Raw genomic sequence first — 281,907 nt, forward strand, 5'->3', positions numbered from 1 at the left:
ATTTCTCTCCCCATCTCCTTCCCTCTCCTCAGGCCTACCTATTTCCTAAGACACAGGAAGATTGAAATTAGACCAATAAATAATCCTACAGTGGCCTCTGAGGGTTCAGGTGAAAGGAAGAATCACAAGTCTCTTACTTTAAATCAAAAGCGAAAAATGATTCAGCTTAGTGAGGAAGGCATGTTGAAAGTCAAGGTAAGCTGAAAGCTAGGCCTCTTGCACCAAACAGCCAAATTGTGAATGCAAAGGAAAAGTTCTTGGAGGAAAGTAAAAGTGCTACTCCAGTGAACACACGAATGATAAGAAAGCGAAACAGGCTTATTACTGATATAAAGTTTTAGTAGTCTAGATAAAAGATCAAACCAGCCACAACATTTCCTTAAGCCAAAGCCTAACTGAGAGCAAGGCCATAATTCTCTTCAATTCTATGAAGGCTAAGACAGGTGTGGAAGCTTCAGAAGAAAAGTGTGAAGCTAGCAGAGGTTGGTCCATGAGGCTTAAGGAATCTCTGTAACATAAAAGTGCAAGGTAAAGCAGCAGGTAGAAGCTGCAGCAAGTTATCCAAAAGATCTAGTTGAGATAATTAATTAAGATGGTTATGCTAAGCAACAGATTTTCAATGTAGATGAAACAGCTTTCTATTAGAAGAAGATGCCATCTAGGACTTTTATAGCTGGAGAGAAGTCAATGCCTGGCATCAAAGCTTCAAAGGACAGGCTGCGTCTCTTGTTAGGGGCTAATGCAGGTGGTGACTTTAAGTTGAAGTCAGTGCTCACTTACCACCCCAAAAGTTCCAGGACCCTTAAAAATTATACTGAATCTATTGACTGTGCTCTATAAATGGAACAACAAATCCTGGATGATAACATGGATGTTTGTAATGTGCTTTACTGAATATTTTAAGCTGGTTGAGACCTACTGCTCAGAAAAAAAATTCCTTTCAAAATATTACTACTCAGGGCGCCTGGGTTGATCAGTTGGTTGGATTTCTGATTCTTGGTTTCAGCCTAGGTCATAGGGATCAAGCCCTATGTCAAGCTCTGTTCTGTTAGTGAGAGACTGCTTGGGATTCTCTCTCTCCTTCCCCCCCCCCCCCCATGCTCACTCTCTCTCAAAATAAACATTTTTTTCTAAATGTTACTGCTCATTGACAATGCTCATCCAAGAACTCTGCTAGAGATGTGTAAGGAGATAAATGTTTTCATGCCTGTTTCATCCATTCTGCAGCCCTTGGATTGAGTGGTCGTTTCAACTTTCAAGTCTTACTATTTAAGAAACACAATTTTCTGGAGCATCTGGGTGGCTCAGCCTGTTAAGCATGCAACTTTGGCACAGGTCATGATGTCATGGTTTGTGAGATGGAGCCCTGCATCTGGCTCTCTGCTGTCAAGACACAGCCTGCTTTAGATCCTCCCCCTCTCTCTGCCCCTCCCCCGCTCATGCTCTCTCCAAAATAAACATTAAAAAAAGACACGATTTTCTTTTTCTTTCATAGCCTTCACATTTTAAAAAATACAATCTAGTTATCTTATAGTATATCCTTAAATTTAATCTATCATCTCTTCATGATTAGATTCAGATTAAGTATTTTTGCCAGAAAGATCACAGAAGTGATGCTGTGTTCTCAATGTAACAGGATGTCAGTTTGTCTTATTACTGTTCAAGTTAACTTTACTTGGTTAAGGGGTACACCCCAGGTTCTTCCACTATAAAGTTACCATTTTCTCTTTGCAATGATTAAGTAATCCATGTGTCAATGATGTGTGCTTTGGGGACAGTTTCATAACCTTTTTAAAGTATCATTTCCTCATCTGTGAAGTGGAGACATTGCTGTCTTAAACTCATATTAGAGTTTAAAAGGTGAACGTGTTTGATAATCTAGAAGATACGGTGCAGAAAAATGGAAAAAAGATGCCTTCCGTGCCGCTTAACTGCTTCCGCGCTCCAAAAGGGCAAAGTCAGGATGGGGCCTGGTCCAGAGAGCGTGCGCGTGCGCGAGGACGTGACCACAGAGTCGGTCCTCCTGAGACAGAGAAGCCGGAAGTTGTCCCCACAGAACCGCGCGGCTGTTAGGGTGGCGAGTGGAGGCTGTGGTAACCGGGTGTTTAGGGTTCTTGGCCCGGTAGTTGCGGCGAGGGTCGGTGTAAGGGGCTCCGGGATTTGGGGCGGGGATAATGGCATCTCGGGCAGGCCCGCGAGCGGCCGGTACCGACGGCAGCGACTTTCAGCACCGGGAGCGCGTCGCCATGCACTACCAGATGAGGTATGAAAGTGAGGTTGGAAGCACGGAGCCCTTCTCTCCAGCCGGAACCCGTAGGGCTTGGGAAGAGACGCCGGCCGGCCTCGGGGTCTTACTTCCACCCCCCATCCCGCCAGTGCGCACCTGCCAAGTCCCCTCTTCGCATGTTGGCCTAGGGCCTGTCCCCAATTTCGGGAAGCCCCACTGCTGCCATAAACGCCACCCCGTGATCTTCCCTTTGCCTTGGGAGGGTCCAGTCCCTACCCTCTAGGCTCCTGAGTCTTCCGACCCTGGCTCCTGTGACCTCGGACACCCAATTTTTAATTGAACTTCAGTTTCCTTATCTGTGAAAGGAAAAGTAATCTATTTAAGTTTTGGTGAAGAATTTAGTGAGCTAGTAATTCGTGTAGAGAGTCTGTCCAATACATGGTAGCTGTTCTTTTTCGGGCCGTTTTGGGGAATGTGTACCATAGAGTCCACCGTTTACTTGCCTAGAATGAATTTTATGAACATTCCCCTGTAAGGGGTGTTTTTACATTCGTTTATTCAACAAATCTTTATTGAGTTTCTACCCATCAGGCATTGTGCTAGGCACTGAGGATACAGTAATAAGCAAAAACAGATATGGTCTTTGTATGCATGTTATACCTTCAATAAAAAAGTTTCTTTTAAAAAAGACAAAATTGGTCCCTGCCTTCATGGAGCACGAAGTCTACAGGTGACTGATTTTTTTACCCCTACCTTTCCACATTTTCTATCATTTTCTATAATGAATACTTTTAAAATAAAAACCTGGAAAAATTTATTTTCTTTCCTTAAATCCATCAAACTCTCCCAGAATGTTTTTCACATCCTTCCAGAGTTTTGACGAATGACAAGCTTTTTGGACTCTACTTTCATTATTAATCCTTGGACCCTGCCCAAGAGATATCACAACCCGAACCAGTGTTTTGATGACTGTTCAGAGCAGAAACTGCCCTCAGGGGTGTGAAGAGGACACATTTAGGACCTGAGATAATTAGAAGAATAAGAGAAATATGTGTGCTTCCTTTGGATATAAAATCTACTCTAGCTGGGGAAATAGTGAGCAGCCTGAGTTGATTTCCTCACTGCCAGTATCTCCTTCTTCTAGGCTATATTCCTGTGGTGCAGTTAAAATCATCTCTCTAAATACACAGCTCTGAGTTACTCTTTTGCCTTTTATGTGACTCATAGTCTTTGCAACTTCATATCCTGCTACTCCCCTTCCCACTGCAAAGTATTCCTGCTGCACCACCTGCTTTCCTGGAACACAGTGCTAATGTCTTTTTGCCTGCAAGTTATTACCTCTTAATGGTATGTACAGCTCCACCCACCCTTCAGAGCTCAAATATCACTCTCCTCCCGCGCCCCTTCTCAGACATCCCATCCTAAGCTGAACTGATTACTCCTTCCTGTGATCTCATATATCTTGCAATATATATTTACTAGACCTCTTCCACTTCATTTTCCTATTATTTTTTCTTTTGTTCCTGTTCCCCAAGCCTCCAGGCAGGGGCTGTATCTTATTCATGTTTGTATCCCAGTGTTCTGTTATAGTTGCCTGGCATATAGTTGGTGGTCAGAAAATTTTGAATGAAAGGTGCTTCTTCCTCTGCTCTACCCCACAGTGTGACCCTCAAGTATGAAATCAAGAAGCTGATCTACGTGCATCTGGTCATATGGCTGCTGCTGGTTGCCAAGATGAGTGTGGGACACCTGAGGCTATTGTCGCATGACCAGGTGGCCATGCCCTATCAGTGGGAATATCCGTATTTGCTGAGCATTGTGCCCTCTCTCTTGGGCCTCTTCTCCTTCCCTCGAAACAACATTAGCTACCTGGTGCTCTCCATGATCAGCATGGGGCTCTTTTCCATAGCTCCTCTCATTTATGGCAGCATGGAGATGTTCCCTGCTGCACAGCAGCTCTACCGCCATGGAAAGGCTTACCGCTTCCTCTTTGGTTTTTCTGCCGTCTCTGTCATGTACCTGGTGTTGGTGCTGGCAGTCCAAGTGCATGCCTGGCAGTTATACTACAGCAAGAAGCTCCTAGACTCTTGGTTCACCAGCACACAGGAGAAGAAGCGTAAATGAAGCCTGCCTGATGGACTGCTCTGTGGGGTTGAAGCCTGGGCCTCCCATTGAGTGGAGTGAGAAGTAGAGGAGCTGCTCTGAAATCTTTGGTGATTTTGTCAGCTGTGATGTTGGCAGCTAGTGCAAACGCAGTCCACGTTCTGGAAAGCCCCTCCTGTTGCCATCAGCTAAGGTGGCAAAACTATATTTAACTTATTCCTGGTTGGCTGGAACTGGGTGATCAACAACTGTAGAACAAACTTGTTGAAGTTGAAGCCCTTCTGGGGTTTTCTTTAAGACCGAGCCTCATCCTTGCCTCTTGGTCATTCTCTCCACTTTCATCAATTACCCCTTAGCCACCAAGACTGAAGGAGATAGGGAATAAATCAAATTCTACTTCAATCTATAGATTGTGGGGCAGGAAACATTTGCGAGGCTCCCCCTGCAGGCTGTGGCATTTTAATGAAAAGAACTTCAATAAATTTAGAACTGCCTTGTCCACCCTGTGCCTTGTGTTGGGATTTGACAGAGTGTGAAAGGTATGTTGCTTGAGTGGCCTTAGGCCCTAGGAGGTAGGTAGTTTCCTGAGAAACCTGGAAATAGCCATAGAGAAGTGAAGTGGGCATAGGGAACATAAGTCATAGTAGCAGCCCTGCAACTGATTACCAGAAACTACCATGGGCCGTACATTTAATCTCCACCTGTAAAATGGTCCAGTCTCATTTATCCTGCTTGGGTTATGGGTTCTTTTGGTTGGATATTCATGTTTATCATTCACTGTTAACAGATCGTCAGTTATGTGTCTAATAATATATTATGGCATCCAAAAGATTTTTAAAGTATCCCTGCATGTAAGGGAGCTTGCAATCTGGGTGAAGCATGATATACATGTGAAACAACTAATGAGCACGGGATCTGATGGCATGGAACAGATAAGTTAAAAATGGAAATGGGAAAGAGACCTGTGAACTAAAGGCTCTTTTCACACCTAAAAGTCTGACATACAGTAAATATTTATTGCAGGAAAGATGTGTGTCCCTTTGTTCTTGTCCACTTGACTTTATTATCGTTTCTGGATGATGTTCAGGTCTCTAATGGCAGATCTCTGCCCTCTCCAGAGTTCTAGTCATCTTTTTAACTCATTCTTTTATTCCATAAATATTAGGTATACACTCTCTCACTCTTAGATACTGGTAGTACTTCTGCAAAAGCTTTTTCTCTACATGTTCTGATTGTCGTCTCAAACTCAGTATGTACCAAACTTAGCTCCTTGTCTTCCACCTCATACCCACACCTCTTCCTGCATCCCTGTGGTGCAAGCGAGTACACCAAGAGCACAGCTCTAGATCATCATCAAGTCTACATTGTGCCATTATTTTTTGAACAATCAAAATACTTCCATCTCTTGACATTCCCAAGATGTGATTCCAGTGTACCAGTCTTGCATTATCTCCCAATACTCTCACGCAGTCTTTCTCGGTCAGTGCAACCTCATGAGTCCTCATATTGCTTTCATGTTTTCCCAGTTTGCTTAAATATGTCCCCTTTATACCTTCATATGCCTTTATTGCCTATCCTTCAAGATTCAGTTTATATGGTAATTCTGGAGCCTTCTGGTTGCTTCAATTTGAGGAGTAAAGAGTTCTTTCTTTGAATCCACATGGCATTTTTATTTTACCTCTTATTGACAGAATTACTTGTTTACATGTCTTTTCCTCACCCCTTGCTCAGTACCTGACACATAGTGTGTACTCTGTTGAATGAAGTAACTTGACCTACTGTAGAGTGAAGTCAGGATGTATTGCATAGAGGAAAAAATTAGACTGCGGCAGGAGTAGAATTTGGAGAGTGAAGGAAAGCAGATGGAAATGTGTGGGTAATGGAATTATGTGCATCAGGCACAAATTGCTTATTTTCAAAGAATTGGGATGCAAATAAAAACTTTTAAGTGAAAACTTTCAAAAATAAATAATGTTAAAATTTTCTCTGATTATTGGAATGATATTTTATAGTCTTAGAGTGCTTTTGAAGACCTATTATGGAAATGGCTGTGAATGGGGGAAAAAGCCATTTGGTTTATTTTTGTTTTCTGCTTGTTGGGTTATTGGGAATCTGCTTTTCCAGTCCTTTTTTTTTCCTGCCTCAAGGTTGTAGCATTCCCCAAAGCAAACAAGATCCCCTTTGAAAGAGATCTTGAGTTAATGGGAACAACACTATATTGGATGGTGGAAGATGGGTTCAAGTACCAGCACACCTAGTCCTATGGCTAGGATCAACACTGCATATTTCACAGGATTGTTTTGAAGACAAATGAAGTATTATGAAGATGTTTTGTGAACTATGTAACAGTATATAAATGTAAGGAATGGTAATTCCCTAATGTTTGCACATCTAGAATATAGGTGTTGGAGGGACCCTTAGAGAGCATCTGGTCCATGAGAAAGGCAGTGTGGTGTAGTGGAGTGAACAGTTTCTGATATTAGATTGACTTAGGTTGGAATTCTACCTTTTGCCTTGAGCAAGATACTTGAGTCTCTGATTTTGATCTGACACGTGGGAATCATAGTAGCTACCGGGATTGTGAGGATTAAATAAAATACATAGCAGGTGCTTAATAAATATCCAGATCCCTTTCCTTGAAGAGCATTGTTAACTTCCCTTTCTCACACTGGGGGTCCCTACCTCTCTGTTAGGCATAATTTCTTGCCTTGGAATTCTAGAGGTTGATCCCTTCTGGAACAGCAGAAATGAGGAAGGGACACTTGTCCACTCTTGGTTTACATTTGTCTAATGGGTTGGCCCCTCTTGTCCAAGGTGTCCTAACGGTAGTAGGCACAGTTGCCCCAACAGACTTTAAGAATCAGCCATTACAGAAAGAGCCTGGAGGTGCTGCTGCATGGTCTGACAAGAGTCCATATAAGAGTAAGGCTCAAGAAAAACAGCTGTCCACGGCCCCCACAGTGTACTCTGTCTCTGAGCATGTTCATGGGCCTGCCAAGACTTCCTCAGCTGCTGGCTTGGTCCCCAAGTAAAGGTTATTAGAGCATGAAGTCTGGGGTCTGCTCCTTCAGACACAAACCACAGATGAGGCAGGCTCAGCCATCTTGCAAGAGGACAGGGCCTCTGTGCTACAGTTGGCTTTTACTCTAGTTGGCTACCTCTTATTTCCAGCCAGTTACTCCTGTGTTGACACTTGCCAAACAATCTCTGCTCATCTGGAAGTCTGACCACTAATTCACTGTCATAAGACCTGTTGTTTCCAAATCCTTCCTTCACATTGTTAACCCTACTAACTACATCACATTGCTAAATCTAGTATTTCCATGGACCGTAGGGCCCAGAAACCCTCTGACTTCCCACAGATCTCCCCAAGCAGTGTGTTCTGGCAGAAAGAGCCAGAACGATAGGGTGGTGAGTCCCAGCTCTCCATTTTTGTATTTGGGCAAATTACGTAATCTTCCTAGTGTTTTCCAGTCGGTAAAATGGTTTAATAAGACTGACCTCAAGGCTTGTAGTACTCATAAAATGAGATATGGCCCAGAGCCTGATAGTAAGAGTTTAGCAAATCTTGAACTGATTCCCTACTCTTTCCCAGGATGTGTTGGAACTCACCTTCTGTGCTTTTTACTTTAAATCATTTTTGGAACAGACTCTTCAGTCAATAGGCAAACTAGCAGACAATAAATAAAACACACCTTCTTTTCTCTCTTCTATCTTTCTTACTCATCTTTATTCTTTTTCCTTTTCTAGGTGCTTGTGTTCTTCCCTTTCTATTCTTTTTTTCCTTTGTATGTGTGAATGTGGGTCCTTTTGTTTCTTTTCTGCTTCTCCTACCATACTTCAGCCAGGGTCAGGGAGAAATTAAGGAAATATTTTCACTGTGACAGAGCAGAAGATATGAGGTTAAGAAAGAAAAGTATTCTAGAATAGAACCAAGTCTCTTACTTTATGCCCTTAGCGTTGGAAATTGCATTAGTTATGTAGATCTAAACCACTTTGGTTTCGGTAAAAATTGAGGGGGAAAACTACTTAACCTATCCTTAGTATGGCCAGACCACATTTTTCTTCCTTCGTATCTTAACTAATCGGATTTTTAAATTTATTTTTGTTTAAATATTATTTTGTTGTTTATTTTTGAGAAGGCACAAGTGGGGGAGGGGCAGAGAGAGAGGGAGACAGAATCTGAAGCAAGCTCCAGGCTCCGAGATGTCAGCACAGAGCCCAACAAGGGACTCAAATTCTTGAACTGTGAGATCATGACCTGAGCCGAAGTTGGATGCTTAACCGACTGAGCCACCCAGGTGCCCCTTAACTAATCTGTTTTTGCAGTGATGGGCTCCAAGGCCAAAAAACAGATCCTTGCCATGCAAACTCTTTTAGGTTCCCAGGAGCAGAGGGAGATGAGGCAGTGGGAAGAAAGACTACAGGATGGTAGAAAATGAGATGAACTGTGGGAGGCTGGCAGAATTGGAGCTCCCTGGGCTAGAAACCTTGACCTTGACAAAATCACTCTTCTTTCTGTTTCCTTTTTATGAAGTGTTCCCTCTCTCTCTTTTTTTAATTCTTTTTAGTGTTTATTTATTTTTGAGAGAGAGAGAGACAGAGTGTGACCAGGGGAGGGACAGAGAGAGAGGGAGACACAGAATCGGAAACAGGCTCCAGACGCTGAGCTGTCAGCACAGAGCCCAACGCAGGGCTTGAACCCACAAACTGCGAGATCATGACCTGAGCCGAAGTCGGGCACTTAACCAACTGAGCCACCCAGGTGCCCCTGAAATGTTCTCTTTTTATGAAATGAAAAGAATAATTCTCACTTACCTCTCTCATGAAGTGATTAGGAGGATCAAATATGAAAGTGCTTGTGAAATGTGAAGCAGATAAATGCTACTTAAATGTATTTTTTATATTTATTCAACTACAAAACACCTATTTCTCTTTTTCTTTAAGTTTATTCATTTTTGAGAGAGAGAGAGAGAGAGAGAGAGAGAGAGAGAGAGAGAGAAAACAGGGGAGGGACAGAGAGAAAGGGAAAGAGAGAATCCCAAGCAGGCTCTGCACTCAAAGTGGGCTGGAACACAGGGCTGTGGACACAGGGCTGGAACTCACAAAGGCGAGACTATGACCTGAGCCAAAATCAAGAGTCAACTGACTGAGCTACCCAGGAACGCCCAAAGCACGTATTTCTTGACATCCACTGCTGTGCATTGGAGAACTTAACTAATAGGAAAGCGTCCTTATCTTCTGAGGAACTCAAAAGTTAGAGGGTATTTTTAGGATAATGAGTACAATGGGTCTTCAGACTGTGGACCTGAAGACTTAGAATTTGCCTGAAGAAGGTTATAGTCAGGCTACAATCTCAAGATGACTTAACCCTGTAGGTGTGCCCCAAACTTGCTTTCTATGTGTGTCACCAAAATGAGGACTAAAGCAGTTCAAATGCTCCATGAGCAGGAGGAAGCTGTGGGATGATAGGGAGGGTCCCCACAAAGCCTGGAGCCTCGTCAGCATCAGAAACCACAGAAAACCAGGTCAGTGCGTGGGGCCTGCTCCCTCAGCTCCAGGGCTCAGCTATGAGTTCTGGGGCTTCCTGAACAGACAGTACTGATTAGAGGATCCTTGAAGCTGGAGGTCCCTTTGGCTTGGAGCCCTTTGCCCAGAAGAGCTGGGTGGAGAGAGGAAGCTAGTCTATAGTCCTGAGGGTCACCCAGGTAGGGAGCCGGAGGAGTATGGGAGCATGTGCGATTTATATGCATCCTGTAATGACTTTTTGTTGTTCTGTTCAACTCTAAGTGGTGCCTTCGTCACCATTGTCTCCAGGCCCCATTGCAGAACAGTGCTTAATAGCTCTATTGATTCTCTAAGTGAGGGGATGTAGCATGTCTCTAAGGAAGCTCCCAAGTCCAAGAGCGGTAGTGGGCGGGTGTTGCAGCAGTAGGAGGGGTTAAGAAATAGGTACAGCCCTCCATCCTCCTAACCCTGTGCTGGCCTCTTTCCAGTTATTTCTCTGCCAGAGCAGGAGCCCCTTGCCCTCCAGGTGGGGGCAGTAGGATTTGGGGCAGGGGGCGGGGGGTGGGGGGGGTGGGGGGGTGGCGCGAGCAAGCGTCCCTCCGGCCCTCCGCTAGGGGAAGGAATGTGGCCTGGCTGGCTGGTTAGGATCTAGGATCGAGGAGGAGCTTTGGGGCAGGGCGGGGCAGTGGCAGGCTGAGGCAAGGGCTCCTGCTCCCTGAACTCTCTGCTACTGAACAGCAAGTCCCTGCCATCCTTCAGGCTGTGCAGCCATGTTCTGGGGGCTCTGACCCCACGGAAGTCCATGGGGAGCCCCAGACTGGCAGCCCTGCTCCCGCCTCTCCTGCTGCTCATTGGCCTCTCTGCCTCCTCTGGGATTGGCTGCCCCTATCTTCTGCACTGGAGCACCCACTGTCTGCTGGCCTCCCACATGGTAAGATACCCCCCCTGCCCAGTGGGGACAGCTGCCTGCCACAGGCTGGTAAAGGTCCCCACTCTTCGGCCTGTCCTCTTCTGCCTCCCAAGCCCCTCTGCCCTGGTGACAGCCCCAGTGTGTCGTTTATATGGTCTCAAAGGGGTAGCCAAGGTTCTGGTGTGCTGAGGGCGTGGGCAGGGTTGAGCTAGAAAGAAAAGAGCTAGAGTGGATGGGCTATTAGCTTATGGACCTTAGAATTAGGTGATTTGAACCAAAGACCTCAGGGAGAATGCCCCCCATGGGAATCTCTACTAATAATTCTTCTCTCTTTTCTTACCCTTACTGGGCCCTGTGCCTTCAGGAAGACGCACTCACTGGTGAGTCTCATTCCCTTCTTCTTTGTCCCTTTTGTTCCAGATCCCTAATGAGCTAGTCGTTTTTGTTCCCAAATTGGGAAGTAGCATAACAAGGAAAAATCACGGGGTTTAGAATCAAGACAAGCCTGGATTTGCATTGCAGTTCCACCACATACTCCACATGTGGCTGCAAGCAGTGCCCTTAGTCCCTCTGACTCTCCATTTCTGAGGGGTAGAGCAGTGCGGTAGAAATGATGGTACCATGAAAACTGTTGCCCCTGGGCTGAGGGGAGGATTAAATGAGAGACAGAGGATAATCTCTCTCCCTTAACTGATCCCTCATTCCTGTCGGAGATACAACACTCCTTCATATCTTATGGTACATTCTGGTTTACAAATCATTTTCCCACATATTATCTTACTTGATCTTGACAACAGTCCTACTTTATGAATGAGGAAGCTGAGGCTTAGAGAGATCCGTCACTTGCTCAAAGCCACACATCTCAGTCTCAAGTGCAACTTGTCTGAGGCAAGAGGGACCTTCTTGGACCCTATCATTTGATTTTCTTATCATCCTTCCCAGGAAGGTCTGCTCATATTCCTTGCCATACCCAGTTGGCCCTTCCTGTGTCTCTAAAGTCCTGGTGTGCTCAGCTCTGGCTCCCCGCCTGCTATTTGCACCTGCATCTGATGTCAAATCCTTCAGGTATGAGAAATAGCCCTTTGGGCCCTTCTCAGTGGAGATGGGAATTAGGAGCATTGGCGGGGGGCGGGGGGCAGGGTGTGGCAGGCTGAGGAAAGTGGGACTTATCATCCTAGAACAGATGTCTGTCCTATTGTCAACCTCAACAGAGACAGGTCATCCTAAAATAGCATAGCATGACTGATATTCATGGGTTCACTTTTATCATTTTGTGAAGGTGTTTCTCCTTTCCACTGGTACCAATTCTTGGCATTAAAATGTTTTAGTTCTGTGAGTTTCCTATTATTACCTTCTATTCACAAAGTAAGATCTTTCTTAATTCAAGTCTGTATTTTAATTGCCTAGCTTAGTGCCTGGCACATACTAAATGCCCAGACACTGTTTAACAATTGGCAGTTTCTAATTTTTCACTGCTGTAAATAATGCTACAGTGGACATCTTTGCATATATATAGCTTTTTCTCTACCTAACGAATTAATCCTTTTTTGACTATATCATAATTTTTAGGACTAAAGAAGCTTGATATCATTACCCTCCATGATCTCAAATGACTTCCTGCCTAACATCAGGCCACACTTCCAGGTAGGGGAGGGGCAGTGAAGGGCTGGATAGTCAATGTGTCCTTTCCTGCGCAGACCTCCAGGGGGGCTGGATCCACTTCCTGGTGCAGAAATACAAAAAGTCATACAAGTTCCGGTTCTGTAGGAGACACAAGATGCCAGCATCTGCTCAGGTACTCCCCCTGCCAGTTCCAGCCCTGCCTTATACTCCACAGCCCTTTCCTTTCTGGCCTTTCATTTTGTTCTCTAGCCACATGAAAGATAGAGAACATGGTGATGAAGTAGACTATTCTGTCTGTTACACAGTTAGGGAAACTGAGGTCTAAAGGTTGAGCAACTTGCCTGTGGTACCCCAGGTTCCAGAAGCAGTAATAGAAGCCCGATTCCTGGCCTAAGGCCAACCCTGTTCTCTGCCTACAGAGGAAGCTGCTGAATAGCTGTTGCCTGTCTGAGAAGGGTCATCACATTGCTGTCCCCTTCCCAGACATCTCTCACAAGGGATCACGCTCTAAAAGGACCCAACCTTCATATGCAAAGGCAATGGAAGGTCTCCCCAGACCCAGCTCACAAAGCCATGGAGGTAGGCATGGGGTATGACCAGAGATGGGTGCAGCCAAGTAATGGTGACTGCGCTAAGGCCAAGAGACAAGACTACCAGTTCTCCTTCTCCCCAGGGCCCGAGTTCTCCTTTGAATTGTTGCCTGAGGCACGGGCTATTCGAGTGACCATTCCCCCGGGACCTGAGGTCAGCGTGCGTCTTTGTCACCAGTGGGCACTAGAATGCGAGGAGCTGAGCAGTCCCTTCGAGGCCCAGGTTTGGAGTGTTGTCTCCCTTTGAAAAACCAGATCACACAGCACTGCAGCAAAAAGGACCTCTCTGTTGTATACATGGGGAGACTGAGGCCCAGAGAGGGACAGTAATTGTTTATGACCTTACTACATTTCTGAAGTGCCTAGCATTAAGCCTTCTTTGGATTAGACAGAAAATGCAGAAGGGAAAGGGCAGACAGAGACACCTGGAGCAGCCATGAACACCTAGCAGAGAAATGAATATGGCATTTATCCCCAGTGAGAAGACCGTTAATGAGATTCAGGTTGCACTAAGAAGGCTTTTCAGTCTCCCCCCCCCCCCGCCCCCCGCCAGGAAGTGGTCACATCTGTCTTGGTACCCTTCCATCTCCTTCCTTTTGTTGCTGCGCCTCAGAGAATGAGTTGTTCCCCATTCACTCAACCTGGGCCCTGATACCCCACTTGAACCCCCAGTTGTTGTGGATGCCCTTGTATGCACTTGGTATCATTTGCAGGGAATGAGGCTATACCTCTGATTCCCTCAGCTCTCTTCATTTATAAAAACAAAGATCATTTTAGATGCTGGCATTTAATTAATCGAGTTAATGCTTCTAGCACCTACCTGGCATAGAGTAGGGTCTCCAGAAATGTATAATCCTTTCCCTATTTCCTCCCTTTCCCCACTCCATATATTGAGATACCCAGAGCAAATAGACTACAGAGCAGGGACCTCCCTCCTCCCTGGGAGGAAGTTTCTTGGTGAAAGAAATAACTCTCCTATAAGAGGAAAAGTGGGGGGTGTTGGCCAAGGTCCCAGCTTCCTGCTGCCCTTGTCCAGGGTGCCTAAACTCTTTCAGCAGGCACCTCTTCACTCCTTTTGCTGCTTTGTCAACAGAAAATTGTGTCTGGGGGCCATGCTGTAGACCTGCCTTATGAATTCTTTCTGCCGTGTCTGTGCATAGAGGTGAGCAGAGGAAAATGTATGGGTTGTCCATGGCTCCAATCCTAGGACTCCTAGAGGCACAGTTGGTCAAGCATATCTCCAGTAAGTCAGGCCTTAAAAAGACTGGGTATTGATGAGATGCTTGGGAAGACTGCTACCAACCTGACTGTGAGCCACACACTGGGTCAGAGATGGAAGTGTCCTGCTGAACATGGGACATTTTGGGGGGTGATTCCAGCTTAGTCCTACCCAAACCCAGCTTTCCCTGGTTCAGACTGGCCTCATCCCACAGAGACAGAATACACAGTTGCCTTCGCTGTGTGTTCTGAAGAGTCACAGTGGAGGCACATGTGGCCACTGCAAGGTTTCATGTGGCTCCAAAAGTCTTGTCCCCATAAGCTCTCCATAGCAGCTCTCCAATCCTTATGAAGCTGAGGTGCCTGGCGTTAAGATTTATTTGAACTAAACAGAAAACTCAGGGGACCTTGTTAACCAGGAGGAGACAAAAGGGAAGGTTCAGGCAGGTACCTGAGGCAGAAAGCAACAGCCAGGGTATTTGGGCAGTCCAGGGGAAGGGGTCCACACAGTGCACCGGACACCTTGGGAATCACTGAGGGCAGAAGCCAGGGAAGCCAAAAGTGGAGGAACATGGACCTCTCCTCTTTCTGGGGAGGATAGGTTCTGCTCTCCAGGGAGAAGAGGACTCAATCCCAGCCCCATACTTCCTGGTCTTGCTCCTGTACTCTGGTCACACACCACTTACCCTTGCCCATACGCTGCCCTGCTTCCCCTCATCCATGCTCTGCCAGCTCAGGCAGCTTGCATCAGGGAAGGGTCAAGCCAGAATGAGTTTCAGATATGAGTGACACAGGAAAAGCCATTCCTATGACCTTCCCTGACTGCTCTCCCCTGTCCCCGCAGGCATCCTACCTGCAAGAGGACACTGTGAGGTGCAAAAAATGCCCCTTCCAGAACTGGCCTGAAGCCTGTAAGTGCTGTACATATGCACTCTTGTGTATTCATAGCCTCTCTCTCTCTCTTACACACACACACACACACACACACACACACACACACACACACATACACTTTGTACCTATGCTGTGGAGGAAGCCCCAGAAGCCATGCAGGCACTTTCCATGGAGTTGGTGGGGGAAAAGGGCTATCACATCTACCAATCAGCCTGCCAATATATCAGTATTGAACATTGTACTAGGCACTGTGAGAGGTTCAGAAATATGAGACCCAGCAGGTGGTGTCCTAAGAGGATGGACCAGAAATCTTGGGGTCACATACCACTTATTCTCTGAGTCTCAGTTTCTTCGTCAGTAAAGTAGTGATACCTTCCCTGCCTTACTTTCCAACTGTTGAGGAAATGAATCTTGAATTCAATATTTATGTGAAAGTGGTTGGTGATGTCTAAAATGCTGTATATATGTTATTATCCCCAAGTTAAAGAGACAGGACCCTGAAACATAATAAATGAGAAGCACAAAGCAGCCTACAGTCCAAGCCATTGTTATAATTAAGGATTAGGCTGTAGATCATGAACTCAGGAAAGGGAGAATCCCATGCAGGCTGTCTGAGCAGAGAAGGTCTCTTATAGAAGATGACACCTGAGGTGGGCTCAGAAAATGGGAAGGATTTTATTTTTTTTAATGTTTATTTATTTTTAATAGAGAAAGAGAGAACAAGTGGGGGAGGTGCAAAGAGAGGGAGACAGAGGATTCGAAGCAGTCTCCATGCTGACAGCAGAGAGCTGAATGTAGGGCTTGAACTCACAAACCATGAGACCACAACTGAGCCAAAGTTGGATGCTCAACCAACTGATGCTCACCCAAGCAGGATCCCCATGGGCAGGATGTCAAAAGGAAATCTGTGGGCAGGATTTCAAAAGGAGAATAGGGAGGGGAACATTCCTGGTTCTAAGAGGAACCTAAGCAAAAATATATGGATTTTGAGTTTGGGTAGCAGCAGGGAGCTGGCCAGAATGGAGGCACAGGAAGGAGAGGAGACAGTTTAAGTAGAAAAGGTCATAAAAGGTCTGGAGAAGGCGTGCTCATTTATTGGGTACCTAGACATTCCAGCAACTCTGCTGGCTGTCTTCAAAAAGTCATCCCCTGCTCCTCTGGAGATTGGGGTGCAAAGCGAGGCTGAAGCTGAAGCAGGGCCTAGGCCTCCCCAGGCCTCACTCTCTGCCCCTGCCTGCCACCTACCCAGATGGCTCGGACTTCTGGAAGTCAGTGCACTTTACTGACTACAGCCAGCACAGTCAGATGGTCATGGCTCTAACACTCCGCTGCCCACTGAAGCTGGAGGCCTCCCTCTGCCAGAGGCAGGGCTGGCATACCCTCTGTGAAGACCTCCCCAATGCCACGGCTCGAGAGTCACAGGGGGTGAGACAGGCCTGCCCAGGACTTGAGTGGGCAGGGCTGGGGCCCAGGGCTCTGCTCCCTGACTAACTCCCTTCTCCTACCACAGTGGTATGTTTTGGAGGGAGTAGACTTGCACCCCCAGCTCTGCTTCAAGGTACAAGCATGGGTGACAGGGGATGGGGAAGGGTATGGGTGGTGCCTAGAGCTTGCTGACTTGCCATTCTTGGATTTCTCAGTTCTCTTTTGGAAATAGCAGCCACGTTGAATGCCCCCACGGGACTGGTGAGCCAATAAATGACCCTTTTGGGACCCCCTTCCACCGCTTAACCCTTACCCAACTGTGACCAAGCCAGACTCTAGCCCTGCCCTGACTTCTCTATCAACCACAACCCAGCTCCTACCACTTCCTACAAACAGAATGTCTTGTATTATGCTCTTTCCCACCCTGGCAGCCCCATCCTGGAATGTGAGCATGGATACCCAGGCCCAGCAGCTGGTCCTTCACTTCTCCTCGAGGATGCACGCCACCTTCAGTGCTGCCTGGAGCCATCCAGGCTTGGGGCAGGACAGCTTGGTGCCCCCTGTGTATAGCATTAGCCAGGTATGGCCTAGTAGCCAGGGTTTGTCCCCCACCCCCACCCCCACCCAAGGTCGTGTTGCTAGGAGCACAGCAGGTGGAGGCAAGCAAATCTCTGACTTACATCATGTGATTATTTGTTTACTTGATCAGCCTTTGTTGGCTGGTTTCTCTGCCAGTCAGCAGGGTCTTTAATGGGGCAGTGTCTAATCCATTTAGTTTCTGAACTTCCAGGGAATAAGCAGAGGCAAGAGGCTGACCCTCTTACATCCAGCTGTCTTCTGACCTGGTCAATCTGCTGCCACATTTTATACCAATGCCCTCTCTGGAAACCCCTGTCCTCTTCCCCTGTGTTCCTGCTTGCCTCCACAAGGCACTTGGCAGAAGTTCCCTGACTGTCTTGGGAGACAGAGTCCCTGGAAGCTAAAGTCCTTTTTGCAGAATACTGTAAACCACTGACAGATTTAACTCTATTATGTGAACTGAGAACAGTTTGACTAGCAGACTTTCTTCTGAGGATCTAAAATAAAAACCATAATAAAATATATCCCCCAAACCATAGCACCAATCTGACTAAGCATGGTCAGCTTTTTCCAATTCTTTCTTAAATGCTCACTTGCAGCTTGGTTACTTGTTTTGTATTCTATGAGGGCTCCCAGGCAGACAGATGGTAGCAAATGTTTAAGATTTAACACCAAGCCATGCTTAAGATTTAAGACAAAGTCACATGGGATAACCTAAGATTGAGTGCTAAAGCCATGGACTCATCTCTCTCTGTGAGCTGGGGAAAGAGCACCTTCACTGAGTTCAGCTGTGGTTTGAGAGTCACTGTGTCAGCATCTGCTGACATCTGGCTGGTGAATGGGGTCTAGGACAGAGGTGGTACAGGGGTTGGAGGTGGAGAGAGTTTCCAAAAGATGGAGACTCTGGTCAACTCCCTAACCAGCACCCAGAATGTAGGGTGGAGCCATACCCTGCCTGTAAACAGATGGCAATCAATTCTGTCCAGTTTAACATGTATTTATTACATCCCTTCTCTGTATCTACCCTGTATTAGACTCTGGGAGCTACAAGAAAAGTATTTTACACAGTCTCTGCCCCTAAGGAGTTCAGTACTAAATGAATACACACTACACTGTGGAAGATAGAGGGTGTTCACATGCACACTCACATGTGATGCTCTCAATAACCTGGTAAAATAAAGATTACTAGTCCTCATATATAAATGAAGAAACTGAGGGTCAGGGAGAGAGGTAACCTATCTCCATGCAAAGATCACACAGCTAGGAACCACAAAGGCAAGAGTTAAGCCTCACTTTTTAATTTTTTTTTTTTTTTAACGTTTATTTATTTTTGGGACAGAGAGAGACAGCGCATGAACGGGGGAGGGGCAGAGAGAGAGGGAGACACAGAATCGGAAACAGGCTCCAGGCTCTGAGCCATCAGCCCAGAGCCTGACGCGGAGCTCGAACTCACGGACCGCGAGATCGTGACCTGGCTGAAGTCGGACGCTTAACCGACTGCGCCACCCAGGCGCCCCAAGCCTCACTTTTTAAAATTGTGGTCTTCTGACTTCACAACTTAGGTTCTTTCCCATGGACAAGCCATCCCCTCAGACATGTGGGACAGAGAAGGGAGGCAGGGTATAATTAGCCTCCTTGGTTTGTGAGCTGCTGGAGGACAGAGATGACATCTGTGTCTTCTTTCCTCAGGGCTTGACACAGAGTAGGCACCCATAGTATGTTTGTTGATGAATGCCTGATCGCCTGATTAATATGTATCTGTTCAGTGGTTCAGATCCAGGAATGATCACAGCAGGATCTGAGAATGAAGCAGGGGGAAGACTTTTTTGTCAGCAGTGGCACTTGGCCTTAAGCCTGGGTAGGATTTGGGTGGGGGTAGAGGGGAGTAGAAAGGAGGAAGAGCATGGGCTAAGACTCAGACTGGACAGAGCCAGATGTGACTCTATGGGGATAGTCATTCTGTTCTTTGTTCCCACAGACTCAGGGGTCAAGCCCAGTGACGCTAGACCTTATCATTCCCTTCCTGAAGCCAGGGAGCTGTGTCCTGGTAAGGAATCTTACCCTCACTCTGCACATTCCCCCTTAGCATCTACTCTTCAGGGGGCACATGAGGCAAATCCAGTCTGCAAAAATGTTTGGTTTGGCCAACATGGTGTTTGAAATTGGAATTAGTTGCCACCATTTAAATATTGGAGAGTTCATATTTTAAAAAGCTGATTTCTGGCTTCTCCTCGAAAATCAGAAAACCTGGTACTGTGTCCACATTCAGGCATGGTGACAATGGGCTTGAGCTCAGTGGCATCTGATTACTTCATTCAGGGCCTGTGCCCTCCAGGTCCTCATGGACACCCTGGCCAACTTTGAGTTTATTTTTTGAGTTTGCCACTCTTGACCTGTTGTGTGCCCAGCCAGGGCTGGACCAAACACACCCTGTGCTGGAGAAATTCCCTATCCAGGGGAACTCCCCTTCTGTCCCCATTCAACTTCCCCTGGGAGGAGGGGCCACCCTGGCTTACAGGGATGGGGGGGCTCTGTGCCTTCAGGTGTGGAGGTCAGATGTTCAGTTTTCCTGGAAGCATCTTTTGTGTCCGGATGGTAAGTTCTTGGGAGAGTGGGGTGGGGTAAGAAGGAGGATGGGCACTGAGGACCCTGGCTTGGCCTCACGCTGCTTGACTCAGTCTCTCATAGACACCTGGGGCTCTTGATCCTGGCACTGCTGGCACTCACCACCCTCTCGGGCATTGTTCTGGTCCTCACTCGCCGGCGCCCACTGTCAGGTAAGCACACTCAGGGGTAACCTGAGGATTCAGATCTGCACAACGTCTAGGCTGGTTGCCCCCCACCCTTCCCCTGCTTAGACTCCCTTCTCGGATAGTCAGGTCCGTGCTGCTGCACCAAGCTCTCTGCTACCCAGGGTGGGGAGCCTCAGGCCCCCTAGTGGTCAGGAATGGTTAAGGCAGAACAAAGGTCCCTCTGCAGGTGGTTACTGTTAAGAGTCTCTGCGCACGAGACTATTGGGGCGGAAATCCAGCTTGCTCTGCATCTGCCAAACCTGGCACCTAGACTTGGCCCCTTCTAGGGAGCTTTCATCTTATTAGCCCAAAGGCACAGTATAGGCTAAAGTTGCCTTGGGTACCCATCCACAGCGTAGATAAGGAACTAGGTTCCTACATCATACTAGTTCCTAGGCACCCTATGATGTAGCCCCAAGGCGGGGAGTGGGGGAGGGGAAGTGCTGGGGTGTCTCTTACCCCCCCCCCCACCTTGTTCATCTGCTCCCGCCCCCAGGCCCGAGCCACGCGCGGCCGGTGTTGCTGCTGCACGCGGCGGAGTCAGAGGCGCAGCTGCGCCTGGTGGGAGCACTGGCTGAACTGCTTCGGGCAGCGCTGGGCGGCGGGTGCGACGTGATCGTGGACCTGTGGGAGGCTACGCGCGTAGCGCGCGTGGGCCCGCTGCCGTGGCTGTGGGCGGCGCGGGCGCGCGTGGCGCAGGAGCAGGGCACCGTGCTGCTGCTGTGGAGCAGTGCCGACCCCAGTCTGGCCGGTGGTCCGGATTCCGGCGCAGCGCCCCTGCGCGCCCTGCTCCGCGCGGCCCCGCGCCCGCTGCTGCTGCTCGCTTACTTCAGTCGCCTCTGCGCCAAGGGCGACATTCCCCCGCCACTGCGCGCCCTGCCACGCTACCGCCTGCTGCGCGACCTGCCGCGGCTGCTGCAGGCGTTAGATGCGCTACCTTCCACCGAAGCCGCCAGCTGGGGCCGCCTCGGGGCTCGTCCGTGCCTGCAGGGTCGCCTGGAGCTGTGCCGACGGCTGGAACGGGAGGCCGCCAAATTTTGCCAACTGAGGCTGAGCAGAGACAGGCGTAGGGGTACTGGCTGGAACCCCTGAATGAGCCTTCTACCCTTGAATCTTTGGGGTGCCACCTCGGGACTACTGGCCAAAAATCCTTACGCTGTCTGCCAACCTGGGAGCAGAGCACCTCCCTCACTGTCCCAGCCCCTTCCCCACGTGTGCCTGGCTTCTTCCTTAGGATTACCCTTTCAGAACCAGCAGGGAGAGTTGGTCTTTACTGAGGGCTCCACCGACCCCAGTCCTGTGGGGGTGGGGGAATCTTCCCACTTCTCTTCAAAATTCCGGAAAGAATATTTTGCACATGAACCAGTCCAGGCTGGAGAGGTTGTGGGACAGGGGTAGAGGAGGCAGGAGCTATGGCAGTTCTGAGCGAGGGGTGACTTCAGGGGGTGGGAGAAAACCCCTTTCTGAGCCAGGATACTGCTTTCCCAGACTGGAGCCCAGCCCAGAGGAGGATGGAGGGAGAGAGAGAGCCTGATCAGGGAAAGAGGTTTCAGCCTTGAGTGGCCAGGACACAGGTGTGACTAAGATCAAGAAAAATAAATAAAGGTGAATATAATGGATAAGCTAAGAGACACAATGTGCTTCTCTACTGTGCTCAGGATGCTGAGTTGGAGGGAGGGTCAGCACAGCCCTGCCTGGGGGTTGTTATGCATCAGTTTGTGGGCCCAAACCCTGCGTGTCCACACCTACAACCACATATTTCACATTCTCACAAGCAATGCCTCTGAAAAGGCAAAGGAGGACCTGGAAATTCTCACTGTGAACAGGTTCAGGAAGGTCCATTTGTCATGTAGCCAGCCCATGACAACAGCACAAATGGGGCCCCCTGTCTGCCTGGCTCTGAGTTCCTTTCCTCCATACCACACTTGAGCAGAGGCCAGGAAGTGGTGAAAAGCCCACTTTCTGGTGCTCTTTGTCCCTGCCTTTAGAGCTCCTGTCCCACAAAGGGTCACTTAGTCCCAGGGAGTACGTGAGAAGGGACCTGGAGTGCCCAGTATGAGGAGATTCAATAGGCACCAAAATCCCAGATTCACGTGGCAAGTGGAAATGCCCTAAGATTGCCCAGGCCCTCTTCCTTAGGGACTCCCAGGGTGAGTAAGAGCTCCCTTACTCAGCTGTGACTCTTCAGGGGCCCCTCCCAGCTAGGTGTCAGAGGAGGAGGAGGAGGGAGAGGAGGAGGAGGAGGAGGAGGAGGAGGAGGAGGAGGAGAGGGAAAGAAGGAGGTGAGGCCACCACCCCAGTCCAAGGCTGCTGGCTCCCAGGCCTGGTGTTGGTGGGAGGGACAGGGCGGGGCGGGAACAGCCAGCTGCCTGCCGGGAGCCAAAACGAAAGCACTCTGGCTGGGTCTGGGACGGGATTCCGGACTCCCAGGAGAGGGAGTGCTCAAGCCCGCACTGGGACCCCAGGCTGAGGAGGGATTCCAGCCCCTCCTGGGGCTGAGTGGGAATAAAGGTACCGTGTCTGCCCCCCCCTTTGGGGGGGGCAGGACAGGGCCTCGGGCCTTGGTGCCTTCTGGCACCTGGAAGATGCCTGTGCCCTGGTTCCTGCTGTCTTTGGCACTGGGCCGAAGCCCCATGGTCCTCTCTTTGGAGAGGCTTGTGGGGCCTCAGGATACTGCTCGCTGCTCTCCGGTAAGTCTGGGGCACTGGGAGTGTTGGGGAAGGCTCAGGGTTCAGTCTGCGGCCCATTGGGGCCCTAGCCTGGCTCCTGTCACTGTCACTACTGCCAGAACTGCCCTGGCTGGTCTGTCTGGTGCTGATGGGTTAAGAGAAGAATGGGAGGGGGCAAGCGTTGAGTTTGTCTTCTCCTGGAAGGGACTTGAACAAGGAGCCCCGGAAAGGTGGGCAGGGATCTCAGGCAGGGAAAAATGGCTACATTCGGTGGCATAAACTCTAACTCGTCTTTACCTTCTCCTCAGGGCCTTTCCTGCCACCTCTGGGGTGAGTAGCCCTACTTTTAGAAATAAAAGAACTGCCCAGGTTGACGGAAGGGATGTTCCAGTCCCATGCCTTTCACCACCCACCTTAAGCCCAGGAAGAGCCCAAAGCCCCTTGGCCCTCTGGGGGTGTCAGGTAAAACTACCCTATGGATTCTGAACAGCTTTAGCTCTCAGTCTGCCCTTTATGCACAGATGGTGACGTGCTCTGCCTACCTGGGAGCATCGTGTCTGCCCCAGGCCCTGTGCTGGTGCCCACACGCCTGCAGACAGAGCTGGTGCTGAGGTGCTACCAGGAGACTGACTGTGACCTCTGTGTGCGTGTGGCCATCCACTTGGCTGTGCATGGTGAGCATGTCATCCCATAACTGTGTGTGTTCCCATGTGAGTGTGTCTGGGATGGGCACAAGGACTGGGGAGTCTGGCAGGCAGTCCTGTGCATCCTCAGTGTTCTCCTGGAGAGCACTGGCCAAAGGATCCCCATGTCAGCCTGGTCTCTCTGTCTATCCACCCCCCCGCCCCCCCTCCCTCCCCCCCCAGGCCTGGCCCCTGCTTCTCAGCACTGGGCTTTCTGGAATGAAGCCAAGCCCAAAGCCAGCCCAGAGCTGGGGCCTGAGCTGGGTCTTGCTCTTGGGCCCTTCTAGGGCACTGGGAAGAGCCTAAAGGTGAGGAAAAGTTTGGAGGAGCAGCTGATCCAGAGCTTGAGGAGTCTAGAAACGGTGAGGAGAAGATGGCTGGCCCAACTGCCCCTTGCCACGGCCTTGCCCATGACACCTGGGCCTGACCAAACCCCTGCCCTGTTGCTCACAGCCTTTCTCCAGGCCCAAGTCGTGCTCTCCTTCCAGGCCTACCCCACCGCCCGCTGCGTCCTACTGGAGGTGCAAGTGCCTGCTGCCCTTGTGCAGCCTGGTCAGTCTGTGGTATGCAAAATAATGATAATACCAATAGCCATCTTCTAAATATGACATCTATGAGGCGCTGTCGTGTGCGTTAGCTCTGTTTGCTGATGGCAAGGCTGTGGGCAAGCCCTTTCAGCCCTTTGTGCCTCAGTGTTCCAGTCTGTACAATGGGAATAAGAATAGTCCTACTTCATATGGCTGTTGTGAGAAATAGATGAGTTGGTATGTGTAAAACACCTGATGTAATGCCCAGCAGTAAAGGGTCTCAGGAAGTTTAATTTTCTCTTTCTTGTGTACTCCTTAAAAGTACCCATGGGGGTGCCTAGGTGGCTCAGTTGGTTAAACGTCTGACTCTTGATTTTGGCTCAGGTCATTATCTCATGGTTCAGTTTGTGGGATCGAGGCCCATGTTGGGCTCTGTGCTGACAGCGCGGAGCCTGCTCAGGATTCTCTCTCTTCTCTCTACCCTTCCCGTGCTCACCTGCTCTCTCTTTCTCTCTCTCAAAATAAATAAACTTATTAAAAAAAAATAAACACCCATGAGCGAGGCATTATTATTACCCTCATTTTCCAGAGAGAGAAACTGAGGCTTGGAGAGAGGAAGTCTGTGGGCTGGATCTAGTTCTTGGACTTCCTGCTGTACCATGTCTGCTCCGTGTACATACTGTGGTGCAGGGTGTTGGAGCTTCTTCCTACCTCAGGAGGCCACATGTGTTTGGAAGATATATCTCCACCCCGGGCCAAATCACTCAAGCCTTTTGACTTCCCCTCCAGCCCCCAGCTCCCAGCCAATATCCTCTTGCCTGGAAAGTTATAGAATCGGAGAACATCTGCTGGCCCACCTCAATGGGCAGTCATGAGGACCCCTGAGGCACTGGGTGTGCGAAGGGGTTTCTGATCATCTTAGCTTTGACCATGTGATGCAGGACAGCAGGGTTGGGCACAGGGACTCAAATAGCTAGGGCCCTTATGCCTGCCCTGCTGACACCCCTACTGAGGGGGTGTGCTTTAGAACTGGGAGCCTTTTTTTTTTTTTTTTAGTTTAGAATTGAGGGCCTTTAAAGGAAATGTTAATGGGAGAATTTCAGGCTATACAGTATAGCATCATTGGTTGGGGAAAGGGATGAGTGGAGTGGTCCATGGACAGGAGCTCAGAGCCCTTGGCCTGTATTCTGAGCCCTATACCACCAGCCTTCTGCCACCCCTCTCCTCACAGGGTTCTGTAGTATTTGACTGCTTCGAGGCTGCTCTGGGGGCTGAGGTGCGAATCTGGTCCTACACTCAGCCCAGGTACCAGAAGGAACTCAACCTCACCCAGCATTTGCCTGGTAAGTGGCTCCAGGTCCTGCCCCACTGCCCCCAGTCTCTTTCTTGTCTGGCCACTGCCATTCTGCTTTTATCCCCTTCCTTGTCCCATCTGTTCTCAGGCAGGTGTCTGAGCTCCTATCCTCCCCAGGGTCTATCCCTCTTGTCTCCTCTCCCCAGGTGATACTGCTTCCCAGTGTTTGAGGAAGATGCTTTGGGCCCTGGATAGATGGGGTGGTATTTAGGGGAAGGGAGCCCTTCCCAGTGCTCCCCATGGGTCAGACCACTCCTCTTCTTTCTTTGGCCCCCAACCCCACCGGTGGCTTTTCTGTGATCTCTCCCCAGACTGCAAGGGGCTGGAAGTCCGGGACAGCATCCAGAGCTGCTGGGGTATGATGGACTATTGCCAACGGGGCTGGAAGGAGGGAGGGACAGGGTCTGGTGTGTGAGGGACCCTTGGAGGTGGCTTCAGGTCTGGGCTTGCCACAGTCCAAATGCTCACAGAGCTCATTTAATTCATCACACATGAACTGCAGTAGCTCCTACTCTGTGCCAGGCATTGGGACTATGAAGATGAATCTCCCTTATGACAAATTTATTTATTAGTACCAGGGACATCTAGAGGCCCAAAATGTTGTCAAGATTATGGTACCCTCCCCCCACATACACACCATATATCAAGATAACAATAATGTTAAGCCATAAAATAAGGGCTAAGAAAGTCAAGGCTCTGATGGTTTTTCCCAGGTACTACTTGAATTTTGTTTTTGCTTTGTTCATTTTTTTTTTTTTTGAACTGGGGTATAACATACATACAGAAAAGTATGTAAAGAGCACTAATTTTAAAGTCCAGTTCACTTAATTTTTACATATGTATACACTTGCATAACTACCACCCACGTCAAGCTATAAGCAGTGATGTTCTTGAGCTCTTAAATTTTTTCAATTTTATTTCCCTTTTGGCTCCTTAACTTAAGTTTGGCCTGTCTCTTTGGTAATTCATTAGAAACTACTCAGCACCAGAGCTTTGAGGCCACAGATACACATCATGCATTTCATATCTTCATTCATTCAGCAATGATTCACTTATTCAGCAGATATTTATTGTGTGATTACTCTGCCCAAGGAATAGTCCTAGGCACTGGAGATTAATTGGTAAACTAAACTGACAAAGATCCCTGCCTTCACAGAGCTGACATTCTAGCTGGGAGTCAGGGTCAAGGTAGGGGTGATGGAGGACACAATAAACACAAGGAAATGTGAAATATGCAGTAAGTTAGCTTGATTAGTGTTTTGGAGAACATTTGGGGAGGGGAAAGGAGGATAAGGAGGTTGGGGGTTGCAGCAGTCAGGGTTAGCCTCACTCTAGTGAAAAAAGACCCAAAGAAGTTATGGAAGGAGCCATATGGGTGTCTGAGGGAAAAGGGTTCCATATGCAGAGGGAACAGCCAGTACAAAGAGCCTGGAAGCAGGAGTGTATCTGGTGTGTTTAAGTAGAGAGGGCAGGGTGTCTGCACTAGATTAATTAAGGACAAGAGTACTAGGAAATAAGTTAGAGTGGTCAGGGCAGCCAAATTGTGTAAGGTCTTGCAAGCCGTTATAAAGACTCTCGCTTTTACTCTGGAAGTAATTTGGGGGGTCATCAGAAGGTTCTGAGCAGAGAATGATTTATCCTACAGTGGTTACAGGATCATTCTGGCTGCAGAGGGAGAAGAGTGTGTCAAGATACTGGGCTGGCTGCTGGGGACAAAGTCTGGTCTGAGATGAGGACACAGGCTCTGCCCTCTAGGGGCCTTCCAGTCTCAGGAATTTGAAGGAACTCCAAAGGGTCAGTCAAAGGGGTGTGACCAGGCTTGGGTATGTAAAAGAGGTGATGGAGGTCTCTGTCTCTTTGCCTCCCGCACAGCCCTGCCCTGGCTCAATGTGTCTGCCGATGGTGATGATGTGCACTTGGTGCTGGACGTCTCTGAGGATCAGCGCTTTGGCCTCTCGCTGTACTGGAACCAGGTCCAGGGTCCTACAAAACCCTGGTGGCACAGAAACCTGGTGAGGCCTCCCTGTCCCTAAGTCCATTCCCACTCTAGGCTGATGCCCATGCTAAGGATGTGAGTGCATTATCAAAAGGGACCCTTGAATACAACACAGCGACCCCCACCCAAAGCAAGGAATATTGGTGGGGGAATAGCTACTTGCCTGGTTTCCTCGACTTTGGCCTCCAGCCTTCCTCCTCCTCATCTCTCCAACTTTCCCCCTTCTGCTTGTCCCACAGACTGGGCCACAAACCATTACCTTGAACCATACAGATCTATTTCCCTGCCTTTGTATTCAGGTAAGAGAAGAGTCCAGCTAGATGCCAGGGGAAGGGTACTGGAGAATTAATGAGGGGGGTGCCCCTTACCTTCCTTGTCTTACCACCCTCCACTCTCTTCTTTGAGGTGGGAACTATTGCTCCCTAGGGTGACTAGCCCTCTCCTGACCTTTGCTGTCCTGTCTTCTGCCTGTTGCAGACTCTGGATGCTTTTCCTGATCCTCTATCCACAGGACTCCTACTTATGCTTCATGGCCCCATTCAAATGTCACCTCCTCCTTGAAGCCTTCCCCTACTCTTCCAATTGTCTCTTTGTGCTCCCCTGGAGGTAGAGAATGTGCTGTGAACTCAGACTGATTTGAATCCTGACTCTTGCCATTTGCTAGCTGTGTGACCTCATGCAAGTCACTTCACCTCTCTGAGCCCATTTTTTGTCTGTAAAACGGGACTAAAAATACCAACTTCATAGGACTCTTATAAAAGGAAGTATCCAGGCTTCTGTATGTTGGCTCTTCCCTCTTCTTCTTCTTCTTTTTTTTAAGATTTTATTTTTAAGTAATCTCTACACCCAGCGTGGGCCTCGAACTTACAACCCTGAGATCAAGAGTCACATGCTCTACCCACTGAACCAGCTTGGTGCCCCTCTTTCCTCTGAAAGATATCTGATTCTATGTCTAAATGGTCATCAGGTCCCATCTGTTTTACCTCTGACATTAATGTCTGTCATTCCCTCTACCTGAAATGCCCCGCCCCCTTCTTTTCTGTATAATCAAATCCTTCCAACTCAAGTGCCACCTCTTTCCCAGAGCTTTACCTCAATTCCCTGGCCTCTCCTATCTTCCAGTCTTCTTGCACTTGTCTTTCCTTGTCCATTTGTCACTTCCTTTCTTATTTGGGCACCTGTTTCATTTCTTCTTGCATATAACAGATGCTCAATAAATGAGGGATCAATTTATTAATATATACATACATGTCTTATCCTTACTACAACTGACAATTTATAATTTCCTTGAAGGTAAGGAAATAGTACCTAATTCAAATTTAGGAACTCCCCCAGAGCCTTGCACAATGCCTGGCATGTATTGGGTGCTAATTAAGCCTGTTAAAGGAATGAATGAATGAAACTCTCTAACTAGCACTGTGATAGGACACATAACAGACGTTCATGAAACATTTGCTGTGATATAAACGTCCTTACTGCCAAGCACAATGCCTGCTACATATGGGTGGTCTTAATTAAAAGTGTGCTGAGTAAATTAATGTATTATCTCTATATCTTAGCACAGGGCTAAGCAAAGAATAGATATGCTTTAAAAGTCTATTGAGGGGTGCCTGGGTGGCTCAGTCGGTTGGGCGGCCGACTTCGGCTCAGGTCACGATCTCACACTCCGTGAGTTCGAGCCCCGCGTCGGGCTCTGTGCTGACCGCTCAGAGCCTGGAGCCTGTTTCAGATTCTGTGTCTCCCTCTCTCTCTGACCCTCCCCCGTTCATGCTCTGTCTCTCTCTGTCTCAAAAATAAATAAACGTTAAAAAAAAAATTAAAAAAAAATTAAAAAAAAAAGTCTATTGAAAGAAATGGGGTGCCTGGCGGGCTTAGTTGATACAGCATGTGACTCTTGATTTCAGGGTTGAGAGTTCAAGCCCCACACTTCAGGTAGAGTTTACTAAAAAAAAAAAAAAAATACACACACACACACACACACACACACACACACACACACACACATATATTTATGCGCTCCTGGAAGGAAGTAGAAGCCCGGGGGGCCATATTTCCTGACCATACGCCTTACTGTTTTTCTACAGAAGAGTATATATATATTTTATTCTGAAAGAATAAATGAATGTGTCCTTAACACCTACCATACCACCTGGCACATAGTAGGTTCACACAAAGTGATCATGGATTTAATTATCAATGTCCCTAGTGCCTACCACAGTGCTAAGACATATAGTAGATACTCACTAAAAGTCTGTTGAATGAAAATGTTGCCAGATAATTGGCATAGAGCTTGCTGGAAGAATAAATGTATGCAACTCTAGGACTTTGCAAAGGGCAAAAACACTGGACGAGTGTTTATGAAATATCAGTTGAATGAATGCATCCCCAGTGCGTAGCAGAGGCTAGGCTCCTGGAGGGTCAGCTCAGTTGAACTGACTTGTAGAACCCAGTTTCTTTTCCAGGTGTGGCCGCTAGAGCCCGACTCTGTCAGGACAAGCATCTGCCCCTTTAGGGAAGGTGAGCAAACTGGGGCTGGGGCCATGGTGGTAACAGTGCAGGTGGATGAGTTCTGGGTGCCCAGTGACCCTGCCCTCTCCTTGCAGACCCCCGGGCACATCGGAACCTCTGGCGTGCAGCCCGGCTGCAGCTGCTGCCCCCGAGGGGCTGGCGGCTAGATGCACCCTGCTCGCTGCCTGCTGAGGCCACTCTGTGTTGGCAGGCACCAGGCGGGGGCCCCTGCCAGTCGCTGGTCCCGCCGCTGCCACCAGCAAATGTCACTGTAAACGTAAGTGAAGCTGTGGGAGGCTCCTGGAAGGAAGTGGAAGCCCAGGGGTGCATATTTCCTGACCCCACCTATTACTCTTTTTCCACAGAAGGCACTTGAATTGCCGTTGCTGAATGTCCACCCCAACCTCTGTGTCCAGGTAAGAAGGGGGCATAAGAGCTCTGGGCTAGGGGCAGGACCCAGAGTGGACCCCCCCAGATAATTCACTGTCTTCTGGACCCACTTTATCCTTGAGTCACTGGAACAAAGTAGTTACTTCTGGGAGTTCCAGTATTGATTTTAGCAATGCCATGGGACTCTGGGCAAGTCACTTTACCTCTCTGAATGTCAGTCTGTTTAATGGGGATGATAATAGTAAATACTTCATAGTAGTGGCTAAAACCAATACATGTTCCCACCCTGTAGAGCTTATGTTCTAATGGATAAAGGCAGACAATAGACCTATACACTATGTTAAAATTGTATCTAAATACTATGGGAAGGGTGGGGAAGGATAAAGGAGGGTAGGGGTTGCAATTTCAAGTGGAGCAGTCAGATGAGGCCTCTTGGTGAAGGTGGTTAGATGAGAAGGGAATGTATAAAGACATGAAAAGAGCTAATTTAGGGTCATAAGGCCCTTTAGCACAGACACTCTCACAAGGCTAAGGCTGAGAAAAATGAAGTATTTGCTAATCATCCAGCCTTGAACCCTGATCTGCCTAAGATTAGGTCCAGAGTGCAGACCCCCCCCCTCCCACATGACAGGCCTCCCCTTACTGTCCTACCCTTTATGGCCTTGGCTCTTGCTTTTTCCTGTGCTCCTAACCTTGGCCCCTTCTAAGCAGGTGAGCAGCTGGGAGAAGCTGCAGCTGCAAGAGTGCTTGTGGGTTGGTGAGTGAAGCCTGGAGAAGGCTGGGGCAGGGCCACTGTAATAGGGATGAAGCCTGGAAGTGCCAACTCTTGGGGGGTGAAGGTCAGGCACAGGAATGGGCGGGGGGGGGGGGCAAGTGGCAGGCTCCAGCAAGTTTGGGTTTCACTCAAGACTGGGCTCTTACCCTTTCCAGACTCCCTTGGGCCCCTCAAGGATGATATGCTGTTGGTGGAGACACGAGACCCCCACAACAACAGATCACTCTGTGCCTTGGAACCCAGTGGCTGCACCCCACTACTTAGCAGGGCCTCCACGGTGAGGGCTAGGGGACCCTCCTCCATGCACCTTTCCAGTTCTATCTCAAGCCTGGCCTCAAATTTTCACAATATTCAATTTCCCCTCCTCGGTTCCGGCCCTGTGCTGGTGTCTGGGAATGTGGGGGTGATTCAGACCTAGTTCCTGTTCTCAGAGGCCTCTTAGTAATCTCCATGCCCCATTCCCCCACTATTCTGCTCAGCTGCAGCTTGGTGGTCTCCTAAATGTGGTACCCCTAGGTGATAGTCCCCTTTTGTCTTGGCAGAGGGCAGCTCGCCTTGGAGCGCAATTACTACAAGATCTGCAGTCAGGCCAGTGTCTGCAGGTGAGTAGGTGGCAGGAGGGCCCTGCTCCAATGCCCAAGGGCAATGGGCCTAAAACTCTGTATTTAACTTCTTCCATCTCTTCCTGTGCCTCACAGAGGGCACCAGGGAAACTCTCACTCTTCCTAGGTAAGGGCCTCCTCACTGTCCCCCTAGTACCCACTCACCATCTATTTGTGCTTATGTGTGTCCAGCCCTAGGGAAGCCAAGAGTTGAAGAAGCATAGTTCCTGTTCCCAAGTTGCTCACTGCTGGCTAGAAACCAGAAAACAGATAACCAAATTCATATGTGCTACGCATTGGGTTCCATGGAAAGCTTCAAGGAAGGGACATTGTGCCAGATCTGGCAAGGAGGAAGGCAATAGTCCAGGCAGTAGGCATAGCATGATCAAAGGCAGAGAAGAGAGGCTTGTGGGGAACTACAGTGTGTGTGTGTGTGTGTGTGTGTGTGTGTGTGTGTGTGTGAGAAATATGCATAGCTGAAGCTGGAAATTTGGAGATCAGGCTGGCCAGAACTTGTGTTGTGGGGCCATGGTCTTGGTTTTGTTTGTCTTACAGCTGTGGGATGATGACCTGAGGGCACTGTGGGCCTGCTCCATGGACAAGTGTGAGTATTACAAAAATTGCCCTTCCCCCTCCGTACCAGGAGCTGGAATCTAGACAATCTTAGGGGCAGCACATGCAATGGCCTGTCTTTCCCTGGCTCAGATCAATCAGAGGGACACTCCTTCCTTCATTCAAAAGCCAAGATGAGAGCTCACAGAGAGTCTAGCATCACCAAAAAGGCACAATCCCTGCCCCCACCGCAGCCATAGAAAGCTAGAAAGACATTAGCTAAACAATCACTTACATTTAGTAAATGTGAGTTATTGAAGCATTTGCTATAAAATATCTAAAACCATGAATGCAAATAATGAGGACCTGACTTAGATGGGGTGAGGCCGGGAAAAGGTTGACCTGTTCTGAAGGCTGAGCTGAGTGAAGTGGGGGAAAAATGCTTTTTTGAGGAACTTCAAGGTGGCCATTGTGGCTAGAGGGTCTTGAGGGGCAGACCTCTATCACAAGGATGCAAGGGTCATCTAGGGCTTTGGGAGCTGATGTAAGGAATTGGATTTTATGTTAAGAGCAGTGGGAGCTTCCTGAAAGGCTATAATCAAATTTGTATTTTAAAAAGGTCTCTGGGGCTGCCATGTAGTGAATGAACTGGAGGCAAAAAAAGAGGTCAGGGACACCGTTTGGAAGGTTGTTGGAGTCATCAAGAGAGTGAGGTCAAGGGTCCAGCAACACTAGGCTTAGGAGACAATCTTAGCTGACATTTGAACACCTACTATGCCCAGCATTGTAAGTGCTTTGTGAGTATTAATATATGTAGTCCTCACAACAACTTTATGAAATAAGTACTAGTGTTAACCCAGTTTTACAAAGGTGGAAACTGAGGCAGAAGATGAAATGACTTTTCCAAGGTCACCCAAATAGATGGATCTATGTTCATATATTGATTCTGACACTACATGCTGTGGACTTCGGGCAAATCTTTCCATTTCTCTGAGTCCGTCAGTCACATATCGCAGCCCCCGAGATCTTTTAAATCTTTGAGTTTTTCTCCTTTGTGAACTGGGGTGAAAGTGTATGGTATCTAACTAGCCTGTCCTCTCCCCTGGGTCTCCTAGACGTTCACCAGCGCTGGGCTCTGGTGTGGCTGGCCTGCCTACTCTTTGTCGCTGTGCTTTTCCTTCTCTTCCTTTTCAGAAAGGACCAAGTGAAAGGTGAGCGCTTCCGGGCTTCCGCACTCCCCAGAGACAGGGCTGGGAGTTCCCCTTGAGAAGGTGGCAGCCGAGTTCATGGGCTTCCCCGCCCCTCTCCCCTAACAGGGTGGCTGAGGCTCTTGAAGGAGGACATCCGCGCGGGGCGTAAGTGTGAGCAAGTGCCAGGCGGGGGGCCGCCCCTAGCGGGCCGGCCTCGGGCCGTCTCACGTCTTCCCTTCCCCTCGATTTTTCTGGCAGCTGCCACCAGGGGCCGTGCGGCTCTGCTCCTCTACTCGGCGGAGGACTCTGGCTTCGAGCGCTTAGTGAGCGCCCTGGCGTCGGCGCTGTGCCAGCTGCCGTTGCGCGTGGCCGTGGACCTGTGGAGCCGTCGTGAACTGAGCGCGCAGGGACCCCTGGCCTGGTTCCACGCGCAGAGGCGCCAGACCCTTCAGGAGGGCGGCGTGGTGGTGCTGCTCTTCTCACCTGGGGCCGTGGTGCTGTGCCGGGAGTGGCTGCAGGACGGGGCTTCGACTCCCGCCCCGCAGGGCCCGCACGACGCCTTTGCCGCCTCGCTCAGCTGCGTGCTGCCTGACTTTCTGCAGGGCCGGGCGCCTGGCCGCTACGTCGGGGCCTACTTCGAAGGACTGCTCCACTCAGATGCCGTGCCTGCCCTTTTCCGCAGCGTGCCAGTCTTCTCCCTGCCCTCCCAGCTGCCCGGCTTCCTGGGGACCCTGCAGGAACCCGGCGACCCCCGCCCGGGGCTGCTGAGGGAGAGGGCGAGGCTAGTGTTTCAGGCCCTGCAGCCTGCCCTAGACCAGCTGCTTAAGGCTCCCGGGGATCCCGGGGACCCTGAGGACGGGACGAGGGATGGCACGTGAGGCAGGGGAGACAACTTGAATAAAGGCAGACGCTATTTTTCTACCCGTGCCTCCGGCATGTGTCTGTGACCGCGCCACTAGCCGATCAGCACACCGGCGGCCCTTTAACACCCGGACAGGTGCAGCCCGGCGCCGCCTCCGGTTGGCTGACGTGGGATGACGCAATGGCACATGGGCCGCCACCATTGGCTGTGGGTAGGCCCCGCCCCCCAGACTGCGGAGCTGGCGGATGCTGCACGTCTTACGCAGCCAGCGGCTGCGGTGGCGTTGGGGAGACTCAGCCGTCGGCGCCCGCGGGCTGGGTGGGTCATCTCTTCCTCCCCCGCAGCCTATGCGGATCTGGATAGTCCCCTGTCGACTAGTGGGCCGCGTCTTTGCAGCCTGCGGGCCGCTAACCTGACCCCCTTTCTTCATATCCGGATCCGGGCTCCTCCCCACAAGACCCGGGTTCCGTTCCGGACTCCTCCCCCCAAGACCGCCCATCCGGCCTCTACTCTCCTATTACTTGGACTCTGACCCATTCTCCCTAATTCTGCTGATCCTGGCCTAAGATCCCATATTCAGGCCTGAAAACAATGAGTTGACTTCTCCTTTGCCAAGGACTCAGGCCACCTCTCCCACCGTGACAAGGATAACTTATTACCGTCTTGGAATTGCAGAATAGGCTCCTTCCTCACCACCTCCCCTCCCCCAGCCGAACCCCCGAGTCTAGCCTCTTTTTCTTATAATAACACACATCTGGGCTCCCAGACCCGCGGCACCTCAGAGCCAACCCTTTTCTTTCTCACCTGGCTCCTCCAGTGAGTCATCCCCATTCCCTCTATCTGCAGGTTCCCAGCCTGGGTCAGAGATGGCCTCACTGCCCCCCAGAGGCCTGGTCCCACCTCTGCTCTGGGGCCTAAGTCTCTTCCTTAGCCTCCCAGGCCCCGTCTGGCTCCAGCCCTCTCTGTCTCCCCAGTCCTCTCCCCCAACTGAGCTCCATCCATGTCATACCTGCCGTGGACTGGTCGACAGCTTCAACAAGGTGGGTGCATGAGCAGCCTCTTGGGGGGCGGCCTAACCATTATAGCACAGGGGTCGAGAGGAGTTCTGGGATGCAAGTCTGCATGAGTCAGGTACTAGCTTGGTTGCTTACTAGTTGTATATAGCCTTGGGCAGTTTGCCTCTCTGCCTCAGTTCCCTGGTGAGTGAAATACCAAAGTGCTAGAATGTGTCAGGCACTGTACTTAGCCATTACTAATGTTCTCCATTTCCAGGGCCTGGAGAGAACAATCCGGGACAACTTCGGAGGTGGAAATACTGCCTGGGAGGAAGAGAAGTTGTCCAAATACAAAGACAGGTAAGGGGCTGGAGAGGTGGGTTTGTACACCTCACCTCCCAATCTCTGCTCTACTGGTGGGGGCCTGGAGACTCTTGGGGAGTCCTTATTCAACAAATATCACTGAACATCTATAGTACAGCAGTAGATAAGGCATGCAAAAACCCATTGTTAAGGAGCTTACATTCTAGTAGAGGAGACAGTGAATAAGTAAATAGATAACGTCATATCAGGGAAAGAATAGACTACAGAATGGTGGGAGGTGTGATGTTCAAGGTGTGACATTTAAACAGAAACCTGAAGGGGGCGCTTGGGTGGCTCAGACGGTTAAGCATCCGACTTCGGCTCAGGTCATGATCTCGCGGTCCGTGAATTCGAGCCCCGCGTCAGGGTCTGTGCTGACAGCTCAGAGCCTGGAGCCTGTTTCAGATTCTGTGTCTCCCTCTCTCTCTGACCCTACCCCGTTCATGCTGCCTCTCCCTGTCTCAAAAAAATAAATAAACGTTAAGAAAAATTTAAATAGAAACCTGAAGTAAAGAAGCAAGCTATGTGACAGTCGGGGAAGGGATTTAGACAGAGTGGGACTGAGCTTGATGTATTTGAGAAGAGGCTGGGGGGGAGTGAGCAGAAGAGAGAATGGTACAACGTGAAGCCAGAGGGCCTTGAAGGTCACAGAACGGAGTTAGATTTTACTCTGAGTGTAATGGTAAGCCATTGGAAGGTTTGGAGCAGGGAAGTGATGTGGTCTTATTTATACCTTTAAAAGATCACTCACTGCGATGTAGCAAAAAGACTGTAGGGACCAGAGTGGAGAAAGCAGGGAGAACATTTGGGAGGCTGGTCTTAAGTGTGACAGCAGCATGAGCTAGTGTGGAATCTAGTGGTGGACATGGTGAGAACGGGTCAGATTCTGGGTATATTTTGCAGATGGACTGATAGGGTTTGATGATGGAATCATTATGGGGTATGAGAGAAAAAGTAGAATAAAAAGTCCTTAGGTTTTGGGACTGAGCAACTGGGTGAATAGTGTGGCTGTTCTACGGTATAGGTAAAACTGAGGCAGGACCAGATTTAGAGGAGGGGTGGTATCAGGTGTTCTCTTTGAACATATTGGGCTGGGAGGTCTGTTAAACAGCCAAGTAGAGTTAGATTTAGCTGTGGGGAAATCAGGGGAAATGTAGGAGTTAGAAATATGAATTTGGGAGTCATCAGCATATAGTCAGTATTATAAAACCATGGAATGAGTTGAGACTATAATGAATGAAAGGCCTGAGTCCTAGGCCTTCCCACTTTTCAAAGTCAAGTTGAGGGGCACCTGGGTGGCTTAGTCGGTTAAACATCCAACTCTTGGTTTCAGCTCAGGTCATGATCTCATGGTGAGATCAAGCCCCATGTCAGGCTCTGTGCAGAGCCTGCTTGGGATTCTCTCTCCTCTCTCTCTCTGCTCCTCCTCCACTCATGTGCACTTGTTCTCCCTCTCTCAAAATAAATACATAAACAAAAAAAAGTCAAGTTGAAGAGAAGAAATCAGCAAAGACTTGGAGTTAGACAGACTTGGATGTCAGTTGTGACCCTGTGTATCCTAGGGAAGGTCACTTAACCTCTGTGAGCCTCAGTTTCCTCATCTGTAAAATGGGGATGTTAATACTTGCTTTGACTATCTCATAGGATTGTGGTAAGGATTAAACGGTGATGCCCACTAGAAACAAAAGGTTTTGTTATCATGTAACATTGGTCATTTTCCTTTCCCTTCAGGGGCCTCAGTTTCCTCATTTAGGAATGAGATTGGGCAAGATAACCTGAAGAGCACTTTTGGCTGTATAGTGGCTCCTGTTTTTTGTTTGTTTGTGTTTTGTTTTTTAAGTCGTCTCCTCCTATATGCCAGGCACATGCCAGACCCTTTAAATACATAATATATATATACATAGTATGTGTGTGTGTGTATACATATTTAAAAAAATTTTTTTATTACAGTAAAGTATGTATAACATAAAATTTACCACTAGAGACATTTTGTACATTTATAGTGTTTTGCAGTCTTTACCACTCTCTAGTTCCAGGCCACTTTTATCACTCCAGAAAGGAACTCTGTACCTATTAAGCAATCACTCCCTGTTCTCCCCTTCCCCCAGCCCCTGGCAACCATTACTCTGCTGTCTGTGTCCATTGGATTGCTGATTCCATTGGAACCCATTTATGTCTGGCTTCTTTCACTTATCATGGTGTTTTAAAGTTATTTACTTATTTTTGAGAGAGAGAGAGAGAGAGCAAGCTGGGGAGGGGCAGAGAGAGAGAATCACAAGCAGACTCCACAATGTTAGTGCAGAACCCAGTGTGGGGCTCAAACTTATGAACCATGAGATCATGACCTGAGCTGAAATCAAGACTCAGACACTTAACCAATTGAGCCATCCAAGCACCCCTTTTTAAAGCTTAATAAAATTTCATTGTATGGATACTACATTTTGTTTATCCATTCTTCAGTTAATGAATATTTGGGTTGTTTCTACCTTTTTTTTTTTTTTTTTAAATGTTTATTTTTGAGAGAGAGACAGAGACAGAGCACGAGCTGGGGACGAGCAAGAGAGAGGGAGACACAGAATCCAAAGTAGGCTCCAGGCTCTGAGCTGTCAGCATAGAACCTGACACAGGGCTTGAACCCACGAACCGTAAGATCATGATCTGAGCTGAAGTCAGACGCTTAACTGACTGAGCCACCCAGGCGCCCCAAGTTGTTTCTACCTTTTGGCTGCTGTGTATAGTATTGCTACAAACATTTGTGTACAAGTGTTTGTTTGAACAAACATTCTTTTGGGTATATAACCAAGAGTGGAATTACTGATTCATATGGTAATTGCATGTTAAACTTATTGAGGGAGTGCCAAACTGTTTTCCACAGTGGCTACACCATCTTTCATTCCATTCACCTTCACCATTCACCTTCAATGTAGGAGGGTTCCAATTTCTCCACATCCTGCCAACACTTGTTACATGATGTATTTTTAATCACATATACGCAGCAAGGGTATTATCTTCCATTGTGAAAATGCAGGAACTGAGATATCTTACAACAAACGTGCAGGGCAGGTATTGTTTCCATTTTTCAGATGAGAAAAGAGAGGTTCAGGAGAGGTTAAGTGACTTGCCCAAGGTCACTCAACTAAATTCAAACCCAGGTCTGTCTGACTCGCTAATCAGTACCCCTTCCATTATGCCCTATGGCCTTTCATTTGACATTGTCATGGCATGAGGGTGGGGGGAGAGGAGACCTTAAGGAGGGTGGTGGATGGGGTAGAACATATTCATACGATCCCTGCCCTGTCCGGTCAGTGAGACCCGCCTGGTAGAGGTGCTCGAGAGTGTGTGCAGCAAATCGGACTTTGAGTGCCACCGCCTGCTAGAGCTGAGTGAGGAGCTGGTGGAGAGCTGGTGGTTTCACAAGTGAGTTACTGGGGGGCTTCCCAGGGAGGGAGCCATAGGCAGGACCTGGTGGTAAAAGAGGGGGGTGCATGCTGGGGCCTGTGTCCTGGTTTGACTCCTTTTTGCAAACCTAGGTCTGCTAAGGACTTGGGGGGGTACCCAAGTTCTCAGTCTGAGCTTCAATTTACCCCTCTGCCAAATGGGGAGAGGGTCTTGGTTGGGTAGTGTTATGGGTCTTATATCCAAGAAGGGTTGTATCACAGGTTCTTTGGGAGGGTGGGGGGTGGATAGCACCTCTGACACTGTCTCAGCCCCCCTCACTATCATCCCCACCCGCTAACCCCCTCAGGCAGCAGGAAGCCCCAGACCTCTTCCAGTGGCTCTGCTCAGATTCCCTGAAGCTCTGCTGCCCCTCTGGCACCTTCGGGCCCTCCTGCCTCCGTGAGTTTTTCAAGCTCCTCTTGGGGGATGAGGGGACTGCCAAGGTCAGGGATCCAGTCCTGACTCTACCGCATAGCTGGCTGTGTGAGCTCAGGTTGCCCTCATAACTTCTCTGGACCTTCGTTCTCATCTGCCTTTGAGAGCTGTTGAGATGAGCAAATCAGTGGGGAACGGCTCTGAAAAAAGATAAGTGGGCTAGACTGAGTCAGATGGGACTATGGCTTTTTTCATGTATGTGAGAAATGGCCCCACCCACCCCCCCATTTCCCATGCATGGATCAGACCAGGCCCCATCCCCTGGACTAAGGCGATCTTCCTAGGGACAGGCGGGTGCTGCTTTGAAGCCCCCATTGTCATCACACAGTCCTGAGGGAGGAGCTAAACCTACTACCAGCCCCTTTTAGAAAAGTCTGGAAGATTCAGATAAAAGACTAAGTGACACAAAGAATAAAAAATAAATAAAACAAAAAACAACAACAACAACAAAGGGAGAGTGACTAAGATGATAATTCAGTCTTTATAAGAGAAAAGATTTATAAATAACCTGTTCCACAGTGGGGTATTGGTTAAGTAAATTTCATATAGTTTATGATGAAATATTATGTTGCCATTAAAATTGAGTTTGCTCTCCAAAAATATCTAATGGTATGGGGAAATAATCTCTGTATTCACGATTGTGTTTATGATCTCACCCGGTTTGGTATCTGCCCACAGCCTGTCCTGGGGGTGCAGAAAAGCCCTGCGGTGGCCACGGGCGGTGTGAAGGGGAAGGGACTCGAGGGGGCAGCGGGCACTGTGACTGCCAGGCCGGCTATGGGGGCGAGGCTTGTGGCCAATGTGGCCTCGGCTACTTTGAGGCAGAGCGCAACGCCAGCCATCTGGTATGTTCGGGTAGGTAGCCAAGAGGCACAGGGCTGGGCAAGGGCAGATGGGTTACCTGCCGGCCTACCCTCACACTTCCCCCTTCTCACCCAGCTTGTTTTGGCCCCTGTGCCCGCTGCTCAGGACCTGAGGAGTCCAACTGTTTACAGTGCAAGAAGGGCTGGGCACTGCATCACCTCAAGTGTGTAGGTGAGTGAGGCCCTAGCCCTAGGTCTGGGGAGGAAAGCAGCAGCCTGGACTTGGTCCCCATCAGCACACACATCTCTGGGCTAGACCACCACAGTTCCCAACTTCATGGTGATCTCAACCTGTTCGGGAAGGCAGAAAAGTAACCTAGAGTACAGACCGATCTTTGTACAGTTGGAGATGCCCCTGATCCAGCTCTGTAGAGGTGGGGAATCAGGAAAGGCTTCTTGCAGGTGGTATCCCTTAGGCCAAGTCTTGAAAATTGAGGAAGAGTTAGCCAGGGAAATGAAGATACTTAACCTGGGGTCAGGAAGCCTGGGTTCAAGACTTGGTTTTGGTCTCTGTGTAGCTATTTATATAAACGAGGGTAAAGGCTAAGCTGCTACAACAGAAAGGTCACCAAAGACTATGACTTAAAGAATATAGAGGTTTATTTTTATCTTATACCACAGTCTTAAAACAAGTGGTCCAGGCTGGCAAGGAAGTTCCACCTGTTACAAGCATTCAAGGACCCAGATACTTTCTGTCTTACAGTGTGGTCATCCCCTTGTGATGTTTTTGTTGCTTGAGGTACCTCCATGTTCCATGACCAACACTCAGGAAGTGAGAAAGGGAAGAAAATGCATGGAAGAGTCCACTTCTGTTGTTTTGAGGCCAAGCTAAAAGTGGAGCATATCATTTCTGTTTACATCCTGTTGGCCAGAACTCAATCATTAGGCCACACTTAGCTGCAAGGCAGATTGGAAAATGTCATCTTTAGTTGGGCGGCCCGAAGTCCTACTGCACCTCTGCCTTCGTGTTGGCACACAGCTGGCAGTCTCTGCCAAGCTATTTGAGTCTGAGCAGGTCCCTTCCCCAACAACCTTGGCCTCAGCTTCCCTGTTAGTGCGATAGGGATTGAAATCCGTATCCTGCCTGTTTCCCTGCAGACATCGATGAGTGTGGCACGGAACGAGCCAGCTGTGGATCCAACCAGTTCTGTGTGAACACAGAGGGCTCCTATGAGTGCCGAGGTAAGTACTGATCCTGTAAGGAAGGAGTGTGGGAAGGGTAGAAGGGGCTGCTCCATGCCCTTTCCCCCAAGTTTCTGCCTTCTCAGGCACCAGAAACCGCCCCCCCCACCTCAGACCTCTTCTGGAGCAAGGCTTCCCCCCCTCCACAACCCGCCTCCGGCCTAAGGGCAGCTCTCACCCTCTTCTCTCCTATCCCTTCTCCAGACTGTGCCAAGGCCTGCCTGGGCTGCATGGGGGCAGGGCCAGGCCGCTGTAAGAAATGCAGCCCTGGCTACCAGCAGGTGGGCTCCAAGTGTCTCGGTGAGTCTCCTGCCAGTGGGGCACAGACACCGTGAAGTGCCTTGCCCACCACAAATTGAGAAGAGCTGGAATGTGGACAGGGCAGGGGAAGGAAGGGTGGAATGTTGTTTGGGCAAGGGCAAAGGGGTGTCCGGATATGAATGAGATGGAGTCAGGGCTGCCATATGTGGGACCCTGGCAGTGGGGGTCTGACCCCGCCTCACCCTCCCTCAAGATGTGGACGAATGTGAGACAGAGGTGTGTCCAGGAGAGAACGAGCAGTGCGAGAACACCGAGGGCAGTTATCGCTGTGTCTGTGCCGAGGGCTACAAACAGATGGAGGGCGTCTGTGTGAAGGAGCAGATCCCAGGTGAGCCCTGTAGTGGCCCCCAGAAACCTGAGGAAGGGAGGTCCTCATCCAGGGGGAGGGCAGGCAAGCCCCTTCTCCAGGCAGCCATAGGCCCTGCCCCATCCCCACTGCCACCCATCCCCCATAAGGCTGCACTGAGACCCAAACCCTACATCTGATCCCCAGGCTGACTTTTAGCGGCCTCACACCTCCCAAGGCAGAAAGAATATGGCACTTGGTGTCAAATCCCCCCTACCTCCCTTCTTATCTGTCCATTGGGGCCAGTCCTTACCCTGGGCTGCTGACAGCTGTTGCAGGCTGTTGTTCTGAGATGAAGGACAACCACAATGATGACGATGGTGACTACTTCACAGCTCTTACCATGTGTTGACACTGTTCCAAGCCTGTTGGCATGTATTAAGTTATTTCGCTTCTATAATAGGTCCAGTGCTGTTCGTATTATTCTCATCCTCACTTTACAGGGTGGAAACTAGGATGCCGACAGATGAAATAACTTGCCCAGGACCACATGACAAGCAGGTTGCAGAGCTGCGAGTCAAATCCATGCAGTCTGGCTCTGGAGCCGGGCTGGTACACAGACTGTCTCCAGACTTGTCCACCACATGATCTTGGGCAAACCTCTTCACCACTCTGAACCTCAGTTTCCCATTTATTGAGACAGGGACAATAACTGCCCGTTGGAGTTGTTCTCAGCAGTAAATGACATCATGTGCCGGCTTGCTGGGCAACCATGTGGCAGCAATGATGAGGTACGTGGGAAGCTCCAGGAACAGCGGGGGAGTGACAGGTGCTTCTCTTGTTCCTCACAGAGTCAGCAGGCTTCTTCTCGGAGATGACAGAGGATGAGCTGGTGGTGCTGCAGCAGATGTTCTTCGGTGTCATCATCTGTGCACTGGCCACACTAGCTGCCAAGGGTGACTTGGTGTTTACCGCCATCTTCATTGGGGCTGTGGCGGCCATGACTGGCTACTGGTTGTCAGAGCGCAGCGACCGTGTGCTGGAGGGCTTCATCAAGGGCAGATAATCCTTGCCACATTTGCAGGATCTCCTCCTATCCAGGCTGCCCCCAGAAGTCAGGCCTCTTTCCTGCCTGGACACTTGAGGCAGCTTGCTTTATTTTTGAGCGGGGTAAATACCACACCTCACACCTAGGCAGGTGAGACCCTTGGGGTGAAAAAGTAGCCCTAAATATGGATGCCATGAGATCTTGGCCTGGGGGAACTGGGTAGGCTTCACAATGTGTGTGAATTTTTAAAAAAGTATCTCCTTGTGGTGGCTGCTAGTGGGCTTTGGCCCCTGTCCAGGATGAGGGGGGAATTCCCTCCAGGGGTGGGCCCATCATAGCCTCCTCCTGCCAGCTGCATGCTGCCAGCTCCTGTTCTGTACCCCTGCCCCTCAGCTGCTGATTATTTATTCATCTCAGGAAATAAAGGTCTTGGAAAATGGAGAAACTTCAGTCTCACTACCTGCCTCCTACTCCCTATGGGTTGGCCTGAGCTACTGCGAGCCCCCCCCCACCCCACCCTTGGGGAAATTTTCTAAAACCCTGGGAAATTGAGGGCTACCATGATGGAGGAGCAGTATAAGGAGGACAGAGGGGCTTGGCCCTGAAGTAGTGTTAGGAGAAGGGGATGGAGGAACCAGGCTTTGGAGTGGAGGTTCCTGGGTTCATTGCCAGCTATCATTTGCCAAAGGACCCTGGACAAATTGCTTTTGTCTCTGATCTTCACTCTTCCCATCTATAAAATGGGCATGATAATGCTTTCCACTCAGTCTTAATAGAATTAAGGAAGATGATAAATACGAAGAGCTGAAAACCGTGTACAACAGATAGATGTTCTGTAGCCGTTATTCTTAAGGCTTCCCACAGTGGGGTACCTTTCCTTTCTGGGTCCTCCCCTCCCCAACATATAGGGGACTTGGGATTGCTGGGGGTCGGGGGTGGGGACTGCTACCTCTTCTCTGAACGGGATCCTGGCATGGCCAGAGGGAGGCATGAGCCAAGTCCTAAGGGTTTATTTCTTTGGCACAAAGAGGACAGTCAGTCTGGGCAAGCAAACCTCATCTCCACACTACGGAGTCTGGAGGGGTGTTTGGGGGTACCTGGACCCCATATCCCACACCCAAATCCATGCATGTCCACCCTGTATTCCGCATAAGTCACAGCCTCTGTGCAAAATACCCACTGAAAAAAATAGATATTTAAAAAACAAAAAATGGGGGCAGTTAGGTTCATGCCCCAATGTTGCCAGGGGCTGTAGTTAGATGGAAACCCGGGAATGCCAGTTTTTCAAATGTTCAGTTGTCCCAGTTGGCCAAGCCATATGGCCATCGAGGGTAGGGCCCCGGTCCTGCATCCCTGGACCCCTCAGAGCTCGATGGTGTCACTGGAGGCGCTGCGGGAGTCTCCGGGCTTGCAGCGAGGCTGGACCTCACTCTGAGGTTCCCCGGACCGGGAGGGGGTGGGGGCAGGAGCAGGGGCTGGGGCAGGCAGTAGCTGCACCGTGCTAGGCAGCTCATCCAGGGGCAGACTGTCCACCGACGACAGCCCGTGACGCCACGGGTTCCAGCTGATCTTGAGCGAGCCCCGGGAGAAGCTGTCCATGGAGCTGCCAGAAACCGCCCTGTCAGGTTCATCCGCGACATGTGGTGGGACCGGGCCGCGCACGCGCACGTCGCTGAGAGACCGGCAGCGGCCCCTCAGGAGTGAAGAGCCTGCGCCCTCGAGCTCGGCGTCGGGGTGGCTGCCCCGGCGCGGCCGCAGCGCGCCCCCGGGCGGCGGGGAGGACAGACCGCGCAGGCCACAGCGCCGGAAAACGCTATCTCGCACCAAGTGCTCTCGGAAGAGCGCGGCGTCGATGCTGCGGCTCAAGTTGATGGGTGATGGCGGCCGCAGGTCCAGCTCGCTCATCGACGGCGCCGGCCCCACGCTGCTGCGAGACAGTCCAGGGCCACCCTGGGGACCGCGGCCCAACGACGCAGCCGACCCCCAGGCGCCTGAACTGGGCGTGGCAGGCGGCCCACCCTCTGCTGGGTTGCGGATGAGGCTCTTGCTTATGTCCAAGCTGCCTGCACCCACACCACTAGGCCCCGCATAGCAGTTGTTTGGTCGCTCAGGCACCTCGCTCTTGCCCGAGGGCGTGGGGCACGCCAGGCGCAGCAACTTAGCCCAGCAAGCATGCTCTGTGGGCGGCCTGGGCCGCGCGGCGGCTACAGCGGCTAGCGCAAGGGTGAGGGCCCATGTCAGCTCCAGCAGGCGCAGCCAGAAGTGGACGCCCCACCAGGCCCACGAAAAGCGACCCACCCGACCTGGGCCCGGGTATAGCCAGAGCGCCGCTGCCAGTTGCAAGCCACTGGCCAGCAGCCCCAGCGCGCCGGCCACGGCCAGCAGCCGCGGGCCCGGGCTGGCATCCCAGCCCCGCGGCCCGTCGAGCAGGCGGCGACGGCACAGACAGAGTGTGCCCAGAGCCACGGCTGCGCCCCAGGCACAAGACAAGCCCTGAGCCAGGAGGTTGAACGCAGGCCTCACTGACAACAGGTCAGTAGTCAGCAACCCCACGCCGTGCGCCAACGCCAACGCTCCCAGCAGGAGCGGGTTTTGCAGCTGCTGTGGCAGCCCCGCGCCCAGCCCGAGTAGGGTCAGGGCCGCCAGCGCAGTGAGCAGCAAGGGGAAGGGCAGGTTGTAGAGGACCAGGCCGGTGCGTAAGCCCAGCCGTGCCTGAGAGCCGTATGGGTCCGTGAGCATGTAGGCAGATCGAAGCCCCGACGCTATGAGCACCAGCACCGCTGCCACCAGAGCCAGCCGGGGCCCCGCAGGGGCAGCTGCCAGTGAGGCCAGTGCCAACAACGCGGGCAACAGGAAGAGCACCCCCACCCCATAGACGTGCAGCTCCCAGGAAAAGCTCAGCACCCGCCGCAGGGGACCCCAGCGCAGGGGAGGGGCGGTGGCATTGGCCGGGGGGCTGGTGGCTGGGGCTGATGCCATGGAGCTGGCTGAGGGCTCCGGAGGGGGTGGCTGGCCCAGGGCGCGCTGCGTAGTGACCCGAATGAGGCCCCGGCGTGACGTCGAGGGGGCCTGGACTGGGGGTGCTGGGGGATGGCTTTGGGGGCGCCCCGGCCACTCCTCGGCTTCATCTGCAATAATAACAATATCAGAATAACCCTTTGAAAAGTGCTTTTGATTTCCCACATTCTCTAGTGTGGTGGGCATGGGCAAGTTATTTCACTTTTCTAAGCACATCTGTGAAATGGGGATGGTAATAGCACCTACCTCATTGGATTGTGGGGAAGATTAAATGTTTAGCATAGTGCCCAACACCCAGTAATGTTAAACGACATGACCTATCACTTTTATTAATAACATACCAGCAGTTCTCAACATTGGCTGCATATTAGAATCACCTGGAGACAACTGAATCAGAATTCCTTGGGATGGGGCCTGGGTATTGGAGTTTTTTAAAAGCTCCTCCAGTGATTTGTGGGAGTTGGAGACACTGCACTAAATATATCCAAGTTACATTTATGAATATTCTATCCCCAAAGGGCAAATGACTTGTCCCAGAGTACCCAGCATTAGTTTATTATCCTTAAGTTTTTGAAGGAAGTCCTGGCCAGTTCCTTTAAGGAAGTGTTTGTTCCCATTCACTCCCCCCATGTACCTTGGTTTTTAATTATTAGACAGAGTACCCACTCTCCCCCAAACCCCTAGTCATCCCCTCACCTGGCTGCAGGGCCCCCACAGGGCTCTCTGTTCGATTTGTAGTTGGGCCAGGGTCCAAGGGGCCAGGGATGAGGGACTTGGGGGTACCTGGGGTCTCCAGTGCTCCTCTCACCCGCTGGGGGGAGATGGGGTCTGCTCCATTCATTGCTGCTATCTCTGAAATAACAAAAGCAGTTATCACTGCCTGACTATGCAGTGGTCCCCAAAGTCTAGTCCCCCCAAAGGGAGGCACAATCACGCTCATTTGCCAGAATGAGGAAAATGGGACCCCGAGAGACCAGAGGTCACATAGAAACTGGGGCATCCAGCTATGCTGGAACACCGTCCCCTCCCAGCCCTACTGGGAAACCTCCACTTTGATACCCACCTGGCTTAGGTTGCACGTCAGGAGTCTCTGTGGCTGGGGGACCTGAGGGCTGGGGTCTTGGTGAGCTCCTCACATCAGAAAGATCAGCCTCTTTGGGTGAGGGACTTGGAAGACTGACTTCCCAGGTCTCCCCACCTCCAGCCTTCTTGGGGAGCTCAAGTGGTAGCTCCTCAGTAGGAGGAAGGCTTTTGGCCAATGCCAGGTCTGGCTGGGGCCCAGGCTCCTGAGAGGATGCCACCTCAGCTGGAGATACCAAACCAACATGAGGGGCTGCTGGATCTTGTTGGGTGAAGAGGGGGCTTTGAGCTGCCTCCTGGAAGTCCTCCTCGCCCCCACCCTGTTCTTCCAGCACTGGCGTCTTGGTAGTGCCCAAGTTGGGGGCAAGAGTCTGGGAAGGGCCCTGGTGGTCTAAGGGGGATATCTCTGAGACTCTGATCTTGGCTTCGGCCACCAGACCCTCATCTTTAGGTGGTTGTTGTCCCATTTGGCCTCCAGATTCCTCTGGCCCTGGGGAGGGAGAAACTGTAGCTATCCTGAGTTGGAGTCTGGGAGTTATGGGGATGAAAGTGAGATGGGGGAGACCCACTGGATGGGGGGCTGGTGCTTCTTGCTCCATAGGCTCCTGTGAGTCAGGAGGTCCTGTCCAGCCATGAGAACTTGGCCCTCGAGCCATCTGGAGATCATCAGTTACTGGGAGTCCTTCTCTCTGAGCCCTATGGGCTGCTTTAGGTCCGTGCAGGGCTGGGCCAAGGGGAGAATCTGCGGGCGCCTCAGGTGCTTCCTCGGCAGGGACCTGGGGGATATTGGAGTTCCAGGGGCTCTCATCTCTGGACTTCTGCCAGAGGAAGTCGAGGGCATGGGGCTCTGTGCCCATAGGGCCCTGGGGGTCATCTCCTAGGATCAGGTGTGGTTCCGAGTCCTCAAGTGGCTTGGGAAGGCGCCGGCCCAGAGCAGGGCCAGGCCCCAGGGAGAGCAGCAGCATCAGCAGTAGGGGGCCACATACACGGCCCCATGGGCTGGGGGCCATGGTCCACTCTGATGTGTGGGCCTAGAACACTCAACTTCCAGTCCTCACTGGATGAGCCTAAAAAAAGGAGAAGGGGGATGACATGTGAGCATTGGGAGCATCCATAGCTGTCCCAAGGCAAGAAAGAAAGAAAGAAAGAAAGAAAGAAAGAAAGAAAGAGAGCTCCCCTTTCCCCAACCCCTTCCTGTTCAACCCCTTCATGCTGCCCAGAGTGACCTTTTAAAAATGTATCTCTGGTCATGCCACTTGCCCTACTTCAAAACCTTTGGTGGCTCCCCATCACCCTCAGGAAATAATATAAGCTTCTCTCTTAGCCTTCCAAGGCTACACCAGGCTGCTCATCCCCTTCAACAACCACTGGGCTGTCCAATGCCCCAATCCTTTGCTCCTGCTGTCCCCTCAGCCTGGACTGCCCTCTCCCTTCTTCTTCACTAGCTGAAATCCTCTTTTTTTTTTTTTAAATGTTTACTTATTTATTAGAGAGAGGGAGACAGAGCATGAGTGGGGGAGGGGCAGAGAGAGAGAGAGAGAGAGAGAGAGAGAGAGAGAGAGAGAGAGACAGACAGAATCTGAAGACTCACAGAGCTGAGCTGTCATCACAGAGCCTGATGTGGGGCTTGAACTCATGAACCATGAGATCATGACCTGAACCAAAGTTGGATGCTCAATTGACTGAGCTACCCAGGTGCCCCTGAAACCCTATTCTTGAAGGCCTGGCTCAAATATCAGAGCAGTGAAGAGGGAGAGGAACATGTCCCTGCCTTTGAGGAGAGATCTGGGTTTGAATCCCAGCTTTGCTATTTCCTGGGTGAGTCACTTCACCTCTGCAAATCATGGTTTTCCCATCAGTAAAATGGGTATAAGAAAAGTACCTAATTCAAAGGACTTGCCTAACAAAACACATTATATAGGCCAGGCCCATAATAGGAGTTTAATAAGCATTAGAGACCTTTTACTTTTCCCTTTGTCCAGAAAGCTTTCTTTCCACCAGCCCCCTGACCTATTTCAACAAAATATGTGAGCACATACTATCTGCCAGGCCCTGGGGATAAAGCAGTGAAAAGACTGACAAGATTCCTGCCCTCACTGAGCTGGCATTCTAGGGTAAAAGGCAGACAATGAATAATTTTAAATAAGATGAGCGCTGAAGAAAATAAAACAGGTTAAGAGATTGATGGGGGCTACTTTACACAGGGGGTACAGCAGGAAGACCTCTGAGAGGTGACATCTAAGCTAGATGCTGATGAGAAGGAGCCAGCCATTTGAAGATAACGAGGGAAAAGTATTTGGCAAAGGGAACAGAAAGTGCAAAAGGCCTTGAAGCAGAATGAATGAGGTGAATTCAGGAAATGAAAAGGCTAGTGTGGCTGGAGCAGAGCAAAGGAAGGAGAAAGGAGCGAAGGGAGATAAGATCAAGAAGGTGGGGCTAGATCACAAGGGCCCTTGTAAGCCACAATAAGGCACCTGGATTTTATTCTAAGTATCACAGGAAGCCAATGCAGATGTTAAGCATGGAAGCAAAAAGGTCCAATTAAGTGTACTGAAAAGGGGGAGAGAGGCCAGTGCAGAAATCCAGGTAAGATAATAATAGTGGCTTGTTTCAGCTTAGACATTTCTTTCCCTGACACCACCTCCACCCCTTCCTATCATCCAGGTCAATCCAATGCAATCTCAGGTCTCCTCCACTGGCCTGGAGCTTTTCAAGGGCTGCTTTTGCATCTTTATTTCTTGCCTCAGGCCCCCTGCATATGTCTGGCCCTGGGTAGATACGCCCTCAAGTTTCCTCTTCTTGAGTCCCTAGTTAAGCCAGGGAGGCAGGAAGGTGGCCAGGAGACTGCAGGGCCAGGGCACAGCAACTGTGAGAGAGGAGAGGCTTGGGTGTGTTTAGGGGCAGAAGCCCTGCTCCTTTCTTCTCTGGGAAGACTCCCTGGCTCCTCATCTTTGGTGGCTCACAGACCCCTTGAGAAACCAATGAAAGTTCCAGGTGCTCTCTCCAGAAAAATGCCAAGGTTCATCCAAAGTTGTGGACAATTTCAGGGGGTTCAAAGATCCCCCAAACTAGACTCTGCCTTAAAGTCTTGTTAATTTCTCAAGCATTCACTCTGCTCTGCTCCTAGCTGGGTGCTGGGGACCCAAAGAGAAGCCTCAGTTGCAGTGTCAGGATTGGGGGGGGGGGTAGCTGAGGAGGAAGGACTGAACAGCCACTGACACATGTCCTGGTTAATAATAGTGCTCCTGTGTTGAGCACTTACCCAGTAAGGCTCCTGCGCTAAGATTAGCTGCCTGTCCTCCATCTCACCCAACCCTCTCAACACAAGCAGGTGTGGGTATACCCATTTCATAGAGGATGAAACCAAGGTTCAGAGAGGTTTCGCAAATCACCCAATGTCACACAGCCAGCGAATGGCCACACTAGGTGTTGTGAGACCTGCAATGGCTCATTTTGCACAGGGGGTCCAAAAGCTTTTCAGAGGAGGTAGTTGAGTTAGGCCTTCAGAGATAAGCATATGCCATCTGCTCAACCGCCCGCAATTCAAATGAGATGTAGGCATTTATGGGCACGGAGGAGGCTGCCCAGTCCTGGGTTCCCGCTACAGGACAGATTCTTGGGGGGATGGGGTAAAGGGTAGGGGGTATCTCTCTGCCCTAGGGACTGGAGAGAGGCCCGCCTGGGGGCAGGGCGAGGGCCGCCGCAGGGCAGCCTCCAGGACCTGGTCCATCTCGGGTTACCTCTCCTCCTCCGGCTCCTCTCCCCTGGCTCCGCGCCTTCCCGCAGTGTCCCGGGTGGGGGTGGGCGCTGGTGCAGGCCTTGCCGCTCGCGCCCAGAAAGGGGGCTGCAGTCCATGCTCCCTGCCTGGGCCCCGTCATCGCCCCCTCCCTTGGCCAGCTCCTCACCTGGGCGCCTAGCCGGCAGCCCCCGCGTTCACCTTGCGCGCGTCCCTGCAGCCGCTCCCCGCGCCGCATCCTCCGCGATGCTCAGACTTGGCTAACAGAGCCCGGCGCTGCCGATCGCCGAGCCCGCCCACAGGAAAGCCATCCCCACTTAACCCTTTCCCCTTAGGGGTGGATTCTGCTCCCCGTCCTGACCTCCCCTCTCTCGGAGATTCTCAGGGCTAAGAGGGGAACCGAGGTTCCCTTCCGCAGCATCCCTGAATAAGGGACAGCCAATCCTGGTTTGCACACCTCGTGGAGCTCACTGTCTTTATACCTGTATACCTATATCCTTATAGGGATATATATATATATATATATATATATATATATATATATACACACATATACATATATATACATATATATACACATATATACATATATATACATATACATATATACACACACATACATATATATATATATATACATACATACATATATACATACATACATACATACATACATACCTAGAGGTAAATCCTACTTACAGCTTGCTGTTTATCCTTCAGATCTTTTTCAATGCACAGTCACATATACGTTTTAAATAGAAATGAGATCATACTGTACATACTGTTCTGTAACTTGCCTTTCTTCTCTTCACGGTGGAATATGTGCTGGCACATTTTCCATGTAAATTTCTACAGATCCATTTCATTTCTTGTATCTGCTGTTGAGAATTGAAGCATGCACTCAGCCTATACTTTTAATTTATCCAGTCCTGAGGTTGGAGATGTAGATTGTTTCTAGCCTCTTGCTGGCAGGAATAATAAGGCAGGGGCCATTCTTGGGTAGACATCTTGGGGCACAAGCACTAGTGTGCCTGTCGGATAATCTCCTACGTGAGGTATGGTTAGATCTAGGAGTCTGCACATTTTCAGGTCTTGATAGACACTGTCAGAATGCCCCTGGTCCCTCTTTGGACAGCTCCTGATGTACTCAATGTCCACCATCGGGTTCAGTAACATTAAGAGAAATTTACACAAGGAATACATGTGGTCGTTAATATGATGTAAAATCTTTAATGCCATGGAGAAATTTCCAGGGTAGATTATTGTTTATTTATTTAAATTTCAGTCATTCTATGTAAAAATCATGTAGGCTGATTGTCCCAAGTCAACACAGAAATGTTCAAAGAACACATTCAATGTCTTATTTGTGGCCTCTTCAAGTCTGCCTCCCCAGGTGTACCCACTGTTAGCATCATGTTGTTTCCTTTACTTATAAAAACATGTATGTGCATGCTATTCTTCTCACAAAAATGGGATCATACTACGCATATTATCCTCTAACTTTCTTTTGGCCTTAAGCAATATATGTTGGAAACATTCTGAAGGCAATGCATACTTATTAGCTCCACCCTTTTTTCAACTAGCTGTGGAGTGCTGCATGGTGTGGATGCACTGTCATTTACGCACATTCCCAACATTCTCCTACTGAACAGTATTTAGCTGGTTTACAGCTACTTCTTTTCTACTAGAAACAATACTGCAATAAACATCCTTACATACCAATACATACATCTTTATGTGGCGATACTCTGTTCTCTCAGATAATTATTTGTATGATCCCATTTTTGTTAATATCTACCTGGATGTATCTATCTATCATCCATGTTATCTGTGTACCTATCCTACCTATCCTATCCCTAATTATTAGCAGGTAAATAGTAGTTGATGTGATTTTTATTTAATTTTGCTTTTCTGTTTACCAATATTCTACACAACCATGTATTTCTTTTGTGATCAGAGATAGGAATGCTAAATATCACTTAAAAAAGAAAGAAAGAGGGGCACCTGGGTGGCTCAGTCGATTGAACATCCAACTCTTGATTTTGGCTCAGGTCATGACCCCAGGGTCATGGGATTGATCCCCACATAGGGCTCAGTACTGAGCTTGGGGCCTGTTTAATATTCTGTCTCTCCCTCTGCCTCTCTGCCCTGCTTGCACTTTCTCTCTCTAAAATAAAAATAACAATAAATAAAAGAAAAAAGAAAAAAATTCTTCCTAGCATCGAGCTGAAATTTTCCTCCCGGTGTTTGCCTACCTTTGGCTCTCACAGAATAGCAACACTCAGCCCTCAGTTGTGTCTGACATGTTGCAGTTTGAAGAGTGTTCAGTCCCTAAGAGCTGGTAAATGGTGGAGTCCGAATCCAGCTTTTCTCCTTCTTCTTCCCCTTCTTCTCCTCCTCCTTGTCCTCCTCCTCCTCCTTCTTCTTCTCCTTCTTCTGGGCCTGAGTGAGGGAGGGGCAGAGAGCGAGGCAGACAGGCTCCCACAACCCTGGGATAACTTCCTGAGCCAAAATCAAGAGTCTGGTGCTCAACTGACTGAGCCACCCAGGTGCCCCCAGAATCCAGCTGCTCTAACTGACTCTAGGAGAAAAACTGGGCTTTTCCCAGTTCACCTGATCATCCAACCAGCTCTACTATTTTCTTTGTGGGAACCCCTTCAGAATTGTAAAGGCACCTCTCATTCCTCTAGAATGAGGTTCTTTCAGCCTTTCTTCAAAGGACAGGATTCTGGGCTCTCAGCATTCTGACATCTTCCTCTGTTGGCTTCTTACCAGGTCAACAATGTCCCCCTTAAAGTATAACTCTTAGAACTGAACCCAGTTGGTGACAAAGCTGGACTTTCACCTCCCTTTCCCAGATTCTCCTCTTCCATTAATATGACCTCACACTGAATTAATGTTTCTGGCAGCCACATCACTTTGTTGCCCAGTATCAGTCTACTAGGTCCTCCCCACCTCTTTGTGTGCAGTTGGTTTCTTGACCCTCAGGGTAAGACTTCACATTTGTTTCTTGTTTATTTTTTTCTTGTTAGATCTAGCCAGTTGTTCTGATCTTGTGAGAAGTTATCTGGATCCTGATTCTATACATAATAGATAATTGGCATTTTTTAACGCATTGTCCAAGATCCATCTCTCTTCCTGACAGCATCCTAACTTCCTTTGAGGAAACTGTGTTTTTTCCCCCATGGGCAGTCTTAAGGGGAAGGTAGTTCTAGGGGCCCACTACAGAAGCTGAGGGGTCCAAATCCCTCCTGTCATTGCTTCCTGTGAACTCTCTGGTGAGATTTCTTTGGAGATGTTGAGATTCCTTCAGCAGGTTCAGAGCTGGCCTTGTTCTCTTCCTCAGTTTCCCCCAAGTAGGACTACCCATTCATCCCTGCAGTCTTGCTGGCCTGATAGTGCCCAATCCTACAATCCACAAAAGACCAGCCAACTGCTCCCTGAGTGCTCTCTTTGGAGGCAGGAGCCCCAATCTCATTGTTTCCAAACCATCTATTGGTAGGGGATTTGAGATTCTACACAAAGGCAAGTGAGATTATGATCCCTTTGGCCAGAGGCAAGATGTAAACTGATTCTATGGAAAGGGGAGACTGGCTGGGGGTGGAGATAAGTATAAATGGGGAACATGGGGAGCACAGGTATGGGTGGGGAGTATCCTGGCTCCAAAAGGAGCTGTCAGCATCATCCTGGAGACTCTGGGATGGCAGGGATAGGTGGGGGATGATTCAAGTATCTGGGAGATGGTTAATAGCTCCATTTGTGAAGCACTTAATTGGCCATGAAGACCTTATTACACGTGTTATTCTTTTTAAGTCCTTACAAGAACCTATGTATTATTATGCTCTCCGTTTTACAGCTGGCAAGCTGAAACTCAAGAGAGCTTAAGTAATTTGTTCAAAGTCACACAGCACATAAGAGACCAAGCTATATGTCTGATTTTAGAACCAGTGCTATTTTTTAAAAAATGTTTTTAATGTTTATTTATTTTTGACAGAGAGAGAGAGACAGAGCATGAGCGGGGTAGGGGCAGAGAGAGAGGGAGACATAGAATTTGAGCAGGCTCCAGGCTCTAAGCTGTCAGCACAGAGCCTGATGCGGGGCTCAAACTCACAAACTGTGAGATCATGACCTGAGCCGAAGTCGGACGCTTAACCGACTGAGCCACCCAGGCACCCCCTTTTTTTTTTTCTATTTGACGTTTATTTATTTTGAGAGAGAGAGAGTGAGAGCATGTGTGTATGCATGAGTGGGGGAAGGGGCAGAGAGAGGAGGGAGAGAGACACGGGACTCGAACCATGAGATCATGACCTAAGCCAAAATCAAGAGCCGGATGCTTAATTGACTGAGCCATGCAGGCGCCCCTAGAACCGGTGCTCTTAATACTGATGGCACCATCCTATCCCTGAGGAAGTACCTCAGAGAGGTAGATGGGAGGGAGATGAACATCCCAGCCCTTCCAAGTGGCCCTGCTGTGTTGGGCTATGAAAATAGACTCCAGTACATCTCTTTTGAAGGATCTTCCAACAAAGTTGGGAGTTGTTGGGAGCAGCCACTGAAAAGTACCTTAGAGGCTCCTAAGGAAGGGGAGAGAGGAGGAAAAGGCAAAGGTGATGTGGCTGGCAATGATGAAGTCTCCTGCTTAGACAATGTCCAGGACAGTTGGCTGGCATTTTCATTCTGGCTGGTCACTCTGGCAGGCACCAGCAAAAAGACAGAACAGGTGGGAGAAGGTGCAGCCAGATGAACCTTCTCTGTGCTGTGAACTCAGAGGGTTGGGTGGAGAGTTACACTCCTTCACAGAATTTGCCAAATTAAGCCACAAGTGTTTCTGGAGTCTTAACTCATTCTTTTTCAGATTTTAGCCTCCAGTGATATCAGCTGAGTGAAACTTTTAAAAAGTTATTTTTGGTGTGAATAAATATGATAATCTGGTATACACTTTAAAACCAACTGTTTCCTAGCCCATTCCCTCTCACTTCCAATTCCTGTCAACTCTTTCTGATATTTCTGATTATTTCTTACTTAAAAAAAATTTTTTTTTTAATGTTTATTTATTTTTGAGAGAGAGACAGAGAGACAGAGCATAAGCAGGGAAGGGGCAGAGAGAGAGAGAGAGAGAGAGAAGAGAGACACAGAATCCAAAGCAGGCTTAAGACTCTGAGCTGTCAGCCACAGAGCTCCACATAGGGCTCGAACTCACGAACCATGAGATCATGACCTGAGCCAAAGTCGTGCACTTAACTGACTGAGCCACCCAGACGGCCCTCTTCTGGTTTTTATATCTATTATCTAAGTGCCAGACTTGTACTGCTCATGTTATTTTTTTTTTTCAGATTTAGACTTTCATCTATTGATTACCACTAAGGAATATGAAGATTTAGCTTTCCACATTTCTACGTTTTTCTGTACTGCTTTTGTTAATGTCATTATTCTTCTGCATTTACAATACTAGAACCATGAAACAATGAATCAAGCTGACTCAAGAAGTGTACTGTGATTACAATTCCTTTGTTAGATGTTGTTTTCCAGGGGTATTGCTTGTTTTTTTGTTTGTTTAAAAATATGCATCTATGCATCTATCACTAGTTTAGTCTCCTTAATCTTTTCTTGAAGTGAAAAACAATCTGAAGATTTGATTTCCCATCGAGATAGGAATACTTTACTTTTTTAAATGTTTATTTATTCTTGAGAGAGACAGAGCACGAGTAGGGGAGGGGCAGAGAGAGAGGGAGACACAGAATCCGAAGCAGGCTACAGGCTCTGAACTGTCAGCACAGAGCTGGACATGGGAACTGTGAGATCATGACCTGAGCCGAAGTCAGGCACTTAACTGACTGAGCCACCCAGGCGCCCCTAGATAGGAATACTTTAAAAAAGACTCACAGGGGTGCCTGGGTGGTTCAGTTGGTTGAGTGTCTGACTTTGGCTCAGGTTATGATCTCTCGATTTGTGAGTTCGATCCCGTGTTGGGCTCTGTGCTGACAGCTCAGAGCCCGGAGCCTGCTTCAGATTCTGTGTCTCCCTCTCTCTCTGCCCCTCTCCTGCTTGTGCTCTGTCTCTCTCTCAAAAACAATAAACATGAAAAAAAAATTTTTTTTAAAGACTCACAGAATTCTACAGAACAAATAAGTGGCTTGAAAAATGGATGAGGAGGGGCACCTATTTAAAAGAGAGTTAAGGGGCGCCTGGGTGGCGCAGTCGGTTAAGCGTCCGACTTCAGCCAGGTCACGATCTCGCGGTCCGTGAGTTCGAGCCCCGCGTCGGGCTCTGGGCTGATGGCTCGGAGCCTGGAGCCTGTTTCCGATTCTGTGTCTCCCTCTCTCTCTGCCCCTCCCCTGTTCATGCTCTGTCTCTCTCTGTCCCAAAAATAAATAAACGTTGAAAAAAAAAATTTAAAAGAGAGTTAAAAGAAAAAAAATAAGAGTTATGAGACACAGAAATCAAATGCTACATGGGGGCCTTTTGGGGATCCTCATTCAAACCAATTGTACAAAGACATTTTAAGATAACAGGAAATTTGAACACGATTGGGCTTTAGGACATACTAAAGAATGTCTAATTAGGTAAGATAATGGTACTGTGGGTTATATTTAAAAAATTCCTTATCTGTTAGACATCCTTACTAAAATATATATTTTCTAACATTTATATATTTATTTTGAGAGACAGAGAGAAAGAGCAAGTAGGGGAGAGGCAGAAAGAGAGAATCCCAAGCGGGCTCCACACTAAGTGCAGAGCCTGACGCAGGGCTTGATCCCACAACCATGAGATCATGACCTGAGCCAAAATCAAGAGTCAGATGCTTAACAGACTAAGCCACGCAGGCACTCCACTTACTAAAATATTTACGTGTGAAATATGGGATTTACTTTTAAAACATTCCAGAAAAGAAAAATGGGTTTGGGAGATACATGAAAGATTGGCAAAATATTGACACTTAGTAAAACACGGTGATAGGTACATCATTATGTGTTCTTCCCTCTTTTGGATATGTTTGAAATTTTCCGTAATAAAAAATTAAAAATGATAAAGAAATTCACAAAGAAATGGGAGAAAGGAAAGGTAGTACAGGGCTGGCATTTTGTGAGCTGACTGCAAAAATGAAACGTTTTGCTTACTGGGGACTAGCCCATCTTGGAGGAGCATGGATACATAACCCAGATTTCTGAACCCTGCTGGTCTTCCCAGGCCAGTTCCAGTGAGGCAGAGCCAAGAGACCTGGAAGGGAGGTGGGCAGGTAGATCAGGGTGAGAGCTAGGTCACCAGGAGGGGTGGCAGGGCTGGGGGTGAAAGCACCTAAGAAGCTCAGGAACACACCAGCTGTCCCAAGACCCTCTGCAGCCAGACTCCGTCTGCAGTCAGTATAGTCTACACGAGCCTCTCATAGCCACAGTCACTAGAGATCTTGATGTCTGTGGCCGAGGACTAATGACCCCTGCCTGCCTTAACAGCTTTAATGGGATATCACTCACATGTACAAAATTTACCTATTGAAGGTGTACTATTTGGTGGTTTTTGTATATTCACAAAGTTGTGCCACTGTCACCACTTTCCATTTTAGAACATTTTCATTCCCTGAAAAGAAACCTGTACCCATTAGCAGTCACTTCCCATTCCCCTCCCCCAGGCCCTGGCAACCACTAATCTATGTTCTGTCTCCATGGACAGGACATAAAACACAGGATCATAAATGTGGGTTTTTTTGTGATTGGCTTCTTTCTTTAGTGTGTTTCAAGGTTCACCCATGTTGTAGGCTGTATTAGCATTTCATTCTTTTTTTATCGCTGTAAAAATTCCACTGTATGGATGTACCATATTTTATTTATTTATCTATTTATTTGGACATTTGTATTGTTTCTCCTTTGTAGCTATTATAAATAATGCTGCTATGAACATTCATATGTGAGTTTTCATGTGGATGTGTGTTCTCACTTCTCTTGGGTACAGAGTGGAATTCCTAGGTCATATGGAAACCTTATGTTATGCATAACCTTTTGAGGAACTGCCAGACTATTATCCCAAGGGGCTACACCATATGATCTGCTTTTGACACATGGGGAGACTGAGGCCTAGAGAAGGCAAATGTCCTATGCAAAGCTACACAGAACTCTAAGTGCAAGAAAGCAGGAGCCAATCATGTAAATGGCCCCAGTCCCTGCCCATTCTCACCCTGCCACGCCCTCACCCACTGTTACCCTCTCCATTCCTTGCCAGCCAGCAGCAAATCCCTTCACACCAGTCCCTCCCAAAGGCTCCCTGCTATCACGTCAGGATCGAGTTCACCTCTGAGGGATGATTTATAAGCTGCCATCTGGCCCCATGCTGCCTCATCTCATCTTTTTTTTAAAGCTACTGTATTGAAACCTAACTCACACACCAGACTCTTCACTCATTTAAAGGGTCTAACCCAATGCTCTCACATCTTTTTATTCTCTACCCTTCAGGGCCACACAGGCCTTGTTCTGGTTTTGTGAAAATGCCATCACCTTTGCTTTCAGGATCTTGCACACCGTCTCCTCTGTCTGGGATAGTCTTTCCTTAAGTATTTCCCTGGTTCTGTATATATTTCCTGTGATCCTTCATATCTTGGGATGATACTTATGCTGGAAAGCCTTTCCTGACCACCCAGGCTGGATGGATGGCCTGCAGGACATTCCCACAGTGTCCCTTGGATCACCCTATCATGGCATTGACACATCAGTCTGAACTCTTAAGGTCTGGGAGTGTGGCTTGTTCACATGCAGCGTCTGGCAGATGGTCAGTGAACAAGTGAATAGAAAGATCTGAAAATATGTAACACGACACTGAGCATATTGTAGAACTCCCGTAAACGTTTGCAGACTTTACTGCTTACCAGGACAAGGGCAATACCTCCTTCTGGTAACATTCCAGACAGTTTGTGTGATTAACAGGTAAAAATTATTATTTTTTCTTGTCTGGTGCCCTTGCCACTTTCTTCTGGCAACAGTACCCCAGTTTTCCTCTAAGGAATCACCTCTTTCCCACCTTTGGTCTTTATAGTTTAGGTGGGGCTAAATAGTCCCTAGAATTTACACATGACCTACATCAGGTCAATTACCTGACTTACTGGAAATTTTCAGAAAGGAGTGTTTTCTTTTCACTAAGCTCGTGTCTCCTTAAGAAGACAGCTTCCCTCAGACCAGAAGCAGAGTTGAGAAAGCAATGCAGTCATAATGACATCATTTGAGAACCTGGATCCAGCTATACCTGAAGCCAACTGACCAGTGGACATTCTGCCATTTACATTCCTTTTTAAAAAATTGCTTAAGCAAGTTGAGTTTCTATAACTTGCAGCTGCAGCATTTCTCACACAGTAACCCTCCATGTCGTTCACTTATATACCCACCCATCATACCCCTTTTGACCAAATAGAAGAACCACCAGGTTTTTGCCCCCAAATGCAGGTTTACCTACTATTCTCAAATCTAAGTCATGATTATTTTTCTGAGCTGTGTTGTATCTCTGACTGTCCATATTAAGACTTCTATGTGTGGTACTTCCCACACCATGATCAGTAAATGGACACTTCAGATTGTCTTAAATGATTCTAGGTGTTAAGTCCAGGTTGATGGAAAGGTTAGGTGCTCATTTAGTAGCCTGGCCCAAACTGAACTCCAGGAAACACACACGATGAGCACTGTATGCTGAACTAGTGTGCTGATTCTGAGAAGAGCCTGATAAAACGAACAAAGGTTTTTCCTTTGACTAGCTGCTGCCAAGGACATGTGCATTTATCATCAACATGAGGGGTCAGAAAGAGCTCACATGTTTTATCCACCCAACTTTGCTACAGGGAAAAAAGACAAACTTTGTGTGGGTGGAGGCAAAATGAAATGTTCAGAGATGCCTCATGGGAATGAGGGTGACATCATTCAGTCATCAAGTACCGCTTGTATTCCAACACAACCTGCCTTTTTCGGTACATACTATACCACACCCCACTTATTCAGGGTCCAGCAAATTGTGGACGTTTTTTTAAAAACAGGTTTTCTTTTTAAGTTTATTTTGAGAGACAGTGCAAATGGGGTAGGACAGAGAGAGAGGCGCAGGGCTTGAACTCACAAACTAGGAGATTATGACTTGAGCCGAAATCAAGTCACACGCTCAACTGACTGTGCCACTCAGGCTCCCCAATTGTGGACATTTTAATCTGTGGGCCTTTGCTGGTTCTATCCCGTCTGCTTGGAATGAGCTTCTACATTGCAGAACTCTTTTGAGACCGAGGTCAAAGGTTAGCTCCCCCTGTGAACCCCTGCTCCTTTAACATTGTGTTTAAGCAGCTATTTTAAATATCTTTAAAGGTCAGGTTTTCTTAGTGTAGGTCTGTAGGTCACTATGACTAGGCTTTGGACTAGGTTCCTGGAGTTGTCTGGGAACTCTGTGCGTCTGTGCCTGTGTGCATTACTGTGGAGGGGGGAAGGTCAGAACCACCAATTTCTTATGTGTCTCTCCGATGAGTTCCTTGAGGGCAAGGGTCACATCTTTTTCATCTTTGACTCTTCAGCAATGATCCACAATGGACACTCATAACTGTGGCAGAAGGCTGTTAGTGACCCACAGAGGCAACATTTCACAGGCAGAGAAAAGAGGATGGTTTAATTGGTAGAGTCAAGAGTTGTTGGTTCTTGATTACAGTGTTCAACATGCAAATTACATTCGCCTCTTGGTACAGAAATGGCACCCTGCCACTTCCCTGGGACAGTTAATCCAGACAGAATGATTCCTAGGTCGCCCTTAACTACATGTCTGCCAGCAATTGCCCTTTCTCCCTTCTTACAGCGATATGCAAACTCTTACCCAGAATAACTGGGACATGAGGTCTTTTGTTCAACTGAGTAGCCATATTCGGTACAGCACTGTGGATCTGTCAACGGATTTGATATGTTCTGAACTCCAGCTCAAGACCTCACATTATGTAACCTATCTTTGATGATCCCAAAGGCACTTGAGAATCCGGCAGTGTCTCAGTGTCGCCGATTTTCACCGGACAGTGTTAAAGAGATAGAAGGCTGGCTAAGTCTGTCCTAGCCCTGGGTATTCAATCTGCAAAGAGCTTATTTGAATCAGGTTTTGACATGTTTGCTGTCTATGTCACTCTGTAGGCTCAAAATGGAACAACACAGGGAGCTTTCACTTTGCTCATCCATAGCTCCTAAATTTTCAGTAATGAAAATGTATTATTTGTGTAAAGAAAGTTGTACAAATACTAACAAAAAATTAAAGGTAAAACACAGGGTGTTTGGATCCCAAGAAAACAAGCGCTCACTGTGGTCAGAAGTCAGGCTGATTGCACTTAATAACTAGGTATAATTGACAATGCTTTTTCCAAAGACTGAAGTTTCGCTAAGTTTTATATATTATTACTAGCTTGAGTATTCCCCCTTTGACTTTCATTACTAGAGTCATCAGAAGGAAAATGTAAAACATTTTAAAAACAGCTGTTTCTGGGCAAGTCATCCAGCACAGACTCCTCAAATCTCTAGTTTCAGACATACAGGGGAACCCGGCTCAGACAAGAACAATTCTTGCTGCACACCTGCCAGCTCATGCATCTTCCTTTTTATTCCGAGAGGCTCCAGCTCAAACCAAAGTTACAAAGTCAAGCACTACTCTGAGTTCCTGATACAGCAAATCCCTGCTTGGTCTTCAAAAAATAGAGGTCTGTAATTCCTTTTTGAACATGCCTTCGAAGTGGAGGTCTTTGGCCATGAGCTCCTCTTCGACATCATCTAGTGCCCACTGGTGATCCGTCAGCTCCAAAGCTTCCCACTCTGTCTGTAAAGGAAGAGGACACCAGGGCAGGGAGAGGAGGGCTGTTACTAAGAGAAGTGCTGACCTGGGAGCATCTATTCCGCCTAGCAGCTGGACTAAGCTATTTGCACGTATAAACTCATTTAATCCTATGAGGTAGATACTGCTAATTGCCCGATCTGCCTCCATGCTCAATTTATAGGTGAAGAGAATAAGGCTAAAATAGGAAAAATAATTTGTCTAAGTGAGTAACCGATTACATTTTTTTTCCATTTTTAAAATTTAGTTTATTTATTTATTTTGAGAGAGAGCGAGAGCGCAACTACTGCTTTACTTTCTGTATCTTTGGATTCATGTATTCAGGATAGAATATGTGGCCTTTTCTTACTGGTTTCTTTCACTTGGGATGTTTTCAAGGTTCCTTCCTGTTGTAGCAAGTATCAGTACTTCATTCCTTTTTAAGACTAAATATTTCATTGAATACTTCCATTGTACATACACTGTACTATTATTCCCAAATGTTTCATTTTGTTTATGTGTTCATAAGATGACGGTACATGTGCATTGTTTCTACTCTTAGAATATTATTCTTAGTGCTCTGAACTTTTCTTTTTTTTTTTTTTTTTTAAGATTTTATTTTAGGGGCACCTGGGTGGCTCAGTCAGTTAAGCGTCTGACTTTGGCTCAGGTCATGATTTCACCATTTGTGGGTTCGAGCCCTACATCAGGCTCTGTGCTGGCAGCTCAGAGCCTGGAGTCTACTTCGGATTCTGTGTCTCCCTCTCTCTGCTTCTCCCCTGATTGCACGGACTCTTTCTCTCTCAAAAATAAACATTAAAAAAAAAAAGATTTTTTTGTTTTAATTTTATTCATTTTATTTTTTTCACTTTATTTATTTAGAGAGAGAGCAAGTAAGCACATGATACAAGCAGGAGAGGGATAGAGAGGGAGAGAAAGAAGCCCAAGCAGGCTCTCTGTGGCCAATGCAGAGCCTGATGTGGGGCTCAATCCCACAACCCTAGGACCATGACTTGAGCCAAAATCAAGAGCTGGCCGCTCAACTGACTGAGTCACCCAGGTGCCCCTAAGACTTTATTTTTAAGTAATCTCTATACCCAACATGGGGCTTGAACCCACAACCTTGAGATCAAGAGTTGCATGCTCCACTAACTCCAGGTGCCCTTAGGAGTTTGTGTGGACATAGGTTTTCAATTGCCTTGGTTATTTACCTAAGTGTGAAATTGCTGGGTCATATGGTAGCTACGTATAACTTTTTTAGGAAAGGTTAAAACTGCTTTCCAAAGTGGCTGCACCATTCCCAGCAAGTAGGACAGTTCCAATTTCTCCACATCCTTGTCAATACCTGTTAGTGTCCATCTGTTTTTATTATAACCATGGAGTGATGTGAAGTAATATCTCCTTGTGGTTTTGATTTGCATTTCTCCAGTGGCTAACAATGTTGAGCATGCTTTCATGAGATTATTGGGTATTTATATAATTTCTTTGGAGAAATGCTTATTCAAAACTTTTGCCCCCTTTTAAACTGGGTTGTCTTTTTATTGTTGAGTTCTAAGAGTTCTTTATTCTGAATACTAGACCCTTATTAGAGATATGATTCGTAAACATTTTCTCTGATACTCTTTTCTTTCTCTTAATGGTGTCCTTTGAAGTACAAAAGTTTTCATTTTGACCCAGTTCCATTTACCTGCTTTTCCTTTTGTTGCTTGTGCTTTTAATGTTACATCTAAGAAGTCACTGCCTAATCCAGCATCACAAACATTTTACACCTACATTTTCTTCTAAGGGTTTTATGGTTTTAGCTCTTACATTTAGGTCTTTGACCATTCAAAGTTTTTCCTTTTTTTATTGTGGCAAGAAAGATATGTAACATAAAATTTGCCACTTCTAACCTTTGTAAGTATAAAATTCAATGGCATTAATTACATCCACAATGTTGTGCAACCATCATCACTATGTATTTCCAAATTTTTCCATCCCCTGAAACAGAAACTCTGTACCCATTAAGCAGTTAAGACTGTTCTCTCCCCCACGGAACTGTCTTGGCACCTCTGTCAAAAGTCAATTGATATTAAATGTAGGAGTTTATTTCTGACCTTTCAATTCTATTCCATTGATCTGTATGTCTATCCTTATGCCTGTCCCACAAAGTCTTGATTATTGTAGCTCTGAAGTAGGTTTTATTTTTTTTTTTATTTTTTTTTTTTTTTTCAACGTTTATTTATTTTTGGGACAGAGAGAGACAGAGCATGAACGGGGGAGGGGCAGAGAGAGAGGGAGACACAGAATCGGAAACAGGCTCCAGGCTCTGAGCCATCATCAGCCCAGAGCCCGACGCGGGGCTCGAACTCCCGGACCGCGAGATCGTGACCTGGCTGAAGTCGGACGCTTAACCGACTGCGCCACCCAGGCGCCCCTGAAGTAGGTTTTAAAATGAAGAAGTATGAGTCTTCCAACTTTGTTCATATTAAATGCTAGTTGGGCTATTCTGGGTCTCCTGCATTTCCATGTGTATTTCAAGATCAGCCTGTCAATTTCTGCAAGAAAGGCAGGTGGAATTTGGATAGGGATTGTATTGAATTTGTAGATCAATTTTGGGAGTACTGCCATCTGGATAATATTAAGTCTTCTAATCCATGAACTTGGGTGTCTTTCCGTTCATTCAGGTCTTTAATTTCTTTCAGCAATGCTTTATAATGTCACTATACAAATCTGTCTTTCTTCTGTTAAGTTTGTTCCTAAGTATTTTATCCTTTTTGAAACTATTGTAAATGGAACTGTTTTCTTAATTTCATTTTCAGATTCTTTATTACCAGTGTGTATAAATACAACTTTTTTTTTTAACTTTTTAATTAGAAGTTAAAAAAATTTTTTTTAAGTTTATTTATTTTGAGAGAGACAGAGAGAGCACAAGTAGGGAAAGGTCAGAGAGAAACGGGGACAGAGGATCTAAAGCAGGCTCTGTGCTGACAGCAGACAGCCTGATGTGGGGCCTGAACTCACAAACCATGAGATCATGACCTGAGCTAAAGTCAGACGCTTAACTGACTGAGCCACCCAGGGGCCCCTTAATACAACTGAATTTTTGCATATTTATTTTGCATCTTCTAAAACCTTGTTGGACTTGTTTGTTACCTGTAATAGTTTACCTTGGGGGCTCCTTACAATAGTCTGTATAAAAGACAATGTTATCTGCAAATGGAGGTAGTTTTCTTCTTTCTTTAAAAAAAAAGTTTTTTTTAATGTTTATTCATTTTTGAGAGAGACAGACGTGAGCAGGGGAGGGTCAGAGAGACAGGAAGACACAGAATCTGAAGCAGGGTCCAGGCTCTGAGCTGTTAGCACAGAGCCCAATACGGGGCCTGAACTCATGAACCGTGAGGTCATGACCTGAGCCGAAATTGGATGCTCAACCGATTGAGCCACCCAGGCGCCCCTCTTCTTCCTTTGTAACGTGGATGTCTTTTATTTCTTTTTCTTGCCTAACTGCCCTGGCTAGATCATCCAGCACGATATTGAACAGAAGTGGCAGGAGTGGATGTACCTATCTTGTCCCTACTTGTTGCGGAAAAGCTGTTAGTGTTTCACCAGAGTTAGCTGTGGGTTTTTCATTAGATGCCTTTCATAGAGATGAGCAAGTTCTCTTCTATTTCTAGTTTGTTTGTTTTGTTTGTTTATTTTTTAAATTTATTTATGTTGAGAGAGAGAGCCCAAGCAGGGGAGGGGCAGAGAGAGAGGGAAAGAAAGAGAGAGGGAAAGAAAGACAGAATCCCAAGCAGGCTCCACACTGCCTGCTGTAGGGCTCAATTCCACAAACCGTTGAGATCATGACCTGAGCTGAAATCAAGAGTTGGACGCTTAACTAACTGAGCCCCCCATTTCTAGTATTTATCATGAAAAATTAGTGATATTTTTCTGTACAAAAATTATACTGGATATATATACTGGATATATTCCAGAGTCATTTCATGAAAAGGCTCTAAGTATCGATTTTTTTTAAATGAAATTTATATCTGATGTCCACAGGGTCCAAACAGTTCAAAATATTCTAAAAGTTTACCTGCTGCCTCTGAAAGGACTGTTTTTACAGCTTCATTTACAGTGTGGGTTAAATTTGTGTGAACATTTAAAAATTAGTAAAAGTACCAAGAATCTCCAATTCGCTTAACAGCTGACTGTCTCAGGAACAAGAAACATGTAAACTTTTAAAAATACATTTTTTTGCTAAATTTAAATTTAAATTTAAATGATGGAACCACACATACTACACTCACTTCAGGGAACTTATCTTTAAAGTAACTGTCTGGTAATGCCTTTCAGAGCTTCAGTGAAGCTAGAAGGAGGTGTAAGTGTACCTTGAAAGCTTTGTTGGTGTCTGCAGGCATGGCCATGGCTGCTCCAGTCATCTGCTCCTGCATCATCCGTGACTGGTCAGCGGCTGCAGGGTAAGATACACCTACATGAGTGCCAGGGGTCAGCAAGCACCCAGCACCCTCAGGGAAGAACAGCCCTTACACAATACTTGCAGCTGCTCAGTGGTGTGTTAGAGAACCACAACTGGCCCTGCCACACACTGGCTATGTGACCTAGGGAAAGTCACTTACCTCTCCTGAAAAATGGGCAGGGGAATAACAGAAGATAACCAAAGGAAGTGCTAAACTTTCTTTCAAATTTAAACAATAACAACATCTATCAGTTATTGAGCAACTACTTCATGTCAGGAGTGCTTTACATAGTCTACCTCATCTCCTAACAACCTACCCTGAAATTACTTATTAAGGTCTCTAAGGTACAAACAGGCAGAGGATTAGAGTGGTTAAGTAACTTGCCCGAGGTCCCAGCCATTAAACAGGAGAGCCAGGATTGGTGTTGGCAAGAATGCAGGTCAATGAACCAACTGGCCAAACCAGGCCTTCTTTCAGCTTCAGCTTACAGGCTTGCATCACTGGTCCTGGATTCCTCACATGAGGGTATCAGACTTCAGGGAACTAAATATTGTCCCTGTGACTGCCACAGAGAGTTCAGATCTTCAGGTGACCCTGGATTTTTATTCTTTTTTTTTTTTTTTTTAATTTTTTTTTTTCAACGTTTATTTATTTTTGGGACAGAGAGAGACAGAGCATGAACGGGGGAGGGGCAGAGAGAGAGGGAGACACAGAATCGGAAACAGGCTCCAGGCTCTGAGCCATCAGCCCAGAGCCCGACGCGGGGCTCGAACTCACGGACCGCGAGATCGTGACCTGGCTGAAGTCGGACGCTTAACCGACTGCGCCACCCAGGCGCCCCTATTCTTTTTTTTTTAAGATTTTATTTTTGAGTCATCTTTATACCCAATGTGGGTCTTGAACTTAACAACCCTGAGATCAAGAGTCACATGCTCCACCGCCTGAGCTCCCCAGGCACCCTGACCCTGGAATTTTTAAGACTCTTGTAGGATACCTTAGAACCTTAAGAATAAGTTTAAGGAGTGAAGTATTGTACTGAACTATGTCAACAAATAGCACAAACTATGTGAGTCTTCTGGCCCTGGCGTGAATGATTCGTCTATCAAAATATTTGCTTATTAAACCCAACAACGTATTTCTTACCATTATCTTGGCCCAGAATCAGAGAGTAAATGCTCCGAAGCCCAAAGACATTGAGGAAGTACCAAGATGCAGAACTCACCCTAGAGAGTAAAAGGGAAACAACGTAGGGAGTTATTTTAGCATTAACATAGTTCACACTTTTCTATCACCCAAAGAGTATACAAAGAAATCAGAGAATGTAAAGAAATCATTTGGGGTAGGTAACAGTTGGCATAATCCACCCCTGGCATTTTGAGTGGAGTTTCAATGAGAAAAACCAAAAACCTATTCCAGTGAAGTGTGCAAATTACAAATCTTGTTCTTTAGGCAACACCACTTTTAGATTTTGGTTTGTGTTTTTATAAAGGAAAGAAAGTTCTTACCAGGATGCATCTAATGTGAGTAGTTCAATTCCTTGCTGTAGCATAGGTTTAAAACGGAGGGTCAGTGGAAATGGGACTTTGGCTGCAGAAAAGAGAGAAAAAGTTCACAATCCCTCCTTGCTTTTTAAAGAATAGTTTAAGTGTGGATGCATGTAATCTTTCCCTGATGAGGTGGGAACTCTGTACCATACACAGTTTGGAAAATGATTTCTACCAGGAAATTTGTGTCACTTTCTGAAAAAATAACTGTCAGATGTCACTCTGTTATAGTTTCTTGAACACCAGCTTCTCCAATGCTTGCGAAGCAGGGACTCTGAGCTATGACCTACAATCAGAAAAGAAACTTGCACTAATCTGTTAAACTCAAATTGGAACATGTACACATAGAGAACTATGTTACTAAGAAACAAAATTGATTCAAAAAAATTATAAACAAAGACAAACAACTCACCCCAACGCCTAGAAAATAAAGTCAAAACATGCTTCCCTTCATCCTACTTAACTAGAATTAATTTTGGATACAAACGAGCAAGCCATTTGTTTAAATTCCTATTTGAAAAAGCATCCATATCATGAACTTACCATGAGTTTGGAATAAGAGACAAAAAAAATCACAGGATACTAAATTTTTTTATTCAAAGAATGTGATTAGTTTTCAATAGAGAATATGGGGCCCATTATATTAGTGTCTCAACAGCACTGGGATTTCTCTGAACAAGGACATGGGAAAGGATCATAGATGAAGTAAACCTGAAGTATTCTGGGTCTATAACTTACTTGTGACAAAGCCTGAGAATGTCATGTTGATCCATCCACCAATAAGAATCATAGGGAGAACATTTGTTACATTGCCTTTCATCATGTCTGTGAGCATAGTGGGATCTATAACAAAAACAAGAGACCACTACATTTTATGACTGTCGACAAAGACTTCTTCCTGATTTTGTGTAAATTTTATTTTTTTAAATGTTTATTTATTTAAGTAATCTCTACACCCACCGTGGGGCACAAACTCATGACTCTGAGATCAAGAGTCACAGGCTCCTCTGACTGAGCCAGCAGGTGCCCCTTAATTTATTTGATAATTAAAGTAATACACAAGTTCAATGTAAAAAAGTCAAATGACATGGAAACATAAGATTTAGACAGTTTCTCTGAGCCCACTCTCTAAACACTTTTAACTGTCTGTTGCATATCTTTCCATCTTTATACATACATATATAAAATATGCACATATATGTACATACACAATAGTTTCTCTCTATATATACACAGTTAAAGGATACTATGCTTAAATTCTACTCCTTAATTTTGAAAAGATAAATATATTGTGACTGGTATAATGTCCCTCTCTTACTGTTTTCAGTGTCTTCATAGGAGTCTACTGTGTGTGGTCACACTACTTTTGGGTGGATCTATAGGTTATTTCTAATTTTTTTCTTTTTTGCAATAAACACTGTTGCCAACAACTACCTAGTACATAAATCTGCATGTTTATGTAAGTGTTTCTGTAAGAGAAACTCTTAGAAGAATTTCTGGGTCAAGGGGTTTGAACATTTAAAATTGACAGATACTGTCAGACTGTCTTTCAACAATAGTGAGAGGGCCTGACTTCCCATGACCTTGACAGTAGCAGCTTTGTCAAGCTTTCGATCTTTGCCAGTTTAACAGTCTAAAAAGGACATCTTGTTCTAATTTTCATCCTGTGGATTTTAGCGAAATCAAGTATCTTTTCACACATGTAAAGATCTTGTTTCTTATGGGTTTTCTAAAAGATTTATTAAAATCAATTCCAGTACCTTCTGTCTGGGTTTCTTACCTAGAGAAATGGGTATTAAAATGCGAGAACAGCCAATACAGAATAATAAATTATTCTGTTTTACTTTAAAAGTGCTATATTTTTTCACATGACTGGGATGAGTGGAAGAAATCTGTGAGAGCAAAAACTGTAGGGTGGGCCAAGCAATCATGTCTGACAAAGAAATGGCTGGGCTGGGGGAGTGGTAAGAGCTCCTCCTCATTCAGGCAGAAGCTGGGTGGCCATCTGTCAGCAACAGGATCCAGGCACTGGGTGGGAGCTGGGACTGGGATGCTTTTCCGACTCTGCTCCGCAGAGCCCTGGGTCCTGGGGAACAGCAAAGGGAAGAAGACACAGGGACGGTGGCTCTAGCCTCCTCACCCCCAGACGAGAGCTCTTTTTAAAAAATCCACTTTATACACTGGGGTTCCCAGAAGATTTATTTGAAAAAGAGAACTCCACTTGCATAGGTTCCCCATACTAGATATCTCTAAGGTCCCTTAGATTACTATCTTACACAATTTAACATTTCAATAAATCAGCATCCTCCCTCCCCTCCCCCCAACTCATGTTAAGTATCTTCCTTAAAGATGACAGAAGGAATCAACATACCAGTCATAGGAGAAGGAGGCACTACCTTCCTTTTAGTTTTTTTGAAAAATCCATCCTCTGGGTTGTTGAAGTAATATTTTCGTGTCAAGAAAGACTAGTAGAAAAGAGAGCTTTTTAAGTTTTAAAACTGTGACATAGCAAACTGTCAAATTATTCCCCAGAGGTTGAGTCAGAAGGCCTTTGGAATAGGCTGTTGCACTCAGAGCTGGCAGCCAACCTGACACTTTAGCTGAGTCACATTTAAAAACAATTTCCTAAGAAGGGTGAGGTCACAATGACAGTAGACACCACCAGACCACAGCTTAATAACAGATTTGCCAGACTTCAGCTTTCCCCAAAGAGTCCCCTTATAAAACATTCAGATATCTACTGCCCTCAACAGTGAATTGGGGAGCTTTTAATAAAAGATAAATGAGTACCTGTTTGGGAATGTATTTTCCATTTTCCCTGAGGACTCTGCTTCGAATTAGGACTTGACTGAAAAATACAACCAAGACAATGAGATTTTTAAAACCGAAACACTAGAAGAAAACGAGAGAATAAAAGTAGACCTATTTAAACACAAGAGAGGGCCTATTTGGCAACAGTCCTGTGGGGACACTTGTCAAAATACGAGTGTCCTTAAAACCAATATAACATATTTAACCCAACAATTAGATTTTCTTTTTTTTTTTTTTTATTAAAAAAAAATTTTTTTTTCAACGTTTATTTATTTTTGGGACAGAGAGAGACAGAGCATGAACGGGGGAGGGGCAGAGAGAGAGGGAGACACAGAATCGGAAACAGGCTCCAAGCCATCAGCCCAGAGCCTGACGCGGGGCTCAAACTCACGGACCGCGAGATCGTGACCTGTCTGAAGTCGGACGCTTAACCGACTGCGCCACCCAGGCGCCCCAACAATTAGGTTTTCAAAGAAGCATTTTTCAGAAGTCACAGTGTTCATGACTAAAGATTTCTTAGGAAGACACATTTGGAACATCACACTCTGCTCTTTGTTCCTTTATAATAAGCTAAGAAGGAACTTTCTCTGAGTGAAAAAGAGTAACAGTTGGATGCTCCTCAGAAGATGTGAGGGCAGGAGGAGGGAGGAAGGGTGAAGATAAAAGAACAAACTTTTTAAACCCTACAGAGACATGACTACAGGATTTGACAGGGTTGCTATCTGACAGACAACAAATAGAAGAAATTCCATCACGATTCAGACTGCTAGTAAACTCTCAATAAATGTTTCCTGAATTAGTACATCATTTGGTGATTTCTGAATATAAAATCATTAAAGATAATAGAATAATAGACAGTGATACAAGTGGGTGGTGCTAAGATACACATACCATACAGAACAGAGATCAAAATACTAATGTTGGCTAGGTTTTCAAAAGTTGTTTTATTGGGGGGAAAAAACCTCAAGTTAATGGAAATCCTTCTTGAAAAGTGAAAAAAAAAAAGCAGACAGAAATGAACAAAATGAAAACTGTGTGCCTGGTTTTCTCTTTCCTCCTTAGGTGTTTTGTTTGTTTTGTTTTGTTTTGTGCAAAAAAGGTGATTTTGTTAAAGCACAGGATAGGACCAGTGGGCAGAAAAGACATGCTCTCTCTCCTCCTTAGTATAAACCACCTGCTCTCATCAGTCAGTCAGTCCCCTTAGGGTCCCCTTGTCACCATATACATATTCTAGCCTCTCCATCTGCTGGGAATGCTCTAGTGCCACTCTCCTTCAGGAGTTCTACCCCATCATATGTTAACACCTTCTTCAAGCCCCACCTTCTCCGTGAAACTGCCTGGTGCCCTCATGGAATGCTCTCTGGTCTTCCTCCTCTTGACTTCATTGGCTCTATACCCAGGCCTACAGAGGTGACATGTAATATGTTCTGTCTCTGGGAGCTAATCTAAAGCTACTCCAAGTGTGGCCTACGTACCAATGCTGGTCTGTGACGAGGTTAAGTGCAGACATTGAGAGTAAGTGTTTAGAAACTTTTATAGGGGCGCCTGGGTGGCTCAGTTGGTTGAGCATTTGACTCTTGATTTTGGCTTGGGTCATGATCCCAGGGTCGTGGGATTGAATCCCATGTTGGGCTCTGTGCTGAGTGTGGAACCTGCATGGGATTCTCTCTCTGTCTCCCTCTGTCCTTCTCCCCCGCTTGTGCACCTGTGTGCTCTCTAAAATAAAAAAAGAAAAAACCCAAAACCAAAAAAACATGTTAAAAAAAACCTTTACAGTAATTTGTTATTCCACAACATCCAAATATATACTAAAATATCTTACAAAAGCACCAGTCTATGATCGATTGGAAATCAAAAAATCAAAAAACTGGACCTTCACTGATGTTTAGGCAGCACTGAGTCTAGAGTAACAGTAAAAATTTAAGCTCTGGGGGCGCCTGGATGGCTCAATTGGTTGAGCATCTGACTTCAACTCAGGTCATGATCTCGCAGTGCGGTGTTTCGAGCTATGCGTCGGGTTCTGTGCTGACAGCTGGGAGCCTGGAGCCTGCTTTGGATTCTGTGTCTCCCTCTCTCTCTGCCCCTCCCCTGCTCATGTGTGCACCCGTGCGTGTGCGCTCTCTCTCAAAAATAAATAAACATTAAAAAAAATTTAAGCTCTGGAGTTGGACAGATGGGTTCACATCCTGGCTCTGCCACTTATTAGCTATGTGATCTTGGGTGAGTCATTTAAATTCCCCATGTCTCCTTTCATATTCTGTACAACAACATATTTATTCTTAGACAAATACTTTTTGAGCTTCTGAATGCCATGTACCATATTAAGTGCATGAACAACAGTGATCAAAAAGCAAATACCTCATAAAGGTTAAAGTCTAGTGGGAGAGAAAGACATTGATCAAATAACCATAAGAATAAATGTGAAATTCCCCTGTTATGTTCTAGGAAGGAGAGATGGATATGATGGGAGTGTATAATACAGGGATTTGATCAAGTCTAGGAAGTCAGGGTCTGAAAAAAAGCTTTGATGAGGATGTATGACTAAGTTGGAATCTTAAGGATGACTAGAGATTACCTTGGCAAAGTGCTGGAGGGAACGGCATGGACAAAAGCCCTGAGGCAGGCATAAGCACTATGTCTTTGAGGACCTGAGAAAAGGCCACATGGCTAGAAGAAAGAGAACTACAGAAAACATGGTGAAAATGAGACTTGAGAGATACACAAGAGCCACACTATACATAAGGCCACATGGGTCCCACTGTATTTTTTTAATTGTGGCAAAAAATACATAATATAAAATTTACCAATGTAATCATATTTAAACACAAAGTTCAATAGTACATATACACATATAAACACAATGGAATATTATCAGGCACAAGAAAGGAGATCCCGCCATCTGCAACAACATGGTTGAAACTTGAGGGCATTATGCTAAGTGAAATTAGCCAGACAGAGAAAGACAAACACTGTATGATCTCACTTTTATATGGAATAAAAAAAAAAAAGGTCAAAAAGAAAATAGAATGGTGGTTACTGGGGGCTGAGGGAGATGGACAGATGCTGGCCAAAAGGTACAGTTAGAAGATGAGTAAGCTCTGGGGATTTAACATACAGTACGGTGACTAGAGTTCATAAAACCGTGTAATGTACTTGAAATTTACTAAAAGAGTAGACCTTAAGCATTCTCAACATCAATTAAAAAAATGTTAATTAACTGGATTATGGTAATCAATTCAGAAAGTATATGTATGTCAAATTGTCATATTCTACATTTCACATAGCTGTAAAAAAACCCTGAAATTATGACATGCTACAATACAGATGAACCTTGAAAATGCTGTGCTAAGTAAAATAAGATGGGCACAGGGGGACAAATATTGTATGATTCCACTTACATAAGGTATCTAGAGTAGTCAAACTCATAAAGACAGAAAGAATGCTGGTTGCAGAAAGTGGGTGGAGATAGGATGGAAAGTTATTACTTAGTATGTTGAGTTTGTTTGGGATGATGAAAATACTGTGGAAGCAGATGACGGATGATGGCACAACAGTGAAAATGTACTTAATGCCACTAAATTGTATACTTAAAAATAGTTAAAATGGTAAACTTTATGTTATGTATATTTTACCACAATTAAAAATTTTTTTTTAACGTTTATTTATTTTTGAGACAGAGAGAGACAGAGCATGAACGGGGGAGGGTCAGAGAGAGGGAGACACAGAATCTGAAACAGGCTCCAGGCTCCGAGCTGTCAGCACAGAGCCCGACGCGGGGCTCGAACTCATGGACTGCGAGATCTTGACCTGAGCCGAAGTCGGCCGCCCAACCGACTGAGCCACCCAGGCGCCCCTATTTTACCACAATTTAAAAAAAAGAGTGGGTACATGTCTGGCTCAGTTTGTGGAGCACGTAATTCTTTTTTTTTTTTAATTTTTTTTTGCATGTTTGTTTATTTTTGAAGGAAAGAGAGACAGAGTGTGAGCAGGAGGAGGGGCAGAGAGAGGGAGAATCTGAAACGGGTTCCAGGGTCTGAGCTGTCAATGCAGAGCCTGATGACGTGGGGCTCAAATTCACAAACTGTGAGATCATGACCTGAGCCAAAGTAGGTCGCCTAACCGATTGAGCCACGCAGGTGCCCCATGTGGAGCATGTAATTCCTTATCTCAGGGTTGTGAGTTCGAGCCCCATGTTGCGTGTGGAGTACTTAAAAAAAAAAAAAAAAAAAGGAGAATACTGAGGATTTTAAACTGAGTTCTTCATATATGTTATTTTGTTTAAAGTGATTACCACTGTATTTGGCATATCCTAAGCACCAGGTTAATGGTATTTGTTATTTTTCTTTTGCATGTTTTATCACTTGGACTGAAACTCCCTGACAGTAGGGTCTTGACCTTGTCTTATACCCCACAGCATATGGTACAGCACAGGGCACATAACAGGTCATCAGTAAAAATTTGTTCAGCGTAGATAATTCAGAACTTCTGCAGATACTGTGATCAAAGAAACTCAGGTACATCTCCTATACTTACACTGCTGAGCAATTTCGTAGAATTTGGGTTAAAACCATGACCCTGAAGCATTTCAACCCTAAATCAAGGTAAACTTAAATTATCTTGTATATTCTAAACACTCACTTTCTCTGAGGTCTGCAAATGCTACAAGACATTTTTAATTTTACATTTTTGCTGGTTTTTTTTAAGTATTTACTTTTGAGACAGAGATGGACAGGGGGGAGGGGCAGAGAGAGAGGGAGACACAGAATCTAAAGCAGGCTCCAGGCTCTGTCAGCACAGAGCTGGACACGGGGCTTGAACTCACGAACGAACCTGTGAGAATACGACCTGAGCCAAGGTCCGACGCTTAACCTCTGAGCCATCCAGGCGCCCCCATTTTTACTACTATTGAAAAATAAGTTCTCATACTGGTTATAAAGACAAAGTGGCTCTCTTGCATTGCTGATTTGCAATTGAAACACTTTTCTTAAAAGGAAGCTTTAGTTTTTAAAGTTGGTATTTCTCAAACTGGGGTTTAATCATATATTAAAGACCTGAGTTTTTTTTTTTTTTTTCCTTTCCTAAGAGTCCTTTTCTTTGAGCTTGAGCACCATTTTTTACATACATTCTATTCCTAACTATGTTCTAATATATTTTATCTATGTATCTTTCCATTTTGGTTTAATATATTTTAGAAAAATTTTAGTAAGTTTTGAGGCACTAAAAGCTTAATAACTTATGAAACCAAATGTCCCATTTTGTGACCATTCAGTCTAACGGACACTTATACTGTATTTATCTAACTATTATATTTTAATGTTTATTTATTTTTGAGAGAGACAGACACAGCACAAGAGGGGGAGGGGCACAGAGAGAGGGAGACACAGAATCTGAAGCAGGCTCCAGGCTTTGGCCTGTCAGTCAGAGCCTAATGCAGGGGTTGAACTGAGAGATCATGACCTGAGCTGAAGTAGGATGCTTAAGTGACTGAGCCACAGAGGTGCCCCAACTTATACTGAGTTAGAGGAGTGTTTTACAACCAGAAAACACTTTGCCTTGGTTTTTGGCAGGTTTAGAACCAAGTGCTCAGCATTCTATCCAAGTTCAAAGGATAACTTGGTGGGGTACTGTCACACCATGTCAGAACTAGCATGGTCTAGATATCTCACATAAAGGAAGGAATAATTATGACCAGAGATGTTTGAGTTTTCTCCAAGACAGTGGTCCTCCATGGTACTGTCCTGTAGGTGGCCTTCTGGAAATCTGTCGAACTTTTTTTTTTTAATGTTTAAAAAAAATTTTTTTTAATGTTTATTTTTTTTTTAATTTTTTTTTCAACGTTTATTTATTTTTGGGACAGAGAGAGACAGAGCATGAACGGGGGAGGGGCAGAGAGAGAGGGAGACACAGAATCGGAAACAGGCTCCAGGCTCTGAGCCATCAACCCAGAGCCTGACGCGGGGCTCGAACTCACGGACTGCGAGATCGTGACCTGGCTGAAGTCGGACGCTTAACCGACTGCGCCACCCAGGCGCCCCTTAATGTTTATTTTTGACAGAGAGAGAGACAGAGAGAGACAGAGCATGAGCGGGGGGGGGGGGGCAGAGAGAGAGAGGGAGACACAGAATCCGAAGCAGGCTCCAGGCTCTGAGCTGTCAGCACAGAGGCCGATACGGGGCTCAAACTCACAGACCGCGAGATCATGACCTGAGCTGTGAAGTGGGACGCTCAACCAACTGAGCCACCCAGACACCCCTAATGTTTTTATTTATTTTTGAAGGAGAGAGAGACAGAGAATGAGCGGGGGAGGAGCAGAGAGAGAGGGAGACATAGAATTTGAAGCAGAATCCAGGCTCTAAGCTGTCAGCACAGAGCCCGATGTGGGGCTCAAACTCATGAACTGTGAGATCATGACCTGAGCCGAAGTTGGACGCTTAACCGACTGAGCCACCCAGGCGCCCCTGTTGAACTTCTTTGATTGTCAAAATGATGGGGCAGAGAAGAAAGAACATGTAACTGTCATTTATTTGTTAGAGGAAAGGGATGCTAAGTATTCCTCAATGCTGGAGACAGTTGTGCGATTCAAAGAACTGTCTCGTATCTCATAATATTTTGAATATCTCATCGAATTGCTTTTAATTATCTGAGCCTCAAACCTAATTCCATTTTTTTTCTTTTTTTTGGACAGGGGAAGGAGCAAGTGATTTTTATATATATTCAATTTCCAGGTATGCAACTACCAAGTATATATAGGGAAAATTGCACTTTGTTTTGTTCAGAACTTTATCAAGAGTAGTTCACCATTTAGTAAAATCACATCCAAAACACTGCCTTGTGTAGTATCTAAGTAGCTAACACACTGTATCAGCCTACAGTTGAACCTGTTCCACTTAAGGTGATTTTGCAGTGAGGCGCATGCTGTGACTTTTGCATTACGCTTTTTAGGATCATTGTGAACAAGCACTTATGAAATAAAAATTAAATTAGTTTTATTTTATTGCTCCTTACTGTTACAACTAGAGCATTATGTCATTTTTGTTAGTGAAGCATAGTCGACACACAGTGTCACATTAGTTTCAGGTGTACAAAACAGTGATTTGACAACTCTGTACATTATGCTACGCTCAAATGTGCAGCTACCATAGGCCACCATACACCGCTATTACAATACCACTGACTATGCTGTATCTTTCATCCTTGTAACTTATTCTTTCCATAACTGGAAGCCTGTACTTCCCATTCCCCTTCACTCATGTTACCCATCCCCCATTTCCCTTCCCTCTGGCAACCATCAGTTTGTTCTCTGTATTTATGGGTATTTCTGTTTTTGTTTATTCATTTGTTTTGTTTTTTAGATTCCACATATAAAGGAAATCATTTGGTAATTGTCTTTGTCTGACTTATTTCACTTAGCATATAATACCCTTTCGGTCCATCCATGTAGTCACAAACATTAGGTTGTTTTTTAAAAAAACATTTTTTTCTATAGATTGCATGAACTGTGAATTTCATCTTGGGCTAGAAAAAGGGGCTGTCAGTGTGCTATCATTCAAAACATCATTCTGAAATCACATAGTGAACCAAGAACAGAAAACCGGCAGAGAAGCTATGACAGCAGGAATTGTGGTTGAGAATCCAACTTAGAGAGTGAGACTGATTGGACTTCAAATACAGGCACAATATTCTGGTTATTTTGGAAAGGCTAATTAACTTCTCTGGCTTTCTTTTCTTCAACTGTAAAATTGGGTTCAGAATTATCTAAGTTGGGGTTATTGTGAGGAGAAAATGAGAACAATTAAGGGGCGCCTGGGTGTTTCTGTGGGTTAAGCATCCAACTTTAGCTCAGATTATGATCTCACGGCTTGTGGGTTCAAGCCCCACATCAGGCTTTGCGCTGACAGTGCAGAGCTTGCTTGGGATTCTCTCTCTCCCTGTCTCTCAAAATATATAAACTTAAAAAAAAAAAAAAGAACAATTTATTGGTGTCAATAATAAACGTCATATTGCATCTTTCTATAGCCATCCTTTCTTTGGTGAACTAACTTCAGGTTATCTCTAGGAGATCGGTTCTCATCAGTTCTGAAACTGATGCCACAGGAAAATAATTGAAGTGGCTGCTGTGGTGTAGTGGAAAGAACTCCAGATTTGGGAACCAGAAAATTTGGCCTCAAGTCATGAATGTCACCCTTTGTGACCATGAAACCTCTTAAGCCTCTGTCTCTGTAAAATGGGACAGCAGCATCTATCTCACAGAGTTGCTCTGAATTTTAAATAAGTTAATAAATGCAAGTGCTTAGCATGGGTAGAAATGTTGGTTTGTTATTATTCTCAGCATAATTGGGAAGTACAACTGAAAATGATAAAGCAGTGCTTCCCAAACTTCAGTCACTCTCGTTCCATGGTTATGATTTTTGTCTTATTTAGCACTTCTACTCTTAAAAAGTTAGTATTTTTTACGTGTCAACTTTTTCTACTTACATGTTTTAAAATAAATATCAAAATTGCCAACCAATGGAAAAACAGTATTAGTTGCCACAAATAGAACTTTTAACATAAATACAATGAAAACAAAATTTAATAAATTTTAGCAAGATACCACTGCCTGTGGAAAGTTCTGAGTCTGAGGCTTGCTCTTTCTTAAAATGGGAGATTAATAAGTGTTACGGAAGTGTTAAAGAAACAGCAACATTTACCTGGGACGGTCTCTGAAAATAATCACAACGATTGGCTGGAAAATGTTTTTTATTTTAATATGGAGGGGGCACACGTCTAGATTCCTAAAATCATCTCAAATTACCTCTCCCCACATATAAATACTGTAATGAAGCACATGAGTAACAAGTTGCCTCTATTCTTGGAAGGGAAATGATAATTACAATCCCTCACATCTCTATGGCAGTTTTACATTTGCACAGCACTTGGTTACTTAATCTTAGCTGACCACCACAGTAGTTTGGTAAAACGGGTAGTATAAACACACCCACCTTCTATATAGTTCATAGATAAGAGGGTTAGCGACTGGCCTAACAACATTAACAGCAACAATTTTTTTGAGCACTTAATACGCCCCAAGCCCCGTACTAAAGGCTTTGTAGCCTTCATATAAAAGTTAATCCCCACGCCTGCTCTATGAGGCATGTTCCGTTATCCTCATTTTACAGATGACGAAAGTGAAACACAGAAGCAACACAGCCAAGGTCACCCAGCCAGAGGGAGCGCGATGTGAACCCGGACAAACTGATAAAACCCCTGTACTTTCTTGCCCAAGGTCACGGGGGAGTGAGGCCGCCGGAGAGGGAAGGCGCTGACCTGTCGGAGACTTGTTCCTGGGTGAGCTTCTTGTCACTCTGCAGCAGGATGGACACGTAGTGGCGGATCATGCCCACAAAGAAGGTGATAATAACGATGGGCAGGACCACCCAAAGGCGGATGTTGGAGTCGAGCAGCAGCTCTGGCCCCGCCATCTCACAGAGAGCCTGCTCCCACCAGGTGTAGCCGGGTGTCTTTTCCCCGAGGTACGGAGGTCCCTCTTCGATTTCGCCTCCCGGCCTTCTCCCGCCTCTCAGCCTGGCTGGCCCCAAACCCTACTCCGGCCTCGGCCCTCGCGCACTGCCCCAGCCGGGCCGCCCGGCCGCGCACTTCCGGCGCGGATGTTTTGCGTCACGGTGAGGCGAGCCTTGGTGGCGTCAGCGTGGCGTAGCGCCGGGCGCGCAAGTCGAAAACGAGGGGCGGAGACGGCTTCTCCGCGGGTGAGAGGAGTCGCGGTCGTCGTCTCTCGAGGCTCCGCGCGTCTGTGGTCTGGTCGCTAGGTCCCGGCCGAGTCCGGCCTTTCCTTCTGGGGCTCCGCGCCCCGAACGTCGGCCTCCTCATCTGCCCTGTCGTGGAATTTAGCCCCCCAGGTACGTCCCTGCGTCGTTAAAATAACAAAATGAGAAAGGCTTTTACCCCCAACTCGTTTCCGAAAGACTTAGTCCAGACAGCTGGCCCAGCCCACCAGTCTGTCCAGGCTTCTCTGGAAAGGAGGCATGTTATGGGCTTGCGCCCTGATGTCAGACGGCCATGATTTACCTTAATTTTTCTGTCTATAAAATGGCTGATAATGGTTATAGATACTTCACGAGGCAGCGGATGAAGAAAACGCTTAGCAGGGTGCGTGGTAGTTAGTAAATGTTAACTATTTTTGGAAGACATCGTTCTAATTAAGAGTGAGTATCGGTGGTAGGTAGTGCGGATTCTGGAGTCAGACTGCCTTAGGATCCCATTTATGCCACTGAAGGAAAATAATAATGGTACCTCTCTCCAAAAGGTTAGTGAGTAATGAGGTATTCATTATAAAGCACTTAAAATCGTTCTTGTTAGTTATTAATATTTACTTGCCTGCCAGCCATTCTCATTTAGCGAATATTTCCCGAAATTTTATTCCAGGTACTGTGCTAGGCACTGGGGATGCTGAGATAAGTCATTCCGGGTTCCTGTTGTGAAGGAGCCCTGCAGTCTAATGTGATGTGGTAGGGGATCCTAGATACACTCTGTGGAACAGGGAAGCTGGAGTTGCAAACCCCCTTGGGGATAGGAGGAACATTTTTCAAGGAAGATGACATTTGGCCATGTCTTTCAGGATTAGTAGTTTCCAAGCAGAGAGGAGCGTTTCAGGTGAAAAAAAACCTTATGCAAAAGTGCTGAGACCAGGAGTGTTCTGGTTTATGAGAGACACTAGGAGGCCCTTAATGTGGTTCAGGCCCTCCCCTACCTCTGCAGTTTCATTTATTCTTTGGTTTTTTTTTTATGCTTATTTATTTTTAAAAAAAAATTTTTTTTTTCAACGTTTATTTATTTTTGGGACAGAGAGAGACAGAGCATGAACGGGGGAGGGGCAGAGAGAGAGGGAGACACAGAATCGGAAACAGGCTCCAGGCTCTGAGCCATCAGCCCAGAGCCCGACGCGGGGCTCGAACTCACGGACCGCGAGATCGTGACCTGGCTGAAGTCGGACGCTTAACCGACTGCGCCACCCAGGCGCCCCTATGCTTATTTATTTTTGAGAGCGAGAGTGGGAGAAGCGTGAGCGGGGGAGGAGCAGAGGGGGGACACAGAATCTAAGCAGGCTCCAGGCTCTGAGCTGGCAGCACAGAGCCCGATGTGGGCCTCGAACCCATCAACCATGAGATCATGACCTGAGCCGAAGTCAGATGCTTAACCCACTGAGCCACCCAGGCACCCCTCTGCGGTTTCATTTCTGACTACAAGCTCCTTACTTGTTCACTGTTGAGTTTTTTTCTGCCTGGACTACTCTTCTCATACATCTTCTATTGGTAATCTCCTGTTTCAGCCTTCAGGTCCCTGCTTTAATACCATTTTCTCAGATGATCCCTGAAAAATTGTCCCAGCTTTTCTTCATCTCCCCTACCCATATCTAGACTAAATGTCCATGTACGCCCTCATAGCACCCTGTACTTTTGTAGCACTTACACAATGTAGTTAAGTAACTACATCAAGACCATTCATTACTATAATTTAAATTCCCTGAGGGCAGGAATCATGTCTTGTTCACAGTTGTAAGCCCAGCACCTGGGACAGTCTCCAACATACAATCCTGTATTCATGAGTTAAAGGAGATGGTAGATTGGGGCTAGATGATGAAGGATCTTGAATGTCAGAAAGAGAACTGGGTTTTATCCTTCAGCAGGAAGAAAGTGGTCTGGCTATAGAGGCAACTAGGTAAAGTCTTGAAAGCAGGGGAGTATTGACCAGATACAGGAGTTGAAATTCTCTCAGCACCTGGATTTAAACAGTATTAATGTAAAGACTTTGGTATAGAAGTGTAGAAGTTCTTTGGCTTTTGATAGAGTAGTTTTCTTTGAGCTTTTTCAGGATTTATCTGGCTTCTAGAGGGTAACTTCTACCCTCTGACTTTGCTCTCAAAAGTAATTTAATTGCAGAAGACTTCCGTCAAAATGGTTCCCAAGAGAAGGCCGTCAAAATTGGAGGATAAAGAAAGCCTGACAGAAGAGGCTTCCAGTAAGTATCTAGTTATTTGTTGTTTTATTTCCTATAACAAATGTGTGAGGCACTTACAGAGAAAGTTCCTCCTTTCAAGCTGGGAATCATCACGACTTAATGGTTAGAACACACAGAATCTGGTATCAGGAGATTGGGGATTGAGTTTCTGCCTCTGATTCCATGTATGACTTTGGGCATGCCCACTGTCTCTGAGCTTCTGTCTCCACATCCCTAAGAGGAATGAGTATTATAGAGCTCATCTACTTACATCATCTAGATGGTGAGAAAAAGGTACAACATAGTCTGTATCCTTTAAACTTATGGTCCCCTTTCCTCCCTTAAAAGAAATTATGGGGGCATCTGCCTTGCTCAGTCAATAGAGTGTGTAACTCTTGGTCTCGGGGTTATGAGTTTGACCCCCTCTCCTCCATTGGGTGTAGTAGAGACTGCTTAAAAGTAAAATCTTAAAAAAAATTACAATACAGATAGACTGATGTATGAAGGAAAGGCATCATATCAAAGCAAACACATTAAGGGTGAAGAAACAGTGTAAATTCTGTCCATATGAGAATGTGGTGGACAGAGGCCCTAAGAGTTCTCATGAAAAGAGGTTGATTGTCTTTTCATTTATTATACTCATCTACTCTGTTAAAGTAGTTGTTACATCATTAAAGGAGAAGAATAAATAATCATACTTAATTTCAAGTATCTGTTTTGTTTATCATTATTTAAATTTATTTGTTTGTTTTGAGAGAGAGAAAGGGAGAGAACTCGAGCAGGAGAGGGGCAAAGAGAGAGAGGAAGAGAATCCCAAGCAAGCTCCGCAGTATCAGCACAGAGCCTGATGCGGGGTTGAACTCTTGAACCATGAGATGGCCTGAGCTAAAATCAAGAGTCAGACACTTAACTGACTGAGCCGCCCAGGTGCCCCATTTATTATGTTTTATTACTTCTCTTGGGTTGAAAACCTTGGGATAAAACCACTCTGGGCTTTGTACTCAAAGGCTTGATGCAGGAGAACCTGCCTGATTCTTTCTACCCCTGCATCAAGTTGCGTGCATCAAGATTATTACCTCCCGGAGAACTTTTTAAAATTCACACACCCAGGACCCGTACCTGAGATTTTAATTGAGTAACTATGGGATGTGACCTAAGAATGCACTTTTTTTTTTTAATGTTTATTTACTTTTGAGAGACAGAGCACAAGAAGGGGAGGGACAGACAGAGAGGGAGATATCGAATCTGAAATAGGCTCCAGGCTTTGAGCTGTCAGTGCAGAACCCAATGCAGGGCTGGAACTCACAAACTGCAAGATCATGACCTAAGCTGAAGTCAGACGCTCAACTGACTGAGCCATCCAGGCGCCCCTTTAAGTTTATTTGAGAGAGAGAGAGCATGCACATGCAGGGGAGGGCAGAGAGAGAGAGAGAGAGAAAGAGAAAGAATCCAAGCTAGGCTCTGCACTGACAGCACAGAACCCAATGGGGCTCAATCCTGCTAATCGTGAGACCATGACCTGAGCTGAAACCAAGAGTCAGATGCTTAACTGACTGAGCCATCCAGCTGCCCCAAGAATGTGATTTTAATATGCTTCTTAGTGATTCCAGTGCAGTGGTTTGCAAACAACAGTTTGAGGCACCCTGACTGCTTTAGAATTTGGGTGATTAAACAGTTCCATGGTTATTTTTATTAGAAGTGGCATGTTTCGAATTCTCCAAATCAAAATGCAATAGATAAAAATAATTCTATTTATTAATTGTTTTATTTGTACGCCACTATGTCTGACCATTGTTAGAGATAAAATTTTACTGTAGCATCAATTTCAATATAATTCTTCAAGAACCCATCAACTTTCCTCTTAGGGTTATTCTAAAGTTTACATTTTTTAATCTTTACTATTTGTCACATTCTTGAAAATTTTGTTTGTTTTCAGAAGCCAGCAAGCAACCACTTTCCAAGAAGACAAAGAAGTCTCATATTCACAATGAAGTGGAAGAAAACGACAATGTTTTTATAAAGCTTCTTAAAACATCAGGAGTTATTCTTAAAACAGGAGAGAGTCAGAATCAACTAAGTAATATTTTAATTTAAATCTTTTCTCTGGGTTTGGTGCAGGGCTCAGCACTGAATCATGGATTTTCGAAATAGAGGCAATGAAGATTAAAAATAGAAGTATTGTCTTTCTTGAGACAAAATTAACGTTGAAATTGCTTTTTAGAGAATATTGTTACAGTTTTTGGTTCTGATTAATGCATGTTAAGTAAAGTAATTCTAATTTTTTTTAGAAAAAATTATATACTTGTATTACTTTGTGTTTTATTGTGGAAAAATAAATTAATACTCAGGAGAGTAATTAGATCTGTGTCAGAATAATTTCAGACGAAAATTTATAAAGCCATGTAAAGCCCTGCTTTTAGGGCATAGATTACTTTATTCTGCTAAGATTATGGCATATCTTTTTTGGTACACTTAATAGCTATCCTCTATCAGAGCTAAATCTGTTTTACAATGGGTTTAGAAAATTTAGCTCTGAAATTAGGTTGAAAATATCTTTATTGGCTTCATCAGGCAGGAAACATAGGTCTTTAGGAAAATAAAAGTATATCGAGAGATATTAAAGATTCTGGTGACCATCTGTTTTTTTCCTCATAGCTGTGGATCAAATTGTTTTCCAAAAGAAGCTCTTTCAGACTCTGAGGAAACATCCTTCTTATCCCCAAGTATGTGTTTCTTCCTGGTACTTTTGCTTTTTCCAGCACTACTCTGGAATTGGGGATTTAAAGATGCAGGCATAGGGGTGCCTGGGTGGCTCAGTCAGTTAAGTGTCCGACTTGGGCTTGGGTCTTGATCTCAACGGTTAGTGAGTTTGAGCCCCACATCGGGCTCTGTGCTGGGAGCTCAGAGCCTGAAGCCTGCTTCAGATTCTGTCTCCCTCTGTCTCTGACCCTCCCCTGCTCACACACTCTCTCTCTCTGTGTCAAGAATAAACGTTAAAAAATTAAAAAAAAATAAAGATGCAGGCATAAAGTTGAATGGGCTAGAATGATTTTTAGTTAATCTACAGCAAATGTTAAACTAAAAATCTTAACTCTTAACCTTTTTTTTTTTTTCAATGTCATTAAGATAATAGAAGAATTTGTTAGTGGCCTGGAATCCTACATCGAGGACCAAGACAGTTTCAGGAACTGCCTTTTGTCTTGTGAACGTCTGCAGGATGAGGAAGCCAGGTATGGAGTGGAGGCATAAAATCTTGCTATAGTTTAAGCTGTTAACACTAACCAAATTGCGGGTTGGGGATGAGGGGAGAATGCATTTTTTTTGTAATTTCACTTTATTTTTATAACCCTTTTTTCTTGGGGCACCTGGGTGGCTCATTGGTTGAGTGTCCCACGTGGTTTTGGCTTAGGTCATAGTTCCAGGGTCATGGGATCAAGCCCTGCGTTGGGCTCCATGCTGAACATAAAGCCTGCTTGAGATGCTTTCTTTCAGTCTGCCCCTCTTCCTGTTTCTCTCAAAAAAAAAAAAAAAAAGAAGAAGAAGAAGAAGAAAAAGCAACTCTTTTTTTCCTTCAGTTTTAACCTAACCTTTAAATTATTAATTTATGTTTATGAGACTAAGAACCAGGGTGTTTTCTGGAGTGTGTCTCATCTGTGTTGATAGAATTTTAACTAAGAGCCTGGTTTAAGAGCCATCTTCTCATGTTCTGTATTTCTGGTATAAGAGGATAGTTTCTTTTTAAATATTGTATATTTAACCAATTTTATGAAGAAAAGATGGTAAAAATATTAAAACAGGGAAAACAGAACAGAAAACGAATGTCTTTTTTTTTTAACAGCATGGGCGCATCTTACTCTAAGAGCCTCATTAAATTGCTTCTGGGAATTGACATATTACAGGTGAGACTGTGCCACATTTTCTGTGAACAATAGATGGATGTGATTTGTGGTGTATGCCCAAGTATAAATGGCATAAAGGGTCAGGTAGGGTTAATCGGAGAGTTTGGGTTTGCAGTAGTTTACCATAGCCCTGTTGCAGAAATATATCTGGTAAGCCAATATCTGCAGCTTTGGACTGAGCTAATTTAATTAGCTCAGTACATTTCTTTAAAATATTCTATATTCCCTCAGCCTCTGATTCTTGATTTGTAAAGCTTCCTTTTGTGTGTCTGTGTACCTTATATATCTCTGCCATATTCACATCTGTATCGTCTCCTATATAGGTTTTTATTTGCTTATTAACTTGATTTACCCTTTTCCTCCTCCTCTCTTTTAGTATGTTGAGTGGATGATGCTTTGACATGTTTTAAATGTTTCACATTATAAAAACATATACAGTGGAAATTCTTGGTTTACCCTGTCCTCCATTTTTTTCTCTTTTTTTCTTTCCCACTGCTAATCTTCCCACACTCATATCCCATCCTTCTCTTTGGAAATCTTCAGTATAATTTAGTTAGATTAAATTTAAGAGCCCTCTTGTTCCTCTGGAGTGAAATCTTCTCTTTTTGCAAACTGTTGGATAATTTTTTAAGTCTGCATTTCATGAACTAACAGTTGTCATCATATTTAATAATATTATTATCTGATTATTTTAATACTGCATAAATCATTTTGCAATTTTTTTAAAGATACATTGACAAGTCTTTGTATTTCAACAACTTATATTCGAGATATAGCCAGCATTCAAGTGGCCATTCTTAAAATGAGATTTTAATTATACTAGAGTTGTTCCTCCCAGAGCTCTTGTTGGAGCACATTATGGCTAATTATATATTTCTATTGTATATTTCAAGACCATCTCCTAACTCCTTATGTCTTCTTTTTCAGCCTGCCATTATCAAAACCTTATTTGAAAAGTTGCCAGAATTTCTTTTTGAAAAGTAAGTGGAATTACTCTGGAATGCTTAAATTACTTTTGTGTATTTAAGTTTCTCTCTGAAAAGATTACTGTGAAACATTGGTTTCTCTAAAAGTCATATTGATCGTGACACCAGATTCTTAAGTGACTACTAAGATTTTACTGAGGTGTATTTTGAAAAAAAATTTAATCTGTTTATATGACTGCGTGTTCCTAGAAGGATATACCATAAACTGGTAGTAGTTGTCTCCAAGGAGGGGAGCCAATTGCTTGGTGTCAGATGTTCCATGAATATCATTCTTTACCTTTTCAATTTTATGGTGTATGTGTGTGACTTTTTTTTTTTTTTAATTAACAACCTAATAGAAAAGTAGAAAAAGGTCACAAATAGATAATTCACAAAGAAATACAAGAGTGTCAAACGTTTTTTTAAATACTCAGTTTCACATTTAAAAAAAATAAAAAGTGGGGGATGTGCCTGGGTGGCTCAGTCAGTTAAGTGTCCGACTTGAGCTCAGGTCATGATCTTGTGGTTTGCAAGTTTGAGCCCCGCATGGGGCTCTGTGCTGACAGCTCAAATCCTGGAGCCAGCTTCAGATTCTGTCTTCCTTGCTCTCTGCCCCTCCCTCACTCTCCCCCTTTCATGCTCTGTCTCTCTCTCTGTCAAAAATAAACACTGAAAACAAATTAATGCTCAGTTTCATTAATAATCAAAAATACAAATTTAAAACAAATACATTTTTTTCCACTCTCAAAGAATCTTTGTTATTCAGTGTAATGAACAGTCATGCTTGTACATTACTAATGAACATAATAAACTGGTTGAAGTCATTCTGAAGGGTATTAGGTTGTGTGTATCAAAACCTTCCTTAGGGGCGCCTGGGTGGCGCAGTCGGTTAAGCGTCCGACTTCAGCCAGGTCACGATCTCGCGGTCCGTGAGTTCGAGCCCCGCGTCAGGCTCTGGGCTGATGGCTCAGAGCCTGGAGCCTGCTTCCGATTCTGTGTCTCCCTCTCTCTCTGCCCCTCCCCCATTCATGCTCTGTCTCTCTCTGTCCCAAAAATAAATAAAAACGTTGAAAAAAAAAATTAAAAAAAAAAACCTTCCTTAGATTTTGCATACTCTTTTTTTCTTTAATTAAAAAAAATTTTTTTTAATGTTTATTTATTTTTGAGAGAGCATGAGCAGGGGAGGGGCCGAGAGAGAGGGAGACAAAGCAGGCTCCAGGCTCTGAGCTGTCATACAGAGCCCAATGCGGGGCTTGAACCCACGAACCATGAGATCATGACCTGAGCCAAAGTCGGATGCTTAACCGACTGAGTTACCCAGGCGCCCCTACTTTCTCGTTTTTAATGTGTGTTTTTTCTTTTTTTTTCTTGAAGTTTGTTTATTTTCAGAGAGAGAGTGAGACAGAGGGAGCAAGCAGGGTACAGGCAGAGAGAGAGGGAGACAGAATCCCAAGCTGATAGCGTGGAGCCTGACATGGGGCCTGAACCCACATACTGTGAGATCATGACCTGAACCAAATTCAAGAGTTGGACACTTAACCAACTGAGCTACCCAAGCACCCCTAATATGTGTTTTTTCTAGGCCTTGTATATAACAATGATAATAGTAATAATAATAATAATAATAATAATAATAATAATAATAGTAAACTTACAGATAGTTCTTTACAAATTTGTGCTTTGCCTGAATGGGTCACACTAGTTGCTTTATGTCTTTTTCAGCAGTTACATTTGACTGCACTAAACAAACATTGAGAACACTGTCAAGGAAAGGAATGGAAGGTTGTCCAAAACTGTAGACATAGGAGATTGAGGAAGGCAGAGACTGTCATTTTGGGGGAAATAATAATAAGTGAGCCAGAATTTCTTCATCTATAAATGATTTTCAGTACTTTTACATAATCTAATTTGACCTTCTGTGTTTCCAAAGCACAGTGCTTGCTTTTATTGGTACTTATCATAGTGATGTATTTAATATTCTACCTTTTAAAAATATTCTTGGGGCTGTGTGGCTCAATCGATTAGGTGTCCAACTGTTGATTTCAGCTAAGGTCATGATCTCACAGTTTGTGGAATTGGCACCCATCTGACTCTGCACTGACAGTGCTGACAGCAGAGAACCTGCTTGAGGTTCTCTGTCCTCCTCTCTCTCTGCCACAACCCCCCCCCCCGCCTCAAAATAAATAAATAGGGGCGTATGGCTGTCTCTGTCGGTTAAGCACCCGACTTCAGCTCAAGTCATTATCTCATGGTTTGTGAGTTCGAGCCTCAAATCTGGCTCTCTGCTCTGAGCTTGGAGTCCACTTTGGATCCTCTGTCTCTTTCTCTCTCTACCCCTCCCCTGTGTTTCTCTCTCAAAAATGAGGGAGCATTAAAAAATAAATATAAATAAGTAAATAAATAAAAATATTCTTCTTACTCAGTTTATTCAAATTATCGCCTTGATTTTTTTTGTTTATGTTATTATTAAGAAATACTCTACAGACCTTTTTTTTTTTAAGTTTTTTTAACTTTTTAAAAAATTTTTTTCTTTTTTTCTTTTTCTTTTTGAAAGAGAGAGACAGAGTGTGAGTGGGGGAGGGGCAGAGAGAGAGGGACACACAGAATCCGAAGCCGGCTCTAGGCTCTGAGCTGTCAGCAAGAGCTTGATGTGGGGCTTGAACTCACAGACTGTGAGATCATGACCTGAGCTGAAGTCGGTCGTCCAACCAACTGAGCCACCTAGGTGCCCCACTCTACAGACCTTTCTTAACCTTTCTTTAAATGCTCCCCAGATGCAGCTACTGTTAACAGTTTAGTGCATCTTCTTGGATCTTTCTCAACATATACGTCTCATGATTTTCTTGTATCATATGTATGTCTAACACAGCTTGTAATGTGTAAATGTTCAGTAAGTGTTCATTCAGTGTCTGAAATGTTTTGTGCAGTATTAAGGCTTGCTGTTGTGTAAGTCAGAAAGGCTCAGTTTCTGTCTTATTATCCTAACATTTCAGTGTGAACAGTGATGGACTTAACATGCCCAGACTCATCATCAGTCAGCTGAAATGGCTTGACAAAATTGTGGATGGCAAGGTAGGCTTTGGGACTTGTTCTGTCTCTTAGATTTAGAGAGTCTGTTTTCCAAAGTTAACCAAACTTTTGGAATTGCAGGGGTTTTTTTTCTTAACTGAAAACTCACATTTTTCTGTTTATTTGTTAGCTTTTTTCTCCTGTCATAATTTGAGAATCATGGATATTTCACCTTTTAAATTTCTCCAAAAGTTTTTTTTCTAATTATGATGAGTAGATATCATCTATTAAATAAATTGAAAGAATTGAAAAGAAGTTAAGTAGCTGTCCAAAGTTGAGAGATTACTATGTTTTATTTCTCACAAGGTATGAGATCCCACACCAGCCTACCACACTGCAAATATTTAATTTGATTGCATATGAGGAAAGTTTTAGAAAGTTTTTGCAATTAATGTGAATTGTTATTAAGCACCTTGGTAAAATTGGATCTTTTTTGAGCCTAGGGTTAAGGCCTATTTCTTTTCAGAATTCATTAATTCATTCTATTAATTTTTGTCAGACATTCTAAGGCTAAATCTTTATTTGGAAGAACATGAGTTTTAAAATCTCCTGTGGGCTGGAATTTTGGGTCTGTCACTTTTTGTGTATCTTTGAGCAGCACATATCCTCACATTTTAAAAATGGGAACTATCGGTATACCTGGCTAGCTCAGTCAGTAAAGGGTGCAACTCTTGATCTCTGGATCATGAGTTCAAACCCCACGTTGGGCATGGAGCCTACTTAAAAAAAAAAAAATGTGAAAAAAGGGGGCGGTGGAATTGTCACACAGACTCCAGAGTTGTGAAGATTAAATGAAGTAAAGTATATAACAGACCCATTAGATAATATAGTATCCACTGTACTTTTTTTTTAATGTACCATCCCATGTGTGAAAATTCCTGGGTCATTTACCTCTCCATTTAGGCTTTGAGTTTATGTATAGGTGTCATATGATACACAAGATAATTCCAGCTATACATTTAATGAGGAGGAAGTCTTTCTCTGTTCTTGGTAATGTGCAACAGTTCTAATGGCCTCTTCCACTGCAGGATCTCACCACCAAGGTCATGCAGCTGATCAGTATTGCTCCACTGTACCTGCAGCATGACTTTGTTACCAGCCTACCTGAGATCCTAGGGGATTCCCAGCATGGTGATGTGGGGAAAGAACTGAGGTGAGTAAGTTCCCACTCTGGCAGCCTTATTGCTGCAGTATGAAACAGTAGTGGTAACATATTGATGGCATCTACCTTCCATGAACAGGTATGGGATTTGACTTGTTTTTGTAATAATGAGTATATATTTGATGCATAAACTAGACCCATCTACTTTTTTTAAAGTGGTATACCTGTTGTGAATATGAAGTCTGGGTTATGATTAGGCGTATAAACATAATCCCTTTGTTTTGTTAGCATATCTTCCACCCAAGGAATCCTCACTTGTGACTGCATGTCCCAATCATTTGTGGAGCTTATCAAACATCCATATATTCTTTGGTCCCTAAATGATTCATTCTGATGTACATCACATCAGACCCAGTGTTGAGAGCATTGCTTACTATCATTTATGTGAAAAATAGTAATGGGTAGGGCAGTGATTAAGGAAGGGAGAACACTATCCCTATGTAATAGGGTTTCTGTTTTAATGCAATTTCTTGCTTATCCTTGAAATAGTTTTTAAAAATTCAATTTGTAATACTTCCTTTTCTTTAGATGTCTGCAAAGCTACCTCTAGAAATGTCCAGTGATTGCTTGCCTTTGTGTTTTTGGGCAGTATGCTCCCTCTGGGTATAGCACTATACCATCCACTTGGCCTGCCTAATTCCAGCTTGTCGTTCTGCATAGCCTTTTCTTAGAATCCATCACTGTTCTCTACTCTGCTCCTGTAGCACCCTGCATGTATATCTATCCTACTTGCCATACTTCATTGTAATTGGTGTAGGTTTTCTTTTTCTTCTTCTTCTTCCTCCTCCTCTTCTTCTTCTTCTTCTTCTTCTTCTTTTTGCTTTATTATTTTTTTAAGTAGGCTCCATGCCCATTGTGGAGTTTGAACTTACTGAGATTGAGAGTCATGTGCTCTAGCAACCTAGCCAGCCAGACACTCCTGTTGTAGGTTTTCTTTTTCCTTTTCTCAGGAAGGATATGTGCCAAACTCAGTAGTAGTTACCTCAGGGTACTAGAGATGGTGAGGAAGAGCTTCTTGTTTGTACTCTATTGTTTGAATTTTCTGTAATGAGCATGTATTTTTTAAAAATCAAAACAATTTTTAATGAAATAAACTGTAAACAAATTCAGTGGAAACAAAGTGTATCTTCTCTTCCCATACTCTGAGTGATTTTTCTAAGTAATTATCTGCCCAGCTCTGTTAAAAGCTGCATAGATTTTCTCTTTTTCCACCATTCACAGTGACCTTTTGATGGAGAATACTTCACTCACTGTTCCTATCTTGGATGTCCTTACCAGCCTCCGACTTGACCCAAAGCTCCTGTCTCAGGTAGGAAGGACTGTGCTGTACAGAAACAGAGCCCACTTTCTTGCCTCCCAGAACCAGTGTCAGTCATTGCCTTGAAGCAGTCATACATGAAAATTTGATTTTGAAACAATATTGAATGATATTTCATCTCTTTTTTCTCTTTTTGATGAATTTCATTTGCCATAGTATGATGGATTCGCTTTTCTGTTTTAAAGCAGTAAGTTTTAATGGATATCTTCTATTTTGCATAATATTTATGCACTGCTCTCCATAGGAATAACATTTTTACGTGTCTTTCTCCAGCTAGTGGAAAATTTAGGCTCTAAATTGTAAGATAACACTTACATTTATCACCTGTTTTTTTTTTAATAGTTATACTTTATTTTATTTATTCTTAATTTTTAAATATTTCTTTTTGAGAGAGAGACAGAGACAGAATGAGAGTGGGGAGGGGCTGAGAGAGCTGGAGACAAGGAATCCGAAGCAGCTGCAGGCTCCAAGCCGTCAGCATAGAACCTGACACAGGGCTTGAACCCACTAGCTGTGCGATCATGACCTGAGCCGAAGTTGGATGCTTAACCGACTGATCCACTCTTTCTTTCTTTCTTTCTTCTTTCTTTCTTTCTTTCTTTCTTTCTTTCTTTCTTTCTTTCCTTCCTTCTTCTTCCTTCCTTCCTTCCTTCCTTCCTTCCTTCCTTCCTTCCTTCCTTCCTTCCTTCCTTCCTTCCTTCCTTCCTTCCTTCCTTCCTTCCTTTTCTTCTTTTGTATATGAGCGGGGGTGGGGGAGAGAGAAAGAATCTTTTTTTTTTTTTTAATTTTATTTTTTTTAATGTTTATTTACTTTGAAAGAGAGAGAGCGAGCAGGGGAGGGGTGGGGGAGGGACAGGAGACAATCCCAAGGAGGCTTCATGCTGTCAACACAGAGACCGTGCAGAACTGGATCTCATGAACCATGAGATCATGACCTGAGCTGAAATTGAGTCGGCTGCTTAACCACTGACCTACCCAGGTGCCCCTTATCACCAGGTTTTGAGGAAGCTGTGGCATTAACAATGGAAAGCTTGCAATTTGCAAAAGATAAAAATAACATGAGGTGTTTTTCTTCCTAAATTACAAGTGAGAAAACTGAGAGAAGTAAGTTTTCTAATTTTACATAAAGGTCCGTTCTTTATTGAGGTATTAACAAAAAATATTTAAGGTTTTCCTGCTTTTTATGTGTAGGTCCGCCAGTTGGTGATTGGTAAGCTGTCATCTGTCTCATTGGATGATTTACCTGTGATAATCAAGTTCATTCTTCATTCTGTAACAGCCACAGATGCACTTGAGGTACGCTTTTATTTCTCAACAAACACCAACAGCGTGCTAGATCCTTTAGAGTACAGAGTATAGCAGTAATGCCCTTGTGAAACTCAGTAGTAGGAAAGAGACTTATCTAGATTAAGATGCATCAAGATACATTATTTAAACTAATAGTTTTTAATTGCTCTTCTCTATCCCCAAACTAATTGATAATGCTGATTAATCCAGATAATATTCAGGGGATAGAATGGAAATAGTCAGATTTATTGTTGCATATAAGTTGCTACAGGTTGTATTTGCTATTTCAGTATAATACCTAAAGGAATTCTGAATGGCATAGTTTTGAAGGGCATGACATACTATCCTTGCATTAGCTATTGTCATCAGCTCTCCTTTTCAAGATGTCTTGTCTAAGATTTAGTAATTTTTCTTAGTCTTTCAGGAGATTGTTAGGGTTCTATTGAAGGAATGGACCGTGCCTATCCACTATGAAAGGGCAGAACACATAGCTTAATAATTATTTTCTACAGGTAATTTCTGAGCTGCGGGAGAAGTTGGATCTGCAACATTTTATTTTGCCATCATTGTTTCATGCCTCACAAAGCAAGTTGAAAAATAAAGGACGACAAAGGTATGTCATCAACACCTCCCACCCTTTTCCTCACACAGTCAAGGAAAGTTTTCTGACATTTATCCTGAAGCCAGGACAGTAGATCTGAATACTTGGAACTACAAATACTGGTAGTAATATTGTTGACATGTACTCTACCATACAGTGGTTCAAATCCTGTGTACATGGTACATGTAATGTGTGTGTACATGTATACATGTGTGGGTTGGGTGTATTATTCTAGCTTTTCAAATCAATCCTAGGTAGACTGCAGTACAAATTTATTAGACTGCAGTACAAGTTATTAGCCACAACATGAAGTTGTGCCTTGAAACAGGCAAATGGCTAATAACAGGAATCTAGATCTTATATGTCTGTCTCTGGTAAGTGGAAGAATGATTTTTTTTCCCCCATTTGCTACTTGTAGTTCTTCAGGAAATCAAGAAAACAGCGGTCAGGACTGTGTTACTCTCTTCTTTGATGTAATAAAGTCGGCTGTTAGATATGAGAAAATCATATCGGAAGCCTGGATTAAGGTAAGTGAGATCTTGGTGACTTTGAACATTAAGGAGAAAGTAGGTGGCAATCAGTGACAGATATGTAAGTAAAGGTGGAAATAAAAGTGTTAAAAGTCAGTCAAGTAGACATGATAGAAGATGGTTGCCACATGGGCAGATTGGTTCTCCAATAAGAGAACAGGGCATGCTGAAGAAGGTGAAATGTGTTCTACTTATGTGTTATAATCTTTCTGTGACCCTTATTTTTCTAGGCAATTGAAAGCACTGCCTCAGAGTCTGAACACAAGGTAACATTCACATACTATGACTTTTAAGTACTGCAGGCTTGAAATTAATTATCCTAGCTAGTTTTCTTCTTTCCTCTCCCTCTCTCCAGTCATCCCTTCTGTGCCTTCTGTAGCCACTCTAATCAACATTAGCTGTCTGGGGAAGATAATCTGAGGGGATGATTTGCCACATGGTCTTTGCTACTCATTTGGGCAATAAAATAAACCTAAACTATCCATAAGGGAAAATGTTAACATTTCACACATACATGGCAAGTTACAGTCCTAAGAAGCCAAGTCCCCATAGATGAAGTGAAGACAGGACTCACCTGGGGCATGAGTCAGGTCCCTGTATCTATCAGATTACTCTTCCTTTTACCAAATGGCATTGTCAAGATAATGGCATTTGTGTTTTACTTTCCTTTGCTCATGTCACCCTGACCAGAGTGAATCCATCCATTCACTGTCAAGACAGGGGTACTGACTCTGTCTTAATTATGGATTTTTTTTCTTATGTCAAGAAGCGAGGTGATTAAGTTTCTTATGCACTAATTGGTTCCCATTAAGGATTTTTCTTTTAGTTGGAATCTGGTTTTGTGGGGTTTTGTTAGATTATCTAATTGTTGACTTTTAAAAACCTTTATGATACCAAATGAAACAATGAAACTCAATATTTTTTTTGTGGAGGTGGGATCAAAATACCCCAACACAACTGTTTTTATTTTATTTCTTTAAGATTATCTTCTTTTTAAGTTTATTTAGTTTGAGGTTGGGAGGGGCAGAGAGAGAGAGGATCCCTGGCAGTCTCCACACTGTCAGCGCAGAGCCCAACGTGGAGCTCAAACCCACAAACTATGGAGATCATGACCTGAGCTGAAGTCAGACACTTAACCAACTGAGCCACCAAGATGCCCCAACTGTTTTTATTTTTGTATAACCCTTGGCCACCTGCATACCTGTTTTTACAGATATATAATTATTATATAAATATAATTTTGTATTCTGATTTTCTCTTGACATTATGTCATAAACATTTTATATGCTTGTGCATTGTTTTTATGTCATTTTTAATAGCTGTATTCTAGTATAATGATTCTCAATTTTGGTGTCTAAGTGAATTGGGCTTTCAGTGAAGGGATGTTCCAAGTAATTTTTTTTTTAATTAAAACACTTAACCTTTATTAAAATGTCTTTTTTTGAGATATAATTGACATATTTCATTAGTATTAGGTATACAATATAATGATTCAGCATTTGTATTTATTGTAAAATGCTCTCCACAGTCTCGTTAACATCTGTCACCGCATGGTTACAAACTTTTTTCTTATGAGAATACTTAAGATCTGTTCTCTTAGCAATATCTATGCAATAGGGTATTATTAACTATAGTCATCATGCTATACATTATATCCCCATGACTTATTTATTTTATAACTGGAAATTTGTACCTTTTGATCCCCCTTACCCATTTTTGTTTAAAGATTTTATTTTTAGGGGCACCTGGGGGGCTCAGTCAGTTAAGCATTTGACTCTTGATTTTGGCTCAGGTCGTGATCCTGGAGTCGTGAGATGCAGCCCTGCATTGGGCTGTCTGCTGAGTGTGGAGCCTGTTTGGGATTCTTTCTCTTCCTCTCTGTCCCTTCCATGCTCACTAGAGCATGCACACACTTTGGCACATAAGCTCACATGCTCTCTCAAATTAAACGAATAAACTTAAAAAAAAAGATTTTATTTTTAAGTAATCTCTATACCTGATGTGGGGCTCAAACTTATAGCCCAGAGATCAAGAGTTGCACTCTACAGACTGAGCCATTCTGTTGCCCTTTCCCTTCACCCATTTTGCCTCACCTTCTGCTTCTGGCAACCACCAATCTGTTCTGTCAATGAACTTGGTTTTTTGTGTGTTTTGTTATTTATGAGATCATAAGGTATTTGTCTTGCTGTCTGACTTATTTCACTTGGCAGAATGCCCTCAAGATCTGTTCATATTGGGGCATCTGGGTGGCTCATTCATTTAAGCGTCCACCTCTTGATCTTGGCTCTGGTCATGATCTCACCGTTGGTGAGTCTGAGCCCTGTGTCAGGCTACACACTGTCAGTGCAGAGCCTGCTTGGGATTCTCTCTCTCCCTCTCTCACTGTCCCTCCCCCGCTCAAAATAAATAAATCAACTTAAAAAAAATTCTGTCCATGTTGTTGTAAATGGCAAGATTTCATTCATTTTATGGCTGAATAGTATTCCAGTGTGTGTTTATGTGTGTACATATGTGTACATACCACATTTTGTTTTTCCACTCATCCATCAGTGGACACTTAGGTTACTTCCATGTCTTGTGCAGGGATCATGGAGTGCAGATATCTTGTCGAATTAGTACTTTTGGTTTTTTGCTTTTTTTTTTTATGTTTATTTATTTTGGAGAGAGAGAGAGGCAGAGTGTGAGCAGGGGAGGGGCAGAGAGAGAGAGGGAGACACAGAATCCAAAGCAGGCTCCAGGCTCTGAGTCCGACATGAGATTGAACCATGAGATCATGAGCTCGACTCATGAACCATGAGATCATGACCCGAACCAAAGTCAGATGCTTAACTGACTGAGCCACCTAGGCGCCCCTAGTACTTTTGGTGTTTTGAATAAATACCCAGAAGTAGAATTTCTGGATTGTATACTTCTATTTTTAATTTTTTAAGGAACCTCCATAGTTTTTCCACAACGGCTGTACCACTCACATTCCACCAGCAGTACACAAAGGTTCTCTTTCTCTGCATCCTTGCCAACATTTGTTATCTCCTGTCTTTTTAGTGATAGCCATTCTGACAGGTGTGAGATGATACTTCATTGTGGTTTTGATTTGCATTTGCCTGATGAGTAGTGATGTTGAGCATCTTTTCTTGTGTCTGTTGGCCATTAGTGTGTCTTGAAAAAATGTCTGTCCACATCCTCAGTACATCTTTTGATTGATCTTTTGCTCTTGAGTTGTAGGAGATTTTTTTTGGCCTGCTTGACTTTTGTAACCATTTTTTTTTTTTTTTTAAGTAATCTCTACATCCAATGTGAGGCTTGAACTCACAACCCCAAGACCATGAGTTACTTACTTTTCTAAATTTTGGCTGAAATCAGGGCTGAGGTTATCAGGCAGTTTTCGTAGTAGAGAAAGAGCAGTTTGGCGTCTCATAAGCAGTTTTTAAAAACCCTGAGCATAACAGGACCAGAAGAATGCTAATAAAGACATAATTAGGCATCTTTTGAACCATCACTATTTGGCCATTCAGTGTTGTGACCCTTGGGTGATTATTCCTGTTGAAATAAAAACCTTTCGAATTGGAATTTTATAAGTTAGGAATGGTGTTTCTAGGTGAATTTTCAGGATATTAGAGGGGCCAGGTGCCTCTTTAACCCTTTTTTTTTTAATTTCAAACAAAGTTAATTCAGGCTAATTGGGGGAAAAAAACTGGGGAGAATCTAAAAATGTTAAAAATAAAGTTTCCATGGGACACCTGGCTGGCTCAGTTGGTTAAGTGTCTGACTCGATTTCAGGTATGGTCACGATCTCATGGTTTGTGAGTTCAAGCCCCTGGTCAGGCTATGTGCTGACAGCATGGATCCTACTTAGTGTTCACTCTCTCCCTACCCCCTACCCCTGCTTGTTTGCATGCTCATTCTCTTTCTGAAAAAAATAAGTAAATAAAGTTTCTCTTTACTGTCTGTTCATTCTTCTTGTATAATTACTCTTACAGATTATTTCCTATTTATATACAAGGTGTTTTTGTGTGTGAGTGCAGGTATGACTTTGAACCTCACATTGGGCTCTGTGCTGACAGCTCGGATCCTGGAGCCATCTTCAGATTCTGTGTCTCTGTCTCTCTCTGCCCCTCCCCAACTCACATTCTGTCTCTCTCAAAAATAAATATTTAAAAAGTTAAAAAAAAAAAAAAAAGAAAAATCCTTTTATGGTTATTGTCTTGCAGGTTGCTTTTTTAAAAACTTTACAGGGGCGCCTGGGTGGCGCAGTCGGTTGAGCGTCCGACTTCAGCCAGGTCACGATCTCGCGGTCCGTGAGTTCGAGCCCCGCATCAGGCTCTGGGCTGATGGCTCAGAGTCTGGAGCCTGTTTCCGATTCTGTGTCTCCCTCTCTCTCTGCCCCTCCCCAATTCATGCTCTGTCTCTCTCTGTCCCAAAAATAAATAAAAACGTTGAAAAAAAAAAATTAAAAAAAAAAAAAACAAAAAAAAAACTTTACAATGTCATGAATATCTGTCAAAAAATATACCTTGTTCTTAATGGCTGCATAATATTCTGACTTTAATTTTTTAAATTTAAGAATTGAAATAAATTTTTTTTAATGTTTACTTTTGAGAGAGAGAGAGAGACAGAGCATGAGTTGGGGAGGGGCAGAGAGAGAGGGAGACACAGAATTTGAAGCAAGCAAGCTCCAGGCTCTGCGCTGTCAGCACAGAGCCCGACGCAGGGCTCAAACCTACATACCATGAGATCATGACCTGTGCCGAAGTTGGATGCTTAACCAGCTGAACCACCCATGTGCCCCAAGAATTTAAATTTAAGAAAAGAATTTAATTTTTTTCATATTTACAGGCATTTATAGTCTCTCCAAATTTTGAGAAAGTATTTTTCTAATAATGAAACATATACCGAGGTTGGCTAGTGATTGTTCCTTAATGTGAAGATATTCAAGGTTATTTCTGTAATAATATCACTTCAACTTACATTCCAATGATTTCATAGAAGATACCAGTGGTTAGTAATTGTGGCAGTTATTTCTCTGAAAAATATTTGTGGGTTTTGTGAGGAAAAGAAATGTAGATACTCCTATGGAGTATGTTGAACAAATGAGTATCACCCATTTTCTGTTTTCATGGGGAAAAGTTGAGAGCTACTATTTTATGGTAATAGATGTACTGATACATTAAACTATTTCTCTTTTGTCATTGACAATAGATTTTCGACATGGCAATACTTTTCATCATCTATAGCACCAATACTCAGGTAAAGAAGTATGTTGAGAGGGTGCTAAGAAATAAGATTCGATCAGGCTGCTTTGAAGAACAGCTGCTACAGAGTACATTCTATATTCATTACATGGTAAGTATCAGAGAATCAGACATTAGTCTGAAAGTTACAGAGAAGTCATATTTAACCTTTCCTTTCCAGGGTGGGAATCCTGACAATACCACCTTTCCTGGATCTTCATCTTGGACAGCTCAATATATTGCAAAACATAGTAGGGTTATTACTTACCTTGATTGAGACAATATGATGTTAATAAATCCAACCTAAGACTGGTGTCCCATCTTTTTAGGAAAAATGTCACAAAACTGGTTCATGTTGAACTTCTTAAACTCAAGCTCCAAATTCTGTTTTATAGGAAATGTTTTAGTTCAAGTCTTCTTTTTTTTTTTTTTTTTTAATGCTTATTTATTTTTGAGAGAGAGAGAAACAGAGTATGAGTGGAGAAGGGTAGAGAGAGAGGAAGACATAGAATCCGAAGCAGGCGCCAGGCTCTGGGCTGTTAGCACAGAGCCTGACGTGGGGCTCAACTCTCAAACCATGTGATCATGACCTGAGCTGAAGTTGGAAGCTTAACTGACTGAGCCACCCAGGCTCTCCTTAGTTCAAGTCTTCTAATTACATACTTCTATAAGTTGATTTTTAACCTGCAGTGGAAGGCTTTACAGCTCCTATATAAAAATTTCATCTTGTTTCAGCCCATTGTTGAAGTGGATTGAGACTTTTGAATCTTAACTTGGCATTAAACATTTTAATTATCTAGCTCTTTGTGATCTGTAGCTTTGACAAACTTGCCTTCTGTATCCTGTTTTTAAATGTTTATATATTTTTGGGGAGAGAGCAGGGTGGAGAGAGAATCCCAAGCAGGCTCTACTCTGTCAGCGAAGAGCCTAGTCTGGGGCTTGAACTCACGAACTGTGAGATCATGACCTGAGCCGAAGTCAAGAGTCAGAGGCTTAACCAACTGAGCCACCCAGGCACCCCATAAGCAGTTTTTAAAAACCCTGAGTATAACAGGACCAAAGGAATGCTAATAGAGACATAATTCTGCATATCTTAAACCATCACTATTTGGCCATTCAGTAAAGTGACCCTTGGGTGATTATTCCTGTTGAAATAAAAACCTTTTGAATTGGAAATTCAAACTAGGAATGGTGTTTCTAGGTGAATTTTCAGTATATAAACAGTGTATACCTTTTTAGGAAACTGGGTACCCAGTGGTTTATGGCTTAGGAACTAATGAGAATATGCAGTTGAGTTTTAAAATTGTATATTTAGGGGGCACCTGGGTGGCTCAGTTGGTTAAGTGGCTGACTTCGGCTCAGGTCATGATCTCACTGTCCGTGAGTTCGAGCCCCGTGTCGGGCTCTGTGCTGACAGCTCAGAGCCTGGAGCCTGTTTTAGATTCTGTGTCTCCCTCTCTCTGACCCTCCCCCATTGATGCTCTGTCTCTGTCTCAAAAATAAATAAACATTAAAAAAATATATATTGTATATTTAAGACTGGATTTAGTGTTTGTGTTATCTTACAGTCCTTTCTGTGCTTATTTCTGGCAACGATACGTGTTTTGGGCTATGGTTTTCTAGAAGGCAGAAACCATAAGTAATTTTTTATTGCATTTTCTTCAGCAAAGTATTACACCCAGTTCAGTGCTTAATTTAAGATTTTTTTTTTTTTTTTTTTTTTTTTTTTTTTGGTATTGTGATGGTATCAGTAAAGAAGCTAGACCTAAACTGGTTATATTTACTTTGGGTCCATTAATGTTCATTTTCTGCCTTATTGGTGAGACATGATCAGTTCTCTTTTTGATCTTCTTTAAAAGAAATCGGTTTAATTAATTAGTATTGAACCTTATATTTTGATTTCAAATCATAACCGTAGCAGAACAGGCCTAGGGAGGCAGTATGATTGAGTGAGGAAATTGGGATTTAGAATATCTGGATTCTAGTCTCAAATTGGGCAGATAGGAACAATGCTGTTAGGCTTATAATTTAACTTCTTTGAGCTTCCAGGTTAATTCCTATCCATATGGCAAATCCCACCAATCCTGAGAGAAGACTCAATGATGAAGGATAATTTTGAGTAAAACAAAGGTTAAGTTTCCTTAAGTTAAAGTGAGAGTTGGTCAGGAGAACTCTGACATCCTATAAGAGTTGGCAGCTCTTGGTTCTGTGTTAACTAAATTCCTCCCACAGCTTCTTTTTTTCTCTCTTCTTTCCCCCTTAAGGTCCTTAAGGATATTTGTCCATCCATTCTGTCGCTGGCTCAGAGTTTCGTGCACTCCCTAGACCGGAGTATCATTTTGTTTGGCAGTCTCCTCTACAAATATGCATTTAATTTTTTTGACACTTACTGCCAGCAGGTATGTTGAAATATTTATCTTGGAAAGGAGGGAACGGAACAGGAAGAAATGCAGTTCCAAGTGACTTGCATGTGATATGTTTCTTTCTTTTTTTTTTAATGTTTATTTTTGAGAGAGAGAGAGAGAGAGAGCATGAGCAGGGGAGGGGCAGAGTGAGTGGGAGACACAGAATCCAAAGCAGGCTTCAGGCTCTGAGCTGTCAGCACAGAGCACGACATGGAGCTCGAACTCGGGAACTGCGAGATCATGATCTGAGCCGAAGTCGGACGCTCAACTGACTGAGCCACCCAGCCTCCCCTCGTGTTTATTTCTTGCTGGTTGGAAGGCACTGATGTAGAAAGAATTCTGAACTGGGAGTCGGGAAAACTAAGTTGTAGTCTACTTTCAATAAAGTGAAGAGACTGGACTAGAAGATCTAACTCTGCGTTTTGAGCTCTAAAATTCTCTGAGTTAAAATGAACATCCCATCTAGTCTATTTCTGAGTAAACCTTGGCTGAAAGGGCTAGGGTTATCAGGCAGTTTTTATAGTACAGAAAGTCCAGTTTTAAAACCTAGCTGCAAATAATCAGCTGCCAGTTGATCCTGAAGTTGTTCTCTAGAAAAAACTGTGATGAAAAACAAATGAAGGAGAAATAACTGAGGACATAATCCTATTCCTACGAACATGAGACACAAAATTTAATAGCACATGTGTAGAGAGGGAAGACTGTACTTGTGGAAAGTTGGAAAGTGATTATGAAAACAAAGAACAGAGTGCCTTAATGTGCATTTTTTGTACTTGCTATACTTAACTGTTAACAATGTTATAACATTTGAATTGAACTTGTAAAAACAAAGAATTTTGAGAATCTTAAAGCAGAGTAGTAGATTCAGCTGGCATGAGCTAGCTACTGCAGTTGAGAAAACTGTATGCCTCTGTGGAGCAGAGGCATAAAGGAAAGGGAGAATGGCATGTAAGGTATTTTGTTTGGAACCATCTTAATGTCTTAGAGATACTATCATGACCCGTGGGTGCTTGAAACATACAAGTCTAACCTATAGTAATCTTAAAATCTTTTAGCTCTTTGAATTCCATCTTTTTTTTAAGATTTTTTTTTTAGTTTTTAAAATTTTTTAAGGTTTATTCTTAAGAAAGAGAGGGCAAGACAGAGAGTGAGCAGGGGAGGGGCAGAGAGAGACGGAGACACAGAATCTGAAGCAGGCTCCAGGCTCTGAGTTGTTAGCACAGAGTCTGATATGGGGCTTGAACTCATGAGCTGTGAGATCATGACCTGAGCCGAAGTTGGACACTTAATGACTGAGCCCCCCAGGCGCCCATAATATTTTATTTTTAAGTAATCTCTATACTTGACATGGATTTTGAACCTACAACTACAAGATCAAAAGTCACATGCTCCTCCAACTGAGCCAGTCAGGTGCCCTAAGTTCCATCTTTTTAATACATTTTAATAGATACAACCATAGCTTAAAGTGTAGTATTTAACCCATATGAGAAAAGAAAGGGAAAGACTTCCAGGGAACAAAATCAGGAGGGCTTAGATGATGCTCACAGATAAATTTTGAGAAATAAGTCAAGAGTAGATGGTACTATAGTTAGATTGGCATAATCCTAAACCTCTGAATCCAACATGCATGAAAATTACATTATAGAATTAGACAACAGGATAGGGTAGGTTGGGATTTTCACCAAGTGGAGATTGGAATGATATCAGGCATCAACCTGAGTCATAATGGTTTCAGTCATATTTTTATCCACACTGTTTCTTGACTCTACTCTGTAGGAAGTGGTTGGTGCCCTAGTGACCCATATCTGCAGTGGGAATGAAGCTGAAGTGGATACTGCTTTGGATGTCCTCCTAGAGTTGGTAGTTCTAAATCTATCTGCTATGAGGCTGAATGCCATCTTTGTGAAGGTATCTAGTCCCTCTGGTGACATATATTGAGTCGTTTTTCTTTCTTGCATATATCTGAGAGTTATCTGGAATCCATTAGTAACAATTTAATTTGTATTCTAGCTATTAAGTGCTGTGATTGGTAGGAGGGGATGGGAAAGAGATGAGGTGATGGGCAAATAATAGAAAGAAATGACTCATTTATGTATGTATTAATGCATTCAGCAGATACTTCTTTATGCCTGTGTGCAGGCTTTATTCTGGGTGCTCTGTATATAAAACTTAGTTCTTGCCTTTGGTGATAGTAGAACTATGTCCATAAGCAAGTCACTGTAAATACAACATGAGAGATCTCTAGAAAGATGAAGTGCTACAGATATACTTGGCAAGAAAATTAACTTGGCCTGGGAAACTGGGTATTTCTTCAACGAATAGATTTCAGTGATTCTTGAAGGTTGGGAATGATTTGATAGGAGAAAGTAAAGGAAGTGCATGTAGGCAGAGGACAGTTCAAACAGAAGCAAACTGGCACCCAGGTCTTTGGTATACATGAAGGATGACAAGTAGACTAACATGGTTGGCAAATGGGATAAATGGTGAGGGGTGTTGGGAGGTGAGGCTGGGAAGACACAGGATAGGGCCAGATTATGAAGAGTCTCGAATACCACACTGAAGAGTTTCAGCTTTTTTTTTTTTTTTTTTTTTTTTTAAGTTTATTTTTGAGAGCAAAAGAGAGCATGAGTCGGGTAGGGGCAGAGAGAGAAGGAGAGAGAATTCCAAGCAAGCTCTCCGCTATCAATGCAGAGCCTGACATGGGGCTTGAGCTCAAGAACTGTGAGATCATGACCTGAGCTGAGATCAAGAGTTGGATGCCTGACTGACTGAGCCACCCAGGCGCCCCTAAAGAGTTTCAACCTTATTTTATAGACCATAGAGAGCTATTACAGGCTTTTAACAAGGAGTTGACATAATTGCGTCTGGGCTTTGAAAGGTAACTATGTAGGCCTTGTTATCCCCATATTAGGGATGATAAAACTGAAATTTTGCCCAAGGCCAAAAAGTAATTAGTTTCCTTGTGACTCCTTCCACATCTGTAGAGAATGAATAAGTAATTCATGGAGTGGAAGCTGATAAGGAATAGGGTCAGAGATATAACTTGTGGCAGAGTATTGTTTTCACTGAGAAGAAGGGAAGGGTGGAGAAAGTAGGGAGAACTAGGAGGTATGTTAGGATGACTAACCCTTTGGGCTCTGAGCAGCTTGATAGAACTTGAGCTTTTGTGGAATGGATGCCTGGCTATCTGTCTATGCTTCTTATAAGGATTTTAATTTTTTTATTTAAAGGAAGAAAATATTAGTTGCTGGCCTTATTGTTGGCATTTTTTTTTTCTCACAGGGCATTTTAGATTATCTGGATAATATGTCCCCTTGGCAGATACGAAAACTCTTCTATATTCTGAGCACACTGGCATTTAGCAAACAGCATGAAGCCAGCAGTCACATCCAGGTAACATGCAGTGTATTTTTTTTTTTTTAATTTTTTTTAACGTTTATTTATTTTTGAGACAGAGAGAGACAGAGCATGAACGGGGGAGGGGCAGAGAGAGAGAGGGAGACACAGAATTGGAAGCAGGCTCCAGGCTCTGAGCCATCAGCCCAGAGCCCGACGCGGGGCTCGAACTCACGGACCGTGAGATCGTGACCTGAGCTGAAGTCACACGCTTAACCGACTGAGCCACCCAGGCGCCCCAACATGCAGTGTATTGAGAAACCTTTAAGCCTTTAAACTTATTGAATTGAAATTCACTGACCAAAATCACTCCAGCCTGTGTACTAATAGAAATCAAGTACACAGCCATAGTTTGAGCACTTACTCATTCTTTTCTTACCACAAACATTATATGCCTACTGTGTACTAAGCATTGAAATGGTAAGTATATTAGAATTTCTACCCTCAAGTAGCTCAGTCTATTAGGGTCTGTAATCAGCTGACCGTGGAACTAACAAAAGCCATTCAGGTTCTGTACTGAGTGCTGTGGGGACACAGAATTAACCTTGTTTCCTAGGGAGCATCTGCTTCTAACGTGAACGTCACCTGGGCTTGCTTTCGTTTGTGGACCCCATTTACTGAGAAAGTCAGGCAAAGGGACTAAAACCAGAGATTAGGTTGCAGTCATAGCTCATAGCTCTTTTGTACCGTTAGTGCCACCCCGTGGCGATATCCATACTGGACTGTGACTTTGAATAACCAACACTTTTTGTTAATTAAAAAAAAAAAAAAAAAAAGGCTAGGTAATATACATACATAAATTCAAAAGGTATAGAAAGTGGTGAAAAATAAGTCTCCTTTCCTCTCAGTCCTGTAAGCATTTGGTTCTCTAAAGGCAATTGCTATTATTAGTTTATAGCTTTCTGAGATGTCCGAGCATTTACAAATGTGTATTTACCTATATTCCACTTTATACCCTTTTGTTCTGCATCTTACTGTTTTCATTTAGCTGTATATTTTGGAGATGGCTTCACATGAGTAATGTAGAGCTACATCATTATTTTATTTTTTAATGGTGGTTAAAACATGCATAGCAAATTTTACTATTTTAACCATTTTTAAGCGTACAATTCAGTGGCATTAAGTTCATTAAGAATGTTGTGCAAGTGTCACCACTGTCTCTATCCAGAACTTTTTGTCATCCCGAACAGAAACCCTACCCATTAAGCAGTAACTCCTCATTTTCTTTCCTCCAGCCCCTCATTACCTCTAATCTACTTCCTGTCTCTGAATTTGCCTGTTCTGGGTACCTAATTGAAATAGTCATATCATATTTCTCCTTTTATTTCACTTAGCATAATCTGTTCAAGGTTCATCCATGGTGTAAGATATATTAAACTTCATTCCTTTTCATGGCTAAATAGTATTCCATTGTATATATGTAGAACATTTAGTTTGTGCATTTATTTCTTGATGGACACTAGCCTTTTTTCACCTTTTGGCTATTGTGAATAATGCAGCAATGAATATTGGTATAAAAATATCTTTTTGAGTCCCTATTTTAAATTCTTTGGGGTATATACCTAGGAGTGGAGTTGATGAGTCATATATTCATTCTGTGTTCAGCATTTGGAGGAACTACCAAACCATTTTCTACAAAAGCTGTACCATTTTTCATTCCCGTGAACAGTTGGGGATTCCATGGTTGTATATCCTCACCAACACTTATTTTCCATTTTTAAAAAATTTTTATTTTTGAGAGAGACCACACATGCGAGGGGTTGGTGAGGGGCAGAGAGAGAAGGAGACAGAATCCAAAACAGGCTCCGCGCTATTAGCGCAAAGCCTGATGTGAGACTCAAACCCAGGAACTACAAGATCATGACCTGAGCCAAAGTCAGACACTCAGCCTACTGAGCCACCCAGGCACCCCACTTATTTTCCATTTTGTAATAATAACCATCCTTCTGGGTGTGAAATGGTATCTCAGATGGTTGATATGGTATGACAAATGGTTGTCTTGATTTGCATTTCCTTAATGACTGATAATTTTGAACATCTTTTTTTTTTAAATGTTCATTTTGAGAAAGAGTGCAAGTGGGGGAGGGGCAGAGAGCAAGAGAGAATCCCAAGCAGGCTCCACGCTTAACGTGGAGCCTGATGCAGGACTCAATCCCATAACTCTGGGATCATGACCTGAGCTGAAATCAAGAGTCAGACACTGAACCAACTGGACTGCCTAGGCACCCCTAAATGGTCTGTCTTTTGTTGTTGACGCATAGGAATTCTGTATATTTCCTGGGTATTGTCCCTTATCAGATACATGATTTGCAAATATTTTTTCCCATTCTGTGGATTATCTTTTTACTCTTGATAGTGTGCTTTGATGGAGTTTTGATGAAGTCCCAATTTATGTGTTTTTTCTTTTTGCCTGTGCTTTTGGTGTCATTCTTAGGAAAAACTGTTCCCAAATTCAAGGTCATAAAGATTTTCCCCTGTGTTTTCTTTTTCTTTTTCTTTTTTTTTTCCCCCTCTGTGTTTTTTGCTGAGAGTCTTATAGTTTTAGCTCTTAAATTTATATTGTTGATTCGCTTTTAGTTAATTTTTGTATGTGGTGTAAGGAAAGGTTCAGTTTTGTTTTTTGTGTTTGTGGGTATCCAGTTTTTTCAGCGCCTGTTCTGTGTGTGTGTGTGTGTGTGTGTGTGTGTGTGTGTGTTTTAACACCTTTTATTGAAAAGACTCTCCTTTCCCTTTGAATGGTCTTAGCACCTTTGCAGAAAATCAGTTGACCATATATGACCAAATAAGGTTTATTTCTGGACCCTGTTCTATCCATTAGTGTGTATGGGCTTCCTGTGCAAGTAGCACACTATTTTGATTACTGTAGCATTGTAGTAATTTTGAAATTGAAAGATTGTATGTGTAATTTCAAAATTGAAAATTTATTTTCTTTGTAGCAACGTGGATGGAACTGGAGAGTGTGATGCTAAGTGAAATAAGCCATACAGAGAAAGACAGATACCATATGGTTTCACTCTTATGTGGATCCTGAGAAACTTAACAGGAACCCATGGGGGAGGGGAAGGAAAAAAAAAAAAAAAAAAAAGGACGTTAGAGTGGGAGAGAGCCAAAGCATAAGAGACTGTTAAAAACTGAGAACAAACTGAGGGTTGATGGGGGGTGGGAGGGAGGGGCGGGTGGGTGATGGGTATTGAGGAGGGCACCTTTTGGGATGAGCACTGGGTGTTGTATGGAAACCAATTTGTCAATAAACTTCATATAAAAAAAAAAAAAAAAAAAAAAAAGAAAATTTATTTTCTTTGGGGTGCCTAGGTGGCTTAGGTCATGATCTCATAGTTCATGAGTTTGAACTTCACGTCAGGCTCTGCGCTGACAACTCAGAGCCTAGAGCCTGCTTTAGATTCTGTGTCTCCGTCTCTTTGCCCCTCCGTTGCTTGTGCTTGCTCTCTCTCTCTGTCTCCCTCTCTCACACTCAAAAATATTAAAAAAAGAAAAATTTTTTTTGTTTTCAAAATTGAAATTTGACAGAACAAATTTGTTCTTTTTCAAGATTGTTTTGGTTATTTGGGGTCCCTTAAAGTTCTATATGAATCTTAGCATGGGTTTTTCTATATCTGCAAAAAATTCTATTGGGATTTTAATAAGGATTACAATGAATGTGCATGTCACTGTGAGTACTGTCATTATCTTAACAATATTAAGTCTTCCAATTAATGCACATGGGATATCTTTCCATTTATTTAGGTCTTCTTTAATATCTTTCATTGTTGTTTTATAGTTTTTAATGTACAAGTCTTTTGCCTCCTTGGTTAAATTACTCCTAAGTATTTTTTTTTTCTATTTCATTATTTTAGCTGAGCGGACAACAACCTTACAATAACATACATATCCTTATCAAGCAACTATCACAACATTAATAATAGCTATAATGTTTGAACATCTGCCTTATTTTTGACATTGTTCTAGGACAGTTTTGTAATTTGTCTCTCATAAAATCTTCCCCATTTTATAGATGGAAAAAAATTGAGACTCAGATGCAGTGACTTGCCAAGAGCCACACAGTAAATGATAGAACCCTTGCCATTTTAGCTATTTTGGTTCCAATATCCACAGGCTCTTTTGCTGTACTATTCTAGCATTTTCATCTTTCTTTATCATATCTCCTTGCAGGATGATATGCACCTGGTGATACGAAAGCAGCTCTCTAGCACCATAGTCAGATACAAACTCATTGGCATTATTGGTGCTGTCACCATGGCTGGCATCATAGCGGCAGACAGGTATGCATGGAAATTCTGACTTCTGTGGCTCAAGGTCAGTTAATTAAGTTGCCACCTTACAAATAAAGTGTACGTTGTGTAGGCAAAAGTGTTTACAAAAGTAAATATTAAAACCGTAATAAGAGAAGTAAGCAAGTATTTATTGCAACTTTTCTATTTTCCCTTCTAATCTTGACTCTATATACTAATATAATTTTTTACAGAATGTGATTGTAGTTATTACAATCTGATGGTTAAAAACTAGGGATTACCAAGAAATAAAGTTCTAGAAATATTTCTACAAAAGGGGAAACCCTGAGCCTCCTGGGATGCATTTTTCTGCATTTACGCCTCCTAGGCACTAGACATTATAGGTTTCTCCATTGCTGTGTTTTTCTGTCTGGGACATCGTGTTTGATGCAAATAAGGTCTTTCTATAGATTTTTTTTTTCCTCTCTTGTACTTTGATGCCACAATTATAGCACCTAAAGGAGCATCTGTATTGGGTCTTGATAAGATGTTGCCATTGCAAAATGACTTTGGAATTCCGTTTATGCTTCTTAGAGATAATTTGTTAAGGAATTCCTGGGACCTCAGGAGACATCCTTAGAATCAACATTAGTAATTCATGGAGGCTACATAGTGTACTGATTAAGAGTTCATTCATTGGAGCCATACTGCTTGAGAGCACCAAATGCCTAGAATAATGCCCAGTGCTCACTCTTATGATTATTACTAATTTAATGTGCCATTAAAAAAAAATTAAGGTAGCCATTATCTGCTCTAATCCACATTTTGTATATAAATAGTTCTGTGCCTTCATGTACTTTTATCTCCACTCACATTCCAGGGATGGCAGGACTCATAAACTTATTGCCAGTACTTAAAAAAACAAAAAAAGCAAAAACAAAAAAACTTATTGCCAGTTCTTACAAAATATTACAGAAGTGAACCTAAAATTCCTTGTTTTTAGAACTAGATTTTCAAGTTTGACCCAAGGGAGAACAGACGTGAGCAATGAACAGTACACGCAGGTGAGTTCTTGTAATGTATTTGGGTATGTATATGGGTAACTGAGGAGTTGCTTCTGGTCACTGGCAGTTTACCAAAAAGACTTCTTTTTTTTTCCCTCCCCAAATCTGTTTTCTTGAATTCATAGCTTTTGTGATTTGTACCACTACTGTGGCACCTAGAATCTACTGGTGTGGATTACATTTATTTCTGTATCTAATCTCCTTAATTAAATTGTAAATTCCTAGAGAGCGAGAACAGTGAGCCATGTTTGCAGAATAGCAGATTGACTGGAGCATAGAGACAAGTAAGTGTAAAATTGGAGAGTTGGAGATAAAGCTAGTCCAGAGGTAGAAAACAGAGGGCCTGGAATGTGAATCAAGGCATTTTGATGTAATTTTTTACACAGAGGTATTCTTTAAAGGTTTCTTAGCACGGACATGGCATAATCAAAGCTTTGCTTTAGAAAAATTAATCTGGCTGTGGGTGTCTGATGGATTGGAAAAGAGATGAGTTTAGAAACAGATGGGCTGGTCAGGAAGGTCAGGAAAACCTCAGGCGAGAGGTAGTAAGAGCTTTGCCAGTGATACTGGAAGGAAAAACTACTGTTTGGGGTGAACAGTGTTTAGGAAGTGTTGACAGCCCAGTTGCTGAACCATTCTTTCTCTTTGGCTGCTCCAGGTGACCTCGTTGCTGCAGTTGGTTCATTCCTGCAGTAAGCAGTCTCCCCATGCGTCCGCACTGTATTATGATGAATTTGCTACTCTGATCCAAAGAGGAAATCTGGCTCCAAAAGCCTTGGTAAGGCCAAGTATCTTTTAAAGTAGTGAAGCATGGGGGCTGCTTTACTCCGTATTCTTTATTCAAGCCCTTCTGTCTGTTGCAGTGCAAAAATAGATCATCCTGGGGTGCCTGCGTGGCTCAGTCGGTTAAGCGTCTGACTTCGGGTCAGGTCATGATCTCGCAGTTTGTGGGTTCAAGCTCCACATCAGGCTCTCTGCTGTCAGCATGGAGCCTGCTTCAGATCCTCTGTCCCTCTCTCTCTCTGCCTCTTACCCTACTCACGCATACACGCGTGCTCTCTCAAAAATAAATAAACTTAAAAAAAAATAGGTCATCCTGAGAGCTTTCCCATATTCTAGTTGGGAAAGCCCTTCCCTAGGCCTCACCTCTAAGGCCTCCTTTACATAGTAACAATAATAATAGCAAAGATGAGGTTGGTGATAATATTGTTGATAATGTTGATAGCTGCCATGTTTTCTGTGCCAGGCACCGTGTTAAGCATTTTTCATGTGTTATATGTTTTCCACTTCATAATAATGGGGTACATATTATTGCTATTTCCTCCTTAGAAATGATGAAACTAAAGCTTAGAAAGAGTAATAGTTTTTCTAGGGATCTATAGCAGTACCCCCTGGGCTGTATGCCTTTTTTGTTTGTTTGCTTCCTGAAGGAATGGGTTGGGCAGACCATCTTTAATGATTTCCAAGATGCCTTTGTGGTGGACTTCTGTGCTTTTCCAGAAGGGTAAGTACTGTTTACCCACTAACTTGATTGTACTGGTGAAGAAATTATGTCGATGGATGGTACAGACTTGAGAATGCTCTTGACCTCAGCCAAGTCTGGCCCAATCCCATAGTTTCTTTCCTCCCAGCCCCAACACTCCAGCTCCAGAGTTGATCAAAGCTTCCCCACTTGTTCTTTTTGTTTCTCACTTCTCCTCAGAGAAGTTCTCTTCCTAAGAGAGAAGATTGGTTTGTTTTAGTAGTTTCCCCCATAGACTTGTATACCCTTGGGGCATCAAATTCTGGGTTCTCTTTACAGTGACTGTCCATTTCCTGTGAAAGCTCTCTATGGACTAGAAGAATACAGTAGTCGTGATGGGATCGCCATCAACCTCCTGCCACTGTTGTACTCTCAGGACTTTGCAAAAGATGGGGGTAGAATGACTTCACAGGAATCAGACCAAAAGTCAGTGTACTTTTTCTTTAACTTCTGTTACTGTTTTGAATGTTCACGGGATATTCCACACTTGTTGCAATCTTTTGGGAACTTGATGGAAAAGGGTTTCTCCTAAAACAGGTGATATTTGTAGGGGTTAGCAGGAGTGTGGCAGTTTCCTTGTTTTTTCTTAGTCCCTGTGGTTGGGGTCTGTATAGCCTAATGACAGCCAACAGGTACTCTGTGAGGCTATTTTCATTTGTTTCTTTCTCCCTCCCATGAACATACTTGTTTCCCTCCCTCCTTCCATTTTATCTCTGCTTCTCCTGACTCATGGACATTCACTCTATTCAGCCTCTGTCTTCCTCCAGTTTAGTTCATTGTTTATTTACTGAGCACCCATTAAGCTCTTGTCATATGTTCTAAAAAGTAGACATTTATTTTGGGCAAAACGCTTTAATTATAAGGTGGGGTTCTTTATAAACATGGATTAATATGCCTATAAAATATTGTTTAGAAATGGATTTTTCCTTCCCAGATTGGTGTCTCCGTTGTGCCTGGCTCCCTATTTCCGGTTACTGAGGCTTTGTGTGGAGAAACAACATAACGGAAGCTTGGAGGAGATTGATGGTTTATTAGGTATAGGATGAAGTTATCAGATCCTTTCTTCTTTGTAACCTTTCTCTGGTAATCTTAGGGAGGGAGCAAACCAGTACATGGTGTGTAGGGGAAGGAATTTTTGAACTTCACAGAGTAAAATAGCACTAATAATGAAACTGCAAAGATGATATATAAAGATTCCCATCATATTGACAGATCAATCATCATCATAGTTCCTTGTTGCTTTCTGGTCCTTGCATCTAATTTTGTAAAAACTTCTTCATGATATTAAAGATGGCTACATACTAAGGCAGTAATTTTGAGACTACCCAAAGCTTCACCTTCAAATATAAGTTAAAGGGGAAAGTAAGTATAGGAGATGTAACTCTAGGGGTAGCATCCAGGTTCTGTTGATGCGAAATAAAGGGAGTTAAAAATGTTTGTTCTCTTTCAGATTGTCCTATATTCCTCACTGACTTGGAGCCTGGAGAGAGGTTGACATCCATGTCTTTTAAAGAGCACTCATTCATGTGTTCACTCATATTTCTTACTCTCAACTGGTTCCGAGAGGTAAACATAGTTACTGGGAATTTCACCTATTGTCTATAATTCTTCTTGAAAGGAAACTGTTTCCTGGTTCTCATGGGACTCTCTACAGAAGCGCCTGGCTGGTTCAGCTGGTTCAGTGGGTAGAGGCTATAACTCTTGATCTCAGGGGGGTCATGAGTTCAAGCCCCACATTGGGCATGGAGCCTACTTAAAAAGAAAAAATTACTAGCACTAACCCCTGTGTGCTTCTCCAGCTGTTATGTCCCACTTTTCCCCAATTACATGTACCTTTTGATGTAGCCAAATCAAAATACTTAGAATTCACTTAATAAGTTGTTCATGCTTTACTACTACAAGCCTTTTTGTTGTATTCTTCCTTTTGCCTGGAATAACCTCACCTTCTTCACTGTGAAAATACTGTTCACCCTTGCATAAGTACGTACTTAATGTTTTAATTCAGTGAGATCAAGTGAGTGATGGTTTTCCCCTTCCTTTAGGATATGTTTTGGGGGTGCCTGGGTGGCTCAGTCAGTTGAACGTCCAACTTCGGCTCAGGTCATGATCTCTCAGTCTGTGAGTTCGAGCCCCACGTCGGTCTCTGTGCTGACAGCTCAGGGCCTGGAGCCTGCTTTTAATTCTGTCTGTCTGTCTGTCTGTCTCTCTCTCTCTCTCTCTGCCCCTCCCCCACTCATGCTCTGTCTCTCTCTGTCAAAAATAAACAGTAAAAAAAATAAAAAAAATATGTTGAGTGAAATTCATAATAATGAAATATGAAAATGACAGTAACATATATTTATATCTCACTTCCTTTCTTATGTATATTACTCTGAGAATGTGCACTTAAATTATCTCCTTTTATGATTACATTTCAATTATGATGTAAGCAGGATAGGTGTTGTTATCCTTGTTTCGTACCCATGGAATTGCAGATACAAGAGAGTTCAAAGTCAGTAAGTACTCAAGTACTTACATTATGCCAAATGCTGGGCTTATTTCTCTATTTACAGTATTAAATCCATATAATAACTGCATTCTCATTTTATAGTTGAATAAATAAAAACTCAGGCTAATGAGTTGGCCAGGTTCACACAGCTAGCAAGTAGCAAAATAGGACTTGTTTCACCAAAGTGTGTGCTGTCTACTCACTGCTGTTCCACCTTGCTACTTAACTAGAAATCAGTAAAACTAGGATTAGAAGTCAGATCTCCTGTATTGGCCCAGGGCTTTTTTTTTTTTTCCTTCTCCTCTATAGCACCTTACTGAGAACACTTTTACATTACAGATTAAACTCACAGATACTGCCACTGAATGGCATTTTTAAAAAAAAAAATTTAATGTTTATTTTCAGAGAGAGTGTATGCGAGCAGGGGAGGGGCGGAGAGAGGGAGAGAGAATCCCAAGCAGGCTCTGGGCTGCCAGCACAGAGCCAGTGGGGCTCAAATTTACAAATTCTGAAATAATGACCTGAGCTGAAGTCAAGGGTCGAATGCTTAATTGACCAAGCCATCCAGGCACCCTGGCATTTTTAAGCTCTGGATGAATAATGCAAACAGGGTTAAAACTGCAACCATTCAGGGACACCTGGGTGGCTTAGTCAGTTAAGCGTCCGACTTCGGCTCAGGTCATGATCTCGTGGTTTGTGAGTTCTAGCCCTGCATCGGGCTGTGTGCTGACAGCTCAAAGCCTGGAGCCTGCTTTGGATTTTGTCTCCCTCTCTCTCTGTGCTCCCCCTCCCCCTGCCCCACTTGTGTTCTCTCTGTCTCTCAAAAATAAATAGATAGAAAAAAAAAAAACTGGAACCATTCAAAGAATGAGAATATAATTTGTCCTTTGCCAGGTTGTAAATGCCTTCTGCCGGCAAACGTCACCTGAGATGAAGGGGAAAGTGCTCACCCGGTTAAAGCATATTGTGGAGCTCCAGAGAATCCTGGAAAAGTACTTAGCAGGTAAGGAAAGTGTCTTACTGTAACCTGGCTAGGATAGCAATGACAAGATAAAGAACTTTACTTTTTTTTTTTTTTTTTACTTTTTTTTTTTTTTTTAACGTTTATTTACTTTTGAGACAGAGAGAGGGAGACACAGAATCTGAAACAGGCTCCAGGCTCCGAGCTGTCAGCACAGAGCCCGATGAGGAGCTCGAACTCACGGACCGCGAAATCATGACCTGAGCCGAAGTCGGCCGCTTAACCGACTGAGCCACCCAGGCGCCCCTAAAGAACTTTACTTTTAAGCCAGGCTCAATGATAGCCATCCTCTATTCGTCTGGGACAAGAAATGTATACTCAAAATTAAAAACACACACACACACACACACACATATATCTATATATATGCGTATATGTATATATATCCATTTTCCTCCCTTTGTTACCTCCAGTTACCTCTGAGAAATCTGTTTGCTTGAGAAAATGAAAAATAGCATTTGTTGGGCTTTTGTAAAGTAACTTTTCTTCTTTAGAAGTTAAAATTTCAGAGGCATCTAGGTTCAAGCGTCCCAACTCTTGATTTCAGCTCAGGTCATGACCCCAAGGTCATGGGATTCAGCCCTGCGTTAAGCTGTACACTGTGTGGGGAGCCTGCTTGAGATTCTCTCCCTCTGACCCTCCACTGCTCACACGCACGCTCTCTCTTTCTAGAATAAAATTTAAAAAAATAAAAAAGAAGGCAAACTTTCAGTGCCCTTTACTTTCCTAAACATAGTTATAAACCAGGAGTAAAGCTAAAAGACTGGGGCACCTGGGTGGCTCAGTCAGATAAGCATCCGACTCTTGGTTTCAGCTCAGGTCATGATCTCACAGTTCATGGGCTCTATGCTGACAGTGTGCTACCTGTTTGGGATTCTCTGTCTCCCTCTCTCTCTGCCCCTGCCCTGCACTCTCTCTCTGTCTCTCAAAAATAAAATTTTAAAAAACTTAAAAAATGATACCTCTGACCAATATGTACACTTGTTTTAAAATGCTAGGTAGATGGGTGCCTGGCTGGCTCAGTCAGAAGAGCGTGAGTCATGATCTTGATCTTGATCTTGGGGTCGTGAGTTCAACCCCATGTTGGATATAGGAATTACTTAAATAAGTAAACTTAAAAAAATAAAATGCTAGGTAGATCCTCTGGGGAAATCATGGAGTCTCCCTCAGGTCCTCATCTAAATAATTACATGTAAAACAAACCTCTGTGTGACCTAATTTAAATATATTTAGATTTTAGATAAAGGTTAGTTTATTTTTAGTCCTTATCTGCTTGGATATTTTATATCATTTTATAGAATGGTTTTATGTTAATTGATTATAATCATTTAATATGATACTCCTATAAGACATCTCTGATCATTTTGCTATGCCAAAACAATTAATGTTGGGTAACTTGTATGTATCTTACAAGCATTCAGCCAGTCAGACGATGCATTCTAACAGGGTTATGTGATTGGTATGCATTGAGCATTGTCTCTTCTTTTTTCCAGTCACCCCATACTATGTTCCTCCTCTTGCACACTTTGACTTGGGAACTTTAGATGTAACACCTATTGCTGCTGCTATTTCAGCAAAAATCAGAAAACAAGGAAAGATAGGTATGTTCTCTCCTTCTTATTCTGTATCTCCATAGGAGCCGTAATGAATTAACCTAAGAGGTCATATGCACCAAGGCATCATTAACTGGAGAGATGATGTCATTGAATCTTTAATTGGCATGGTTATAAAATGAACTATAATACAGGGTTATGAGATTACCTCCTCTACCCCTAGATAGTCTTCAGCAAGTTGTTTCCTAAAGGCATGATATTTAGCAAACATGATTATTGATTACTTGAGTCACTTTTCTCTTCTTAAAACAAAAGGAGGAAGGAAACGGAAAGCAGATGGCAGCAAAACATCTTCTTCTGACACACTTTCAAAGGAGGATAGTTCAGAGTGTGTCCCTACACCATCTGATAGAAGCCAGCTGGAAAAGGTACTGGAATGATGGGTATCCATGAAGGTGTGTGACAACCCAGTAAGATTAACAAAAGACCAGCATTATTCTCTGCATTTTACAGAGAGAAATATTAGGGAAAGGAGAGGCAAACGAACTCTCCTAGGCTTTGGGGTGATCCAGTAGCAGAGTTAGGGTTAGACTCTAAGTCTTTATCACTACCACACAGTGTTTTCTAGTTATTTTCTTGAATGTGTCACTCCGTTTTTTATACCCCAGCAGTACTTTTAATTCCCTTTTGTGGCATTTATCAAATTCTGTTTTAGGATATGGTTTTAGATGTACTGCTTTTAGCCTCTTCCCCACTCTGATCTGAGATTATCAGCTTCTCAATGAATTGAGATAACATGAAATGCTTAGGACAGTTTCTGATAGTTAATAAATAGTAGTTCTTTTTTCCTATAACTTTACCAATCACAGAGTAGGTTATATGTTTATGAAATTGCCTAAACCACATCGATTCCAATTATTTCTGTTTTTTATTTTTTGTTTATTGAGTATTTAGTATGGATAGCTCCTATAATCTTCTAAAAACCCAAGATTAGTAGTAGTATCTACATTTAATAGGTAAGGAAACTAAGACCCAGAGAGAGTAAGTGACTTGTCCAAATTCACACAGTTAATAAGTGATTGAGCAAGGATTTGAAGGCAGACCTGTCTGGTGCCGAAGCTCATCATTTTCTGTACCATGACATGACACCTTGGTTTGTCTAGTAGTTCATACCCAAGTAGAAACCAACAAAGGGTCTTAATAGGTGACCCCTATCCCAGTCTTAAATTAGGTGCTTTTGTCTTAGGAATATTTAGGGACTTTGGTGAAAGGAGAATGGTGATATGCTGAAAAAGTAACTTTTGCACAAAATGAATGCATAATTGCATTTTGAAGTCCTCATGAAAAATCAGGTTAATATAGAAGCTTTATTTATTCTGTTGGTTTGCTGCTACTTTTTCCCCAGGAGTTCAAAGGGAAGGAAGAAAAGCCATCAGTGTCACTACAGAATTACCGTTTTTTTTTCCGAGAACTGGACATTGAGGTCTTCTCTATCCTGCATTGTGGGCTTGTGACCAAGTTCATCTTTGATACTGAAATGCACACTGAAGTAAGTGACAGAGCTGAAATCCTAGAATTTAATCTTCTTTGAGAAAATTTCTCATCTCTACTCTTATTTTAATAAGAGTAGTATGCACTGAGAGAAGTTAGACTCTGGCTTCCAGAGGTTTTATATGTAGTGAAAGTAATTTCGAATAATCATCCTCATAATTTTTTTAAGGTAAACAATTAATTTTATTTATTTTAATTTTTTTAAATGTTTATGTATTTTTGAAAGAGAGAGACAGAGCATGAGTTGGGAAGGAGCAGAGAGAGAGTGGGAGATACAGAATCTGAAGCAGACTCCAGGCCCTGAGCTGTCTGCACAAAGCCCGACGTGGGGCTCAAACTCATGAGCCGTGAGATCATGACCTGAGCTGGTCGGACGCTTAACTGACTGAGCCACCCAGGCGCCCTGAGAGAATGAGACTCTTAAGCAGACTCTGTACTCAGTCCAGAGCTCAACACGGGGTTCAGTTCCACCACCCTGGGATCATGACCTAAGCTGAAATCAAGAGTTGGATGCTCAACCGACTGAGCCACTCAGGCACCTGTTTATTTATTTATTTTTAAAGTAAACTCGGGGCGCCTAGGTGGCTCAGTTGGTTAAGTGTCCAACTTCGGCTCAGGTCATGATCTCACAGTTCATGAGTTCGAGCCCTGTGTCAGGCTCTGTGCTGACAGCTCAGGACCTGGAGCCTGCTTCTGATTCTGTGCCTCCCTCCCCTGCTCACACTCTGTCTCTCTCTCAAAATAAATAAAGATTAAAAAAAAAATTTTTTTTTTTAGTAAAAAATAAAAAAAATAAACTCTAGGCCCAATGTGGGGCTTGAACTCATGATCAGAGATCAAGAGTCACATGTTGTACCAACTGAGCCAGCCAGGCACCCCCCTCATCATCTAGATGTTTATAAATCTAAGTTTTTTACAGTGTGTTAGGTAATTATGAAAAATCATGCCAAAGAGATGATCCTTATCCTAGGTTACAAATAATAAGCTTTTTAGATTATTCTTGGAGAGCAGCACTGTTCTGGTTTATAGAGGTTAATGCTGTTTTCACTCTTTCATGACATTTGTTCAGCCTCCATCAGATGCTTATCAAGGTTTTTTTTGTGTTTGCCACTAATCGAGATGTTGGCAATTCAGTAGAGCATACAGCATAATGCTAGCCTTCAAATAGCTCACAATCTAATAAGGGAAGCACACACATAGTTAGCAGTGTCTGCTATATTGATGGTCTGAACCAAGTACCAGTGAAACTCTGAGGAGAGAATGCTATTTATAGTGAACTGGGAAGTAGAGGACATTTTCACGGAAAAGGTAACTTTTGATAAGGGATTTCACCAGAGTAGTTTCTCCAGGTTCAGAAAAAGAGGGGTTTAATTGGTTAAGTGTCTGATTCTTGGTTTTGGCTCAGGTCAGGAGTTAGGCTCTGCACTGACAGCCCAGAGTTTGCTTGGGATTCTCTTTCTTCCTCTCTCTCTGTCCCTCCCCTGCTCACACTTATGTGCTCTCTTGCTGTCTCTCAAAATAAATAATAAAAACTTAAAAAAATAAAACAAGTAAAAAGAGGAATATCATGAAATTTTTTACCATAGGTTTTTAGAAAAATGTATTCTCCTTTAAAGTAGAGATAGGATCACCCCTTCCCAACCCCAGTCTTTGTACATCAGCTTGAAGATTCTCCATAAATGTATATTGAACAAATAGTTTGAAGTGAGACTGTATTTGGCTCATTCTGCTTATGGTAGTGTAATACACTTATAGGGATCCTGTCCAGAGTTAGTAGTAGCAGAACATTAGCAGAAAGAAAATATGGAAGGAAGTAAACAGAGAAAAATGAAATTCCCTTGAATTAGTCATTTTTTGCCCCAGGTACTTAGGAAATGTACCTCGAGGCCACAACTGGAAGGATACACAGAGACATTTACTTCTAGAGAAAAAGTATGTCTTCTAAAACTGTGCTCGCTTGGATTCTTATTTTAATAACTTGAAATTTGTTTTACTTTGGGAATTCTTGACTTTATGATTTGTTGACAGAGCACAACAGCCATTTATATGAGGTAGGGAAATTTACCCCTTTTTTGGGAATGGTCAGATTCTTCACCCATTGGGAAGAGTAAACATGAAATGTGCTCCCCAGAAAAGATGGCTAGGACATGCTCGGAATTATCCTCTCTTTCCTCCTTATGACAGGCTACAGAAGTTGTGCAACTTCAGCCCCCTGAGCTACTTTTCTTGCTGGAAGATCTCTCCCAGAAGCTGGAGAATATGCTGATACCTTCTGTTGCCAGGAGAATCCCCTTCCTCAAGGTTCGTATAGGCAGAAGCACAGGCCCTGGCCTTAATGAATTTGGCAACAAGGAGATCTTAGTGAATAAGTTGTCACTTTCTCTGGCATTGTGTTTGGGTCATTGGGTACCATGACTGGCAGCCTCATTTCTAGACCATTCACCTTGATTTAGAAAGGAACTCTGAAACTAATCAAAAAAGTTACCTCAAACAAGATACATATTTCTAAATGTCTGGAGCATTTCTGAATCCTTTTCTTTACTTAGGTTTTGTTTTAAAAGCCTCCCAAACTAAGCCCGTGCCCAAGCCTTCAATGTAGTAGTTGGCTATCTAGAGAAAGCCAGAACCTCATGTGTATATAATGTACAGATGTGCACAAAGCATCTGATAAAGCAGTTGGGTGATGGAAACAACAAAACATGAAAGGTTTTGGTGTAAACATTTAAATTTAATATATCCAGTTATTTGATTCATTTTTTTACCATTTACTATTTAATGGTCTTTTCAGCCTAAGTGATTTCTATTTTTATGTGAGCTTTATCTCAGTAATTATGGGTCTATTCTTTGCAAACACTTTGTATTCTACAAAAGCCAATGTAATTTGAAGATGGGACAAGATCTCTTTGTCCAAAAAGAGTTTTGGGCACATAACCACTTTCTTCTGTCCACTTCTACCTCGTGACGTAAGTCTTAGTAAACTCCTTAACAAATTCTTAGTTTCAGAGACGCTATCCAGCAGTTTCTTCCCCAGTAACTCTGAATTTATTATAGAGTAAAGGACACCGAAATACTGGATTCTCACATCTCCATCAGAGATCTGCCCAACAAATTGTTCATAGTGTTGTTCAACTGCTGACTCCAATGTGTAACCATCTGGAGAACATTCACAACTATTTTCAGGTCAGCAGCCTATCTTATTATTATAGAAATTTAGAAATTACAGAGTGAACAAGAGATTTCATTTTTGGTTGAAAAATACTGAAGGAAAATGAGGGCAATTGCTGAAACAACTGTCCTAAAAACATTTTTCCCTTTTAGTGCTTATCTGCTGAGAATCAAAGTGTAGTTGATGGACCAGGAATGAAAGTTCAGGAGTACCACATAATGTCTTCATGCTATCAGAGGCTACTGCAGATTTTTCATGCTCTTTTTGCTTGGTGAGTAAGTGGCAGATACAGTAGGTGAAAATCATTAAGTATGTACTTGCTTTTACTTGACAGTCACCAAGGCACCAAGGTAGAGAAAATAAGGGAAAACGTCTGTAAGTCTTATATAAATATGGTACTTGTTCTCTTTGGAGTGTTTTTGTCTGTATCATTTCATTTGATCTTGTGCCCTCTGTATCTTATGCGACCAGTGTTATAACTCATTTGAAAATTAGGTGGGGGTGTCTGGGTGGCGCAGTTAGTTAAGCGACTGACTTCAGCTCAGGTCATGATCTCGCGGTCCGTGAGTTTGAGCCCCGTATCGGGCTCTGTGCTGACAGCTCAGAGCCTGGAGCCTACTTTGAATACTGTGTCTCCCTCTGTCTCTCTCTCTGCTTCTCCCCTGCTTGTGTTCTATCTCTTTCTGTCTCACAAAAATAAATAAAGGTTAAAAAATTAAAAAAAAAAATTAGGTGACTTGATATTGTAACAAATCTGGGCATCTGATTCTTAGCTAGGTTTGCTATGGCAGGTTTTCTGTAATAATGCTGGAGAGATTGTTAACTTAAGAAGTTGTTACTGGGGTGGGTGGGGGGGTGCACCTGGGTGGCTAAGTTGGTTAAGTGTCTAACTTTTGATTTCGGCTCAGGTCATGATCTCACAGTTTGTGAGATTGAGCCCTGTTTTGGCACAAAGCCCACTTGGGATTCTCTGTCTCTGTCTCTGTCTCTCTCTGACCCTCCCTCTTGTGTGCTCATTCTCTCTCTCCCAAAATGAATAATGACATTAAAAAAAAAAAGTTGTTACTGGGGCACCTAGCTGGGTCAGTTGGTGGAGCTTGCAACTCTTGATCTCAGGGCCGTGAGTTGATCTCAGAATCCCACGTTGGGTGTAGAGATTACTTAAAAATAAAATCTTTTTTTAAAAAATTTTTTTTTTCCAACGTTTATTTATTTTTGGGACAGAGAGAGACAGAGCATGAACGGGGGAGGGGCAGAGAGAGAGGGAGACACAGAATCGGAAACAGGCTCCAGGCTCTGAGCCATCAGCCCAGAGCCTGACACGGGGCTCGAACTCACGGACCGCGAGATCGTGACCTGGCTGAAGTCGGACGCTTAACCGACTGTGCCACCCAGGCGCCCCAAAAATAAAATCTTAAAAAGAAAAAAATTGTTGGGGCACCTGGGTGGTGTAGTCGGTTAAGCGTCTGACTCCTGAGCTCAGCTCAGGTCATGATCTCATTGTTTGGGAGTTCAAGCCCCATATAAGAATCTGCACTGATGGCTTGGAGGCTGCTTGGGATTCTCTTTCTCCTTTTCTCTGCCCCTCTTCTGTTTGTGCAGGCCCACACATTCTCTCTCTCTCTCTCTCTCTCTCTCTGTCAAAATAAATAATAAATAAAACTTAAAAAAAAAAGTTGTTACTAAACAACTTTTAGATAAATTCCAGGTTATATGTTAAAGAGCTGAATACATTTTGAGCTGGGGTATTTAGAGATACTTTGTGGAAGGAATGGGACTTCATGGGACCCTGAAGAATAGATGGCCTTTGGGAGGTAAAGGAATGGGCTGCAAGGCATGGCATGGATAAAAGTAGAAATGAAGAAGACACATCTCTTAATTGCTTTTGCTCCTCGGGGCTGGGCCCTGGCTCCTCTCTTCTCCTATAGAGGCTTTCTGGGCAGCCTCACCCAAGCTTAAATTTGTGCTGAAATTTATCTTCTGAGCTATAAGCATTTATATCCAACTGCCTACTCAATGCTTCCTTAGATGTGTTGATGACACCTCAGACACATCACATCCAAAATGAAATTTATCATCTTCACCACTGCTCCTTCGGCCTTGCCCAGCTATGTAGATGGCACCGCCAATTGTCTGAACCAGAAACCAGAAGTTACTCTTTGTTCCTGTCTCTTCCACATTGGGTCACCAAATCCTGTTAATTTTATCTTTTAAATAACATCTAAATAGCCATCTAGCTATCTGTTCCTCTCCTTCTGCACTGCTTTGAGACTCACATCATCTCTCACCTGGACTAGATTAGTTTCACAGTTGGTCTCTGCCTCCATTTGCCCTCGCTCAGTCCTTTTGTTCGCACATCAGAGTGGTCTTTCCAGTGCAAACCCAACCTTATTCTATCCCAACTTTGGTTCTGGTTGTCCTTAGATTTTTCTTGAGTGCAAACACTTTTACCTTATTTCTAAGGCATCTTATTATCTGACTCCTGCTCTTCCACTCATTGTTTTTACACTCTGCCCTCCAGCTATATGGAACTAATTTCAGCACCTTATATTACTTTCACCTGGAAGACTTCACGCATACTCATCCTTCTACCAGGATCCCTATCTTCCTTGATCACCAGTCTTTTCTAACTCATCTCTGAGATCTGGATTTAAACTTTATTTCCTCAGAGTCATCTTCTCAACCCCTAGGACAAGTAAGCCTCCTTCCTCCCTCTAACCCCTAATTTTTTCCTAATTCTCTGGTATTCTCAGGGCCCTGGCTGGCTCAGGCTGTGGAGCATGTGGCGCTTGGTCTCAGGGTCATGAGTTCAAGCCCCATATTGGGTGTAGAGGTTATAAATAAATAAACTTAAAAAAAAATGTGGTATCCTCTTATGGTAAAATTTAGCACATTTTATTGTAATTGCTTGTTAATCTGTCTTCCTTGCTAGACCATGAGCTCCTTGGGAGCTGAAACCAATCATTATTATATCCTCAGTACTTAAGAACAGTGCCTGACAAAAGATTTGAACAGATGCTTCATCAAGGATAGGTATGGGTGGCAAATAAGTAATGCAAAAATGTTCAGTAGTATTAGTTATTAAGGAATTCCAAGTTGGGGCTCCTGGGTGGCTCAGTCAGTTGAGCATCTGACTTCGGTTCAGGTCATGGTCTCGCAGTCTGTGAGTTCGAGCCCCTCATCAGGCTCCATGCTGACAGCTCAGAGCCTGGAGCCTGCTTCCAATTCTGTGTCTCCCTCTCTCTCTGCCCCTCCCCTGCTCATGTTCTGTCTCTCTCTGTCAAAAATAAATAAACATTAAAAAAAAAAGGAATTCCAAGTTAAAATTACAGCACAGCTGAATTAAAAAGACTTACAGTGTTAGTGAGGACATGGGGTAACTAGAACTCTGACATGTTGCTGGTGGAAAAGTAAAATGGTGCACCCAATTTTGAAACAGTTTTGTAGTTCCTTAAAAAGGTAGATGTATGGGAATGCAAGCTGGTGCAGCCACTCTGGAAAACAGTATGGAGGTTCCTCAAAAAACTAAAAATAGACCTACCCTACGACCCAGCAATTATGCTATTAGGCATTTATCCAAGGGATACAGGTGTGCTGTTTCGAAGGGGCACATGCACCCCCATGTTTATAGCAGCACTGTCAACAATAGCCAAAGTATGGAAAGAGCCCAAATGTCCATCGATGGATGAATGGATAAAGAAGATGTGTGTATATATATATACACACACACACAATGGAGTATTGCTTGGCAATCAAAAAGAATGAAATCTTGCCATTTGCAACTACGTGGATGAAACTGGAGGGTATTATGCTAAGTGAAATTAGTCAGAGAAAGACAATCATATGACTTCACTCATATGAGGACTTTAAGAGATAAAACAGATGAACATAAGGGAAGGGAAACAAAAATATAAAAGCAGGGAGGGGGACAAAACAAGAGACTCATAAATATGGAAAACAAACAGGGTTACAGGAGGGGTTATGATGGGGGGGGGATGGGCTAAGTGGGTAAGGGGCACTAAGGAATCTACTCCTGAAATCATTATTGCACTATATGCTAATTTGGATGTAAATTTAAAAAAATAAAAAATAAAACAAGTTATATATATATATAAAAAAAAAAAGATATACACCTACCACAAAACCCAGCCATTCTACTACTAGGTATTTACTCAAGAGAAATGAAAGCATATGTCTAATCTACACGAAATCTTGTGTACAAATGTTTATAGCAACTTTATTTGTGATAGCCCCAAACTAGACACAAATGTGCACCAACTGGTAAATGGATAAACAAATTTTCATATGATGGAATACTACACACAACAACATAGATGAAAAAAAGAATTCTACTGAATAGAAAGCAAGACATAAGAGTATATAACATTTGATTCCATTTATATAGAACTCTAAGGAAAAGCATATAATCTTGTAGTGACAGAAACAGATCAGTGGTTGCCTATTACTGGGTGGGAGGATGGAGTCAAGGATGGATTTCAAAGGAATATAAGTAAACTCCTGGGGGTAATGGATATGTTTCCCCCCCTCCTTTTTTTTAAGAGACGACGTGAGTTGGGGAAGGGGCAGAGAGAGAATCTCAGGCAGGTTCTACGCTCAGCATGGAGCCTAATACAGGCCTCGATCCCATAATCCTGGGATCACGACCTGAGCCAAATTCAAGAGTCGGACGCTCAACCGACTGAGCCACCCAGGTGCCCTGTTCATTATTTTCATTGTAGTGTTGGTTTCATGGGTTTATATGTCACCTGAGCAAACTGATCAACATTTTACATACATGCAGTTTATTGGATGTCAGGTCTATCTCAATAAGCTGTTACCCCCCCAAAACTTGACCTATGATAGGCCCTCAGAATACATTTGTTGCAAGACAGAAGGACTACCACTGGTGATGTGGAGATGTTCCTAGAGGAGTAGAAGATCTAGGGGTTCAGATCGTGCTGGGTCTTAAAGGTCAGAAGAATTTGGATGTTGTACAGAGAAGCAATTTTGGTTTTACGATCAGAGCAAGGATATAATGAAATCACTGTTTTAGAAAAATCCTTTTGGCAGCAGTGTGCAAGACAGATTGGAAAGGGATGCAGAAAGATCAATCAAAAGGTGTCTGATCTACATATGTGATGATGATAAGGGCCTGCTTTAGAGGATGGCCTAGGCTTGGGAAGGAAGGGACAGTAGGAGATAATCTGAAGATAGAATTGTCAAGACTTCTAGAAGAAGGAGTAATTGTTTTTGTTTTTGTTTTTTGATAAAGAGGGCACAGGTGAGTGAGGGGCAGGGAGAGAGAGAATCCCAGGAGAGGCGGGGGGGAGGGAGGGAGGGAGGGAGGGAGGGAGAGAGAGAGAGAGAGAGAGAGAGAGAAAGAAAGAGAAAGAGAGAAAGAAAGAAAGAAAGAAAGGAAAGAAAAGAAAAGCGGGGCTCACCCAAAGTGGCATTCGTGATTTAATCTGAAGTGTGTGGCTCATGAGAGAGAGAGAGAGAGAGAAAGAAAGAGAGAGAAAGAGAGAAAGAAAGAAAGGAAAGAAAAGAAAAGCGGGGCTCACCCAAAGTGGCATTCGTGATTTAATCTGAAGTGTGTGGCTCATGTTCACCCAAAGTAGGGCTCACTCAAACTGTGATATTATGACCTGAGCCAAAGTCAGATACTTAATGACTGAGCCATCCAGGCGCCCCAAGGAGTAAGTTTTTTATTGAGCACTTCTGTGGATTTGATACTGATTTAACAGTTGACCAAGTTATTCCTGGTTTTTCTGGGGAGGAAGGGTGAGACTTTCTCTAAAGTGTAAAGTATGAAGGAGAGCTTTTTTTTTTTTCTTGAAAATGAAGGGGGCACCTGGGTGGCTCAGTCTCCAACTTCTGTTCAGGTCATGATGTTGCATTTCGTGGGTTTGAGCCCAGCGTCGAGCTCTGTGCTGACAGTTGAGAGCCGGGAGCCTACCTCAGATTCTGTGTCTCCCTTTCTCTCTTCCCCTCCCTGCTCATGCTGTGTCTCTCTTTCAAAAATAATTACTAAAAGAAGTTTTTAAAAAGAAAAAAACCTAGGAGGACTGTTGGGTCCTTAAGGCAAGACTGTTTGAGGTGCACTTTAATTTGTAATATGAGGTTCAGAGCTGTGACTGAATTGGTCACCTGGGTACTTTCAGTGCTCTAGTTCTCCATTTTCTCCATTAACTTGTTGATGGTATAGCCTGGAAGCCAGGATTCTCAAATGCTGTCCAAGCAATCTTCCTAAAACTAAGCTCAACCGTCTTACCTTGACTTTCCCTTAGGAATGGATTTTTCCAGCCTCATTGTGTTCATTTACTGTACTCAGCCCTTGAGGTCCTTACTAACCGACTGAAGCAAGGAGAACCTGACCAGGCCTTGGAGGAATTGCTCAGGTGGGTCAGACTACATATTACAGAGTGTTGTCCCAAGAAACTCCTAGAACAAGATTAGCAAGATTTTTTGGAAACCACTTGGGTGTCTCCCAGTAGTCGTGAGAGAAATTGATGTTTTCAGCTGCTTTTCCTCAGTTATATGAGCTTCGTCACGTATGTATTCAGATAAACCCTGAAACATTAGAAACTGTTGAACAGTCCTACTAAATCTTTGTGCATCCTTCATCCCCAAAGTTTGCCTTTTCAGGTAATGATCTTGAAAACACTAGTAATCTGTAGTGAACTCTTGATTATCCAGGAACCTACTCTGTCTTTTAGTACGGTAGGGTAGTTAGGTAGCAGTAGTTACCACTGATCTTCTCTCCATCTTGGAAGAAGAGAAGCCTAGGTTGAGGGCAGGCAGTGGAGGAAGGAGGTGAGGAGATCTAAGAAGCATGGCTCCCAGCATCCTATCCCAGCTTCTCCCCAAGTAATTTGGTGTTTCTCTAACCTACTCTATGCTGTCTTTGGGTCTGCAGTCATTATTTATCATCCCTATCAGGCAAGACCTTACTTTGTTTTAAATATAGTGCTTTTAAATTTGTTTGACTTCCTTTCCATAGTCAATCAGAGAGTTGACTGTAGTTTTATTTCAACTACAATTTTGAATTAATTTGAATTAATTGTGACTCCCTATCTCCCATTATTTCAGTACAATGAAAACTGACCATATATGGCACGCTTATTTAAAAGCTCTGCTTTCGGGGCGCCTGGGTGGCTCAGTCGGTTGAGCTTCCGACTTTGGCTCAGGTCATGATCTCACGGTTTGTGGGTTCGAGCCCCGCATCAGGCTCTGTGCTGACAGCTCAGAGCCTGGAGCTTGTTTCAGATTCTGTGTCTCCCACTCTCTCTGACCCTCCCCCACTCATGCTCTGTCTCTGTCTCAAAAATAAACAAACATTAAAAAAAAAAAAAAAAATTAAAAAAAAAAAAAAAGCTCTGCTTTCTCTGCCTTATAATTTCCTTTCTCTTGTCCCTATAAATGTAGAATTTAAGCCTTATTCTCATTGTGTTGCCCTTGGCCTTAAAGAGCAAATAATTTGTCCAGGGTTGCTCATACAAGCATGGCATAGACTCCTCTATTTGGGTCTCTGGTGTATGTGACTCTTCAAGGCCAGCACTCCATCCACTGGGCTCTATTCTGCCCTGGCTTTCTTCATACAAGGTTACAGTTCCCTATCAGGGTCCTGAAAGGTGATGGCCACAAAAGCACCTGAAAATGATTAGACCATTAAATACATAAGTGGACTTGAACAACTCATGAATTTAGACATATCTGTAATATTTGTGGTATCTTTTTTGTTTTGTTGTCTCCTTTACAGCCAGAGCTTCAATTACTTGCAGAATTTCTCTCACAGCATTCCCAGTTTCCAGTGTGCTCTTTATCTCATCAGACTTTTGATGGTCATTTTGGAGAAATCTACAGCTACTAAGAACAAAGAAAAAATTGGTGATGGACTCAGATCGTCATTTTTTTTTTTCCACGAATAGGATTAATAATTCAAGTTTGTAAACTTAGTGCTTCTTAGGAACTTGTACATTTTACATGTAAATCCCCCCCATAACTGTGGGTGTGCCCTCTTGCTATATCAAGGAACTATGATTGATCTCTGCTGACATTGCTTAGTCTGATTGGGTTAATTCAGTTGGCTAGGTAATTTTCTGTTTGCCTTCTGTTTATTCATGTCTTTTTTTTTGGTAAATCATCTGAGATATTTGACAAAAAGAGATACAAACTACAAGGTAAATAAAATGGGTGGGAGAAGGAGAACAAATCAAGATTAAGTTTAAAGAAAAGCTGAGCCCCATTCCTAATCTTTATCTTTGGTCATAGCTCTTAGAATGCAACTCATTGATTTATACATCCTAATTGGCAGTACAGACAGAACACCAGAAGAAAATGCAAAACAAACCTTTTATTACTTCCTGTTAATTTCAAGGGGAGCGTTTGGTGTGAATCTGAGGTTGCCATGGCTTATTGGTCTGCCCAGGAGGAACAAGATTGGTTTTCCTACTGCTCAGCAGTGTGTGTCTATTCAGTTTATGTTTTTGTGTGTCAGGACAGGGTAAGAGGGCGGAACGTGTTGAGTCTTAGGTTTATTTCTGGTAGAAGGACCACTGGAGCAGGAACCCATGGCAGCTTTTTTCAAATTGTCTGTTAGACTAGGAACTTCATAGTAAATATAAAAAAATAATAATAATCCTTTTGGGGTGCCTGTGTGTCTCAGTTGGTTAAGTGTATGACTTTGGCTCAGGTCATGATCTCACAGTTCATGCAGTCGAGCCCCGCATGGGTCTCTCTGCTGTCAGCATAGAGTCCCGTTCTGATCCTCTATCCCCCTCCCTCTCTGCTGCTCCCCCTGCTCACGATCTTTGTCTCTCTCTCTCTCAAAAGTAAAGTAAATAATAATAATCCTTTTGATCATTAATCACCCCCCAAAAGACTGGAAAACAAGAGTTTGGTCAATTTTCCATGCGTGAAATGCGTTTGTCTTGTTTCTCCAACAGCTTCATTAGCCAAACAGTTTCTCTGTCGGGTATGGCCAAGTGGGGAGAAAGAGAAGAGCAGCATCTCTACTGAGCAGCTCCATACTTTGCTCAGGTGAGAGCCTCGGTTTCTTTACATGAGCTGAATAGTCCATTTTGTCACTGTTGGGATCTCTTGCCTGGTCAAAGACTGAGGAATTACTGTGGTTAGGGGGAACTTGGAAACCATGAAATAGGTTTGAAATTAACAAAAAGTTGGATAATTGTATCATACAGCTGAAACTAATGTGGCATGATATGTTGATTATACTTGAAAAATAAAATAATTAACAATTTGGAATATGTGGATTGTAAGATCCTCTAGTTCTGTTTTATATTGTCAGCTAGTTCCTTATTATTATAGAGGAGAAAATGGAGGCGTCTGTAGTTGTATTGTGCCTTGTTAACCAGAGTTTTGTAATTTTTTTTAAGTTTATTTATTTATTTTGAGAGAGAGAAAGAGTGCATGAGTAGGGGAGAGGCAGAGAGAGAGAATCCCAAGCAGACTCTACACTGTCAACAGGGAGCTGGATGCAGAGCTCAATCTCACAAACTGCGAAATCATGACCTGAGACACAGTCAAGAGTTGGACACTTAACCAATCGAGCCACCCTGGCGTCCCCAGAGTTACATCGTTATGTATTGCCTACTATATCCAAGACTCATCCATCACTTCCAAAGTGTCTAACTGTATTTCCAATTAAAACATCATTTCCTTTACCTCCTGACAATTGTCTGGAATTTTCATCTTATTAAGAATAAATGCTAGGGGTGCCTGGGTGGCTCGGTTAAGTGTCCCACTTTGGCTTAGGTCATGATCTCAACAGTTCGTGGGTTCAAGCCTCATGTCAGGCACTGTGCTGAGAGCTCTGAGCCTGGAGCCTGCTTCAGATTCTCTGTCTTCTCTCTCTCTGCCCCTCCCCCAATCATATTCTGTCTCTCTCAAAAATAAATATTAAAAAAAATTTTTTTTAAAGAATAAATGCTAGTAGTTATTGTAAAGCTAAATAGCTGGTAATATCTCAAGAAGGAAATCTTGATTTAGGAATTCTGTAACATGTGTTCATACTCCTATTGCTCTCAATGCAGCATCTACCTGGAGCATACAGACAGTGTTCTGAAGGCCATAGAGGAGATTGCTGGGGTTGGTGTCCCAGAACTGATCAGTTCTCCTAAAGATGGATCTTCCTCCACATTCCCCACCCTAACCAGGTAAAGGAGTTCTCTCTTCCAGTTCTTTCCCTAAGTTAGAATCACATTGTCCAATGTATGTGGTTTCCAAATAACTACCTTACCCTTCATCTAATTCTATTACAGATGGTAGGTACAGTAATTCATTCAACACATAGAACGTATACTGTGCATTCTTTCCAAGGGGTTCTCAATCAACCCATGTGAAAGGACCTTAGTGACGAATGAATTTTCAGTAGAGTCTTCAAAGACAATAAATATTTAGTCACCAAATGTGTCTTGTTAGTACTTTCATCCTTTAAAAGTGAGACTAATATTTTAACCACCTTTAGGATAAAGTGATTATAGTATCCAATCATGTGTACATCTCAGTGGGTTTTTTGTCTCATACAAAGTTTATAAATCACTTTCACATTCTTTATGTCATTTAATCCTTGCATCGATTCTGTGAGTAGGTATCATTATCCCTGTTGTACTGATGAGGAAAATGAGCGTTAGAGAGGGAACTTACTCAGACTTAAACATGCAGTAATTATGGAACTAGGAACTTGAATTCAGATCTTTTTACCACCACTTCATGGCTCTTTCCATGCCACTACACCGTTTCCCTTCATAAAGTTAATTCCATTGTTTCACAGGCCATCTTCTTGGACTCCTTTTTTAATCCTTTCAACCCCCACCCCCATTCTTTTACAGTGGACCCTAGTGAAAGGAAATTCAAAGAGGTGGAGAAGGAAATGATTTTTGGTTCCTTGGCTTCTTCCTAGGAAGTTCTATCTAACTAGTCATCCTTATGTGGGTGTGCATATTTTCCCCTTTTAGGCACACCTTTGTCATTTTCTTCCGAGTGATGATGGCTGAACTAGAGAAGACAGTGAAAGGTCTTCAGGCTGGCACAGCAGCAGACTCGCAACAGGTGGGTCAGATACTCCCAGCACAAGAAGTAGACCTGAGTAACTAGGAAGCTTCTGTGTCTTCTATTTCTTGGGTCCAGGTTTTCTTCTAAGCTACTTCCTTTGAGTTACAGAGATCCAGGATTCTTTTTCAAAGAACTCTTGGTTTAATTTCTTTCCTGTCAGTTTGAGAGAGGATTGGGTTCTGTATTCCCTGGCTACTACCCAAGGGAATGCTCAGGCTTCTCCATAAGCCATAGCCCTGGAAAAAATGTCTTTGGTCCCATGCCTGGCAGCTTGCTGCTTGTGAGCTGGTATGAGGTGAGCAGGCCTGTTTAAGATGCTGTCACGCTGGGCCTTGGCAGTCCGCTAACCAGAGCTGAGCTAGACTGCTGACAACATAGGTATCAGAGAAGCCACAGGGATCTGAACACCAGCAGGTGTGTTACAGAGGCTTTTTCCTATTTAGACGTTACTGAAGAGGAGTTTTCTTTTTAGAAACTCTCTCTGAGGTACCTTAGTGTTATATGTATGCGGGCCTCAGAGCCATCTTGTGGGTGCACTGGTAAGATCTCTGAGAGAATAATTGGCTTAAATTAATCTCTGAATAGCTTTGTAATCCAAGACCCATATATTAGTGGGAATGCAATAATAGAAGTACTTGGCTGATTCAGAAGTGCCTATGTATTTGATTACCCCCAGATTCATGAAGAGAAGCTCCTCTACTGGAACATGGCTGTTCGAGACTTCAGTATCCTCATCAACCTAATAAAGGTGAATGTGGAGGCTCCTTGACCCACCTCACCAGCTAACTATAGAAACCAACAAGGGTCCTGGCTTCCAAAATGGACCTTCCTGCTCCTTTCCCCACCCTTCCTTGGGGTTTGTTCTTCCCTGTCTTCCCTTATCCCTCTACCCATCCTGGATAACCCCTTCTTCTCTGAAAAGGCAATGTCTTTTTCCTTCTCTTCCTTCCTCTTTCTCTGTCTGTGCCACAGTACTATTAAACAGATCTCACCTTGTCTTGGGTCCTCTGTGATCTGAGTACATTCCCACTAGCTCCCTTTTCCAATCCTGAATGCCTTCTTTATCCCTCAAACACAATGTGTACTTCACCAACTCCATGATTTTGCTAGGGTATTCTCCCAGCTCAGAATGTCATTCTCTCGCCTTTCTGCCTCTCAGTCCATCTGTCTTAAGGCTTCACTTCAAGGTTAGGACCTCTACAATGCCATCTTAATATCCCTGAGTTAATATCCCTGAGTTAGAGTAAATTTCTTACTCTTCTTTGCTTCCCTCTTCCTTTTTTTTGAATTTCAGTGATGGTGATTACTTTAATTTCTGTTTTGTAATTAACTATTGACATGCCTTTTTCATTTTAGAATTCTCTACACTGCCCAGAGCTGTGATTTGCACAATGGGGAAGAGGCTGGGGGTGCTCAAAGGAGCAGACCTCAGCTTTGGTTTCTTGTCTTTTGTGTCTCCAGGTGTTTGATAGTCGTCCTGTTCTGCATGTATGTTTGAAGGTGAGAAAATGACGTGGCCTTCGTTAGTATTTATTGTTCCTGTGGATCTCTAGAGATGGCCTCAGCAGAAAGGAGTTGCTTAATACTTTGTCCACAAGCCAGAATTTTCAGAATCTGTGCTAACAGGTTAGGTAGTTTAGAAAAGACAATGGATATGTTTTCCCATACTAGTTGGATGACTAGAGAAGCTAATTTTGCTATGAGTTTGAAAATTTTTGGTTTGAGTCTTAGAACTAGCAGGAGTGGATTCAGGGCGGCTGACTTTAAGAACAAAAGTCACTCCTGCCATTCCTTCCCAGGCAACAGGGAGGAAGGAGGAGTGGGTGATTGCTCTTTTTAAAGCCCATGGCTGGCCTCATGAATGTGGAAGCTGGTATCCTGATAACCACTGAACTCCTCTCCCAAGGGGAGAGCCCATATTAGCCTTAGATTTGATGATGGGTCAGGAGCTAGGGAATGTTATTGGGAGAACGTGTCTTTCCGACTCCTGATGGTTCCTTCCAAGTGAATAGCACCTTATTCTTGTTATCTTCTAGTCCCTCTCTTCCTCTTTACTCTCTCTGCCCTGGCCCAGTGTGGGAGATGGGTGAGTAGGGAGAGTGGTTTATCTGATCATTAAATTTGGCAGTTGATTATGTGCTTCCTCATCTCTATACCTTTTTCCTTTTGGGTGTAAGTGGTCCTTAGGGAGATGTGGTCCTCTTCTGTTTTCTGTGCTCTCATTCTTACATGGATCAAGGCTTCTGCTCATTGTCTGTGTCTAGGGTAGGTAAGTTTGCCTAACTCTGAGGCTTAGTTAGCAGGCCCATTTAGTTTTTGAATTAAACTTACATTCTCCAAATTAACCTTTTGGATTCCTCCCTGCTTATTTTTTATATACAAAAATAAGATAAAGCCCCTGGGCTGGGTGATGCTATGCTACCTCAGGCAGGGGCTGTTCTGGTGAAAGACCTCAACAGAGGTCATCACTAGTGTGTCTCTTCTCTTCTTCAGTATGGACGTCTCTTTGTGGAAGCATTTCTGAAGCAGTGTATGCCACTCCTAGACTTCAGTTTTAGAAAACACCGGGTAAGAACTGAGAACACAGAAGAAAGGTGTGCTCTGTACAGTTACCCAGAAGATACATCCATGGTGACTCCTGAGCTCGGAATGGGGGTGGTCCCATTCCTAGGATCTGGGCCACCATTCTACTGGGGCTCCTTTGGTCCACTTCAGCTATCACCAAAGATGCCCATATTGGACCAAATATTTCAAAGTAGGCTAAACTCCTCAGACCCACTCTGATTTAAACCCACCTTTCTACTTTTACTCCAGATCTGGGGGTAGTTGTTCCTTTTAGCTTGATTTTATTGTGTTGCTGCATTCCCAGCACCTCATGGATCAGTGTGTCATTTGCTTATTCCTTTGCATTTCTCTAGGTCTACCCTCAGAAATAACAATAATAATAATAGTAATAGTAGTAAACAGCTCATTGTGTCATAAACTTTTTGCTGTTGTAATGGATAGTCTGGAGAGTTTTTTTGGCCAAGTGAGATTCAGGGTTAGAGTAGTGAAATAAGGATAAAAACAAAGGATGATTCCTTACACATATTTAGCAAGTTTGCAAGACACTCTCACAGTATTTGGTTGGTTCCTCCTTATAACCAGAAAGAGAAAGGGGAGGATAGCTAGTTAGTCCTCACTTTGAGGGCCAAATTGAGATGATTACCAATACAAGGCTGGGACCTGCAAAGTTTATCCTCTTTGGAGCCCTTGGTTGCATCTAGAATGAAATGAGAGCATTTAATATGGTATTTATGAATTTTGTTGGTTGTAGGAAGATGTTCTGAGCTTACTGGAAACCTTCCAATTGGATACGAGGCTGCTTCATCATCTGTGTGGGCATTCCAAGGTAAGAGGGGAGAGCAAGTCATTGCATCATCCTGCCTGTTGGCTTAATCTCAGTGTGATCAAGAGATCCATGGGCTCCACTTCCTTCATCCTTTTTTACCCTTCTTGAGTCTTTATTTTTGAGACTGTGTATGTCCAGAGACAGTTTAATTCAGAGTGGTCAGATCCTTAGTTGCTAGTTGAAATTGGGCAATCACATAGAGGGGAGTTTCTGGCTCTGAAGTTTGACTCAAACTCCATAGCACTGTTTCCTGTAGAAGCTTCTCTTTGGTGAGAGATAGAGAATGTTGGTGGATGTGTTGCTGCTATAAAGTACTCTGGGTGGGAGGAATGTTATATAAGTGATGATTTTCTGCTAGAGACAAGAGGTGGTTCTAAAAGCAACCATCTGTAGAGCTTTTCAGGCTCTACTAACTTGTCAAAGAACACATCTGTCTCTTGTGAGAACATTTTACCATTAGAGGATTTTTCCACTTGAAGCCTACAGTTGAACCATTGTCACTTTTTGTCTGAAGGCATACAGAACCACAGAGCTCTGTAGTCACAGGCAAACCAAATAATTCCTCAATTCAGTTCCTATGGCTCACTTCTTCACTTCGTTCTAACTTTAGAAGGTGCTGAACAGTGGAGTTATAAGGGATACTCTGTTGTTTAATATCAGTATAATACATATTCAAGAATATTTTAGGTGAATTCCTTGATAATTAGTCAATAAGAGGTTATGAAGAAGAACCTAAGGTGTCGGTGTTAGGTCTTCTAGGCTCTTTTAGCTTGAAGGAGAGCTGCCATTCTCTTTAGAGATGGCTGTTTAACAGAAATGTGTCTCTGGCCTGTACTGGGAGGACCTGTGCTATTTTTTAGTGTTCACGATGTCAGGAATTCACAAGTTTCTGTGTAGGAATGTGAAAGAATGATAGTCCAAGTGAGTTGGGTGCATTGGTTTCTATTCAGATTCACCAGGACATGAAACTCACCAAACACGTGCCTTTGCTCAAAAAGACGCTGGAGCTGTTAGTTTGCAGAGTGAAAGCCATGCTCATCTTCAACAATTGCAGGGAGGCTTTCTGGCTGGGCAACCTCAAAAACCGGGACTTGCAGGTAAGCCTAGAGGCATGCCAGTGATAATCTACTCCTGTTCTTTGTGAGAGCATCAGAAGGTATGTCAAGGAGGTCAGCTGAGCCCTGTTCTCTCAAGACTGTTTTCTCTTAAGGCTATGGCCATTTTGCTCTTAAAGTTAGGGCAGATTGCTTATGGTCTTAGTCATGGGCTCCACTCCTCATCATAGCCAGCAAAGGCACCAAAACATGCCACTGATAATAACAATGGCTCAGAGATAGAAGAGCCAGATCAGTAAAACCTCTCTCCTCAACCAGAGTGGGCTCCTGTTGAGAATCTACTGAGGGTAGATTCACAACATTTTTTTATATGGACAGACTTTTTAAAAAGTTATTTTTAAAAAGTTTTTTTTTTCCCTAAGCAGTCTGTCTTATTTCTGAAATTATTCTCTGCCTATTTTTAACAAGTAAATATTTCTAAGGTCTTTCACCTGTCTGACAGAGTGTGTGAGTGGGGAAGAGGCAGAGACAGAGGGAGATACAGAATCTGAAGCAGGCTCCAGGCTCTGTGCTGACAGCTCAGGTCTCAAACTCATGAATGGCAAGATCATGACCTGAGCCAAAGTTGGAAACTTAACGGACTGAGCCACCCCAGCGCCCCAGAAATTGTCATATAGGGTACAAGTCCTTCTCATTCACATATATAATAGCTCAGGGTTTTATAATCTCATATATGAAAAGAATAGCACCCCAGAGAATTAGTTTCCTTTTTTCACATGTGCTTTATGAGGTACTGTTATTTCCGCTGTACTGGTTTTTTTTTTTTTTTTAAGTTTATTTATTTTGAGAGAGAGATAAAGAACGAGCAGGGGAGGGGCAGAGCGAGAGGGAAACAGAACCCCTAACAAGCTCCACCCTTGTAGTGCAGAGCCCAGTACGGGGCTCAAACTCAGAAACCGTGAGGTCATGACTGGAGCCATAACCTAGAGTCAGATACTTAACCAACTGAGCCACCCAGGTGCCTCTTGCACAATACTACTAAACAAAATACTATAATAAAACAATACTGTAGTTTCCCTGAGAAGAGTAAAGCTCAGAGAGGTTAAGTAGCTTACCTAAAGTCATTTAGCCGTAAGTGAGAGATGCCAGGATTTGAGTCCAAACAGAAATGATGAAAAGCTGATGTCTTTAAACCACTTTGTATGCGGTGTTTCAGCTTCTACATGGCCATTTGTAGTTGGTGTGTTGGTGGTCATATACCTTAAGGTATTTGGGAAATTTTAGAATGATACTCAACATTAAATGAGTCACCAGTATGTCCTGGCCTTGTAAAATCTAGTGTGATACTAGAATGCAACAATAGACTTCTTATAAAACTACATAGTATATGGGAGCCACACTTACCTCAGAAAGTGTGATTATCACTTCTTTAGGTACTAGATCACAGTTTGGTGTCTGTGTTTGACCATGTTTGAATGGCTAGAATATCTTGTGTTATCTACAAACCAAGCCTTTCTCACCTTGATCCCCAAATATGTTTATTGTAACCCACCATTTTTCTTGGCCCATCTGCATTTAGGGTGAAGAGATACTATCCCAGAATTCCCAGGAGAGCACAGCCGAGGAGAGTGAGGATAATACAACATCCCAGGTCTCCAAGAGCAAAGCAACAGAGGTATCTCTGCGTAAGGCCCCAGACTGTGCAGTTGACAGTTGTATTTTTTTAAGTCAGTAGAAAGTATAGAACTTGCTTTTTTTTTTTTTTATCTTAAATCCTTGTGAGTCGGCACTACTTTTTTTTTTTGTCTGTCATTTTATTTTTTTTAAGTTTATTTATTTATTTTGAGAGAGAACATGAGCAAGGGAGAGAGAGAGGGAGAGAGAGGGAAAGAAAGAGAATCCCAAGCAGACTCTCTGCTGTCAGCGCAGAGCCTGGTGTGAGTCTCAAACTCACGAACCGTGCAATCATGACCTGAGCCAAAGAAGAGTTGGATGGTTAACTGAGTGAGCCACCCAGGTGCCCCTATATATATTTTTAACGTTTATTTTTGAAAGCGAGTGTGCATGTGGGAGCAGGGGAGGGGCAGAGAGAGGGGGAGACAGAGGATCTGAAGCAGCGTAGAGCCCAATGCGGGGCTTGAACTCAGGAACTGCAAGATCATGACATCAGCCAAAGTCAGATGCTTAACTGACTGAACCACCCAGTCACCCCAATGTTTATACATTTTTGAAAGAGAGAGAGAGAAAGAGTGCAAGCAGGCTCCACACTTAGTGTAGAGCTCAGTGTGGGGCTTGATCTCACAATTGTGAGAATGACCTGAGCTGAAATCAAGAGTCAGATGCTTAACTGACTGAGCCACCCAAGCTCCCTTATGTTTTGTGTTTTTTTTTAAGTTTATTTATTTTAGTAATCTCTACACCCAACATGGGGCTTGAACTCATGACCCCAAGATCAAAAGTTGCAACTCACTGACTAAGCCAGCCGGGTACCCCACCCTGCTTACGTTTGTAATCAAAGACTTCTATGCTCTTCACCATTGCCTCCAGAAAAGCTTCTGTTTTTATATGAAATTCTGTGGGGGCCAAAAGACTCTCTCAAGTTGTGGCATATGTTGTCGAGTTGAAAAAACCATTTTATAGAGGAAAAAAGAAGCAGTCTGGTGTTCTCTGAGTGTTGAGAAGAATGAGTTAAACCATTTAAATATGTTTTGTGAATATATAAGATAGAAACATGAATGCATTTGGTGGAAACTAAAGCACAGAATCAAAAGCTGCAGTCACTAAGGACTACAGTAAGAGAAGGGGTCCTTATTCTTTTCTGGGCTGTTACAGATATTTTCAGGACTTTACAGAAAGCTGAAGAAAAATGGATATTTTTATTAAATTTTGTTACAATTCGGGTGGGTTATAGACACCAAGAAGCTCAAATTTAAGAACCCCTCCTGTAAAGCCTCTCTATAATGCAATTTGAGGCTGATGCAGAAAGATCATTTAATATGAAAAATACTTTTATTACATGGTCCTCTGTTGTATTTGTATAGTATACCTCTACCTTGTTCTCATAAAAAAATTTTTGAAACAGTATCTTATTAGTTTGGTACTTTCTCCTAAGCAAGCCTCCCAGATTAAAACTGGAAACCAAAGATTTTAATTTTTTTAAAGTTTATTTATTTTTGAGAGAGGAGAGAGAGAGAGAGAGAGAGAGCGAGCAGGGGACGAGCAAAGAAAGAGGGAGACACAGAATCTGAAGCAGGCTTCAGGCTCTGAGCTGTCAGCACAGAGCCTAACTTGGGGGCTTGAACTCACTAACCGTGAGATCATGACCTGAGCAGTAGTCGGATGCTTAACTGACTGAGCCATTCAGGTGCCCCTACTGACCAAAGAATTTTATGCTGAATTCCTCTGGTGAGATACACCAGAATTATTTTAATTAAAAAATTTTTTTTTTCTTAATCTTTGTTTTTGAGAGAGAGAGAGGAAGACAAGATTTGAAGCAGGCTCTGTGTTGAGAGCAGAGAGCTGGATGTAGGGCTCAAACTCACAAACTACGAGATCATGACCTGAGTTGAAGTCGGGGGCTTAACTGACTGAGCCAACCAGGTCCCCCCCATCCCCAATTTTTCTTTAATGTTTGTTTATTTTTGAGAGAGACAGAGACAGAGCATGAGTGAGGGAGGGGCAAAGAGAGGGAGACACAGAATCCAAAGCAGGCTTCAGGCTCTGAGCTGTCAGCACAGAGCCCGATGCAGGGCTCGAACTCGCAGACCACGGGATCATGACTTGAGCTGAAGTTGGACGCTTAACCGACTGAGCCACCCAAGTATCCCAAGATACACCAGAATTTTTATTTTATTTTGTTTTATTTTTTATGTTTATTCATTTTTTTTGGAAAGACAGAGACAGTGCGAGCAGGGGAAGGGCAGAGAGAGAGGGAGACACAGAAACCGAAGCAGGTTCCAGGCTCTGAGCTGTCAGCACAGAGCCCGATGTGGGGCCCGAATCCATGAACAGTGAGATGATGACCTGAGCCAAAGTCGGACGCTCAACCGACTGAGCCATCCAAGAGCCCCTACACCAGAATTTTTAAGTTAGCAAACATTTCATTCTATATTGAGTACCTACTTTGTTCTATATCACACACATGCAGTAGAGGTGGAGGACCATGGCTTATGTAAAAATCCTGTGAATTTGGTTCAGTTGCAAAATGTCATAGGTTGCTATCCCAGTGGCCTTCCTCCATAGTCTTGGCTTAAGAGGTCACAATAGAAAAATAACAGGGGAGCTTCAATTCCTTTTTCAGATGAATGTTTTAACACCCGTCATTGGTTTTAATGATGATACAGTACAGTAAATCCTATGGGAGCAGTCTTGTAATTCATGGGGTTATTCAGATGACCTAAAATATCTAATTATCCTTTACCCCTTAGGATGGTGAAGATGAAGTAAGTGATGGAGAAAAGGAGCAAGATAGTGATGAGAGTGATGATGACTCCGACTAGACCACAGAGAGACTGCTGCCCCTTCCCCATGTCTGCTTGCCTCTTCCTGTTTTGTGTTTAGGGTTTGAAATCTGTCTGCCTTCCTTACTGGAAGCATCCTGTTTTGTCACTGGGGTGGTGGGCTTTGCTGAATCCGCCAAATTTGAATTTCATAGGTTGTCTGTCATCATCAAAGACCTTGGCTCATGATTCCACTGTAGCATTACTTATCGGTCTTGGGCAAACGTGGCAGTGCTATGCTGTGGAATAGATACTGGGCTTTGGGAGCTAGTTTTGAAACTTTTAGAATTTAGGATTGTACCAGTTTTACAAATAAATTGTTTTAAGTTCTGCCTGAACTACCTCATTCCTCTTTCTGAATTTCCTTCATAAGTCAAGTATTACATGGAATTCAGTTGGGGTTTATGCAGAGAAATAATGGAAATTGGTGTGAACACATCACTTCTACCAATTAAAATCACATATTTCCTATTCTAAGGACCATCTTTACTTGAGATGAGAAAATCTTTGTGATATTTTCGGAGGAGTGACAGATTTCTGGACAATTCCCAAAGAAAGTCAAAAGGAAAATTCTGGCTGCTTTTTAAAATTTTTCTGGTCATCCTATAGATATAAGACAAAGAGGGAAAGGCACCATCAAACTCATGTTGACTTTGTATATATGTTTATTTTATTTCCACATTATTCTGAGTTATACCTATAATCTAGTTACAAGAATGCTACGAAATTACTTGTTGTTTATTAGAAGTAGAATAGTAGTACACCAGCTAAAATGGGGAGCTCTCTTGTGTTCCGCCAGAAAGCCCAGTTTCATTGCTGCCTCCCAAGTTCTTTCTTGCCAGGCTATAAATATTTATTTAATATTTGTTAATATTTCTACCCAATTTAGTACTCTCCAGTGGCATTAGGATGTGGTTGTTAGGGTTTTTTGTTGTTGATTTGGGGGGGGGGGATTATTTTTTATTATTTTTTTTAATCCTTGAGCCATCTATAAATTTTTGATCCCTTCGTCCTCATGTACGTGGAAATCCGTAATCTCCTTCCTTGACACCCCTTTGTTTCCCCAACTCATGTTTGGGGAACATGATGTGGTCTTAGGTGTTGAAGTGAGTTCACACTAGGCTCATTGGTTTATATGGTTTAATGGTTCTTTATCACATGTACATGTTAACGCTAGTTTGACTCTCTTTTAAATGTTGTTCAGCTTTACAGTGGAAATGTTCTCCCTTGCTCCGGTCACTGGCCTTATTTGGAGGGGAAAGGAAATAAAGGGGTTCCTGAATTGTCACTGCGTGACAGAAAAGCAAGATTGCTGGGGTGATATCAGTTTCCTTTATACAGACAGGTTTCTGTAAACTTCAGACACATAGTAAAAGGGCATGGTATAAGGAACAGGAATCAGATGGGAACCCTTTACTTGGAGTGTTGTAAGGCAAAAGTGCACTTCTTGTATGTTGCATACAGTAAGAGGATAGAGCGCAGCATCTGTTTGCACATGGTCACTGTCATCTGAATCTGAGGTTCCTTAAGTCCAGTGGGCCACTGGTGCTCCCGGCTGATGATTTTGCAAAAGGCTGATTTGTCTGAAACTCTGAAGGTTCCGGTCCATTTTGGTGGCTGAGCTGTGATGACCCTGCCAAACACGGAATCCACTCCACTGAGGCGGACAGGCTGGGGCTTCCTGACCAGCCCTTTCTTGTTGTCCATGGTTTGGAGCTCTGATGTGTGGCAGGGTAACTTGGGACTCACCCCAGGCTCCAGGAATGGGCTGTCTAGAACTAGAGTGACCTCTTGAAAGCACAGCTGCACTTCAAGGTCAGAAGGGGTACGTGGGAAGCAGGGGGAAGCCCTAAAAGGGTGCTTTGAAGAAGATGTAGGTGTTGTGTGCCGCAGCCATTGGAAGCTCTCGTCCAGTGGGGTCCATGGTGACCAGAGCTGGTATCCTGCCATTGACAGTCCTAAAGAAGAGGAATCAGAACATGGAATTTCCCTAGCATGGTTTTGGGGAGGGCATGGCCATTTAAATTCACATTTATTTGTTTCATTATTGACTTTAACTTATTCTGTAGTTCTCATTAACAGACTCCAATAGATGCTAAGGATACTAGTAATTCTATAAAGTGCAGTAGTGAATGGTCACAAGTATTGAATCTGGCAACTACTATGTATACTAAAACTTTATTAAGTCTTATCACAGGCCTCTGAAGGTAGGTTTTAACCTATTTTACAGGTGAGGAAATGGGTTTGTCCAAAATGGAATACCCCAGTTCACCATTATAACTGCTAAAGACAGAATCTACACCTCTGAGGTGGCAGAGGATGCTGGCACTTCATGATGAGATGTTATTTGTGGTCAGAAGCTCAGAAAGGCCATATCTTACCAGATATTTGTGACTCTAAATCCCATGTACTTTATTTATACCAGGGATTCTCAAAGTATGATCCTGGCACTAGCAGCTTCAGCACCAACTAGGAATGTAGAAATGTACATTCTTGGGCCCTACCTTAGACCCATAGCATTAGAAACTGGGAGTAGGGCCTTGCAATCTACATTTAAACACTTCAGGGTATTCGGATGCACTTACTATTTGAGAACTTCTGATGCTGTCCCTTTTAAGGAACTTAGGTTTTCATTATTCTTCATTATGGAGACTGTCTCCTCTTGACCCTAAAAACCTGTTTTTTAACATAAGGGAACAGCTCTCTCAGAGCTCTGAGGTACTTATGTACCACCTCAGAGGAATTACACCAGGCTAGAAGGAAAAAAGGTTTCCAAAGGACAGTCTTTAAATAAATGTTTAAACATTTTTGTGATTCTTCTAGGTGTGTTTTATTTTTGACTTTGGTTTGTTATGAGAGACCCAGTGGTTAAGATTGTGATTCCCCCCCTTAAAGGAAAAAGAAAGGGCTGGGAGGATGTTGCTAACTCAAAATTTATTCAAGTAGAAAATGGATTTTCTATCATTCTGCTTTAAAATTGCCAATATGTAAAAGGTTTTACTGAATTAAGAAGCTAACATTTTTGAGCACCTATGTATTGTGTTAAGGGGCATAGCAGTTCCCTTTTCTTTCCAGTCAAGTATTTTTCTCTGCCCCTTCTCTCTTCTCCCACAAAAGGTAACAGCAGCAGATCTGATCCCATCCTATCTAGTAATTGCCCAAGAAATGTGAAAAGTTGACTCCACCATAGTTTGTAAGACAGTAAAGTTAATTTTAAAAAAGAGTTGTCGGTTGCATCAAAAACCACAAAATACCTAGGAATAAACCTAACCAATGAGGTAAAAAGGTCTGTATGCTGAAAACTATAGAAGGCTTAAGAAAGAAATTGAAGACACGAAGAAATGGAAATAATGGATTGGAAGAACAAATGTTAAAATGTGAATACTACCCAAAGCAATCTATATATTCAATGCAATCCCAATCAAAACAGCACCAGCATTCTCACAGAGCTAGAACAAACAATCCTAAAATTTGTATGGAATCACAAAAGATCCCAAATAGCCAAAGTAATGTTGAAAAAGAAAACCAAAGCTGGAGGCATCACAACCCCAGACTTTAACCTGCATTACAAAACTGTAATCATCGGGGCGCCTGGGTGGCTCAGTCGGTTAAGCGTCTGACTTCGGCTCAGGTCATGATCTCGCGGTCTGTGGGTTCGAGCCCTGCGTCAGGCTCTGTGCTGACAGCTCAGAGCCTGGAGCCTGTTTCAGATTCTATGTCTCCCTCTTCCTCTGACCCTCCCCTGTTCATGCTCTCTCTCTCTCTCTCTCTGTCTCAAAAATAAATAAATGTTAAAAAAAATTTTTAAAAAAAGCTGTAATCATCAAGACAGTATGGTATTGGCACAAAAACAGACATAGATCAATGGAATAGAAGAGAGAACCCAGAAATAGACCCACAAATATATGGCCAACTAATCTTCAACAAAGCAGGAAAAAGTATCCAATGGAAAAAAATCTAGCAAATGGCGCTGGGAAAACTGGATAGCAACATGCAGAACAATGAAACTGAACCACTTTCTTATACCATACACAAAAATAAAATCAAAATGGATGAAAGACCTAAATGTGACAGGAAGCCATCGGAATTCTATAGGAGAAAACAGGCAATAACCTCTTTGACCTCGGCTGCAGGTCTCTGAAAGCAAGGGAAATAAAAGCAAAAATGAACTATTGGGACCTCATCAAGATAAAAAGCTGCTGCACAGCAAAGGAAACAACAAAACTAAAAGGGAACTGACGAATAGAAGATACTTGCAAATGACATAAAGGGTTAGTATCAAAAATCTACAAAGAACTTGCCAAACTCAATACCTGAAGAACAATCCAGTGAAAAAATTGGCACAAGACATGAATAGACACATTTCCAAAGAAGAAACCCAGATGGCCAACAGACACAGGAAAAGGTGCTCAACATCACTCATCATCAAGGAAATACAAATCAAAACCACAATGACAAATCACCTCACACTGGTCAGAGTGGTTAAAATTAGGAAACAACAGGTGTTGGTGAGGATGTGGAGAAAGGGGAACCCTCTTGCACTGTTGGTGGGGATGCAAACTGGTGCAGCCACTCTGGAAAACGTTGTGGAGGTACCTCACTATTTTTTTTAAATTAAAAATAGAATTATCCTATGACCCAGCAATTGCACTACTAGGAATTTATCCAAAGGAAACCAAAATGCTGATTCAACGGGGCACATGCACCCCAATGTTTATAACAGCACTATTGACAATAGCCAAAGTATGGAAAGAGCCCAAACGTCCATCAACTGACAAATTGATACATGCATATATATGTGCATATATATATACACGCATACATGTGTCTGTATGATTTGCATATGCATACACACATACAATGGAATACTATTTGGCAATGAAAAAGAATGAAATCTTGCCATTTGTAACAATGTGGATGGAACTGGAGGGAGGGTATTATGCTAAGCAAAAGAAGAGAAAGATATCACATGATTTCACTCATGTGGAATTTGAGAAACAACAGAACATCATAAGGAAAGGGGAGGAAAAATAAGATAAAAACAGAGAGGGAGGCAAACCATAAGAGACTCTTAAATATAGAGAACAAACAGGGTTGTTGGGGGTGGGGAAAATGAGTGATGGGCGCTTGTTAGGATGAGCACTGGGTGTTATATGTAAATGATGAATCACTAGATTCTACTCCTGAAACCAAGACTACACTGTGTGTTAACGAGAAGAAATAAAAATACATACATACATGCATATATTAGGACCTCTTTTTGGAGAAAAGAATAAAATAAAAGCAAAAGAGTTATTGGTGACATTTCAAATCAGAAGACCTCTCCCTGACAGTGCTTAGCATAAAGGAGGTTTGTTGATTTCTTTCAACTGTTGTTTTTCCTGTCTTTGTACATTCCTTCACGTACTGTGTTCAAATATCTGGACTGCCTTAGGATGAGCAATTGACACTGAAGGGATAGTTGTCTATTACAAACATCCTGTGAAAGTCTTCTGATGCTTGATGTCATCACCCACTACATAGAAGATCAGGGCTGCACTGGTACAACACCATGGCAAGGTGGAATGTGCAGGGTGTTAACAACTCCTCAGCATATGACCAAAAAAGATTACTTAATCCCAGGATCCTTTTCCTGAATCCTTCACTCCTAAGAGCAGATAGGGCTGGAGGTAAAAGGCTTTATCAAATGCCCAGCTTAAGTGCTGGGCAGAACCAACCTGGGTTGAGAGGGGGCTTCTGAACCCAGATCACACCACTTCCACACAAGGTTTAAATCAAGACGATTCACTCCTCCACTCCCACCACCTGAAAGCACCGTCATCCACTCCAGTAGGGGTTCAACCTTGGAAGTCTGTTTAAGCTGCTTTAATAGCTCCCAGATACGGAACACCTTGTACTCCTGGCCAAAAGTCTTCCCCTTTACACGCTCTTCCCGTTCCAAGGAAATAGGTCCCTCGATTTCCCCACCTGGGAAAGGGGAAGTGAACGTCCAGGTGCAGCTGAGATCTTCGTGAACTGTGAACTGCGATCCTGATCCGGAGAGGCTGAAGCTGCCGAGAGTGGGGGAGGCTCCCCTTCCCAGCAGGCAGAAGGGGCTTGTCCCCTGTGGGTCCCTAAACGGGGGTGGGGGCCAGACGGCTTTGGCCGAGGCGGAGGTGGCGGTGGGAGCCCGGGCCCGGTCCCACCATCCGGGCCGGGGGCTCACCTGCTGAACTCCGCGGGGCCGCACGCTCCAGAGTGGCGGCCGCTGTTCCCGGGCCACTTCTCTTCTCCACCGGGCGCCTGGCAACCGCCTTTGTGACCCAGGACGGGGCGGGGCGGGGAGAGGGGGGAGGAGTCCGAGCCGCCGCGGGGATGAGGGCTCCAGGCGCCCAGCTTGGGAGGTGTCAGGACTAGATTCTCTACCCCCACCGCCTTGGAACCCTTTGTCCAGGACTCGGTTCGAATCCTGTCCTCTCCATTCCCCCTCCTCCTCTCTTCCCCGCTACACCTTTGTGCTTTTGAGATAGTCACGGAGGGCGACACGCCCACTTCAAAAGGTGTGGTCAGGAACCTGCATAGAAGTCCCGGGACTTGTAGTTAGTGTTGAGTTAGTCTTTAGTCTTTTTTTTTTTTTTTTTTTACGTTTATTTATTTTGAATGGGGCAGAGGAGAGAGAGAGAGAACGCGCACATGCATGCGAGTGGGCAAGGGGCAAAGGGAGGGGTGGAGAGAGAGAATGAGAGAGTGTCCCAAGCAGGTTCTGGCTTGTAAGCGCAGACAGAGCCCAACTCGGGGCTCCATCTCAGGAACCATGAGATCATGACCTGAGCCCAGATCAAGAGTGGGATGCTCAACTGACTGAGTCTCCCAAGAGCCCCAGTCTTCACGCTTTAAACCACGCTCAAGACGTATTCAGGCTGAAAGCTTTTATTGCTGCATTGGTGTGGTCCCAGCACAAGGAGACAGTATTTATAAATGCTCACCTCTCACGAACAAGAGGAAAGGTACGTGTCTTCCCTTGACTTCCTGACCCAAAATCGTTTTTCTGCCTTCTATTAAACCCCCGAAAAGGCAATGCTGTCGTCTTCTAACAAAGTTGAAGAACTGACCGTTTCACCACAGTGAGTGATGTAACAACTTTGTAAGCGTCACTGCAAACAATGTCCTTGGAAGGCTGAGGGAAGACAGGTCTACACAACTAACTCCTATATCCCCTGTGCCTGGCTATCCCAGTGCGTGGCAGTGTTGAAATATTAGTGGCGAGAATTAAACTAATGGTCCTTCCTGCCCTTACCTTACCCAGAAATTGCCCTTGCACTTTTCCAACTATAGAGCACAGCATAAATAAGAACTGTCACCTTTTATCTGGCTCTTTGGGTGAAGCTGAACAGGAGAGATGGGGGGCATGGGTGTGGAGTCAGGCTAAGATCCTGGTTTGGAAGACCAGATGGTCTTGGTCTTGAGGGTCAAGAGGTCTTAAGGGGCAGAGATCAAGAACTGTCATATGTGCTGTGTGTGTGTGTGTGTGTGTGTGTGTGTGTGTGTGTGGCACCCTGTGGAAGGAAAGGAAAATGGAGAAGAGAGTTTGTCAGAAAATGGAGAGAGGGACAGAGAGTGATGAGTCTAGACTTGGAAGAGACTGAAATGATTTGAATTGCAAATCATTTTCCAGTAAGTTTTTTATTTTCTTGTTGATAAAAAGAGACACTGCTATTTAAAAAGCAAACAGAACAGTTTTTATTGCACAGTTGTGTTTTTTAAATATTAAAACCCCCAAAGTAAAATTATATAATTAAAAGTTGTTGGCTAGAGAGGGCTTCGTACTGTTAAGACATTCTGTACCACAGCCCTCTATACAGTCTGCCCAGCTCTAAGGGATACATTTTCGGAGGTACAATTTGCTATCACCTCTGGCTCTGATACTCCAGCTCCACGTCTATCACACATATATGGAAAACCATAATCTCCCATGTTATAAGTTACTGATGACCTACAACATCACCTTTGTTGTAGCACTGTATGATCCAGTGCTCAACATTCTGTGTGCACTGTTTTCACGGATTGTCATGACAATAGCCACATTTGCTCTGCCAAAAGAGGATGCAGTTCTTTTAAAGAGGCTAACAACATTGCCATGGTGCACATGCTATATCCATAGCTGCACAAATGATGGTCTAAGTGCATATGATTGCAAAAAAGACTCACATGACCACGTGTGATGCAATTGACACATTTCTTCAAGAATTTGATTCCACTCTGATTATTATCCATGAAGTCATTGACAAGATTCCCTGAGTTCTGTGAAACATATGACAGATCTAAAGACCGGAACTTTGTTCTCTTATGCTGAGGCAATGTGCCACCTGGAAGCACTACTTGTTGCACCAGCAGCACTCCCAAAGGGCTTGCCTCGGTAGCCCTGCATCACTCATCGGTAACAACTTCTGCTGTGAACAACTCCCACGCTGGCAAACCCATACTGAAGGACTGCCTGACAGCAAGCTCGATGAGCATACAGGAAAAAGCTGCAGAAGTCCAGAGGAATATTCTTCACTGTAGCATAGCACCACATCCTTGTGTTGTTTGGAATTACGGGGGAGACCCTAGAATAGGTGTATAGGAAGTCCTGGAAAAAGGGAAGAGCTGAGCCTGACTTGTCCATGGAAGGCCATTAATCTGGGGAAAGAAAGTTGGATAGATATGTATACTTAATTTTCTGCTTTCTACATAAAAAGGAAATGTAAACTCATGAGTGTCTGTTTTGTGAAGAGTCAAGCACTGTGCTTTGTGTTTTATTTATCCTTTCTCACAGAATTCTCCCAACAATCCTAATCCATCCATGTTGTTATTCCTGTATTACACATGAAGAAACAAAAGCTCAAAGGGGTGAAGTGACTCCTCTTTGGTAGATTTGTGATTTGAAACTGAGATGTCCCACCTTTGAAGGAAAAGTACATCTCAGGCACCTGGGTGGCTCAGTCAGTTGAGTGACTGACTCCTGGCTCAGATCATGATCCTAGGATTATGGGATCGAGCCCTATGTCAATCTTCTTGCTGAGCATGGAGCCTGCTTGAAATTCTCTGTCTCCCTCTACCCCTCTCCCCTGCTTGCTCTCTCTCTCTAAAATAAAAATTAAAAAAAAAAAAAAAGGAAAAGCAGATCTATCTGATATATTTGTGACATGTGAGCAAGATACTAACTTCAACAGCATCACTTAGGAAGCAGGGTCTTGAATGGCAATAGCCCTCTGGATGCCTGGGGTTCGATATTTACAGTTGATATTTATTATTTCAGCATCATTTCTATGAATATGTAGGAGAGCTCAAGATAGACCCTAACCTGTTTTCAGAGTGGTTCAGTGAAAAGATATTGGAGTCAGGAATCAACTGGTGAAGGTTCACCACTTATTTGACTGTGTGACCTTTAACTTTGTCATCAAGAGAAACCTCTTCCTGATTTCCTTCCACAGGGTTTGTGAGGGTCCAGTGAGGTAAAAGCTACAAAAGTAGCTTTATAGCTTGTAAAATCTCGTTTCTAAGTAAAGGACTGTTAGTAAAGGTTTCTTCCCAGTGCATGTATTGCACAAAGCAGACTGTAAATACTCTCTTAAACAAATGTAAAATTGTTCATAATTCCACTACTTTAGTAAACAAGACAGTGACATTTTTTGTATATACTTTTTGTCCTCAAGCAGATGTAATTTTCATATAATTGCAATCAAAGAAAATGTTGTATTTTGTTTTCCCCTTCATTTATCACGTATGTGATGTGTCATAGAGTTCATAATTGCCATTTTATTTAAATAGCAATGGTATTAATTATATTAAGTAGCTGCATGATATCGTCGTAGGTGGCTATACCATCGCTTAGTTATTCCCCAACTGTGGAGATATAGTTGTTTTGTTTTTTTAAATAGACAATGTCACAAAGAGCACCTTTGTGCTTAAACTGTCTCCCCCCACCCCTTTTTTAAACGATTTTCTTAATGTTTAGGTCAAAAAAGTTTGAATTTTTTGACAGTTCTTGCTATCAATTTATAAATTTCCTTAAGGAGTTGTGCCAGTTTACAGTGTGACCAGCTATTTAGGAGTCTATCAATTTCCCCTCCGCCTCTCCACCACTAGATATTATTGTTTAGAAAAAAATATTTTGTTCATTTGATGGTTGCAAGGTGGGCATCATATTGCGTTGTTGAAAGCCATTTTTAAAATGAGTTGTATTTAATGTGGCTTAATTGACTGTACCCAACTTATTGCTGACACAAACCTTAGTTTGGAGCAGCTAGGGCAGTGGGTGTCACGTGGTCACGTGCCCCGCAACGACCAAACCGCCCAGGGTGGGGTACGTGATGGGTAGGGAGTGTCTCGGCGCTTGCGCATTCCAGTCTCCCCGCTGGTTTTTGATGCGACTTTTTTCAGGGGCGTGGGAGCAGAACTAAAACGCAGGCGAGGACTTGACATCGCGCAGGCGCATCACAATGTTCGTGGATTTGTGGGTGTCAAGGCATGGGTGTGGACTGGCAGCGCAGACGCACTGCCGGCCTGGAGGGTCGGGGCGCCTGCGCAGTCGCTCCTCCTTAGGCGGCAGCCATGGCGGGTCAAGAGGATCCGGTGCAGCGGGAGATTCACCAGGACTGGGCGAACCGGGAGTACATTGAGGTCATCACCAGCAGCATCAAGAAAATCGCGGACTTTCTCAACTCGTTCGGTCAGCGGGCGAGCAGGGGGAGGCGAGGGTGGGTCGAAGGCCACTCAGGCAGTTTGGCGATGGCGCTCAGAAGCTTTGAAGGGGCTTTCTCCGGGCTGGTTTTCGCGTCCTCCTTTCGGAGTCCACCTTCCCCCTCTCGCTCTGATCCTCAGGCTCCACTGGGCAGTGCCTGTGGGGTTATCCTGCGCCAGGCTGAGTTCATCGGCTTCATTGCTATCACCCCAGATCCGTTAACAAGTCCTTCCTTTTTCCAGACTCTTCAGATCGCTCCATCCACCGTCTTTTCTTCTCTTTTCTTCTTTTCTTCTCTCAGCAGTAGCCTCCCTGCTTCCTTTGTGACCCGCTTCCATTCCAGTTCCCACTTTGCGCTCAATGTGCGCCTTTCAGAATGCAGCCGCAGCCGTGTCGCTGCTTGTGTAAGTCTCTTGAAGTTTGCTCATCGTTTTCAGGATCATTTTAGCGCCATGCCTTTTAGTCGCCCCTTCCCGTCTCTCGTGTTTCTTGTCCTGAGAGTGGTAGGAGACGAGATCAGAAGTAAAGTCCAGATTTTTAAGGATATGGAGCTTTCTATATTGCTAGTATCTAGCCGATAGTTGGTATTCTACTGCTTTTGGCAAAATCTTTCCTAGGCGTGGCTTGCTTGTGATAGTCTTAAATTCTTGATGCATTGTTCCGTGTCCTTCTGGACAGCAAACATGTAACAGAGACTCCCATCCCATCTTCTTCCCAACTGTTTCTTTAGCCGAACTAGGCCCTGGGTAGACTTACTTAAGTAATTGCAAGGTGTAAGGATGACATCTAGTGATCTTTTTCCAACTAGTGTGCTCCTGTTCCAGCACTTCAGCCGCAAGCAACTAAGACTAAGTAGTGGAAACTGATGTATAAAAATGATTTAAAGTAATTAATTTTCCAGTCAGAGGACTGATGCATTCTGAGGAGTAAGGTAACGAGAACATGAATTTTCTTAGAAAGCATCAGCAAGAGAAACTAGATCTCAGTACAAAGCTCTCTCTCAAAGCTCCACTCTGGCGGACAGAGAATAAGAATCATTTCCTGCTTTCAAGGAATTTCTGTCTTGAAGATGAAATAATGACAGCTTCGGAACATCGGTTTTGTATTAATGTATTTACTTACAAAGTGTATAAGATTATAATCTTGATGTGCCTTGGCATGATGGATTTTCTCACCAGGGAATGAGGGTGAGGGCAGTATTCATGAGAAAACAGTATAAATATATATGCAATTGATACATATTCGCACCCATAACTCGGTATAGATAGAGGTTGTAGGAGGGAATGATAGTCAACAAATCATAGATCTCATGTATCCTGAAATTGTTTAAGGACCATGAGTGAAGGAGTATGGTTTAGTAAAAAAGATACATGGATTTGGAGCTAGGAGACTCAAGTCGGAGGCTACACTAATGGATTGCAGTGAACTGAAAACATCTAAGAAATACTGAACCCATTTACCCTGCTACTCAGATAGTCTGGGTTTCCTCAGTTTCTTTCTTCCTAAGTTCTGTGCAAACTCTTTCAATGTTAGTTCTCATAATTGGTTTCTCCTGCTTTCCTGGAGAGTTGAACTATTATTGGAGGTTGATCACAGCATTCTTTACTCATAATCTTCCTTCAGAGAGAGGGCTGGAGAAGAGAAACCAAAATATTGCATGCTAGGGGAAAGATGGAAAGATAAGATCACAGCTTTGAGACTTTGGCTTAGTTGGGAAAGGCAGTGGAAAGTAGTTGGAAAAATCACTGACATGGAGAGTTTTAACTTTAAAAAGCAGAATTAAAAGACTTCACCTATCTGGTAGGATCAGAAAATCCAATCAAAGAATGTCAGTGAAATCAGTAAAGCATGTAAAATTACAAGTAACGCTGGGGCTGTTACTCAAAATTTAAAAGTGATCTAGCATGTCACTTCCCCGGATTTGGATCTGGGTAACGTAATAACTTCATTTCTGAGCACTGAATTGTATTAATAAACTTTTAATTCATGTGCATTTATCTTTTTTTTTTTTTTAATTTTTTTTTCAACGTTTTTTTTTATTTATTTTGGGACAGAGAGAGACAGAGCATGAACGGGGGAGGGGCAGAGAGAGAGGGAGACACAGAATCGGAAACAGGCTCCAGGCTCCGAGCCATCAGCCCAGAGCCTGACGCGGGGCTCGAACTCGCGGACCGCGAGATCGTGACCTGGCTGAAGTCGGACGCTTAACCGACTGCGCCACCCAGGCGCCCCTCATGTGCATTTATCTTTGACATAAATCTTCTTGGCATCTTATAGTCACTAGATTTATAGCAGATGAGTCTTGGAACTGACCGGAAATTGAAGAGTTTGAGCTCTGGATTTGCAGGGGAGAAATGCCTCTTTTCTTGCTTTATAAACAAGGGAATACCTGCACTGAAATTTTATCAAATGTGTGAATCACATTTTGTGATCAAATAGAGGATAAAGACTTTTCTTTTTATTTGAGATTTCAACAAGTCCTAGACTGAGGAAAAGTCACACAGAATTCCAGTGTTGAGGATTGGATCTTAAGGATTTCCTTAGCTTAAGCCATTATTCTCCCTTAATGCGATGCTAGTGGCCTAATGTTTGGAGTAATTACTAAATAGTTTTTGAAGATTGTGGGAAATGAATTTAGTCCTTTTAAAGAAAAATGACAATTAATTGCAATTAAGAATGGAATTATGAAGCAAGGTAAAAAGCTAAAGCCATTTGACTTAGTACTTAGGTGTACCTGAGGCAAGTTCTTGAAGACTGAGCATATCATTGATAGAAGAGTTTCGACAAGGACCAACAGGCCGAGAAACTGGATAAATCATGTAACACTTGAATATATTGTCTTGGCATTGAATGACTCAGGATGAACTTGTGAGGGATATATTTTCCCACTCTAAGTCCTTAGTGTGACTCCTCAGTTCTGATGTGTAGATGTAGGGCTTGTATTGAATTTATAATAATATGATTTGGTGGTACAGAGATTTATCAGGAGTTTACTTTGAGGGGGCATCTGGAGCTCTTTGGAAATGGCAGCAATCCTCCAGTCCCCATCCCGGCCACAGAGAGTCTCTGTAGGCCATGTACTTTGCAGAGTAAACTGTTAGCTAATGACTAAATAGCTTTTACCCTGTGATTCCAGCAGGTGAGAGTAATAGAGGTGGACCACCCACCTGAACCCGAGAACCCATAGATCATAAGGCAGTGATAACACCCAAACACTTGGCCTGTTCTGTACCTTGAATTGGGGACACTTCTAAAAACAGATTGTCACGGAAGATAGCTTTTTATTTTTATACCATTTTATCTGATTCTAAAGCTAATCTGTGCAGAGAAGTGTAACAAAAATAATAAGTGATATTTTTCTAAATGTCAGTTTTTATACTTAGCCAACAAATGTAGCATGCCTGTTATGATCCCAGCTATGTGACATCCTCTGAAAAAGGAATAAATAAGAATAAATGGTAGCCACTCCTGAGAAATTTAGAATTCTGTCAGAGAAGTAAGACGTAACTACAACAGCAGTTCAAGAGAATGACAGTGTTGATTTTTGCAGGCTAAGGTTATGTGCATTAAGAGTTCAGAGGAGCTGGTAACTGGCATTTGTCAGTAGTGGTAATGGATACACAGTATCAAGTACCCTGGCTAGGACTGCTGGTGTCTTCAGTTAAAGTCTGGTGATAACACACTCATAAATGCACTCTGGTTTCAGATTTGTTCAGCTGCTGAGTGCTTTCAGTGTTTTGCTTGAATCAATATGTATTTCTTGGGATCTGAAATAATGACTAGTTTCTGGAGTTATATATTCTGGAGGTTATATATTTCTCAACAGTGCTTACCCATTTAGGTCAGTAACATAGTGTTGTTCTTGGATTCGGATTCATTACCAAATTTACAGAGCTAGAACAGAAACAGCTGTCCAGGAAGGAACCCTCCCTCTCACCACCCCACCCCCCTGCAGACAATTTTGGCATGTTTCTTTTTATGGGAAATGACAGGTTGTTAGTGGTAACATTCATGCTCTTACTGAATAGCATACATGGTGTGCCTTTGAGCTGCTAAAAACCAGATTGAAAGAGATTTGGTCCTGTTGGGCCGTCCTGGCAGTGAAGGTGGATCCAGGAAAAGGAGGGTGCTGAGGTCTTTGTACTCAAGCTAGATCTAGGAATTAGAAGAAGCAGCACTAGCAGATAAACAAAAACGATTTAAAAGAGGAATGGAGAATGTCCAGAATAGGCAAATCCATAGAGACAGAAAGATGAATGGTTGCCAGCAGTTGGGGTAAGGCTGAATGGGGAATGACTGCTCATTGGTACAAGGTTTCATGTAGGGATTATGAGGATGTTCTAAAATTAGATTATGGTGATGGTTGTACAACTCTGCTCTAAAAACTATTGAATTGTATACTTTAAGCAAGTGAAGTTCATGGTATATAAATTATATATCAATTAAGCTATTTTTAAAAAAGAATAATGAGGGGCGCCTGGGTGGTGCAGTCGGTTAAGCGTCCGACTTCAGCCAGGTCACGATCTCACAGTCCGTGAGTTCGAGCCCCGCGTCGGGCTCTGGGCTGATGGCTCGGAGCCTGGAGCCTGTTTCCGATTCTGTGTCTCCCTCTCTCTCTGCCCCTCCCCCGTTCATGCTCTGTCTCTCTCTGTCCCAAAAATAAAATAAAAAACGTTGAAAAAAAAAAATTAAAAAAAAAAAAAAAAAAAAAAAAAAAAAAAAAAGAATAATGAAGATGGGTGAGTGGGAAAATACCTAGTATGGAAACAAAAAGAAAAAAAGGAACCAGTAAATGGAAGAGTCAGGCTATAAGCATATTTTAAGAGATGTGGGGAGGGGACTCCAGGCTCAGTCAGTTGAGTGTCCAACTTCTGCTCAGGTCATGATCTCACAGTTCGTAAGTTCGAGCCCCACATCGGGCTCTGCTGACAGCTCGGAGCCTGGAACCTGCTTCAGATCCTGTGTCTCACTCTCTGCCCCTCCCCCCACCTCGCATTCTGTCTGTTTCTCTATCAAAAATAAATAAACATTAAAAAAAGAGATGTGGGGAATAGGGACACCTGGGTGCACCAGTCAGTTAAGTGTCTGACTCTTAATTTTGGCTCAGGTCATGATTTCAGTTTCGTGAGTTTGAGCCCTGCGTTGGGCTCTGCGCTGATAGCACAGAGCTTGCTTAGGATTCTCCCTTTCTCTTTGCCCCTCCCCTGCACATGCTCTCTCTCTCTCTCTCAAAATAAACAAACTTGAGAGAGAGAGAGAGAGAGAGATGTGGGGGATAAATTACGGCCTCAGAGGTTCCTAAAGATGGTAATGTTGTGTGTGATGGGAAGGTACCATCCAGGGCAGTAAGCGAACTGGGTTCTGAACTCAGCTGTGCTACTTACTATTTTGTCCCATCAGTTATCCAAGATGGGCTTTGGTTTCCCCACTTGTAGAATTAGTAGAGTCACACTAGAGCCAATTTTTTGTTCTACTGATACCAATATGCCAGAATCCATCTTTTTTTTTTTTTTTTTTTTCAAAAACATCTCTGTGCCAGGCAAGATACTAATATTTCAAAGATTAATAAGAGTCAGTATCTGCCTTTGATGAACTCATTCTAGTGGGGAGCAGACATGGAAATAAATGATAAATTATAAATATATAAATATCATTGGGCTATGTAGCATGAGCATTTTCTCGTGTCATTGAGTATTCAACCTTGTAATTTTGTTTGCGCGCAGGGGAGGGGCACAGAGAGAGGGAGAGGAAGAATCTGAAGCAGGCTCCTGGCTCTGAGCTGTCAGCACAGAGCCTGACCTAGGGCTTGAACTCTTATTCGGACACTTAAGCAAATGAGCCACCCAGGCACCCCTTGTTTTGTTTTTTAATGATTTGTTAAAATGATGCCTTTTTTGTTTGTTTTTTTAGTGACTTGTTAAAAAGATGCAAACTTGTAATTTTTAATGGTTGGTTTTATTTATTTTTTTTTTTTAATTTTTTTTTCAACGTTTATTTATTTTTGGGACAGAGAGAGACAGAGCATGAACGGGGGAGGGGCAGAGAGAGAGGGAGACACAGAATCGGAAACAGGCTCCAGGCTCTGAGCCATCAGCCCAGAGCCCGACGCGGGGCTCGAACTCACGGACCGCGAGATCGTGACCTGGCTGAAGTCGGACGCCCAACTGACTGCGCCACCCAGGCGCCCCTAATGGTTGGTTTTAATAGTCTTTCATAAATATGCCCTACTTCATGAAATCATTCGTAAGTAATAGTGGTGAACATTCTTTTTTTTATTTTTTATTTTTTATTTTTTTGAAGGGGAGAGAGAGAGAGAGACAAAGCATGAGCAGGGGAGGAGCAGAGAGAGGGAAGGAGATACAGAATTCTAAGAAGGCTCCAGGCTCTAAGCTGTCAGCACAGAGCCCGATGTGGGGCTTGAACTTACAAACTGTGAGATCATGACCTGAGCCGAAGCCGGACGCTTAACCAACTGAGCCACCCAGGCGCCCCAAGTGGTGAACATTCTTATTTGTTAAATCTGTATTCAAAGGGGGAAATGATAACTAAGACCAAGTACATAAACTATAAATTCAACCATAAATGTACAGCAGAGGGAGAATTATATCCATCTGTCACAGACCTCTCAGAGGCCCAATTTGAAGTGAACCTTGAAGGAGAATGTTTAGACAGGCAAGATGAGTAAGATTTGGACATGGAGAAGATTTGGACATGGGGTTGAAGCAAAATCTGGGTGAAGGAAAATTTGTCGAAATAGATGCCCAAGTGCTTTTGCATAACAAGGAAGAGATGAAGAGGAAGTTGTGAGCTAAGTGTTAAATCATTGAGTGGGAGATTGTCTTGGAGAGAGGATATTTTAGGCTTAAAAAGTGAAGATTATTGAGGATGAGCAAACAGTGAAGTTGAAAGGGTAGGAAATAATTAGCATGTCTAGAAACCTTTTTTCCTATGTGTTGAGAATGGTTGGGGAAAGAGTAGTAAAGTGGTTTCTGTTAGAGGAGTTTGCAGAGGAAAAGGTATTTTAGGGGAAATCTGAGGTTTCATTTTGGATGAGGTAGAGAAAGAAGATTAGAAGGATAAAGGAAGAAAAGGAGTTTTGCTGTTTTCCACAGATGGAATGTGGGCTTCACAGGGTATTGATGTTCTCCCAAGTTTTTTCTCATTCTGAAATGCCTGCACACATAGTGATGACACATTAAGTACCTTCCTAGAGCAAAAGCAGTGATGCCTTTCCTCCTCTCCACAGTCTCTGCTGCTTTCTTGGCCTCTGTTTCTCCTCCCTGTTGAGATTATTTTCTTCCTCTTGTTGCTTCCCCTTTCTTGAAACTCTTGGTTTGCGTTTTAGCAAATAGCCACCTGTACAGTGTTGGTGTGTTAGTTTTTACTGGCTGCCATAACAAGTTACCATAACTTTAGCCGCTTTTATCACATAAGTTTATTGTTTTACAGCTGAGTAGATTGGAAGTCCAACATCAGTTCCCTGGGCTAAAATCAGGGTGTCAGCAGGGCTGCCTTTCTTTCTGGAGACTCTAGGAGAAGATCCATTTCCTTGCTCATTGAGTTGCTGGCAGAATTCAGTTTCTTGTGGCTGTAGGCCTGAGATCTCTATTTCCTTGCTGGCTTTCAGCTGAGGGCTGTTCCCAGCTTCTCAAGGTCACTGGCATCCTTTGGCTCATGGTCTTCTTCCTCCATCTTCAAAGGCAGCAATAGCAGGTTGAGTTCCCCTCACACTTTGAATCTCTTCTTCCTCCACCTTTTCCCTGTCTCTTACATTTAGGATTTGTGATTAGATTGTGTCCATCTGGATAATCCTGGATCTCAGGGTCCTTAAACTTAATCATATCCACAAAGTCCTTTTTGTCGTGTAGGATACATATTCACAGGTTTGGGGGATTAGGTCATGGACATCTTTAGGGGTTATTTTCTCTGCCTACCACCCTTGGTAGGAAGTTCAGCAGGTCCATTCTAAGCAGCTGTGTTCCTAATATAATTCTCACCTCTTCTGCATTCCCCTGCTTTGCCCATCTGCTCTCATTTGGGCTCTGCATGATATATCATTCCTCCTCTTCAGCTAGGGGCTGTGTGTACGTGCGTGCGCGCGCGCGCGCGCGCGTGTGTGTGTGTGTGTGTGTGTGTGTCTGTATTTGGAATGACATTAATCCTGAACATCAGTCTCCTTTTACCAGATATGTCTTGTCGTTCAAGACTTGCAACACTAAACGAGAAATTGACAGCCCTCGAACGGAGAATAGAGTACATTGAAGCACGGGTGAGTATGTCAGGGAAGGTACTTCCTCATGACGCTAGGCAGGGGTTGTGCAGAGAGAATGCACATTTCTACTTGTTACTGAAACAAACATGGAAGCAATAACAGCCTTAGAGAAGTTAATGGACTCAGTTCCCTGGATTTGACCCAGGTTTCTGGACTCCAAAGCTGTTATCTTTCTTACCACTCCCAACTACCTAGGATCTATAAAAAGATTTTTTTACTCTTTGTGAATTTATCTAATTGTCAATTTCCTTTGACAGGTGACAAAAGGTGAGACCCTCACCTAGAACTGTGCCATGCTGCTGCTGGGAAGTTGCTTTACAGAACACAGGCCTACGTGGGAAAGGCCCCAGCAGCCTCAGCTCCTTCCTCTCTCCTTAAAGAGCAACAGGGCTTATTCTTGTTTTTCTTTTTTCAAAAGCGTGGCCTTTGGGCTCTGCCATGTACATCGGTGTGTGATGTGGCATGTGGGAAGAAGTCCAGGGGAACTCTCGGAAACAACATTAGGCATTTTACCTTTTAAGTAACATTTTGTAGAACTGTTTGTCAACGTATTTGAGGCGTGCAGAGCCAGACGCCTGGGACTCTTTGTTAAGGTCCTCCCCACCTCCTTTTCTCTCTCTCTCTGTCTCTGTCTCTCTCTCACACACACACAACACACACACACACACACTTTCCTTACAGCTCTCATTGCCTCTGCATTGGTTCTATAAACAGTCTTTGTCTCCTTTCCACCTTTGGTGGGGGGGTGGGAGGCAGTCCTATCTGAGACACTTATGCCCCGGCAAGGTGGCCACAAGAGAATGTTGTTGGTAACCCACCAGTTTCTTGTCCTTTTGGGGAGGTCAAGGCCAGGCCCCCACTTGGCTTGAAGGGACATTTTCAGAATTTTCTTTCTGTCACTTGGGGTGTCTTTGCCTCTCATATTTCCCTAATAAACTCCTCAACTTTATTTGACTGCTGTGATTGTGGTGGGGAGAGGAGCTAGAGATGGGGCTCACCCATTCCACAGAAATCTGACGTGCGGGATGATTACTCTGACATAAAACTCTCAGATGTTGCTCTTTGATCAAAGTCTAGGTTGCCTACCAGATGGAGCCCCTCCATGTTTGGACTTTTAGCTGACTGATACATCCTGGGGAATCATTTGGTCATTCAGCAGACATTTCCCAGGTACTTACTATGTAGGCATGTTATGCTCCAATAAAAGCTACAGCACTGAATCAGGCATGATGCTTCTAGTCTCCTGAAATGCCAGCATCCACACAGTTTAACCGCAGCCCAGGGCAGACTATTAGTTTTATCAGGTAAGAGCTAAATGTCTATTTCTTTTGAAAAGCAAAGAGTTTAAACAGAAGGGTCTAAAACTTTTCATTCTGGAATCCAAAACTTGCTATGAACTTAGGCCACCCTACTTCTAAAGGTTTATTTCTTATGTAGAATCTCTGTTTCAGTCACATAGAAGTCCTTATGCTCCAAGCACACACATTTCCCTCCATTCAAATCGTATTTGCTATTCAAGGGTAGCTTGAGTCAAACCTTTTCTAGAAAGTTCTCCTAGACTTTACTTTTCATTTAGTACTGCCCTTTTCCTTTTCTCAATCCCTCCCATCCCATCTTGCCATGCTAACACTACACTTCAGCTCTGGATTTGATCTTGTTATGAGTCATTCTCTGGTGTAGTGTCTACCTGGTGTAATATACATGAGTACCTTTTCCTGTATTGCCCAGCTAGGTGCCTTGAGGAAGGCGGGTGGTCAATAAACACCAATTAAATTGACTTGTAGAGCCCAAGCTGCTTTGCATTGTCACATCTTTTGGAACCTCTGCTTAGACCTTTGGAAGGTCATTTTAAGTAGTACCTTCATTTAAAAATGGGATTTTTCAATGGAGACAAACCTGACATCCTTTCCTATAGTAAGTGTTATTTTTGAACACTGTTGAGCTCATCAGTACAGTGCTCTTAACAGTCACTTGAGTCACTTGAGTTCGTTATTCATAATAGCTCTGCCCTGTCCAGGATGAAGTAAGTACTTTCTAAAGTTCAAGATGTAGGTCATCTGGTGCTCCGCAGTCAGAGTAGCAGACCTTTATTGAGTTCCTGCTATATGCAAGGACTATACCATGAGTTAGTGATAGGGGAAAAAGTGATGGTAACCAACAGAAACAGGAAAAACCCTTCCTTTATAAAATGCTCAATAAATTCCTTACGGTTGTATGGATACTAATCTGTTAATTTATTGATACTGAAGTAACATTTCTAAAAAAAGTTAGTGTCCTAAGTAATGCCATGTTGCTAATGGTAACTTGCTGGTTGTAAGGAAAACAACTAGTAATATTTGATGTGGGAAACAAGGGAACACAGAACACAGCCTCCCGCTGGTAGTAACCCCTTCATCACCTCTGGCACTTCTAGGTGTGAGAGTGCTTTTCTGTGTTACCATTCCCTTTATAAAATGAGGCCCTGGTTTGCTCAAGGATATGTAGCTTGTGTTGTCTATAATTTATTATTACGTGTGCTAGATGTGCTCTTTGCTTTTTGTACTTTATTTCATTTAATCCTCAGACTTGAAGAAGTAGGCATTCTTATCTCCGTGTAATAGGTGACGAACTAGTTTTGACAGGCTAAAACTTGTCCAAAGCCATACGAAGTAAGGGAAGGAACTGGGATTTGAACCTGGACCTACCTGACTCAGACTGTTCTAACCATTCTTTGATTCTGACTGTGGTATATGAAATCTAAAATTTATTTTCTCATTCCCAGGCCAGTGCCCTTTCACTGTCCTCACACGAGACACTACAAACCTGTGTTAGCCTTACATGCTTCCATCTTTTCTTTTGTTAAGAAGGCTTCACAGGCTGTCCTTGCTGTGTCTGGCAAATACCGTTTGCATTTATGTCTGTGTTGCGTAGTTTTGCTCCTAACCGCTTCCTTTCTCTGAAGGTTTGATTTTATGCTGTATGTTCTGGAAGCCTTGCCTAAGGAATTTAATCCACTCTAGTGCTTCCTCCAGCTATTTTGGGTTGAGCCAAAAGAAGCAGCTGTATCCCCCTTCTGAAAGACCTTATCTGGTCAGACTCCAGAGACTGGAATTTACTCTCATGTCATATGAGTCTTTGCTCACAGGTCATTGCAGTCCGTATTGTTAGGTTAAACAACCATTTATTTTTGTCTCCAGGGTGTCAGCTTCTTCAACTTAAGCAGTAACAGTTCCAAAATACTAATATTTTATCATTACTGAGGATGATAAAGTTCTATTTTACATTTTAATCTGCATTTATTAAATCATTCTGGTCTTTCTTTTAAACACTAATGTTCAGTGCTTATAACAAAACTAAGAGGTTGACAGGGTAGTTCTTTTGATTTGAACTGTAAGAAGATAGAGTTGCAGAAGGGTAAAATATGCTCAGATTTGCTAAATTCCAGTTGTTCTCAGTCACCTCATCATAATGAAAAACTAGATTGAGTTCATTTTCTTCTGAGGTTTGACATAGGGAAGTTACCCGCCTGGTGCCTCTCTTCCTTTCCTTATGACATCTGAAGGACTTTCCTGTTTTCTAATGTGAGTGGGAAATGAGCTATCTATGACAAATCTCTCCACCATCCATAGGAACCTTCAAGAGAACCTCTTCATTCTCTCATACTTGGAAATAATTTCTGCCCTGCAATTTGGTTTAATTTGCATATTTATCGAAAAACTAAAAAGTAGGGGGTTTGAGCCAGTGAGCTATGAGGATTACACATCTCTTGATAATAAAACAGTTTTCAATCTCTTGAAAAACTAAGCTTGACCTAGATTTCAGAAGCAGGAAGAAATAGGGAATTGATGTTTTTGGCATTAGAGACGTACGAAGTTCTGTTATGTTGCTCTTGTTACTTAGTACTTTGAATTTTCCACCTTTATTTCATAAAGCTGAAGGCATGTTTATAAACAGTATTTGTTATTGTAGGCCATGCTGAGTGGGACAGAAAGGCCATTGTTCACCTCCAGGCTCCTTCCCAGCTATTGTACTCAGTTTCAGACTGTTGCATGTGAGAAAATCTTTGTCCAAACTTGGCTTTGGAGAATGTGAGTTACTCTGGCAGTTTGTAGACAGTCGGTGCCATTAGGAACTGTACAAAAATACAGCTGCTGTCTGAAGGCAGGTGTGGTTGTCAAGTAGATTATATAACAGAAAATCAGGTGATTTAGGGCTCTCAGGTTTATTTTCTGAAGAAAAGCTAACCTTAATACTAAGTTGTCTAAAGATTAGGATTAGCTAGCAATAAAACTCACAGAACTAAGACGAGAAAGAATTTTAGGGATAATCAAGTCTACTCTTGCCATTTTAGAAATGAATAAACAAATCCAGACAGGTTGTGTGACATGCCCATCCACTTACCTGGTCAGGCCAGGCCAAAACTAAAACCCAGGTCTCCTTATCCCTGCTCTGTGCAGAGCTATTCAAGGACTCACACATCAGGTTTCTGTTTTCTGTGCAGTGCTGGTCCTTTATCAGCCTCTCCTTGGAACGCATTGATAACCTGACAGAACAAAGAGCAACTGTCACGTTTAGCTAAGTGTCACCCTTTGGCATCAGTGTTTGCATCAAAAAACTCTGGGGCAGGGTTTCCTGTGGCTCTTTGGGCACCTTTGGGTTTGTTGAGATGACCCAAGTATGAGGTTGTTATTGTGCCTTAATCTGCATCCCCCAACAATAACATGTTTTTAAACAAATAATTTTATTGTGAAACAATTTTCAGGCTTGTAGAAAAGTTATAAGAATAGTACAAAGAATTTATATATATTCATATAACATATTTTTGAATTGAGAGTATTTATTTTATCCCCAAATTTGAACTCATTTAATGTGATAATCCCAGTGTGACTTTAAGAGTTCACATGGACAATAAGTGCATTATAAGGAGAAACACTTTATTAATATACTTTTTTTAAAAGAAAATGTTTAATTCAATAATTCAGTTTGGCTTTGACAAACACTATGCCTAAGAAGTTGTTTATTAGCATCAAATACATTGTATGTCTCCTGTGCGTAAGGCACTGGAGATAAAATGGTGAGAAACAGACATATAGATCCTGCTCTTAGAGAGTATAATGGAGTCATGGTTCACTGGTATTTTCCCGAACAACCCAGAGGATACCAAAATGACATTTCATTTAAAAACTCAGGAAAAAAAGAACATAGAGGAACAATGCAGTATCAACTTTATTAAATAGGAAAGATATCATTGGCTAAAGTTTTATTTGTCAGAGTCAAGTTTTTCTGTTATTTGGTTACTTTAGTTTTAGTTGTTTGTTTTTTTTAAACACCTGTGATAGTCATACGATACTGCATATAGATTATAGGTACGCATAAGTGTATGAGAAGCACTAAAAATTGGCCTGGATAAAAGAACTATCAAAATTCATCAATAAAAAATCTAATAAATGTTCAAAGGGCTTCAGAGACAAAACGATGGCAAATAAGCTCATGAAAAGATACTCAACATTGCCAGTCACCGGGAAACACAAATTAAAACCTTAGTGAATTCCCACTATACGATCTATTAAAAGAGCTAAAACTTTAAAATAACAAAAAAACTAATACCAAGTGCAGGCGAGGATGTGGAGCAACTGGAACACGCCTGCCTGCGTTGCTGGTGAGAATGCAGTGATAGAGCCACTGCGGGAAAACACACTTCCCGTGTGACCCAACGATTTCACTCCTAGATGATTCTCACTTAGGACAAGTGAAAACTTATGTTCACACACACACAAAACAACCTGTATGCAAATGTTTATAATAGCTTTGTTCATGATTGCTGAAAACTGGGAACAACTCAGTATCCTTCAGTTAGTGAGTGGATGGCAGAATACCATTTGGCAATGAGAAGGAATAAGCTGTTGATACAACATGGATGAATCTCAAATTGATTATGCCAAGTAAAAAGCCAGGCTCAAAAGGCTATGTACTGCGTGATTCCATTAATGACATTGTGGGAAAAGCAACACGAGGGACAGAAGACAGATCAGTGGTTGTCAAGGCTTAGGCCTACAGGTAGAGGTTGGTCACAGCATCTTTTGGGGGTGATGAGATACTCTGTATCTTAGCTGTGGTGATGGTTACGTGACTGTTTTGTCAAAACTTGGATCTATACACCAAAATGTGAATTCTATATGTAAATTTAAAATAAATTTAGGGGGGAAAAGAGCCTGAATAGATACACGTCCAACTTGAGATAGTTATTGCTCCTGGGGAGGAAGGAGGGAAATGGGACCAGAGTGGATGTTAAAGGGGATTTTAGCCTCATCATATGTTTTGTTGAAAAAATAAAAAAGTAAATATGATAACATACTGTTGAATTTGTACAGTGAGATTATCAGTGTTTGCTTTATTATTTGTACTTCTTTGTATTTTCTAATTGGTCAAAATATAAACAAGGCAGAATGTATCCTTCTAAAGGAAAATTTATAAAAGACATTAAAATAGAAGGGGAGAGAAATAACCAGTTATATTAAAATATTTAGGTGTATTTTCTTCTATTCCTCTCTTCATGTTTGCTTTTGCATAGTGGAAAGTGTAATGTAAGAACAATAAAGCCTCTAGTTTTCCTTGGTATATCCTAAAACATGTTTTCCTTCCTCTTAAATAGTCTTTGTAATTATTTGCAATGATGTAATATCAGTCTTAAGCCTTGCATTTAAATAACTGCTCTCATTTTACGGATGTAGGCATTTCTGTAATATTATTAAACTGGTATGTTTCACTTTACTAACCTGGAAGTACAAATGAGGGTATGTTGGAATGAATCTTGTAAATTTTGATGTCTCTGAACCATTGTAATTTAACAGGAAGTCCTATCTTTCCTTGGGGTTTTCCTCCACAAATGTTTCCATGTTGATGTTGAATATAGCTGGAGGTCATCCCTGCTGGCCACTCTTCCTGCTGGAAGCCATCAGGATACTTTGTATAATGTACTTTCAAGGAAACTCCATGGCAAAATCACCCAAGGTTCTGGTGTTCCTTTGTAGATTTGCCTGACTCCTTGGATGGGACTCTTGCCATCATTTTCAACAAGGCAGGAAATGATGAACCTCTAATCCAGCACACTCCTCTGACCACCGTCTGCACACCCTTATACATGCTTCCAATTTTTTAAAATAAAACATTTATATGTAAATGTTTTATTTTTTGAGAGGGAGAGAGACATGGAGTGCAAGCGTGGGAGGGGCAGAGAGAGAGGGAGACAGAATCCAAAGCAGGCTCCAGGCTCTGAGCTGTCAGCACAGAGCCCATTGCAGGACTTGAACTCACAAACTGCGAGATCATGGCCTGAGCTGAAGTCAGAGGCTTAACTGAGCCACCCAGGGGTGGCAGAAAACCATGTAACTCGATCTCGGGGTCATGAGTTCAAGCCCCATGTTGGATGTAGAGATTACTTAAAAATAAAAAGTATTAAAAAAAAAAAAGAATTGATTTGGGTCAATTATATCTCAAGACTGGGGGAAAAAGGAACTGATTTAGTTTTCATTACAAAGGTAATAAAACTATATTCTAAAAAATGGGGGTGGGGGAATAACTGCATAAAGGTCACCACACTATACATACAATTTGATAGCTTTTCCCCCTGTATTTTTAAATTTTTTAATGTTTATTATTTTGAGAGAGAGAAATGAGTGAGGGAGGGGCAGAGAGAGGGAGACACAGAATCTGAAGCAGGCTCCAAGCTCTGAGCTGTCAGCACACAACCTGAAACGGTGCTCAAACCCACGAACTGTGAGATCATAACCTGAGCAGAAGTTAAACACTCAACTGACTGAGCCACCCAGGTGCCCCCCCGCCCCGTGCATTTTTATTCATTTCCAAATTCTAAATAAGCCTCTCATTTTGATAGGGTTGCCATTTTCCAGTATGGTTTGTGGAGAATTTCGCATCAGTCTTTCTTGTCAGGCAATTGAAGAAACTGGAATGAAGTTGTTCCAATGGGTCATCATACATCTAAAATCACAAATCGAAACCTCTTCTGCTTTGGCAGATTTGGTTGAGAACAGCTGCCCAGGAGGATAGCCAAACAAAAAATTTTTATTTGTCCATTCTCCCTCTGCCATTTCTTTTAAATTTTTTTTTTTCAACGTTTACTTATTTTTGGGACAGAGAGAGACAGAGCATGAACGGGGGAGGGGCAGAGAGAGAGGGAGACACAGAATCGGAAACAGGCTCCAGGCTCTGAGCCATCAGCCCAGAGCCCGACGCGGGGCTCGAACTCCCAGACCGCGAGATCGTGACCTGGCTGAAGTCGGACGCTTAACCGACTGCGCCACCCAGGCGCCCCTGCCATTTCTTTTAAATGTTAGGGTTGTAGTGTTGGTCTATGAGCATAAATATATGTCTCTCTTTGGCTTGGGCCTCCAAATGGATTTTCACTAAGTGGTAGGACTGTTGGAGTCCTGGACTTAGAGGCAGGATATAAAACCAATGAGAAGAAAACTGGATTGGGAAGTCTGCCAATGAGCCCTTATCTGACATCCTAGGTGGGTATTTGTCTGATGATAAATGGGAAGGGAAAACTTTTAGCTCTATTCTTCAAAGTTCATCCCAGATAAAACTCCTGGGAAGCCTAGCCTGAATTTTTCAGGTCCAGCAAACGACTTTACACCTTGGTCTTCTACAATCAATATCATATTCTAACAGCATGTCTTGTATGCTTGCCCAGTAGCCTGTGAACATTTTCAGGACTAAGACAATGTGTTTAATTTATAATATTAACTGCTGAGAATTGCTCTGAGTGCTTACTATGTACTAGACACCACTTCCCCCTCAACACTTGGTTAGGGGACTATATATATATATATATATATATATATATATATATATATAATAAAATTTATTTATTTAGAGAGAGAGAGTGAGCACAAGTCGGGGAGGGGCACAGAGAAGAGAGAATCCCAAGCAGGCTCTGCACCATCAATCAGTGCATAGCCCAATGTGGGGCTCAAACTCAGGAACCCTTGAGATCATGACCTGAGATCTGACTGTGCCACCCAGGCGCCCCTGGGACATACTTTTTAAAAATGAGCAAGGTCTCAGAGAATTTAAAGAATTCTGCCCAACATCACAGATCTGAAGCTACACCTGGAATGAGAACCCAGGTGGATGTGAATTTCAAATCGCACATAGACTGCAGTATCAAATATTATCCCATTTTCAATTTCCGTTAATCCTTTTGATTACGTCCAGGACAAAGTTGGTTTCACAGCTAATACTTGGTGCTTAACATCTAACACTTGGCTAACCCGTCGAACCAAGGAAGAGCAGGCTGAGAGCTTTTAACAGACTATAGATAAAATTTAACTGTTTTGTTTTCATTTAACTTAGTCCCACTGTACTCTTACGTGGCAAATGAGAGCGAATTTCCACTGATGGTAGTAATATAAAATTTCTTAAACTTGTTCAACTGCTTTGCATATGTACAGAATACCTTTAAAAGGAAGCACAAAGGGGCACCTGGGTGGCTCAGTCGATTGAGCGCCAGACTCAGGTCATGATCTCACCTCAAGGTTCGTGGGTTTGAGCCCCGCATCAGGCTCTGTGCTGACAGCTCGGAGCCTGGAGCCTGCTTCGGATCCTGTGTCTCCCTCTCTCTCAAAAATAAATAAATGTTAAAAAGAAAAAAAAAAAATTTTAAGGAAGCACAAAAACTGGTAATACTTCTTGTCTCCGCGGAGTCTTTATGGGTGGCTGGGGGAAACTAGGAGGAGACGGACATTTTGACTTTATTATATTCTTCTACACAAAATTCGAATTTTGTGACCGAAGATGGAGACAAAACAAACGAGAAAATTATTAAATAAATAATAGCGCATTTGGTAGGGAGAATATGGCAAAAACCATGAAGGTCTTAGAATAAATGAAGCTAAGGAAATGCTGTGTCAAAAACTTATCGGTGCGAAAAAAGAATCCACTTTACAGAGGAAACCGTGGACGAGGTGGCCCAGCGTCAGCCTCTGCCTCCTGAATGCTCGGTTCCTGTGGCTGGAGGTTCCACCTGCGCTTGCGCACAGTCTCAAGCCGGCCATTTCTGCGAGCATCTTCCACAACCGACAGAGAGCGCGCAGAAACAGCACGCACGCTTGCGGGGACGCGCACGCACGCGCGCCACGCCCCACCCCGTACGGCCCCACAAATCCCGAGGCGGCGAGGCCCGGGTTGTCTAGGCTCCGGGAGGTAATGCCCCGGAAGGCAGGGAACTTGGAAGAGGCCGAGGCCGGTGTGGAGGAGGTGGACGCGGAGGAGGTGGGCCCTGAAGAGTACGGCGGGGAGGAGTCGGGCGCCGAGGAGTCTGGCCGGGAAGAGTCTGACCCCGAAGAGCCGGGAGCCGAGGAGGAGATGGAGGCTGGGCAGCCGCGACCGGTGCTGCGCTCAGTGAACTCTTGCGAGCCGTCTCAGGTCATCTTCTGCAACCGCAGCCCGCGCGTCGTGCTGCCGGTGTGGCTCAACTTCGACGGCGAGCCGCAGCCGTACCCGACGCTGCCGCCCGGCACGGGCCGCCGCATCCATAGCTACCGAGGTAGGTGAGCCGGGGTCGCCCTGGCCCGGGCCGGCCCAGCCCGGCCGCGCCTCCTGCTTTGTCCCGGGGCGCCGCGAACGCCTGCTGGTGCCCCAGAGAGGTTGTGACAGATCCAGGTTGACGCTGCTACTAGGTGGTAGCCAATTCTTTCTTATAGGACTGAGTAATTTGCATCGGAGTTGGCTTTTCCCCCTTACACGTATATTTACCCCTAAAAGTGCTCCGTACCTAATGCCCGTTTGTTCATTACGTCTCTGAGAGAATCTCACATTCCCGAGTGTCCCCAGTGGGCCAGGTCCGCGTTAGGTCCCTGCCCTTCATGGAGAACACAGTCCAGTCGGGGAGACAGATGCATGCATAAACAGATGAGAACAAGCCAGTGTCACAGTTGCTGCAGGAGGAACGGAGCACAGCGGCCCGTGGGAGCTTGGAGCAAGCACCTAGCTCGGTGAAGGGAAGGGGTGTGTAAGTTTCAGTTAAGGACAGCTTTCCAATGGATCGTTTTGCCTTGAGAGTACGCGGTAATGTTTCTCAGACCTTTACTCCAAACTTCCCCTGATATTAAAGGAGGGAGAACACAGTTCTTCCAGGGATCAACATTTCTGTAGTCTTCTATTTTATCTAGGAAGTTGTGTGAAATTTTGTTTTTTGCATCCAAAATTTATCTGTGCTTGAGTTAACATAAATTTTTTTAGAGAATCTTTTTTTTTTTTTTTTAAAGTTTTATTTATTTTGAGAGAGGGGGCGGAGAGAGAGAGGGGCAGACCATGACCTGAGCCAACAAAACCTAGAGTCTGCCCCTCAACTGACTGGACCACCCAGGCGCCCCTTAATATAAACTTTTTAAAAATTACCTACCATGAGGGGCGCTCGGTTGGCTCAGTAGGTTAAGCATCCCACTCCCAGCTCAGGTCATGATCTCTCAGTCCGTGGGTTCAAGCCCCGCATCGGGCTCTGTGCTGACAGCTCAGAGCCTGGAGCCTGCCTCAAGTTCTGTGTCTCCCTCTCTCTCTGCCCCTCCCCCACTCACGCTCTGTCTCTCTGCCTTTCAAAAATAAATAAACAATAAAAAAAATGACTTACTGTGTGAATGTACTTAATGGCACTGAACAGTACACTTAAAATGGTTAAAATGGTCAATTTTATGTAAGTTTTACTATAATAAAATTTTTTTTTACCAGTTTACATTTCTTAAAATTTCCCACCAAATCTTCAAGTACATTTGTGTCCCAGGAACACATTCAGACATGCTTTCCACCTGCCTTAAACAGAATGTTAGTCCTGGGGAAGGCGGGGGGGGGGGGTTGCCTTCTTCCTCTCTCTCTCTCTCTCTCTGTCTCTCTCTCTCTTTTTGCATATGATGTATTTGTTTCTAAATTCATGTATACCTAAAATGTTTCTAAAATCATGTATACCTAAATGTTTCTAAAATCATGTATACAGATCTTAGAGATTGATGCGTTTTTGACAAATACGACACCTAGATCAAACTATAGGTTAAAACATTTCCATCACTCCCGGAAGTTCCTTCCTGCCCCTTTCCACTCAGTCCCCTCCCTTTCAGAGGCAACCATTCTTTTGATTTTTCACACCATAAATTAGTTTGGTCTATTCATACAGAATGTACCCTTTTCTGTGTGGCTTCCTTTTCTGAACATGATCTTTTTGCATCTTCTTGTTCTTGAGAAGCACAGATGTAAAGAGTTGGTGAAGTTCTTTTAGTTTGCAGTGTTGGGTGTGATTCGCAATGCATGTATTTGCTTTTTGACCATGGTAGCAGAAAGGGTGCTGTATTTGAAGCCTCAAGTATCTGCTCTTTTTCCCTTACTGTCCTCGTTGCCTTGAGCAAGTCACTTGGCTTTTTCAGATCTACTTGCTCATCTGTAAATAGATCTGTTGTGAGGACTGAGTAAGGTAATATTACTGGGAGGGCTTAGTAAGATATTTAAGTAGCGTGGGAGGCAAGGACTTCAGGGTCAATCCAGGAAGATGAAGGAAATGGGTGTGTGGCTACATAACAGCCTCTTCTTGTTTTAACAGGTCACCTTTGGCTTTTCCGAGATGCAGGGACATATGATGGGCTTCTGGTTAACCAAACTGAACTATTTGTGCCATCTCTCAATGTTGATGGACAGCCTATTTTTGCCAACATCACACTGCCAGGTACTGATGTTCTATTTTTATAAAAAGATAAGGCTGGGGGTGCCTGGCTGGGCTCAGTGGGTAAAACATGTGATTCTTGATCTCAGCATCGTGAATTCAAGCCCCATATTGACCATAGATCCTACTTAAAAATAAATAAATAATTATTTAATTAAAAATGATAAATCAAAAGATAAGGCTGTTGGAATAAGTAGAGAATAAGCAACTTGAAGGATCCAAACCTTTATTGGTTTTTGCTGGATACTAGTCAAGTTATCCAACCTTTCTGTGTCCTTTTTTCCACTATAAATAAAATGGAACTAATTTATTTGTATCTTCTATATTGAACAAAGATGTGGTTGCTCAGAAGCTCTTTGGGCTTGTCAGAAATGAGCTGAATTAAAATACCTGATTGTCAGGGTACCTGGCTGGTTCAGTTGGTAGAGCATGTGACTCTTGATCTCAGGGTTGTGAGTTCACACCTCACATTGGGAGTAGAAATTACTTACAAAATTTAATAAATAAGTAAAATATCTCATGTAATTATGAATACATTTTCGTTTCCCTGGCCTTAGAGCAGAATTATGCCCTAGAGTCTTAGAGAAGAATGAAGTATAGAGAATGAGATATCATGGCTTCTAGTGTTGTATCTTTTTTTTTCTTTTTTTTTCTGAGAGTGTGAGAGAGTGTGCCTGTGAGTAGAGGAAGGTCAGAGGGAGAGGGAGAGAGAGGATCTTGAGCAGGCTGTACGCTATGAGATCATGACCTGAGCGGAAATCAAGAGTTGGACACTTAACTGAGCTGCCTGGGCATCCCTAGTGTTGTACCTTTTAATGTTATTTAACCCACTCAAGCTCACAGTGCCAATCAGGGGTTAAAAAAAACACACCAAATTGAATGTTAATATCATGGTTTATGATTTGTTTAAAACTCATTTGATTTTAAATAGAAAATGACCTATGACCCAGCAATTGCACTACTAGGTATTTATCCAAGGGATACAGGTGTGCTGTTTCAAAGGGGGCACATGCACCCCCATGTTTATAGCAGCACTGTCGACAATAGCCAAAGTATGGAAAGAGCCCAAATGTCCATCGATGGATGAATGGATAAAGAAGATGCGGTATATGTATATAAAGGAGTGTTCCTTGGCAATCAAAAAGAATGAACTCTTGCCATTTGCAACTATGTGGATGGAACTAGAGGGTATTATGCTAAGCGAAATCAGTCAGAGAAAGACAAATATCATGACTTCACTCATATAAGGACTTTAAGACACAGAACAAATGAACACAAGGGAAGGGAAGCAAAAATAATATAAAAACAGGGAGGGGGACGAAACAGAAGAGACTCTTAAATATGGAGAACAGAGGGTTACTGGAGGGGTTGTGGGAGGGGGGATGGGCTAAACGGGTAAGGGGTATTAAGGAATCTACTCCTGAAATCATTGTTGCACTATATGCTAACCAACTTGGATGCAAATTAAAAAAACAAAAACAAAACTGGATTGATTTTATTAGGTTGAACCCAAACAAACTGTTCTAGTGGGTTAAAAAACTCCAAATACTGGGGCACCTGGCTACCTCATTTGGTGGAGCATGCGACTCTTGATCTCGGGGTTGTGAGTTCAAGCGCCATGTTAGGTGTAAAGATGATTTTAAAATAAAATATTAAACACCCAAATACATGTAGCTTCATAAGGTTCAAACAGATATGTATGTATAGATCCTATCTTAAGGAAATAGGTGTATAAAAATTGGTAAGTTAAATTGATAAATGTAGTAAATTTTGCCTTATAGGATACCCTTACACTGTCAGTTTCCCAGTGAGCTTAAAATAGAATTGGAGGGGTACCTGGGTGGATCAGTCAGTTAAGCATCTGACTCTCGATTTAAGGTCTGGGTTTGTGAGATCGAGCCCCACATTGGGCTCTACGCTGACAGTGCGGAGCCTGCTTAGAATTTTCTCTCTCTGCCCCTCTCCTGCTTGTGTGCTTGCTCTCTCTCTCTGTCTCCCTTTGTCAAAATAAAAAAATAGACTAAAAATAATAAAAAATACAAATAAAATCTTAAAAATTTTTTAATGTTTATTAATTTTTGAGAGAGAGACAGTGCAAGCTCAGGAGGGGCAGAGGGAGGGAGACACAGAATCCGAAGCAGGCTGCAGGCTCCGAGCTGTCAGCACAGAGCCTGATGTGGGCTCAAACCCACAAACCAGGAAGTCATGACCTGAGCCGAAGTCAGTTGCTTAACTGACTGAGCCACCCAGGCGCCCCCCAAAAGTAGAAATAAAATAGACTTGGAGTCCCTCAAATCCAGTTATAGACTGTTTGGTTATCTGTTGCTGTGTGAGAGCTACCCCAGAATAACAACCACCTTTTTATTTGTTCATAATTCTACAGTCTGGGCTGAGATCAGCAAGGGGGGTTTCTGCTCACTGGTGGTGGTTGGTGTGGCTGACTTCTGCTGGCAGGTTGGCAGGAGGTTGAGCCTCTCTCCCATGCTTTCTCAGGGCATGACCCTCTTTGTGTGGTGTCTCCTGCTGGGTGGCTCGGGACTCCTGAGAGCATAAAAGCAGGAGTTGCCAGGGCTTCTTTTTTTTTTTTTAATTTTTAAAAACTAAACAATTTTTAATTTAATCTAATTAATATATTTTAAAAAGTTTATTTACTTATCTTGAGAGGGGCGGGGGAGGGACAGAGAGAGGAGAGAGAGAGAATCCCAAGCAGACTCCATGCTGTCAGTGTACAGCCCAACACGGGGCTTGATCTCATTTACTGTGAGAGCATGACTTGAGCAGAAATCAAGAGCCGGACACTCAACTGACTGAGCCACCCAGGCACCTCTTAATTTTTTATTTTGGAGTGTGAGCAGGGGAGAGGGAAAGAGGGAGAGAGGGAGAGAGGGAGGGAGAGAGAGAGAGAGAGAGAGAGAGAGAGAGAGAACCTTAAGTGGTTCCACACTCAGTGCAGAGTCTGATGCAGGGCACAGTCTTAAAGCTTAGGTTCAGAATTGGCACAATGTCACGTCACCCACGTTCAATTAATTAAAGCACATCACAAGCCCAGCCCTCTTATAAGGGGAAGTTATTATACAAGGTCATGCATACCATGAGATGTCCATGAGGGCCATCACATTCCCCTCTGCCACAACACATGTACTCAATTTTTTTTCCTCCAAAGTGAGGTCCTTCTGTAGTAAATGGAATTGCTATGGTTGGCAAAGCATCTTGCTCATTTCTTGTCCCAAGGCCCGAGTCTGCTGCTGAGGTTTTGGTTTTCTGCATTTACAGTGTATACTCTGAAAGAGCGGTGCCTCCAGGTTGTCCGAAGCCTAGTCAAGCCTGAGAATTACAGGAGACTGGACATCGTGAGATCACTCTATGAAGATCTGGAAGACCATCCGAATGTAAGGAAAGACCTGGAGCGGCTGACACAGGAGCATATTGAAAACCAGCGGATGGAAGGGGAGACTGAAATGAAATGAAATGAAACTGAAATGAAATTTGCACTCCTGAGTCTCGGCCTTAGATGGTACTGACTGGTCTTGATCTACATTTAGGACTGGTCACTTATTCTCAGATTCAAGGTGTCTCATTCCCAGAGGGAAAAATCCTCCATTGCTTAAAGGAAAGTTAACTGACTTCACTAGGCATTGTGATGTTTAGGGGCAAATGTCACGAAATGTAATTTAATGCCTGCCCTTTCTATAAGTATTCAAGTGTTCATCAAGTAGTTGCATTTTTGCCTCCTAGTAAGTCAGGAAAGTTTGTATGTAAGGACTTTTGTGTAAGTGCTTCAATGAGAATTGCAGCATACTCTAAAATTGTAAGAAAGCAGTGGCATCTGCTTTTAATTGCTGTGTTGTGGTTGGTGACGTGTCAGCCTCCCACTTGGAGAAGACAGACATGTCCTTGAGGCAGGGACAAGTCTGTCTTCTCTTTGAGACCCCAGTGCCTCACACATTATGAGCCTTCAGGTCAGTGTTTGTTGAATGAACAAACTAGTGGATACTTTGGTAGAAAGTGTTTGGAGGTTTTGCCCTTTTTTGGGGGGTGGGGAGGTGGGACCTTACAGTGTATACCATAAACAAATGTTTTAAAGGGAATTACTTTTATAGAAAGCACTTTTTATAACTTTCTAAATTTTGTGCTTTTCTGTGTCCGCTGTTGTTGCAGTGCTCTTTTATTTGTTTCTAAACCAGGATTAGCTTTGTGGTGATCACTTTTTTTAAACTTGACAGCTGAACTGAAGATAGGAGAAAATAGCTGTCCTCTTAATTCTAGTATTAAGGAGCTACTGCTGTACTGCAAATAGGTTTTTGCCAAGTGTGGATATTTCTGTTACTTTCTGTAAATCCATTACATTTCTGTTTGGCTTAGCATTTTTTTTTTTTTTTTTTTTTTTTTTTTTTAATGCTGCCAGCATTTTAACCAGGGGCCAGTGGTTTTGGGCGCTGGGGACCACTGAGGAGAGCCACTCTTGGGTTCATGTGGACTCACGAGGCTGCCTGGTTTAGCATTTTTCATCAGGCAGGAACTGGTGAGACTTTGCACCTGGCTGGAAGAGAGGTGGAGGAAGGAAGCCCTCCATCTCTGGGATTACTCACAACACAGAATGGATTCCTGGAGTAGCTAAGAATGTTTTATAGTTTTATAAATGTACAAATCCTTTCTTACAGGCTGGACTTAAATTGATTAATTCAAATGCAATACTTCTATCAGTCTTATTTTTTTTTGGTAACTAATAGTTTTAAAAAAAAAAAATCCCCCCAGTAGAGAACATTTTGGTAAAGACAGTAAAGTAAAAGGAAAAAAAAAAAAGATCACTGTAGATATATTACTTGAATACAGCCACTAAACATTTTGAACTTTTAGCCTCTTTAGGGCATCTTGTGGTTGGTTTGGTTTTACATAGTTAAAATCATACTGAATATACAGTTTTGTATTCTACCTTCTCAGTTATAACTTTATAACTTAAATATTTTCCCATGGTATCATAAGCTCTTTTCAGACATTAGTGCGGTCTTCCTTTTGTAAACAGTGGGATATTTCTTGGTATCTCTAGTTCCTGTACTAACCTTTGAGCACAATTCCTGTGCTCTGAAATCAGCATGAACAAGACAATGCTCCACAGTTTCCCCTAGACTTTGTTTCACCTAATCTTAAGCCCCTCTTTCAACATTCAACAAATTGATTAGCTTTTGTTTCTTAAACGCACTGTAGCACTCATTCAGTGACACACCTCTCAGTGTCTGCCGTGTTACGAGCTGTTGGGTGGGAAGAAAGAAATCCTGGGGAGCTGGTAGCAGTACATATTTGAGGGTGGGATGGGATGGGGGATGTAAGAACGTAAGGATTAGTTCAATGTTGGTTGTTTTTTTTTTAAACCTGTCTTTGTCCAAATGAAATTCGTGTTTCTCTTGTGAAACCATGTAGATTGAGTACTGTGTTGTTTTGTGTGTTGTCCAGGAGGATTAAAAACCTGTAGCATGAATAATATGTTTTTCATTTGAAATCTTATGACTGTATCAAATGTATTGCTCTTAAGAGACTGTGATGTTTTCCTATTTTGAGTTTAAAAAAACCTGTTCTTTAGTACATTAAATGGTGCTGAGTAAAGAAAATAGGGTGTGTCTCAGTATTACTTCAAACAGGCTCTGTTGTGAGAACTGTGTTTCTTTAAAGGCTTGAAGTGGGGAGGGGCATTGCAAATACAAGCAACTGTCTTCATGCTCAGTCCCTTTTCTTTTGTTTTTATTATTTTTATTTTTTAAATTTCCTTAAGTAATCTCTACACCCAATATGGGGCTCGAAGATCAAGATCAACCCCAAGACCAAGAGTCACATGCTCTACTGAGCCAGCCAGGCCACCCACCCTGGTTTTATGTATGTATGTGTTTGATTTTTAATTTTTCTTTCTTTTCTTTTTCACCGTGTTTTATTTATTTATTTTTAATTTTTATTTGCTTATTTTTTCTTAAGTAGGCTTCGTTCCCAGTGGGGATCCCAACATGGGGCTTGAACTCACGACCCTGAGATTAAGACCTGAGCTGAGAGGTGCCTGGGTGGCACAGTCGGTTAAGCATCCAACTCTTGATTTTGGCTCAGGTCTTGATCTCACAGTTGTGAGATTGAGCCCCAAGTTGGGCTCCACACTGAGCATGGATCCTACTTGGGATTCTCTGTCTCCTTCTCTCTCTCTGCCCCTCCCTGACTTGTGCTTTCTTTCTCAAAATAAATAAACATTAAAAAAGAAGAACTGAGCTGAGATCAAGAGTTGGTGCTTAACCCTTAACTGACTGAGCCACCCAGGTACCCCTTGCCATTTTTTTAAATATTTATTTTTGTGAGAGCGTGAGTGGGGAAGGGTCAGAGAGGGAGGGAGATGGAGAATCCCAAGCAGGCTCTGTGCTGTCAGCGCGGAGCCCAATGCAGGGTTCCAACCCACTGCGAGATCATGACCTGAGCCAAAGCCAAGAGTCAGACACTCAGCCGACTGAGCCACCCAGGTGCCCCCACCATGTTTTTTATTTTTTCTAATTTTCAAAAAAAAAATGTTTATTTTTGAGAAAGAGTGTGAGCAGGAGAGAGACAGAGAGAGAGAGGGAGACAGAGAATCTGAAGCAGGCTCCAGGCTCTGAGCTGTAAGCACAGAGCCCGACACGGGGCTCGAACTCACGAACTAGGAGATCATGACCTGAGCCAAATTTGGGCGCTTAACTGACTGAGCCACCCAGGCACCCCCCCCCCCACCGTGTTTTATTTTATTTTTTTCAAAACACTGTTTCTTTTAGCTTTATTTTTCATGTAAAAATGAAGTATCACTGTGAAAAAAATTAAGCCTTACAGAAAAGCATTAAGAAGAAAAGTACTCACATTGGGAACAAAGGTGTTTGTTTTTTTTCTTCCACATAAACAGAACCAACCTTAACAGACACCTCACTGAAGAAGAAACACAATTGGCAAGTAAGCATATGAAAAATGCTTCACATCATGTCACCAGGGAAATGCCAGTTAAAATGAGATACCAATACATACCTATTAGAGTGGCCAAAATCTGGAGGATTGCCAACAAATGCTGGTGAGGCAGAGCAAGAGGAATTCTTACTGCTGGTGGAATGCAAAATGGTACAGCCACTTTGGAAGACAGTTTGGTGGTTTCTTACAAAACTAAACTTATTATTATATATTCCAGCAATCCTGCTCCTTGGTATTTATCCAAAGGAGCTAAATGCTTGGGTATTTATAGCAGCTTCATTCCTAACTACCAAAACTTAGGAGGAACCAAAGTGTCTTTTAGTAGGTGCATGGCTAAATAAACTCATTCCAGACAACAAAATATTAATCAGCACTAAAAAGAAATGAGTTGTCAACCATGAAAAGACATGAAGGAAACTTTAATGCACACTACTAAGTGAAAGAAGCCAATCTAAAAAGGTCACCTAGTGTATGATTTGAGCTCTGTGATGTGGAAAAGACCAAACTATGGAGTAAAAAGATACTGGTTGCCAGGTTATGGAGGGGAGGGTGGGATAAATAGGCAGAGAACAGGGTTTGTTTAGGGCAATGAAACTCCTCTGTATGATACTCTAATAGTAGATACGTGAGTTTTTGCAACATGGAATATACAACACCAAGAATAAACCCTAAAGTAAACTATGGACTTGGGGTGATAATTATGAGTCAATGAGGGTTCATCAGTTGTAACAAAGATACTGCATTGGTGGGGATGTTGATCGTGGGGGAAGCTTTGCATGTGTGGCGGCAGGAGATGTATGGGAAATTCCTATACCTTCCTCTTAATTATGCTGTGGTTTTTAAATTAAAAAAAATTTTTTTTAATGTTTATTTATTTTTGAGAGAGAGAGAGACAGTGTGTGAGCTAGGGAAGGGGCAGAGAGAGGGAGACACAGAATCCAAAGCAGGCTCCAGGCTCTGAGCTGTCAGCACAGAGCCCGATGTGGGGCTCAAACTCACAAGCTTTTAGATCATGACCTGAGCTGAAGTCGGACGCTTAACTGACTGAGCCACCCAGGTGTCCCAATTACACTGTGATTTTAAAGTCTATTTAAAAAAAAAAAAAAGAACAAGAAAGCTGAGTGGTTATCATCTTATCAGTACTTATACTGAGAAGGTTATGAAAGGACAGGCACTGTCCTAGAAATCAACACACTAAGGATATGAAATAGATAGCAGTGTTTTGCCCTCTTGACACGTGAGCACCAATGTGAACTTTTCAGATACTTTCACACAAAGTTCCTGTAACCTGTTCTTACCAGCTCAGTCCTACTCTATGCCAGTCACTGGGCTGCCTGATACCCCTTCAGTAGTTCCCTTTTCTGTCGGCACGCTTAAACTGCCTGCCCCACAGAACACTTCTCCGGGGCTTCCCCTCACCGCACATACCCTGTAACCCATTGACAGATCATAGAAAAAATGGATAAGCTTATGATGTTAATCAAAAGGATTTGGGCAATAGCCCTGGATATATAAAAGAAAAACCCACAAAACTTGTTTCAAAGTTGGAACATGAGGGGCGCCTGGCTGGCTCAGTCAGTGGAGCATGTGGCTTGATCTTGGGGGTTTGAGCTCAAGCTCCACGTTGGGTGTGGAGATTACTTAAAAATATTATTTCAAAAAATATTTATTTATTTTGAAAGAGAGAGTGAGCAAGCATGAGTTGGGGAAGAGCAGAGAGAGAAGGAGAGAGAGAATCCCAAGCAGGTTCCATGCTGTTAGTGCAGAGCCTGACATGGAGCTCGACTCCCAAGAACCGTGAGATCATGACCTGAGCTGAAATCAAGAGTCGGACGCTTAACTCACTGAGCCACCTAGGCACCCCTACTTAAAAATGTTAAAAAAAAAATATCGGAACATGAAACCTCAGGAAAGTATGTCAGCATAACATACATACAAATAGCAATATGCTCTCCCTGTTCTTCAGGCAGAAAACACAAAAGATTGCCTTGCACCACTTGGGAGAAGTTGAGTCTTAGAGTCCTGCATTGGCCCCACAAATGTTAACAGAACTAAGACTACTGTAAGGACCAAAGGAAATCATAGCGAACCATTTTATCTTCAGATAAATTGAAGGAGAGTTCCTTGGTCAAGGGATAGCTTAGCAGCATTGTGCTTGAGAGGGAGTGGCATGAGATGACATTCTTCACCTTTAGGAGGTCCCACACAAGAATGCTGGGAATGTGAGGATGATTCTATCAGGTCTGGAATACCCTGTCCTGGAACAACTACAGGGAGAAGGGAGGAATTGTGAGGGTGGCCTGGTGTGCCCCTGGAGCAGCAGTTTTCCAAATATCGGTTTATAGTTTTCCTTGATAGACTTTAGGACTGTCCTACGTCTCTTGTAGATAAGAAAGCAGACTCCTCTGGAACAGACCCCAATACTGAAAATAAATGTACATCCCAAATAAAGGGAAGGAGGGAAGGTGTTCATTCTCTTTCTCCTATCCCTCCTCCCTCCGTGTGTGTGTGTGTGTGTGTGTGTGTGTGTGTGTGTGTTAATAGAAAATATATTGATCTCCACCCCTGGTTCCCAGCACATAGTTCCTAAAACCCTGGTAAGTTCCTAAATGATAAAGCACTAGGAGCATCTTTTGTTCTAATGAAGCAACTCTAGGTAGGCTTTTGAATGGCTCCTGGCTGGGGGCTGGTCACCAGAAAGATACCAAGTCATGATTAGAAGCTTGGGATTTTCAGCTATGCCCCATCTCCTACTTCTGCAGAGAGGGCAGAGGGGATGGAAATAGAGTTAATAATTGATCCTGCCTCTGTGGAAGCCTCCACAAAACCCTAGCAGTAGGGGGTTTGACAGCTTCTGGGTCAGTGCACTCCTCTAGACTGGGAGGGTGATGCAACCCAACCCCATGGGCACAGAAGCTCCTGCACCCTATGTATCTCTTCATCTGGTTGTTCATCTGTATCTGTCTGTCTATTTATTTATAAAGTGTATTTATTTTGAGAGAGAGAGAGAGAGAGAGAGCGTGTGCTGAAGGGGGAGCGGGTGAGGGGCAGAGAGAGGGAGAGGGAGAATCCCAAGCAGATTCTGTGTTGTAGAGCCCGATGTGGGGTTTGAGAGATCACGACCTGAGCCAAAATCAAGAGCAGAGGCTTAACAGACTGAGCCACCCATGTGCCTCTGTATCCTTTTTTTAAAAAAGTAAATACTATAAGTGTTTCTTTGAGTTCTGTGAGCTACTCTAGTAAATTAATTGAACCCAAGGAGGGGGTCATGGGAACCTCCTATCTGTAGCCAAGTAGTACAGAAGTGGTGGGTGACCTGGGGCACTGCTACTTGCCATCCACATCTGAAGTAGGGAGGGAACAGTTTTGTGGGAATGAACCCTTAATCTGTGGGATCTGACACTATCTTCAGGTAGACAGTGTTAGAAGTAAGTTAGGTTGTAGCACACCCAGCCCGTGTTGCACAGAATTGCTTGTGGGAAATCACTCCCCTGCCTCCACATTTGGTGAGCAGAAGTGTCAAAAGCTAAGTGTTCTGTGTAAAAGTAAAGGAGAAACATAGAGGAGAAGGTAGAACTGTTTTTTGTTTTTCTTCCTACCCAAGAGAAGAAGAGAGTAGGACTGGGTTTTTTCTCAAACCCTCTGGGAAAATTAATAAAAGGAAAACTCGCTAAAATGGAATCAGGAGGCCAGTAGGGGGAGCTCTCACACCCTACCACTCCTGATCAGTTGCATATCCATAGGAAGAGATGGACCTTGTGGGTCTACACTACTTTACCATCCCAGTAGGAGAAAAAAAGGTTTACCTCTTCTCCCAGCAACAGCACAGCCAATGAGACAACTCAGCCAGTGAAAAGCCACTATACTTTAAACTCCCAGTTTGCTCTAATGGACTTTATGACAGCACTCCCAACTCCCCTCTTTCATCTATAAAAGAGACTTCCTCTCTTTTGTTCTGTGACTTGCCTATGGGTTTTGCAGTAGCTTGTGTGTCCTGAATTCCAATTCTCTGCTATTTCTGAATGAACCCAATTTTGCTGGTAAAATAACTGACAGTTTTATGTTTAAGGTTACCTACTCTTCTGGAGAATGATCATGTACTATTGTGGTAGGGTCCCCTCCCTAAAGGAAAAAAAAACAAAAAAACAAAAAACCTCAAGGCAACCTGGCTATATGCATACGTGACAACATCCCTCACGACCTTGTAACATGAGACCACTTAATCAGACTGCATGCTTGTGTGTTACCATATATGGGAAACAAAGAAGTAAAAAATAAATAAAAACCTACGCCAGGTGGCATTCGGGGCTCAGTTCTTTGCGTACGAACCCAACTATGAACCCAACTGAGTGGTGCCAGCAGGAATAAAGTTGCTTCCTGGAAAGAAAAGCCTCGGTGTCACGACTCTTTGTGTGAGAATCCTGCTACACTATCAGAAAAAAAACAATGAAGATATTTTTATTAGACAGAAAAAAACATGTGCAAAGTACACAGAGAAGCTTTGTTATTGTTAATCCCCTATCATCAGTCTTCTTTTCTCGTCCCAACTTTGTGATAAAACACCGGTTCTCAACTCTGCCTGCCCATAATTAGAATTACCTGGGAAGATTTTTAAAATGCCAGTGCCCAAGTCCCACCCCAGTCTGGATCTTCGGAGGCCAGGCTGGGCATGTACAGTTTGTCAAAGGTAATTAGATGTGAATAGGTCTAAATGACATAACTATATAACTAATTACATTCAGCCTCAATAACTGTTTCAACTGATTGTGGGAGGGAGGGTATTGGCCAGGGAAAGCAGCTAATTAGGGGAAGAAATGAACTGTGCAGGATCAAAGGAGATTTCTCTTTGTGGTGAGGCAATATTATAGAGTAGAAAGAGCACTTCCTTTGGAGTCAGAATTGGGTTGAATCCTGTCACGTGGCCAATTTGATTTGGCCAAGTTACACTGACTTATGCCTCAGTTTTCCCTTCTGTAGAATGGGAACAATTAAACCTACCTTATAAGGTTGTTGTGAGGATGCCAGATAATGTATGGTAAATGCTTGGTATTTGGCAGGGGAGCAGTAGCTCTACTACTTAGTAATAACAAAGATCTTACTTTGAAGAATTTATTCTAAAGAATGGGGACCAAGATGTGCCCCTAAGATGATCTGCTCAGGCCCTGATCTCTCTGATCAGATCTCTCTGGAGAAGAAAATCCTAGGACTCAGATTCCGAGCCCTGAGGATGGGATGAGAAGGAAACTTGCCAAAAACCCAAGGAAATAGCAGAGAGAGGAGTTGCCGGGGCTTGTCTATCCTGGACTAGGCTGAATGCAAATCTCCTGTGGTTTCAAAGCCCCATCAGTGGGAAGAGGCCTCATGGCACTAAGGGAGGAAAGCTACAACCCATGCTCTGTGCTTGCAAAAGAGAGGGAGAGGCAGGAGGAGGAGGGCTCTGCAAGTAGAAAACATGAGAGAAACAGAAGGATCTATGCTCTGGGCTGTAGGTGCTTTCCCATTCTATTCCACCGTCAACCACTCTTGAAACACAGGACTTCCCATGAAAAGCAGTCACAGAACACTAAAATATGCCCTAATTCCAACATCAAAGGGGTAGACTCACATAAAATCAACCCTTTACTGGGCTAAGCACTTTACTGTTTATCCCAAGCATTTGGAGGTCCATTTAAGCTTCACACCGATCCTTCGAAGTGATTATGGGAGGGTATCCAGTTTACAAAAGAGAAAACTGCAGCCTTGCTCAGGATAAAGTACCAGACAGTGACAGAACTACCGCTTGTATCCAGGTAGAATTCTAAGGTGGTGGATGCTTTTTTCTTTTCCTTTCTTTTAAAAATGAGTTTGATGTCCTTTGATCCTTTGTCCTCTGATGGATTGTGGGAGCACTCTTCCTGGAGCTTTTTTTCAATATTATCAATGGCAGCTACCATTTTTCGAGTCTATTCTCTGTATAAGAAAGACTGTAGTAGGCATTCTATATGGGTTGTATAAATTGATTTAATCTATTTCTCTAGCTCACAACCTTAGGCAATAGAGCTCATTAGTACCATTTTATAGATGTGGAATGCAAGGTTTGAGAAGTGAAATGGGTTGTCCAGGGACACAAAACCTGTTGGTGGCAGAACCAAGGCTTGCCCCAGGACTTTTTGCTTTCCTTTCAGGTTCCTTCTGCAGCCGGATGTTTATGGCCACAAAGTGGAACTCTAGTTTATTTGCTCTCACTGATGTTGCCTAATCTCTTGGAACTTCTCTATTTCTGTGTAAAAAAGGGGATAATACTGGGATGCCTGAGTGGCTCAGTTGGTGAAGCATCCAACTCGTGATTTCAGCTCAGGTCATGATCTCACAGTTGTGAGATCAAGCCCCTCATGGGGCTCTGTGGTGGGCATGCAGCCTGCTTGAGATTCTCTCTACTTCTCCCTCTACTCCTCCTCCACTTGAGCATGTGCGTGTGCACACGCTCTCTCTCAACAAAAAAGGGGGATAATACTATCTATAGCCTAGGCCTATGAAAGTTACAGAAAATGATTTATGCAGAGCACATGACAAGTATAGATAAGTGGTAGTTATTATAATAAAGAGGAAGTTTGTAGCCAGTGATCAGACTGTTTGGGTTCAAATCCCAGCTCTGTCACTTGTACCTGTATGATATTCGGCAACTTACCCAACCTCTCTGTGCTTCGGTTTCTCATCTGTACAATGGGGGTAATAACCACACCTACCTAATAGGTTCATTGAGAGGAGTAGGTAAAATGACCCAGGTGAAGTCTGCACATCGTAAACGATCAATAATACTAGCCACTATTAGTGTAAGTTCTCCTCCTACTCTACTTAATAATTCAATTTGCCCTGAAATCTCTCTTATTCTGCTTTCCCCCATTAAGATTTATTACCTTCTAAGATAATAATTCAGTGTGCCACCCCCACTCTCTTTCATCATACTTTGCTTTTATTCTCTAATGTTACCTATCATGTTCTATAGTGCTAAGTTATTTACTTACTTAATATTTTACCGCTTATTGTCTATATTCCTCCAGGGTATGGATTTTGTCCTTTTTTTTCTTTCTTTAAAAAAAAATTTAAAAAATGTTTATTTATTTTTGAAGGAAAGAGAGACAGAGCATGAGCCGGGCGGTGGTGGTGGGGGGGGTGCGCAGAGAGAGAGGGAGACACCGAATCTGAAACGGGCTCCAGTCTGAGCTGTCAGCGCAGATCCCAACATGGGGCTCGAACTCACAAACCACGAGATCATGACCTGAGCTGCAGTTGGTCACTTAACCGACTGAGCCACCCAACACCCCATGTCCTTTTTTCCTCAGAGGCATTGCCAGCACCTAGAACAGTGTCTAGCACATAGTAGCTGTTCAATGAACACTAACCGTTATTATGATAAAGTCTATCTTGTCTACCCTATTTAACTTGCTCTCAATTCCTAATTCCCTTAACCAACTTTCCTTTTTCTTTTTTGCAATAGCACTTACTACCTTTTAACACACCTCATAACTTATTTATTACATACTTTTATTACTTATCATTAGTTTTCTTCTCCCACCATCTAGGTTTTAAGTCCCATGAAAGTAAGGAAGTTTGTAGATTTTCTCCAATCCTGTATCTCCAATACCTTGAACAGTGCCTGGCATATAGTAGGTAATTAACAGAATATTTGTTGAATGAATTCTATGTGGCGGAGCGCCCAAAACACTGGGACTGGAGTCAGAAGTCCTCCTGGGACTGCCACTGAAGTCCTCGTGTGTCCTTAAACGCGTTCCCGCCCCACGTCGCCAGTCGGTCCAGCCGGCGGGGCGGGTGTCGCGCCGCGAGTGGCCGCTGGGGGCGGTGGTGCCAAGCTCCCGGCCCGCCCACTTCCCCGGAGGAGGTGGCTGGCTGGCTGGCTGGGACCCGCCCGCCCTCGGAGTAGAGAAGCCCCGGGTCCCCGCGGGGCTGCCCCAGTTGCCGGCGAGCCTGCCCGCCGGCCTCCGGAGCCCAGCCATGTCCTGCTACATCTACCAGCTGCCCGCCTGGGTACTGGACGACCTGTGCCGCAACATGGACACGCTCAGCGAGTGGGACTGGATGCAGTTCGGTGAGTGGGCTCCCCCTGGCGACCCCGCCACCAAGCCCCCTGCCCACCCCTGTTTAAGTGGGTCCCGAACCGAGGGGTTCTTTGTGCGGCCGTTCCGGGCCGGAGCCTCGTCGTGTATCCTCAGCTGGCCACCACCCCTTATCTGGACACCCCCCCACTCCTCACCACTACCACCGGGATTGTCTGGAAGGTGTTGGACGATCTTAGAAAATTTCTGTTGTTCATCTGTCGCTGAATAATGACCGGCTCGACTTTGCTGTTTACGGTAAAGCTTATTCTAATAGCTCTATCAGCAATTACTGTGCGCTTACTGTGCGTCCCGCCCGGATGCAGGCACTGACACGGATTATCTCATTGAATTCCCACAAGGGCCTATAAAATGCATGTTTCTCTTACACCTTTTTACAGACGTGGAGACAGATTGAGAGAGTGATGGAGTAAATTGCCTACGGGCATGGCGTTGCTAAACGGTTGCTAAACTCCTTGGTGTGTTTGTTTGTTTGAGCTTGGTAATAGGCAGAGAGGGCCTGGCATCTGGGGCGGGGCGGGGGGGACGCTGCGCGCCTCTGGTCCTCCGATTCCCAAGCCGAGGTCTGCATTCCAGGCTCCACCTCCTCCCAGCTGGTGACTTTGGACAAGTTGCTTCAGTTCTCTGAGCCTCAGTTTCTTAATCTGTAAACTGGAGGTTCTTGTGAGTAATGAAAATTACGCAAAGGCACCTGACACTTAAGTGTCAGATTCTTGTAAGTAATAAGGAAGTATTAATAATTATTATGTTTGGGGCGCCTGGGTGGCGCAGTCGGTTAAGCGTCCGACTTCAGCCAGGTCACGATCTCGCGGTCCGTGAGTTCGAGCCCCGCGTCAGGCTCTGGGCTGATGGCTCGGAGCCTGGAGCCTGTTTCCGATTCTGTGTCTCCCTCTCTCTCTGCCCCTCCCCCGTTCATGCTCTGTCTCTCTCTGTCCCAAAAATAAATAAACGTCGAAAAAAAAATTTTTTTAAAAATAATTATTATGTTTGTGTTTGAAGTCATTGTAACTGGTACCACTTTATTTTTAAAATAATCTCTGTATTTTCTTTAAAAAAATTTTTTTTAACGTTTGTTCATTTTTGAGAGAGAGTGAGTGAGAGCGAGCCCTAGTGGGGGAGGGGCAGAAAGAGGGAGACAGAATCTGAAGCAGGCTCCAGGCTCGGAGCTGTCAGCACAGTGCTGGATGCGGGGCTCGAACTCACGCTTAACTGACTTAGCCACCTAGGTTCCCCTAAAATGATCTCTGTATTTTCTTTCGAACTTAGATTATGATATGTACCATTTATACAAGAGTGTATGATATATGCACAGTTGAAAGAATAGTAATAAAATGAACGTGTTTTTGTTATCTATCAGTTTGAGCAAATAATATACCTTTTAACCTAGTGATTCTCAACCATAGGCGATTAAACACATGTCTGGACATTTTTGGTTGTCACAGCTGGGGGCATGCAGTGAGTAAAAGCCAGAGGTGTTGCTAACCACCCTACAATGCACAGGACAGCCCCCTCCACGTAGGATTATCAGGTCCAAAGTGTCAATAGTGCTCAGATTCAGAAACCCCGTTTTCAACCAGTAACAAAAATAATACACGCTTATTGAAAAATAGCGTGGCAAACAAAGATTAGCTCAAATTCCACTACTCAGGGATAACCATTCTTACTTGGATGCTAATATAATAATGATAATAAACAGCAACAACTTTTGCTGCCTACTTCCTATGTGTTAGCAGAGTGCTATGTGATTTATACCTTCTAGTATATAATAATAAATTTACTTATGTGCATGCATTTTTCAAAAATTGTATCATTTTGTACATTCTAATAGCATGCTTTTTTAACTTAAAATATTCAGGTATTTCTCCTTGCCAAGCAATGTTCCTTAGCAACATGGATTTAGGTTTTATTTTTAGCTTGTATTTTTGTTAACTATTTTTAATGGAAAAAGCGACGCATGCATTTATAAAAGTAAATAATACAGCAGGGGTGGGGAGGAAGGTAAATGTCTTTCTTCTTCCGGGTCTTCAGTCTCAGTCGTCTCCCCAGAGGCGGTCACTGCTAACATGTCAGGACACCTCTGAGAAAGTCAGGACACCACCTGATCTTCTAGACTGTTCCTTTGTTCCAATGACCTGTGACTTATCTACTTTGAATGTTTCCTGGGCAGTGGACAAATTTTGTATAGGAGACTCCCTCTAGGTTTTTTTTTTTTTTTTTTTTTTCATGTCGGCCTTGACTGTAAACACCAGAGGAACTTCTGTTCCTAAGATATTTAAAAGGTACACCTGTGGCTTTTTTTTTTTATTAAAGTTTATTTATTCTGAGAGAGAGTGAGCAGGGGAGGGGCAGACAGAGAGGGAGAGAGTCCCAAGTAGGCTCCTCACTGGCAGTACAGTGCCTGATGTGGGGCTGGAACTCACAAACCGTGAGATCATGACCTGAGCCAAGATCAAGAGTCAGACACCTAACCAACTGAGCCACCCAGGTGCCCCCAACACCTGTGGCTCTTTGAAAGCACTTTATGAGATATAATCCATATGCCATACAATTCACCCATCTAAAGTATATAATTCAATGGTGTTTAATATATAGAGAGAGTTGCATATCCATCTCGACAGTTAATCTTAGAACATTTTCGTTGCCCCCAAAAGAAACCCTATGCCCCTTGATTGTCAACCCCAACATTCCCACCACATACCACTCATTTTCCTCAGCTTTGGGCATTACCTATTCTGGACATTTCATAGAAATGGAATCATATAACGTGTAGTCTTTGGTGATTGGCTTCTTTCATATAGCATTAGTGTTCAAGATTCATCTCTGTTGTACCATGTATCAGTGCTTCATTTCTTTTTATTGCTGAATAATGTTGCACAATTTATTATCCATTCACCAGTTAATGGGGTTAACATTTGGGTCCTTTCCACTTTTTGGCTGTTTGGAATAATGCTCTTGTGCATACTTGTGTACAAGTTTTTATGTAGATATATGTTTTCATTTCCCTTAGTAGATACGTAGGAGTGGAATTACTGAGTCATATGGTAACTTTATATTTAACGTTTTAAGGAAGTGCCAGACTGTTTTCGATATTGTCTGCACTATTTTACAGTCCCTCCACCCGTGTACGAAGGTCCAATTTCTCCATATCCTCCCCAACACTTGTTATTATCTGTCTTTTCACTGCTACCCATCTGAGCAGGTGTGAATGTAATTGTAATTTTGATTTGCATTTCTCTAATGACTAGTGATGCTGAGTATCTTTTTATGTACTTGTTGGCCCTCTGTACATCCTCTTTGAGGAATACCTCTGATTTTTTAGACCCTGGAGACACCAGAATTGCTCAAAGTCTTCAAAGACTTCCAATTGTGATTTAGGATATAATCCGAGCTCTACCAGGCTTTCCCGATCTGTCACAATCTGACTCCCACTGACTTCTGACCTCTTCTCCTTCCACACTTGCTCTTGCTTGCCCTGCTTTCAGCCACATTGGCCTCCCTGGTCCAGGCTCAGGGCCTCTGTACTTGCTGTTGCCTCTGCCTGGGACATTCCTCCCCCAGTGTTCACCATGGCTGCTTAGTTCCCTCTTGCCGCTGTAACGAATTACCACAAATTTAATGGCTTAAAAACAACACACATTTATCATGTTACAATTCTGGAGGTCACAAGTCCTAAAATCAAGGTGTTGGCAGGGTTGCATTCTTCCTGGACGCTGTAGAGGAGAATTCATTTTCTTGCCCAAATGTATCAGCTTCTAGAAGGCTGCCTGCTTACGTTGGCTTGTGGCCTCTCCCTCCACCTTCAAAGCCAACAGCAAAGCATCTTCAAATCTCTCTCTGACGTCTGCTTCTGTTACTATATCTTCTCTGAATCAGACACTGCTGATTCCCCCTTGTAAGGACCCTTGTGATTACATTAGGTCCACTCCGATCATTCAGATAATCTCATCTCAGAACCCTTAATGTGAGCCCATCTGCAAAGTCGCTTTTGTCACTCAAGGTGGTTTTGGGGTTTAGGATACTGACATCTTTGGAGGGCCATAGCCCTTCTGGTCTCAGTTCATACTTCACCTTATTCCAGAGGCCCACCCTGCCCCCCTGTTACTCTGTACCACCACTGTGTTTTATTTCCTCTGTTCCACTTAACATACTTTGATATTACCTCATTCCTTATTTATTTATGTGTCTCTCTCCCTGGAGAATGTAAGCACCATGAGTGCAGAGACCTCACCCATCTGGTTCACTCCTGTATTCCCAGAGTCTAGGACAGCACCTGGCCAGTGGGCAGACATTCAACAGCCACTTGAACAAATGATGAGCTGAAGGATGTAGGAATGGCAAGGACGGGGTGGGTGTGCACTTTTTACCCCACTGAATTGGCTTTGGCCCATGGTCAACCAGCTCTCCGTGTTGGCATGGGGCTCGCTGGGCTGGGAGCTAGCCATGTTGCCCGTTTAGCTGCTCCTTGCCAGATCACAGTATTGTCTGTCTTCCTCTTCATCAGCACTAGTGATCGCCATTGTCCTTCCATTGCTAAAGAGTCTTTGCTTCTGTGAGTCATTTAGAAAAGAAAAGAGGGGGGCGCCTGGGTGGCACAGTCGGTTAAGCGTCCGACTTCAGCCAGGTCACGATCTCGCGGTCCGTGAGTTCGAGCCCCGCGTCAGGCTCTGGGCTGATGGCTCGGAGCCTGGAGCCTGTTTCCGATTCTGTGTCTCCCTCTCTCTCTGCCCCTCCCCCGTTCATGCTCTGTCTCTCTCTGTCCCAAAAATAAACAAAAACGTTGAAAAAAAAATTTAAAAAAAAAAAAAAAAAGAAAAGAGGGGTACTTGGGTAGCTCAGTCAGTTAAGCATTTGACTCTTGGTTTTGGCTCAGGTCATGATCTCCTGGTTTGTGAGTTCAAGCCCCGCAATGGGCTCTGCACTGACTGTGCAGGGCCTGCTTGGGATTCTCTCTCTCTCTCTCTCTCTCTCTCTCTCTCTCTCTCTCTCTCTTTCTTTCTCTTTCTTTCTGTCTCTCAGAATAAATAAATAATAAACTTAAAAAAAAGAAAAGAAAAGATAGTCCCTTAGGGCAGATTGTGGTACTGGGGGGTACGTGGGGTGGGAAGATCCTTTGTCAGGTGATTTAGAAAATCACATGGCCACATATGCGTGCTCTTTGGATTTGGCAACTGTTGGGAGACATTGTGGCTGCTTCCTGTTCATTTCCCTATGATTACAGTGGCATCCATTTTTTGTCTTAGGGGAAGACAGGCTTCTTACAGCGTCACCCACCCAGGTGTTTTCCAAAGGGCCCGAGGGCAGGAGTTGCTTTGTTGGACTGCTCTGCATCTTGCTCAGTCATGCATGTGCTAGCCTTTGTGCATCGCCCTGCTTTGTCCCGGTCTAGCTGTGTGATTTTGGGCAAGTGACTGCCTCTCTCTCTGAGCCTTCTGTTTCCTCATCTACAAAATGGGAGTGAGTTGCTGAGATGCTTAGAGGACATGTTAGGGTCTTTCGTGTTTTCTCCTTCTCTTAGCCATGGAGGAGTCCCATTAATCCTGACAAGGGTCATTTGACCCTACATCACTTCCCACTGGCCAGGAATCATTTCAGGAGGCTATGTCTTATCTGTTTCAGAGGGCTTTGAGCATGAGGCAAGGCTTACTACTATCAGTGAACGAACTCCTGCAGGATTCGGGGACTCAGATCCGGTGGGATGGTCCCATGTGGTCTTAACCACAGAGAACAAAACCAGGTTTTCATAGAACGTAGATGGCTTAATAATTACAGTTAACACTTATATTTTCTATGTATGAAGCATTAGTCCAAGTACCTCTGTATATATGACTAATCTGATCCTTGCAACAGCTTCTGAGGCAGGTGCTATTGTTATCCTCATTTGCAGATGAGGAAACTGAGGCACAGGAAGAGGTGAAGGTCCTTCCTAAGTAGCAGAATAGGATTTTGAACCCTGGCCTCAAAATCCAAAATCTAGGCCCTGAACCACCCCTGTCCTGTCCTGCTTATATAAATATGTATTTTTATATCTGTAGAAAAGTTTGGAAGATTAGAAGCAAAAGTATGACCAGTGTGGGATGATCACAGAGACTTTGATTTCATCCTGTTAGCCAATAATGACCAAGTATTTCTTGTGTGTGCTGAGAAAAGAGCTGGGAACTTAGCAGGGCCCTCAGTGCTGACTCATTCCCCCAAGATCTCTATCTTGCCTTGACCCTGTTTTAAGGGCCTGGTTAGACGTTGATAGGTTAATGCGTTAAGAATTGTCACTTTCATGCAAATGTGCTTTCATGGAAATGTTCAAAGTGCAAGGCACCTCAGGGCTGAGTTCCTATTTCTCTTGTGTTGCCTGTAAGGAAAGCTCACCCCACAAAGGTGTGGTGGAACACCACACCAGGGTTTCTGTTTTTCCCACTACCTCTGAAGAATGCGAGGCGTGCTGTGCCGGTGAACAGGTGAATAGCCGTGTGCATAGGGAAGGGGGCAGGGAGAGGTGTGGGGGAGGTGTTCCTTCCTCTTCCCTCCCCTCTTTTCTCTCAGCTTCTAGAAGCAGCCCCTGACCCTGCTGACATCATTTCCCACTGACCAGGAATCTGGCCTGGGGTTTCCAGTGACTAAAGTTGCAACTGAGAACTTTCCATCCCCTAACAGGCTTTCTCTCTGCAGAAAGATTGAGGCTGTCTCAGTCTTTCCCATTCCTCCAGAGGGAGGGGATTGTGCAATGTGATCATGTCACTCCCTGGCTCTGAGGTCTTCTGTAGGTAGTGACTGTGGCTCTTAGGATCAAGTCCAAACTCTATATAGCCCGGCCTTCGAGGCCTTTAATGTAGTCCTGAGTTTTATCTCTTGCTTCCCCTTCCCCACTCAGTTCACTTATGTTTGTATTTTTCAAACAGAAATCTCCATGGGCTTCTGGTTTATTCACCACGGTATCTCTACAGCTTGTCACAGGCTTGGAGGACAGAAGTGCTCAGTGATGTTTTGCCGAATGAATGAACGAATGAACGAACAACTTGATGTTTATATGCATTCCTGTTCCATGATTTCTGAAAATCTGGAACTGAAGCGTGATTATTTTATTCCTAATTAGGACAAAAAAAGCCTCCTTCACTTTAGTAAACTCAGTGGAATACATGTGACCATTCAAAATGCCATTTAGCAAGAGTTTGTAACAACTCAGAAAATGCTGATGGTGTAATGATAGTAAATGAGAGCAGGATGCAAAATCTTACAGTCCAGCAACAGTGCATCTAGAACCGCTCCTGTGTGGAGGGGAGGGGAGAGGAGAGTTTTGGAAAGAGAAAGTACCCTAGTGGGATGCTGTGTAACATGTTATATTGGTGTTTTTCTCCCCTTTTTTTTCCAAGTTTTCTTTAGTGAACAACCATTAATTTTATCATGAAAAATGGAAAGCAGGAATGCTTTATATTTAGTATTGCCAGCAGCAGCCACCTGCAAATTTTGTAGTGTTTCTGAGTTGGCAATGTGCTTTTAGATGCATGAGCTCTCTTTTTTTTTATTTTATTAAAATAATTTTTTAATGTTTATTTTATTTTTGAGAGAGACAGAGTTCCAGTGGGGGAGGGGCAGAGAGAGGGAGACACAGAATCTGAAGTAGGCTCCAGGCTCTGAGCTGTCAGCACAGAGCCTGATATGGGGCTTGAACCCATAAACCATGAGATTGTGACCTGAGCTGAAATTGGACGCTTAACTGACTGAGCCACCCAGGCGCCCCTAGATGCATGGTCCTTCTTGATGCCTGTAACAGTTCTATGAGGATGCTGGGCCATGGGTTCATTTGTTCCTTGGTTTTTTCGTTCGTTCATTCATTCATTCATTCATTCATTCATTATTCCCCCTCCCTTGCTGCCAAGGCTAGGACTTAGGGGTGAGGAGAATGAGATGCCCAGGGCAAAATTTAAGGAGGCACCTACTTTCCAGCTACTTCTCTAACTTCTGAGATCAGCCCTGAGAGTGAGCTTTTGCCCCTGAGTGCCTTAAGTTTTGCCCCTGAGTGCCTCCTTTGCCTCACCTTGGTCCTGGTCTTGCCCCCACTCTGTACCAGGTGCTGTTCTCTGCTCTGGGGATCTAACAGTGGACAGAACAGATAAAACTTCCTGTCTACATGGAGCTTCTGTTCTAGGAGGGGAGGCAAGAGAAGTTCTATTACCTGCCCCCTCTTACAGTTGAGGAAACTGAGGCTCCTACCAGTGAGGTGACTTGCCCATAACGGACAAGCAGCTAAAGCTCAAAGTCGCCCCTGACCCTCTCCTCCAGTGGGCTCTCTCCTAAGTTTTGTGTGGCTGTGAAGTTGATATTTACACTGAGGTGTCAAAGTGCCAGTCCCATGGGTGTCAGGTGGACTCAGTGCTATAACTCGGGCTGCCTATGGATCCCAGCTACAGGTAGAATTTCAGGTGTGAAGGGGAGCGAGTGAGAAGCTACTGCGGACAAAGGCCGCTAGCCTGGTGACCCTCTGGTGGAAGTACTGCCTTTCTGACGCTGAGATGGCCTCTCGCTTGCCTTCCAGCCTCGTATGTGATCACAGACCTGACCCAGCTGCGAAAGATCAAGTCGATGGATCGGGTGCAGGGCGTGAGCATCACGCGGGAGCTTCTGTGGTGGTGGGGCATGCGGCAGGCCACCGTCCAGCAGCTGGTGGACCTTCTGTGCCGTCTGCAGCTCTACCGCGCCGCCCAGATCATTCTGAACTGTGAGTATCCAAGGCGGCCCGCTCAGCCGCCCGCGAGCAGGTTTCCGCAGGAGCCGCACCCTCTGGCCTTGGAACTTTTCTTCACCTTAGAAAAAAAACGTAACTGACAGAATTTACCACCCAACTAAGAAATTACCTCTGGGAGAGCAGTTGGGTGGCCAGGGAACCAGATATTGGAGAGAGACTTTTCTTTTTTTTTTTTTTTTTTTTTTTTTTTTTTTTTAAATTTTTTTTTTTTCAACGTTTATTTATTTTTGGGACAGAGAGAGACAGAGCATGAACGGGGGAGGGGCAGAGAGAGAGGGAGACACAGAATCAGAAGCAGGCTCCAGGCTCTGAGCCGTCAGCCCAGAGCCCGACGCGGGGCTCGAACTCACGGACCGCGAGATCGTGACCTGGCTGAAGTCGGACGCCCAACCGACTGCGCCACCCAGGCGCCCCGGAGAGAGACTTTTCTATAAGTTCTTCTGTACCTTTAAAAGTCTGCTTCTCTATTCCAAAAGTACATTTAAAAATAACGATTAAAAAGATAGCTATACAGAAAAATCCAAAAGAGTCTACAGTAAAAAATGATTTATGTCGTCATCCTATATTCTCAGTTTTACTCCCCAAGAAGGTAACCACTATTAACAATGTCATGCCTATCTTACTGGAAGTTTTCTGTGCATTGGCTAACATATATGTGACATCTACAACTACTTTTTTTTAAAGATTATATTTTTAAGGGAATCTCTACAGCCAACGTGGGGCTCAAACCCACAACTCCAAGATCAAGGGTCAGTTGTACACTCCACTGACTGAGCCATCCAGGTGCTCCTGTATTTTGAGTTTTTAAAATGATTTTATTTTATTATTTTTATGTGTATTTTTTAAATGTTTTTTTTTTGAGAGAGAGAGCGGGGGAGGGGCAGAGAGAGACATGGGGATAGAGGATCCAGAGCCGGCTCCGTGCTGTCAGCACAGCAGTAAGCCCGACATGGGGCTCGAACTCACTCTCGAACCATGAGATCATGACCTAAGCCAAAGTCAGATGCTCAACTGACTGAGCCACCCAGGTGCCCCTTAAGTTTTGGTTAATGTTTGTACCAATATTACTGGAGCACCTGGGTGGCTTAGTTGGTTAAGCATCCAACTCTTGATTTCGGCTCAGGTTATGATTTCAAGGTGGTAAGATTGAGCCTGCATCAGGCTCTGCACTGAGCGTGGAATCTGCTTAAGTTTCTCTCTCTCTCTCTCTCTCTTTCTCTCCCTCCCTCCTTCTGCCCCTTCCCCGATTGTGTGTGCTCCCTCTTTCTCTAAAATAAAAACTGGAGAGCCTGGGTGGCTCAGTCAGTTAGGCATCTGATTTTGGCTCAGGTCATGATCTCACAGTTTGTGGGTTCGAGCCCCATGTCGGGCTCTGTGCTGACAGCTCAGAGCCTGGAGCCTACTTTGGATTCTGTCTCCCCCTCTCTCTGCCCTTCCCCTGCTCACACTTTGTCTGTCTGTCTCTCTCTCAAAAATAAAATAAAACATTAAAAAAATAAACAAAAATTTAAAAATTAAAAAAATATCTGGATCAGTATTACCAAATTACCCTCTTACCCGCTATTACAACAGTGGTGGGAACGTATTTAGCAGGTAATAATCGTTCTCTGCCATGAAGAGATGCTGCAAAATTGAAGTAGAATTATGCCAAGTGCCTTGTGTTCAGCCAATGCTTAGCAGAAGGCAGGTAGGGTCATGGCTACTCCCATCTAGAACCCACCCCTTCTCATGTCTCCAAAGAGACAGTGTGGGGCAGCAAGCCGGTCTTTTATTTTATTTTATTTATTTATTTTTTTAACGTTTATTTATTTTTGAGACAGAGAGAGACAGAGCATGAACAGGGGAGGGGCAGAGAGAGAGGGAGACACAGAATCAGAAACAGGCTCCAAGCTGTCAGCACAGAGCCCGACGCGGGGCTCGAACTCACGAACCGCGAGATCATGACCTGAGCTGAAGTCGGACGCTTAACCGACTGAGCCACCCAGGCGCCCCAACAAGCCGGTCTTTTAATAGGTACTTTCTGAGCCCCTGCCTAGTGCCTGGTGCTGTCCTAGTTTCTAGACGACAGTGATGGGCAAAGCGACAGGTCCTTTGCCCTCATGGAGGATATAGTCATATGAAGATATAATCAATGGACAGGAAAATAAATAAAAATAATAGGTTGGAGTGAGCAGGCAGGAGAGTCTCCTAGAAGATGTTAGTCATGGAAGGCTAAGAAGTCGGAGAAGGTGAAATTGGAGGGATGGAAAGGAGACAGCCATGTGAAGAGCTGAGGTAAGAGAGCCCAGGGAGAGCACTGGATTTTGAAGGAACCAGCATGAAGCTGGTGTGGGAGTCAAGAGCAGTGCATTCTGAGCCACAGAGACCTGCAGAAGACCCTGTGTAGGCTCTGGTGTCATCCTGTCTGGGGCTTTTGGTCTGGGAAGAAGCTGGCTGAATCAATAGACACAGGTTCAACACTTTCCTGACTGTACCTCAGGACTTCTGGAATCATGGAGGGCTTCCAGGAGGAGGGATGGTAGGATCTAGAGCAAAGAGCTGATTGATGGGGGCTTAGAAACCTCCACCCTCAGAGGTGGCAGGAGAATAAGGGACATTGGGGTGGCCCTGCGGGTGAGGGGATCTAGAGGTGAAGCCCAAGGCAGGATTTCGGGTACACCACAGGGGTAGATCACCTCTTGGGCAGGGAAGGCTAGTGGGACAGTGAGACCATCTCTCGCCCTTAGGCACGTAGTGATTCTTCAGGATTTCGGGTGTCCGGGGACACAGGGCTTCTGCACACCCATCAGATCTTATTAGATGAAGGACCGTTCCTCTGCTGGCAGGATTCTCTGCCTGGGGCAGGATGTGGGGAAGATCCTGCTTACACAGCAAGCAGTGACACACCAGTGTGGGACTCGGCCTGTTCCCTGCCTCCAGGCCCTAGCAGCGTAATCTCTGAATCAAGAATGGGCACATCTCAAAACATGGCCACCCCCAAACTTCTGCAGCCTCTGCCCCTGTCTGGCCAGCCTCCCCCAGCTCACCATCTTCCTCAGACTGGGGAGGGATAGTCTGCTCAGCCCCCAGACTCCCCAAGCCTTTGGGAACTTCCTGAAACCCCTCCCTACCCTGCCAGCCCTTCTGTCCTGAGAGGGTACCCTTAAGTCCAGTCAGACAGCATCCTTACCCTCACATCCCCAAGGCCAGGTCCTCATCTGGGTCAGCCGGGGGTGGCTGTGGTTTTACAGGAAGGTGGTCAGGCAGTGTGGCTAAGCCCTATTGTTACATGGGCAGGTCCTCCCTTTCCCTGAGCCTTAGTCCCGCCTTTGTCCAGTGGGGGTGGGCTGGATGCCGTCTGAGCCCCCTCTGGACACTCGTGGTGCCGTGGCCCCCATTGTCCCTCAGACCTTGTTGGTTGGTGTGACCGACGCCTGCCCTGTTTAGCCATGCGTAGACCCTGGCTCTGGCTTCTCTGTGTCCCCAGAGCCTGGCACGTGGTGGATATGGAGATACGATTAGCACTGACTATGTCCTCAAATATTTTTCACCTTTTGAGAGATTTAATGGTAAACTCTTAATGGGTTGGAAAAGAGGCAAGGAGGGAAGGGGCCGCTGGAGGTGAGGGGAAATGCCACTGGGTCAGATGCAGTCAGAATCTAGCGGCCTGGGCTTCTCCAGCCTAGCCCACTTCGGGGAGGGGGCCAGTGGGTTGGGGCCCGCACGACACCCTGGTTTTGTCTCTGCTGAGCGGCTGAAACACTACCGGGATGTCCTGAGCCCCGAAAGCAGACAAGTACCAGGCATTGAGACAGGCCTCTGGTTGGACACATCAACTCGCCATTGACGTCAAAACCTGACTGTTGACTAATCTTGAACATGTTCTTAACGATTTGAGGTCAACACACAATGTAGTGCCAGATTTAAAGAAGCCACTCATTGCGGCACGACACTTTAAGCTAACTATATTGACTGAGCCCTGAGCTGCCTGCTTGCCTCCTCCCAAAAGCCCCTTGAGGTGGGTGCTCTAAGGAGCCCCTTCTCCACCTAAGGAGACTGAGGCCAAGAATGGCTCAGTGACTCCCCCAGGGGCATAATTCTGGTCGTGGGTACAGATGGAGGTCACACCCAGGCGTATCTGGATCCAACGCCCTCATGCTTAGCATTTCTCACAGAAACTTCACTGAACACAGCATTTGGGCTTCCAGGCAACAGTGATTTTTTTTCTGTCAGCCTCTCTTCTGTTTAGAATTGTACTCAGATCCCCGCTTTCCTGGTCCAGCTGCCCTCAACCTGTCAGGACTGTGGGAGTCTACCTTTGCCCCTCAAACCTCTCCTCTCTCCCCCTTAGCCCCTGAGGAAGAGAGACTAACACTTGTTTCCACATCCACAAATCCCCTCGATGTTCTTCTGACAGTCTGGTTGTGTTTTTACTATTGTTTTACGTCCTCAAGCAGGACACTTCCCCTTTCTATTTTTGTCATTAGTTAAAAAAAGTGCCATAAATCTCTGCCCCTTTTTGGAGGTAAATATAGAGGGCATATTCTATATGTGTGAAGCGTTTTAAGTTTCTGTATTCTGACTAGTCAAAGCCATTTTCCCTTCCCTAATCAGAACTTAGTTAAACCTTATTTTGCATTTGCTTGAGGAAGATTGCTTATGAACTTGATCAGCTGCTTCCGGCAGTTTGAGAACCTGATGTCTGCCTACCACTTCTTTTTTTTTTTTTTTTAATTTTTTTTTTTCCAACGTTTATTTATTTTTAAGACAGAGAGAGACAGAGCATGAACGGGGGAGGGGCAGAGAGAGAGGGAGACACAGAATCGGAAACAGGCTCCAGGCTCTGAGCCATCAGCCCAGAGCCTGACGCGGGGCTCGAACTCCCGGACCGCGAGATTGTGACCTGGCTGAAGTCGGACGCTTAACCGACTGCGCCACCCAGGCGCCCCATGCCTACCACTTCTTAAAGGGCCTCTAGAATAGATTTGATAGAAGCATGCTTGGAAACCGCACACACCAGAGGTCCTAGGTATAAATTGGCTTCCTTAGAGACTATATTTGTATTTGTATCTCCAGGTGCTATATTTGTATTTAACAGAGGCCTTCTGAAGATTGTATCTGAACTGAAGGGCAGTGTGTGGGGTCCCCTGGGGGCCACATTGCATCTAGTCTCTTGAAATCAAGTACTGTGGGTGGTCGCTGTTCTGACTGTGTAGAGACCTGGGTCTGTGGGTCTCTGTCCCTTGGTATTTTCTCCACCTTCATTGCCAAGACTGTTGTTATTCTGTTTGCCAAACTCCTAACATTAAATGTGATGAGAATTAGAATAGGGGCACCTGGGTTCCTCCAACTGAAACATCCAGCTTCTGTGCAGGTCCTGATCTCATGGTTCGTGAGTTCAAGCCCCACATTGGGCTGTCTGATGTCAGCATGGAGCCTGCTTTGGATCCTCTGTCCCCTTGTCTCTCTACCCCTCCCCTCCCTCTCAAAAATAAATGAACATTTTAAAAAATGCCTTAAAAAAAGAATTAGAATACATTAGTACAGAAGGCTTACTACCCAACTGCCCATTCCTCTAGCAAATTTGTTTTCCAGCGTCAACCCCTTTTTATTCTCTGAGCCATCTCTTGGTGGTTGTCTGTATTAACATTTCTGGTTCACTGCTGTTACTAAGGGCAGACTCCAGTACTTAAATAAGGTGCACGCCTAAATTGCCACCCAAGCTGTCGGCCAGGACCTAGTCACATGATAGCACCTAGTTGCAGGGGAGACTTGGGGAATGTAATCTGTAGCTGGGAGGTTGTGTGCATAACTAAAGCTTCTATTACTCTAGAGGAGGAGGGAATAAATATTGGAGGGTCAGCAGTCTCCCTAGAATTTTCCCCTTTGGGCTACCCAAATATCCATTTATACCTGTCTTCCCACAACTAAAACGTGCTCACCCCTTCCCCAAGAGAGACAGGCCCGAGGCCCTAATCAGTGTCTTCCTTTAGCTCAAGGCCCAGGATCTGTGGGTGATGTGTAGTCCTTGGGATCAGCCCCCAGTGGTCCAGAACCTCTCCACCAAAGAGGAGTTACCTGCTCCCCTTCCCCCAGCACACTCAGAACCCCAGTGGTGGTATCTGCACAGGGAGACACGCTCACAACTGTCCCATTTGAAATGAGAAACATGCTGTGGTCACTGATCTGTAGCAGTAGACATCTGGCAGAGCAGCAGGTGTAAAGGTCCATCCCGGCCAAGGGAAGTAAGTTTTTGGCTTGATTCATCTGCACCCCTTGTTCTTCTTGGTAGATCAGGGGTTCTCACTGCGCCAGACCTCCAGGCATCAGCATCACCTTGACCTTGTTAGGAATGCAAATTCTGGGGTCTCACCTCATCTTCGGATTCAGAAACTCCAGGGGTGGGGTCTGGGTCTCTGTTTTACAAAGGGGTGAGGGATGGGGGCAGGCACTGGGGAGAGCTTCCCTGTTCATTATTCCCTGTGGCCTCATCTGAAGTGGGAAGTGAGAAAGGTCTGACCTTAGGGAGGGCCACTTGGCTTGCACAGCCCGCTTCCTGTTGGTCTGGGAAGTGTAGTTTTTAGCCAGGCAATCATATGTCTAGCTAAAACTTCTAGAATGTGTGAAGACAAGGGGAATGGGCATTCTCTGCCTTATTAGTACTGTCTCTAAATAATGTGCTTATACTGACCCTTTCATATTTATTTTTATTTTTATTTTTTTAATTAAAAAATTTTTTTAGGGGCGCCTGGGTGGCGCAGTCGGTTAAGCGTCCGACTTCAGCCAGGTCACGATCTCGCGGTCCGTGAGTTCGAGCCCCGTGTCGGGCTCTGGGCTGATGGCTCAGAGCCTGGAGCCTGTTTCCGATTCTGTGTCTCCCTCTCTCTCTGCCCCTCCCCTGTTCATGCTCTGTCTCTCTCTGTCCCAAAAATAAATAAAAAAAAGTTGAAAAAAAATTAAAAAAAAATTTTTTTTTAATGTTTATTTTTGAGAGAGGGAGAAAGACAGTGCAAGCAGAGGAGGGGCAGAGAGAGAGGGAGACACAGAATCCGAAGCAGGCTCCAGGCTCTGAGCTATCAGCACGGAGCCTGACGCAGGGCTCAAACTCATGAGCTACGAGGTCATGATCTGAGCTAAAGCCAGATGTTTAACCAACTGAGCCACCCAGGTGCCCCTAATTTTTTAAGTTTTCTTTATGTATTTTGAGAGAAAGAGAGTGTGGGCACACAAGCAGGGAAGGGGCACAGAGCGAGGGAGAGAGAATTCCAGGCAGGCTCTGCACTGTCCACACAGATCCTGATGCAGGGCTTGAACTCAAGAACTGTGAGATCACGACCTAAGTCGAGACCAAGAGTAGGATGCTTCACCTAGTGAGCTACCCAGAGGCCCCTCATATTTATTTTTAAATGCAACATACAAACTTTATTTTATTTTTTTTAAATGCAGCATGCAAACTTTTAAAAAAAGAATTTATTTTTAAGTAATTTCCACATCCAACATGGAGCTCGAACTTAAAACCCCAAGATCAAGAGTAGCACGTTCTACCACCTGAGCCAGCCAGGTACCCCTAAACTTTATTTTTTTAAATTCAACATATAAACTTAAAAAAAGTTTATTTATTGAGAGAGAGAGGGAATAGAGAGAGAACAAGTGGGGGAAGGCAGAGAGAGAGATGGAGAGAGAGAGAGAGAGAGAGAGAGAGAGAGAGAGAATCCCAAGCAGGCTCCACGCTGTCAGTGCAGAGCCTGATGCAGGACTTGATCTCAAAACTGTGAGATCATGACCTGAGCTGAAATCAAGAGTCGGACCCCTAACCAATTGGGCCACCCAGGTGCCCCACAAACTTTTTTTTAATGCATCATACAAAGCTTATTTTTTTGTCCTTTTCCTATTTATTAATTTAAATATTATCCACTAATTTCCTAGAAGAATATTTGGCTTATACATAACTTCTCTCCCTTTAAAAAAAAATTTTTTTTTTTCAATGTGTACTTATTATTGAGAGACAGAGCATGAGCATGGGAGGGTCAGACAGAGGAGGAGACACAGAATTTGAAGCAGGCTCCAGGCTCTGAGCTGTCAGCACAGAGCCCGGCACGGGCTCAAACCCACCAACTGCAAGATCATGACCTGAGCTGAAGTCGCACACCCAACCGACTGAGCCAGGCGCCCTTCTCTCCCTTTCTAATACATTTATGTCACAATTTTTAGTTCCTCAGTATATTGCTTTTGTAACATTTAAAGAACATCCTTACATTTCTGGTTCTTTCTTGGTCAGCTCTAGGCAATGCCTATTGATTCCCCACTTTGTGAGATGAAATTGCCCATTTTCTTGCCCTTTCTTACCCTGTTCTGTCCACTTTCACCTCCCAACTTTGGGTGAAGACCAGTTGTAAGTAGTCCTCCATGGATGTTGTTATAGCTCCAGGCTCTGGTAAGCCCACAGGGAAGAGCTGGCTCTTGGGTGAAACCCTAATCTCAGGGTCAGGACATGCAGGGGAATGCTGTCTGTGTGTCCTGGTTGATAGATGTCTGTGATGGGGAAAGTACTGTGTGCATAGGGCATCTGCAGGGCGAATCATAGTCTAGAGTAGCCTTTCCCAAAGCATGGGTCTCAGAAGAGTACTCCAGCCAGATACCCCTGCTGCAAACCAAAAGCTCATGAATAACTAAACTTGGGCAATGCTGTATGCTTTATCAGTGGCCCCTACCTTTGGAGATTCACAATGTAAACCATCATATTAAGGCTCTGATAAGTCCTGTAGCAAAGACCTGCTTAGGCCCATGTTTCCATTTATATTTGATCATGGGACCCCTTTTGATGTGATACTTGGAAATAATCCCACGGAACCAACACACTGTGGGAATCACTGCTGTAAAGAATGGTGACCATGGTGAAATTGCCAGACATTTCAGAGAGGCCTCATGATGGAGAGACCAGGGGATCAGGAGCAGACTTTTATGGTCAGGCTGCATTCAGCATCAGAAGAGTCTGTCCCAGGGGGCCAGGGCTGACCATCACCCTGGGGCTCAAAACATGAAGATCCTACTCCTCAGAGGGACTTTTCCAGACTCTGAGCCTTGGGAGGGGACTGTAAGCCAGGCTCCAGAGCCCAAGTTCTAGCATCTTGGGTGCATAGGAACTGGAATACTTTGATAGAGGCCAAAGTATTGGAGCTGTGACTTCCAGCCAAAGACGGATCGGCTGTCATCACTGCTGAGCTCTACAGCTGGTTAAATGCCACCAAAGGCAGGCCTAGGAGCTGAGCCTGTTCATGGTGAGGACCAGATGGCTCTAGCTCTGAGGAAAGAGGCCGGAAACCAGCTGTGCCTAGCCCGTGAGATAAAATTCTCCCTCATTCCTCCTCATAGAGAGTGAGGTACGTGGAAGCTGGGCAGGGGTCAGTAATGAACTAAAGAAATATTTATCAAGTGGCTACAATATGTCAGGCACTAGGGACACAGCAATGAAAATATAGACACGGTCCCAGGCCTCAAGGAGCCTGCAGTCTAGTGTGGGAGACAAATACTAACAGGATGATGACACGGAGACCATAACCAACCGCAGTGTGAGTGCTTGGGGAAGTGCATGTGGGGTGATAGCATGAAAGAGGGCAGGATTTGATCTCATCAGGGCAAGCTTCCCTGAGGAAGTGAAAACTGAGTTTCCATTCGAAGGCTAAGTGGACCTAGTGAGTGAGGGACCTCGCAAGCATTTCTAGGCAGAGGGCACAGCACGTGCAAAGGCCTGGAGATGGGAAGGAGTGATGTTTGAGGACTCAGAGAGGCTGTGGAGGTCTCAGCTAAAGGACATGTGAGTGTGGGTGGGCTGAGCCTACAGAGGGCGCAGGGGGCAGGGTCAGGCCACTCAAGGCCTCACAGGCCATGGTCAAGGGTCGGCTTTCTCAGGGGCAAAGGGAAGATTTTGGAGGGCTTGTCCCTGGGGTGTGCCCATTGTTCTGTCCGCTATGTGGAATAGGGGTTTGTGAGGTTCCGGGTTTGAGAATCTGAGTGGGAGAGCAAGAAGCTTCTGGAATCATTCCTCCTGCTGCCACCGTCTTCTCGGAGTTTTCTTGTGACTTTTGCAATTTTCACGTTTTGTTTTGGTTGTGCAACCTTGACAATTTCTAACTTTTGGTTTGGCATCTCAGCCAAAGTCATTTCCTTCCTGGAGCTGGGCTCTCATTGAATGGGGAATTTTTGGCTGCTGTTTAAAAGGAAACAGAAGAGAATGATCTCTTTCTTTCCAAAAGAGCCCGGGCTGTTGCAAGGGCCGGAAGGGGCTCCTGCATTTGCTCTCTTGGAAGGCTTCCCAGGATCCGCCTGTTTCCAACTGCTAGGGAATAAAAAAACAAGGATAGGATTCAGGGTCACTGGAGAATTGCCCCTGGAGGTTGGCACTGTGTTTGGCCAGGATTCCCCCAGGCCTGGAGTCTGCCCATCTGGGTACTAGTTGTAACTTGTATTTTGCACCTAATATGTGCCAGGCAGGCATCTTCTCTCACAAATCTTATTATCCCCATTTTATAGATGTGGAAACTGAGGCTCAGAGATTGACTAACATGCCCAGAGCCACATTGCTCATAAATAATGGGCTGGGATGGGGACTTACACCCTTACACCCTACTGGGGTAGGTCACTAGATGGTAGGTATCAGGTCTCGCTTTCCCCCTCCGAAAAACAGGTACACACATTGCCCTGTCTATTTTTCTTGTAAACTAGGAAACTTCAAAACAAAAGAGTTGGTGAGGTTTTTAAAAAGTTACTGCTGTGTGGCTCAGGACAGATCATCTGACTTTCCTTCCACACACTAGCTATTCCACTGGAATAAAGCAAGGCTTTAATTACTGTGGGGTTTTTTTGGGAGTTGTGTGAGAATGAACAGAGGGTCTATGCAATGCATCTAAAGCAGTTCCCAATTGTTTATTTATCTTTGAGACAGAGAGACCACAGTGAGTGGGGGAGGGACAGAGAGAGAGAGAGAGAGACAGAGAGAGAGACAGAGAGAGAGAGAGAGGATCGAAGTGGGCTCTACCCTGACAGCAGCAACCCCTGTGAGGGGCTTGAACTCACGAACCATGAGATCATGACCTGAACCAAAGTCGGATGCTTAACCGGTTGAGCCACCCAGGCTCCCCCAGTCCCAAATTTTTTAGAGAGGAAAGGTAAGAGCTGGTATGAAAGGAACGGCCATTTACTGAACTCCTGCTCTTGGAAGTAGGCTTCCCTGGGTTGCAAGTTTCGAACACTTTGAGGTCATCCCCTAACCGGGATAGGCTAGGCTATGTTGCAGTCCCAGATAAACCCTGAAATCTCAGTTGTTCAACACAACAAAGATTGATTCCTTAATGTCCAGTGCTGCCTCCTGCATTTTTGTAGCTGGCTTTGTCCTGTGGAACACATAGCTCCCAGGGGCAGCGTGGCCGGGGAAGAAAGGGCTGAAAGAGGCTCACTGGCTCTTAATGGCTTTGTCCAGAAAGTGATGATAGCATTTCCAGTTAAAATCCATTGGCCAGAACTGGTCACGTGGCCCCAGCAAGGGAGGCTGGGTTTGAGAAGAAGCAAAGGACTGTTTGGTCAGCAGTGTCTCGCCTATAGGTTTCCTCAGTTCACGGGGATTTATGATGAGGTTCTACCTAACCATGGCCTACGCGATCTAACCCTTGCCCAGCTCTGTCACTTCATCTGTGCCACCTTCTCCTTCATTCATTTAGGTCAGCCACTAGGGTCATCCTTCATTTGAGGAGATACACCGGGCGGTTTTCTGCCTCCGGACCTTCGAATATGTTCTCCTCAGAATGCTGGTCCCTCCCCAGCTCTTTGCATTCTTCCCGGGGCTAATCTTTCTCATCTTTTGAGTCTCTCCTTAAATAGTATCTGCCCACAGAAGCCTTCCGAGGCCACCCCACGTAAGTAAGTCTGTCAGGTACCCTCCCCTCTCTCAAGTTTGTTTTCAGCGCAGAACTTCTCCCAGCTTATAATCAGAAATCCTTATTTAACTAGCTTGATGTTGGGATTATGTCAGTTTTGATAATGGATGGCATCCCCAGTCCCTAACACAATGAATGAATGAATGAATGAATGAATGAATGCAGGGTAAATAATTTTAGCAGCTGGTGGAGTACAGGTCAATGGAAAACCAGAGACAGAGCAATTAGGAAGGCTGATTAGGAGGTCATTCTCTCAGATTTGCCTAATTTTGTGTCTAGCTTGAATTGGGAGTTGAGTGGTGTGTGTGTGTGTGTGTGTGTGTGTGTGTGTGTGTGTGTGTTGGACTTTGGATATCCAGGAGGGTCCAGTCCAGAGATGAAAAGGGGAAGGAAAAAGGAAGATCCAGAAAGCTATGTTTGTCACTGATAATGCCAGCTGGCACCAGGATTCTTTAGTTATGGCTGAATCACTTTTATTTGTGCTAGAAGGCTACATTTCAGCCACATGAGTCAGCTGAAGTGTGAAAACACACATACAAATATTACATCACTGTGTATCTCGAGAGCTGTGAAGGGAGGGAGGGATTTCCAGATTGTGCTCACTGAGGAAATACCTTGTTGGCACAGTCCCCTCTGCTCAAGTGTTCGGCTCCTGGGTTTGCTACAGTATTCAGTGTCCTTGAGCAGCTGGGGGGGAAACCCCAGGCACCTCTCCCAAGGGTTCAGTATGCATCAGCCTTTCACTTGAAGGAAGTGGGTCATAAATAAGTGAAACAGACATAAGATGACTATTCTGGGTTTTGCTTTTTTGAATATATAAAACGGAGAGAGCAGTTGAACCTGCTCCCCAGAGCTGTTAAATAGGCCATGCATAGGGGCACCTGGCTGGCTCAGTTGGAAGAGCATGTGACTCTTGATCTTGGGGCTGTAAGTTTGAGCCCCACACTGGGTGTAGAGATTACTTATATATATATATATATATATATATATATATATATATATATATATATGGTCATGTGTATGGGAAAGCCCTTAAGACAAAGCCTGACCTCGGGTTGGGGATAGTGATAATAGCCATAGTAAATAAGAATAATAGCTTATATCTGTTGAGCCATTGTGTGTTTCATCCTCACAGCTACTCCGTGGGAGTGAGGGTACAGGGCCTCTCATTTGTCACATGAAACAGGTCACCTCGCCAGTGAGCCTGACTGCGTCTGGTGGGAAGCATGCCAAACGCTGTAAGCTCACTATTTGGCTCCATGAAGGGGACACAGAGAAATGCTTTGGCTCCCCTGTCCCTGTCCCCTGGTGCCTGAAACTCAACCCTCATCCCTCTGGGTTAAGCCAGTGGATCTCTCAGCTTTACCTGGGGAACCTTCAGATACACCCAGGCTCTGATGCCCCACAGCCACTGGGGCTTTCGAGACCATGCCACTGCCTGCTGAGAGTCACGGTTTCCATTAGAGGACTGAAAATGTTGCCAATAGCCATTCACCCCATATGCTTCCTTCAGAGACCCTAAGCTGAGAACCAGAGGTTCTTTCTCTGTGCCTTTTGGGCAGGGAGAGAGGGCAGAGGATGGTCATTGAAGCAGTTTGTGTCCTGTCCCTGACCTTGGGCTGGCTGCTTTACATATCCTGTCCCACTGAGTCCTGGGGTAATCCTGGGACAGGAAGGTTATAATTACTCTGATTCCACAGATAGATGCAAATGATGTTCAGGGTTGAGAGAGTTGCCCTCGGCACACAGGTGGGAATTGTAGAGGCTGGATCTGGAAACAAATGGAAGCTTCCCCACGCTTAGTCTCTGTTCTACTCTTTGATCACAGTTTATATTTTTGTTCTTTTTTTTTTTGTTTTTTGAGAGAGAGAACACGTGTGCATGAGGGAGGGAGATGGGGGGGAGGCAGAAGAAGAGGGAGAGAGAATCTTTTTTTATGTTCTTTTTTCTTTAAGTTTTGTTTAATTTTTATTTTTGAGAGAGAGAGAGAGAGAGAGGGAGAGAGAGAGAGAACAAGTGGGGAAAGGGCAGAGAGAGAGGGAGATAGAATCTGAAACAGGCTCCAGGCTCTGAGCTGTCAGCACAGAGCCCGATGTGGGGCTTGAACTCACGAAACATGAGATCATGACCTGAGCTGAAGTTGGACGCTTAACCAACTGAGCCACCCAGGGGCCCCGAGGGAGAGAGAATCTTAAGCAGGCTCCATACTCAGCATGGAGCCTGATGTGGGTCTCTGTCCCATGAGCTGAAATCAAGAGTTGGATGCTCAACTGACTGAGCCACCCAGGCGCCCAAAAATACAATTTGTGTTTTTGGATCTCATCATGCTGCAGAACCAACTTCACATGTGTAGAATCATTTTGAGAATATAATCCCAGGGGAGAAGAGCGTGAGGCTGTGCCTATACATCGGTCATAGAAATGCTATAACCAGTTTGTTTCCAGTCTTGGCCTTGGCAGACAGGAAACTTGTGGTGAGATTTCAAGTTTGTCACAACCCTTTGTCGTGAATGCTTTGGCTTCCTTTGCCCTGCCCTGTCATTGATGGTCTATTTTTACCTCAACAGCACTCAGTTGTCTCAGCCTGAAAGAGTGGGTGTCATATCTGCCCGGCTCTCAGAGATCAGGTTCCTATAGGCATTAAGGGTAGAGAGCCACATTTTCTCCTTCTTCTCGTTTTGAAGGTGGGAAAGGAGGCTCGCAAAGTCCCACGGCATAGCTTCCGACGACTCAGATCAGGCACCAGCAGCTCAAGAAGAGAAGTGGAGATGTTTAATGTTTATACATCTTATTTATTGTCAGTACCTAAAATACATCTGAAAGCACGCTGAGACAGGGGTTCACAGGAAACTGAAATTTGTCATCTATCTGTCACTGTGGGCCTGACGTGGAGCTCTGTCAGCTGACCTCTGTGGCTGGCTGTGGCCTTTGAAGGTTGACTGGGTGGAAGGGTGGGTGTCAGCCAGGAATGAGCTGGCAGGTAGACCCTGCTGATGTCATAGGACAGTTCTCCCCTCTCCGTGTGGGGACCCCCACTCCCAAGTGCTGACATGTGACCCAGGGTGCCAGCTGTAGGCCACTGCATGTCACTGTAAAAGAATAAGAAAAACAAAGAGGAAGGCTGAAGTCTCCTTAGGATGAAAACATAATGAAGCCTTTATTTCCCACATGGGTGGAGGCCATAGAGGTCAGCCACAGATGGGCTGGTGGCCTCAATGCTCCTGTCAGCTATGTCCTGACAGAGAGGCAAAGATTTGAGCAGAAAGAGAAACGATGAAGTCCCCAGCAATAGGACGCTGCAGTGAGGTCAGGCCAGGATGTTCACCCTCCCCACCCGCCCCTCCATTTGATGATGAGGAAACCAAGGCTCAGCCGGGGCCTCAGACAGGGGAAGGTGCTGTTTTTTTCTGGGGCCACAGACAGCTCAGGGTGCAGGTAGGACCTTCAGGAAGGCAGTGTAGCTCGGGAACATCTCCTGTTGTGGCCTGGCATCTGCAGGAAGTCGCAGTCTCGGGTCCCCTTCACCAGCTTCATTGCGAGGGGAGCTGGGGCCAGGCTGTAGCGGGCCTCGTGAGAGGAGCCCCCACTGCCCTTCTGCCTCATACACAGATGTCCTGAGATACCACCATGGTGGCCCTTTGAGGAGCACAGGAGCCCCCGCCTCGGGGCAGTGTGTGGCGGGAGGATCCTGGGAGAGGCTCCAGGCCAGAGAGGGGAGGGCAGAGGCGATGAGGACTCCAAGTGGCATGGGGTGGCCCCTTCCTCCTGGGGCAGGGGCACAGGGTTCACTTTATACCCACCTGGGAAACGGGAGGCTCTGTCCCCACTCTGCTCACCAATTCACATTCATAGCCAGCAATCTTTCACTTTGTCATTTTGCACGAGGGCATGTGGAACGAACGTGGAGGTGTCACATAAGGCAAAGGTGCGTGACTCCATGCGTCCGGCTGCAGGGCTGCTGCTGGAAAGGACTCCCCTGCTTCTAGGCTCTCAATTTTGGCCAGAAGGTCTTCGGCCTCGGGTGGGAGTGCAGCCTGGCCCATAGACAATTTTCTGAGTGCCTGGGGACCCCAGATAGGGGGTGGGGATGAAGTGTGCATTCTCCCCGGGGGTCCCTGCTGTCGGTGTGAGTCCTGCCCACGGCCCTGGCCTCCCCTCCTTCCTGGTTCAGTGAGTCTTTCCTCTGCCTTCTCCCTCCGGCGGGTCTCCTCTCCTCCTTGAACCGCTGGTTCCCTACTTGCTACTTCCAGGGTTGTGGTGAGGATACTTGTAGTGAAAAGATCAAGAACACATCGGGGCGCCTGGGTGGCGCAGTCGGTTAAGCGTCCGACTTCAGCCAGGTCACGATCTCGCGGTCCGTGAGTTCGAGCCCTGCGTCGGGCTCTGGGCTGATGGCTCAGAGCCTGGAGCCTGTTTCCGATTCTGTGTCTCCCTCTCTCTCTGCCCCTCCCCCATTCATGCTCTGTCTCTCTCTGTCCCAAAAATAAATAAACGTTGAAAAAAAAAAATTTAAAGAACACATCTTGGTGGGTGGCAAAAAAAACAGAAGTGAGTCAGATCTGAATCTAGAGAGATGGCCTGTTTGCTAATCTAGGTCAGAAGGGGTCTCCGGGGCTGATGACTACTCACTCTACCTTGGAAGACTCAGTTCCAGTCATTATTGTAGCTAGCTTGCTTCCGGATTTTTATCCCTCTCGGGAAACATACTTTACTGTGCAACTAGTGCATGACCATCGTTGAAAATTTCTACAATGTGAATAAACGGAAAACTAACCAACCAAACCCATGATGTAAAATAATTGATAACCGCAATTATCAATTGCGGAAATAATCACTGTTCACATAATCACTGTTCACTGTTTTGTGTATATTCTTCAGGTTCTTTTTTTCTTCGTTATTCTATGCTTTCATATTTTACAGAAAACTGGTTACATAGTCTGTAGACTCTCCTGTCACTCAAAAGTGTGTTAACCCCTTTCCATGTCAAAGGAAACATTTAGTTGCTATTAAAGTGAAAAGAAAACCCACACAAGTTAAAAAATTTAAATGAGCAGTCACGCTTCTAGAGAAAGAAAATAGAATGCTCTTGCCAGGGTCTGACGGCGGGGAGGGATGGGAAGTTGGTTTTTAAAGGGGACGGAGTTCAGTTTGGGAAAGTGAAAAGGTTCTGGAGTTATCTGGTGGTGATGGCTCCATGGCAGTGTGAATGGACTTAATGCCACTGAACTGTGGACTCAAATACGGTGTAGGTGGTAAATTTTATGTCTTGTGCATTTTACCACAATAAAAAAGATATAATAAAACTAAAAAAGAAAAGTGTCGATGGTTCAGAATTGTGTTCAATGAAAACTAAGATTCACATCTTACCCTCCTTATACTAAATATTTTTAAAATATAATAACAACAAGGGGCACCTGGATGGTTGAGTCGGTTGAGCATCAGACTTTGGCTCAGGTCATGAACTCATGGTTCGGGCGTTCGAGCCCCGTGGAGGGCTCTGTGCTGATAGCTCAGAGCCTGGGATCTGCTTTGGATTCTGTGTCTCCCTCTTTGTCTGCCCCTCCCCTGCTCACACTCTGTCTCTCTCTCAAAAATTAAATTTAAAAAAAAAACATTAAAAAATTAAAAAAAAATATAACAGCAACAACAATGAAGTTCCCATGTTTGGAGCTAAGCAGACCACGTGCACTGTGTCCCTTAGTCCGCACAAAAGAGGCAAAAGGTCAACCGAGCTGGGACATGATAGAGCTGGTTTCCATTTCAGAGCCTGAACTCTAATCAGCTCATCTCTGCTGCTTCTTTTTCTTTTTTTAAAGATTTTTTTTTTTTAAATTTTTTTTTTCAACGTTTTTATTTATTTTTGGAACAGAGAGAGACAGAGCATGAACGGGGGAGGGGCAGAGAGAGAGGGAGACACAGAATCGGAAACAGGATCCAGGCTCCGAGCCATCAGCCCAGAGCCTGACGCGGGGCTCGAACTCACGGACCGTGAGATCGTGACCTGGCTGAAGTCGGACGCTTAACCGACTGCGCCACCCAGGCGCCCCTCTTTTTTTAAAGATTTTATTATTTTTTTTAAAGTTTTTTTTTCTTTGAGTTTATTTATTCTCAGAGAGAGTGAGCATGAGTTGGGGAGAAGGAGAGCGAGAGCGAGAGCGAGAGCGAGAGCGAGAGCGAGAGCGATTCACAAGCAGGCTCCATGCACTGTCAGCGATGTGGGGCTTCATCTTATGAACCGCGAGATCATGACCTGAGCTGAAATCAAGAGTCCGCTGCTTAACCTACTGAGCCACTCAGGCGCCCAAAGATTTTATTTTTAAGTAATTTCTATACCCACATGGGGCTCAAACTCACGATCCTGAGATCAAGGGGTGCATGCTCCATGGACTGAGCCAGGCAGGCAGGCCTGCTACTTTTTCCACAAGATCATTTTATTTAAGAGAATAATAAATAGGTCATTGTCAGGAAGGGAGAAAGTCACCCATTATCCCCCATTCAACCTCCCTACTACTTCTGTGCGTTCTCTGTAGACTGTCTTCACACATTCCCACCCTTTTCTCCTGCTTTGTGCCGTGGCCACAGGGTGGTGCTGTCTGCCGAGGGGAGTAGGGGGTTTGGGGTGGGGGGTGGGGCACAACAGTTGGTGTCTCAGCCTGAGCCATTCTGGTGTAGATGGCAAAACCAGCTCCAGGTTTGAATCTGATCAGTTGTTTGGGGACAAATCATTTCGCCTATCTGAACTTCAATGTGTTCAAAAACAAAATGCAGTCACTTCTGTCAGCCTCCAGAGATTGTCCTGAAAATCAAATAAATCTGTGTGGTGCCATACAAGTGTAGTGCCAAGCATTTTTAGGCATTATTAATATTGTTCTAGTCCCAAAGCTTGGGTTTGAAAAGCTTGGCCCCTTGGTAATAATCAGCGTTGTTTAGAGAGATACACAGTTTACCCGTCAGAAGAAATGCTGCCAGAGATTCACAGGCTGGAGACGTTTCGTCCTAGCCCCATCGGATGCATGTGTGAGCAAGTCGGAGGCTTTCCCCGGGATTTCAGTGCCCCTGTTTCTGTGGTTCTCAAACGTGGGTCCACCTAAGAACACCAGAGGGTGAAGGGCCTTGAATGCAGGGCTGTAGAATTTGGATTTGGTCTGGAAGGTAAAGGGGAGATACAAGGAGTTGGGAGAAGAGCGAGTACTTCATTTGGACAGTGGGAGGTCACGAAGGCTTTAAACAGGAAAGTGACGAGGCAAGATTTGTATTTTAGCTAGATGTGGCCTGGGAAGGGATCGGGAGGCTGCCACAGCTAGAGGCAAAGGCCAGCCTGGGGAGTGGTAGAGGAGGCAAGAGGAGGCACTCTGTATCACAGAGTGCAGGCTCTGAGAAGCTGGCTAGGAACTGGTGTAGATACACCCTCGCAGCACCTTTGGGGTTTCCCACATTGGTGCAAATGGGAAATGATTCCTCTCAAGGACAGAGAACCTCCACCCAGGCTTCTTCAGCCAGTCGTGCATGCCCAGGCTGTGTGATCTTGGGCAAGCCGCCTAACCTGCTCCGGCCTCTGTTTCCTCATTTCTAACCTGATGAAATGCAAACAGCTTGTGGGAATCTGAAGCATGCCCCTGGCACTCTTGGTGCTCAGTGGATGTAGCCTCTGTTTGCAGGGCTCCCACCTGTGAGACAGGGAAGGATGCACATAATTCCACTGTGTGTGGAAGGGGAACTGTAGGACTGCCAGACTTGTATATTTAGGGGCTCAACTAGGCGCTTGGTGAGGTGAATATCTTTAATTTCCTCACGTGTTCAGGGGAACGTACAGTCTATAAAGCCCTTTCACGTCTGTGTTCCCATTTCCTTCCTCTCAACAGCCCTGTGAGGTAGGCAAGCAGGCACGATCATTATTATCCTCTCCATTTTATAGGTGAGGAAACAGGCTCAGAGAAGGAGAGTGTCTTGTCCAAGGTCACACAGCTGGCAGGGTTGGAAGCCTGTTTTGTGTGACTCAGTGTCAGAGCTGGACCGATCACAGGAGATTGTTGTCTCCCCCCATTACTTTCCTGGGGAGGCTGAGACCCAGGAGGCAAAGAACCCAACGGGGCCCGGTGAATTCTAGGGAGAGCCCGGAATAGACCCCAGCTCTCTGACTTCTAGACCTGGCGACTTGGTGGCTACTCCACTTCATTGAGTAATACTAACTTTCTTTCTTTTCACCTTGTTTCAGGGAAACCAGTTCCTGAAATCAAATCCTCTTTCCCGGATGCTGTGAAGCCGGGAAGACCTTTGGCAGCTTCTGTAAGAAACACTGAAGATGAACAGGGAAAGGGGCAGTCTATGAGGCCAGCCGCCTTGCCAGGCCCGGGTATTTTAAATTAAAATTTTAATTTAGAGTAAATGTATCTATAAGGATTTTCAACTCAGCATATAATAGCAAAAAATTGGGGCACCAGGGAGGCTCAGTCTGTTAAGTGTCCAACTTCAGCTCAGGTCGTGATCTCATGGTTCACAAGTTTGAGCCCTGCTCAAAAGATTTTGTGTCTCCCTCTCTCTCTCTCTCTCTCTCTCTCTGCCCCTCCCCCACTCACAGTCTGTCTCTCTCATTCTCTCAAAAATAAATAAAAACATTAATTTTTTTTTAAATTAAAAAAATAGCAAAAAATTGGAAACAACCATGGGGATGGTAAAATTAATGACAGTCGGTCATAACAATACAATACTGTTAAAAATGATGTAGATATTTTTACATATGTGGAAACATGCTCATAACATATTGAATTAAAACAGCTAAAAAAGTCAAATGACAGAACATATACCGTTTATTGTCATTTTTATAGAAAGAAAGAAATAACTCTGTAATTGAGGGCTCTCTATGTGTCGGACATTGTTCGGAGCACTTCAGAGATGCTGACTTATTTAATCCTCAGCTGTCCAAGTTAGGTATTTTGATTATCCCCATTCACAGATGAGGAAACTGAAGCACAGAGAGGTTTAACAGCCTGCCGAGGTCAAATGCTTTGGGGCCCAGGTATTTTACCTATGGTTTTACAAGTCCCCAGCATGGGCTGATCCTGCTGCTGGCTCCGGCTGGGAGCCCGATGACCTCTCTGTCCGTTCTCCACAGGCCGCCTTACCCTTGCAGCTGTGCGCTGAGGGCACTGATGGGAGCTGCCTGCCCCCACTCCCCCACTTTTCTCCCTAGTACCAGCCTGCCGCTTTGTGCTTAAAAAATTCTTTTTAATGTTTATGTATTTTTCTGAGAGAGAGACGGAGTGTGAGCAGGGGAGGGGCAGAGAGAGGGAGACTTAGACTCTGAAGCAGGCTCCAGGCTCTGAGCTGTCAGTACAGAGCCCAACGCGGGGGCTCGAACGCCCACGAACTGTGAGATCATGACTTGTGCCAAAGTCAGATGCTTAACCGACTGAGCCACCTAGGCGCCCTGCTGCTTTGTTCTACAGCACCTGAGGCACTGAAAGGAAAAGTGATTTGCTCAAGGTCATACAAGTAGAAAGTAGCATGTGAGCAGTGTGATTTAAATGCCCGTGTCCCTAACCACCGCACACACCGCTATCCCCAAGCCTTTCAGACCACTTGTGCTCATGGAAGGGTTCAGGGACAGTTTGCCAAATGATGGAAGGACTCAGCCAGTGGATGACTTCCCCGGGGGGTGGGGGTGGTGGGAGGGCCACTGCATACATCCATGTGTCCATTCTCACCACCCCTTCCTGGGGGCCTGGCCTCCCTTCTGCTCTCCTGTGAGCTGAAGGTCCCAAATCCATGAAATCTCAGTTCATCGATGCTGTTCCTGAAGCCAGAGTCAGCGTTGGCTGGGAGGAGCGTGCCTGGGGTTTTGTACAGAGCTGTATTTGAGTCCCACCTCTCCCTTTCTAGCAGGAGAATTACATAGCTTCTCTGTACCTCGGCTTCTTCATCTAAAAAAGTGGGCACAATAGTGAAAGCCTATGGCATCATGTTGTAGTAAGGAATCAAATACCTCAATGTTGCTACCATGTGAGCATTTATTAAATGTCAGTTAATATTAACAGCATTCTGGGCACCCCAGATAGGTTGAAGCTGGGAAAATAATTCTGGCACAGGAAGTCTGAATTGTTAATTGTAGCTAAAGATAAAAACAAGCAAAAACAAGTGCAGAACTTTGAGCAGCAGTTAGAGATAAGGGGAAATGGTCCTAAAGCAAATGTGGAAGTGGTTGATGGCCAGAGGAAAGAGTGATAGTAAAAGAGGGAAATTCTAGGGGACTGCTGGTCCAGATGGAGAAGGTGATGGGGGTTGCAGTTTCTTCTGGTATTCCTTACCTGGCCTACTGTAGAAACCAGTCTTATCTGGAGAGGCCTTTGCACTGTTCAATCTCTTAAATGGCCCTCGGGAGCACATGTGCCCCCACAAGGGGAGATGATAAACACAATCTACAGACAGAAAGGGGAAGCCAGTGGTCTATCTTTGCCCAAACTAAAAATAATCATTAATTTCATCAGTGACCCAAACCTTGTCTTCTCTTGGGGAAACCCTAAGGTTCCATCGGGCCCCAGATTTCAACATGACTGATTATCTTGTTGGGGTGGAAAATATGGAGGTGGTGGCGGGGGAGGACAGAGATGGGTGGTGGCAAAGGTGCCCTTCTGTGTGGGAAACGCTGGCCCAGGAACTTCTGGTGCCCCGCTGAGTTGTAACCCAGGGACGGGGCTCTGGCTCCTCCCCACACCCCCCAACCCTGGACGGCTGGGGAAGGATGCCGAACCTATTGAAGCTTCATGGCTGTGAAAGTGGCAGGACCAGGATCCAGCCCAGGCCAGCTGCCCCGGAACCCATGAGGTAACCCGTCTGTGCCGGCTGCCTTGTGGGTGGAAAGGAAAGGGGGAAGAGACATGGAGGAGGAAAGTATGTGAGTAGCTCATTAAACAGATTCAGAGACAAGGGCTTTAGTAGCTTGAAATACTGTCACAAAGCCTTAGCTGTAGGAGAGGCCACTGGGTTCTCAGTCAGCATCTCTTATCCTGCACGTATTTTTACCATGTTTGGTACTCCCCATGTGCCAGAGACGGAGCTTGTGCTCTGTAACTGTCATCTCGTTTATTTAGTCTGGATGAGAACTCTACAAGGAATGGGCTTTTATTGCTCTTTTTACATTTTATTTATTTATTAAAAAAAATTTTTTTAGTGTTTATTTATTTTTGAGACAGGGAGAGACAGCATGAACGGGGGAGGGTCAGAGAGAGAGGGAGACACAGAATCCGAAGCAGGCTCCGGGCTCCGAGCTGTCAGCACAGAGCCCAACGCGGGGCTCAAACTCACGGACCGCGAGATTATGACCTGAGCCGAAGTCGGACACTTCACCGACTGAGCCACTTTTCTTTTTACATTTGAAAAAGCCCAAAGAAATGAAGCACAAGTCACCCAAGTGCAAATCTTACTAAGGAAGGAGCCGGGACTTGAGCCCATTTCTCTCTGACGCCAACAAAGCAGACGGGGAAGCTGTAGAGGCCACTCCACTGCCAGCCACAGGGCCAGATGCAGAAAACCCCCAATCAGATATAGCACCACTCCGACATTCTGTCCTCATGCCTTCAGTGACACAACTCAGAAGGACAAGATTCAGGGTATTCTTCTTAGGGAAGCAGACATGCCAGAAAGATTTCTGTAGGATTTTTTTTTTTTTTTTTTCCAGTAAATGTTTGGCACATGGAAGGTTAGTGATTTGGAAACGACCTGTGTGAAGATGAGTGTCTTCCCGGACCCAGTGCTTCCCCCATGCATTTACAAAGCAAGGGCTGGCTGTTCTCTGATTTGTCCACCTTGTGGTGTTGGCTCACATCCCATTCCGTTTTCCCTACAAACCACAGGGATAAATAGCCACTCCTCCAACTAGTAGCCCTCAGATGTCACCAGGTCAGACCTCAGTGATCACCCTCCCAACCCAAGAGGCCTAGTACAGCCTTCAGGTGAACCCCAGGCATCAAGCCAGACCAGAAGGTCATGGTTTATCTGAGGCCAGTACTGGCCCGGGAGTCACCGGGCAAAGGGACAGGAAGAGGGACCATGTGTGCAGTGAGAGCCCCTGTCGTGAGGCGAGCTCTGGGCTGGGGACAGGACAGAATTTGAGGGAAGAACCGGGAGGGAAATGGAGTGGCCTGGAGCAGCCTAGAGCAGCGGTCCCCCAGGGTGTGGAGCCTGGCTCCCCAGTGGTACCAGAGAGCATGCGTGTTAGAAAAGATGTATATCTCATGCACAAAAAACGAGGGGTTTCAAAGCTAAATACATAATAATATGTGAATTAAAGGGGATTGAAAGAACAACATCAAGTAACTCACAGGGGAGGCGGCACAGAGACATGGCCAACAGTTAAGAGATGGATGAACATGACCACAGTCTGGGGACACAGGCCAAGGGTACTGAGCCGAGGCCAAGAGCAGGCAGGGGCATGGGTAGAGGCAGTGGTGCAGGGAGTCTTACTCCAAGGCAGGGTCCCTGGGCCTGCCAGCAGAGGCCTACATTGGACTAGGTCACCTGAGAAGCAGGAAGATTTTCACCAGACAGGGACGTCTGGATGGCTCAGTCTGTTAAGTGACTGACTCTTGATTTTTTTTAAAGACATTTTTTTTTTTTCAACGTTTATTTATTTTTGGGACAGAGAGAGACAGAGCATGAACGGGGGAGGGGCAGAGAGAGAGGGAGACACAGAATCGGAAACAGGCTCCAGGCTCTGAGCCATCAGCCCAGAGCCTGACACGGGGCTTGAACCCACGGACCGCGAGATCGTGACCTGGCTGAAGTCGGACGCTTAACCGACTGCGCCACCCAGGCGCCCCGACTGACTCTTGATTTTAGCCCAGGTCATGATCTCACGGTTCGGAGATCGAGCCCCATGTTGGGCTCTACTTGGGATCCTCTCTCCCTCTCTCTTTGCTCCTCCCCCACTGTGTGTGCACTTTCTCTCTCTCTCTCTCTCTCTCTCAAAATAAATAAATAAACATTAAAAAAAGAGAAAGATTTTCACAGGACAAATGCCTGAGAGAAAATGGGGAAGGTAGGTGCTGGGCAAGGCTGGGAGAGACTTGGGGCCCAAGGGAAGGAGAGAGGGTGGGAAGTTTGGGTGGGAGTGTCTAAGGCAGGCCTACCTGGTGTCTTTAGGGAGATCAGGACCCTGGGTCTCCCCTTAATCTCCCCTCCACACTCATTCACTGGGGGGAGCAGCCCATGGGAAGCACAAGGGAATGTGGGGGATTGATTTGAGAGGGCGGTAGGTCTCTTGGTCAGCTGCCTAGAAGTAGCAGCTGGTCTAGAACAGCGGCCCCAGGGAGAGAGGCTTAGGATGCACCTCCTCTTGGGCCTTGTGGGGATAAAAGATCCTCAGCTTGCATTATGTGAGCTTTGTTTTATCAGCTGCCTGGGTTAATAGTTTAGCAAGTCTGATATTAGTTTCAGCATGGTGCCCTTTTCAGTCTTCTGAATTAAATTTTTTTTACGGTCAAAGTTCCAGATTAATCACTCATTTCCTGATGTTGTAAACCAGAAATACCTGAAGCAAATGGATTGGGCCAGCAACCCTGGGGTCAAGGCCAGGTTCCCTTGGAGGGCTGGCCCCAGGTTACTCAGAGACCATCCTAGCCATGGGGCCGCTGGGTATTTCCACATGGGGACATCTGAAGCTCCTCGCTTCTGGCTGAGGACTGCTTCTGCGTTGATCAGCCACCGCAGCCCATCTCATGTCTAGCTTGCACCTGCTCTAGTTCATCCGACTCCAGACTGCTTTGTTAGTGTTCAGGTTAATCTTTTGGCGGAGGCTGGTGGGGAAATGTCACCTCTTTAACCTGGCTTTTACTGGACCCCAAACTACACTTCAAGACTTCTCTCTCCTGAATCTTCTTCATTTACTAAGCGGTGAAGAACATGGACTCCAGAGTCATGACTGTGTGCCCCTGGAAAGGTTGCTTAACCTCTCTCTGCCTCAGTTTCACCGTCTGTAAAGAGGAGATGGTAATGGTCCTTATCTCCTAGGACTGTCTTGAGGTTTAGATGACGTGACAGTATTCACTAGTTAAGTGTGCCTGGAATATTTTCTGCATGCCTGTGCTTCCCTGCTGTCATACCTCCACTCAGCCAGTCTCACTCCCTCAATGCCTTCTGACCTCATAAGCACTTTTCGAAAACATTTCCCCATCTTTCAAGGTCAAATGCTCCTTCCTCTGTGAAACCTTCCTTGGCCTCCCAAACTGCTTTGGTGGCCTCTCCTGCCTCTGCCCTTGGGAGGCTGGTTATTGACATGACTGCTACAATGGAGTTTACTGGAAGGAGGGCTTCCTAGCTAATCACCTCTGTGTCCTTCACTATTCCTTGTGTGGGAGGTGGAGCGGAGTAGGGCTTGGAAGTCACACGGATCTCCGTTGGAAGCCTGGCTCTGCCACTTAATTGGCTGTGTGCCCCTGAACACGTAGCCACCTCCTGCGCCTCCATTTCTCCACCCATCAACTGGGAATCACATAGAACCAACCCTGGGGCTGTGGTAGAGCTTCACTGAGGTAACTTGTAAGGAATGTGTGGGCTGGCCCCTGGGGGTGTCAGAAAGTAGCAGTTGTCATTTGGGACACAAAGTGTTTGTGGAGTGAATGAGAACCTGGTTTGGTGTGGGAACTGGTTGAGGACCCCTCCTGTCTTCCTCCTTTCCAGGGCCTGCTCCAGCCCGAGCCAACCTCCTGCCTCCTTCCGAAGATGCCCTTCATTCCTTAAAAACCAACATTCCTGTTTCATCTGATTCAAAGGTAAATCTTCCTCACCCCCAGGTGCTACCTCCCCAGCTTGTGGCTCTCACTCAAAAACCCAATGTATAGGGGTGCCTAGGTGGCTCAGGTCATGATCTCAAGGCTTGTGGGTTCGAGCCTCACTTTGGGCTCTGTGCTGACAGCTCAGAGTCTGGAGCCTGCTTTGGATTCTGTGTCTCCCTCTGTCTCTGCTCCTCCCCCACTCACACTCTATCTCTCTCTCTCCTTCAAAAATAAACAAACATTACAAAAAAATTTTTTAAAAGGGAATGTATTGGGGTGCCTGGCTGGTTCAGTGTGTTGAGTGTGCAGCTCTTGATCTCAGGGTAGTAAGTTCAAGCCTTATGTTGGCTGTAGAGATGACGTAAATAAACTTAAAAAAAAAAAAAAAAAAAGCAATGTATTTACTTCCTTGGACCAGTCTAGGCTCTAGTGGTTAGGGGGATGGGGAGAAAGGAGACTCGTGGAATTGCTCCAAGCTTCTAAGATTCTACATGCAGGCTGTTAGTGCAGCTGGGTCCTGGGGGTTGGGGGTGACTGAAGAGGGTTCATTTCAGTGAATACATGTTTGTTTTTTTTTTTTTATTTTTTTTAACGTCTATTTATTTTTGAGACAGGGAGAGACAGAGCATGAACGGGGGAGGGGCAGAGAGAGAGGGAGACACAGAATCTGAAACAGGCTTCAGGCTCTGAGCTGTCAGCACAGAGGCCGACGCGGGGCTTGAACTCACGGACCTCGAGATCATGACCTGAGCCGAAGCCGGATGCCTAACCGACTGAGCCACCCAGGCGCCCCAGTGAATACATGTTTTTAATGAGCTTTTCCATTATTTGTGTTTAAATGAGGGCTGATACATGGCATCTTTTTCCCTTCACAATATGTAAGTAATGTTACATTTATACTAAGTCATTTGCTTACAAACCACCTCTCTTCTAACCTTTTTTTCAGCCCAGTATATGTCTGAGTTACCCTGAATATTCAGTGTCTTGGGTCCAGGGCCACGTATGACTTTTGTGGGTGTTTAGGCACTTTTGCCTTCCTAGGCCTTTTCTTTCCTTTGTTAAAAAAAAATAAAATAAAAAGTTTTTTTTAATGTTTATTTATTTTTGAGAGAGACAGACAGACAGAGAGTGAGTGGGGGAGGGGCAGAGAGCGTGGGAGACACAGAATCTGAAGCGGGCGTGGGAGACACAGAATCTGAAGCGGGCTCCAGGCTCTGAGCTGTCGGCACAGAGCCGGTCGTGGGGCTTGAGCTCACAAACCGCGAGATCATGACCTGAGCAGAAGTTAGACGCTAACCGACTGAGCTACCCAGGCGCCCCTAAAGATTGTATTTTAAAATTGCATCGGCACAAAGATGAACACAATCCAAACTGGATTAAAAATTAAAAACATTTTCTTTGACTCTAAAAGTTCATTTTTGTTCTTCTGACTTTAAAATAAATCAAAACATTTTGGTGGGCCTCTACAGCTGTCCTGGGCAGGGTGCCTGGCGGAGAAGCCAGTGCTTTGTGGGTCTGGTTAATGAAGCTCTTCCATAAAGAAGATGGGCACTGAAGCATGTGTTTTTAAATAATAATTTTCAAAGATAGTGTAATAATTGGGAGAATGATCATGGTATAATGTTAAATGAAAACACCAGAAATCAAAACTAGGAGTATGGCATGCTCCCAATTTAAAAAATAAATCTGTACATCTACTTTATAAGAACTATCTTCAACATTAAGAGCAGTTCAGTGGATAATGGGATCATGGATGATTTTTTTCCCTTCCAGTTTTCTAAAACTGTAAGAGCAGATACAGCTTTAAAAAAAAGTTAACTTTCTGTGCATCTATTTTTTTAAAAGTTTTATTTGTTTTTGAGAGAGAGACACACACACACCTATAAATAACTACTACTGTGTTCGCATTTTGATATATTTTCTTTAATCTTTTCTGTATTCATATATGTGTGTGAATAAACACATTTAATAAATATAAATTTATTTATATTGAGCACGAGCTCAGCCATTGATCAGCTGTGTGACCTCATCTCAGCTCTCTGACCTCCTTGGTCAGAGAGAGAGGGAGACACAGAATCGGAAACAGGCTCCAGGCTCTGAGCCATCAGCCCAGAGCCTGACGCGGGGCTCGAACTCCCGGACCGCGAGATCGTGACCTGGCTGAAGTCGGACGCTTAACCGACTGCGCCACCCAGGCGCCCCGGTTCTCACCTTTGTAAACTGGGGAAAAAATAAAAACCCCCAATCATGTGCCAGGGACAATAATATTTTCTTTTTTTTTTTTTTTAATTTTTTTTCAACGTTTATTTATTTTTGGGACAGAGAGAGACAGAGCATGAATGGGGGAGGGGCAGAGAGAGAGGGAGACACAGAATCGGAAACAGGCTCCAGGCTCTGAGCCATCAGCCCAGAGCCCGACGCGGGGCTCGAACTCACAGACCGCGAGATCATGACCTGGCTGAAGTCGGACGCTTAACCGACTGAGCCACCCAGGTGCCCCAATATTTTCCACATTAATTCCATATTAAATTCCATCTCTCCTCTCTGCATTCCTAGGACTTCAGCGTCTCCATTCCTAAGCAGGAAACACTTTTGAGTCTGGCTGAAGACAGTCTTTTCTGGAGTGAGGCAGACGTGGTCCAGGCAACTGATAACTTCAACCAAAGCCACAAAATCAGTGAGGGGACCTTTGCCGACATCTACAAAGGGCAAAGGCATGGCACGCCATTGGTCTTCAAGAAGCTCAGAGAGGCGAGTGCTTCTTTGTTTCTAGTAAGGGGTGGAGCCTGTATGGGTGAGGCTGAATTTTCATGTTTCATTGTCTTTTCCCACAGGTGGCCTACTCAGGTCCGGGATCTATCGAAAAATTCTTCCAGGCAGAGGTACAAGTTTGTCATAGGTAAGCCCCCCCTTTGGAAATACCTTGTTTAATAATGATGACAGCTAACCCTTATATAGTGCTTTCTGTGTGCCAGGCATGTCTTAAGTATTACACATCTAAAAATTCACTTAATCCTCACGAGAACCTTGTAATGGAGCTGCTGTTATCAGCATTATTTTACACAGGGGCAAATTGAGGCCCAGGGAGATTAAGTGTCTTATTCAAGATTCCACAGCTAGTAAATGGCTGCATAGTCCGTGCTTTTTCTATGTAGCAACTATATGCATAGATTAGACTTATCACACAACCTTGGTTCACTTGGTCCAGCTCGTTCCTTCCATTTTTTGAGATGGGCAGAAACTGACGGTTTCTAACTCCAATGGCAAATCCATCTTAAAACTGTATCGCTCCAGAGCAAGAATTGGCAAACGATGACTGATGGGCTAGATCTGGCCGTGCCTGTGTTTGTCTGGTCTGATTGCTAAGAATGGGTTCTCCATTTTCGAATGGTTGAACAAAAGAAAAAGAAGAATATGTCATGGCACATGAAAAGTACATGAAATTGAGATTTTGGTGTCCATAATAAAGTTGTACTGGGACACAGCCACACTTACCTATTTCTGTATTCTCTGTGGCTGTTTTTGTATGATAGAGTACAGCTGAGTAATTGCGACAGAGACCATATGGCCTATAAAGTCTAAAATATTTACTATCTAGCCTTTTACAGAGATATTTTGCTGACCTCTACTCTTGAACAATAAAGGCCTTCAAAAGTCATCCTGAAACCTGCTCCTTTTACAGATGGGAAACTGAGGCTGAGAAGTGAAGTGAGCCTGCCTGTCACAGAGCTGGGTGGGGATTGGGAAAGAAAAGGGGAAGGACCTAGGAAGACTCATTCTGGCTCTGCCGTCACTGATGAATTTAACAAATGCGTATTGGGCACCTGTCATGCTCTGGACGCCAGCTGTCATTCAACCTTGGCAAGTCACTGTCGGGGTTTCCTCTGCCAATGTGTAGCCTTGGGCGAGTAATGCATGATTACTGGAGAGTATCTTAAGAAATAAGGAAAATCAGGGGCACCTGGCTGGCTTAGTTGGTAGAGCACACGACTCTTAATCTCAGGGTTGTGAGTTCAAGCCCCACGTTGGGTGCAGAGCCTACTTAAAGGAAAGAAAAAAAGAAAATCAGAGATAAGGAAACAGAAATCACCTGTTTTCCATAGCACCTGTAAATAACTACTGTGTTCACATTTTGATATATTTTCTTTAATCTTTTCTGTACTCATATATGTGTGTGAATAAACACATTTAATAAATATAAAATATTTAATAAATAAATACAAACATTTAATAAAAGATGAAAGTATAATTCCCCTTCCCATTTTGGCAAAGTGCCTTTCTTGAGTTGGCAGATACTCCTTCACTGAGTGGGCAAATGAGTTGTCAAGGCCCTTTTTGGCTCTAGAGAGTACAGTTGTGAAGAATACACAGCCGCTGCCTTGGGGAAGTTTAGGGTCTGGAAGGGACTGAGTGTAAATGACTCTCATTAGTGTGAAACGTGCAGTAGCATGGCCTGGGGAAGTGGGGGAGGGCAGAGGGATTGGATAGGAGGGCATTACAATAGTCCTGTGGAGTATCCATCAGGGCCTAACTCAAGGCAGAGGAGGGAGGAATGAAGGGGACAGTTGGAAAGCTATTTATGATGGTGAATGCTGACTAATTAGATAGGGAGGTAGGAGGGTTTCCACGAAACTGGATGGATAGTGGTGCCCTTTGCTGAGATAATAACCGTGGGCATGGAAGCAGGTTTGGGACTTGTTGAGTCTAGACTGCTAATCTGCAGCATCGGAATGCAATTAGACATTCAGGTCTGGACCTTAGGGACGGGCTGAAATGAGAGACGTTGGGACATTCCTGATACAGGTGGGAGATCCCTGTAGACACAGCTTATCAAACAAGATGATGAACTGGGGATACTTACGCTTCAGAGGAAGGCAAAGGAGAAGGGTCTTAGGGAAAAAGGCCATGAAAGAACAGTCAGAGAGGTAGGAAGAGGGTCAGGAGGGAATAGTGACTCAGAACCCAGCAGAAGAGGATTTCAGGAAGAATCTAGTCCTGGGAGTCAAACAGACCTGCGGTCTGATCCTGGCTTCACTGCTTGCTGGTTGTGACTATGAGCCAGTTCCTTAACCTCTCAGCCTCTGTTTCCAGAAGATGGGGTGGTTAAGATGTTATGTGCTACCAAGCAGTGAGGCAGGATAAGCTTGAGCTCCTTGACTTCAAGCTTGTTGAAGGCAGGCAGTTTTCATCTCTCTACCCTGATACTCAACCCTCAGGGGTCACAGCATTTGGTACCTGGGAAGCCACTGGTGGCCTCTGAGGGGTAGAGGGGGCAGAAGAGGGGTGGGAGGTGAGGAAGTGGAGCAGTCTTTGGTAATCTTTCTGTCTGACTCCTCATCTCTGCACTAATTCCTGATTTCAGATGCTGCCACCCCAACGTCTTACCTTTGCTGGGCTTCTGCACCGGAAACCAGTTTTACAGCTTGATCTACCCATATATGGCAAATGGTTCTTTACAGGACAGACTCCAGGGTCAGGTAAGGGGCTGGATCATGGTCAGAGAACAGGACCAGGTAGCATCTAGGTAGGGACTCAAGGTTTAAGGACTTCCAGATGGGAGAGGGGCCATCCAGAGAGAATTTAGGTTGGGGTAGATAAGATCTGGCTAAACATCTTCAGATAAAAGCCTGTACAAATTATTTGACAAGAGGCATTTCATTTAAGTCAAGAGCAAGACAAAGGTATCCCATAGCACTCATTTTATTTAACATTGTTCTGGGGGTGCTAGTCAATGCAATAGGACAAGAAAAATAATTAAGAGATACAGAGTATGGGAGAAGAGGAAGCAGATTTTTATTTGCTGAGAATGCTATTCTGTTTTTTTTGAAAGCTTCCAAGATTATTCAAAAAATTTTAGAAAACTATATAAGATTAAATAAGAAAATATTAATTTATATGAGAAAATAAAAATTTAGCCACTTTGCTTATTAATAAAAATGCAAAAATCAACAGTATTAGCCAACAGCACACCTATGCAACTTACAATAGCATCTCAGGTATAGCACTCTGTTCTTTTTTTTTTTTTATTTTATTTTTTATTTTTTAACATTTACATCCAAGTTAGTTAGCATATAGTGAAACAATGATTTCAGGAGTTGATTCCTTAATGCCCCTTACCCATTTAGCCCATCCCCCTTCCCACAACCCCTCTAGCAACCCTCAGTTTGTTCTCCATATTTTTTAGTCTGTTTTGTCCCCCTCCCTGTTTTTATATTATTTTTGTTTCCCTTCCCTTATGTTCATCTGTTTTGTCTCTTAAAGTCCTCATATGAGTGAAGTCATATGATTTCTGTCTTTCTCTGACTGACTCATTTCACTTAGCATAATACCCTCCAGTTCCATCCACATAGTTGCAAATGGCAAGATTTCAGAGAATACTATTCTATTATATATTTGCTTCCATATTTATGGACTATCTCTGGAAAGATACAAAAAAACTGGTGTCTTGGCTACCTCTGAGGAAGTGAGCTAGGTAGCTGGGGCATGGGACAGGGGGAGAAACTTTTACTACATACCCTTTGTGCCTTTCACATATTATGTGAGCATCATACCTACTAAAATTATAGTTTTAACAACAAACAAACCTCCTTCCCGTCAAATCTTCAAATAGGGGGAAATTTTATTCCACAGGAGATTACTGCTTTCCTTAACAGAGACCAGACAAAGCAGTTATTTGTGATATAATAATGATCATTAGCTTTATTGTGCTCTTGCTGTGTTCAAGACACCGTGATAAAGGCTTCTCCTTCAGGCCTTGCCACAACCCAAGAGGTATCTCCCATTTTCTAAAAGAGGAGTCTTTGGGGCTCCTGGGTGGCTCAGTCAGCTGAGTGTCTGACTTCAGCTCAGTTTGTGATCTCATGGTTTGTGAGTTCAAGCCCTGCATTGGGCTTGTTGCTACAGCACAGAGCTTGCTTTGGATCTTCTGTCCTCTCTCTCTCAGCAACCCCCTTCTCTCTCTCTCTCTCTCTCTCTCTCTCTCTCTCTCTCTCAAAAACAAATAAACCTTGAAGAAATTGAAAAGAGGAGTCTCTGGCATAGAGAGGCAAAGTGTCTTGCCCAGAGGAACAAAGCTGACAAGTGTCAGAGCCGGAATTTAAACAGGGTTCATGTGGCTCTAAACTTCAGAGGTTTTGAGGAGAAAGGCCAAGTAAGTAAGCAAGGCCAGTTCTTACAGGATGTGGGACCCAAGACGAGACTTGAAAAATAAGTAGTGACTTAGCCTGGACTTCCAGTCTTAGAACAACTGTGGCAGTGCCTGGGGATGGTGGGGGCTTTAGCTCACCCCACAATCCCCATCAGCCCTTGTGAGGTCTCCCCAAATACACATAAAGTTGGTGTAAGGCCCATATGCTTGGTGAGCTAACACAAGCTCCCTAGCTCCTCTCCCAGCCATCCCCTCCTAGAGGAAAATTCCAGAGTTTACCACTCTATAGTCATGATAAAAATAGCTGTAGTTTATTGAGCACCCACTGTGTGGCAGACACTATGCTAGGGGCATACCATATATTCCTACACCATATCCTCCTTTGAATCCTTAGAGCAATCCCAAAGCATAGGGGTTTAACATTTAATAACATTTCCATTTTATAACTGAAGAAACCGAGGCTCAGAGACGTTGAGTGTCTTTTCCAAAGTCACACAGCTAATGCGTGTCTGAGCTGGGATTTACATCTGGATCTTCTCATGTTAAAGCTGGTACCCTGCCAGTATTCCATGCTGGCCAAACCCTGTTGCAGAGGAAGTGAAGGTCTGGAGGAGAGACAGGAGCTCGTTGGGACTTTAAAAAGTAACAGGCATAGGGGCGTCTGGGTGGCTCAGTCAGTTAAGCATCTGACTTTGGCTCAGGTCACGGTCTCACAGTTTGCGAGTTCGAGCCCCGCGTCGGGCTCTGTGCTGACAGCTCATAGCCTGGAGCCTGCTTCGGATTCTGTGTCTTTCTCTCTCTCTATCCCTCCCCGACTAGTGCTCTGTCTCTCAAAAATAAATAAATGTATATAAAAAATAAAAAGACACAGGTGTGACTCTCCTCTTTTTTCCTTTACTTAGGGTGGCTCGGACCCCCTCCTCTGGCCCCAGCGTGCCAGCATCTGCTCTGGGCTGCTTCATGCTGTGGAGCACCTGCACAGCCTGGAGATCATCCACGGCAATATCAAGAGGTGAGAGAGGTGGGCCGCACCCTGCTGACCACCTGTGCTGCGGGACAAGACAGCACACGTTCTTGTGTCCCTTCCTCTCCCCCCCCACCTCTTTTCTCCGTGGCTCTCTCTCCCCATCTCACCTCCCTTGGGTCTCTTCTGTCTTTCTTTGTTACTGTCTCAAAAATCAGCGTCTGCTGTCCTCACGAACTACCCGTCTGTCACCCCGTCTTTTTGAGCTGGTGTTTTCCCAGCGAGCACCTCACATGCCGATGTATTTTACTTCCAACCCAGTAGCTGGTCTGGACCTGATCCTTGAGCTTTGGGTGGAGCCCCCTGGGATTTTGAGCTTTTCACTCAGGGTCTTCTTGGAGAACTGTCCCCTGCTTGTGTATCTGTTGGCAAGAGCAACTCGTGTCAGGGAATCTTCCTGAAGGGTAGGTGTGCAACCCAGTATCTCATGCTCCCAAGAACACGAGAGACCAGTCTGGGGGCTGGAAGCATGGGGAGAGATTCCAGAAGACACCGGAAAATCTGGCAAAACTGACCTCAAAACCATAGAACTCATGCTTCCTCAAAGTTCTGTGTTTGGCAAGTGGGATCCCTGTCCTCTTTTTTTGTCCCTGATTTTTGTTTGATTGCATAAACAATTGTAATAGCGAGAAAGGAAATGAAAGGGTGAGAGGTCATTCTGGATCTGGCACCCTGACTCACACCTGGCCTCCATTTCTTCAGCCCTTGCCCTCACAGAAGTCTTAGCCTTAAGGGAGTACTGTTACTTACTTGGTTACCAGTTCACATTTTCTTTTTTACCCCTTTATTTAAACAAGGCAGATATTTCCCTTTATTGCTTGTCATCCTTTTTTTTAAAATTTCTAATGTTTATTTTTGAGAGACAGAGAGACAGAGTGTGAGTGGAGGAGGGGCAGAGAGAGAGGGAGACACAGAATCCGAAGCAGGCTCCAGGCTCTGAGCTGCCAGCACAGGACCCAACGTGGGACTTGAACCCATAGACTGTGAGATCATGACCTGAACCGAAATGGAATTGGACACTTAACCAACTGAGCCACCCAGGCGCCCCTACATTTCACCATTTTTAGTGACTTTTTAGTTTTCTGTTGAAGGATTTACCCATAATTTACTTAACCACTCCTAATAGTGGATATTAGAATTGATGTCTCTTTTGTAAACAACTATTTAGGGTTAATTTCATAATTTTCACACATGTAACTTAGTTTTTTTCTTGTTTGTTGTTTGTTTTTTCCTTTGAAGTACTTTCTGAGAATGTTTACTTCCACAGATTAGATGACTAGGCTCAAGAATGTTTCTTATTGCTTCCCCTATTCCCCATGATCTGGGCAGGACTAGTCACAAAGGATGGTGGCCTTCAGACTTGAGTCAGTTGGGCCAGAACTTGGGGTCGGAACAATTTTGGAAGGGACCAAGCCCTCATAGGCTATCGGCTTGGCAAACTGAGGTTGATGAGGGTTTGACATCTGTGGGGGTCAGGAAGGCCACACCTCTTTGGCTACACCAATGGCATGCCTGGGGCAGCACAACTAATCTTAGCTCTGTCTTCATTTCCTGGTGGGAGTGGGTTCCCACTCCCTGCCCTTATCAAGACTGGCTCAGAAAATCCAGATTGAGGGTCTTTTTTTTTTTTTTTTTTTTTTTAGTTTGTTTATTTATTTATTGTGTGTGTGTGTGTGTGTGTGTGTGTGTGTGTGTAAGAGAGAGAGAGAGAGAGAGAGAGAGGGAGAGAGAGAATCGAAAGCAGGCTCCGCACTGTCAGCGCAGAGCCCAACACGGGGCTCAAACTCAAGAACCATGAGATCATGACCTGAGCTGAAATCAAGAGTTGGATGCTTAACCAACTGAGCCACCCAGGCACCCCCAGATTGAGTGTCTTAAGTGACCCTTAACTTGTAGGGGCCAATGCTGCTTACTGCAAAGTTGTTTTCCAAAAGGGTCTCCTTGGCAACCTCTTCTTTCCAGCTCAAACTGAGAAAGTTCTGTCTGCTTTCTTTTCCACAGCTCCAATGTTTTGCTAGACCAAAACTTCACCTCCAAGCTGGCTCACCCAATGGCTCACCTGTGTCCTGACAACAAAAGGTCAAGATATACCATGATGAAGACTCACCTTTTCCAGGCCTCTGCTGCATATCTGCCAGAGGATTTCATCAGGGTGGGACAGCTGACAAAGCGAGTGGACATCTTCAGCTGTGGAATAGTAAGAGCTTCCTTCTGTGCTTGGACTTTGGCCTGTACCTATTTGTTCTCCCCACAGCTCCTTTGTAAGCATAAGATATAATAGTAGTCCATAGATATATTCCATCAAAGTACAGTAGGGGTTGGCAAACTATGGCCCCCAGGCCAAAACTGGCCCAGGGCATATTTTGTACCACCTATAACTAAGAAAAGCTTTTACATTTATAAAAGATTTAATAACAATAATAATAAGTGAGAGAGACTTGGTTTGTGGCCCACAAAGCCTAAAGTATTTACTGTCTAGCCTGTTACAGAAAGTTTGCCGACCCTCAAAGTACAGCTACTCATGAGTGTCCAGCTTCTAGTAGGCTCCTTAGTGCCCTGATTCCCAGCCAGCCAGCCATCTAACGGTCCAACCAGTTGTCTGTTCATCTTTGTCCATCCATCTGTCCAACCATCTGTTCACTTAGTCATCCAGTATCCATCCGTTCAACAGCCACCCACCGATTTAGTATCCACCTCTGCTTCTACCCTCCCTCCTCACCACTGCCACCGTCCTGTCCTATCATCACTGCGTGCTGGGCACTCTGAATATAAATGTAACTAAAACGTAGTCCTTCCCCCAGGAGCTCATGGTCTGACTATAACAGCCTCCAAAGTATTTCCGTGGAACATCCTTGCATCTCTGTAGGTTGGATGTGTTTTAAGGCTTTTATGGCCAAATAGATATGAGAAATGCTGGGTTAAGTAAAGTCCAGCACATTTCTTTATCACAAAATTAATCAGAGACTTCAATATGGTTATGAGCCTTTATTTTTTTATTTTTATTTTTTTTTAATATATGAAATTTATTGTCAAATTGGTTTCCATACAACAACACCCAGTGCTCATCCCAAAAGGTGCCCTCCTCAATACCCATCACCCACCCTCCCCTCCCTCCCACCCCCCATCAACCCTCAGTTTGTTCTCAGTTTTTAACAGTCTCTTATGTTTTGGCTCTCTCCCACTCTAACCTCTTTTTTTTTTTTTTTTTCCTTCCCTTCCCCCATGGGTTTCTGTTAAGTTTCTTAGGATCCACATAAGAGTGAAACCATATGGTATCTGTCTTTCTCTGTATGGCTTATTTCACTTAGCATCACACTCTCCAGTTCCATCCATGTTGCTACAAAGGGCCATATTTCATTCTTTCTCATTGCCACGTAGTATTCCATTGTGTATATAAACCACAATTTCTTTATCCATTCATCAGTTATGAGCCTTTAATTTAATTGGGAATTCACCACAGCTGGGCAAGTGGTATACAGCATTTCCCAAGTTTATTTGACCGTGGAACCTTGTTTCCTCGGTATCTTTCAGCACCAGTGTCCCATGGAGCCCCATCTGGGAAATGCTGGCTGAGAAAAAAAAAAGTGACAGTCTCTGATTGACCTTTGCCAAGAGCAAACACTTGCCTCTCAGACCTTGCCCTCTCTCTTCCTCTCTAGCCTCGAACTTTGAGCTTCCTCTCTCTGACCCCAGTCTCTTATCTGTCCACCTCTTGCACTAGTGCCTTCCCCAAGCCACCTTCTGCTCTTAGCCTGACCTCCATATGTCAGATTCTGCTTCCTTCTGTCTCATATTGGCTCTTCTGGTTTCCTTGACCCCATCAGGGGTCAGTGGCTCAGTGATGCTTAGTGGGGCTAGGCCAGGCTCCTGCTCATCTTAAGAACCAGCAGGACTAAACCCTGAGGCTACTGGGCAATACAGTGCAGAGCTTAAGGGCAGAGGTTTGAGTCCCAGCTTAGTTATTTTCAGCTTTGTGACCTTGGCTAGGTCACCTGTAACTCTGGGCCTGTTTTGTCCTCTGTAAAATGGAATAATGATAGGTATGGAGACTAATAAGATAATATATATAAACTAGTTAGCACGGTACCCTGCACATGTCAAGATTATTATTATTGTAGTGGTAGTTATTATTCCTACCCTTATACGCTCACTCTTGATTTCTGTTTATCCTTGAAATAAAAAAAAATTTTTTAATGTTTATTTACTTTTGAGAGAGAGCATGTGCTCGAGCTGGAGAGGGGCAGAGAGAGGGAGACGCAGAATCTGAAGCAGGCTCCAGGCTCTGAGCTGTCAGCACAGAGCCCTATGTGGGGCCCTAACCCATGAACAGAGAGATCATGACCTGAGCCAAAGTCGGATTCTTAACTGACCAGCCACCCAGGCACCCCTACCCTTGAATTTTTAACTCAGCTCTTGATGTAACAATTTTTTTTTCATTCATTCATGCATTCATTCATTCAGTGTCCACTGACTCCCTTCACTCTTTTTCTGTGCCCTGCCACTGACACTATGATTTTGAACTCTGGTTCCTCCTGTTAGGAACACTGCATTTCTCAGTGTTTTTGTTTGTCTGTTTGTTTGTTTGGTGAACACTGAATGATCTCCATAAAAGGTTCAGCACAGAGCCTGTCTGTACTAGGGGCAGAGGGAATGTCTATTTATTCATTTCCCCTCGTCCTTCCCTCTCTTCCTGGCAGGAGCTGGTTGGGAATCCCATTTCAATTTGTTCCCATCCACTTGCTACGGGGTGCCCTCTGCTGCCCCCTCCTGGCCCCTGCCAGTCTGTAATTAATCCTGCAGGTCTGTCCTCTGGATGCCAGCTCAGATTTTAGGCACTTGCCTGAAGATCACCTAAGTGATTAAGGAAGAGAGTCAGGGGCACCTGGGTGGCTCAGTTGGTTAAGCGTACAACTTTGGCTCAGATCGTGATCTCTTGGCTTGTAAGTTTGAGCCCTGCATTGGGCTCTGTGCTGACAGCACAGAGCCTGCTTGGGATTCTCTCTCTCTCTCCCTTTCTCTCTGCTCCTCCTCAGCTTGTGCATGCACACTCTCTCTTTCTCAAAATAAATAAACTTAAAAAAAAAATGAAGAGAGTCAGAATTTAAATCCAGGCAGTCCTGTCTGATCGTACACCCCTTAACCACTATGCTCTTATGTCTGCTGAGAATTTCTTTTCAAAGCAGGTGTTCCCTATAATAAGACACATATCATGGTTTGTCAAAGCTGTGGTGTCTTATACTGGTGCAGGGGTGTGCTCCTTCTGTGCATGGGTGAATTAATGAACAAATAATGTTAATAAAGGCCGAGGAAGAAACATGCTACAGATACTGCTGAGACGTGCTGTGTAGAATAGACATATATACCCAGACTCCTCCTTTTCCTGAGACTGATGTAGCAATGCCTACTTACCACTTCGGATGGGTTTTTTAGTGAAATGATCTTTAAAATATAGTGTGTGGGCCCCTGGGTGGCTCAGTAGGTTAAGCATCAGACTTTTGATTTCGGCTTAGGTCATGATCTCACAGTTCATGAGATCGAGCCCTGTGTCAGGCTCAGCGCTGACACCATGGAGCCTGCTTAAGAGTCTCTCTCTGCCCTTCCCCCACTCATGCTTGCTCTCTTTTTCTCTCTCAAAATAAATAAATAAACTTAAAAAATAGACTTAAAAATAGTATGTGTACATATATGTATATAGATATGTGAGTATAAGTATGTGTATACACATATTTATATATATAGTATGCATATATAAATATACATATTATATATTTATGTGGATATACATATGCATATAAAACTCATGGTAATACACACATATTTGCTTTCCATCATTCCTGACTTGCTATTTATTCAAACCTTCTACTAGCAGCTGGGTGTTGTGTTTAGTTGGAGGAGGTGTTTAGTGATACTCTGATGTTCCAGATTTGGGGCAAGTGTCTGTCCTGGCAAATGGCAGAGCCAGGCCTGGAGCTCAGCTTTTGTTTCTGAGAAGAATCGTCTCTCTTGGTGAGAATCTGCTGTCTGAACTTCTACATGAGTGTCTGAACCATGCTAACTGCATGTTCTCTCCAGGTGTTAGCTGAGGTCCTCACCGGCATCCCTGCAATGGATAATGACCGAAGCCCAGTTTACCTGGTAAGGGAACCAGTCACTTCTGGCTCACAGCTAGCAGGGGAGGGATCCGGAGGGCAGAGACCTCTACTGTACCCATTTTACAGCTGGTTATGAGGCCTCAGTCTAGGGTTTGATCTGCAAAGTAACCTTAACTTCTCTCCTACTTACCAGCCAGCCAAGAATTTATTTTTTGTGATAAGAGAACTCAGAATGTTTAGGGGAAACCCATTTCTTCTCTCCACACATCCAGCAATCAAATTGAATTTGTTTTCAAGTTGGTAAAAGTGAATTTCAGCCCTCTTAAATGGGTTTATATAATAAAAACAATAATTTCCATTTTGAGGGTTCAAAGAATTAGCATTCCTGTGTATATACATACAGTGTAATTTCAAAAATATAACAGCACAGCCAGACTCTGTGTTTGGCACCTTACATATATTATCTTTCTAAGTCATCTCAAAACCGCCACGAGATTGCTAGGGTCATTGCATTCACCCACACTTGAGAAAAGCAGGCTCTGAGGTTTGCCTGAGATCTCAGCTTTACTAAGTGTCAGAGCTGGACTTCCACGTCAGGTCTTTCTGGACCACAGATCCTGAGTTCTTAACCCCGACACTTGGCTGACTGTTTAATTTTCATGACAGTGCAACCATATGAATTCAAGATTATTATCATCCCCATTTTTCTGATGAGAAAACTAAGGCCAAGGTGAAGAGATTTGTCTCATGCCCCCCAGTGAGATCTGAGGTAGAACTGGGATTTGAACCCATGTTTTCTGCAGAGTTCCAAATCCTTTTCATCAGTTTGAGAGGGGAGCACCTTTCCTGACTTGATGGTGAAGCCATGAGAGCAGTTGGTTTTTTGTGGCTGGGCCCCAAAAGCATCCCCTGGGCCCTGGGGTGGGGGGCTGAAGGCCTTCCTACACACAGGAAGCCATGAGTTCTCCCTTTGCTGATCCCCCCAAGCTCTGCCACTTTTGGGCCACCGAGCCCCAGATACTGCACAGAAGTAGGTTTCAGATTTGATGTGGGGCAATTTGAGGTGGTTTCTCCTATTCTGACAGTTTTCTTTTCTTTTCTTTTCTTTTCTTTTCTTTTCTTTTCTTTTCTTTTCTTTTCTTTTCCTTTCTTTCTTTTCTTTTTTTCTTTCTGCATTTTATTTATCTTTTTATTTTTTAATTTACATCCAAGTTAGTTAGCATATGGGGCAATAATGATTTTAGGAGTAGATGCCAGTGATTCATCCCCTATGTAAAACAACCATTGCTCACCCCAACAAGTGTCTTCCTTAATATCCCTTACCCATTTAGCCCATCCCCCCTCCCACAGCCCCTCCAGCAGCCCTCAGTTTGTTCTGTGTATTTAAGAGTCTCTTATGTTTTGTCCCCCTCCTTGTTTTTATATTATTTTTGCTTCCCTTCCCTTATGTTCATCTGTTTTATATCTTAAATTCCTCATATGAGTGAAGTCATATGATATTTGTCTTTCTCTGACTAATTTTGCTTAGCATAATACCCCCCCCAGTTCCATCCACGTAGTCGCAAACGGCAAGAGTTCATTCTTTTTGATAGCCGGGTAATACTCCATTGCATATATATGTACCACATCTTCTTTATCCATTCACCCATCAATGGACATTTGGACTATTTCCATACTTTGGCTATTCTGACAGTTTTCGTGAAGTGAATTCCCTAGCAGTCCTCTGGGTCTCCCTGGATGAATGTCACAGGAGAAGGAGCTTGTTTAGACATTTATGTAAAATTTTCTGGAAGGCATTTTTTGTTAATGGTTTCTAAAAATGTGGAGGAAGGGACGCCTGCTGGCTCGCTCAGTACAGCATGAGACTCTTGATATTGGGGTCATGAGTTCAAGCTCTATGTTGGGCATAGAGTTTACTTTATAAAAATGTGGAGGGTATAATTTTTTAAAAATCTTAATTAAAAAAAATTAAGATTGCACATGTATTTAAGATTTGGGTCAGAGATGAAAGCTGGTAACACCTAGTGTGGTCCACGGTAGGAGGAAGCTGGCCTTTCCTTCACCCTCGGGGGAGTGTTTCTGGCCACAGTGTTTTCGGAGGTCATTAGGTGGTTTCCATCAAAATTTAAAATGGGCGTGCCTTCTGATGCAGCAATTTCACTTGTACATAGGGACACACACATACAAGGGAGGAAAGACAGATGGACAAGAACGTTGATTGTAGCATTATTTATGTTAGGAAAGAGCTGCAAACAGGTGGTTAAAGAAATGACAGTGTAATCACATACCGTGGAAATTCCATGAAGTTATTCATAAATAAGTTCATGAACATAAGTTTATAAATATTTATAAGTAATGAGGACAAAGTGTATAATGTGATAAATTTTGACATATGTATATATCTGCAAAATCATCACCAAGCCAAGCTCATGACTGTGCCTACTACCTCAGAAGTTACCTCTTCCCCTTTGTAATCCTCCCTGCCCATCCCTCCCAGCCCCTGCCATCCCCCACAGCCATTGATCTGCTTTTTGTCACTGTACAAGGCTCCATTTTCTGAACTTTCATACAAAATAAATCAGAGAGAGAGTACTCTTGTTGTCTGGATTTTTCCACTCAGCATGGCTATTCTGAGATACATCCATGTTCTTTGTGTCAGTGGTTCGTTTCTTTTTGCTGAGTAATGTTCCTTTGCAGACATGTGCCACTGTTTGTCCCATCACCTGTTGATGGACATGTGGGGTGTTTCCAGTTTTTGATCGTTACACATACAGCTGCTAGGTACTGTTGTGTGTGGGTCTCACTGTGGACATGTGCATTCATTTCTGTTCAGGTATAATTCACACTTGTGAGGCGTATAGAATGGTGTACGTCTTAGAAAATGTAGACATTTATGTAACCAACACCACCACAATCAAGATATGGAGTATTTCCATCATTCCAGAAAATTCCCTTGTGCAGTTTTACAGTCAATGCCTTCTCCCCACTTCCAGCCCCTGGCAACTACTGATCTAATTTCTGACCGCATAGTTCTTTTTTGGAATATCAGATAAATGGAATCATAGAGTGTGTACCTGTTTGTTTCTGGCTTCTTCCACTTAGTGTGGTGCTTTTGAGATTCATCCACGCTATTTTGTATACTAGTCGTTCATTCCTTTTCTTGCTGAGGAATATTCCAATGTATGGATGTATGACCATTTGTTTAACACCAGTTGTTGGACGTTTGGGCCACTTCCAGGTTTTGGCACTTCCAAATAAAGCTAACATAAACATCTTATAAAAAAAAATAATAAGAGGGGTGCCTGGGTGGCTCAGTCAGTTAAGTGTCCAACTTTGGCTCAGGTCATGATCTCTGTTTGTGAGTTTGAGCCCCGAGTCGGGCTCTGTGTTGACAACTCAGAGCCTGGAGCCTGCTTTGGATTCTGTCTCCTTCTCTCTCTGCCCCTCCCCACTTGTGCTCTCTCTGTCTCTCAAAAATAAATAAATGAAAAAAAATTTTTTTTTAAATAATGAGAAAGACACATATGTTCTGACAGGAAAATATCTCCAAGTGAAAAAAGCAAGTTCAGAATACCTTTATAGTTTAATCCCATCTTTGGCAATAAGTAGATGAATGAATAAAAAAAACTTGTAGCTTACATTTTCTTATTTGCAAACTGGGATAGATAATAGTACCTACTTAAGGGGCTTTAGTGAAGGTTGAGTAATATGTACCTAAAACAGTACCAAAAACAGTGACTTAGAGTGGCGCCTGGGTGGCTCAATCAGTTGAGTGTCCCACTCTTGATTTCAGCTCAGGTTGGGGGATCATGCCCTGGTGACAGGGTCTGTGCTGAGCGTAGAGCCTGATTAATATTTTCTCTCTTTCTGCCTTTCTCTCTCTTTCTTCCCCCCCCCCAAAAAAAAATTAAAAGAAATTAAAAAGTTAAAAAAAATACCAGTGACTAAAATATAGTAAGCACTATATGAGTTAACTATTAACTATGATTACCGCTATTTTAATAACTCTTAAGTGGTTGCTTGCCACTATAATAATTATTACATATAACTAATATGTAACAAAAGTAATTATACCTATAGACTTCTGTAGCAGAAGGTCTAGGATAATAGAATCCAAACCACTAGCAGGTGTTACCTTTGGCAAGTGAAATTGAAGGGATAATCTGCATATTTGGTTCCAAAAACCCAACCGCGCCTCTCTCCCCCACTTCTCTGGCCTCAGGCATGGCCACTTCTTGAAAGCCCCTTTTGTTATGGAGAATTTCGAAGATGCACAAAAGTAAAGAGAAGAGTATAAGGAATCTCCATGGATCCATCCCGTCAGTTATCATTATCACGCTTTTCTTATTTCTTTTGAACCCAAAAAACGTGTGTGTGTGTGTGTGTGTGTGTGTGTGTGTGTGTGTGTGTTAAAGCATAGCCTAAGGGCACCTGGGTGTCTCAGTTGGTTAAGTTGGTTGATTTCAGCTCAGCTCATGATCTCACGGTTGGTCATGGATGAGATCTAGCCCCTGAGTCAGGCTCCGCGCTGTGGGTGGAGCCTGCTTAAGATTCACTCTCCCTCTCCACCTGCTCCTCCCCCTCCTCTCTCAAAAAAGAAAGAAAGAAAGCATAGCCCACGTATTATATTATGCCACCCATAAAATACAGTTTTCTTAATTCCTTAATATCATTTAACGCCCATTCCATATTTAAATTTCCCAAGTTGTCTCCAAAATTGCTTTTTAAAGTTGGTTTGTTTGAAACTGATACACACAAGGTCCACATGTTGCCTTTAATTATGTTTCTTGAAACCCTTCTTTTTTTTCTTAAAGTTCTTTAATTTAGATAATCTCTACACCCCATGCAGGGCTCAAACTCATGACCCCAAAATCAAGAGTTCATGCTCTTCTGAGTCAGCCAGACTCCCCCTTGAAACTCTTCTAGTCTCCAACTGCACCCTTCCCCACTTTTTCTTTCCACATATTGCATTTTTGCATAAAGTGAGTCATTTGTACCGTAGACTGTCTCATGTTCCGGATTTTTATGTCGTTGTGGTGTTATTTCTCTATTCCTCTTATCCTGAGACTTGGTTAGATTCACGCTCAGTGCTGCTTCCTAGATGGTGCTGGGTGCTTTCCACTGCATCACAACACGATGCGCATAGTGGATCCTTCTCCTTCTGGTGCTGAGGTTCATCAGTGGGTCCAGGTGGAGTTGCTGACTCCACTAAGTTCGCTAAGTTTCCCCATCACCGCCCCCCCCTGCTCTTAGCGTCTCTTGATGACTCTTGCCAGATGAGATCCGTGATTTCACGGGGGGAGGGGGGAGTCAAATGGTGAGCTTCTGCCTCTACAATTCTTTCAGGGCAGTCGTTTTGAACAGTTTCTGACTCTGTTTCAGATGGTGGTAACCTCCATATCTGTAAATAACACCTTTCTGATGTTTATTGATGTATCAACTTTAAACACCATGACAACTTCTTAAAATATGTATATATAGTTTGGGGTGCCTGGTTGGCTCAGTCATTTGAGTGGACTTTGGCTCAGGTCATGATCTCATGGTTTCTGAGTACCAGCCCCATGTCAGGCTCTGTGCTGTCAGCTCACAGCCTGCATCCTGCTTCAGATTCTGTGTCTCTCCCTCTCTCTGCCCCTCCCCTGCTCATGCTCTGTCTCTCTCAAGAAAAAATAAGCATGAAAAAAAAATTTAAAAATATATTTTAATATGTATTTATTATTGAGAGACAGAGAGAGAGTGAGAGCACAAGTGGGGCAGGGGCAGAGAGAGGGAGACAGAGGATCTGAAGTGGGCTCTACGCTGACAGCAGAGAGCTCAGTGTGGGGCTTGAATTCACAAACCATGACACCATGACCTGAGCTGAAGTCAGACACTTAACAGACTGAACCACCCAGGCATCCCTATATTTATATTTAAATATATATTCATATTTTATATTATTTACGACATGGAGCTCCATCACTTTTTGCATTTTATATAGCATAAAATATTGTACAATATTTATAGTGCATATAACATTGTATATAACATAAAGTACATTGAAATATTTGCATATATTTACATGAGTAACTACGTAAAATACTACATATTCTATGAAATATAATTACAAATATGTACACATATAACATACTGATTAAAGTATACATTATATATAACAGAATATGTGTGGAAAATTTATATTAAGTGTTTTATTATGTACACAAATAAATATATCACAAATATAAAACATAAATGTAAATGCTTCATATGTTAGTGTAATGTACAACAGATTGTTATATCAATAACAATATGCTATAATGCTGAATGCAATATGCTATATGCTATATGTTATATCAATAAATATACATAATTGTATTACATAGTTCCCTATACTATATTTAATATATTTAATCAATGTATTTAATATATTTGCAACATATTTACATATTTGTAAGTATGTAAATATATACTTATGAAATATTATGAAACATAATTTATACTATTTATGTTTATATATTTATATAAAAATATATAGCATAACTTTTGTCATATGCATAGTTTAGATTTCTGCTAAGTAGTATAAAATATTATAAACCTTATAATATATAAATATAAAATTTATAAAATTGTAAGTATACACAATATTTATATAGTAGATCTCCTATTAAATATATATGTGTTAGGGGCTCACTCAGTAGAGGATGTGACTCTTGGTCATGAGTTTGAGCCCCATGTTGGGTGTACGAATTACTTAAATAAATAAAACTTTAAAAAAGAATAATGCTTCTTGAACTTTAAAAAATAAATAAATATACATGAGTCAGAATCCTACACCCTAAAATATGTATTTTATATCAAAAAAATGTGCCTGTAATTGTTAATAAGATTAAATTATGAATGTAAATAAAGTGTTTAGCATGTAGTACTACATAAACCATAGCTATTGCTACTGTTTATCATGGTCACTAATAGACTATTGAATCTTTATTCAGTGTCGAGGGTCACACTTCATGCCTTAGATGCGTTATATCTTTTAATCTTTGTGTTAGTCCTATTATCCCCATTTTCCTGGTAAATCAACTGAGGCCTATGTTAAGTCCCTCCCTGGGTGGTACTAGTGTATTATGGAACACCTTGTACATATAGGGAACTTATCAGTTCTCCAGTTCTGGCTTTTTTCCTTGTTTCTTGGATCCTTGTATGCTTTTATTTCTTAAAATCCTGTTAAATTTTTTTTTTTTACATTTTATTTATTTTTGAGAGAGAGAGAGAGAGACAGAGCACAAGTGGGGGAGGGGCCGAGAGAGAAGGAGACACGGAATCTGAAGCAGGCTCCAGGCTCCGAGCTGTCAGCACAGAGCCCGATTCGGGGCTTGAACCCACGAACCGTGAGATCATGACCTGAGCTGAAGTCAGTTGCTTAACTGACTGAGCCACCCAGGCGCCCCTTAAAATCCTGTTTTCTGCGAAGTTTTGCAGCCCTGGTGTGTCGCGGGGGATGGTGGGGAATGTGCGGGTTGAATCCCACATCCCTGCAACTCACACTGGAGTGTTTATCCTCTTCTTCCCACAGAAGGATTTACTCCTCAGTGAAATCCCAAGCAGCACCACCTCACTCTGCTGCAGGAAGACGGGCGTGGAAAAGGTGATGGCTAAGGAGATCTGCCAGAAGTACCTGGAGAAGAGAGCTGGGAGGCTGCTGGAGGACTGCGCCCAGGCCTTGGCCATGGCTGCCTGCCTCTGCCTGCGGAGGCGGAATGCCAGCCTGGCAGAGGTGAGCCTCACTCTCAGCCTTTACCCTGGCGATGAGCCCTGCCCTGGGGTGGGTGGGCCTCCTGTCCCGGTGGCCCTGTGGTTCTGCTTTCCCAGGGACTAGGTTAACACTCGGGGTCAAGCCCTTTGCCGAGATGTGATTTCATAAACCTGAGCCTTATTTGGTTGCAAGCATCACAACTTAATGGAGCTCATAAGAGCAAAGCAGGGAAGCCAGTGACCTAGAGTAGCTCAGGAACCTGAGGGCAGTGTGCTGGGGACCTCAGGAAGCCCAGGATCCCGTACTCAGATGTTAATAGAACTCTGCTTTCCCTGAATCTGCTTGATTCCTCCTCTCCTCTCCATAGGCTCCCTTTTCTTGACCTGTGTTTTGGTTAGGAGATATGGCCATGGGTATTATTTATATGCTATGGTTCTACCCCGACTGGGAGATCAAGTCTCCAGGTCCCAATTCCAGTCTCTCAGTGAGAGAGCCTGTTTGGCCTACCTAGAGTCATTGTCCACCCGTTGGCCAGTCAAGTAAGGCGAGGGGAGTGGGGCCCAGTTTATAAACCTGGTGGTCAGGGGGTCAACCCAAGAAAGCTGGAAGGGCTAAGTCCTAGAAGAAGGGAGCATCCTTAACCCATGGGCCAGGCAGATATCCCAGAAATCAACCATATCAGGGGCTACAGCGTCTTTCTATGCATGTGATATAGAGTGGTGGTTTCCATGGTAACAAGTATAGATTTGTGGTCCATGCTGGGTATTTCTAAGGACCAAATGATTGCCTGAGAGGACTCTGAGACTAACAGTGATCTTCAAGTGGTGTTTGGCAGAGAGGGACTCCTTGCAGTTACCTCAGGAGTTGCTTTTGGCAGCAAGAGGGCTCGGGGAGGTGCAGGCCCCACCCAGGACTACAACCAGACACCCCCTTTTACTTCACATAATTGTACTGAGTACTTAACACTTCATTTGAGGAAAGGGCTTAGTAGCTGAAAAAAAAAGTCTTTGAACACCACCGCTGTAGCCCAGGCCTGCCATTTTATAGACGGGCAAGTAAAGATCCAGAGAGGAAAAGATGAGGCCACAGAGTGAGTTTCTGTCAGAGCTCTCTGGACTCCACGTTCACTCCCATGTCCACCATATTGCACTGGGATGTGGCAGGAGCTAGAGACCCAAGTGGTTGTTCTTCGCCTGAGCTGTTCCAGGTGCCAAGTGGCACAGCATTCATTCAGTACTTGTGTGTTGGGCGGGGGGATCAAATCGGTGAACAAGACAGGTCCAGTTCTGCTTTTCTGGAGCTCGCAGACAATGCATAGTAGTCATCTGTGTGGTGAGCACTATAGCATATGATGGGGTCCCACCCAGGAGGATTTTCCCCAGGTAGTGATTGTAAGCAAAGAGCAATCCAAACAGAAGGAGCAGCTCCTGCAGATGTCCTGAGGTGAGAGAAAGCCTGGCTTAGTCAAAGGTCTGGAAGAAGGTGTAAGTGACTACAACAAGAAGCACATGGGGAAGAGTGGCTTGTGGTGAGGCTGCTGAGAAAGGAGGAGCCCAATAATTTAGGGCTTTGCAGGCACAGTTAGGATTTTGAGGAAGACACTAGGGGTTTGAAGCAGGGGCAGGACGTAATCAGATTTATGTTCTGAAAAGATCTGTCTCCCTGAACCACTTATTCTTTCATTCAGGCTTTCATCTCTTCATTTATTTTATTCTTTTGTTCAACGTATCAGTTAAAGGACACTCGATGAAGCTGTTATAATGAGGAGACTCCAAAATACAGTGGTTTAAATGAGATAGAGATTTATTCTCTTTAGCTGAACAGCTTCAACGCAGGCAGTTCAGAGCTGATGTGGCAGCGCCACTTTACTGGGGACTCCAGGCCGCCTCTATATTTTTGTTCTGCTATCCTTACTGTGTGGCTTCCGTTTCAGAGTCCAAGATGGCTGCTCTAGCTCAGGCCATCACATCTTCATTCCAGCCATTGAAAGGGGGTTAAGAGGAAGAGGAGAACACACTCCTTACCTTTTATTTTTTTTTTCAACGTTTTTTTTAATTTATTTTTTGGGACAGAGAGAGACAGCATGAACGGGGGAGGGGCAGAGAGAGAGGGAGACACAGAATCAGAAACAGGCTCCAGGCTCTGAGCCATCAGCCCCGAGCCCGACGCGGGGCTCGAACTCACGGACCGCGAGATCGTGACCTGGCTGAAGTCGGTCGCTTAACCAACTGCGCCACCCAGGCGCCCCCTCCTTACCTTTTAAAGGTGTGACTTGGAAATGCACACATCACTTTTTCTCACACCCCATAGGCCCTAATCTAGTGACATGGCCACACCTAGCCACAAGGGAATGCAGTTTTTAGCTTGGCGAATATTTATTTGGTACATGCTCTGAAGATTTGTCTCAAGAGGTGACATTTGAACTGGACCTTGAAGGATGAGGAGGCATTAGTTATGTAGAAGAAAGGAGATAGGGCATTTAAGGTATACAAAGAGGAATGAGAAGTGATCCTTGCCCTCAGTATTGCACAAATAAACTGGGAAGATGAGAGGTCATCTGGGTCATGGACTTGAAGGCAAGCAGGCATGGGGTCATTAGTTCTGTTACTTACTGGCTGAGTAGCCTTAGGCAGGGAACTTAATTTCTCTGGTCTTTTAAATTTTTTACCTATAAAAACTCACTGTGCATCACATTCAAATGTGCTTTGTAAATTGCAAAGGGACTGAGCAAGTGAGATGTGTCATCGTTATTAAGGGTATATCTGTCTGCCCTTTGTGCGTGTGTGTGTGTGTGTGTGTGTGTATGTATGTATGTATACAAAGAAGAAACATTCCTTGCCTGCCTCCCTCTGATTTCCTAACCTCCCTAGTCAGAAATGTCCTCAAGGGCAATATCTGTATTACTTGGGGCGTTTCCAGTTGAAAGAGAGAGAATTTAAGTCAAACTCTTAGTCACACACATACCCACACACACAGGAGGGGGCCTGGGAGGGAGTATATGAATGAGTGAATGAATGAATGAACTTATTGGCTCACATAAACAAATAGCAGACAGGAGACACAGGGTCTCAACCAGCAAAAGCGCATCTATCTCTGTCTTTGGCCTCTGTTTTATTCTTTGTGGGGGTCTTAATTTTTCCTGCTGTGAACAGGTTTTCTGTGTGGGTAGGGAGTCTGGATCTACCATTAGAAAGGAAACTGGAGTCTTTCCTCAATAAGCTTTAAGTAGAAAGGTCCCAGAGAAGGATTCTGGTTGACCAGCTTGGGTCACGTGATCAAACCTTAACTCATTAAGGTCAGAGGAATGGGATACAATGTTTGGTCCATCTTGGTCATGTGCTCTTTTCAAAGGCACATGCTCTCTTCTTCTAGACAAAGCAGCAAGAATCAACATTTGATTCTTCAGTCTCCCTCTTTCTCTCTCTCAGCCCGGGAGACCTGTAAGATTTTTGATTTCAGAGAAAGTTCTTATCTCTCCTCTCTCCAAGGTGTGTGGTTCTGTGGCTGCTGTGGAAGAGCGGCTGAGAGATCAGGAGACGTTGTCCCCTTGGAGTGGGCTTTCCGAGAGCACAGGCTCTTCCTCCAACACCCCAGAAGAAACGGACGATGTGGACAATTCCAGCCTTGATGCCTCCTATTCCATGAGGGCAGCACCCAGGGCTGGGGATGTTGCCTCACTCCCCACTACAGAGGGCAGAGAAGGCAGGCTGCAGGCTGATGGGGGAATGCCGGCAGACTCCTCCTCTGGAGCCTATGCCAGTCCGGAGCCTCCCCAGGATGGTAAGTGTGTGGAGAATGGAGTGCTTACACAAGCTCGTTTATGGGTCTCTAACTCAGCCTGCCATTTGTTCCTTCTGTTGCTCTAATTCATGCGTTCTTTGATTTTTCAGCCGTTCACCTACTAGCTGACTGCATAAAGAGAAGCCTTGGGTGGAGGTCATCCTTTATACTTCCCTCTGTCTCTGGCTGCCTATGTCCAGCCCATCACCCAGTCCTATCCATTGGCCTAAATATCTCTCAGCTCCATCTGCTTCTCTGCATTGCCTGGCCCCTCTTGGCCAAGCTACTGTCTTCTTGCTGGATGACGACACAGCCTCCCTGTGTCCTCCCTGATCCACTCTGGCCCCTTACCCTGTCCCTTCTCCAGCGACCAGCCAGAGTAGTTTTTAAAAACAACTCATGTCACCCCTTGTTTAAAGCCTTTGTATGGCTCCCCATCATACTGAGGGACCAAGTCAGAATTCTTCCTATCTCTCCGTCTCCTCTCCAAACACCCCAGGCTTCCTTCTGAAATAAAAATTTGGAAGGCCTGGGTGCCGAGGTGGCTCAGTCAGTTGAGTGTCCAACCCTTGATTTCGGCTCAGGCCATGATCCCAGGGTGGTGGCGTGGAGCCTGTTTGAGATTCTCTCTCTCCCTCTTTGCCTCTCTTCCCCCACTCACATTCTCTCTCTCTCTCTCTCTCTCTCTCTCAAATTAAAAAAAAAAAAAAAGACCTTTTTAATGCAGTGTCCTTGTCCATTACTAAACATGGCTTAATGAATGTCCTAGGCCCTACCTCTACCTACATCTTCCTCCCAGTGGGAAAAGAGAGGAGGGAGAAGAGAGAGAGGGTGTAAGTGTTCATGCCAACGTCTCCCACCCATGAGAAGGAGCGTGGAAGGCCCCGCCTTTCTGAAAAGTGGGGGCAGGTGGCAAGGCTTCACTGCAAAGGCAGAAGCAGGGAAAATGCTCGTTATGCTCAGGACCTGATTCAGAAACCTGATTTAAGTGAGAAACTGACCAAGTCTGACTTCTAAGAATTATAATAGTAACTATTTCTAAATGCCGTTTGTTCAAGTTCTTTCTTTAAATTTTCTGTTGAATGCCAGCTACAGAGACTTCATGGAAGATTGAGATCAATGAAGCCAAAAGGAAACTGATGGAGAATATCTTCTTCTACAAAGAAGGGAAACTGGACAGCCTTGAACTTTTTGGCCCCTGATAACTAGAACACAGCTGAGGATCCTTGTCCTCAATTGGAAAGATGAACACCAAATCAAGAAATAGATCTGATGCCGAATCAAAATCTCCCAGGAAACACAACCCCCCGGCTTTCCTGGGCCGGGAAGAAAAGCTTCCAGAGTGAGCTAGGGAAGAAGGGACCTCAGCTTTTCAAGACAAAAAATACAGGAAGTCATCATCCTTTCTGGGATTTCTCAGTCACAGCGGAGTATTAGGAGACCGAAGTGTAAACCGCGGTCCACGGGCCCAGAATGTGGGCGATTTTATGGGTTTGGGCTGTGTGTTAATACTGTTACCCAGCTCACACCCCTCAAGAACTGCCGGGGAGTGCTGTCATTTGTACTTTCCAAAGTTAAGATCTCTGGGTCACATTTGCCACCAACTCCTGCAAACTTCCATGGTCTGAAAGATTCTCAACTTGTGTGTCCTAACGCAGTTCTTAAATTCACATACCAAGGCCTCGAGTTTTACAAATGCCAGACACCTGGCAGAGGACTCAGTAGGTTTTCCACTTTCTGCATCTTGTAACCCACAGATATTTATTTAACGCCCACTCGGCACCTTTATCCTCCCATCCCACTGATGCTAATATTTTCAGTGGAGATTTTATTTTGAGAGTATGTATTATTTATGAGTGAATGAAGAATCTGGAGAGCTAGTTTCATGTCTGATTCTGCTATTTAAATCACTTATTTAATTTCTGGAACCTTGTTTCCTTGTAAGTAACACCTGTTCGTTTTCCTTCCTGGGGCTGTTGGGAGGAACAAGTGAAATGGCTACAGAAGTACTTTGAAAATGCACTTGCCCTGTTTTATAAAATAAATAAAAAGACAATAAATATAGATTTCTGCCATGTACTTAAGGTTTATGCAGTGGGTATTTTTTTGAAAAGTCATGTTGCAAATCTTTTTGGGAAACATCCTGTTTTAAATTCAGTGTGTCCTGTTTTAAATAGTCCTACTATTGTAATGATTTCTTCTTTTCGCAAAATAAAAATACATGGCAGGGGGGCACCTGGCTGGCTCAGTCGGAAGAACATGTGACTCTTGACCTCAGGGTGGTTGAGTTTGAGCTCCACGTTGGGTGTAGAGATGACTAAACAAATAAACTTAAAAAAATACATTGATAAAGTTAACAGATATCTTGTAATTAGTTTTGATTGTATCCAGATGAGTTTGTTTGGGAAGGGTGCCCTGCGCCACGGGGTATCATTGAGTGTCTAAGAGTTGGGCGCTGCCTCTAAATGTTGATTGTTAGTAGCTGTGTGATGTGTCAGGTTAGGGAGTTACTCTGAGCCTCTGTTTCTTCATCTACACAATGGAGAGAATAAAAAGTACCCTTTTCATGTGTTTGTCATCAGGCCAAGGGGAAGAACTTGCTTGGTGAAAGCATTCAGTAGTCCCCCAAGAAGTTCAGCTTTGTACTGATGCGTAACAAAGATGAGTGCGCTCCGGTCTCAGGGGCAGCCATGTGTACTGACACCCCTGTTTTAAGCTCTAATGGCTGTGAGGAGTCAACTAGAGTGTGTGTTATATGCCCCAACCAGGACCTGGAATGTGGCAAGCACCTTACAATTCTGAGTAGGGTCTTTTCAGGACTAGTGCCAATAGGGTACTGGTTATCAAGACATACCAGCATTTTGAGAATAGGGCTTCATACATTTCTGGAAAAGTCAGTGAAGGGGCGCCTGGGTTATGTCAGCTAAGCATCTGACTTCAGCTCAGGTCATGATCTCACGATTCGTGAGTTTGAGCCCCACATCAGGCTCTGTGCTGACAGCTCAGAGCCTGGAGCCTGCTTCAGATTCTGTGTCTCCCTCTCTCTCTGCCCCTCCCCCCGCTCATGCTCTCTCTGTCTCTCTGTCTCTCTCTCAAAAATAAATAAACATTAAAAAAAATGGAGAGGTCAATGAACCACTCTGACAATCTGATGAAAGCTACAGACCTTCTCCCCTCAACAGGATGTAAATATGTGCATAGACATTTGTGGATATGAATTCCAGGGGGGGCTCATGGGCACCATGATGTCTTTCTATGGATCCTTAGAGGGAAGGCCTTTTTTCCCCAAGTTAATAAATGTACATGACCAAAAAAATCCAGTACAAACCATTACATGCTAGGAAAAAAGCCTTTTTTCCACTGGGGTTTTAGTCTCTTGCTTCTTCTCTCCAGAAGTTACCACTGCTGCTGTTTGGGGTATCCTTCCAAAGATGATGAAAATTTTATCTTTTTGCTTAGCGTCATTAATCATTAGATTTCATTAGAAAATTTTCATTCGAAGATCAAAACTGTGAGTTAGACATGGAGTTGGAATTTCTGGCTTCAGTGTAGGTATGTTTTTTCACATCCTTCCTGGCCATTCTTCCTCAACAGTACTTTTGGATTACTTTAGTCTTTTTGCCTGGTATTCCACTCTAAGGATATTTTATAATTTATATAATTAGCTTCCAATGCTGGATGTTGAGGTGGTTTCATTCTTGTTACTACAAAGTGCTCCTTCCAAAGAGGCTGTACCAATTTATACGGAATCAGGTATGGGAATGCATTTCCCCCCATCCTCAGCTACAAAGAATATTATCATGCTTCTTGATCATTGCCGATTAATAGGTGAAAATTTATAATTTTATTCGTATTTTTAAGTGACAAGTGGAGCCATTATTTTCAGATATTAAAGAGCCTTTCATAATTTGTGTGTTTCTTGGTTCCTTTCTGTTTCCTTGGTTCATTTTATTTTTTTTTAAGTTTTTAATTCCAGTTACTTAACATCTGTTTCTATTTTAATACTTAATTATCTTATTAAGACAGTTTTTTTTACATAGTAAGGACATCAGCCCTTTTTTATGTGTTGCATTTTTCTAATACTCTTTTAACTTTGATATTTTTTGCCCGGCAGAAATTTTACATTTTAGATTTTTGTATCGTCTTTTTTCCCCTGTGGCTCCTAACTTCCAACTCTGCCACTCTCTGGGTGTGTCACTTGGTCTCTGAACCAGTTTCCTTCTCTGCAAATGGGGTCATGATGTTAGTGCGGGTTCGAGGAGAGTATCGGGACCTGAACGCGTCTAGCTAAGGGTTGAAGCGCTGAGCAGCAGGGAGAGACACTGTAGGGTAGGGGTTCGCGGACGCCCCCAGAGCCGTGGAACGCTGGCGGGCGGAACTGCGGCCCTCCCTAGCTTCGCGCTCTTCGGGCCCACGTGAGTGGCTCCGCCCCGCCTTGCTTCCGACCAATGCCTCCAAGCCTCCTGACCAACAGGCGAGCTCCGTCTTGCTCGGAGTCCCGCCCCCTGCCGATTCGAGCAATGGGCGTCCCCCGTTCGGCGCAGGACCTGCCCCCGCCGCACGCCGGGCCGTGGGCCGCAGGGCTCGTTCCGGGAGGCGGGCGCAGCGGAGGCCGGTGTGGCCGGAGCTCGGGCGGAGGCCGGGCGCGGGCTGCAAGACTGGGGTGGGAGGCGAGCGGGCGGCTGGGGTGGGACGTTCCGGCCGTGGGGGCGGCGGGGGCGGTGTCTGGGCTGCGGCGGCAGGGGTCACCGGGCGAGCCGGAGGCTGTCCCGTGGCGGCCGAGCGCCGCACCGCTGGCTCCTGAGGGGCGGCTCGGGCCCCTAGGGCCCCGGGCTGGTCGGCGGGGCCGCGGGAGCAGGGCGGGCTGCGCGCCGGGTCTGGCCCTGCCCTGCGGCCCGCCCTCGGCATTCCGGGCCTCTGGACCACGCGCCCCCCCCCCCCCCCCCAACCCCCTAAAGGCTGAGGGTCTGGTAGCCATGTGTGGACCCTAAAGCGCCTTGTAGTCTTTTGAAGCGCTTTGACATCTCGGAAGGGCTCTGTACTGCAAACTAAATCGAAGCGCTTTGTAATCCCGGAAGCGCTTTGACATCTCCCTAGTAGCGCTGTGCAAACTGAAGCGCTTGGTGATCGCGGAAGCACGTTGTGGGGTTTGGAAACCAAACCGACGCCTTTAGTAAATCTTGGATCGTTTTGACTAAGGCGAAGCGCTTTGGAATCTCCGAAACCTTGAGAACTGTGATGGGCAGTGGAAAGAACGGGGAAAGGTCAGTGAGGCCCCTGGCTCTGACCTGGCTTGCCCTCCTCCAGGGGGCCCTGGGATGGCGGGGGTCTGCGGAGGGGTGGTGTTGGAATCCAGGCCCCCTCTTTACTTTGCAGGTGCCCATGGCGTCGGAGCGGCGCAAGGTCAAGTACCACTGGAGCAGCACTTCGGAAGGGTGTCCCCGCAAGCGCAGCTGCCTCAGGGAGCCCGGTGATGTGGCCCCCTCCAGCCGGTCAGCTCCTAGCTCTGCGTCGCGTTCAGGAGGCACCAGCAGCCCCAAGCGCCTGAAAGCCCAGAAGGAGGACGATGTGGCCTGCACCCCGAGGTTGCCCTGGGGCTCATCCTGCCGCAGAAATTCTTCCTCCTCCTCCTCCTCCTCTTCCTCCTCCTCGCATTCCTCTGGCCCAGGTGTGGGCGGGGCTGCCCCCAAAGGCTGCCTGATTCGGAGCACACGGGGATTCCTTTCATCGTCCAGAGGATCCCCTCTTCGCTCTGCCAACCCCTCTCCGGAAGAAATGGCTTCTCTAGAGGAGGAAGCCTGCAGCCTTAAGGTAGGTGACTGGGAAGGCTTGCAGTCGGTGAAGCCCTTGCACGTGGCTTGAGATATTGGTGGCAGGAAACTAAGAAGGGTCATGTCTTTAAAGACCTCTGGGGTCTTCCCAGAGGTCTACGCAAACTCCGAACACCCAGCAGTTGGTCGAGGGGGGGAGGGGGCAGGCTAAAGTGCCATAGAGAGGTAGTTTTCAAACTTGGCAGCGCTTCAAAACTATTTGGAAAAGCTTTAAAGTGCTTGTGCCTGTTTCTCATTCTCATTTAATTGGGCTAGGGTGTGGCCTGGGTTTCCAGGTGTTTAAATGCTCCTCAAGTAACTGTAATGTGCAGTTTAGGTTGAAGGATTACTGCATTAGAAGGGGCATGGCAAGTTCAAGAGACACCGCTGTGTTTATGTCAGTTGTAAATGTAAGGAATGGTGCCCTTGTAATCTGAACCTTTCTGAGTCACAGAACTGAGAATCAAAATTTGGTTCTTGGGGCGCCTGGGTTGCTCACCTGGTTGGGAGGCTGACTTCGCCTCAGGTCATGATCTCACAGTCTTTAGCTTGAGCCCCGCATTGGGCTCTGTGCTAACAGCTCAGAGCCTGGAGCTGGCTTGAATTCTTTGTATCCCTCCCTCTCTTCCCTTCCCCCACTTGTGGTGTTCCCCCCCCCACTCAAAAATAAACATTTAAAAAATTAAAAAAAAAAAAAAAGAACTTGGTTCTTGGTGTGGCTTTTCACCAGAGTTAACGGTTTCTAGCACCTTGGGATTTTGCTTGGTGGGTAGGGTAGCATTTGTTTTGGAGCTTAAATATTTAGTTCCCCATTAGGAACATGCAGGAGGATTTCTCAGCGGAGGTACATTTCATCCACTCCTTCATTTTATATTAACTTAAAAAAAGATGGATAAAATTTTCTCAGCCTTTTGCTTTTGAGCGGGAGGTGGTGGTGGTGAGGGAACGTTGAACATGAGTCTGTGAGAAGTAGAAGCAAATGTAATTCATCTCTCATGGTCTGCTGTTTCCCCGGTGGAGAGGGTGAGTATTAGCTAATGTCAGCGGCTCTACCATGAGCTTCATCCACTCTTCCAGTCAGGTTTGGAACAAATATTTATCGAGGGCCTAGATTGTCACAGGCAGTGCTCTAGTTGCTTGAGATTCTCCAGGAACAAAACGGACATCACCGCCCTCTTAAGAGTTGGCATTCTGGTTTTGCAGCTCTGGGCCTTAGAAGGTGAGGAGTTGTGTATGTGGAGGAGTGGAAGAAAAGTCATAGTTGGGTGAGATGAGCTGCTTTCAGATAAAGTGATCTTACAAAAGAAATAAAAGGCAATGAGGAAAGTGGATTGATCTATAAACTTTGGCTCACTGGTTAAATTACATGGAACTGAGAAATTAGGCTGTCGTTGGCTGTTGATCCTGTGGATCTCTTAGGTGAAGTGGGCCAGGTGTTCTCACTGTGCACCTCACACGACTCTTGTATGGCACGTGGATTTTTTTGTTTTTGTGATTTCAGATTCTTACCTCTTTGGCATAAGAATACATATTGAATATGATTCAAATGTAAATCAGGTGAATATCAGTCTTGGCCCATATAATTTAATCTTGCCATTAATCCTTGACATGATTCACTTAATTTGGGCACAGCATAAAATAATGTCAATTGATTAAGTTTTACTTTGGTGACAATTAGAGATAGAATGAAGCCCTTCAAGAGGGGCGGGAATCTGGTTGGGTGCTGTTCAGGGGTGCTGTATTCCTGGCTCAGGCTGTCCTGCAGACCAGGAACCAAGATTTGAAGATATAGCCTCTGATCCAGGTGGGTGTAAGTCTATCATGGACCCATCTGTATCTCATTTAGGCCTAAGGGCCTTCTTATGCCAAAAGCAATTTAATGGTTAGCTGTGGAGTCATGAGTAGTCCGGTCCTGTCTCAGAAGTCGTGAGGTTAGTGCTTTGCCTTTAGTCCATAAGCTCTTGAGGGTTCCTGAGTACCAAGCACTCTGCTGGATTGTGGAGCCGTGAGATGGCTTCTCAGGAGCACATGTTTTGGGGGGAGGCTTGAGAAGTCACAAGACTGCCTCGCAGTGTGGTGCGTGGAGCATATGAGTGAGCCCAGGATGGAGGCTAGCGAGCGAGGTGGGGGCAGGTTGCAGCAGGGCTTTAGTAGCCAAGGGAGTTTGGATTTTGTTCTAAGCCATTAGAGAGTTCTATAGAACTCTGTACATGGGGAAGGCAGATTAGCATCTTTGAAAGGTCACTCATGTTCCGTGAGGATAGAACATGAGCATGTTGATAGTGTTAATCCTAATTCTTCCTCTCTAGCCCTGCTAAGGGTTGTTCCTATAGTGCTTGCTAGTTTGAAAACAAGGTGTGGTACTGGCCTCATCTTGAAATACAAAATGCCTTTCTTAGTTTCCTCTCAGTCTGCACCTCTGCCCCTCTTGCTCTGCAGCCACGCCCAGCTTGTTTGTCTAGTAAGTCGTAAGTCCTAAGTCCCGTCAGCAAGCACAGCCCAGCGGCACTCACAAAAAAATGGCATGTTCCCCCCTCAGGTCCTTCTAAGGTCCCCTTACTCTTACTTTCTACCCACTTATCCACCTGTTCTTCATTTGCTCTGTAAACTTTGGGGTACACCCTTGGCTTTGTGTGTGGGTCCTGCATCATCTGTCTCCTCCCCAGTTTCAGCACTGAGGTCTTAGCCAGGTCACAGGATATTCAGAGGGGAAGATGCTTGCTTGAGTCTTTTCTGGCTGCAATAACAATGCCGCAGACTGGGTAGCTTGTAAACAGTGGAAAATTATTTCTTACTGTTCTGGAGGCTGGAGTCTGAGATCAAGGGGTCAGCATGGTTGCGTGAGGGCCCTTTTCTGGGTTGCAGATTTCTCCTTCTGTCTTCACATGGCAGAGGGGACAGGGAAGCTCTCTTGGGGCCTCTTAGATGAGAGCGCTAATCACATTCATGAGGCCTCCACTTTCATGACCTAATCACTTCCCAAATGACCCACCTAGTACCATGACCTTGAGGTTAGAGTTCACCATAGGAATTTTGGGGGGACCCATTCAGACCATGGCTAGACTAGGCAATTTGGAATCACTAGATGCCTGCTGGCCCAGCCTCTTAATGTTTATTCCTTATTACCTCTATCTAGGACAGTTGTTGGAGAAGTTTTCTCAAATTCTAATGGTGGCTGAAGACCTTCGTTTACTCTTAGAGTAAGAGTTAAATTTATCTGTTGTGAGCACCTTCACCTACCTGGTCTTTAGTCTTTAGTATGACCTACCTAAATTTCTACTTTCAACTTAGGGAAGGAAGACTGGAAGGGAAAAAATTGAGCATTTATGATGTGATAGACCTTTATCAAATATGATTTTCAATGTTTGACCCATAAGCTCTCATATAATCTTGAGAGGCTTGTGAAATAGGGAGTAATATCTTTACATGTCAGTTAACAAATATTTACATATCGATTAACACATGTTTGAGCACCTAGTATGTGTAGGCTCTGGGAAAGGAGGCTCAGAAATGTTAAGTAACTTGACCAAGGCCGTATAGCTTGTATGTGGCGAAGCTGTGCTGTAGTCCCAGATCCGTGGGACTTCAAAGCCTGTGTTCTTTCCAGTGCGGCCCTCTGGAGCACCTGCTCTGTCCTGGCCCAGTGTTAGAATGAGGGATGGAGAGATGAGGAGGGCAAGATCCTCCCCTTGAGGAGCTCTCTGCAGGGTGGCACAGCCCAGACATAGGAAGCCATTGTGTATGTTGGCTCTCGAATGACAGAGCTTTCCTGTGTGATCGTGGTTCCTGCATATTCACCCGGCAGATGTCCAGCGCTCGGGTGGTAGTCCGTGCTAGCGCTTGGAGGTGCGAAGAATAAGGCCGTGGTTGAAGCACTGAAAAGTCATTCATCACTGAGCATTGTGTGGAGTGCTGTAACAGGGGTATTTAAAGTACTGAGAGAGGGATGAATGACTAACCATCGAGAAAGTCCTCACGGAAGAGGTGCCCTCGCTTGCATTTGCTCCAGCACCTTTCTTCATTCCCGGGCACTTGGGTGTATGGAGAAAGCTGGAAGATGATGCTTGGAAAGAAGCTTGGGGTTGAGCCTGTGAATGGCTTCCGATGTCATGCTCGGGAGGTGGGGATGTATTCTGTGGGCAAATGCAGCACGAAGGGTTTTAAGCAGAGGCGTGATGGGGCGCCTGGGTAGCTCAGTCAGTTAAGCGTCCGACTTCAGCTCAAGTCATGATCTCATGGTCCATGAGTTCGAGTCCTGCATCAGGCTCTGTGCTGACAGCTCAGAGCCTGGAGCCTGCTTCAGATTCTGTGTCTCCCTCTCTCTCTGCCCCTCCCCTGCTCGCACTCTGTCTCTCTCCCTCTCAAAAATAAATAAACATTAAGAAAAAATTAAGCAGAGGTGTGAGGTTGCCAGATTTTAGAACTCCTCTGGTGCACTCTAGAGAAAGGATGGGAGGGAGTAGGCAGGAACTGGGTAAGAACTGTTGGCAGTTGTGCAGGTGGGTGAGGACTAGGGCTGGGACAGCATCTCCACTGAGTCTTTGCCCCACCTTCAGAGATGGATAATTCACCAAGCCATGCTGCCAGGAAAAATGAAATCTCTCCTTTAAGGAGCCAGGTTGTTGGCCTTGTCTCTTGAGCTTTCTGCCTAATCTTTACCTTTATAGCCTCCTATTCTGAAAGTCTTCAGTAACCTGGATCCATTTCGGGTCCTCACGGCCTTTGACATCTCAGCCTTCACTGCTGTTTCTCAATTTTCATATTTTTGCCATTCTCCTTTGGTTTCCAGGATATTAGGGGGTACTTGAGTTTGCCTCCTAGTTCTGCCACTTACAAGGCATATGGCAGTTTCCCTCTCTGTACAAGAGGGATGACAGCTGTGGCATCTCTGAATTGTAAGTCACAAGGTAACACAAGGTATGTTATTTGAATTCTAACACTTTTTTCTCCCACAAGGATAGTCCTGGTCTTCTTTACCAGGATGGGCAAAATGGTGGTCCATAAGCTGAATGCGGCCTGCTGGGTCCTCAAAGTACCCAAAATTTTGGAAATTGCACATTAAAAATATATGCCTCCTGTCCAGACCTCTGCCTTGAACCGGGGACTTGAGGGACCTTCTTCTCCTTCCCTACTTTCTACTCCCTTTTCCTGTGTTATTTTTCTCTCTGGCACTTTTCACTCTCTAACATATATATTGCCTTTATTCTGGTTTTCCCTTTGCTCACCAACTAGAATGTAAGGTGCAGTAAGCAGGTGTTTTGGTATGCTTTATTGAATGCTAAACCCCCAGATCCAGAAGCATGCCTGCTAGCATATAGTAAGTGCTCAACAAAAAATTGCTGACTGGATGAAAAAATGAGTTAAATTTGAGATTTCTTGTTTTACTTGGAAAACCAGAATCTGTAACTCTGGATCTATACTAACAAGCGGTGGCAACTGGTTTGAGATGAGGAGCTGTGACCCATCAGACAGTACAGGGGCTCCTCTGTTTGCTGTCGACCTTGTCTTTCCGTGCTGTCCTACACCTGCCCTGGGCCAGGGGTTGGAGGGCGAGGAGAGGGGTAGCTCATGGCCCAGGGAGAGGTAGAGAAGTCAAAGAAGGGATTTGGAGCCTTCCAGGATGAATAGTAGTTTGTGAAATGTGAAATGAATACTAAGGCAAGGGTATTCCAAGCAAAGGAGATTAGAATTGCCTATAAAGGTATGTAAGAGGGTGTGACGGGGATGCTGGAGGCTGGCAGGTGGTTGGTGGTAGAGATGCGGGTGGTGGAGAAGCAGGCTGGGAAGTTGTGGCTGTGCCCTGTAAGGCAAGCCCAGGGAACCTCCAAGTTCATTTTTAATATTTGTTAGATTTTCTCAAATAAGGAAAGGTACCAAAAAAATGGTTTATAATCTCCTTTCCCAGATAATCCCCGAGACAATTAAAAAAAAAAAATGTTTGGGGCGCCTGGGTGGCGCAGTCGGTTAAGCGTCCGACTTCAGCCAGGTCACGATCTCACGGTCCGTGAGTTCGAGCCCCGCGTCGGGCTCTGGGCTGATGGCTCAGAGCCTGGAGCCTGTTTCCGATTCTGTGTCTCCCTCTCTGTCTGCCCCTCCCACGTTCATGCTCTGTCTCTCTCTGTCCCAAAAATAAATAAATGTTGAAAAAAAAAATTAAAAAAAAAAAATGTTTACCATGTTAGAAAATTCAGAGGTTCAAAATGAAAGTAAAAACCACCTTTCCCGTCCATTTCGTCAAAGCTAGTAGATGCCAACAATTTGAGTACTGCTAGTAAAAAAATAGCATGCCATGTTAGTGTCTAGATATATATATTTCAAAAGCCTCAAAAAAAAACAGACAACAACCAAAGATGATATGTGCTTCCTGGAAAGAGTTCAAATAATATGAGAGGTGTGTAAAATAAGAGGGTAAGCCTTTTTATGTAACCACTCGCTTCCTGATGGACAGTAGAGAAAAAGTATCAGCGACCTTAGTGTGGAGTTCTCTCTCTGTCTATATATTTGAGAGGAATTTAATGCAAATGAATTAGAACAAGTTGTAGGGACTATAGAAGGCCTTGGGATAATGGTCAATCTAGGTCCTGGCTGGGAAGGTTTGGACTTCATTGCTTTTGAGATGATTCTAGAGGAAGATGTGTTGAGTGTTCTTACCCCAGGCTGGGATTAGACTGGATGCATTTCACAGTAAATTAACATTGAGAACAAATAGTGTAGCTCCTGGAATGAGTGAGTGCTGAGGGGAAGGAAAGAAGGGACTGAGACTTGACCTGTGTCTCTGAGGAGATTTGAGGTCGGGGGTAGTTATAGTCTCTGGACTGACCCTGGTGCATTCTCTGGGAGACGAGACACCTCCCAGCACCAAGGTTTTGATTTGGGGGAAGGAGTTTGCAGAGAATTTCAGTAAGGCTTGCACCCTGCCCTCAGGACTTGGGAGATTGGAGTCTATTGCTCCCTGGGTCCTTAGGTCTCTTGGACTCTTAGATGTGGGATTGGGTTAATTGACCCTTTTATTGCTGAAATTTTGGGGTTCTCTTTTGTGTATGTGTGTTCTGAAGTGTTTGGTGGTAGTCCTTGGCCTTAAGGAACTTACATTCTAGTGTTTTTAGACTGTTTATCTCTCAGTTCATTCCTGCCCCCTACAGTATGAGCGTATGATCTAATGAGCGGTAGAAAGTGAATAGTAAGAAATGGCAGCAATTCAGGCCCTTTTACAGTGGTACTTCTCAATAGGTTGGGATGGAAACCACCTCCAGGAGAGAATCTTTGTCTTAGCCACTGTCACTTTGCCTATGATTGGTGCAGCCACCACTGATTTATGATTTGCTGAGTCCTTGCTATATGAAATCGCCCTTGGGACAACCCTTTCATGATCTGTGATTTTTTTTTTTCCCCTTCCAGGTTGATTCGAAAGATAGTTCTCGTAACTCCACAAACTCTGAATTTGCAGCCGAAGCTGAGGGTCAGAATGACACAATTGAGGAACCAAACAAGGTCCAGAAAAGGAAGAGGGATAGGTTTCGAGACCAAGGCTCTACAATGATCTACCTGAAGGCTATCCAGGGCATCTTGGGAAAGTCGATGCCAAAAAGGAAGGGAGAGGCTTCCACTAGGGCCACACCAAACACAAGGGAGCGTCCCAGCCGTGGAGAAGGGCCAGCCAGGAGTGCCACTGTGTCTCCTCCTCAGAAAGGGAAAGAGTCAGCCCCAGAGGTAAGAGCAGAGGAGGAAAAGGCTGTGCTGGAGAGGACCAGCTTTTGCGACAGGAGAGTGGTGATAGACCCTCAGGAGAAACCCAGCGAGGAGACACCTGGTGACCGAAGGACAGTCATTGACAAGCATTCTCCACCTCTGGAGTTTTTGGATGACTCTGACTCTCATTTAGAAAGCCAGAAGGTGAGTTGAGCTTACACCAAGCATTAGGTTTTTAGTTCTCTTGATTTTATGTTATTTGGCCTTTGTAGTTTGATCCTAGGTGTTCTTCGTTAAAAGCAGCACTTGACTTACCCAGGATTCCAGGACAAATTGATGATTCTCTTCTAAAATACTTCCAGAGTTTCTAAGAAGTCTCAATACAGTGCTGAGTTTTCTTTCTTTAAGATTTTATTTTTAAGTAATCGCTGCACCAAACTTGGGGCTCAAACTCGCAACCCTGAGAGCAGGAGTTGTATGCTCCACCAACTGAGCCAGCTAGGCACCCCTCAACCTTTTTTTCTTTTTTTTTTAAATGTAGACTTTATGTTTGTTAGGATGTGTGTGCCTGCCCTAACAAAATGGATAATGGCTTAAAGAAAATAGAAACTTGGCTTCAGAAGAATGGCTTCGTAGTTTCAGGGACACTGGTGCCCTCTGTCTTGATGCCCTGCTCCCTCAGCTCAGTTTCCGTCTGTGATCTGAGTTGGCTACTCTGAAGGGACCCTGAGTACATTACATTGACATTCTAGCCAGTAGGAAGGGGAGAAGAGCAGAGGAAAGTACACTCCCTCTCTTTTAAGAACTTGGCTCAGAAGTCCACATCATTTCTGCTTTTATCTATTGACACGAATCTAGAATCCTGGCCAATGCCTAGCTGCAAGAGACTCTGGAAAATTAACTTTCATCTGGGAGATTTACACCCAGATCACCTTTATTGCTCTTGAAGGAAAGAATGGTATTGGAGGGACACTAGCAATTTTTAACACAGTTTATAAGTGGGGGGAAAAGCATTCCTCTGTTGTACCCATCTCTACTTATCCTTTACTTACGTCTCTTGAGTAGCAGCTCCTTGAATCTCTTTAACTCTTTCTTCTAGTATCTCCATATTTCTCAGTGATCTTGCTTTGTGTATTCATTTTCTAGTTGTAGACATCTATGGACGTGCTATGCAGAAGACGAGAATTTAGTTTGCTGCGCTAACTTCGGCACCACCACACCCATGAACCTGTTACCTCTTCTCCTTGCAGCTCCCTGTGTTGTTGTCATACAATTTCTGGCTAAATCTATTGAAGATTTGTTATTCCCATGTTCCTAGCCCGAATCATCTAATATACTCTGATTACATTTTTTGTTTTGTTTTATTGTTTATTTTTGAGAGAGGCAGAGTGTGAGCGGGGGAGGGGTGGGGAGAGAGGGAAACAGAATCTGAAGCAGGTTTCCGACTCTGAGCTATCAGCACAGAGCCCAATGCAGGGCTTGAACCCATAAACCGTGAGATCATGACCTGAGCCACCCGGGCGCCCCTGATTACATTCTTATAAAAAGTTTATCTTCCTTTGAGAGCATCACTGCCTTGTTTTTTCCCTTTAGTTTTCTTCATACCTGTCACTAATTCATCCCCAAACTGCTAGTGCCATAAAATTCTCCTCAATATTGTCAAAATAAGTAATCTCAGTTTTCTTCTTCCCTGTACTTGCCTTAGTTGTTGCCTTAGAATTCCCCCTTTTCCTGTTTCCTTTCATTTTTGCTTTCTTTGTGAGTAATTAAGGTAGGTGTATATAACACTTACTGCCCCCCCCCCCCCCCCCCCATTTTTGACATACTTAATGTCTTGGTTTTTTAAAAATTTTTAAGTGTTTATTGTTGAGAGAGAGAGAGACAGAGCGACAGAGCGTGAGCAGGGAAGGGCAGAGAGAGAGGGAGACACAGAATCCAAAGCAGACTCCAGGCTCTGAGCTGTCAGCATAGAGCCCAATATGGGGCTCAAACTCAGGAGCCATGAGATCATGACCTGAGCTGAAGTTGGACACTTAACCGACTGAGCCACTCCGGCGCCCCTGACATACTTAATTTGTAGGAACACTAGTTTAATGTTTTGAGTATTCCTTTTTTAGAGCATCCTATTACTGTTTGAGATTATCATGCCTTGTCTCTTTGAGAATATTATAGGTTTGTTTTGAGTTTTCTTCTGCTTTCTGCACTACTTTTTCCACTGAGTTTCCTTCTCATTTTTTTCCAAGTATTTTGGTTTCTATCTTTTGTGGTAGAGCTCTCCTGGGATGTGTTGGCTGTCTGTTCATATTTAAAGATGGAGCTTTCAAAAGCTGATTGGAAGTCCTAAGTGTTGGCTTCAACATAGAGTGATGACATTGGGTAATTTTGTGGGGGTCCCAACTGGATCTGTGGCTTGCTGTTCACAGGCTGCTCAGTGTCCCCCAGGGGAAATGCTCTATTCCTCCACCTAGGAGATATACATCTGGCTGCTGCTGTTCTGGGAGTCACGGTGAGGGAGGTACCTGGGTTGTCAACTGTCTAACGTGCGATGGTCCCTCACCCTTGATTGTGTGTCCATTGTCCCTGATTATTCCATAATCTCCTTGGCTCAACTTTTCCAAGTATGAACCTTAGTCTTTTGCTGGGTGGAGAAAGGGCAGACCCACCTGCACAGGATGAGAGGAGGGATCTGGGGACCTAACATCACAGATTCCAACTCATTCTCCTGTTTTCATCTCCAGCTTTACCTTCATTTTCAGAGGTCGAATACTTCCAACTGAGTCTGTTGGGGGTCCTGTACTGTGGCTCACCCTGGGTTTTTCTCACTGCAGGCTTAGGTTTTGGCTGTCTCTGATCTGCTTATCTGATAACTGTTCATCTGTCTGCTTTCTAGCAGCTGATTTTTGTGTAATTAGCTTTGCCGTTTATTCTATATGCTTTCTCTTTGTAGGTTTATGTCTTTTCAAGTCATTTCCTATAATTTTCAAAGGGTTTTTTGGCAGGAAGGACAAAAACCACATGTGCTATATTTAACTGGAAATCTCAAGAACAATATGTTTTATAACCTACTTTTTCTACTAACTATATAATGGCTGCGTTTCCTGTCTGATGTTGATCATGATCTTGTTGGGCCGCCTGAAATTCCTTTGTATGGATGAACTTTCCAAACTTACCCAGACTTCTATTTGTCAGGCAGGACATTTAGATTGTCTTTGTTAAGTATGCATTTGGAGGAGGCATGAAATGGTAGGTAAGCACTGAGTGTTGGGATCAGGTAATAAGGGGTCATACCTTGGCCACCTGAACTGTGATCATGAGAAAGCCGCTCAACCTCTTTGAGCCCCAGTTTCATCTGTGTAAAAGTCACAGTTCTTGAAATCTTATCATGGTTAAACAAAAGGATCAGCAGACTTATTTTGTAAAGGGTCAGGTCATATCTTAGGTGTTGTGAACTATGTGGCCTGCGTTGGAACTATTCAGTTTTGCTGTAGAAGCATGAAAACAGAGACGGTATTTAAGTGCACAGGCCTGACTGTTCAGTAAAACTTTGTTTACACCAACAGGGAGTGCATTGGATTTGGCTTATGGGTCACAGTTTGCTGAACTGATACATGAAAACGCTTTGCTCAGTGACTAAGTATATAGTAGGACCTCAGTATGTAACTTTAAATTTTACCATATTTGTGTGAACCTAAGGCAATCTTCAATATAGATAACCTTCCATTTTCTTAAGAAAACGTAAAAACCTTTTCTTGGCCAACTTGACTAAGCCTTTCAGGAACTTAGATCACATAATCATAAGTCTGTTTATGGTATGTATTTGTAGTTACACTTGCATTTTCAAATTCATATGTTTTCCCCACTCTGCTATTTTTCCCACTCACTCATTTCATTAAATTTTATTGAACCTTTGCACATGTCTTTGACATGGTCTTTGCTGTCACTGGAGTTACTTTTTGAGTCAAGTAGTGTGATTTCCTGAACTTCCCTGGTAATAAGAATGGAAAATCTGACTCAGGAGGTCTGAGATGGGCATTGATGTTTGTTTGTTTGTTTTAATGTTTTTATTTATTTTTTTGGGGGGGAGGGTCAGATAGAAGGGAGACACAGAATCTGAAGCAGGCTCCAGGCTATGAGCTCTCCTCACAAAGCCTGATGTGGGGCTTGAACTCGTGAACTGAGAGATCATGACCTGAGCCAAAGTCGGATGCTTAACCGACTGAGCCACCCAGGTGCTCCTCAAGTATTTTCCCAATGTCTCTTTATGTGCAATCATTTACCATATTGCTTTTTAAGAGTGATAATTAAAAAAAATTTTTTTTTAATGTTTATTTCTGAGAGAGAGAGACAGAGTGTAAGCGGGGGAGGGACAGAGAGAGAGGGAGACACAAAATCTGAAGCAGGCTCCAGGCTCTGAGTTGTCAGCACGGAGCCCGATGTGGGGCTCGAACTCACAGACAGCAAGATCATGACCTGAGCTGAAGTCGGACGCCCAACCGACTGAGCCACCCAGGTGTCCCAAGAGTGATATTTAAAAAAACAAAAAGTGCGGGGCCCCTGGGTGGCTCAGTTGGTTGAGTGACCGACTTCAGCTCAGGTCATGATCTCACAGTTTGTGAGTCCGAGCCCCGCGTCGGGCTCCATGCTGACAGCTTGGAACCTGGAGCCTGCTTCAAATTCTGTGTCTCCCCCTCTGTCTGCCCCTTCCCTGCTCATGCTCCGTGGGTCTCTCTCTCAATAATAAGTAAACATTAAAAAATTAAAAAAAAAAAAAAAAAAAAAAAGTGCTTTTTAAAAGGTTTGTTGAAAATGACGTTGGGCAAACTGTGAGGTCATATCCTCCAGAAATGATTATTAAATCTGGTACATCTCTTTGCTTAACCCCATCCCTCTATTTTTAACAAATGAATTTAGGGAACCTTCCTATAAGCATCCAACATTAGCTTGGTTGAGGTCTGTTTGGGGTCATTTGTCCTCCTCACATAAAAGAATGTACATCTTGCAATACAGGAGACTTTGTAAGAACTAGCATATAAAATGCCCCCTTTCTGAGGGGTCATCTTCGGGGATAAAAACCTTACCTTCTGTTCAGGTGCTTTTTGTAATTTTAATCAGATTAGTTATTTAAAGAAATGGCAGAATAACTTTAAAGAGCTGGATTGCAAAGATGTTAATTGCATCTGAGAATGGTTTTAACTTTCAAGTGCACATATACAAAAGTAATGATTCTAGTGTGTCTTAGTGGAAAAAAGGAAAAAAAAAAAAAACTTGTCCAGCTCTAGCAAGACTGCAAGTTTTTATTGTCTACGTTGGTGGAAATTTCCACCATAAGTAAGATGGTTTTTGAAGGATTATTCTCCCTTAGAGATTAACTTGTAGAAAACTTTTTTTTTTTTTTTTTAAGTAAACTCTGTGTCCATTGTGGAGCTTGAACTTGCAACCCTGACATCAAGAGTCACACACTCCACTGACTGAGCCAGTCAGACGCCCCTGAAAAACCTTTTATGGGAAATTTCAAGCATATTCAAAGTAAATAGATTAGTGTAACAAATCACCCAGTTGCCTGTCACCCACCTTCAGGAGTTCAGATTAAATGTTAAATGTGCTGCAATTTAGGTGATCTTGTATCTTAGAAAATATTATTTTTTTAAAAAGATTTTTTTTGAATGTTTATTTTTGAGAGAGAGAGAGACAGAGACAGAGCATGAGCAGGGGAGGGGCGAAGAGAAAGGAAGACACAGAATCTGAAGCAGGCTCCAGGCTCTGAACTGTCAGCACAGAGCCTGATGCAGGGCTTGAATTTACGAACCGTGAGATTGTAACCTGAGTGGAAGCCAGACACTTAACTGACTGAGCAACCCAGGCACTCCTAGAAAAGGTTCTTGTTTGGATATTTCTGTTACTCAGGAAAGGAGTAGCAAGAAGAAAATCTAAAGTGGGAAAGTATCCTATGGGAAGTTTGTAATTCATTAACATTTTTGTGACCAATAAAATGTGACCATTTTGTTTCCTTTTGGAGTGTGGGTAGAGGTATGGAAGATTAGTATCCGCAGTAGAAACAAAAAAAGATTTCTTTTCCATTTTAAGGAGGTAATCAATTTATTCATCAGGCTTCTTTAGAATAAATTTTTTGTTCTGTGATTTGTATTTGCTTATACAAGTATTTTTAGGAAAACACTTTGTAAAGTGTGTTTTGCTGCTCAAGCTGACTGGTCCTGGAGGGTATAGATGGCTTCGTTAACTAAAAGAAACTAGGAACAGTTTTTTGGCATGAGTTGAGATCTATGTGTTTACTGTATTTCTCAAACCTGATTTGTATAAAAGTGACATGGAGAATTAAATACGGATTCTTTGGGACCCTGTTGAATTAAAATATCTTAGGGTGGGGTAGCCTTAAAAAGCCCCCAGTTGGTTCCAATTTGAAGCTAAGTTCAGGAACCATTGCCCCATTTATTCTACAAATTAATTCATCAAATATTTGTGAGCACGGTATGCTAGGCACTGTTGTAAGTGTTTGGAAGATATGAGTGAAGAAACCAAAAATTCATGACCTTCGGGACTTCTGTTTTAGGCAAAGCTAAATTGATTTAATGTAATGTGATCCACTTAACCATTGCCATGTAGTGGCTGAAACTAAATGTTTTACTTTGCTCTCAGTTTTGTGAGTGAGGAATTCAGAAAGGTCCAGACAAGGCAGGTCTTGCTTGGGGGTGGAGGTGGTGGTCTGTCATGTGCTTCTGATGCAGTTCTTGGGAGGCCTGCATTCCGAAAGTTCATCAGGGCTGGACGGGCAAGGTGCTTGCTCATGTGGCTGGCAGTTGATGCTGGCACCTACATGGGACCTCTCTAACGTATGGTCTCGGTGTTCTGGCCTCTTCTATGGTGGCTGGCTTCCCTGGGAGGAGCAAGCTGTCAGAACAGAGGGGAAGCTGCAAGGCTGTTCTGACCTAGCCTTGGAAGTTGTCCAGTGTCCCTCCTGCTGTGCTCTCCTGAGTGTTCTCCTGTGAGTCACTAGGTTGCCTTAGGTTTGAGGGGAAGGGAGGGGTCACAAACCCCACCTCTCGATGGGGAGTAGTGTTAAAAGCATTTGCAGACACATCTTAAACCCATCTTGACTGTGCGGTTTGCATTTGGAGTGTATTGGAGACACGTTAGAGATGAGACCTGCTGGGTGCTGCTTTTCTCTAAAATCCCCAGCACACCAGGTGTTCTAGAGAGCAGATTTTCTCCAAAGGGATCATTCAGAAAGGGAGTGCAGGAATAGCATCCCCTTTAGGGATGGTATTCTAAGACTGTGGTCACAGTTGTTTTCCTGAACCTGATATGACTGCTTATAGCTGTAACCTGGCTCACATTCTGGAAATTACAAGGAAACCAGGCAGAAAGTAAGCCAATGCAAAGCCTTCACTCTGGCCAGAAAGACAAGCCAGAGTTTATGTTCTGCTGATGACAGAGTGTGAGAGGCTGTCTTCATTCACACAGGAGGGCTCACCCGTTGTTTGTTTTCTTTTCTGCAGCCTAAAGAAAGGGAGGTGGTGATAGAGCGCACCTCTTCAGGAAGTGACTGGTCTGATGTAGACGAAGTCTCCACAGTCCGATTCTCTCAGGAGGAGCCCGGCTCGCTGAAACCCTCCACAGTTCCAGAGCCTTCTGCCTTCCCCACTGACTATGTCATGTACCCGGCTCATTTGTACAGTAGTCCGTGGTGTGACTATGCCAGCTATTGGACCAGCAGCCCCAAGCCTTGCGGCTACCCCTCTGTGGGCGCCGGCAGTGACACGCTGCAGGCAGGGCGGAGCAACCGGGGCCTCCTGAGTGATTGTCCCCCTAACTCTGCAGCGACTTCCCAGAATACTTCCAGAGACCAGGAGGCAACAGAGGAAGGCTCATCCCAGAACTCCCGTTCATTTCATTTCTCCAGAAGCTCGGAAGAAGAGGTGAAGGAGAAAAGAGCACTCCAGGAGGAGATGGCACCACGTCCCTGCGGAGGCCACACATCCGGCTCCCTGCCAAGGAGCCATCGGGGGTCAGGCCTAGAAGAGGGTTTCATCGATACCCACTGTCACCTGGACATGCTGTATTCCAAGTTGTCTTTCAAAGGGTCCTTTACTAAGTTCAGAAAAATTTATAGCAGCTCCTTCCCTAAGGAGTTTCAGGGCTGCATCTCTGACTTCTGTGATCCTCGGACACTGACTGATTGCCTGTGGGAGGAGCTCTTGAAAGAGGATCTGGTTTGGGGGGCCTTTGGCTGTCATCCTCATTTTGCACGTTACTACAGTGAGAGTCAAGAAAGAAATCTTTTGCAAGCCTTAAGGCACCCCAAGGCTGTGGCATTTGGGGAAATGGGCTTGGATTACTCGTATAAGTGCACCACGCCTGTCCCAGAACAGCACAAGGTAATGAGGGTCTCTTTAGTTTGCTCACAGTTTTATTTCCTCTGTCAGTTGTTGAAACCCAACAGTAAAGCTTTCTCTGCTCTCGTATCTAGAGAATTCAGAGCCCCTAAAAATGTGATGGCGCTTGTCCAGACCCTCAAGATGTTACTTGTCACATGATTCACCAACTATTTCTTTACACTTGATTGTGTAGGAGAGGGGGATAGGTACTCTGTGACATCTTATGGCATGATATATATATATGGCAGGACATTTGTTACTCTTTTTGGGAGGCAACCAATTTTGTTCAAACTATATTTTTAATCTGATTCTAAAGTTAAGTATGTTAGTAGCAGAATATTTTGAAAATATAAAAACATGTAAAGAGAATTTCCCATCCTGCCAGAGATGACGACTATTACCCATCTTAGTACTTGCCCCTGTCCAAGTATTTTTTTGAGCACAGACATTTGCCAGAGGAAGGGTGGTTCGAGTATTTCAGTGGAAGTTTCTGATTTGGGAAGGAGCAGGACAAGAGGAAAGACCCTCCCACGTTGTCACTGCTCACACTGCCAGGTTGCATTTGTTGTAGAATTTGTTGTGTGCTGTCTTTGTGCTGATGATGCCTGGTAGGCTGGGTCTGCATGCCCAGTACGTTCCAGGCCTTGGTGAGAGGGCTCGTGGATGCCAGCCTGGGCAGAGTTTAGCAAGCCAGCTTTCCCTTTAGCACTGTCCCTGCCCGGCTCGGTCAACCTCTGCCATGCACTGATACTGTGCCCCATTGATACTTGCATCTGTGGTTAACGGTGTGAGTTAAGAGGGAATCTTGTAGAGTCAGAGGTTTCTTAGTTTTCCCTTGACCAAAGAGAAAGTTTAGAGAAGGTGTGGTAGTCTTCTGCTGAAGGACTCCAGACCTTTATACACCTTTAGGAGAGAGATTCCAATTTGAATACAGTTGTCCATGGCAACCAACTTGCGTGCAAGGCTTAAGAGTTAATTTACATAAGAAACGATTTCAGATGTTCAGATGCTCCCAAAGGGTCTCTTTAAAATGAGTTTTCTAGGACCTGCTAAGGTTACTAAATTTGGAACAGGGTGATTTTGACTTGATCTATTTTCAGACAGGTGGGATTTTATTTGTGCAAATGTTTTCATTTTTTTACTTTAGTGAGTTTCTAGTGTAAATAGTGTTTGTGTTCAGAATTAGGTTTGTCTTACACAAACCTCTTGCGTGTCCACAGTTCTTTTCGCTAATACTAGAAAGCTTGCAGTTCCTGGCTTGTGGCAGTCATAAACTAGTCCAAAGTGAATGGAAGAATAGCTAAATCTGAAGACATAGAAAACAGATTTTTAAGAAAGTGAGGAATATTTAATATTCAGCTTTCCTGGTTTGTTTCCCTGGCTCAATGCAGGTGTGGTATGGAAAGAGGAACAATTGAGAAATGTGTGCATTAAGGCAACTGGAAGGAAGAAGAGTATTGTGTTTAATTGTATAGCTGGGGTTGATTGAATGCCTACTATGTGCCAAGAAACGTACTAAGTATTTCACAGTAACTTTTCCCTTTATTAAGTTATTGTAACGGGGCACCTGCGTAGCTCGGTTGAGTGTCCACCTTCAGCTCAGGTCATGATCTCACGGTTCGTGAGTTTGAGCCCAGTGTTGGGCTCTGTGCTGACAACTCAGGGCCTGGAGCCTGCTTTGGATTCTGTGTCTCCCTCTCTCTGCCTCTCTCCTGCTCATGCTCTGTCTCTCTGTCTCTCAAAAATAAATAAACATTAAAAAAAAAGTTACTATGGTATCAGATCTGCACGTTGAGGCCCATAGGGCGTGCCGCGCAACAGACATCTTGAAGGTGTAGCAGAGGGTGATGAAATCCTGTGGATATCATCTGGCTTGGTGAGAGGGGACTCATGACTGGAAAATGGCGATTCAGAGGAAACACATAGCTGGCAGCGGGAGGGGAAGATAAAATATTTCTGTAGAACACTGACGACCACCAGGCTGGACGGAGGAAGTGGATGCCTTGTTCTTGATGTAAATCTACACTCAGGCACCAAAGTGAGAAGTGGTGGGACCTAACAGCTACAATAGGTAGATGTCTGCACGGAGTTGGATTTACCTAAAAGCAGAGTGGTTGACAAGTTCTTGATGAATATTTTACCTTATGAAGGGAAGAAGATAAGCTGATGGAAGAAACCGTATCTGGCTAAGTGATAGGGTGCCAGCTCTGGTTGGTTATTAGAGCTTGGTTTCTGTTACCTAGTATTTACTGGAAGGATTGGGAAACAGAGGAAAGCAAAAGAATTGGCGGAAAATTCAATAGTTACCCTGCTACTCAGAGTGAACCACTGTTAACTTTTTCCTTGCTTATCTGTGTGTTCGTAGATTTAACTGCCTATTTGACTCCTAAGAGTTAGTTCCTGGATAGTTCAGGTATGAGTTGCACACATCAGCTAGCATGACTATCAGAATCTCTTGGTATCTGGTTTCAAAAGACAGAGGGAGTGGACTGGCCTTCCCTACCTGGGCTGTCTGATCCAGGCGGTTTTTGCCTCTAGTTGTGTTTGACTGAAATTAATTACTGGGGAATTGAGTATGCAAGAGCTGCCTGGGCCACCCCTAGGAGAGACTGATTGACTCAGGAATTCCTGGAAATAATGGATCCGTGGGAGAACCAGAGCTCGTACAGGCAGAAGAAGAGTAATTATGCTGGGTCAGTAGCTTCCCCCCACTTGATTCCCTACTGGTGTTTGTCAGCTGGATTCCTGGTGATGACAAATGCTCTAGGTAGCTCCATCCCAGCCACAGGGTCCTGCCTTCTAACACGTCTTCTCCCATCTGCCTGTTTTTGAAATTTGGATGTTTTACAAAATGTTGTATTTTTAGTATTATTGTCCCTTGTAGAATTGCAAGGAACAAATGGCATGTCTAACAAGAACCTGTCATAGAATCATATGTCCATGCTTTTTAAAAAAGAAGTTAGGAAACAAAAATTAGTTTTGAATATTTTTTCCACTTCTGAAAAGGTTCTGGTTTCAAATATATTTTGAAAAAAATAGGCTTTTTATAACAGCTTTGTAGTATTCTATCCTAAGGCTATAGTTTGCCCTTATGAACAATTTTTTAGAAGCAGGAATTAAGCCTTGGAAATTGAATCTCTTGTGACCTCCAGCTTCTGGAGGGACCCAAGGAGGGCAGCTGTGTTGGGGAGGGGATCCAGCGAGCTGTAGATACAGGGCTAGACCGTCTTTGAAGACTCTACCAGCATTCTAAGATTTTGGTGTCTGTGGTCATTTTCCTTTTGTTGAAAACACAGGTTAAACAAGAATGACATCAGAATTGGTATTGGTTCACTGTCACTGTTAGAAGAGGAAGCCCAAGTGTTGGACTTGAAGATGTCATTCTCAAGTGAATATTACAGGACTCAAATTACCAATAGTAGTTTTTTGATGTTAAAAATGCAAACATGAATTCTGTTCCACTGTTAAAAAAAAAAAAGCTCATGGAAACATTGTTTTAGATGAGGTCATTTGTTTATAATGAATTAATACTCGTGTTCTTCTAAAGCTGAACTTGTTAGAGGAAAGGATAAGTTCTAGCCCCTTTTTTATTTAAATTCTTAACAATATGTGTATTTTACTAGTGATTTAAAAGTGGCTAGAGTTTGTTGTTGTTTTTTAAAGGTTAAAAAAATGAAAGGTAGTGTATCAGTAGGTATTCACCTAGAAGGATATCTGATTTTGGTTGAGTAAAGAAAGTGAGTTGGAGGGGCGCCTGGGTGGCGCAGTCGGTTAAGCGTCCGACTTCAGCCAGGTCACGATCTCGCGGTCCGTGAGTTCGAGCCCCGCGTCGGGCTCTGGGCTGATGGCTCAGAGCCTGGAGCCTGTTTCCGATTCTGTGTCTCCCTCTCTCTCTGCCCCTCCCCCGTTCATGCTCTGTCTCTCTCTGTCCCAAAAATAAATAAACGTTGAAAAAAAAATTAAAAAAAAAAAAAAAAGAAAGTGAGTTGGAGAAAATAGGTAGTTTATTCTTTCAAATACTTGAGCACCTTTTGAGATCCACACATTGTGCGGGTGTGTGTGTGTGTGTGTGTGTATGCACGTACAACTTTGGAACTTGCGTGGAAGGGGATTACCTCTTGGGGGTAGGTGTAGAGATGGGTACGGTGAGGGGAAGGACATTTAACTTGATGTCCCTGAGCCCTGCCCTGCCCCTGCAACCCCACATAAGCATTGCATGGTGGTTGCTCTGTGGAGTGCCAGGGTTCAGATGTGGATTGTGGTGCTCCAGCTTCCAGCTGCGGATCTCTTGCCCTCTCTTGGAACCTCCTCTTCTTCAACTGCATGACAGGCCAACAACAGTACCTTACCTTAGGGTGCTTGCGAGAATCACAGGAATACACCTAAAGAGTATTTAGGAATACACCTAAAGAGCTCTGAGCTCTACCTGTGAGTCAGCACCCAGTAAGCGTTAGCTGTTATTATAATACATTATGTAGTCTGCAGAATTGGGGACGATGGAGGTGCTCACTGCTCTGGGTGTTGTGGAGGTAACAGGCTTCTGGAGTGGCTCTGACCCACAGGTGTCCCTGTGCCTTCTCCCAGGTGTTTGAGAGACAGCTGCAGCTGGCCGTATCTCTGAAGAAGCCCTTGGTGATCCACTGCCGAGAAGCTGACGAAGATCTGCTGAACATCATGAAAAAATTTGTGCCCTCAGACTACAAGATCCATAGGTTAGAAGGCTGGAGCTTTGGTGGGCAAATGAGAGGAACACTTCTTTCTGTGTAGGATATTAGTTGGAAAAAGGAAAACTCACTGAGGAGAGGATGATCCTATCAGGTCTTTGTGACACAATATCCCTTCTAAAGATGAAGTATTAGATTCAATCATGTGAGATTTCTGATATTTGACCATTTTTCACTTACACAATGGCAATTTCATATGGTTTGAACTAATATCCTAAATCACCTCTGAGCAACAAAGGGGCTTTCGTGACCCCGGTCCCTGGTGGCAGGCTACAGTGGAGTCTGAGCTCTCAGAGATGAAGGCCCTACATCTGGGGAGAGATCACTGTGTTGTCCAGTGACTTAGAAAATAGAGATAATTCCAGGGCACCAAAAAAGAAATTCTTTCCTTTTTTGAATTTGAAAGTTCATTTTCTAGCCATTGAATTTCACTATGCATTTAATCTGAATTGTATCTAGGGGCTCAGTGTGGTAAACTCCTGATCTCCTACCTGGGAGATCAATGCCTACCTGTCCTAGGCATTTGGCTTGGGGTCCCTGGGAGCAGCTGTGGAGGCTGGCAAGTGACTTCCGCAGAGAGTAGGGCTGAGTCGTGCATAAGGTGCTGTGGGAGCCAGAAGAGGGGCTGTTAGCTTAGCTTTGCTAGAAAGGGGCCAGGAGGTAATGCCTGGGCTGGCTCTTTCAAGATGGGTGAGATGGGTTAACTGAAAAAACGGAGCCTAGAACCCAAACCAGGTGTTGACAGGCAGCAGAAGGCAGTGGATTATCAGGCTAGACTGCCGCCTTTCAGGTGCACAAGTGGAGAGGGCGACCTCTCTGATTGTTGTAGCACACACCAGAGATGAGGCACCATCCCTCAGCCCTTTTGGGTGGGTTGGTTGGCTTCTCATGGCTTTGTTTGGGGATGGCTTTGAAGGAAGTCTAATGGGGGACAGGTAGACCAGGGCCAAGACGGCTCAGCGAGGTGTTGTGGCTGGAGGAAGCCCTGAATTTTCCGATTGGTTAACAATATAACAGTGCCTTAAGAACATGAATGGATAACAGATTCAGAGAAAATTGACCTGTAGTCCCACTCTCTGATATCTTCATTTTTTTGTTTGCTTCCAGTTCATTGGCTGCAGAGACGTAGTTTTTTACCTATTGTAACTGTAATCTTGGAGGGGCCTCAGGTTTTAAGTCTGTTTCTCTTCTCGTGTTACAAGCGCACCCTGTCCCTATATTGCTGCTGGATTTTCCCTGTGGTGGCCACTTCGAGTGGCTGCGTGGGATTGGGCGCAGTGATGGGCTAACTGCTGAGCTTTGATCGCTGAGAGTCACCATGGGTCTTACCTTGTTGGAACCATGGTGTTCCCGTCTGGCTACCGTGGAGTCCTTCTCTTGGATGAAATCTTTGTGTTTCTGGGAATTTGTCCACACAAAATCATTTGAAAGGGCCACTGTGTCTTGGGGGCAGTTGGGGGCTGTTGCAAAGGGGGCTGTGAGAGGGGCCCTGATCTGGAAACCCTCCCCTCCCCTCTACCAGGCACTGCTTCACTGGCAGCTACCCAGTCATCGAGCCTCTGCTGAAGCACTTCCCCAACATGTCTGTGGGCTTCACAGCAGTCCTGACTTACTCCTCGGCCTGGGAGGCCCGGGAAGCTCTGAAGCAGATCCCGCTGGAGAGAATCATTGTGGAAACGGACGCTCCCTACTTCCTGCCCCGACAGGTAGGGGTGGGTCATCAGGCTGAGTTGAGGCGGGGATGGGGGGAGGGGGGCGGTCACCTTTGCAAGGTTGGCAGGCCCAGAGCCCCAGTGATTTCCAGGTTTCACCCTTGGCTGTGTAGATGTCTCCTTGTTGTTCTCTGCAGAACCAAAAGTCTAGGGGGCTGAGAAGCTGAAGGGTAACCACTCTCTTCCAGGCAGTGCAAAGCCCTACCCTGTAGAGGGTAGTCCAAGGAAGCGTGGGACCCTGCTCACCCAGAGCCCCCCATGACTAGGACTCTCCCTGCACCTGCAGGTAAAGGGGTCTCTACAGGGCAGCCCCAAAGAGGTCCTTGCTGGGGAAGGGACGGGGAGGGGGATCTGTGTAATGACTGTGCACAGAAGGCACAGTGATGTTCTGAATGCTTGATGTCTTCCAGGTTCCCAAAAGCCTCTGCCAGTATGCCCACCCAGGCCTGGCCTTGCATACGGTCCGAGAGATTGCGAGGGTCAAAGATCAGCCGCTCTCCCACACCTTGGCCATCCTGCGTGAGAACACCAGCCGCCTCTACAATCTTTAAGCAGAGAGAGTGCAGTCAGGAGAAAAAGGTCAGACTAGAAAAGGTCATCAAGATCACGTTACATGTTTTTTAAAAATCAGGACAAAAATTGGTTTCTCTGCATCTTCTTACTGGAGAGAATGTAGAACATAGGGTGAGCATTTAGCCTGATCTGTCTTGAGTGAACTTGGTTTGGGACCTTCTTCCTTTTCTCTCCCCACCCCTCCAGGACAACCAGTGGCCTGACAGAAGATGGGCTGGTTTGCTCTCTGCCTGTATGTCCCAGGTCAGGGATGTGTCTGAAGAGAGCCCCTTGGAACGGAGGAAACCAGGACAGGATGTTTGCCTCGAAGCCCCGTCCTAAAGCTCTACTTCCGGCTCGGGGGTGGGGTGGGGAGCAGCGTGGAGCAAGGCACGGGTAGGGTCTACCTCCCGGGGCAGTCAGTGACGCAGGAAGGGGCTGAGAGGAGGGCGCAGTGAGTTTGCCACTCCAAGTCCTGGTGCTCTGCAGCCTGCGACTTTGAGCAGTCTTCACAGACCCTCTCCTACTCGTCTGAGCACCTGTGTGTGTGTAACTCCGCTCCTGGGTCTCCGATCTAAAGATGAACTCCCAAGTGGGAAACCTCCTCTGGGGGACGTTAACTGGAGCCTTGTCTCGGAGGTTTATGGTCCTTCAACCGAGAAGTCCTCCCCTTCTTTCCCTGGATAATGCTTCGGTTCGGCTGTCCCCGCTGCTGCCTCAGCTCTGCTTCAGCATGAATGGAAGACCTTGGCTGCTAGTCTCACTGGTTCTTCTGCCATCGGTCTGGAGGGGCGGGGGACGCTCACTGTCCGGGGGAAGTCCGGGCCAATGGGGATCTGGACAGACTGGGGGACTCCAGGAGGAGGCCTTTGGGAGGAAGAGGACCCCTGAGAAGGTGTTTCTGCTTACCGATGCCCCCAGGGCTACGGCTCGGTTGTGTTCATCTGGTAAGGGTTCAGTTTGCAGCAGATGCGACCTGCTAGTCTGCTGTTGGGACGTCCCACCTGCCTGTTGCTCCATTTCTGCCCCATTCTCCTGGAACACTGAACCAAGAATACTTCTGTTTCATCCCATGTAACAGCCCCTTATGTGCCCCACCCGGGTTGAGAGGTAAACCAGTTTAATTCTTCAGAACTCTGTTGGGGCTGCTCAGCCATGGTGTTGCTTATGCCGCACATGATCTTAGCCAAAAGGCCGAGAAGCGATGGTGTTGCTTATGCCGAACAAACAGGCCTGGTGTCTCTGCCTTTCAGTCCCCTCCCAGGGCTCTCTCTCCCTTGCCTTTGC

The 281,907-nt window shown here is 44.3% G+C and overlaps 12 protein-coding genes across 21 annotated transcripts in view; 9 read left to right on the plus strand and 3 right to left on the minus strand.

Moving 5' to 3' along the window:
* Positions 1–2,032: 2,032 nt before the first annotated feature.
* JAGN1 (jagunal homolog 1) lies at positions 2,033–5,357 on the plus strand. The gene is made up of 2 exons (XM_030307368.1): positions 2,033–2,263; positions 3,889–5,357. The coding sequence occupies exons 1-2, from the start codon at positions 2,175–2,177 to the stop codon at positions 4,349–4,351; spliced, it is 552 nt and encodes a 183-aa protein (XP_030163228.1). The 5' UTR covers positions 2,033–2,174; the 3' UTR covers positions 4,352–5,357.
* A 5,100-nt stretch (positions 5,358–10,457) lies between these two features.
* On the plus strand, positions 10,458–22,080 carry IL17RE (interleukin 17 receptor E). The gene is made up of 16 exons (XM_032592352.1): positions 10,458–10,769; positions 11,113–11,128; positions 11,691–11,813; positions 12,446–12,543; positions 12,791–12,950; positions 13,045–13,184; positions 14,055–14,123; positions 15,024–15,090; positions 16,323–16,498; positions 16,584–16,631; positions 16,714–16,759; positions 16,930–17,078; positions 19,056–19,124; positions 19,621–19,672; positions 19,756–19,854; positions 20,366–22,080. The coding sequence occupies exons 1-16, from the start codon at positions 10,641–10,643 to the stop codon at positions 20,959–20,961; spliced, it is 2,037 nt and encodes a 678-aa protein (XP_032448243.1). The 5' UTR covers positions 10,458–10,640; the 3' UTR covers positions 20,962–22,080.
* Positions 22,081–22,229: 149 nt separating this feature from the next.
* On the plus strand, positions 22,230–34,036 carry IL17RC (interleukin 17 receptor C). Of its 3 annotated transcripts, XM_030307372.1 has the most exons (19): positions 22,230–22,559; positions 22,847–22,868; positions 23,060–23,212; positions 23,509–23,583; positions 23,675–23,784; positions 24,980–25,091; positions 25,414–25,458; positions 26,975–27,114; positions 27,338–27,397; positions 29,561–29,615; positions 29,702–29,883; positions 29,972–30,022; positions 30,708–30,753; positions 30,927–31,048; positions 31,314–31,373; positions 31,929–31,977; positions 33,041–33,136; positions 33,242–33,280; positions 33,374–34,036. In XM_030307372.1, the coding sequence occupies exons 1-19, from the start codon at positions 22,455–22,457 to the stop codon at positions 33,991–33,993; spliced, it is 2,142 nt and encodes a 713-aa protein (XP_030163232.1). In that variant the 5' UTR covers positions 22,230–22,454; the 3' UTR covers positions 33,994–34,036. The 3 variants fall into 3 exon arrangements, with proteins under 3 accessions (XP_030163232.1, XP_030163233.1, XP_030163235.1); XM_030307373.1 differs by lacking the exon at positions 33,242–33,280; XM_030307375.1 differs by lacking the exons at positions 22,230–22,559; positions 22,847–22,868 and having other exon boundaries at positions 23,124–23,212; positions 23,675–23,773.
* Positions 34,037–34,203: 167 nt separating this feature from the next.
* On the plus strand, positions 34,204–43,345 carry CRELD1 (cysteine rich with EGF like domains 1). 2 transcript variants are annotated; one of them, XM_030307376.1, is made up of 11 exons: positions 34,204–34,295; positions 34,824–35,017; positions 35,250–35,332; positions 38,642–38,752; positions 39,081–39,172; positions 39,887–40,063; positions 40,148–40,243; positions 41,170–41,253; positions 41,458–41,553; positions 41,768–41,902; positions 42,712–43,345. In XM_030307376.1, the coding sequence occupies exons 1-11, from the start codon at positions 34,223–34,225 to the stop codon at positions 42,924–42,926; spliced, it is 1,356 nt and encodes a 451-aa protein (XP_030163236.1). In that variant the 5' UTR covers positions 34,204–34,222; the 3' UTR covers positions 42,927–43,345. The 2 variants fall into 2 exon arrangements, with proteins under 2 accessions (XP_030163236.1, XP_030163237.1); XM_030307377.1 differs by lacking the exon at positions 42,712–43,345 and adding an exon at positions 42,364–42,691.
* Positions 43,346–44,085: 740 nt separating this feature from the next.
* On the minus strand, positions 44,086–50,973 carry PRRT3 (proline rich transmembrane protein 3). Its single transcript, XM_030307371.1, has 4 exons — positions 50,912–50,973; positions 46,990–48,073; positions 46,623–46,778; positions 44,086–46,036 (listed from the first exon to the last, which is right to left on the minus strand). The coding sequence occupies exons 2-4, from the start codon at positions 48,014–48,016 to the stop codon at positions 44,271–44,273; spliced, it is 2,949 nt and encodes a 982-aa protein (XP_030163231.1). The 5' UTR covers positions 48,017–48,073; positions 50,912–50,973; the 3' UTR covers positions 44,086–44,270.
* A 10,358-nt stretch (positions 50,974–61,331) lies between these two features.
* On the minus strand, positions 61,332–80,968 carry EMC3 (ER membrane protein complex subunit 3). 2 transcript variants are annotated; one of them, XM_030307381.2, is made up of 8 exons: positions 80,639–80,968; positions 71,312–71,369; positions 70,893–70,986; positions 69,260–69,364; positions 68,483–68,564; positions 68,121–68,200; positions 66,888–66,970; positions 61,332–62,538 (listed from the first exon to the last, which is right to left on the minus strand). In XM_030307381.2, the coding sequence occupies exons 1-8, from the start codon at positions 80,791–80,793 to the stop codon at positions 62,410–62,412; spliced, it is 786 nt and encodes a 261-aa protein (XP_030163241.1). In that variant the 5' UTR covers positions 80,794–80,968; the 3' UTR covers positions 61,332–62,409. The 2 variants fall into 2 exon arrangements, with proteins under 2 accessions (XP_030163241.1, XP_030163242.1); XM_030307382.1 differs by lacking the exons at positions 71,312–71,369; positions 80,639–80,968 and adding an exon at positions 70,302–70,607 and having other exon boundaries at positions 62,327–62,538; positions 70,893–70,985.
* A 57-nt stretch (positions 80,969–81,025) lies between these two features.
* Positions 81,026–144,144, plus strand: FANCD2 (FA complementation group D2). 2 transcript variants are annotated; one of them, XM_030307378.2, is made up of 44 exons: positions 81,026–81,228; positions 83,269–83,347; positions 85,263–85,403; positions 85,982–86,049; positions 86,453–86,556; positions 87,165–87,225; positions 88,153–88,205; positions 91,184–91,262; positions 92,288–92,412; positions 93,643–93,730; positions 94,931–95,035; positions 95,539–95,639; positions 96,046–96,154; positions 96,388–96,423; positions 101,354–101,497; positions 103,650–103,784; positions 105,567–105,698; positions 107,073–107,183; positions 111,357–111,466; positions 112,419–112,479; positions 113,138–113,257; positions 113,910–113,983; positions 114,281–114,427; positions 114,936–115,036; positions 115,452–115,567; positions 117,384–117,492; positions 119,004–119,111; positions 119,379–119,491; positions 120,469–120,612; positions 122,799–122,915; positions 123,666–123,794; positions 123,933–124,051; positions 130,068–130,178; positions 131,540–131,667; positions 132,726–132,819; positions 133,833–133,955; positions 134,757–134,850; positions 135,530–135,601; positions 136,315–136,353; positions 137,347–137,421; positions 138,170–138,244; positions 139,195–139,341; positions 140,879–140,974; positions 143,727–144,144. In XM_030307378.2, exons 2-44 carry the CDS (start codon positions 83,284–83,286, stop codon positions 143,796–143,798), a joined length of 4,350 nt encoding a protein of 1,449 aa, XP_030163238.1. In that variant the 5' UTR covers positions 81,026–81,228; positions 83,269–83,283; the 3' UTR covers positions 143,799–144,144. The 2 variants fall into 2 exon arrangements, with proteins under 2 accessions (XP_030163238.1, XP_030163240.1); XM_030307380.2 differs by lacking the exon at positions 136,315–136,353 and having other exon boundaries at positions 81,036–81,228.
* Positions 144,145–145,211: 1,067 nt separating this feature from the next.
* FANCD2OS (FANCD2 opposite strand) lies at positions 145,212–145,807 on the minus strand. The gene has a single exon (XM_032592353.1). It carries the CDS (start codon positions 145,746–145,748, stop codon positions 145,212–145,214), a length of 537 nt encoding a protein of 178 aa, XP_032448244.1. The 5' UTR covers positions 145,749–145,807.
* Positions 145,808–154,327: 8,520 nt separating this feature from the next.
* On the plus strand, positions 154,328–169,948 carry BRK1 (BRICK1 subunit of SCAR/WAVE actin nucleating complex). Of its 2 annotated transcripts, XM_030307385.1 has the most exons (4): positions 154,328–154,488; positions 162,687–162,769; positions 163,030–163,039; positions 169,783–169,948. In XM_030307385.1, the coding sequence occupies exons 1-4, from the start codon at positions 154,371–154,373 to the stop codon at positions 169,908–169,910; spliced, it is 339 nt and encodes a 112-aa protein (XP_030163245.1). In that variant the 5' UTR covers positions 154,328–154,370; the 3' UTR covers positions 169,911–169,948. The 2 variants fall into 2 exon arrangements, with proteins under 2 accessions (XP_030163245.1, XP_030163246.1); XM_030307386.1 differs by lacking the exon at positions 169,783–169,948 and having other exon boundaries at positions 154,335–154,488; positions 163,030–163,992.
* A 2,967-nt stretch (positions 169,949–172,915) lies between these two features.
* On the plus strand, positions 172,916–181,084 carry VHL (von Hippel-Lindau tumor suppressor). Its single transcript, XM_030307388.1, has 3 exons — positions 172,916–173,318; positions 175,359–175,481; positions 178,752–181,084. Exons 1-3 carry the CDS (start codon positions 172,979–172,981, stop codon positions 178,943–178,945), a joined length of 657 nt encoding a protein of 218 aa, XP_030163248.1. The 5' UTR covers positions 172,916–172,978; the 3' UTR covers positions 178,946–181,084.
* Positions 181,085–190,339: 9,255 nt separating this feature from the next.
* IRAK2 (interleukin 1 receptor associated kinase 2) lies at positions 190,340–253,819 on the plus strand. Of its 3 annotated transcripts, none has more exons than XM_030307391.1 (13): positions 190,340–190,524; positions 199,080–199,262; positions 219,413–219,550; positions 225,871–225,962; positions 228,522–228,716; positions 228,800–228,864; positions 231,328–231,442; positions 234,015–234,124; positions 236,138–236,333; positions 240,209–240,271; positions 247,781–247,981; positions 251,449–251,740; positions 252,799–253,819. In XM_030307391.1, exons 1-13 carry the CDS (start codon positions 190,431–190,433, stop codon positions 252,852–252,854), a joined length of 1,800 nt encoding a protein of 599 aa, XP_030163251.1. In that variant the 5' UTR covers positions 190,340–190,430; the 3' UTR covers positions 252,855–253,819. The 3 variants fall into 3 exon arrangements, with proteins under 3 accessions (XP_030163251.1, XP_030163250.1, XP_030163252.1); XM_030307390.1 differs by having other exon boundaries at positions 252,830–253,819; XM_030307392.1 differs by lacking the exon at positions 240,209–240,271 and having other exon boundaries at positions 252,830–253,819.
* Positions 253,820–256,467: 2,648 nt separating this feature from the next.
* TATDN2 (TatD DNase domain containing 2) overlaps positions 256,468–281,907 on the plus strand; it is a 28,874-nt gene continuing 3,434 nt past the window's right edge. The window contains exons 1-8 of one of the 2 annotated variants that reach the window (XR_003967036.1): positions 256,468–257,004; positions 257,117–257,551; positions 264,949–265,443; positions 272,754–273,632; positions 278,217–278,344; positions 279,879–280,062; positions 280,257–280,354; positions 280,479–280,569. Coding sequence is in view for 1 of the 2 variants with exons in the window: in XM_030307389.1 (XP_030163249.1) it covers positions 257,123–257,551; positions 264,949–265,443; positions 272,754–273,632; positions 278,217–278,344; positions 279,879–280,062; positions 280,479–280,619 (2,256 nt within the window). In the remaining variant the exon portion in view is untranslated. Of the gene's footprint in view, positions 257,005–257,116; positions 257,552–264,948; positions 265,444–272,753; positions 273,633–278,216; positions 278,345–279,878; positions 280,063–280,256; positions 280,355–280,478; positions 280,648–280,827 lie in introns of those variants that run through there. The other variant, XM_030307389.1, reaches the window with a different exon arrangement.

This window comes from Lynx canadensis, chromosome A2 (assembly GCF_007474595.2).
Source record: "Lynx canadensis isolate LIC74 chromosome A2, mLynCan4.pri.v2, whole genome shotgun sequence".
Taxonomy (NCBI): domain Eukaryota; kingdom Metazoa; phylum Chordata; class Mammalia; order Carnivora; family Felidae; genus Lynx; species Lynx canadensis.

Coding starts and splice junctions, on each gene's coding strand:
- JAGN1 (XM_030307368.1), top strand. CDS start 2,175: ATGGCATCTCGGGCAGGCCCGCGAGCGGCCGGTACCGACGGCAGCGAC. Junction 2,264..3,888: donor GCCATGCACTACCAGATGAG/GTATGAAAGTGA, acceptor TCTACCCCACAG/TGTGACCCTCAAGTATGAAA.
- IL17RE (XM_032592352.1), top strand. CDS start 10,641: ATGGGGAGCCCCAGACTGGCAGCCCTGCTCCCGCCTCTCCTGCTGCTC. Junction 13,185..14,054: donor GCAGTCCCTTCGAGGCCCAG/GTTTGGAGTGTT, acceptor CTTTGTCAACAG/AAAATTGTGTCTGGGGGCCA. Junction 17,079..19,055: donor CTGTGTATAGCATTAGCCAG/GTATGGCCTAGT, acceptor TTGTTCCCACAG/ACTCAGGGGTCAAGCCCAGT.
- IL17RC (XM_030307372.1), top strand. CDS start 22,455: ATGCCTGTGCCCTGGTTCCTGCTGTCTTTGGCACTGGGCCGAAGCCCC. Junction 22,560..22,846: donor ATACTGCTCGCTGCTCTCCG/GTAAGTCTGGGG, acceptor CCTTCTCCTCAG/GGCCTTTCCTGCCACCTCTG. Junction 31,978..33,040: donor GGCCTGCTCCATGGACAAGT/GTGAGTATTACA, acceptor TGGGTCTCCTAG/ACGTTCACCAGCGCTGGGCT.
- CRELD1 (XM_030307376.1), top strand. CDS start 34,223: ATGCTGCACGTCTTACGCAGCCAGCGGCTGCGGTGGCGTTGGGGAGAC. Junction 39,173..39,886: donor CTTCGGGCCCTCCTGCCTCC/GTGAGTTTTTCA, acceptor ATCTGCCCACAG/CCTGTCCTGGGGGTGCAGAA. Junction 40,064..40,147: donor CAGCCATCTGGTATGTTCGG/GTAGGTAGCCAA, acceptor CTTCTCACCCAG/CTTGTTTTGGCCCCTGTGCC.
- PRRT3 (XM_030307371.1), bottom strand. CDS start 48,016: ATGGCCCCCAGCCCATGGGGCCGTGTATGTGGCCCCCTACTGCTGATG. Junction 46,779..46,989: donor TGACGTGCAACCTAAGCCAG/GTGGGTATCAAA, acceptor TTGTTATTTCAG/AGATAGCAGCAATGAATGGA. Junction 46,037..46,622: donor TGTGGGGGCCCTGCAGCCAG/GTGAGGGGATGA, acceptor TTATTATTGCAG/ATGAAGCCGAGGAGTGGCCG.
- EMC3 (XM_030307381.2), bottom strand. CDS start 80,793: ATGGCGGGGCCAGAGCTGCTGCTCGACTCCAACATCCGCCTTTGGGTG. Junction 68,201..68,482: donor CTCACATTAGATGCATCCTG/GTAAGAACTTTC, acceptor TTTACTCTCTAG/GGTGAGTTCTGCATCTTGGT. Junction 62,539..66,887: donor ACACCAACAAAGCTTTCAAG/GTACACTTACAC, acceptor CTTCCTTTACAG/ACAGAGTGGGAAGCTTTGGA.
- FANCD2 (XM_030307378.2), top strand. CDS start 83,284: ATGGTTCCCAAGAGAAGGCCGTCAAAATTGGAGGATAAAGAAAGCCTG. Junction 96,155..96,387: donor TATCGGAAGCCTGGATTAAG/GTAAGTGAGATC, acceptor TTATTTTTCTAG/GCAATTGAAAGCACTGCCTC. Junction 138,245..139,194: donor ATCTGTGTGGGCATTCCAAG/GTAAGAGGGGAG, acceptor GTTTCTATTCAG/ATTCACCAGGACATGAAACT.
- FANCD2OS (XM_032592353.1), bottom strand. CDS start 145,748: ATGGCAGGATACCAGCTCTGGTCACCATGGACCCCACTGGACGAGAGC.
- BRK1 (XM_030307385.1), top strand. CDS start 154,371: ATGGCGGGTCAAGAGGATCCGGTGCAGCGGGAGATTCACCAGGACTGG. Junction 154,489..162,686: donor GGACTTTCTCAACTCGTTCG/GTCAGCGGGCGA, acceptor TCCTTTTACCAG/ATATGTCTTGTCGTTCAAGA.
- VHL (XM_030307388.1), top strand. CDS start 172,979: ATGCCCCGGAAGGCAGGGAACTTGGAAGAGGCCGAGGCCGGTGTGGAG. Junction 173,319..175,358: donor CCGCATCCATAGCTACCGAG/GTAGGTGAGCCG, acceptor TTGTTTTAACAG/GTCACCTTTGGCTTTTCCGA. Junction 175,482..178,751: donor TGCCAACATCACACTGCCAG/GTACTGATGTTC, acceptor CTGCATTTACAG/TGTATACTCTGAAAGAGCGG.
- IRAK2 (XM_030307390.1), top strand. CDS start 190,431: ATGTCCTGCTACATCTACCAGCTGCCCGCCTGGGTACTGGACGACCTG. Junction 231,443..234,014: donor AGGACAGACTCCAGGGTCAG/GTAAGGGGCTGG, acceptor TCCTTTACTTAG/GGTGGCTCGGACCCCCTCCT. Junction 234,125..236,137: donor ATCCACGGCAATATCAAGAG/GTGAGAGAGGTG, acceptor TCTTTTCCACAG/CTCCAATGTTTTGCTAGACC.